The 288,358-nt window shown below is 39.5% G+C and overlaps 1 protein-coding gene across 2 annotated transcripts in view; it reads right to left on the bottom strand.

Moving 5' to 3' along the window:
* slc39a10 (solute carrier family 39 member 10) overlaps nucleotides 1-1,760 on the bottom strand; it is a 22,109-nt gene extending 20,349 nt beyond the window's left edge. The window contains exon 1 of one of the 2 annotated variants that reach the window (XM_081720706.1): nucleotides 1,520-1,760. The gene's annotated coding sequence lies outside the window, so the exon portion shown is untranslated. The remainder of the gene's footprint in view (nucleotides 1-1,519) is intronic. The other variant, XM_035523008.2, reaches the window with a different exon arrangement.
* Nucleotides 1,761-288,358: the final 286,598 nt, after the last annotated feature.

The raw sequence follows: 288,358 nt of genomic DNA, 5'->3' as shown, positions 1-288,358 counted from the left end.
TACAAAACACTTTCATGACATACATTTTTACAAATCTATGGCAACTAGCCACAACCTTTTGATGTCTTGAAGTAATGCCCTTAAAATAAAGTGTTATAACTACAGTTAAACATACTCAGGATCCTCTAACGTCCACATTAGCATGATGTATGTGCCCCATTTACTGATGACTTCATTAACTGGATTGACTAATGTCTACGTTTTAGACATGTGAACCTAGATGTCCCTTGTTCCTCATAGTATCCGATTCAACTTCACAGCCTTATACTTTAGAAATGATTTCACCTAGCCAATTGCTGAACGTTTGTAATGAAACAATACCCACAATATAACCTGACATTGCTTAAACGGATTATGTTTTCCCAAGTTTATTTTATATACACACACACACACAAAACAATTTAACAAAAGAGCGAAGACAAATTTACTTTTTGCCTCAGTGCTAAAACTTTTCACATTTTCAGCTTCGGATCACCAAGATGCATGAAAAGCGGCGTTAAAGCACAAAACGTGAAACACACCAATTCCTCTGATTATCCAAATGCAATAATTCTGCCCCCTGAACGAGAACAACGAGCTAGCTAGTTAATTAACTCATCTCTATATCTGCTCTAATTACTCGTTAACTCGCAGCATTCAAGTTAAAGCTGGATAGCAATTTTTAGAAATAAAAAGTTTAAAATAATTAAAATTCACTCCACAAACATGCGCAGTAAGACTGGAGAACTTCATCCGACAATTAGAAAACTTATGAGTGGCATTGCAACACTAACCAAATTATTTATTTGCAGATTTGTGCGAGGCAACCCCAACGCACGTTGTTGTAGTTCTGGGCTTTAATTATACACGTGGGTAAAACAGCATGAAGATGAACTGAGCTAGGTTAGCTGTATTTAACCAGCGCGACACCCAGAACTGTTGGCGTACTGGCTCGTATGATACCTTACGTGTTGTTACTCTTATTTACCTCTAGCTAGCTGTTATGAGGGCAACTGGGACGAGTCAACGACAAACGCCATCCATGGTGGAGAATCGTCCGTTATTAAGGGTTAGCTAATGCAAAAAATTAACGGCAGCTGGCCAACATTAGCTTTACATCTTGTTAAACATGCGGAGACAACTTGCCAATTTCAAATGGCCCCGTAAAGTCACACCAGAGCAAGAAGCAAACACAGCTACACATACGTATGACCCCCACATTAGCTTTACTGTCCTTCCTAGCACCATATCACGGGCTATATGACACTAGAACCAGCCGCCATGTAGCCCATTAATCAGCTAGCCTAGCCGCACTGAGAAGAGCAAAGCTAGCGCGTGCTAGCTCGCTAACGCTACTGCCATAATACGCCACACAAGAAAATGTCTGCCTTAACCGAGAGCACACCAAAGCCTCGAAATTACCACCACGTATCGCTCAGATTTACGCTTCAGAAACCACGACTACAACCGAGCGGTTGGGTCGCCCGGGTCCATGTTTGTGGGAGTGTGTGGAAACAAACGGCGTTTTTTATACCGTTACCTCACGAGCGTGCCGTGTGCATCCCCTCTCCGCGCGCTACTAAAACTCACTCCGCGCTCAACCGGCCACGCACAAAAAAAAGGCCAGTCAGGACGCGCCGTTCTCCAAGCGCTTTACGCTCTCGGCGCGGCGCAACTGCGCGTTCTAGAGCAGCGGCAGCGCAAACTGCGTAGCGACGACTCGCCTGCAAAGATGACGTATGCTTCCGCCGGTAGCCCGTCCGAGGCCTTGCAGTGTTGTCTTGTAGCGTCGTTTTCTTTTAACAAACGTAGAAAGCGAAGTGTATGGCCAACTGTTTAAATAGGCCTAATTGTGTTGTATCGTGGGTTGCTTGAGTATATAAGGAAAGAGCCTGTGTCGTAACTCTTTGATTCAAGTAGGTGGAAGAAAACGTACTGTTTTGGTTTTTAGCAGCTACTAAACATCCGAAAATGCCTGCGAGTTTGAGTGAACAACTACTGAATCCTAACAATTTTTGCCAGTGTATATATTTTTTACGATTTATTTTATGAAATCACTTTGTTATTGGAATGATTCTTCTTCTTCCTGGATAGTGTTGTCTTATGTCTAGCGGTATTAGCCTAAGAATAAGAACTGTGCTTTAGTCTTCTTGACCACCGTGGAATTGACTGATCACCATATTGGTTCAGCTACCCTTCCCATTCTAGTGTACTTGGTATACTTTTTGTGCTAATGATCTGATATGATGATGATGATGATGATGGTGATGATGATGATGGTGTGTGTGTGTGTGTGTGTGTGTGTGTGTTTGCTTTGTGCATGCATGCTGTACTCAAACGTATTACAGAGTATCTGGGCCTAAAGGTTAACAAAACTGGTAGCAGATCATATCAACATACCTCTTGTATATAGCATTACTTGACAACCTACTAATTTTTCCATTTAGACCATTGTGCTAATGTAACATAATATAAACAAAATACATTTCTCTAAAATCACACAAAAAAAAACCATTGGTGAGTGCTCCTTTCTTATATTATGCTACCTTGCTGTCTTGCTGAACTAGAAATACCTTTGTCAGGTGTTGCACAATACTAAATCAAGATGTAGTTTTCTTTTTCCCGGTTCTGCAAATTCCATTTTGTAGACATGATTAATATGAAATGAAAATATACTCATCTGACATGTATTAAAAATGTCTGGCCTACCTTCTACCTGCCTTCACTGTGCGATTTATTAGGTACAGGCATAGAGGTGCATTTTATTGGTGCACAGTAACAGGCTGTAGCACACATGGTGACTTCATTCATCAGTCATCTTATACCCTGTTCACCACTGGTCAGTTTCTGATAATAACTGGATAATATCTCTGCGGTGGACCACTCTCAACATAGCATTCAGGCTGGTCATGGCCATAGTGGGTAATGGCCAGCTGAATAGTTAAGTTTATCTGATATACTGCTGTATTGAAAGCAGTCTACCACCTCAAATCATCCAGCCAGCAGTGCTTCTATTTTCAGAAAATCACCACTGATGAGGCACTGGAGTAAGGCTAAAACTGTGCATAGCATAGGCATAAGTGTAGAACTAAAAGGTGTTTCTAATAAGTTTTCCTAATGAAGTGGCTAGAGAGTAAAGTTATATATTCTAAAAATCATGGATGTCTTGAGTATTATTCATGCTCTCAGTTCACTGAGACAATTGCAGCTGTTGACTGGTCAGGTGAGAGGCACATTAAGATCTCACTTGCTGACCATGCTTGAAGATGAACACAACTCCTTTATTGCACAATGCCAATATCAGGTTTTCTCTGTGTCTCTGAAAAGAAAAAGAAAAAAAGATTTACTGAGCATTAATTTATCTTCTATGTTAAATAATCTGTGGTTCTTAAACTAGCTTTTACTTTATAAGTCTGTCTTTTCTGATATCCATGAAGTTTTCCATTTTGTTTAAACACAAATGTGTTTACATAAGTCTCTTACATAAGACATATGTTAACATGGCACTCAATTTTTTAACAAAAACATTTATAGGTCGGCACCCTCTGTTGCTGGTTAAAAAGCTAATTTGAATTTCTAGTCATGTAACCTGTCAGTCTCCACATGTGTTTAGCCATGCTTAATAGGTACACAAATGTTCCAGATGCATTTTATAAGTTACATATTGTGGCTCATTTTATGGCATATGGAATTCAACAGTAACTCAATATCCCATTCATCACTGGCCTCTGTGTGACCTCAGGACCAAAGCTGACTGAATATTTTTTGTGTGACCTCTGGGTCATTATATTCCTGAGTTTTATGACAGTAAAGTAAGTCGATCAGAAAGACTTCATGCTCATGCACTTCACTGCTCACATATTTAGCACATCACTAATGCTAAGAGCTAGCTTTATGTCCCATGTACAAGCCATGCAGGTAGTGAACTATATACCACAAGGAAGAGGCACTTGGGTTCTTTTTGCTCAGTTGGTGGTCTAGATATCTAAGGGCCCAAGGGAAGTATCCGTAGTGACAGTTTGTCAAAGTTCTAAGCATTAATTTCATTCATTTGGGCAAACATTTTGGGTGAACTACACCTTTTTTTTGCCAAGTTTTAATCATGCTTTAAATGAGATGCCACAGGGCCCCACATTCCCTCACGTTACTAAGTCATGGTCACGCATTATTTTTAGTAACATGGGGCGTTACCCAAAAGCTGAGTTTTTTCTAAACTAAGTTAAAGAGAGAGCTTGGATTTTTCTACATCCAAGTTGGCCAGGGGAAGGCACCGTGCCCGTATCCTGTGAGATCTGATATCTCAGCCAATGCTATTATAGAACCAGTCGATTCTTAAAAGGAACTGTTAGCCAAACTGATTGCTTTGAAATGGGTGCCAGCCCAGTTTCGTAGCTGATGACACAAAGCCAAAAGCATCCCAAGGACCAGATCCAGACTCAAGAACACTGCATTCTCCTTAAGTCTCTCTGCTTGTACATACCTTTGACATGGATGTTGCATGCCCACTGCTTACTGTGACTGACATGCCTGAGTAAGTCTTGGAGGTTGTGTATCTAATGAATAATGAACACCCTCAACTAGCTGAAGCCCTTTTCTATTATGCATCACCAGGGAGCCTTCACAGATGCATAGTGGGAACAAAATTTCAGTGTCATTTAGCATCATGAGAAAAATATCCTCCATGTCTGATAAAATGACTGCTCTGTACTGTATCTCTAGTATTCATTTACCATTAATTTAATTTTGATTTTCTTGAAAGTAGAAATGATTGAACTATACTGGGGTTTGGCACTATCATTAACAGATAAAATATTTTCTTTTTTTTTTTTTCCATGTCATGGATTTAGTAACAAATTTAAAATGCTTGCAACTTCCAGTCAGTGTCAGCCTGGGCATTAAAAAGGTAAGATGATAAATAGCCTAATGATAATAATCAGATGTGTGTCATGATTAGTCCTTATTCTGAGAAAACTCAGTGGTGAAAGTTTAGTTTTGGATTACTTAACTATGATTTTCATAGATAATTACACATGGCCTCACAAATACATTTACAGAAACAAAATTACTTGGGACTTGTTTATATTTGCAAAATTATATTTGGTGATTGTGTCATACATCCTGTTAAACACTTTATTGCTGATAGATAAGTAGATTATTTCCTGTTGCTAGAGTGCTGGTTAGTGTGTCCACTTTTATAACCCCTAAAATGGGAACATACAGTGGACAGGCATATGACACTACATCACACAAAATTAAAACCATAATGTATCTATCTAAGAGTAGAGCCGAACAAGTCGATATAGAACATCTGTATAAATTAATGTTTTAATCACCAAACTTGGCACCTACTTACAGTACTTAAGTCTGCCATAGTGTGCACAAGGCACAAAATTAATCACTTCTGTTTGAAAGGAAGGGATGTGCTGACCACTGAGAACTGAAGTCGTTTTTCTTTTTGGTATTTTCACAACATTACAAACATTGTACTAACCAATGAGAATTTGGAGTGCAGACTTTCTGCAGTTAGCCAGTAGGTGAGGTATAAGGCTGACTGTTAAACCATTTAAACAAAGTATTTACTATGATGTATGTGACTTAGTTACACTCTAAAATAATATTGATCAGTGGAAATAAAAAACTAATCTCCAGAAGGATGATAAATAGCTGTCCATCCAGGTGTTCTGTTGGACAGAAGCCAAGGAGCTGGAAATCTACACTGTCCAGCCTAAACCCAGATATCTGGCCACTCTAGTGCTGGGTCCGGTAGGCTTGATAAACTCTTCAATCATAGCAAAGTGACCTCAGAAGAACTTCTTTTCCTTGAGAAGAATTACCGAGTCCAGGACTCCAGAGGTTTCCTCTCCTCTCATCTCGTGGATGTGAACAAGGCTCGAGAGATAGAGTCACACCAAACTGTCCTAAAAGGCTTCCCTTTGAAGACCAGATGGATTTGTGCTTCTGTGATAAGTTCAGACTGTGGCAAAGAAAATTAGGATTCAAAAAGCTCAGGGATTTCATCTATTATGAACATCACACTGATGGAAGCTGGGCATCTTAGTGGATAATATGAGACTAAGGGTAGAAGACTTGAAAGATACAATGTGATTGTACTCAAACATCATTTTTTTGGTGACCTAAATTATACTGTCATATGAGCTACCTATACAATATATATTACAGATCGGAAGTGCTTTATAATAAGGTGATAAGATCTAATTGAATTAATCACAGTCTTATTAAATACATGCACAAAATGAATAGTGCCCATTTAATGACATACTAGGTTTTGTTGCTTTTGCTTTTTTAGCCTGATCAGGAAGTCGTGTTTACATTATGAGTAAATATGTTATTTTAATACCCTCTAACATGGCAAGGAATTGAGTCTGATCTATCATCATAGGTATAAAAAAATGTATGCATGAAAGGAAAGCAATCAAAAGGAAACAGATAAGTATGGAAGTATGCTTGTAAAATGCTTACATCATCTTTTCCATTCTTCTTTCCATGCTTAGTGATTTTTTTTTCTCACATCGGTCTGTCTGTGTTCTGTTTGACGACTCAGACTCCTGAAACTTCTTTAAAAAACCCCACCATGTTTGCTGTCCCTTTCCATCTTCATTTGCTCAAGTTTGGCAACCCAGTCTGAACTTTCCTGACTTTTCCTTCACCTTCCTATAAGACCAAGTTGGCAGAGGACAACTCTATCCTAGTTATGCGTTCATAGGTACGGCTGACCTGCCACGAGCCATACCATTTTGATTGACAGGTCTTTGATGATTTTGCCAAGTTAGGCTTTGTTGTTAGAACTCATCCACCACTGATCTACAGTGTAGCTTCTTCTCAAGCTCACATTATTCATGTGGAGTGTGTCCGTAGGTTTAAACGTAAATATGCCAAGGTGTGTTGGGCTGTGATAAAAAGCAGGCCTAGTCATAACCCCTGCATTCAGGTCTGGATTCATTTGGTCTCATCATATGTTATATTCTGAGAGTACCCTATGAATTAGAGATCTAAGAACCCCGTGGAAAATGGCCATGTAGAATTCTTTATTTCTCCCAATTTTTTTAAAGAGAAAAAAGTAACGCAGTAAAAGTGCCTTGCTGAGAAATATCAACCCACCCCTCCCTCCACTGACATAGAAAACTATCCAATCTAATTTTATAACTTGCTTAAGTTGCAGTGACTGTAAAAGTTTTCATTGAGTAACTTGGGACTGGATTTTAGAGTCCTTATTGCCACATACTGAAAATCAGCAAATGCACTTTTTTCCCTATGCAGTGTTGCCATTTCATCCCAGGTGGCATCAGTGTCAGTTAATCCAGACTGAGGCATCAAATCTGAAATGAGATAATCAGTGTCAGTTTGACATTCGTCACAGATTAATCACCTGTCAGCCTCTGACCATTCCTGACAAGCGGGAACCTTCTAAACCTCCAGATGGCACCTTCTCCCTAGCTCATTTTCACCATAGGACGTTGCAATGGTCCGCTTTGCTGGGGAACTGACACAGAATTATTTAGGAGTGCTGACACTCACTGGGGTGAAATGTCATTCTTCATTTGTCCTGTTTTCTACATATACAGAGACATGTCTCCATCCATATACCCATATGCACTGCACACTAAAATGAACTTTTGGGCTTCGAGTTCCCAAACAGCCTAGCATGCTCATGTGTTGGCTACCTGCTAATGAGGAACAATAATATTGCTATCATAGTTTGGTGCCTAATTGAAATAATTTCCTGCATCATTGGGTGTGTTACATTGGTGTAATTTCAGGCTAAGAAACATATGTACATTTAGTTGTTTTGTTGTAAATAATCATAATAATATCTATCGCCTTTTATATATTTTTGTGAGCTCTTGTTTGCTGCACGTAATACATTCCTGCATGACACAAAGAGCAAAAATTGTCATCGTTCTTAGGGAACACATGAGTCAAACGATCACAGAAATGTGGGTGTGGGATTTGACAGGAAATATTACGTAATAAGGCAGTATCTAGATGGTTTAATCTGGAGCTGCTCCACCAGCATTGCGCCATGTGGTAGACAACAAAGTGAGTGTGTGACCTTGGTGCGGTAAGAGTGGTGTGAGGATTAGTAGAGGAGAGTGCACATTTATTATATACAAAAGAGAACATACAAAAGTCACAGTAATTCAAGATAATTCCATCAAACTTATAAGACATTAAGGTCCCTACTTCAACTTTGAAAAAGAAGGGTAATGGACTAAACCAAATATCTCCCTGACTCCCCTTGCAAAGTTTTAAAAAAATGATAGAATAAGTCATGATGTTTATTACAAAATGTAGCACATTATGTAATCAATTAATTTGAAAAAGTTAAATGGGAAAAAAATTCATAAATCCATTAATCAAAGTAGGAATAGAGAATGTACAAAACCATATAGGCAGGTTTCCTGAACGTTTCTTTCTCTTTACATTTATAACTATTTTTGCTAGTCTACTGGGGTGTGGAGTCACTACTTGACAACTCACACTCACTCTTGACAAAGGACTTGACAATGTGCAATTGTACCTCCCCTCTCACCAGGATAGAAAGGTCAATAATAGAAGCTCTGTGTTCAGTGGAGCTATTCAAACCTTCTGGCATTCCTCTCTCTCTTGACACACGTCAAAGACCAAGCCTTTTAAAATCAGCAGTGGCTGTCCAAAGTGTTCTGCTTAGTGCTGTTCCTTCTTAAGATACAATGTTGTCTTTTATGGTTGCAGCATCACTATGCAGATGTTATGCAGTACAATGTGACAATGTGAGTCAAAACATGGCCAAAAGGAAATGTATTTAAAAAGTTTTCTTTTTCATTCCAAGGCCACCATCGTTGGCGCTCTACTGATCAGGAGCTATTGGAATAATGAACTGATCACCTTAAAATAAATTCATCACCATGCAGTTAATAACTTAATTCGAAAGCTTGCTCTCCTGGCTCCTAAAACAATAATATGAACCTGATCAGGTAACACGGTTGTAACCATGAACCCCAATTGATTGGCCAACTAAAACAACATTAAATTTCAAAAGTTAATCTTAAATTGATTTATGCAAAGAGACCCAATACACTGAGTTGACAAAATCTGGAATATAGTTTTCACATGCACACCCCCCCCACACCCCTTCCCTTTGTGGGTGGGAAAAAAACTTTTCACTTTACTAACATTATTTATGGCACTGGTTAGCACTAAACCATGAAGCCCAGTAATATTAAGTCAGAAAATGTTAACAAAGTAATTAAAATTATTTGAATTATGGAAACCAAAGGTGCTGTATTTCCATTTCATCACCGTTTAGCTAATTCTGTAGTCATAGACTCAGTGGTGGTGGGGACAATAGGGCTTGCTTTGGTGTGTGTCTGGACTGGACCGAATTGAACTGAATACAAGTTTCAGTGCAGTATCTGAAATGGTGTTTTCCATATTTCTGATATTAAAAGTGATACAGTTTTTAACTATGGGAAACATCAGTCTTTATCAGTTGAGAAAACCAAAACCCCCCCAAAGAAATATTTGGTATGCCAGTTGTTTTTTTCTTGGGGAGTCATATAATACCTGATACCCATTTCTGTTCTACTGTCTTTGAAGAGCTGGGAGCAAGAGGCTAGTTTAAATAAAAATCAGAAGGTCAAAAGGTCTGAATGTGTACTACATACCAAACTATCCAAATTCACCAGTTACAGCAAATATGAGAAAAATACACACATGCCTGAAAAATTAAGGATATTTATATTGCCATCTAATAGCTAAAAAGGAGTGAAAAGAATAGATTCTGCAGAGCTTAGATTTTAGTGATTGGTTCAGCCATAAAGAAATTGCATGAAGTGTGGGTGCACAGCAATGTGTAAATGGTAAAGAAAACCGACGCTAATTTAACTGTCTTGGTGCCTTCAAACTCCGCTGAACTTGTGACTTCAGTGGATTCTTATGGAAGCATAAAATCGCACTGCTCCTCTGAACCACCTATGTATTGTTCGCTAATTATATCTATTTGTCACGTTGAACGTCACTTTTGAGGTTATCCTCTGTACCGATCTGTCGTTGAGTTCTTCTGGGAGGCCATGCAGCACATTCCGCGCATTGATAGATACGGATTTTATTACCCTCCCATCATTACCATAATTTCCCTCTGGCTCTCGGTACCATTCTTTATCTAAAACTGTATTTCCGGCGATTAGAAGGCATTTCTCTTGACAGGCAAATCTGGTTTGCCACGTGCGGTGCCCAATCCGTCAGTGTAATTTGAAAGAGCACAAGTGTGCTTGGCTGCGAGCGACAGCCTGTTATTGAATTAGAGGACCATGGCCCATCTCTACCTGTCACAGTTAGCACTGGTGGCCGCAGAGCTGGCATTTCCCTGCACAGACCCCATCACCCACCCAGCTCACTATACAGATTGCAATCAGGCAGGCCAACTGGAACGACGGCTCAATGCCTTAACTCTGCAGCTCAGTGCCTTAGTCAAACTTGTAAGAAACAACTGAAAATGATCAATTGAGTATATCGCAGGTAGTGGTTACAATACACATATTGTTCATATATTCCTGAATAAAATGGTGCTCACTTGACTTACATCACAACATGCTGGGGCTTCTAAAGCAACCAAGAGACTTCAACCTGTTCTTTTTCTCTAGGGAACTAACTCCATGGTTTTACCTCCCTTCAAAAACACTTTCATAACACACACACACACACAGACACTCCTACTCCCCACACATACACACACAGCAGAGTCTAGAGTGAACAAGGTGCTTATCTCCCCCAGGTTTGTGTTGGCGTCCATCCCCAGCAGGGGAGCAGGGACCTGGACTCGTCAGGCTGCGTTTCAGCCTGGCTGCACTCCACAGGATAAGTGTTTGGCCGGCAGCATGACTCTCTAGCACACTGGCACTTCCCACCCAGCACTGGGTCACTGTATTCTCTTTTGTGCATGGATGAGAGAGAGAGAGAGAGAGAGAGAGAGAGAGAGAGAAAGGAAAAGAGCAATAAACTTACAGTGATACTCTTTATGTATTTAGCTATAACTGTGTTGTAGTTATATCAAGCCTTGATATTTGCTTTTCACTTTGGCATTTACCTCGTCAGTTATCCAGTTTTAGTGCGTGCGTGTGTGTGTGTGTGTGTGTGTGTGTTAGAGAGACTGGGGCAAAGAAAGAGAACAAAATCTGTACTGAATTTATTTAACTGAAATAGGTATCAGGATTGTTGTCTAGTACAGATTTAAAGGTCCAGAGTGCTCAATGACTGCATGGTTCTATACAGGTCAAGCTGAGTAATAAATAAGAACATTATACACTGCCTGGCCAAAAAAAAAGTCACCACCTGGATTAACTAAGCAAATAGGTAAGAGCCTCCCATTGGATAATTACTGCATGGGTGATTATGTTTCAGCTGGCAACAAGTTATTTAACCCTAACTGATGCAGTGAGTAGCTTCTCATTTGTTAAACAACCATGTCGAAAGACACATCCTATGGTCATGGAAAAGATGTTAATCTGTTTCAGAAGGGTCAAATTATTGGCATGCATCAAGCAGAGAAAACATCTAAGGAGATTGCTGAAACTACTAAAATCAGGTTACGAACTGTCCAATGCATTATTAAAAAGTGGAAGGAGAGTGGGGAAACATCATCTTCGAGGAAGGAATGTGCTCAGAAAAAAATCTTGAACAATCGTGATCGGCAATCACTTAAATGTGTGGTGAAATCATATCACAGAAAAACAACAGCAGAACTCAGGGATATGTTTAATAGTGAAAGTAAGAGCATTTCCACATGCACAATGTAAAAGGAACTCAAGGGATTGGGACTAAACAGCTGTGTAGCCTTAAGAAAACCACTTATCAGTGAGGATAACCGACAAAAACGGCTTCAATTTGCTAGGGAGCATAAAGATTGGACTCTGGAGCAATGCAAGAAGGCCATGTGGTCTGTTGAGTCCAGATTTACCCTGTTCCAGAGTGATGGGCGCATCAGGGTAAGAAGAGAGGTGGCTGAAGTGATGCTCCCATCATGCCTAGTGCCTGCCGTACAAGTCTGTGGGGGCAGTGCTATGATCTGGGGTTGCTGCAGTTGGTCAGGTCTAGGTTCAGCAATGTTATGTGCCCAAAGAATGAGGTCAGCTGACTACCTGAATATACTGAACAACCAGGTTATTCCATCAATGGATTTTTTTCTTTCCTGATGGCACGGGCATATTCCAAGATGACAATGCCAGGATTCATCTGGCTCAAATTTTGAAAGAGTGGAGCATGAGACATCATTTTCACACATGGATTGGCCACCACAGAATCCAGACCTGAACCCCATTGAGAATCTTTGGGATGTGCTGGAGAAGACTTTGCGCAGTGGTCCAAATTTCCCATAATCAATACAAGATCTTGGGGAAAAAGTAATGCAACTCTGGACAGAAATAAATGTTGTGATATTGCAGAAGCTTTTGGAAACAATGCCACAGCGAATGCATGCCATAATCAAAGCTAAAGGCGGTTCAATGAAATATTAGAGTTTGTGACCTTTTTTTTTGGCCAGGTAGTGTATTTTTACAGGAATCTTAAATTAACAGATCAAATGAAGCATAAACTCATCATCCTCCCTTAGAGGAACATCAATAGCTCCACACTGAGAAATGTTGAACATGCTGGAGTAATCATGACTAAAACTAATGTTATTTAACTTATATTTTAAATTATTCTAAGTTGTTTTACTCTACCCTCATATGGAAACAAAACATTTTTCATTTCCTTTAAGGTCAAGCATTTGGCAGACACTCTTGTCCAGAGCAAATTACATATTTCTTCCCAATGATGGTACTTGCATACTTGCATTCAATCTGTGACCTTGGTGTTAGCAGTATAATGCACATCCTACCCTAACAGGTGATCTCCAATTCAAGCATTGCTTAGAGTGTGTTTATTAAGGCAAACCACTCTCAACACAGCAGCTACAATGACATGTAAAACTCCAGTGACTCTGATGACACTGTCATACTAGCGCAATGTTGTGCCATTATATTAGTCTCATTACTGTGTCAAGAAACAACACCCAAAGGATATCTGGTCAACAGAGGCACTGCTGTCAGAAATAGACCTTGGATAAACAAACTGCTGCCAGAAACTGACCTCGGACAAGTAACCTCTGGTCAGAAACTGACCTGGAATAAACAAATTGTGGTCAGAAATGTATCCAGAATAAACATACTTTGCGTGGCAACAAGACTGCAGTCTATACCTTTACACTTATAAAATGCACCTATGAAACAGGTGTACCTAATAAAGTGGCCAGTGTGGTGAGATAAATTGTACTCCACTGGATTGACTCATTTGAAATCATATATATCTTTTTCTATGAAATTAGCAGCCAATTTCTGTTTTCTATGAAAGTGGCAGACAAAAATGAATGCCTCGGACTGTAATTGTGCCTGGGGGCAGACTATGTCATTTGACACATTACATCCCTAAGCAAGCAGAATGACCTTCACCTGCAGGTTACACTCTCTCCTCATGGCCTATGAGTCAAGTGGGAATAATCCAAGTCAATGGCGAATTTATATGCAAACCTCATTAATAGTCCAAAGTGAAGGCACCGGATAATTGCATACCTCGTCCATCACCCATAACAAGGCCTGTCATCAATATTTAGCAAGAAACGCAGGTGTGCTTTATATGCCAAACATGAAGTCACAATGAATTTGCAGGTTCCCAAGATGGCTGAAGACACTAATGGCTTGCTGTAATCTAATGAATAATATATTCAGCCAAGGTTTTTCCCCAGGGAGTGAGAACAAGAGACAGAGAGATAAAATACCAACAGAGGGGGTGGTGGGAGACGAACACAAACAATAGTTACCATAATTGATTAACTTGAGATAGTCTCTTACTTTATGTCATAGAGTGGGGGGATGTGGTATACATGTCCTCCTATGACTTTGTTGGGAAGAGCCTTACAGAGGTGACAGAAACTATTTTTTCTGTCTCTCTCCCTCATTGGTGCCCGGTAATTAAAGTTTGTTTACATATCGAAGCATTCTGTGAGACATAACTGTGGAGTGTGGCGGAATATTATATGATCAACACATCAACACAGAGCAAGACAAAGCAGAGCACAAACAAGTTATGGGCCAAGTCAATGAGCTGATCACTGCTGCTGGAGGTAATGTTGTGATCAGCGCTGAGTGAGGCAAGGTTGTGGTTAGTACTGCAGGAGGCAAGGTTGTGGTTAGTACCGTAGGAGGCAACGTTGTGGTTAGTACCGTGGGAGACAAGATTGTGGTTATTGCTGCATGAGCCAGTGTTGCGGTTAGTGCTAAGTGAGCCACTGTTGTGATTAGTGCTTCATGAGGCAGTGTTGTGATTAGTGCTTCACGAGGCAGTGTTGTGATTAGGGCTGAGTTATGAACTCGCAGGAAGTGGCGTTGTCATTAGCTCTGAGTCAGGCAGTGTGGTGAGCAGTGCTGATAAAGGCACTGTACTGGTTAGTGCTGCCGGAGGCAATAACATGACTAGTGATGCATGGGGCAGAGAAGGAGTTACGACTGGAAGCCTGTGTGTTCACTAAGATGTTATGGGAAGGGAAGGAGCTTCCTACAGTGAAGGCCCACTAGACACTCATCCAGTTATGAGATGTGCCAGCAGTTGTGCATGCCACATGGCCGTGAGGAAATCTGGGCTGTTTTGGCTGAGAGCCCAAACATATGGAGGAGAATCTATGCTACATTTAAATACTGTTGTACAATGCAAAATCTGCTTCTCGCAATGACCTCCAAAACACATCCAAAAGAAAAGCAAAACAAAATGTTAAGTACCTCACTGTAATTCATTTCTCCAAGTGTCACAATTACTCTGCATTTCAATTAACACCACAGGAGTCATAAAGTCACAGGAATCCAGTCACAGTGTTCAGTGGAAGTAGGTGCATGGTTTAGTAAGAAGGCCATTTTGGAGTTGCTATAGGAGTCAGGGGTGTAAGGGGAGCAGGGTAGGGAAAACCCTGTTACCTTCCTCCGGTTCTATAGGACTGTGATTGAACAGTCACTCTACGACCTTTTAGCATAACCCCTGCATTGTTGGTTGAAATGTAGCACATTGGTTAACTTTGGGACTATGCAATGAGTCCTAACATTTCACTTTAAAGTTCCACAGTGGAATGTAGTGTAGCTGCATTTGAAAGTGGACTGTAGTGACTTATGGCATGCATTCCAGATTTAATTATTTTAAAGTAAATCCCCACATTTCAAAGTGGGCTGCATTTAATTCTGTCATAGGTTGGTCTTTTCATTCTTTAGAAGCAAATCCCCACATTTCAAGGTGGGCCGTGTTGAATTCTGACATTGGATCAGCATTTAAATCTTTTCAAGTGAATTCCTAAAGCACTTGAGTTAATCTCTCTCAGTCACATTAGCTGCCACATCTATCAAGCGCCTGTGTGAAGAAGAGTTCTGGTGCACCCCATGTTAGCACACAAGAGCTGATACTGGAATATACTTCCATAATGTTTCTTGATTATGCTATAGCACCAGGTGCAATCCAGCATGGGACACAAAATTGTATTACGATCTGATAAACGTATTTTCCAATTCAGCATAGATGATGTTTCCCCTGCCCTTTTTTGAAACATAATATTATCGCCAGGGCTATGATCATATTAAACCACTGCTCATAACTCCTCTCTTGATGCCCTAATTCACGCATAATTCTCGCCAGTATCAAGTTGAGTATCATCAGGTTAATGGCCCCATTAGGCAACAAATCACCACCCTAGGCGGCCCGAACTGCAGCGTGCCTTCTCAGACCATATTTCATCATTTGCCACTTCCACCGAACGAAAATATCGCTGAGAAGTTCTGGTAAATAGATTGTTCCTGGCCTAATGTTGTTGTGCTTGGTTATTGTGGCTAATGATTCAGCTTGAGTGTTTATAAAGCACAGAGTCAGTGACTAACATTCTGCGCCCTCAACATAGCTAAAACAAATGTAGGCTTACGCTGGCAAGGTTTCTGAAAGAAACCCAATATATGGTCAATAAAGTGGCAACTTAAGTGGTTTTTATAAGAATGTATATGGTTGTTTTCACCATACAGTCTAAAGGCATTTATTAGATATAAATGTCTCACTTGTAAGCATATTTACAATGTGGAAAGATTTGTGTTGGGATATTCCTGAATACTTCCTGAATAATCAAACTGTACAATGTCACTGTGATGTCACATTGGCTGAACCCAGCGGCACTCACAGATACTGAAGAAAATGCTATTATTTTAAAAATCTATCAAGATTCTATACATTTTGCCAAACCACTGTTGACCAGAGGGCAATCTGGTAGTCAAAAACCCTGTTCCCATATGCCACAAACATAGGCAATCTTGATTATGATACAGGAGGCAGCAGCTGATCCTAGATCAGCATTCTTACTGACTTCTTACTGACCAATTATCATTACAATCCATTAGGAATGATAAAATGTTGGATTTGTTAAAATAAATAAATAAATAAATAAATCTCGAAGCACTACAAGATGTGCCTCTTTTATATTCCCCTTAACGGGCAGTGAAATCCATTGCCACAGTATTACTTAGCATAATGTAAAGATCAGAGGAGGCTTTTAAGGAAACTTGGTTGAGCTCTGTGCTGCAGGCGAGAGCAATCCGTAAGTGCAACATTAAGAACAAGCCTGAGTGTTAGCCTGAGCTTCCAATACATTTTTGAGGGCCAAAATTAGTTTAGCTGCATTTATGGATAGAAACCTTTTATCATTAGCCCCTTCAAATGGTAGAATATAAAATTATTGAAATCATGAGCATACGTCTTCATAAGTGGCTTTATTGCCTTACCATTCTCTCTCTTTCTCTCTCTCACTCTCTCTCTGTTTTTTTAAGGCACATTGGGGTGCAGAGACATGGGCATTGTGGGTAATGGCTGGCATCAATAAGGCTGTAATGTGATTGGGAGACACGTGGCAGCGTGTAGAGGGGACAGCAGAGAGAGGAAGATGCAGGGATGGCAGGGGATCCTATCATTTTTTATAATAATTTTAAAAATACATCTCTCTGCTATTAATATTATTTCACTTTGAAAAATATCTAGACTGGTTTGGAAATGGGTGCATTGGCAGCATAAACATCTATCTGAAATAAATTAATCAATTTAACAAATTATATTAAATCAAATAGATATTAGATTTCTGTCCATTTAAAGCTCTCAAAATGTATTACTGATTACTTACTCTCGAATAAGGAACTTGAACAGAGATTTTAGTTTTACCTTCTCTAGATCTGTAATAGGCTTCAAAGAAATACAGTATAAGATCTTTGTAAATTGTAGGTAGTAATTTGTTCCTACATGGTGATTGCAGTGAGATGTCCATGGTACCTTAGTATTTTTTAAACACATTTCAGAGCTTTTATTGTTCATTTAGGAGAGTGGCACAGTAGAGTTTTTGAGATAACTTGCTATCTTAAGCAACCCTTCACCTACGAATGTTTGTATCCATGGCAACAAGTCTGGTTGGGAAGACTGCAACTGGGGCCATATCATTAAGGCGCATCTTACCAAACAAAATTCCATTAGCCATAAAAAATAAATAAATAAAATAAATAAACATTAAAAAAAATCAGTAAACAACTTTCAAGGACTCAGCATGCAAGCAGAGCTGCGTTGTCCTCTGTTTCTGAGTGAGCCACCTGCCAGAACTGCTGTTACCTAATGCACAATCACACCATCAGCGTTGACAGCACCAGCAGGTTCCAGCCTTTGAGAGTGGCAGGAGAGGGATTTTATAAAGCACTCCCCTAGGTGTGCTTGCTTGTGAGTGTGTACAAAAAAAGGGGGTGGGTTGATGGGTGGGTTAGACGAACTGTATTTTAAAGGCATACCAATTCATACGGCAGCTACATAACAGCTGTGGCTACCTGGTACAGGCAAGGGTTACCTATGCTCCGCAGACGTGTGTGTGTTTGCTCCTATCACATATGCGACTCCACCCACAGAAGGCTTGATTATCTGATGAGCTGAATATTACAACCCTGAGCCAAGCAGAGGAAGAGGAGGAGATGCTTCATCATCCATCCCCTTGTCCTTCTGAGCCTCTGTTTATTGCCCATGAAACAACAGCTACTCCCCACTGGTCCTCCATGTTCATGCGAACTTTAGAAAGGAACCGTGGCCCTCCGCTGAGTCTTTGTAAAGAAAAATGGCTTGTTGGCATGTCGCTGCTCCTAATGAACTACATATCACCCAGAAGAGTGATAATAAGGCTTCTCTGAAGCCTTCCCCCTGTCTGTCTCTCCCAGGTAATCAGGACGGGATGAGAATGCCGCAGGACGCTGTCATGCTGGGGTCGTTTTACTCTCACTTGCTAGTCAAACAAGCCCAGGAAAGCAACGTCTAAAGAATCTATTGTATTGCACTCATTGTATTAATAATAAGCAGCATCAGGTTCTGTGTTGCCACCGGTGCACTGACGCAATATAAAAGCATTGTGCAATGTATTGATTGTAAAGCTTTTGTGGGCAAGGCGCTATATAAATGTAACTTCATATCATATTATTGTAATATTTCAGTACCTGTAATATTATGCCGGAAATGTTTAATGAATAAAAATTATCATTATTGATTTATGAACACGTTTCAGCGTTTTAGATTTCTAGACTCTGTGTTTCTGTTTGATGTTTATATGTGAACCATTCATCTGTTTACTGTCCACAAGGCAAATAAACATCTAATTTATTTATGTTCATGTGGATTAACAGAAATCTGTATGCTATTTCAGCAGGTGTGACCCAAGTATAATAATTTTAACTAAAATTAATCAAACTAATCAAATTAATAAAGTAAATGTTAAATTTTCTGAAACATTGTAGGGAGTAATATTTAATGAGTAGCTGTTAGACATCATCAAAAATGGAGACAAGACTAAAATGGATCAAGTTCCCCTCTAGCTACCAATTACCTAATTAATATTCTCAGGACAACAGGTTTCCAGAATAAAGATTGGGATGTTTTTATACCCAATTAACTTTATGATCAGGATAACTGCACTGAACAATAAAAAAACAAATGGAATGAAATTGATATTATTTTGCCCCTGGCAATGTTTATGCTGAGTTAATTTTCTACGATGTCAGAATAAAGCACCAAATTCATTATTAATTTGGTTCGACGTTTATGAGCTTGTTATATTTGTCGCATGAAAATAATTTCTGACTATGATTACAATTTATCCAGATGGCATGAGTGAGCACTGAATTCAGTTTCAAAAGCCATTTAGTCAAATTGCAGATTTCAGCCTATATCTAAGGAACCCGTATGATGCGTGACTCAGGGCTGCCTCTGTTTCCCAGTAACCGTAACACCACTCCCTCCCAGGCCCCGTCATGGATTTGCTCTGCCCCTCCTCCCTAAGCTTGTCTGTGAATTTACTCTGCCTCTCCCTCCTCGGTTCATCAGCGCATTTGTCCCGCCTCTCTGCAGTGTTGACTGGCTAGGCGTCATCTAATGCACCTGTTCGCGATCTGTGTTTTCTATTAGCCTTCTGTTAATGCTGTTGCATTTGACCTTGCACGGTGGGTAGCCTTGACACTTGTCGAGTGCATTTTTGAGTCTACTTCTTCTCTCCTGCTGTGTGTTTGGATTCTGCACCATTTTCCGCTTTTTGATGTATGCCTTGAAATGATCCTTTTTTGGTTGCATACATAAAAAAAAGGTGCATCCTAGTATCAGATATAACGTTCAAGGTCTTGCATAATTGTCTCAGACACATCCCCCACACCAGCACACACACTGTAATACCCTTATCTCTGTACCTATGAGTTGTACTAACTTAAAATATGTACCTTTCCATGCTTTACCTTCTGTATCTTTGTAGCTACAGGCATGTTTTATTGATCAAGAGCACTAGCAGGAGTTTGCATGCAGTTCAGTTTGAACAAATGATGACACTTCCTAAATCACTGCTATGGTTCTGGAATAAAAACACACGGGCGTTCAACATTTCCAAATGGCTGAACCTTTATGCAGTTCCATCCCATGCATCATTTCAAACCTCTCACTCGGTTCCAGCTTCTGAGCTTGGTTCACTGGCTACCTTTCCTGACCCGTGTGCAGATAGAGGCAATGTAGGCGGCCTTGTCAAAGGAATTCTGACAGATCGCTGTGCGTGCCACGCCCTTCTGTGTCTGCACATGTTCCTGTGTGTAGGAGAGAGAGAATGATGGAGAGGGAGAGAGTTGGAGAGAGATGGAGGGAGAAGGAGGGTGCCCCTCCTGCTGTAGGGGCACGGGGGGAATAAAACACCACCCTGTCAGGCACAGGTCCATGCAGTGGCCTCCCACTGATCAAGGCTGCATCACAGGACAGTTGGAAGAAGCTTGAGCACATGGAGCTATGGACAAGCTGGGCAAGAGAGAGCAAGAAGAGCAGCAAGAAGGCCAACACAGAACCTGTCCATGACTGCTAGCTTAAGGAAAGTGGGGTTCCTCCATCGATGGAGCTTAAAGAGAGGTGGTGAAATTGCTGTGAAGTGCTTTATATTAGCTTTTGTCCAAAATGGCTGAGGGGTACATCTGCATTTCATATATATACACACATACAGAATATAGGTCCTTAATCAGTTGTGAAAGACCTACATCCTTTGCTGCCATACGCTACAGTTATCAGTTATGCAATTACTCTCACATCATATCTTCTTTATATATATATATATATATATATATATATATATATATATATATATATATATATATATATATATATATATATATATATATATATATATATATATATATATATATATATATATATATATATATATATTGGCCACTTTATTAGAATAATGCAAATCTCTAATCAGTCAAGTTTTTAGGCATGTAGAAATAGTTAAGACGACCTGCTGAGGTTCAAACCGAGAATCACAATGGAGAAGAAAGGTGATTTAAGTGACTTTGCACATGACATGGTTGTTGGTGCTAGATGTGCTGGTCTGAGCATTTCAGAAACTGCTGATCTACTGTGATTTTCATGCACAACCATCTCTAGGGTTTACAGTGAATGGTCCAAAAAGGAGAAAATATTCAGTGAGTGGCAGTTCCCTGGGCTAAAATGCCTTGTTGATGCCTGAGGTCAGAGGAGAATGGCTAGACTGGTATGAACCAAAATTGGACAATAGAAGACTAGAAAAATGTTGCTTGGTCTGATGAATTTTCTGCTGTGACAGTCAGATGGTAGGGTCAGAATTTGTTATAAACAACATGGATCCATCCTGCCTTGTATAAACAGTTCAGGCTGGTGGTGATTTAATGGTGCGGGGCATATTTTCTTGGAACACTTTAGGCCCCTTAATAACAATCATTTGAATATGTGAATGATGAAGAGTAAAGGATGAATTGTGCATAGCCCTCGTCTTTTGCTCTGTCATCACTTTCCTAAATGAATCTCTTTGCAGTCCCTCTGGACTGCAGTGACATATGATTCACAGGGATTATTTAGCATGTGTAATAAGATAGTAACTCTTGTTACAGGTTATGTTACAGTTCTTACTTTGCAGTCTTTGCATTCAACCCATTTCTGGTGCTCAGTTACTTGTTTATATGTTTAACTGCATTACACATTCTTGGTCTTTACATCTTGATTTCAAGCCAGTCTCTTTGAAAATTACTATGGATTAGATATTTCATTATAGACATTAGGCATGGTTTGGAGTGTTTGACAACAACACTGAGGTTGCTGGGGTGATTCTAACAGATGGGGTGACAATCTCATTCATTTTTGATCTTGGCTGCTGTGTGTGTTTTCAAAACATATTAAAGCATCCATGTACAAATTCTGCCATTTACCATTTGAATTCACTGACATAAATCAGTGTTTAGGAAATGTAGCTAATATGGCTAATTATCGAAGAGCAAATTTACGGGTACTAACTTTTAAATTTTATTCTTTTCTGCAGCATTGAGTCTTTTTTCCTGAAGTACTGCTGAAGGTGGGACAAAAGGACATTTCTAGCCAATGAGGGCTTGCAGATCAAGACATTTTTAAGTGACCAATTACGGAGGACCCCTTTTTGCCTCCTAGACTTCCTTTTCCCCGATCAATAAAAGCTTAGACAGCTTTAATCATGCAAAGCTCATTTAGAATGTCAGACTATACATGTGGCTCAGGGCTTTTCTGACAGGCACGCTGGCGTCAGGAAGTCATTTGCTGAAGCCTAAAAGTCACACGGAGAACCTGCTGACAGGAAGTCAAAGTAAATGCTCCGTGCGAGGTAATAAAACCTCCCTCATACACACTACAGACTTAGCCGCAAAGAAGTTATGCTAATATGGAGTAGGAGCTATTTTGCTGTGCCAGACAAGGTTGCCTTATTATCTGCCACTTAAATAATAGCTGTCTGGAACTCTGTTTTGACCTCACAGCAGACATTTACCTCCTTATCAGTCACCAAGTCATGTGACCTTTCATTTACTGCTGAGTTTTTTGTCAGGTTGCCTGTCTTTACACAATTAGCCCAAAGTTACAGGAATTTCATCATAAAATCTAGATTTTTCAACATTTTCTTTTCAATTCTTTCAATTTGTGCCACTTTTGTTGATCAACTTAAAATACTTTTTTTGGTACATACAGATCATAAAGTGTAACATCCACATTCCTAAAATGCATCGTATTATATATGATAAGTCGTGATAATTTTTAACCCGTGAGTGTTTGCATGACCAAACTCATTATTCTGCAGTGACTGCATTTCTCAAAATTATAATTTTATAATATAATCATATAATTTTGTAATACTTCGTGCAAAAACCGCTGAACAACACACTTAGCAGGAGGGCAGGAGGGCAGGAAGCCCGGTGTTGTGCTCAGGCTGTGTTAGCGACCCAGGCATTTCTTCCACTGTTAGTCACCTTAGTATTGTGGGCTAACGGTACCTCCAGATGTGACATTAAGAGCTGTGCTGAATCAGATTAAAGAGCCACAGTCTTGACTGATAATAAGGTGAGAGGCATTTGTCTCTCTATCATTCATGCTACAGTTCCTCATGGCGAGCAGGCGCTGCCTTAGTGCTGCACTTCAGAGTTCAGTGCTCAGGAAGTCTGTTGAATTGCTGCCCATGATGAGAATATTAATGGAAGGAAAGACTGGGGTCAGTACACGGTCAGAACCGCATAACCTAACTGCATCCCAGAAAACTTCAAAAGCAATTGTAATGTGAAAAATTCTGTTGTGACATAAACATATACAATATATGTGCTGTGTTGACCTATGTTTTGATTCAGGGTTATTCGATTATTCACTGTCACCTAGGTAACTGATAACCTATGTAATTTTACACAATTAAATTGCATATGGAAATAGGGTCGACAAGTTAAATGAAAGTGACTTTTTTGTGTACTGAAAGCTGTTTTATAAATCATAGTCAAAATACTAATCCATAACATCCTGCTATTATCAGGGAATTCCACTGTTTGACCATTGGAGTATGACCAGATGGCTGACAAGTAATGGCTCATATTTTTAATTCTGGCACTACAGAAGTCCATATGTACAGATGTGACAAATGTGGTAAGTATGAGCTATAAAACACTGTCTTTAGTGTCTTTAACCTAGTGGGGAAAAACAGGTTCTATTAATGTTTGGTCTAGTAAGAGATGAGTCACAAAAGGAACAGTGTTTTCTAATGATGACGCCTTTCTATACAAGTTCTCAGTAATGAGTCAAAAAGGACTGGTCAGCCCAGTCAGGTTCATAAACAACAAACAAACAAAACCCCATATTCAGCTCAGCACCCAGATCCACTGTGCTACCACATCATTGTTAACCCCGGCTTGAGAATGGCCTGCTACCTGAACATTATCAGGGTTAGGAGTGATCCTGTTGTCAGATTTTCATACAGTGACTAACGATAGTAATGAAGAGGATGAAAGCTTGCAGAGAAACTAAGCAATAATTAAACAGAAGGACTACATTCTGGAACTACCCATTTATAAAAGTGCACCTACAATATATATAAAATTAGTTGTTTGCTACACTGAGAGGATGAACGTCCAAAGTCTGGCGTTGGTTTGAAACCTGTGCACATTATGTTGGCCTTTTCTGATTTCTTGTCCTGAAAAAAGCCTACAGTGGGAGGCACGGCAACAGTCTTGCTTGTCTCCAAACCTGACAGAGGCAGCAAGAGCACCCCAGAATAATACGTGTTCTCCCAGCGGTAGAGGATTATGCAAACTCTGAGGCATGTATCTGTCTGTGCAACATCACTCAAGTCCAGCTCAAGGTGAGGGTTCAATTGTCTAGCCAGAAGTCTTTTCTCTCGGGACAGATTAAAGTGCAACAAAGCAGTGCTTTTTAGGTGGTCATTGTACTGTCAGTACTTTACAACACTATGTTAGTTTATAAATGACTTGCATATGCTTCTGTTTCCTGCTATAAATTCCTGTACCTGAATTAACTAGCCACTCCTGGACATTATTATATCCTCTCCTCACTAGCACAGACGTTTGAATGCTTTCCTCGTCCTGCAGAGGGAGCTGTGGTACCTCGGGACCATAAAGCCTCTTGCCTGGTTGGCTCTCAGGCAATTTTTTTTTTCCCAGTGTCTCTGACATTGATGGCAAAGTGGCTGTCAAAGGGCACAGAGGGGCACAAGTGTGTACATCAGAAAGATCTGTGGCTAAAATAATCACATTATTTTCATCAACAGAAGGATATTTGTCAAAAAAGGAAAGTGACTTCAGGGCAACCAGAAGGCGAGTTGTCTGCATGGGCAGGATGCTGATCACCTTGATGTGATTTTACAAAAGTCCAAATTCTAAATGAACTTAAAACCTGTCTGAGCTTTGCTTCTTGCATTGTTTGTTCCCTTGGTAGTTTTACTGTGTTCTCTTGATAGTGTTACCGTGAATCAGTGCCCATAATGTATTGAACTGCATGTGAGAACAAAAGAGCAAAACGTGGAGAATTAAGATATGAATCTTGCCCTTGTGGATTAGCCTCTTTAACATTAGATAGCTGTTATGCATGTGCAGAATACTTGATGAAGCCAGCAGTGGTCATCTGTGATATCGGTCATCCATGACATTCGAGGTTAGTCATCATTAGTCTGAATGCACTTTCCTTAAACAGACACCATCAAATACAAACAGTTCAGCTGAGATCATGTGGACTGTGTGTATCTGTGTGCATGTGAGATAGAGGGAGTGAGAGAGAGGCAGAGACTGAAAGAGACCGGGAGTAATTGAGTTTGTAATAGTTCTGTGAGTGTTTTCTAAGAGCTTTGAAAATGTGTTTCTTTTGTTAAGTTCTTTGTCTGTCATGGCTGTAATACAATATGAATTAATTTAATAGTCTCAAATGATGAAGCTGCTAGGATTTTTAATACCCATGTTTCATTTTTGACATGTATCAAATTATCATAGTTACTCCAAAATCTGAGACTTTGCTGTATGTGATTTTAATAATTCTTCACCCAATAAGACTATCAGTGCAAATAATGAATTTAAACCGGTAGGCGCTGGTTAGCGATATGCTATATGGATCAGAGCAGCTGTTCTCCAGTAATCTTCACTCATTATTTGTTCCCACAGTGTTTGTGGGTGAGGTGAACCTTGATGGAAGGCGGTAAGGAGGAAGCATGAACTATTAAAACACAAATCTATGAAGAAAAAAAAAACAAAAACAAATTAACAAAAAGGTAAAATCAGGCAGGAATGAAGCAAACCAGTGCCACACCAGTGCCAAACCAGTGTCAGTGAATTCACCGCAAAGGGGTAATAGAAGATATTTCAGCAGCAACAGTTCACCTCTGTTAAAGCTGCTATTCCTACATACCTTGTTAATACTCATCTTTTTTTGTTTTGTTTAATACTTGTGTGATATTACATTTTGCTGCACCTACATTTTATGAAATGACATCATAAATCAACAGGGCCTGAGTTTGTTGTCTTTGCTATTACTGTATGTTTAAGAATGATTCAAATGTCCAAAGCAGGCTCAGGATGTTTGTGGCTTTATGAATGCTGTCAATATAATGAAACTTTAATTTTTTTTGGTTTTGTTTTTCTTCTTTTGTCAATCAACTGAGCATGTGCAATTCATCAAGCTCCTCCTCTTTATTGTGCTTGAGGCTTAGCCAGTCTTAGGTGGGAGACCACGAACAATGAAGTCATCTACAAGCAAAAGAGACCTTTCTCACATCACAGCCTGTCCTTGGACCTTCTGCGGCAGGGGCCATGTCAACAACAGCAAGGATAATTCACTCCTGGAGGTCTCTTACGCTAACAGGTTTGGCACATTAGCTGCTAGCCACCAACCACTACTCTCTCCCTATGGGTGTTAGAAGGACAGGTGAAGGTGGCAGGGAGGATTATGGGAACCTGCTAGCAGCCCCACAGTGTCCTATAAAGAGTAGTTAATGGCCTGGACAGGAGTGGGAGGTCTCCTGCACCACCGAGGCAATGAAAGGCAATGGCTTTTACAGCGTGCTGACCTGCAGCTGCATCTCTGCATGTCTTGGTAGGGGTGAAAAGGACTTTCTTGGGGACTTATGGTTAATGTACCACTGTTAATGACACAGCCATTCTTAGACTGGCCATATGTCATGGACCTCCTCCGTATGAAGCCCCACCTCCTGGTTGACCTGAATGCGGAGTAGTAAAAAAAGCATGAATATGGTGGTCTTCTGGAGGACAGGGAAAGATGCCACTTCCAGGCTGCGTTTGGCCTGACTGCAGCGCTGACATTGCTCAGTGTCCCGCTGTAGGGAGGGGAACGAGAAATGGCCGTAGGTGTTGAAGGGTTCACATCTCGTGGGCACTGCTCTGCGGACAGCTGTGAAATGTGTGATAACAAGGAATAGAGTGAAGAAGCATGAGGAACAGACAGGCAGGGAAAGACTTGGGGCCTGAGAGGACAAACATTTATGGCAAGTATGTATATTCAGTAATAATAAAACATTAGTTTGACTGCTATGGTTAGGATATGAACACCAGACTGGAGGTCAGACTGTTGCAATCTTATGTGGAACCTGAAATGTTTTGAACAACAAGTTAAACGGTCTTATTTGGACCATCTTGGTCTTAATGTTACACTGCTGCAGTAGTTGCTTCTGGCTGTGGTTGGCCATAAAAAGCTAATGCACCATAGACTAGTAATGAGTGGAGGATGTGGAACTGTCCTGTTCTACTGAAATATTACACAAGCCTCAGTGCTTAATGAGTTTAAAAGAGTTCTTTCAAATTATCATAGTTACACCAATATCTGACTTTGCTGTATGTGATTTTCATATTTCTTCATCCAATAAGACTATGTGTGGTAATAATGAATTTAAACCAGTAGGGGCTGGTTATCAATACGCAATGGGGATCAACTGTTTCCCAGTAATCTTCACTCACTGTTTGCCACTGCAGTGTTTGTGGGAGCAGTGAACCTTGACGAAGGCACTAAGGAGGAAGCATCAACCTTTAAAACACAAATCTATGAAAAAGAAAGGTCAATTCAGACAGAAAAGAAACAAACAGCACAGGAGTCAAACTGAGGTCAGCGAAAACAATAAATAAAATATGGTTCAGTAAAAATGTGTGATGCAGTGTACCAAATTTACTGTTCGGCCAGTGGCAGTAATGTCTCTTTACCTCCCCCATGTTCACAGCCTGTCCACTTGTTCTTTGATACTCATTTTCACAGTTAAGCTACAAGTCTTTTCTATTTGTCTGAAGTCAAGGCGCATTTCATAAGCAAACACTGCTGCCATCCACGATCATAACACCTGGCAGAGAAAAATAAAACAAGTATAACGGGCACAGCACCACAGTAAGCACATTGATATTACCACAGCCTTGTGTAGGGCCACTAGCCATGGTGATGGAATGTGTATCTTAAGTTCCAAATCCTTCCAGAATCCTCTCTCTGGTCCCGACTGCAGGTTCCTCATATTTCCTGCTGCAGTCACACAGTTAAACCCAGCCTTGCTCCACTGCAGAGCTCTAACCTTTTCGCCCTCGGGGTGGCACACACGTAAACGATAGCAGTACAGCAACAGCTCTCTCATTTATTGTGAAATTACAGTGCCGTAACAGCCAAGGCCTCCGCAACAAAGGCCGCGAAACAGGTAGCGGAAGCCCTAGATTAGCTAAGCAGGGGCCCAGCCATCTCGCCTGACACGCACAGTCACACCTGAAATACGGAGGCACCCTTGCTTCAGCACTTTCAGTGGGGTGACAAAAGGAAGTGAGAAAGCTACTTTAAAAGCCCTACTGTCAATAAGACCTAAAACATGAGGGGGGGGGGGGGAGAGAGAGGGAGAGAGAGAGAGAGAGAGAGGGAGAGAGAGAGAGAGAGAGAGAAACAGCGAGAGAGGTAGAGAGAGAGAGAGAGAGAGAGAGAGAGAAAGAAAGAAAGAAAAAGAAACAGAGCGAGAGAGGTAGAGAGAGAGAGAGAGAGTGGGGAAATAGAGAAAGAAAGAAAGAAAGAGAAAGAAAGTGGTAAAGCTGGAAACTGCTGTTTGTATTTGCAGTCTATTTTTCCACACATTTTAAGGTTTCATGGTACATCATAAAAATATTTCCAACCTACCATTAGTATTCTCTGGCACTCTTTTGTTGATGAGAATGTCTGGAGTCCTTCAGTGTTAATCAGTTTGTCCCCAAAAACTTATGATGGAGCTAGAATGACTCATGACCAAAGTTACCAAAGCATCATCTTCAACCACAGAATGAAATCTTTTCAAAGAAAACAAAAATCCCTCAGTGAACAGGCAATCAGAATGGGGCTTCAAAGGGGCTCTAATACGTTGCTTTTGGGCTGACGTTCTGTGGTGAGCTGCATCATTATCCAGTAAGGAGGAGGTTTTAGGCGAACGTGGAGGGAGGAGAATCAGAGCTGTTCCTCTTCAGGCTTCCACTCATGCTGTGGATGCCATCACCTGTTGGTATAATGACCATCTGTCCAACACGTCTGTCTGTGGCAGCTTCTTGGAGCACTGTCATAACACATTCATAACACCCGACACAAAAGCTCATAATCTTGCACTCCACCATAGAGGGAGGTGAAAACCACGCTGTTTACACACATTACATTTATTCCATGATGTGACATGCTTGAATTCAAATAATGACCAGGTAATTCCAGTCAAGCTCATCACTGTTCTAAATACTATATATATTAGTCAAAGGCAATATTTTTAAATTGATAAAACAACATCAACAGACAATTGATAGGAACTTTATGTCAGACTTTGATTGGCTGTATCCATACACTGGCTACAATGTAACTTTGATGTGAGATATGGTGTAGATAAACCTCTTTATTTCAAAAATAAGTGGAGGTTAAAAGAAGAAACAGCACTAGTAAGGGTACTGTAGAGTTAGCAATAGGAACAATGGTAGTGAAAGTTTGGGCCATATGCAAACAATACAAACTAATGACAGGTAGAGGAACGTAATACCAAAAACAAAATTTTGATTTTGATGTTTTGATTTTCTGAATCAAAACTTGTACTATTATGGCTTCATAAATGTGTGGATGTAGTAACCATAGTAGATGCAGGTTGAGCCAATCCAGGGCATTAATACACTCTAACAGGGCAGTTGTTTACTTCGGACAGTGCAGCTCTCTGCTTCAAACAGGGTGGTTCTCAGCTTCAAATGGGGCAGTTTTCAACATCAAACAGGATATGCTTCTCTACTGTAGACATGGTGGTTCTCTGATCTGCAGCTGTGCAGGAAAATCATATAATTGTGTTGTTGTGCTAAGCCTTACATATACTGGTGGTACGTCTGCATGACGCACACACCACAAATTCTGTTTAAAGGGTTTATTAGCTGCAAAAAGTGAAGTTGAATGTTGAATTCTTTTCTGCTTCATCTTTTGACTTTGGGTACTTTTTGTGGTTTTCTCTGTCCAAGGGAGCACACACAGCTTCAGTTATACTGAGTGTGTGGTCCTGTTCTGCTTAAATTGTAGGTCTTATTTGCTTATTTACTTATCATAAAAGATTTGCACTTGTATATCGTATATTTGTATATCATATATAAATATATGTATATTTGTGCCATGCTGCGCAGGCAGAAGCAGAGTCCAGTACAGATTGAGTAAAACAATATACTTAATGCTAAAGACTGACAAACCAGTAGGACAGTTGCATAAACAAATTACTGGAAACAATGGTCAAAACCAGTCAAAGCATTCATAATGGGAGGACAAATCAGACAGAACCAAGGCAAAAAAAAACCCACAGAGAAACCAATAATCCAGAATCAAAGTCAAAAACCATAACAGCAAAACAACCAACAGGGAAATAGCAGCTCAGCACACTAGCATACACTACGCAAATGGCACAATGACAAAGACAAACAGAGGGGTTTAATTACACTGGGGATTAACAAGTAATTGACAACAGGTGGAACTATTAGACATTTGAACTGGAACAAACAAAGTCAACAGAAGGCTCATGGGAAATGGAGTCAGTTCCACTTGTATTGGGTGAGCAGACATGATAATTTGTATATTGTATATTTGTGTACTGTACAATTTCCACTTAGTGTACAGTCTGCTGGATTGGGGATGAAACCCTGTGTGCACCATGAGGAGTTTTCTTGTCTTAATGTCAGTGGCCTCTATCTCCTCCTTAGGCCATTCTTCTTCCTATTCAGCTGACTTCTCAGGACTTGCCTCAATCTTTGTAGGTATTTGGCTGTAACTGCTTTCCTTGTGGCCTCTTCATGATTCCCAATTGCCTGTGGGATTCCAAGGTACTTGCCCTCAACATCTGCTATGTTACCTTCTGGTAGTGTGAGCCCCTCTGTTCTAGCTACCTTCCCTCTCCTTGTAATCATCCAACCACAGTTATCCCATCCAAATGACATTCCAATGTCATTGCTGTATATCCTGCTGAGATGGATTAGTGAGTTGATGTCTCATTGACTTCTGGCATACAGCTTGACGTATTCTGTAGACAGTGTCCATAGCCACTCTGATCTCACTAAGGGGGTTCAAGCACATGCAGAACAGCACTGGGTACAAGGAATCTCCTTGATGGACTCACACTATTGGTATGAAGTTTGTCTTCTAGGGTCATTTTCCACAGCCCGACTGAGTTCTTGATGAAGGCTCTAGAGTCCCGCTGATGGTATAGAACCTCAAGCATTTCAGGATCCATGTGTGGGGCATTGAATCATAGGCTCTCTTGTAGGCAATTCAGGCAGTGCACAAGTTGTTCTAGTCTTACAGTCTCGAGTGACTGTTTTTTTTACCAGTAGATGGTGCTTAGCTCCTCTGGTGTTCTTGCCAATGCCTTTCTGGGCTTCACTCTTGTATTGAGCCATGTGCCTACAGTACTGAGCTTAGCCACAATGATGCCTGACAGGAGCCACAATGCCACAATGATGTCTTCCATGTTGTACAGAGGTAGGTTATTGACCAGTAGGGTCCATTAGGATCAGATCTGTAAGGCTTGGTACCAGGCTGAGGCCCTCTCCCCACCATAGGGAGGCCTCGAGTCAACCACATTACTAATCAGGCTTGATGCCCAACATCTGGGCTAGCTCTATAAAAGCCCAGTGACCCAGTCATTCAGTGCTGGGTCTTAGCTAAAGTTTTCAGCCAAGCTCCTAGCTGGTAACTTCAGGCATTGAGGTCTGTGAGCCCTTGTGCTACACCTCATTTCTACCCTGCGAGGGTGTTGATGTTTTTACATGTCCCCTCCCTTCTCCAGTTTTCCCCTCTCAAGTCTGTCTCTCTCCCGAGGCTTCCCTTAGCCATTAAAGTTCCTCCCCGTTTTCTGGTTTTGTTTGGGAAGTTTTAGTTTGGTTTTCCCCAATGCATCAGGGTTGTCATTCTTCCCATGGTGTCCTTTGTTCTCCCTTTTTCCATGCTCGGCGTGGTGTTTAGTTTTTCCTTTTGTTTTACCTGACTAACTGTTCTGCACACGGACCCACCATCATTAGAGCATGGTTACTCAGCCAGTCAGCTGTCAGTGTCATCACCTAGCTGACCCGGGTTTGAGCCCACCTTACAGAAAGACCCAGCTCAACAGTTAGATATGGAACAGGTAAAGGTGGCTCTGACTAATCTGGGAGTGACTGTTGGTTGACATAGAAACATCTGAGGTGGATGTTGGTGCAGTTCTGTCCCAATGGTCTGGAGAGGAAAAAAAAACTGCATCCCTGTGCTTACTTCTCTCGATGTCTGTCCCCAGCAGAACGGAAGTATGACGTGGGCAACCGCGAATTACTGCCGGTCAAGCTTGCGCTCAAGGAGTGGAGACACTGGTCTGTTGCACCCCTCTCATCTTTCACTCGATTTTATCATGGGGCTGCCCCCATCCAGGAGCAGCACTGTGATTTTGGTGGTTGTCGACAGGTTCTCCATGGCCAGCCACTTTGTTGCACTGCCAAAACTGCCATCTGCAAAAGAGACAGCTAAACTATTACTTACCCAGGTTGTCCGTCTTCATGGGCTGCCTAGCGACGTCATGTCAGACCGCAGGCCTCAATTCACTAGTCAGTTCTGGGGGGCCTTTTGTCAGTTGTTGGGGGCAGAAGCCAGCTTGTCCTCTGGCTTCCATCCCGAGTCAGAGACTGCGAGAATTAACCAGGACTTGGAGCACACCCTCCACTATCTGGCTTCTTTCTGCTCATCCTCTTGGTCTGAGCACCTATTATAGGCAGAGATTGCCCACAACACCCTGTGGCAACTCTCTTTAGCTTTATGCTGACAAGAGACAGTGACCAGTGCTGACCTATCAGCCAGGAAAGTGGGTTTGGCTATTGGCCAAGGACCTTCCTCCACGTGGGTGTCCTCGCAAACTCGCTCCTCACTACATCAGGCTGTTCAAGGTTCTTCACCGCATAAACCCTGTTTCCTATAACCTTGCCCTTTCCCCGTTGTTGTGGATCCACCCCATCTTCCACATGTCTCGCCTTAGGCCTGTGTTCGATGGGCCCCTCCGACCCACCGGGCCCACGCATGGTGCACGGTGCACTGGCGTACATGGTCAAGCGTCTCTTGGACATCTGGTGGGTTCATGGTGGAGTCCAGTATTTGGTGGACTGGGAGGATATGGGCCAGAGGAGCGGTCCTGGGTCCCCTCCCGTCACATCCTGGACCATGAACTCATTCAGGCTTTTCAGCGGGATTGTGCGGCTGGCCTTGGGACATCAGGAGTTGCCCCTTCCAGGGGGTGGTCCTGTAAGGATTGGCACCAGGCTGAGGCCCCCTCCGGCCACCAGAGGGAGGCTTTATGTCAACCACACTACTAATCAGGCTTGATGCCCAACTCCTAGCCACTAACCTCAGGTATTGAGGTCTGTGAACCCTTGTGCTACACCTCATTTTCTTGACTGGGAGGGTGTTGGTGTTTTTACACATCCCCTCCCTGCTCCAGTTTTCCCCTCTTGAGTCTGTCTCTTTCCTGAAGTTTCACTGTCATTACTGCATGGTTGCTCACCCAGTAGGCTGTTGGTGTCATTATACTGCTCTTTGATGATGTTCATCTTGTAGCAAAGCATCTCAAGTATCACAGTTGCTGTGGCATATATATCAGCTGGTTGGTCACAGTAGTGATTATCAGCGGCATCTTCCAGCAGCCTTTCAGATACCTCACTTGGTTTTGTTAGTCTGCTACGGCATGGCAGTTAGCCCATCTTAGCCATGATTTCTGGTGTTGAGCTTGGTGCATGGACTCATTGGGTCTTGGTTCAGGTTGTGAGGATGAGGATGATATCTCCCCTCTGACCTGTCGTCCTGGCTCCCCCTGTCCTTAGCATTTATATTGTACCTCATTGATCTCTAGTTGTGACAGCAGCTGCCACTTGCAGATGTTGGAAAACACACTGAGCTACTAGTTGTTCCTAGATATATGGGGTATCAAAGTAAATCCAAGCAGCCGGATAGCTCTTTGGATTGCACCACTGACTCTGGTACAGACTTTGGGATGTGTGTGTGTGTGTGTGTGTGTGTGTGTGTGTGTGTGTGTGTGTGTGTGTATGTATGTATGTATATATATATATATATATATATATATATATATATATATATATATATATATATATATATGTGTGTGTGTGTGTGTGTGTGTATATATTTGTGTGTGTGTGTGTGTGTCTGCAAAAATGCAGATAGTCCCCATTAATCAGGCTTTAATATAGCATTCAGGAAAGTATCAATAAGAGTTCTTACATGACTTTACAGCTTTATCTGAGCTTGATTTTTATCAGGTTATTCACATTTTTAAACAGTAAACACAACTAAATCTGTATTTGACCATAAAGAGCGTTGTGCTTCTCTGGATGAGTTTTTTTGGAGGTTTTTTTTTTACCTCATGTTTGCCTTTTCTGTGAACCCTCCCTCATTTCTGCTCATCAGTGGGAGATTATTATTACTATTATTACACACAGGGACTGCAGGGACGGGGGAGAACTTTTCAGTATTAAAGGAAAGTTTGAAAAGTGCCATGAAGTGATGAAGGCTTATCAGATCCCCATGGTGATGTCTGGATAGACTAATTCCTTATCTTAGCTGGTGAAATGACATTTTTGCATGGGTAGCCACAGGGCAGCTTATCCCCTTTGAGCCTACTCCATGCAGCATACATATTTAATATCACTGATACATATTAGCTTTTATAATTTTTTGTGAAGGAGAGTGAGAGAGCGAGGCAGACAGAGAGAGAGGAGAGAGAGAGAGGGAGAGGGGGAAAGAGGTTCTTTCCAGTGTTCAGAAATGGGAATGCCAATCTTCTTCAACCTGGACACCACAGGTTCTTCCTGCCAAGGAAACCACAGAATGACGTTTGTGTAATTAATGCCACATGACTCCGCTCCACGCGGTAGGTTTTGTATACTCCAGGCTCCTTATGTGAAATTCAGCCAAGCACTTTGACTACAACATGATAGCATCTGGGCAAGAGGACCGGAGCATGTTCAGCTTGCCTTTCTGCATTTTGAAACCTTTCCAGACCACTATCTACCACTAAAGTATATATATCATACAGGATGGTGGTATTCAGTCTAAGCTCATTGCAGTAGGGAGTACGCTAGATCCTGGCTCAGCCAACAGGGGAGTGTGGGTGGCCTTGACTAACTCTCACTTATGTGTTTTGAGGTCTCTAGGACACTTTAATTCATGGTTTTTTTTTTGCAGTCAAATAATATAAAAATGCATAATTAATTTTACACATAAAAAGAGATATTTTAAACATACTCAAATGCTTACTGTGACACAAAGATTTGAAGCCCTTGAAGTGAAATGTCACTGACCTGCATTAATTGCTAGTTACTGTTGTCTTAAACATTCCAGGTACGTAAATGCTTTCCTGTACTGTTCGGCTCTTTTGTGGTCTTTGCTTTGCTGTCTCAGTTGTTTTCTTTGCGTCCGTGCGTCCTGGACCCCGTGGGGACTGCAATTAATCCATTATCGATCAGCTGCTGTTCAGCAGGAGGCCAAGCGGTTTGTAATAACCATGCATCGTGCTGCTTCCACATGTGCTCCCAATTCATATTTAATCAATATTCCATTAAACTTGTCCTGGGGAGAAGCTGGCGAAATATGGAAGAGTCTCAGCCGGGAGAGGTAGGTGGCCTGGTTTGGTGTCCCTCGAAGGATGTCCTCGTTCAGGTTCATGTTGGACCAGTCCTGGTGAAGGGTGCACCAGGACTGAGGTGACCAAGAGGGAAGGATCAGCCAGGCAACACCTAAAGTAATCGATTAGTATTACAACTGTGGCCACTGTGGCCTTTGTATGTCACCGGTGACAAATTAGTTGCCCTGTGGTAAATATCGTGTGTGGCTGCATAGCTAAGGGCCTTGCTTATAGAGGTGCAAGAGGTTGTTGCTGTTGGACTTGATTACTATTCGATATAAAATGCAGGGGAGTCCAGGCTACCTTAAATTGGCCTAATGTGAAGAATTACATTTTAATAACAATTATGTTTTAGCATATTAAAAGCAATATATTTTTAGCATAATAACCATACATATTTAGCATAATAACAATGCAATATTTTTAGCACTTATTTTCTTTTTTGCTCAAGATTTTGATTCAATAATTTGTAGAAAGATCTCAGTTTTGTCAGCTAATATTACTTTTCCCAGTCACTGGGTCTCATATCCGGTTCCAGTCCTCTCACTGAGTCGTGCTTTACCACAGGTAAACCTCTGAGGAGGAATCAAACGTATCTCTGTCTCATCCTGGTTTATTGTGGAACTTTTGTAAGTACTCCTGTCTCTGCTCTTGGTTGTCTTGTCTTCAGGTGCGGTAGCGGTTGTCTTTGTTGGGCTGTCTGGGAGCAGAGACAGCAAAAGAACTGAGTAGGTTAATGGCAAACGGCTCTACTGGGCAGAACAATTGAGCAGGTTTCTGTATTATGAGAGGCTCGTGAATGGCTCTGCACTGATAGGGGACATGATGTGTTGACAAATCTGAAATAAGGTTAATGAAAGAAAAGCATTTCATAAAATTTGACTTTTTTTTTCACAGATAATATTTAATGTTTTGTTTAGTGTTTTGCTTCCATAATTTACATTAAATATACTAATGGGTTGGCATTATTACCAAAGTTAGTAGTAATAATCATAATAATTTACATGATGAAGCTGAAATACTAATACAATAGGATAGAAGAAGATAACAGGAAAATAATTTGCAATAATTTCAAAAGTGCAATAATTTTTGACCCTATAACATATCAGTCATACCTATTTCAACTGCAGACATCACACTTCTGTAGGCATATGCATGCACACTATGTCATGGGAGAATTAGCAGTTCTAGTTATGTCACCCCATGTTCACACTGAAAGGTCATTTTAAAAGTTGTTAAAACTACAATAAGATGCATTAAGAGTTCAGGTGGGTATTTTCAACTTGTGAAATTGAATTTTACAACACTAATAAATTAATAAAAGCTCATTTGTCAACCATTTACACACCACCTAATAGATTATTAATATCTCCTGAATAAGTTACTAGTAAGAACATGGAAAATGGATATTGGAGGCTCATTTGCATTGTTTCAAGTTAGGAACTGATGAATGAAATGTCACTTATTAAAAAAGATGAGGGGAAAGACTTCAGTTGAGCTCATTCTTCTCTCAGGTGTCTTCTAAAGTCACAGCACCCCAGAAAAGCATGAAAAAGAGAGAGGGAGTTAGAGTTAGAGATAGATATGGGGAGAGAGAGCAAGAGAAAGGCGTGAGAGAAGAAGAGGAGCAGAGAGAGGGAGAAAGAAGGGAAAAGCGAATAAAGTTGAAGCATGTACATTATATGAACATTTCCTCAGGCCATTTTGTCACCCTGAAGATATTACTTCCCACCGGAAAAAAGAAAAAAATCTGGAGGCAGTGATGATGGAGCATGAGCAAGCGTCGAGACAGTGCAGGGCGAGGTGGAGCTCTGGCGGAAAAAATGGCCTTGGAGCGAACAGGACTGAGGAGTGAAACCAAAAGAATAAGCGCTTCAGGGAATGAGCTTGCCTGTCTCTCACTCCTCAGCACCCAGTGTCACCTTCTCCTCCGCGGTTCCATCCTTAATGTAATGGCTGGAAGGTGGGGGAACATCCTCTCTTCCATCCCGCATCGGTGCTGTCAGTTTGCCTGGAGGTTCGCGGGCCAGCTCTCCACGGGGAGGCTGGAGTTAATGTGCTTGAAATGTCAACGGAGCAAACTCGGACATATCTTCGACGGTGTCCACAGCGGGTGACGCTTCAGACGCTAATGAAAGTCTTACTCAGAGAGAGATCGGCTTGTCGGAGCTCGCACTCGCACCTCCCTGTCTCCGTTGGCCTGCTGACGTGTCCGGGTGGGGGGAAACATGCCAATACTCCTTCCTGCAGAGCACACGAAGCAGGCTGAGCTACCCGAGTCGTCATCTCCGGCATGATGGGTTTTTTTTTTATTTCTGTAACACTGCTGACGTGTGGCAGCATGACCCCATCAGGAATTATTTGGAATTAAGACATGTGAGTGTCACTTTGTCAAACTTCCTGTGAATGAGCTTTTAACAACCACCCTCTGTGCAAACCTTCACCAGTCTGAGACAGCTACTTGTTACAGCTACTTCTAAGAACAGAAGAAGAATCAAGAAACACCAGTTTGGCCTCTCCTTTAATTACCAATCATCTAAAGTCATATAAAATAGAATTTATATAAATATTCTATATCCAAACTATAAATCAAGTAGAGTGAGCTCTGAAATGAGCACCCTTAAATACAAAACTCTCTAAAATGTGATAAAATTGGCACGGTGACAACGTGTGCTTCTTGGGCTGATGCAGGGCTGATTTCATGACATTTTGAGTTAACATTGAAAAACTTTCTGGCACATTTATTGAAGTCACCCACACACTTATGTTTCTCAAATCACAAAATAATAACAGGGTTGTTTTGATTTCATGACTTGCCTTGAGTCACGACAAGGTTTGAATGATTAGTGGGCTGCCTAATAGATGACTCTCTAGAGCAAAGGGGAAAAAGCTGTGTGTGTGTGCGTGCGTGCGCGTGTGTCCTTTCCCCTCTGCAGGTGCCAATTAGCTTCAGAGATGACAAGATGAATCTGACTCAGGTGGTGGCTAAACTGTAGCGATGGTGGCTTAGCTTTGTTCACCTTTCCCTCAGTGTGTGTGGGCAGTCAGCCATCTCATTACAGCAAACTGACCACAGCACCAGCTTTCTCTCTCTCTACTTTCCCTTCTTTTCTCAATGCTCTTTGTAGTCAGTACTGTTTGTGTCTTTTACCCGTTTGCTCATGCCCCCCCCCATGCTCCACTCCTCACCTGTCTACCTGTCTACTGTGCTTCTATTATCCATGTTATGTTTGTAACAGAACTTTGCTTACTTTGTTTAGTTTATTTAACAGTTGCCGGCGTATTTGAGAATCATCACATTATCAAAAATGTGTTTGCAGTGTATACTGCTTTAAAAAGGTTGAAATTGTAAGCAGCTGTAGAGTAGAGTGTCTGCCGATTGGGCAAATGTAAATATAAAAAGGTGTGTGTGTGTGTGTGTGTATGTGTGTGTATCTGTGTGTGTATGTGTGTGTATGTGTGTGTGTGTGTATGTGTGTGTGTTTGTGTGTGTGTGTGTGTGTGTGTGTGTGTGTGTATGTGTGTATGTGTGTGTGTTAGTATGTGTGAGAGAGAGAGAATGATCAATCATGGAGGATAATGGGCTTAACACCTAAGAAGCAAAGCAATGTCATAATGTCTCATAGTACCTGCAGGCTTTTCCATCTCTAAATCAGGGTTCACTTTTTGGCTGCTACAAACCACGCAAAGTAATGACTCTCAAAAATCCCTTTGTTCAGCTGTTTTTCTACATGCTATATTTCTGTAACTTTGTGTCACCACCACTATGAACTCATCATGCTGACCGCATTAAATAGGCAGAGAAAGGGCTGCAAGTCCGAATAATACCACCCCAGCAATAAAACATAATGCAGATTAGATTACATGTTCACCACTGAAGAACAACGCTGATGGAATTTTTCTTTAGCAGAATGAAAACAACAACAAGTATCAGCACAACAGCATAGATATTTAGAAAAAGTTTCTGTTGTGTTACCCAGTTTTATCAGGAGCATCTGGTTGAAAGGACTGAAAGCAGAATTGGGTCAGTGCCGACAAAAAACATGCAATTCATCGTCAGAGTCGTCACAGGCTGACTGTTTAATCACTGACTTCAAACTTCCAGACATTGTGAGAAGAGACATACAGTCAATTACCGTGTAACAAACAGTAGCCTACACGAATGCACTGTCTGCTATTCTCAGGGCTCAGGGCTCTTTTGTTGTTTTTGAATAGTATTAGCCATAGAGAGAGCCCTGTCTTGTCATATCTTTGGGGCTGAGATGGCTAGCTTTCCGCCTGGATGTTCATTGGATCAATACAAACCCATCCAAACTTCACTACGCTCCCTAAGGGAGGGATCGTGGAAAGGAATGAATCCTTCTCACAATACATTCTGCTGGATGTCTTAAAGAGAAAGGGACCGATTCAGATACAATCAACTTTGACTCGCCAAGAAGCAAGCCAAACGCAGCAGTGTATATTCATGCAAAAATCAAATGAAACAAACTGAAATTAGTGTAGTGATACATTTCTGACAAACCATGACTTTATATCAATCGATCACATGTAAAGCAATATCAGGTGCATTATCACATCGTCTCATTGTTTTGCATGTTACTTATGTGTTCTCACTTACAGTTGCCTATCCTGTAATCCATCTTTTAAATGTATACATTATTATTATGTTTTATAGATCATTCTAATATCATGTCTTATTTACTACATAATACATACATTAATATGGTCATGTCATTACTGCCATCTGCTAGCATCCTCATGGATTGGCCAAGTGCATTCATGTGTCCTTCATTAAGCTTATACAGCAGGTTGAGCTCTAAAGAATACAAACATAACCACTGAGGCATCCGTGCTTAGATAAGCAATCAACCTCTGAGCGAAGACAGATGAAAGGACCCTCATCTGTCCTGTTCAGGGAGATACAAACAAAAGGAATGCTCCCTCATCTGGGAAACAAAAGCTGTTTAATATCTACAGGAGCCTTTCATCTGTAATTTGTTCCCCATGTTCCTGGGCTGTGGTCTTTGTGGCGCGGTGTCAGATGGGCAGCATGTCTGGAGCTGGAAAAGGGTCTGCTGTGGTTAATCCCCACAGCAGACCCCGGCTTTGGCTACTCACCGCACTTTGATGTCTGCGTTACACTGCCCGCATCACTCAGGTACAGCCGCAACGCCCAGTAAGCACACAAAGAACGGCTTGTTAAAGGGAGCAGAAATGGTCCGTGAACCAGGGGCAACATCATGCCATCTGGTCATCTGATCTAAAAGAGCGTTCCGTTAAGGAAAGTGAGAGATGTTAAGAACAAAGCATCTGAAATGTTAAAATGAAAGGATGTTTTTGCAGAGCTAATTTATATGTAAACCTGTTGTGTGCCATATGAAATAGCTAGAGATAAAATCCACTGAAACCACTGAAGGAGATGTAGTCTGGTAGAAGCAACTGTGCTTACAGATTTTCAGCAACACCCCCCAACATCAGCCCTCCATAAAAAACGCATCTGAACAACATTTCTCTGACACACCCAGATTAGGGCATCAAGAGAAGATAGAAAGTGCATCTTGGTGAGGTTTAGTAACTATTGGCAGATACATCTTTAAAAGCCTTTTGAACTTGCACTGATGTTGAATGCTCCTGTTTATATTTAGCTGATGCTTTTATCCAAAACAACTTACAATTATGACTGAGTACAACTTGAACAATTGAGGGTTAAGGGACTTGCTTATGGGCCTAACAGTGGCAACTTGGCCATGGTGGGGTTTCAATTAGGAACCTTCTGATTACAAGTCAAGTACCTTCACCACTGGGCTACCATTGCCCTATACATTTTTGCAAAGCATAAGAATAGTACAATGTTTATTTTATGGCATATTTTAATTCTCAGAATTTAGTTGTAGCCCATTGCCAATACATTAGAACTGGTGTTCATGCAAGTTTTTACCTTGAGAAGGGGGTTTACCTCTTTGCTGACTGTACATCACTATTCTATTATTCTAGTATTCTACAGCATGCCTCAGGGGGGCACTGCTGAGCACTTTATGCCACTCACAGGGATTATTCGATTTCTGACCACAGACTGGACAAGGCACAGCTATGACTTGAACCTAAATTGCAGCTAGAGAATTAAATTCTGTACTTCTAAGCAGTGCATTCACCAGGCATGACCTCTCTGGGAAACATTATTTCGAGCCATGATTGTTATGCTAGTCAGATACTGTTTAGAATATTCCAGGCAAGGTTATCTGTGAGCGGGTACCCTCAAGTGATTTTCTGTTGTCCTCTAAACCATCTGGTGGAATATAGAGCATCCACGTGGTTTAAATCAACACCTTTCCTCGGGTATAGAGAATCTGGCTTTGTTTGATGACTGAAATGGCCAGATCAAAAATCGAGACGAAGTACGGGGTCGGCAAACACAATTTGGAACCGAATCTGAAAAGACAATTTTGCACAGGTGCAGGCTTCTGTGTATGTTCAAGAGCTGATTTGTTTGCCGTCGGCAGAAAGAGGCTTTTGGGCAGGTTATTGCTCGTCGGAGCAGAGGGAGGTGCAGGGCCCAGGCAGTGGAGAGGAGGAGGGCGGTTAATGACAGAAGCCATGCCTAGTGGCATGACTTGGTGGTTTGGTGGAACAGGAGAGGAAGGGGATAGGAGTCTCACTCTTCTAGCTGTCACAACATCAGCTTCGGACCCAGAAGCTTTAGAACATAATGATTATCTTAATGAGGCAGAGTGAGAATTGTATTCATGTATGCAGTGATGACTCCCAGGGTTAATGGCATACAGTGATGATGATAATCTGTGACCTATGCCCCCTCATTCCAATCTACACATTTTTATCAGAAGGATTGCGTGAATGGACAATGTGGGCGTGGTTGGGGTTGGATGGGTGTGTGTGTGTGTGTGTCTGTGTGTGTGTGTGTGGTGGGTACAAAGATTCGTAATTAAAGATGAGACTGGAGAGAGAGAGAAAGAGAGGGAGAGAGAGCCTTTCTCAAACATCTGCTCTAGATTTGGTTTCACAGCCTGAATTAATTAAGCGTCTTGCATTTCAGGTGATCATGTTGCCGTATCGAGACTCTGCTGTCTCACCATGTCAGTTGCCTAGAGATAATGAAAGCAAATTGAAAATACTCAAGGATGAAAGTTTAATAAGAATCTTTGAGCTGCTGTTTGCTTTTGCTATACGGAGCATCTTTAGATCTGGGCCTGGATAATTACGTTCCTTGTTTTATATTTGTGTGGCAAGGTGGCAGCTGTGCAAGCACATTTGCCTGCATGGGACTTCTCAGTTCAGTTATTAACTGCGGCTACAAGCGTCAGGAAAGTATAACCTCTACCACATGCCCTTTCGAACTGAAACACGTATTACTACAAATGCCACAGCGCACATTTTAGTCAGATACCAGATACTGGAAAACTGGAAAACAGATACTGTGAAGGAAACTTCTTAAAGATGGTAGTATGTCTTCATTAGCCCTGAGGGTGCATTGATAGCACATTTACATCACAACTGCCTGATAGGGCAGGGTAAGACTGAAGCCATTTGTGTCTTTTAAAGATACATTTATTAATTTCTAAAACTAATATGAATTGCTTTTATTTTAGAGAATATGTCTCCAGCAGTGAACCCACACAATAGCCTCCTCACTGATGTAATAATGTAATATGTCTCTTTTTTCTTTCCTTTTTTAATTCAGTCAAATTTCATTGTGCTGTCATCTTCCCCAGAATGTGTTATTGCAAATAGATTGTAATACTGAGGGGGGAAATAGGTGCTTTTCTTTCCTGTGGTGATTGGACAGGTGGTGAAATACAACGTCTCGCTGACTGTGAGGAGAAAGTACTTTCTGCTAAGAAAGTGAAAAAAAGTCTAAAACTTTGTTAGCATGGGGTTGGTCTTTTTGCAACTAATTTGTAAATCCAGTGAAAGTTGCACTCATGTCCCTTGCTGAGCCCTTCAGCTGGCCGTCCTGAACCCTGGACTGTGGCAGTCTCTCCCCTGACTCCTTCTTCTTCATGCTGGATTGCAGTCAAGCACGCTCTGACCTAACTGGTGTTTGTGGTTGCATTAAGTGGAAAGTGAGCTCTGGCCAGGGCAGAGTGCTCAATTTGCAGTAATGCATATGCATGGTGATGTCAGAGCAACATTATGTAACCAGCAAGCGGCTGAGCGTAAGCTCTTGTGGGTTTTTGAACCTCTTCGCATTCCCCTCTTTTCACTAAATGCCAGTTTGGGTAAAGCTTTTAATCAAAACCTGAATTGCTCATTTAAAAAATTTGGATGAGGTTCAAATATGGAAAATGCATCCTAAGTCAAATTCATTATTAAAATATAAGTAAATCTGCAAGTGATTACTAGGGAGTAGTTATTCAGAAATGGACCTAGAAACTCAGTACATGATGCAAAACATGATGCAAATAAAAACCCTCTGTGCAGTTTGACCACCCTAAAGACCATATGTACTTCACAAGGTAAATTTGTTCATGTTTTAATCCCATGATTGTGTAAAACAGGCAACTGCTCAACGTGACTAGTTAATTTAACATCCTGGAGGCATAGCAGCTTTGGTAGCATGCATGCTAAGTTATCTAGCTGGCATATTTCATACTTGTGCTTCTTAGCCATGTCTGCTGGGCCCATGCACTGTGTATATAAGGACTCCTGACTTTCTGAAATTACTCGACTAAACCATTTGACCACTTTCTCCCAACTTTTATACCACATCTATAGTCCTTTGTCACTTTACACTGAACGGAAGTGGCCCATGTGAATGTATATGATACGTAGAAATCTTGGCTAGCTGTCCACATGGTTGTGCGCTTCTGTTCCCTGTGGTAGTAGTGTTCCCTGCTAGTATTTTGAAGTGGGGTGATTTTACTAGTTCACATGAATGTGGGGTCAAGCACTAGTTGATTAATTTCGATGTTTTTCAGCTTGGCTTTGCGAACCATTCCAATTCTGCCATGACCCCTATTCAGACTATGGTCTGTGGGGTGAGAAACTCCAGCCCCAGGAGTTTCCAGTGCTGAGGGCAACTTTAATAACAAGAACCTTGTTTCTCCTCCTCGGCCAGAGGATTTATAGTTTTCTATTTGTTTTAATATTTGTTCTTTTTTTTTTTTTGCCTTGTTCACTAGGTGTTTGCATGCAGTGCTCAGTACTGACATTTACATTTACAGAATTTGTCAGATGCCCTTGTGCAGAGCAACTTTGTAGTCTCCTAGTCTCCATTAAAACATATTCTCATGTCATCATAAATAGATTAGTGTCAAGAATGCCTTCACTTTACAACACTAAAGATTTTAGAGGGGAAAAATATATATAGTGATGTAGCATTTGATATTGGTCTTAGTTTCAAACCTGTTTTAGTTTAGCATAAGGACTAGAAAGGCAACCTCCACTAAGAATCAGTGATACCATAGCAACGACTTTCCCATTCACAGTTTAAAACAACTGCAACATTCTGAGCACAGAACACATTATGACAGTTTACAGTGTGTCGCAGTGTTGACAGGGGATATGTATTAAGTGAATACTGTGCACAATGGCATTTTAATGATATGGTGTTTTAGAAACTTTGGATATGCATTTATGGGTTTCTGTGTGCCATGCTGATGTTTGGACTCATGAGCCCTTCTAACCAACTTGGAAACCTGATTATATTTTGGGTCAAGTTTCCAGGTTACATATTTGTGTTCTGACAGATGGATGGCCTTCCCCCCACCAACCACTCCAAAAAAAAAAAAAACATTAGAAAAAACAATCCAGGTAGCTTAGCAGTCAGGACCCAGAACCTGTCAGGTCACAGTACCAGTCAGGTCATCATGGCAGTCATGTCTCAGTACTGGTCAGGTCCCGGTATCGGTCAGGTCATAGTGGCGGTCATGTCTCAGTACTGGTCAGGTCTCGGTACTGGTCAGGTTCCAGTGGCGATCAGGTCCTGGTAGCGATCAGGCCCAGCTCTGATCGGGTACAGCAACAGTCAGGCCTCGTCACTGTAAGAATGCTATTGTAACAGCTGCTGACTCTGTAAAGATGTCAAGGTTGTACTTGGAATTCCATTGTGAGAGTGGCAACCCTCAGTAGACAAAGGTAAACTTCAACTTAACGGGCAGTAACCCAAGCACTCAAAATATCACCTTGAAGAACAAAATAACAGTTGCTAACCCCAACATGCAAAACTAATAAGGAAACCCAATGTGAGCCCCTTTGCCTTTTCTTCGCTTAATTTCACAGGACTCAGGGCCAAATAACTTCCAATATTTCATATTGTTCAAATACTTCCTGAAAGTTTTCTGTTTAGTTTGGGTGAGGCAGAGACTTGAATTGGATGTTGGACATGGTTGATCATTTACAATATATCCTGTGATAATGATGCAAATATTTCAAGATCTGAAAAATACTTAACGTGCCAATATCTTACAGAATAAAATAATTTATTAATGTAAACAAATAGCTGTTTTGTCCTGAATATTTTTTTCCATATGAATATCAAAAATGGGGAAATTGTTTTTATTATACAGCCTCTGAATTACAGTGCTACTGCAGAGGCATTTGTTATCCACAGTGGAAACTGAATGTCTCTGAGATCTAGTCTCTCCTGACTGGCACTGTATGTGTCAACATCTGTGTCCAGCACAGACGCACCCCAGACGGTGACCTGAGCCTCAGGGACCTCACAGGCAAGCATCTGGCAGTGACATGGTAAAATGTCAGTCTGGCAGCTCTCACACTCTCAGAATTCACTTGCTGGTAATGTGTGTGTAAATGCATTTATGTGTATGTGTGTGTTTTTGAGAAGGGATTGAGAGTGCTAGGAAGAGCTGTAGGCACGCATCAATTTACCCATCATGCACTTAGTTAGGCAGCTTGAAACACACACATGCACGTACACACGCACGCACACACATACACACATGTTCACACACATTACATATTATATGTGAGCACTAAGCTGGGTTCAATTAACTTGCTATAATAAATATTGTGCAAATAAACACCAGCATATCTTGGAATAACTGCAGAATGCTCTCTTTATTGTCAGTTGTTTTGGGAGTAATCATTCCTGTTATCAACAGTATGTCACACGTGAACACACTAGGCTACTTGAAAACAGGCAGACCTCAGCCCTTCTTCAGGACCACGGAGAGCGACGATCAGGTCTTCAGGACCAGAGACCAGGACAGCAACCACTCAGCAGTGAATCAGTTGCAGCAGCTGATCATGCAGGGCTGACTGCTCATGAGTGATTCCAGCCCAGCACTAACCCCAGAGAACTGGAGTCAGTCTGGCCCAGGGCCAGACATAGCTGTACAAATATGCCGCTTCCTCTCCCTCATCTCTGGGTTCCTGTACATTCTTCCAGATGGTCCTCCTACTGGATGCCATCCCTGACAGCCCTGTCTGGTCCAAGGCCCCTGCCCAGGGCCCTGTACCCCTCCCTGGAGCTTTCCACACTATCTCTTGCCTTTCACAGAGTATCTCTAGTTGTAACTAAAATACTTCTTCTATGGGGTTTTAGCTTGGATGTCATCTTAAAGTATACACTGAACTCAAATTAAGTGCTGAGCAATGACAGAGAAGTGGAGTGTGGTGCTGAACAGACAGATGCTTGCCAAATGGTTTTCTGATAATGGTTTCTCATATAAATGCTTACATCACCTACCTCCACAATTCATATTACCTGTTAGTGTGAACTGTGTACTCCTGAGAATATGACAGCTGCGTGTCTGCATTTTCTTTTCTCTAGCAGCTGTTTCTTTATAGCTTTATCACATTTGACTGAAACATTAATACAGGCAGCAGACGATCCCACAGCTGGGACAAATAATTATTTTGTGATTTCTATGAAGTAAAATTTATCAAAATATTTTAATAAAGCTTTTGTTACAATTAAAGTTGTGTTCAACCTACAAACCCATGGAATGTAATTTCCCCCCCATACGTTTATACTATCCTGTTGCTATTTTTAGTCTTGCATATCCAGGCATGAAGTATCTTCAATAGAGACTTCCAAACGGACTTAGGACTTCTACTTAAACATGGAATTCTAAGCACTAAGGTTACCACATCACTAATGTGCATTTCTTGTATCTCACTTCATTACTCTCAGGTTTATGCATAATTGGGTGACTCATAGCTGTACATCAGTGAGCAAAGGTAAGCTAAGGTTGTTCTGATCCACTACTTCAGCAGATGTTGGGCCTTGGCACCTGCTAGCTGACAGTGTATTGACCTGATGTCACGTGACCGAAATCCAACAATGACACCCGCGTGAGCCCTGTCCTTCACCTCGCCCCTGGACACTGGGTTGAAATAGTTGCTGTGCAGGCAGCTGACAGGTGAGGTTGCATGCTCCGGTGTGTGACCCTCCATGCCCCAGACAGTGGGCCCTAATTATGATAGAAGGGCAGAAAGAATGCTCTCTCCCTCACCAGGATTCTGCTGGCACTTTGATGAGCTGTAGATGGAGTTTTCAGTCACAGGCGAAAGACTTTGCAAGGATCCCATTATCTGCACGTGTGGGGCATTATTGGTATTTGTTGTTGAAACGTAATTAAACAAAAGTAAAAACAAATACCATTTTTTTTTATTTAAAGAGGATAAATACAGTGTACTAATATATTTAAATGAAGAGTAATTAAAACTGAAAAGTAATTAACAGCTTTATGCATCGATGATAATCTCTATTAATTCCCAGATGCTGCAGCAGTAAGTATAATAGCTGCATTGTTGTTTTAATACCTTCAGACACACAGGATATTTTTTTTAATGCATGACATACAACATTATACAGCATTGGACTGTGTCCAAAATCACATTTTGGTACATTTATTAAACAGACTAACTGCATACAGCTTGGTGATGCATTGCAGTGGCTAGACTGATCAGTTAAAGGAAAAAAGGGAATTGGAGGAACAGGGAAATTAAATGTTTTTTAAAATTCTGATTTATGTTATGCATCCACTGAAACTACTTTACAGGTGGTATGATATACATTTTATATAACTCATTTGGGAAGTTTGGAACTGTAACAAAATAAAAATGAGAACTGAACATCATGTATTTATATAACAATCATGGTTTCTATAATAAAACCTGGTCTGTATAATAGTGGCTGAATAGTAGAACTCCACCTGTGAACTCCACCTGTTCTGAGGGTCAGCATCTTCCTCCATAGACCCTGACCATTTATAACATAATGTCTAATATTATAATATCAAAGTCCTTCCTGTGGTGTTAGAACACAATAAGAATTCGAAACATTTGTATATCACAATTGTCTGATAATTTGTCCCAAACTCCCCAAGATGTTGAACATTTTACAGCCCACCTTTAACATTTTGTCTGTCCTTCAGTGTTACTTGGGTACTGTTCTCAAGTCCAACTGAGAAACAAGAAAAAATGAAAAATAACACTAAGAAAGTTTTTCCCTCTCATGTCTGATCTCTATCATGTTTAGATGCATTTCTAAGATCCTCTCCACTCTATGTGGATACAGGAAATGCCTAGAGCTTCTGACAGGGAAGCCAACATATATGACCTGTCAGATTATGATCCTACAAATTACAATTCCATTTCCTGGAAACTCTGGAGGATCCTTAGAAATTGGTTTTACTGCATTTCTAAGTTTTCAAACTGCCTCACATGGAAATTTAACACTGTGCGCACGGAGCGACCTTTTCTTTGGCACCTTGTGCTTTCTGGAGAGCTGGGTTGACGCATTGTGAGATCAGACGGAGGATGACGCTCTTAGACTTCGAAGCAATTTTAATTTTATGTGTGTGTGATGCATGCCGGCGCTCTCCATCATTGTGGCTTCATCTGGACAAGACATCTAATGACATTCAGGATCTGAGTTTATGAGTGATTCATGTGTGCAAGGATTACTTTGTTGCCAGCAAATGAGTTCATTCCCACGAAACAGCTGAAGCTGGATGATTTCAGGGAATTCATCAAGCAGCTACAACACAAGACAACATGTCTCGCTGGAACGGGAGGAACTCACACTCACGGTGTTCCACGGCACGGCCACTATTTATCTAAAGTCGAACGACAACGCTTCTGCATCTAATCCTCGCCGCTTGCTAATTTGGGCTGCTTGAACTTCCCTGTGTGCTGCATCTCTGGTTTTAGTACAACAGATGGAGAATATATTTTGTTTACTATAAATTCCCCTGCCCAGGATTATTGCACTGCTGCTAAGCTGATAAATGTCGTGACAAAGCAGCATAAGCAAACGGTTGCAAGGTAGTGGAAGAGCCCAGGATGATGAAGAAAATGTAGGAGCCTCTGGAATATAAACCCACACCAATAACTAATTCATTTTTGTCAAACAGCTCTGTACTTCTAAAGCTACACCATAACTCACACATGTGCTATGGCGAGAGAGATCCAAGTTTGTTTAGTATGGCTAAAATGAAGGTTATTGTTTGTGCATAGACCACTGAATCTATTCTGTGTTCTGTGTGGCATTGGCTGTATATGTTTTCATTACTTATCTCTCACTGTGTGATGTTTCTCCACCCTAGTTTGTCTCTGGCACTTTTCGTAATGTCTCTCTGTATGGTCTGTGTACTCTGTGCCTGGGTAATTATGGGTATATTTGTTTCACTTGCACTCTGTGTTCTTTGTTTGTAGCGCAACCTTTCCACCAATAAAATCAATAAAGTTTGCCAGTTGTTCTGTTCCCCCGACTGTCCTTCTGTCTATCTGTCTAGACAATTTGCCTGCCACACTTCCATTCAATTCCTCACTCCCTCAAGTCACTTTCTCCTCTGTCTTTGGTCTTAACAGGAACCTCTGTTGTCATTACCTTACTCTGGGTCTTTCCGTAATGTCTGTCATACTGCTGTTAGACAGACAAGCCAATATTAACACATGAAAATTGGACAGGACCATGTTACGTGAGTGGCTCCTGGGTCTGTGCAATTAATGAATATTTCATTAACATGATTGAGATTAAGTTGGAGTATGTAAGGGCCTGCCAGTTATTAAAGTGGAATGCACTGCAGACACCAGTCTGGTCTTAGATGTCATATTATATATTTTAACAAGCTTCCTGCAAGCTGATATGAGAAAAAAGATCCATCATTTAAAATGGATTTGCCCTTCAACTGCACACTGGCTGCAGTTAAACTGAAATAATTCTCAAGGTCAATTGAGATATTGGAAGTATAGAGAAGTTTAAGTAACTATAAAGATCAGTTAGCATATTAGAAGTAAAGGGTAGTTTAGATAACTGTCAAGGTCAGTTATGATATTAGAAGTAAAGGGTAGTTTAAATAACTCTCAAGATCAATTAGTATATTAGACGTAAAGGGTCATTTAGATAACTCTCAAGATCAATTAGGATATTAGACTAAAACAGTTGTTTAGACAACTCTCAAGATCAATCAATATTAGAAGGAAAGGATATGCTTTTATATTCCTTTGATAATGCACCATAGGAGTCTTAGAAACCTTAAAGGTTTACGGCAATTGAGTCTATACAAAACTGAGGATCATGTCATAACAAAAAAATTACTGGTGCATTGACAGAAAGACTCATAAGGTAATAAAAAGGCCAGAAGCAGTTATAAATATAAATAGCTACCAACTTGCAGGATTGAGTTTGTAAACTAAGGTAGACATGTTGAGTCACAAAGTGAACAGAAATGGAAGTTCCTGAAGGCATAACAAAATTATATAATGCTAAAAGAACACATATGCCTAGGTATCCAAAAATCTATTTGAAACTACAAGCCCTATACAATGTGTTACTGAAGTTATTTTTCACTCATTTGACCTGTCAAAGAATAAAAAAGTTTAAAATTAAGCAATTACACATCTTAAAACTTCCTCATTGTAAATTGCTGTTTGTTGAGGTGCAAATGTCAGCTGCTGCATTGTTAAACACTATCCAACAGCACACCTTTCCTTGCCTAAAATCCCAGACACCTCTTCAAGTCAGAGCTAGAAGCTTTATCCCCCAAAGTTACCACCACACAGCTTGGCAGAGTGGAACTTTTAATGAGGTAGAAAAATATGATTCTGTCAACCTGTGACACGCACAGAAACTGCCAGGAATTCATGATCTCTTCTGACTATGGTTCACCCTCATGCCCTCTCTTTTATCTAACCCTTTCTTCTGTAGCTGACTGGCCCAGGTTTCAGAGAGCTCATTCTCTGGGCTTCTTAACGCTCCATCATACAGGAGAGAGGATCCCTGCAGAGCCCATATCAGGATTAGGGGCCCTCCGAAGACCTTGGCAGGGTGAAACTCAGATCTGTGCACATCAGAGGGAGAGAGTGTTACAGTGTTGACTTTCTGACCCAGGAGATAAAGCAGGGGGACCGAAGGCCTGTCGGCCCAAGAGCGTGAGGGATAATCCCCGTCACCCAGGCAGAGCAGCTCCCTTGGTCTTGGGTTTAATTAGGTTCAGAGGGCTGCCTGCTTCTCTAGGGAGGAGATGAGGGCACGGAGAATGTGGTGGGCCGTTTGTCTCTCAGTTTTGCTGGTGACACCCATGAGTGTTTGATGCGGGAGAGAGGAGGTAAGCAGAGTAAAACATGACAGCGACCGAAACCATTACTGGTGAGAGCATTCATATTGCACACTAAAAAGCAGAGTGGACAAAGTAAAAGTGTAACACCAGGACAGGAATATTCTTGTGTTGGAAGATGACGCAACACCTGTGTGCTTGAACAAAACATTTTGACCTGAAGGTCATTAGAGTCTGCAGTTTATGTTGCTAATTCATATCATAATTCTACATGCCAGAATGGCTAATTAAACCATTAAGTAATGAAACCAGTTAAACAGATACCAAACACATCCAACAGAACATGTTCAACAGGCATTACAGAACATATTGTATTACTTACTGGGTCCATTAATTTAGAAAAACAATGCTTTTTTACACTATTGTGACAGTTTTAAAAGTTTATATTGGTTAAATATTAAACATGTTGGTTGTAGCTACTGATTCCTATAGCTAAGACTTTTCTGATGTCTCATTGGACAATTACTGTGATGACTATGTTCTGTAGTGAGGCACATGTGGCAGTTCAGTAAGCTCATACCACAGATTCCAGAAGGCTCCATGTCTAAATGACCTGTCACCATGTTGGCATAGTTGACTAGAAATACTACAAAGAAACCTGACACCACTCAAAACACCATAGCCCCCATAATGTTTCTGATATTGTCTTAGTACTATTCTTTGGATAAAATGCTAATGAAGACACTTTCAGTTCTAATAAGCAATCATTTTGGACCATTCCTCATGTACACAGAGGCAGGAGGACATGAGTCAGTAAAGGCATCTGGTGTGCTAAAATTATGATCACTGGTCACACACAAATTAGCACACAGACTTTGATGGTGTGCTCCATTTAGAAAGGAGAGCTCATGTCACAAGTTTTTTTTTTTCTTCCTTTAACTGAGAACCAGTACTTGCAGTACTTGCAGTGCAATATTACAACATTACAAACTCATGACCTTGGAGTGGCTAGCACCACCCTCTACCTACACCTCCCACTACCTGCACTTCCCTCTACCTGCACCACCCTCTACGTGCACCTACCCTCTAACATCTCCCTCTACCTGCAACAGCTAGCACCTCCCTCTACTTGCATCACCCCCTACCTGCACCACCCTCTACCTATAGCACCTAGCACCTCCCTCTACCTGCACTTCCATCTACCTGCACCACCTAGCACCTCCCGGTGAGTTACAGGATGCCCCCTCACCCTTCATGTTCTAAGGCTAATGAAAGTCTCCATCGAGCTGCAGAAATGGGCTGTGCCTGAATTAAACACATGCCTGTATATTTGTTTTTCTATCACATGTCATTTTATAATGCAAACTCACCAGGCTGCTGACTACACTTCAAACACCTCTCATAAAAAAATCTTGCGATGATTTGAGGGCCCTGGAGGCAGGCTGCTAAGAGTTTGTCATGAGTAGAACAACGACATAAAAGACCAGCACTGCCTGCACCCTGATGGTTTTGAACGACACCATGTCCTCTGGTGTGAAACGCTCAGGTTCCAAGTAGACAGACAGGCAAGGACAGAGCGCATCTGTATGGGGATCCATGTCTTTCAACAAACCCGTCTCTTCAGCTGTTGTTGTGCTCAGTGCTGGACCACTCAGAGTGCCCGTTTAATCAATGTAGCGTTAAACCTTAGCAAAGCGTGATTTGGAGACACATGCCACAGATGGTGGTGCTTGCGTATATGTAGCTGATTGCTAGGAAGAAAACCTGCTTAATTACCGAACATTTGGACGCAACACTGGTCCACTGGCTCGCGCCATATTTCAGGCTCTGGAAATGATATGAGAGTTACATTACACATAACATGTTTCAGCAGTAGTAGAACTTAAAATAGCAAAGATGAAAGGAGAGAAAAGTAAGAAAAACTTCACACCCAACCTCAGTTGACACACGACTTTTCCAGCCATATATGAGCAAATGCTCATATTTGAAATAATAATAATAATATCAAACAACCAGGAATGAATAATTTATGGTATCTGCGTTAGTAAATTATACACCCATAGCAATTTGCAAAACAATAATTTACCTACCAAATAGATGGGTATTCAGTAAGTTCAAATATACTTTCAATGGCTTAATTTTGCAATCTGTTCAGATCGCTAGAATCCATAACATCTCGATTGTTATTTTGGGTAGCTGGCTCTATATAATCTCAGTTAGCTGTTAGACTATGATTAGCCATGTTCATAACATGGTGCTCTAACTTAAGCAACAGTGCTTTATGTTACAGAAGTCTAGAAACATTTGGAAGCTTATTTAGAATAAAACTTGGTTCTTACCAGAGCACTACTTGGAGGTCTAGATCCTGGGATTATCTCATTATCCATCACCTTTAGATGCTGAGTGCAAGGCTGATGTTATTGTTATCATGCTCCTCCCTTCTCAGTGTTTGAACACTGACTTGCTGTTCATAGCCATACAGTCCCAGGAGCCCACAGGCTCTTCAACTAAAGTCTCAGTGAAATGAGTAATTATTAGATGCAAACTATTATGTGAAAAAAAAGTCCTCATGGTTCAAGTGCTTTTTGAACTGAAACTAACAGCACAAAGACACACTGTTATTTTTATGCACTTTTACTGCTGAGTGAGACAATTTCAATAGGTAAAACAGTGAGAGTGGTGCCCATTACTCACGCTCATGTTTCCGCATATAAACATAGTTCCAGAAAATAATTTTATTTCAATGTTTTAGAAGTGTCAGTAATATTTTGAGCAGATGAAGATTTTTAATTGAACCATTAATTTGCCAGATAAAACCCTTGAGATTAAACAAAACAAAATAAATCAACAAAAACAAACAAACAAAAAACCCAAACAAACTTTTTCAACAGTAAAACACCCGAGGGAGCATTATTGTGACATACAGATTGAAATCCAGCCTGACATCTTTCTCCTTTATTGTTTGCCTCTCTTTGTTTGTAGATGTTGGCGAGGAGGTTAACGGAGGTATTAGTGCCGCTGCTAATCTCGTGGTTCGGTGTTTAGCATGCACGTTATCTGGAGTGAGTGTGCAGGACGGCATTTACTCCTGGGCCATCTGAAAGCTTTGTTGACCTGACCTCACACACTCTAATCTCTGCCGTCTGCCAGCACGCCTTGTGTTCCTTGCCTTTTAGCCTCTGTCTAGTCAACAGGAAGGCTGTCACTTGGCCCATCATTCAACATTTCAGCACACTGCATCCGTGACCCCACATAACATTCACTGCCGATCTCTTGTCACATCGAATTTCACAAGCCCAAGTTGCCATCTGATAGCCTGTGAATAAAGAAAGCATCTGACGATACATACTTCCCGAGGATCATCAATCTTGATTGTGGAGGTTACTGGAGTGAGGCATCAGGAGTGAGAAAGGCAGAGGGTACGGACATGGGCATAAACACGCAAATTACCTCTAGACAGCAAACCTTCCCAAGGCTGTCATCTTTTACAGAATTCATTCAAGGGTTTTGTTTTCCTGTTTTTGGTACATATAGCGGTTGAAGAGATAAGGATGTGACCTTCAGATTTTCATTTCACACACACCACAAATGCAAACACACACACACACATATACTCACATATATATGCATGAACATTCACACACCATACACACACACATGAATACACACATAGAAGAATGAATTAAGGCCTGCCTTCTGCAAATTAATTCACTGAACATAAAACTGATGGGGCACTATTCTGTTAGGGACATCTCCTGCACCCTGTATAATGACTTTTTTTAAAATAATCTCTTAAATAATGTCTGACCTTAATAATGTGCTGATGTCATTGAAGTCTTGCTTGGTGTCTTTCTGAATGAAAATGACCAGAAGAGACTTTAATGTGCCTCAAAGCAGAGTTAGTTCACCATGGCTCTTAAAAAGGAAGAAACAACTGAAAAACTGTTGCTTAAGTAGAATTTAGCAAGCTGACTCCATTTCCACCACGTTTCATTTATCACTGCGCAATAGATGGAAATTATAGCTTTTTGTTTTCTATGATTAATATTCATTTTCCACATTTTTCTTTATGTGGTAAAATTAGCACAAAAAAAAGGAAAAAAGATTGACCTTTAATTAGATGTCAAACCTTTTTTTTTTTTTTTAACAGTTTTTACTGCCAAATTTCTGTAAAACACCCTTGTAGGTTTGGTTTAAAAGCCAGAGCACATGAGTGGGCTTCAGATATATTGCGAGTGAGGGTATCCGAGGTTATACACAAGGTGCAGTAGTCCACTAACAATGCCACAATAGCATTACAGAACAACCTATCTATTCAATGTAATAGCCTTATTCAAACATTAAAAGGTTATATGAGTGCACATTTCATCGTGCACATGCACACACACACACACACATAAACTCATTTTCAAAACCACTGCCAAAAAAGACACCTGGGTAATGGTGGGATGCCAGTAAAAGAAACAATAATAACAATGTTGGAGGCACTGATGATGGTGTTTTTTAATCATATTCTTGTCCTTGCATCAACTAGAACAGACATGATTGGCACAAACACACACACACACACACACACAGATAAGGGATGTTATTTTTTTCTTACAGTAATGCACTTTTACTAAATGCAATCTAACTGTCTAAATGACAGATGTTTTGCTACTCTGGTTGGCTAGCTAGATTTTACAGCCTTGAAGACACCATGGTAATTGGTTACAAAAGAGACTTAGCTAACTAAGAGTGCAGGTTGTAACACTTGGTTCCCATAGGCTATACATTAGTAATTTAGCAGTGGAATGTTGCTCCTGAAAAACAGTATAAACATGAAATACAATCATGATATGCATTCACACACAACTGTTACTATTTCAGGGATGTTCTGAAAATGGAATCAAAATGTCCAGTTAGTTCTAGTGCAGCTAACAAAACCAAGCTAATCTAGTTGCTCCACACAGTGTAAGGTGTGTGTAAGAACATTTTCTGAATGGAGTACATTAACCTTATATTCCTCTTTTTTCTAAACAACATTAGCCTACTTTTTTATATTCTCTCAAAAACAGGCCAGCACATTAACAGATTATCCTAACTTTACTCCCCAAAATGTGTAATACCATGATCAGATTAACTTTTTTTTTTTTTTTTAATACACACAAAGTCTTCACATGTCATCACATGTCAGCAGATCCTCCCAGTATACCATGTGTCACCGTGGTATGATATGAATCACTCTGCATCTTGTTTGAAATTGCTAGATAGTGGTATGTCAACTTTTCTTAGTGGTGAACTGACAGTTTACACCATCTGTTCTCTGTGGGGTATTGTTTTATCTTATTTTGAAATACGAATTAGTTTTGGCACTTTGGCAACTTGGTATTTTGCCTAATATAAAACAGCTAACAACATACTAACAAGTAGCTGATTAGCATATTTATAAAGGTGGCTCTGATGAAATGACTGTTGACATTTATTACAGAAATGAATGTGAACTCAGGTGTTGTGAAGTGTGACTGGAACTAACTGCCCTTGTGTGATTCTTGGTTTCTCATTTACTAAATCCATTCTTGGGATGCAACTTCTTTTCTGTACAGAGTTCAACTTGTCAGCAAATTATCAATCTTATTGTGGGTTGAATTTGGCAATATTCTTCAACTGTGAATGAAACAACAGCTCCATTTATTTTCAGTCCTTCTACAGGAACATTTTTGCCATATGTTATTATAGATAAAAACACATTTACATTAGGCTTCATTTACACTCACAGACACTTATCATGAGAATCAAACGCATGACCTTGGGGTGTCTGAACATTAGCCATCCTAGCTCACCTGAGCATTAGCCATCCTAGCTCACCTGAAAATTGTGACTTCATGCAGATGTATGATGTTTGTTTAGATGTAAGATTAATATGTAATGTTTTGTCACATTTTTCATATATGAAACAACTCTCTTCTTTCTGTATTCTTCTGCAGTCCTGCTGCTGTGGCCATGTTTACGTACAATGACAATTCCCAATTCTTGTCTTTGGGACTCCATATATTTGCTCTGCCCTGGTCCCAAAGCAAAAATACTCAGTTTTAGCAATACAAAGAAAACAAAAAGGTGTGCTTATTCTACAAGACGTCTCAATTTTCGAGAAATTTTGCATAGTCATGTTATTTGCTATTTCAGACACCAATGGAAAGATTGGTTAATTGGTTTCACTACATTTAATTGTATACTGAATTGATACCAATCTAAGATCATGTTAGTGTCATGAACCTCTAGAACAGATCTGAGGCTGGTTGGAACCTCAGGATTACTCCTTCAAAATCAACAGGTCACTAATCAGAGTGAGTCAGATTAGAGATGCCACAGCTGGAACAATTAGGAGTGTGTGAGTGTACGTGCGTGGGTGCACGTGTGCGTATGCATGTGTGTGTGTGTGTGTGTGTGTGTGTGTGTGTGTGTGTGTGTGTGTGTGTACAGGTCTCAGAAGACTGAGGCAGCAGTAATTCTCAGTTCTGCTCTGTCTTTGAGATCAGAATGACAGCTACAGGTCTCTGAGGAAACAGAAGCACATACCAAGCTAGTTTCTTAGAAGCTGTTATGGAGAGAATAGCAAAGCACTGGTTGCTACTGATTACAGATTTGTGGTATACTGCACGCTTGTCTTACCTCTCTCGGGATCACAGGAGAGTTCATAAGCACCAGATTTGTGATGACACACAATGAATCAGAATTTAACTGCTTAAACCACTGTCCCAGAAATTGCCATCATTATTGTATAATCCAGAATAGTGTAACCAGGAAGGTTTGTGTCAGAATGGGCAGTTGTAACAGTAACCAGATCTCTGTCCAAGAACAACTATTTAATCAAATAAACAAAGTCTTATTTTCAAAGGGCCACTTTTAATGTATCATTTGGAACACAAGCTGCTCTGCATAATTGCATGCTCTTAAATTTTGGCAAATGATTTCCTGAAAAAAGGGAGATTTCAGTGAGGAAATGGGAAACGTTTCACACTGAAAACAAACTGAAAACAAAGTGGGTGGCTGCATGTTTTACTCGACTTTTCTCAACTAAACTAAATGGGTTCAGATTTAAAATGCTAAATTTAAACTTTTTTTAAATCAGGAATATTCAGATATTTTTAACTAATTATTTTCTGATAGATTTTTTGTTTTTTATCTCTAACACATTCATGATGCTCTCCTCTTAGTATTGCTAGACACTGTTTGATACTGTATAAGTGCCTTTAAAAATCATACACAGATTCATAATGGATCATCAGGAGTGTAATATTCTCCCTACACTTCCATTCTGACCCAGGCAAAAGTAGATCCAAAATGGCTGCCATCTCCGAGCCTGTTCCCAGCTGCTTCCTCAGATTAATCCACATTCCCACACTCTTGCGCCACCCTCGAGAGGCACTCACTCGTCCATCATGGCAGCCGCTCCCACTGTGAGGTGACACGTCACATTCCGCAGCTCGATGGGTAGCTGTTATGTCTGTGTTCTGTGCTGAACTCACACACTGTCTCTTCCAGCAAGGACACAGAAAAAGAAGACTCTGGCTCACTGTAGCGGCATATTAAAATAGTGTCCAGAATGCCTGGGGTTTGTTTAGACCATAGAGATAAAGTATGACAGTTACGTTTTACATTAAACATATATTACTTATTCATAAATAAGGCTGTTATTTCACTTAAAATATATACAAACTTGCTTCTAATATGTACAATGTATGATTTTGCCTATATTTGGCCTCAGGAGCATATGTCTTCATTATACTATACGTAATGACATGAGAAATTCTGAGAACATGTTTGGATTCAGCATGCAAAAATGCATAAGACAAAGGTATATTTTGCAGGAAGCAAAATCATTGTTGATCAGTGTTTTTTTTGCTTACTTGTTTATTCTTCTGTCTTAAAGTATTATTTAACAAATAACTAACAATATATATGAGTTAACAAACTCTTTTGGCCCTTCCAAACTATTAGTGGTGAATATAGCCACCCTACTTTTCATTACAAGCATGAGACAACTGTGCATTGAACCGGTCAGTTTCTTGAGCTGTTCAAGATCTATTTTAGCTGAGGCAAAAAAAAGAGGTGAATTAGCTCTACTCAGTCTAAATCTCACACTTGAGAATGGTCCAGAAGTTCTCAGTAGGATTTAAGTCAGTTGAATAAAGGGTCCGGGTCATCATTCTGTCATCACTGATGCTTTGCTGGCTGGTCCAACAGTGGTGTACCTTGATGTATGTGATGGATCATTCTCCTGCATAAAGACCATGGCCTTCTTGAATGCTGCAGACATTTTCCTGTTCCACTGCTTGAAGAAAGTGTCTTCTAGAAGCTGGCAGTAGGTCTGGGAGTTGATGTTCAGTGCAGCCATCTTTCACTCCATCTCGGACCTGAAAAGGTCCAAAGAGCTCATTGATCCCAACCTACAGCAGCACCCCTCTTCTACCTTGCTGTTGCCTCACTCAAACTGGTACTCTGTCCCCATTTGTAATCCACCTACAGGCTCACCCATCTGGTCAAGCTTGAGTCACTCTCGTTTCTGTCCATAAAACCTCTGAGAAATTGGTCGTTCTTTTTTTCAGGTACCCCTTGGCTCAGCCATGACACTTCAGCTTGTGAGTCTTATGGTGGTGTTTCAACCTTCCTTATCTCGGCTATGTCTCTGAGCACTTGACACCTTGGACTTTTGGACACTCCAGGAAGGTTGCTGTTCTGAAATTTGGTGGCACTGGAGGCTAACTGGTTCCTGGCAACCTCATGTTATATTCATCTTTAATCTGTTGCAGTCAACTTGTGCCTTTTCTTCACACATTTTTATGGGCCTGTTGAATGTTCATAACAAAGCATTTGATCGTCTGGTTTTGCAGTCTGCAGTGTACTGTATGCCTCTGATATGTATTTAATAAGTTTTTACTTTTTTGATCTGAGCTAAATCTCTTTCTTGGCCCAGAGAAGTTGCCTAATAATTCTGCATATCTTATATAGGGTGCTAATCACACTTTAAACCACCTGCTCCCTCATTGCAGTATTCAGTTGTGATGATACAAAACCATGGTTACTCAGCTTCAAGGCCTTGGACATAGTCATATCAAATAATGAACAGGACAAGAAAATATATTCAAAAATGTTATCATCAGTAATGTCTTACATTTGTACAAATGATTAATATTACAATATCAGTTTTATGGTGAACTTTTTTCTTTTTTGCACCACAGCAACATGCCTTAATGGTTTCAGTATGCCATGCTAACATGTAAAAGTCCCTATTCATAAGCAAAGCTTATGAATTACTAAAAGAATTACTAACATAAACATTCTAAGTTGATGCATTTTCTATAGAAATTATACATTTAAATACTATTTTATTCAGGGACAGAAAACAAAAAGTCAGATACAATCTACAGATATACTATTAATACATTTGAGATTTGAGAAATGAAAAATGGGCCATCTCTCTAGATGTGGTCATTCTGGGTGACCCATAAGTGTGTGCAGCTTAGAGCAGCTAAGTGCTCCAGTTTTGAGTCAGACCCCAGAGCTCTGTAACGTTAACAGGCATTCACCAAAGGCCTTAAGAGACATTCACCAAAGGCCTTAAGAGACACTCACCAAAGCCTTTAAGAGACATTCACCAAAGGCCTTATGAGATGTTCAACAAAGGCCTTAAGAGACATTCATGCCTTAAGAGGCGTTCATCAATGGCTTTAACAGGCGTTCACCGACAGCTTTAACAGGCATTCACCGATGGCTTTAACAGGCATTCACCGAGGGCCTCTCTATCCGCTCGGCAGGTTCGCCTCTGCTTGTGTCAGCATTTGGAGCCATTAACGGAGATAATTTCTAATTAGGATTCAGTGAGTGACAGGTGGTTTACTTGGCAGCTGTCCCCGAAACACACTGGCAATGACTCCTCATATTAATTACACAAGACTACCTATGCTTTTAAACAGGCAGCTGGCTAAATGAGTGGGGAAAGGGTTATCTAAGAGCAAAGATACCTGGGTTTCGACTGGGCAGGGGGTGAGCCATGAAGTTCAGCCAGAGTGCAGTGGTTTTGCTCACTAAATTTCCAGCACAAGCAGAGCTCCTAAAACCTTTACAGGTCTTGCACTTGAGCAAATCTCTTTGTTTAAATCTAATTTTATTAATCTTGCCACCGGTACATTTTCCTTGATCTTAACAGGACCTGTGAGTCCTAAAATAGACTGAAGCCATCATATGTTAGTAGACAGTACTATTATGTGTGTTAATAGGTGGATGTCTGTTCTCAGCTGTCACACACTGTGTTGTAGATGAATTAGGTGTTTGCTTAGGCTATGTAGACAGGCTTGCCAAATGGCTGACTTCCTGACATTATGCGATTAAGGCTCTGTAGTTGTAGTTGACCGGCCAGTCATGGATCTAATTACCTGATGTATTCTGGCTAATGTGATGCCCTAGTTGAAAGGGCATGTTGTGCTTCATAGGCCTTTTATAAAAAGCATGTTTGCTACTAATGAATTCTCCACCTACTTTAGAAGAACAAGGGGTGACAAAAAAAGCTCCCTTTAATGCAATCACAGCTTGTCAGTGCAGTGCGGGCTCTTGAGGAAGTGGCCCTCTACTGCGTCTGATTGTGGCGATGAAGGAAAGCAGCAAGACCAAACAACCTCAGGTTAAACCATTTTTGGCAGCCAAAAGAAAAAGCTATTTGTTATTATTATAGTCCATAGCACATGGCACATTCTGTGCACAAAAATAATTTCTATAATTAGAACAAAGGCCTCATATATGTATATTTGATATCAACATGTATATGGTCTTCTTGAAATTCTTGAAATTCACTTTGCGTACACTGAAGGCACAATGGTGGGGAAGGGTTAATTAGATTTCTTCTGTAGCACATATTCATTCAAGTCAGTTCACCACTCACCATCATACAATAGACGTGTTATACTGCCTTATCAGTTTGCTTCAAAATGATTTCTTAATATGAATAATATTGCTAGGTAAATTCTTGAATATTAACTGATATATCTGTTTTCCCAGCCACGGTTGTTGCTGCTTAAACTTGAAGTTGACACACAGTAACTTTCCATGCATCATTTTGTCTTGTGGTTTCTTACTTCTCTCTCCCAGTCTCCTGGCACTGGAGAACAGCATAAGTCGTTCACGCTCATGCTCAATAACGCTGTGTGTCTGAGGCGATTAAATGTGTTGGACAGAGAGTTGTGCCAGCTCACTCATTACTCCATGACACCAAATGAAACCCCTAAAGAGCCTTGCCGCTTGAGCCCTGTCATCGTGACAACTGCGTCACAAGCTGTACAGGCGAACAAATCATGCAAGACAAACAATGATTCATAAACCTCCGCAGACAAGATGCCGTGCAGCAAAGCACGATTCTGCTGGTGAGTGATTTACGCATCCCAGTCCAGTTACATTACACCTAACGATGGAGAACATTCCGGTTAGTAATTTAACAATTTTACACCAAATAACAGTGAATCATTCTTCCAGTTCAATGGCATCTGTTACAATAAATAAGAATGCATTTCATCTTTTTCAAATCTCAAATACAGTACATCTTTTGCATTTAAAGTTTTGGGATGTATTTGTTTCATCACCAATGTATTTAAATAGTAGAAAGTATTGTTAATTGTATTGTACATATCAGAGTATTGATATGACCTTCAGTGAGGTCTAATCTACCTTCCCATTTATAATTCTTTATCCATCAGGTGCAAACATAAATATCTACCCAGAGCTTTGTGTTTAATTGAATTTCATCACTTAGCATACCTGTAATGTCAAGGTTATTCCCTTTAAAAAAAAAAATTGTGCTGCAGTTTAATTTGTGCAATCATTTTTATGACAGGATTTGCCAGGTGGGTTTCTACTGAAGGAAGTCTGGATCTGTAGTAAACAAGTGGATTGTAAGTGTTGAGGAAAAACAGCTAAAGAAGGAATGAATAGAAACCTTGACAGAGGCAAAAGTTCATGAACATTTAGCTAATACTTTTATCCAAAGCAACTTGCTATTATGACAGAGTACAACTTGAGGGTTAAGGGATATGCTTAGGGGTCCAACAGGGGGGGCTTGAACCAGCAACTCTACAACTACAAATCAAGGACCTTCACCACTGAGCTACTACTGCCACTATGATCCTAGTCTCCTTATCTCTGTTTGAAACAACCAAAAAAAGTATTTTCCTAAAGATCCTTAAGGCTAAAAAGTAGATAAAAAATCAGAAACTCTCATACTATATTGCAGAGCTATAAACCACATGGGTTTTGATGTTGGTTTTAGTTACATGGTAGCTGGGTAATGCTGCAGTAGCCATCCATGCAATCCATATGTGATATGCAGGAACGTATATAAATCTAGTACATCATTGGAGTCCTTCATGATGCTGAATATGCTTTCCATTATTGTTTTGAATGCTGAAATACAACATTACAGTTTCCTTCAACCAGGCTATCACATAATGCCATTACATAGGCTGACCCATAAGTTACTGCCATGTTTCATTTTGATCTACAGCAGTTTTCATTCATTCTTTTGTATCCCTACACCATTTACACATGATACACGGGTTTCCAGAATCTTCCACAAGGACATAGACCAAGAGCACATGTCATTTAACATGTTGGAAGGCCTTAGTATCTGTGTTGGGTGCCAAAGGAACTTTGTCATCTGAACTCTCACTTTCAAAACTTCTTCCTACACTGCCCCCCATCCCCCTCCTGCACACACACACACACACACACACACACACACACACACACACACACACACACACACACACACACACACACACACACACACACACACACACACACACACACACCTACCTCGACCTACGAAGTGGAGGTCTGTATTACTATGCACAGAGGAGGCTGTGGGCCACGACGTGTTCAGAATATCTTGTGTTCAGAACTCATTTTCCAGGCTGCCTGAGGGGATCTGTATGTGGTGATAATCATGTAATCAAGCATTCTCCTCCTCCTTGCTCTTCATCCTCCTCCTTGCTCTTCATCTTCCTCCCTCCTCTTTTTTTTTTTCTCTATTCTAGACACCATGGGTTCTTTCCTTTCTCCAGAGCTATAGCCAGAAACTGCTCTCATTTTTTTTGTTTGCTTTCTGCAGGCATCATTTCTAAGATATGGTTGTAAACCACAGTTTTAGTATAGTCCTAGTCTAGCATTTTAATTGACATTCATTTTGAATGTATGGCTCGAACTAAGCTGTGGCCAGGAAATTGACTCTATCAGGACAAGGCCTGCAATGACAGTGAAAATGTAATGAAAATAACAGTGTAAAAAAAAGCACTGTAGGTATTGTTGCCAAACTATACCTTTATAGCTGGTTTCATGGATAAAAACTTTGACTAAATTGCACTGCCTATAGTGACCCACCACTAAAATGTTTTTGTAGTCTGGACTTACCATTCCTGTTTCTATTCTGACATGCTGACATGAAAAGAACAAGATTTAACAAAAACAAATTCAAACATTTTGTCACAACTGCCATTCTGAGCAAGCCATAGGCATAGGAATATACATCCCATTTCACTTATCTTTTTGTTACTCTGACAGAACATATGTGTCAAATATCTGCAGCACTTTGTTACTGATATAATTCATGCTGAATATATACTCATGTGCTTGTACAAGACCTGTCCTGGGGCATTCAAAACCAAGGCAGCAAGCAGTGACAGGATTGTGGATATGATAATGCTGTTGTTTCTCTCAGCCAAAAACAGATATCCTTATTATATTAACAAAGTTGGAGAATTATGGATCAACTAAACCATTGTAAGGGTTTTATTGGATTAATGTTACCAGGCGTTGGGCCGCAAACAAGTCCACATCGGTGGTGTGTTTTGGAAGATACTGAAGATTAATAAACATTCAGATTTCTGGTCAGTGTGACCACTTTTGATTTTATTTGGAAGCAAACACATAAAGGCAATCTGAGATGGCCCTGCTTGTATCTGTCTCCATTACAGTCTGGGTCATTTATGTCTTGGGTTCTAGTTGAACCATCTCAACTCTGTACCATCCATTTCTCATGCTTAATATGTATACTAATATGGCTATTAACTAGAAACATAAATGGTTTCAACAATAAATGTTCACGTACTTTCAGTCACGGTGACATATGAAACAAGGATGAGCACTAAATCAAATTTAGAAAAGGTATTTTGCACTGCAGAATGTTGACCTGTGGTTAAAATTGTATTAATTTGTTCTGCTATGCATTACAGCTACAAGGGGATGACATGAGATAGATAGCTGAAACCTTTCAGTGAGCATACAGATATAATCATACTCATAATTGCATTTTTCAGGGTCTAACCTTCCATCACGGCAGACATAGGCTTGTCAAAGAAGATCAACATAATATTACCACAATGATCTTCATGAACATGTGCCAAGATGAATTAATGCTGCAAATCCATGATTCTCCCTCCCCTGCAGATGAAGCAGTGTTACCAGCTTGTGTTTGATCTGGCTCGCAGTGCACCTTAGGTCAAATGCCCCTCAGAACGATCTGGCTAGAAGAGGAGAGATCAGAGATGCCTTTCCTCTTCAGACCTAGGCACTAGTGGCTTTGAACCATCCCCGAGAAGCAGTGGGGGAGTTCAGTGGTCAGTCCTCAGCCGCTAGCAGCAAGTGGAGATCAGAGATCATACTTTCATCTCAGACTCTTTGGAGAGCTTCAGCTTTGTTGAACTTTAGAAGATATAAAATTTAGTACTGCAAGATCCAAGATCCATACATTAATTGGATGTAATGGGGTAAATTTCTTAGAAATAATTTAAACTATGATAGATTCCACATGGCTACAACATAAACATAATGTATATACAGTTCACTTTGAGGGGCGTTCAGATTAATATATATATATATAAGGCACTAACACTAATAACTTAATTCTCTCTTTTCGTTTTAAATAATTTTTACTTACATTTTTTTCCCTTCCTTCTTCTTTTATTTTCACATTACTTATTTTTATATCTTATATTCACTTTAAAACTTTTCATTTAAAATGCCTTTTGTAATGTCTTATGTTGGTATTTATTACTGTTGCATATCAACAAAGTATTTATTGTGGTAGTACTTTTAGGTGGAAGGAATTTTCAATATTAAAATATTAAAACTACATTTTGGTCTTTTTCTTGATTTTTCTTCTTTATTTTGCTTCTTTAACTGTTGTACAAAAAGCCATAAAACAGGAAAGGTAGTGTGTTATCACACCCTATCACTCTTTGGTCGCAGTCGACGACGAGTGACATACATCAAACAAATAACAATGTTATTAATAATAGTACACTCCCTCTTTTGTCCTGCTTAATGCCAAGCATGTACTGGTAAAAAAGGACATTGCCACTGGACTCTGGAACATATTGGAAACCCACAGTGGAATCACAAAGTGGAAACATATTTTTCTGTATTGATGAATCACAGCAGTGATGGTCAAATCTGGGTTTGGCAGATGTCAGGAGAACACTACCTACCGGAATGCATAAGAGAAGGGATAATGGTCTGGAGATGTTTTTCAGGATTTGGGCTAGAACCTTTTTATTAATTTGCGTGTTCAAAATGTGTAACACTTTGTAGAGCATAAGAATGTTACTTTATATATGTAGGCCCCCTTTCTCAGACCAACATTTTAGCAGGCAGATGTGAACACGGCAGGTGTGGGTGGGGCGAGCTGTGTCCTGTGTGCTGGCTTCTCCATATATCTCTGAGAATGGAAAGACCCACTGGCTGCACTCCCTTGGGGCTGAATGCATTCCTGTTTACTTGCTGCTCATTGCCATGACAGAGAATTAAACCTGCTACTATACTAGATTGCTTGTTTATTTGTTTGTTTCCTGTGGACATAATTTCCTAAAATGATTATTCTATTTTGTTATTTTGAGCAATGTGGTGATATAACTGGGGACATAGATTAATTTAAAAAATCATTTATAGACAAATGTGCAGTACATAAGCTTGTGCATAGATGCCCAGATTAGAGATGGGATCTCTGGTTATTTGAGCCTGTTGTTTTGTCTGTTGTTTGCAAAAATAAATTTGATTACACGTGTAAAGTCAATGCAAATGAAACAAAATTGTGTATACTTAAATGTGAGATCTTAAACTGCAACATTACTGTTGTATATTCTCATAACTTCTCAAAGCAAGAACACTCTGTCATCTTTGATATCAGCTCCAATGTTACTTTCTTTACTTGACTCTGTCCCTTCTTCTCTACAGCATTCAACAACTGAATCAACAGTAGTGTCATGTAGTGGCCGGCAAACATTCAGAGTGCAGAACAACATTGAGTCCTAGACACCACATCTCCCTCTCTCTTAAAGAGTTGTATCTGCACAACAAACTGACTACTTAAATGGGTAAACATAGGTACTACACAAACAAGCCTTTCTTTAATGTATAATCAGTGCTAAATGTACCATAATGTTTTAGAATTGACAACATGCTCTAATGCTGCAACGCAGAATTAAAGATTAAATATTCTTTTGTTGAACAGTTAACACAGGTATTCTCATCTTACTGTTATGGTACACTGTCCTTCTGCTTGGCACTTTCTCTTCTTATGTGCTGGTTGCAATATCTCTCTTTGAGTGTCACAGAAGATGTTACATGTTTTTGTTCACTGGCAAATGAACCAGTTAACATGGACAACTGTGATATATCTCGTGTTCACCCATCACAGTTCATAGATGTGTCCTCCATTTTTTTTCCCTGACTTGTACTGGATCCATAGCCTTAAACTTTGATCTTCCTTTTTTTTGTCCACACAGCTTGGTCACCTTCCAGATCACCTTCTTGTAAACAAGACGTTTTGGCAGTGACACAGTCACTGTGGCATTCCCCCCCCCCCAAATCTCTATCAGTTCAGTGTTTGCAGGTTTTTCACTGGGAAGTATTATCTGTTTTGACTTCATACATTTTCATAACAAGAGCTGTAAGGGGGTCATTCCATGTAGTGGAATAAGGTGTTGCCATGTAGTTTTGCAGGAAATTCACAGCAAAGGGTTTATAAGGCACCCTCTCCCACTCTGCAGATAGGATCGCCTTTTTCAGGACCCTGTTGAAGCATTCCTCTGCACCATTGCCTTGTGGATGGTAGACAGACACACAAATGTGCTCAGCATTTCTTTCTCTTAGGAAGGTGGTAAAGTCTGAAGAGAGAAACAGGTCCATTTTCAGTAACGATCCCCTCCAGATTTCCTTTCTGCTTGAAAACAGATGCAAGAAAATGGAATATGGTAGAAGTCATCTGAGGTGCGAAGGCATCATCTGACCATTTAGAGTAGTAGTCTACCAATCTGGAAATGGGACAAGAATTAGGGGTGCAGGTGGAAGTCTTAGCAACTTTATCATTGAGCTGGCAGGTCACATATCCATACACATGTAGCAGCAGTAGACTGTACAGCAGAGGCCATGCTTGGCCACCATTACAGCTCTCTCAATCTTTGTTTAGTACTGACAATACCCTGATGAGCTAGGGTAATTGAGCGTCAGCGTAAAATGTGTGATTCAACGAGTCTGTCAATTCCCCCTAGCACATATCTGCCATGAGTGGAATGTACATGTGTCACACAATAGTACGGCTGCATGTCAGTAGGTAAGTCTTTAGATGTGGTGGGCCAAATATCTCTAATTTAGACTTACAAGGCCATTACCTTGGAGCAGGAAGAGCCAGAGTCACAAAGCCAGATATCAGAAAGTTGGCAAGAAATGCAGCGAGTGTTTTAGGATCTGCTTCCAAGTTGTCACCTTCTTCATGGAGCAGTGGCAGAGAGCATCACTTGGGAAGGTTAAATAGGTGTGCTGGCTACTCTGCCAGGAAGCTGCTCTTTGGTCTGGTGGTCAGCACTCAGGTTTATCTCCTGTTAGGTCTGGGTTCAAGTTCTGTGTAGAGTGGCTGCCTTCAGTCTTTGTTAAACCTTCCTGTAAACAATATCATGACTGAAGCAAAGCAGACCAACTTTCTATTTGTAAGCTTGTGTGTCCTTTGGCTTTGTGATTAGTTCTTACTGTGAACTTAGTTCTCCAATGTTCCACAGTCCAGCCTTCTTCTCTATGAGAACTTCCATTCAGCAGCTGTCAGGGTGCATAATGTGAATTTTGTTGTAGTCCATCTGGATGGAGTTTAGTCAGAACACCACCAATGCAATACATGCATTTGTTGACAATATTGTAAGCAGTAGTGGGTCAAACAATGCCAGTACAGTGCTTTTTGTAATAAGCCTTTTTTACTTCCTCAAAGCGCTGATGCACTTTTTCTGTAAATTTGAACTTGTTGTTTTTTCTAAACACATCCTTCGTTGGTTCTACCACTGTGACATACAGTAATTAGGTCTGAATTTGGCCTGTAAGGACCAGGCTGTAAGGACTAGGATGCACCTCAGTGTAGAAGTGTCCAATGGGGCAGGTGCATTGTTGTCAGGCAGTAGACCATCTTGGGAAATCATATGGGCTAGGTAGGTTTTAACTGGTAAAGTTTGCATTTATCCTGGTTAAGCCATAGGATAGCTTTTTTATAGCTTGCAAAATGTCATTTTTAGGTGGGAAGCATGTTCTACTGCAGAGCGTTTACATACAAGTATGTCATTCAACTCCAAGAATGTCTTTGAGAATGATGATCATTAACTGCTGAAGTAGCAGAAGCAAGGTCATAGCAGACCCTTTTGTATCTGAATAGGCCATCATGAGTAAAGGACGCAGTTTGCATCCTGTTGTATTCATGTAATGGCATTTAGTGGTAAGTGCTTGTGAGGTCTCTAGTAGAGAACATGTTCTCTCAGCTGTGAGAATGGTTCCTCTATATATAGAATATATATATAGATAACTATCCACAATGACTGCTTTGTTAGGATCTTGGAGATCCAAACACATCCTGATACCTCAACATTTCTTTTGAGTTACAAGAATCAAGTAGACACATCGGTTCTCATTATAACATCTGCCTTAAGTAGGAGCGCAAGATCCGTGCATACTGCCTCTCTCTCACCAAAAATGGCATGCAGTGTAATTTTTGTTGAACATGTGGAATGTCTCAATTTCACAAAGTTCTTCACGCATTCCTTTGCAGGATTTTGAGATCCCTGGCATGATGGTTGAGTGTTGGTGACTTTGTTTCCTGAGATGCACAGGTTCATAGATGATATTAAGTCTATGCCCATCAAAGGAGTTCCCGTTTTCACTTTACAGAAAGTATCAGGTATGGAATGACCTTCATATTGGGCTTGTGTTTGAATATGTCCAAGCACAGGTAGATGCCTTTCAATTAGATGACAAAGTATACATTACTGTATAGCAAGGGCATGTCATGGAAGTATTTGTTACACAAATCGCTTGGAGGCAATGACACAGAGGAATCATGTCCTCGACTAATTCATGAGGCAATATACTAGATTTTGTATTCACAAGGCTTGTCCATTTTGCTTGGGGAATGAGCTGGGTCATTTATGTATAGAACTTCGAGTTGCGGAATTTTATTTGACTTAATATTTTCTTGTAGAGTGACACATGTAGGAAAAATAGAAGATATCCTGTTTTCCCAAATAATTTACAAGCTTTTTTTAAGCAATGTTCAGTTTGGTAACTGAGTGTCTGAATCACAACAGTAGCAATTGCATCTAGATTGCATTGCATCTTGACACTATCCTTGCCTTTGTCTGCGTGACATGCTTTTTATTCCTGGCTGTGTATTTTGTCTATATACTCAGATTATCTGTTAAATTAATCAGTTTCTTAACCTCTGTAGCATTAGCAATAGCACTTTCCACCTGGCTAGCAAGTCCAAGCCAAGGGTGACAGTGGCAAGGAAAAACTCCCTAGAGCATGAGGAAGAAACCTTGAGAGGATCCAAGACTCAAAAGGGCACCCATCCTCTTGTTTCAAGGTGTGCATGTGTCCTAAACCCATCCCGCAAGAGAACGTAAGGGTAACGTAAGGGTAACGTAAGGGACATCAGGGAAGGTGGGAGTAACCATGGGAACTGAGATGGGTAGAGGTTCAGTAACATCATGACATCCTGCAAGAGAACACCCATTAAGGGCAACGGAGAGTAGTTGGCTCAGGGAGAGGTGTGGTGGGTTCCAGCAGCAGACATCAGAGGTGGTAGGAGTAGCCATGGCAGCTGGGATGGGATGAGGCTCTGTAACATTATTAGTTAGTAGTAAGTATTCACAAATGCTGTGACTGTATGCTTTCTCGACAGTCTGGTCTTTCAGCTATGATGTTAACTTTAGGAGAAAAGTAAGAAATAAAGGCATCTGTATACACCCAATACAGGTAGCATGTAAAACATTGATGGTGCCTCTGCACCAAGGTGAGTAACGTAGCACTTATGAGTATCTGACCAGTCTTCTCCCTCCACAGTGGCCACAAGCAGGTAGTTCTGGAACATCGTATGCCATGTAGCACACATAATTGCAGGTTCACTGTAGGGAAATGTAGATATAGTGATGTCATCCTTGTCACCAGTTGTGTAGTCTTATAACGTCTCACAGCAAGAACAAACAATGTCACCTTCAACTTAACTTTCTTTACTTGTCTCTGTCCTTTCTCTACAGCATTTACCAACTGAATGAAGAGTAGAGTCACCTGGTGACCAGCAAATATACAGACAGCAGAAAAATGTTGCGTTCTAGACACAACAATTACTTGAGGTGGTTATATTTCAATTACAAGTAAGCTGATATGACAACCTGAAATGACAACCTGTTGTAATAACCAGATATACCAACCTGATATAACAACACAAGATTGTTATGCCAACACATAAAATTGTGAAATTAAACATTTTCACCATTATCATGGAGTTAACATATTTTGTTTTGACACAGGGGATGCGTTCTGATTGCTGCCATATAACACATGTATCAGAAGTGTAAAATTGTTCATTGAGTCATGTCAAATAAATGGCACAAGAATACCCTTAATGAGGTGGTTTAGCACATTTCAGCTCTTTTCCACACAGGATGTAAACATACACACAAACACACACACACACACACACACACACACACACACACACACAATAACATTTAAATGTTATTACATTACATTTAGTTCAGATTTTTTTGACAAGTGCACAAAGTTTACTTGGTTGAAATCACTAAAGACCAAGAGCACAGTTCATCTGTGTCCTACCTCACATTCTTTCAAAATGTATATGAATTTCTGAACCATTAAAGCATTCAGTAACAGGTCCTTTCACACTAGTGTGATGTGTTCCATACATGGGCATATAGACTGTCTGAACCCATGGCCTCAGTGTTGCTTGTGATTAATTCACGCTATAGTGGACTCAAAGAAGAAAAAGGGCATTGGAACAATGAGGACTGCGCCATAGAAACCTTTCTTTGCTTGGGAGGGTGTTAAATTTAGTTAACGCACCTGAGGTGAACAGCAGGTTGGCTTTTGCGACCGTTTAGGTGGGCTCAACCTTTCAGCAGGCCATCGGGTTGTGTGAACCGCCCCCTGCAAGGACAGACGAATGAGCTTTATGGCTTGACTGGACTCACGGGGTGAGATGTGAGACAGGGGTGCAACGCAGATAAAGAGAAAGGGAGTGAACTAATCAGAGAAGGCAAGGGAGTGGGAGCGAGAGCACAGGATTGAGTCAATGAGCAGATCTCTGCAAATGCTTGTTTATGACAAATAAAATACAGATCAAATTAAATAGAATTGAACTGGCTCAAAGGACAAATGGAGATGAAAAGAGTTGAGTTAAACCTTCATTTCTTTTCCTTAAAACTACTGTTTTAATCATGTTTTAAGGGGTCTTTTAATTTCCATTTTCTTTGCAACCTTTTGAATTTTGTTATGCTTTATTATTTTTGTGTTTTTCTCATTTGTAATGCACTTTGAATGACCTCAGTGTGCGAAAGGTGCTCTATAAATAAACTTGCCTTGCCTTGCTTTGTAATAGTTGGTCTAAATAAACACTGTTGTGAGTACAGAGGTTATGAGAAATTGAGAGATTAATGGTGGAGAATTCATTTCACAAGCTTTTATTTTCCATGCTTTAATAATTGCTGCACTATCCTTTAGAACATCTTATGGCCATTAATGGTCTTCCCTGATTTCAAAGACCTGTAAGGTTAGATGGACAAAAATGTGTTTACTTGTTCACTGGCTGGATGTAAAAGCCATGTGTTGATTGTAAACTGTCCTTGGATTCTGAGAAAGGCTCTATACAAATATAACTTAATTCTTTCATTCAAAAGACATGGCAAAAGGCATTGTTGCCTAAATAGAATCCTGGGCCATTAAAGCTGGTATCTCTAATTCGGCCATTTAAGTGTTAACGGGATGGTTCTCGCTGCTGTAGAAGGTCCTAAAATATCTAAAGATAATTCACTTCTCTGACCTTACATCTGCCTTTTATTATGCAGAAATTCTTTAACTGCAGCATCTTAAGATTGTAAAATAACTATTAAACAGAATTAAATCCGGACTTAAATTCATGTTTTCAATAGCTCCTAATATTCCTTGCTGTATAGAATGGATATGGTGAAGGAACCCCAATTTTCAAACTGTCAAGGTTTGCCTTTGCTCATCAAGGACAGGACTCTTATTTGTCATGTCACTTATGTCTCCAGGTCCTCATGGGACTTAGGAGCTTTGATGTGACATGTTCCTTATAAGCTCTCCTTTGGGAAAACACCTTTGACATTGACATCTAGCTGGCGTCTGCTACTTTGACCCCAACTCAGTCAAGCAGTAATGTGGAAATTTCTGGAGTATGTCCCCTTCCTGAATCTTTGCCAGGCTATTCAAGCCAGTGGAAACTCACAAAACAAAGAATATGTTTGCACTCTTAGCCACGTTTCACAGAGACAAGTTTTCTCTTTACTGTCCCTTCAGTGTGGATCAGTAATAAAGTAAGATCACAAAAACATAATTTCCATTTTATTGTTAGATATTAGAGATGATGTGGAATTAGTCACATAGTCAGCTTGAAGAAAAGTGGGCTATGGCAAACAGAAATAATTGGTCTGAGGTGGAAACAGAATTGACCTCTAACCTTCATCAGGGGATCAATAACACTGACCTAAAAAAACCTTCCCTGATTTCCTCTGTTGTGCTCACTAAGAGGAAGACCAGGAGTCATGGGCTGCTAAAACGACAGAATCAATCTGAAATTGGAAAGAGGAAGCACTCTCTGCAAAAGGCCACTCGACTGTCCCCAGTTACCCTGTTTTAAACTGATTTAGAAGACAAAAAATGGAGCACTCTGGATCATTATAACATGCACCTCTGTCAGATGCCAGCTGTTACTGTTTGCGTGATATTAAAGTGTATTTTATAGAAAAGAGACCGGATAACCATCGCAACTAAACTTTCTTATAATTGCCTATTAAAAACATGCACACTGACATCAAAAGCTAAGTGATCCCTTGCACAACTGACCTGACTCCATCGAGTTGCAGCTAAACAATACTTGGGTTGTCGGCACTGCAAGTGTATGTCTTCTTGCTGTTCAAAGAATCATGATCCATCGTGCTAACAAACAAAACTCTGAGTGTAATGATGGCGATGCATTGGATCAGAGTGCGCTCACACCGCTGCAGTGACAGTAAGAGTGGATTAACCCTGTTTACTTTATATCTGAGTGTGAACAGATAAACAGATGTCAGGGATTAATGGATAGCCATTAAAGCACATGTGCACTGACACTGAGGCGATTTTGTTCAGTAAACAGTTTGCTAAGGCTTTATGGAAAAGATTTATAGGGTGTGTCCCTATTCCTCCCCCCAAGCCCCACAGAAATGTGCTTGAAAACAAAAACAAATGAATGGTGAGGCATGAGTATTTTCTAGGTTGCTTTGATTGGAAGCCCAACCTAACGCGACAAATGCTGATGTCCTTGTTTGAGCCAGTCAAAAGGGAACGCAGATGAAGACGGGGGCTTAGCCAGCATTCTGTCTGCCCGTTGGTCCCCTGCTTCATGAAGAGTGCAAGAGAAAAGGGGAGAGATGCGGCCTGTGTCCACGCAGCGGGTGGAGAAGGATGGTGCTTCACACAGGTAATGAGTCTGGCACACGTCCAAGTCTCAGCAACAAAGAAGCCAGCACATAATCGCGATACTGACTCACTGCAATTTACATTTGGGAGTTTTCATGCCAGTCGCAATCGTACAAGATGCTCACATGAATAAATAAAGAGGCAAGTAAACAAACAACACAAACGGAACAGGCCAAGCGTCCTCTCTGGCATGAGGCGACACAAGCATACAGAGCTTGAGGAATAGGGAAAGAAACTTCCTCCCAGAACAGATGATGGGTTTGAGTGGAAGAACATTCATTTTTAGAAACACATTTCAAAATACTTTTGTTGTACTGCCTATATGACATTTCATACTTGCTTGTTGATTAATCAGTGACAGTTGTTGCAACTTTAAAAAAAAAACTGACATGAAAAAGTGGGGAAAAAAAATTGTATATACCAAAGGATGTCCCAACAGTGCAACTGTAGAGGGATGGGTCAGGTGGCTGCTGCATCATCCAATCCTCTCATTCCCTTTTAGAAATGTTTGCACTGTTGTCTCAGTACAGTGGCATTTGTAGTGCCAGGAGTTTTGGAGGAAAGCCATGATAGACTACAGCAGCGATATACTTGCTCTGCGTATTGCCGTGCTTGTAAAAAACATGTCAAAGTCAAAGTCAAATTTATTTATATAGCGCTAACAGCCATTGTCACAAAGCAGCTTTACACATGTTCGAGTGCAGATGTATTCCTTTAAACCTTCAAATAATTAAATAATTAGTTAGTAGTATGTTAGTAGCATACATAATTGGGTGATTGTATAATTTAAGAGTGTATTTTTTTGATTTTCTTGTCTGCTTGCGGGTTGGTTCAAGAACATGTGTGAGCACTTTAGAACAGAGCATTTATATTGGCTAATTTCTTGGCTCTACAAGGGCCATAAATTTTGCGATGGTATTTAATTAGTGTGGTGTTTAATTAGTTTTGTAAGACATGCTATTGGTTCTATCAGTTCCTACATAATGTTCCAAGCGTAATGATGTTCCCAGGTTTTTATTCACTTTAAGTGAGCACGACAGTTTGTTCTTATTTGTTAAGGATAAAATAAGTCAGTTCTTAGTTAGGATTTAGATGAAGCACCCGATTTATATTAAAATGGGTTGACATAAATAGTGTACATCCATCAAACAAGATTACAAGAAACAGCACATGACTTTTGTCTTCACCTGATCAGCTCTAAGAGTGGGTCTGGGGAGGAGGTAATATAAAAGTATTATTTAGGAAGAGAAAGTTTGAAAAGATGACTTTGCTTATGAATTTTGACTGTTGGCCACAGCCCCAGCTGCTCAGCTCAGCCCATGGCATTGTGGGTGTGTTTATTTCTGACCTTGAGAACACCAACTGGCTGAGAATAGGCATTATGCCATTGAATACATTAACACCTGGACAAAAATAAAGCTTTATATCTAAAAGATTAAATGTCACATGTTAAATACAGCCATGCCTATCATTACATTATGACATATACTGTGTATTTACTGAAAGCAGATAGTAAAACAGTACTAAGCATGGTCTTAAGTTCTGTTTTGAGTATCCATGGAAGCCCTTTGGGATAACAAACAGGAGTTTAAAATATAAACAATAGGCTTTGTGAGGGCTACCAGCCACTGCTATAAAAGTCATCCAGTGTGTGCATCCACTGCAGTCATCCCTGGTGGGCTACTGCAGTGTCCATTATGTCTGAGAAATACACTATTGTCAGACTCTACCATAGGGGAAATATGTTGGGGTGGGGCGAATCTGATCTCTTCTCAATATTTATGGATTGTACCAGCACTAGTGGGTCATAGGGGGATATCCTGTCTCTCTCTCTCTCTCTCTCTCTCTCTCTCTCTCTCTCTCTCTCTCTCTCTCTCTCTCACTGTGTGTGCATGTGTGATTGCATGTGCCATATATAAATACAAAATGTGATATAAAAATGCATTTTGCAATGGATGCATTCTTTGCAATGAATCAATGTAATATATTTTAGTATTATTTTCTTGTGGCTCAGACAAGTAGTACATTGTATGCCTTCAAAAATTCAGAAAATATATTTATATGTGAGGACTTTGTCATTGTGACAAACTGTTTTGTGTGCAGACTCCAGAAAATAGCCCTTTATGGCTTTCCATTCTCTACAGCTGTGCAATATCATCCTTATATTGGAGTTAGAAAAATGGCATCTGTATTTCTCAGAGCCTAATTCAATTGTATATCTTTATTTACATAGGATCTGCAGAACACAATGGAAACTTAGATGCTTTAGGTTCTTTGCAATGTCAGCAATTTTAGGACACAAAGGACTAAGTGAGTCATACATTTGTAATTCAAATATGAGATTAGCCTTCATTAGCATCTTTTCTCCTCACAACAAGGCCTTAACAACAGGACAATGGAAATTGGTTCTACAGTCAGAGTGTGTAGATCCAGTAACGCATAGAAGTTTGGTTCTGTAACCATGGAAGTGTGTACAGATCCAGTAATACAAGCAAGTTTGATTCCGTAGCTGCATGTGTTTGAATATTTGTGGAAGAAGTGAAGGAGTATTGCAGATGCAACTAGTCTGCAGTTCTGAGGGTTTGACACTTGTGAGATGTTACAGCGCGTTTTTGTTCCAGTGGGTGTGAGCTTGTGTGCTCCAATGAGCTGATCTCATCATACTTTCATATATGCTTGTGAACAACAACTGAGTTATGTGGAATTACTTTATACAGATGCTGCATAATGAAAAATTATGACCTGAATTGTTCGCTTCTCTATAGCCTTACAGCCTTACACACTGCTGAAAATGTTGAAACAGCTGAAAACATAAACAGTAACAACACATAACAACACCCCCCCCAAAAAAAGGGAAAAAATAAACAACAACAAAAAAAAAACAAAAAAACAACTGCACCAACAAAAAGAAGCCTTTATTTATTTACAATATGTTTGCTTGGTCTTAAATGTCACCTTCCATCTGTGACTCTCTAAATATGCTATCCAGTCAATCTGGGTTGGCTTGACATCTGGGGTTGCAAACATTGATTGAGATCTTCATTCAGAGGTACTGAGGAAATTACAAACAACCAGATGCCTGCAAATTAGACCGATTGCTTGACTATCATCTTGCAGATTAAAGGTGACAGGAACACCTTCCTCACAGGTTATAATAAAAAAAAACCTTGTATAGTACATGCTGACATCTATTTGGGAAATATATTTGAGCTATTTTTGGACTACTGCTAACAGCTGTTGCTGAATGATTGATGTAAAATACCCCACTCCCTCATTTTTAAAGTTATCATAAAGTAGTTCATATGTGCTTTTTAGTTTCACAGTGTTTATGAAAACACAAAACACTCTGGCTGTAACTAAATGCTAAGACATATAGCACTATATATCTGCTCTAAGCATCTTTGTTAGACTATTGTATATAACAACTCCGTTCACCCTCAATTCTTCAAGTGCCCAGCATTGGTATTCCTGATGGAACTCTGAAACTGCAAAAATGTAACATTGTCCTTGATTTAAAACACCTAATTCAAGTAATCAGCTAATCACTAACTCTTGAGTGAGCTGAACTGCATCTGTTACCCTAAACGCTACATTAGGCCAAACTGTGCCTTGATTAAGTTTTCTACTAAAATGACTAGCCAGGTCATTTTAACAAGGTCTTCTTGTGGTGAAGGAGATGCTCTGCATGTGGCAAATCACTAAATTGCTCAAAGCCCTGCAGGAAAGGTCATGTAGAATTGTTGGACTGAGCACCAAGTATCTCATGAACCTTTGGAGGAAAGCTGCTTTAGCATGGTGCTGAGATTCTTTTTCATTTGCAGGTCAAAGATATAGATTTTAAGGGAAAATGCTGGTCCATTCCACTCCCTTTTTATACAATAGGTGGGCCTGCCTATAATTAAAGGGAAGTTCTGGTTCCTCCTAAAAGCAATTGTCTGAGGAGTGCTTCATCCATCAGTTTTTTGTTTTTTTTTTGTTTTTTTTCTGGGTCCCCTGACAAGGTCTCTCAGCTTTGGAATCAAGAATCCAGAAAACAAGCAGCATGAATTAAACACTCCTCTCTCTGTCATGCCCAAAAACTGTAATATGTGCTCTGCCAAAACATGGCAAACTGTGTCAAGGACTTTCAAAAGTCTTTTTTTCTTCAGAGATGTCAAGCCCTGCAGGGGTCCTTCTTGCAGGGCCCTGACCATAGCCATGTTTTCTAAACCCAATGAGGACTCATTACTTGTGAACTGTGCTCCTCCTAGGCAATAGAATTTGTGCATCCTTCAGTTCCAAAGATGTTGGATACAAATCTGGTAGGGAATAATCATCTTGCTCGTATGCTGTTTAAAGACATGGCAAACTGCCCTTCTGCCTGGCACAGATCCAGCCTCTGCCAAGTTGTAAGCTCATAAGAAGTTTCATTCTCTCCTGGAGGCTTGACTACAACTGACTTTCTGTTTAAATTTCACATTCTGATCTGGTCTAGGTCTTGTCTGAAGGCTCCATGGTTTTTCCACACAGACCCGTGGTGGTGAATTTGTAGGAATTTGCGCAAGCAAAATCACATGAAACAAAGAGTTAAGATTATGTCGAAGGGTTTAGATATTTTTTATTTTCCTTGTAATATAGTGTATTGTAGGAGGGGACTAGACCTTCTCTGATTAAAGTCTTTAATGTCGGGGGGAACTATGGTGTAGTTAATTGATACTGTCAACATAATTCTAATGAGCAAAGATAATTATTTCATGGACTGCTACTGTCTTCAAAGTCAGAATCCCATTTCTTGAAATGATAAAATATATGTCAGTATACATTTAGGTTTTTAAACTCTACTGATGGATGAAAAGGGCAGTTATGCCATCTTTAGGCCTACACTGAGCATTCTGCTTGTTTCACACATCCAGTTGGTCAATGTCCATGTGACATGCATTGGATTAAAGGCTCTGGAGAGAAGCCAGTTATCTAAAAACTGTCCACAATTTTCATGTCTGAGTATTGCTCTTCTGTCTATGCCTAAAGTGTAATTATGTTCTACTGTAAGAACATGCATCAGTCTCTTTATTTACAGGAAGACCTCGAAGGCAAAAATAGATGACGCAGCCAGATGGTCAATAATTTGATCACTGGCTGTATTATAAATCTTCGAGACTACTTTGTCTCTTAAATCATTTAAGTATTTATCCAGTACCATGATTATGTGCATAAAATGTTTTGGGTCCTCACTTGGGCCCATTCCCACAAATGTCAGATGTAGTCAGTCTTCAGAAGTCTCTCTGCACTGAAACTCTCTGCACATGTGAAGACTACAATGTGCAGGATTCCAGCTCTGGATCACATTAAGATTTTAATAGAACTTGGTGTGTGTTCTTCATGAAGGACACAGCAGAGGGTTGTGACCAGCGCCGACCCACTTCGGCACGCGCCCAACCTGTCCATAGTGGGGCATGGTTTATTTACGGGGGTGAAGGGATCCATGTCTTATTTACAAGGGGAGTGTCTATGTCTTATTTACAGGGTGGGTATACATGGATTATTTATGCGGGGGGTGTCCATGGTTTATTTACAATGGGTGTGTCTATGGCTTACTTACAAGGGGTGTGTCCATGGCTTATTTACAAGGGGTGCATCCATGTCTTATTTACAGGAGGGGATGTCGATTGCTTATTTACAATGGGGGTGCCCATGGCTTATTTACAGGGGGTGTGTCCATAGCTTATTTACAGAGGGTGTGGTGTCCATGTCTTACTTACAGGGGGAGTGTCCATGGCTTATTTACAGAGGGTGTGGTGTCCATAGCTTACTTACAATGGGGGGTGTCCATGGTTTATTTGCAGTGTGAATGTCCATACCTTATCTATAGGGGGAGTGTCCATGGCTTACTTACAGGGGAAGTGACCATGAATTATTTATAGTGGGAGTGTCCATATCTTATTTATTTATTTACAGAGGGAGGTCCATGGGTTGTTTACAGGCTTATTTAGATGTAATGGTGACTGCACACTTCCCTGGCTCACTTTTGCAACAAGAATATACTCCAGATTTATTCATCAGTTTCTGGTTTAAAATGATATGGTAATATGGATATATGATGTGGTAATTGAAGAGTATACTTGATAATACAACATACAACATCTTGTGTTGTTTAAAGGTTCTAGAGGCTCTTTCGTGTATGTGTTTTTTTCTCATATATGTGCAGTTGTAAGCTTTTTACTTAAGCTTTGTATTTGTATTGTGTTGTAAGAAAAAAAAATCATCTGTGATGTTCTGCTTAAACCACATTTTCACTTCCACATCCACATCTGAATTATATGTAATCAGGTTATAGGTTACAGGCTATAGGTTACATAAGAGAAACTTCTGTCTTCCATGTATTTTAATGTACTTTAAACTCAACAGCTCCAAACCCTAGTGTCCTGTTTGCAACAGTTCTGCAGTGCATAGGTTCTCAAAACCTCTAAATGATTCCCTCCTGTCTTCTTCAGTAATTCTTATATTTAGACTTATATTTAGACTGAAAACAAAGTCTTAACTCCATTGTTTGTCTTGCTTTGTATTCTCCATCTGACTAAAACTGAAGAGCTTAAAAAAATCAGGCCACTACAAATGACTGTCCTCATGAATTATACTGAATAATTAAAAAGTGTTGCTGTTTGCAGAGCCAGCACATGGGTTATTATGAATCTTGATGTGTGTGTTTAATCACTGCACATTCCCTTTTTCATTACCAGCCACCACAACAAACACTTGCACAGAGACTGCTAATTGACCTTTAACCATTTCATAGGAATTTGTATTCTTAGGAAATGACATCCTGTAACAGTTGTGTCACACACCGCCATGCACTCAATTATAACTCTAATGAAAAAAACTTTTTAGCATTATTGCCAAGTACACCAAATCATGAACAAAACAAGAACTACTCGTTACATTCTATTTAATTTGTTTCAGTTCGTTTTTATGTTTATTTCAGCCAATCGCCTGAGTCACACACTGAGTCCAGTTTGTGTGTTAGATCCAGTAACTTCATATAGAGAGCACACATGACCCCTAATAGACAGGATAAACGTAAAGGTCTTTGTTTATTTCAGCTCTGGATGAATAAAGCTGATTACACTCCATATTTATCCCTGAGCTTGCCATCTATTGGCATGCAAATCAAAATGTAAATGAGTTGGGGCGGATTGGTTGGCACGAGGTAAATATCCAAATTGCGTGAGCGTGAAACTGTAATCAGTGTTAAATTGCAGTCGGAGGGAGAGAGAAAAGAACGATTGGTATTATTGAATCGCATCTACAAATTCAGAAATTGCCCATGCGCATGACTGCACGCCCTGCAATATCTGCCTGATTCCTCACTTAGCTCATTCCCATTCCAGTGAAACTGTAGCACGGGCAGCTTCGACGGTGACAAATCACTGTAATTAATAGCCATATTTGTGGAATTTAGTCTGTAATGGATTCCCGGTATGACATGACATGACACATGTGCAAATGTGCTAAAGAACTTAAAATAAAACTATGTCAGCAATTTGTTTCCATACCAAAAATTTGGATCTGTGGCTACAGTTTGGGTCAGTACCTGCAGTTTGGATCAGTACCTGTGTCTTCTGTAAGCACTTGCATTCACAGTTACCTGCGTTATTTAATCACATGACTAATCATGTCACAAATTTATACATCTCAGTTTCAGGAGATTATTTTAGCTTATTTAACTAATTACCAATACTTCACTTTTTTTTTTTTAATCAAATACCTGCAGTGCCATAGATTGTTTCAAACAGCAGAAACATGTAACCATGTTAGTGAGAGCTTTGTACCTTTAACCTGTATTTATCGCTTCAATCAGACACTACAGGGTGCCTCCTCTCCAGCTCCCAGCAAATTAGCATCATACCAGGTGATCAACATTTTCAGCTCTAAAATATCAAATCAAAATGCCACTGCCATCAGAATAATCACACATGGAATACATACACAGCCAACATACATCACTTGCTAATATGCCATGGGACAATCTTTATTTACTGATCAGATATGTTGTGAATTGTTTATACAGTAGACATGTGATTATATATGTATATTAGTTCAAAATGATACATGTCCCTCTGGTGTAACACATGCTCATATCAATGCAAATAACAGAAACATCTCTCTCTGAGCAGCCATGCCCAGTGTAAAGTGTAGTCTATTTTAACTTTTACTTGGGCATTTAGGCACTAGTCTAATTGAATTTTATATTGACAGCTTATTTGTAAGCTTTTTGTGTTTATTTGTAAAATGAATTACCATTAATAATTTTTTTTATTTGAAAAAGCTGCTGTGGAGGTGTAATGTGGAGCGATCATAAGGCAGACACATATACTGAGTAGAGCGAGATTTATTATGGACAAATTCTAAATCACAGTTGTTAGAACTGTCCAGGGTCATAAAGCCAATACACAGGAGATGGGTATACATAGCAAACTAAAATATCATGGTAACCCTAACCCTAACAAGCATTATTATTTTAATGACCTCACAAAGAATGGTGAATTAATTGATCTTCACTGAATTTCACTGAACTGAACCTATGATCGCAAGGAATTATTGAATTCAAGATGGACTCAAAAAGTGATACAAACACCTATATAATCCACTCTACACCTTAGTCTCCAGGGGCTGCTTGCACCATTATGACTTCACTAAGATAATCAGAACTATACATCTGTTGCACTTAGACACAGCTGAAACCAGTCGAAAGTAAACTTCTATTTTCCACTAGCCTACCAACTATAGGCAATGGTAATAATAATAATAATAATAATAATAATAATAATAATAATAATAATAATAATAATAATAATAAATGCCTAAGTAACTTCATTGTGAAATACGTAAAGCCACACCGACCTCTAAACAAAGCAGCGTAACAACAATACAAAATTGTTACCTTGAATAGTTCTCTTCTAATATGTCTAAGTCTCATAATTATCTTATATGCTTAAATGTTTATATCATAACCACCTTGGTACTGTGACATTTAAAGCAGTTTTAACAGAAAAGCCATCACTCTGACTTTACTCCTGCTCCCAGCTAGATGTAAAATTTGAAAAATTCAACTTGCAGAACATTGGTGCAGTAGTCTTAATGTTACACCCAAGAAGTTCTGACCAACTTAACTTATGAGCAGGTGTAGGCCATGGTCAGTGCAATGACCCCTGACTCCTAACTTGTGCACTTGTTCACCAAACATTTTCACAACCCACCCTACACCTCAGTCTCCAGAACTCTAACAGTGCACTTGCCACGCAGTCTGCACGCCCATTTTGCATGCCTTTGGCATCAGAGCTTCCAGGAGGCCAGAAGGGTGACAACATTCTGACAGGTGTGACCGCCACAACCAGCTGTGACCTGGAAGTGCCAGGCAGCCTCAAACCTCTTCGGACCTGGAGGGGTGACAGCATGCTGGCAGACCACCAGACAGTCAAAGAGGGGGCAGACACAGAGACCCCCTTCCAAACCCCAGACGTCGGCAGGATCCCCAGCCCACCCAAGGCCCCTTCACGCCTGGCTCTGCTCCAGCCACCTGTCACACACACCAGCTGCTTGGCCCCCTGAAGCTAAGAAGTCCATCTGTGCCCATGCCTGGTTTCCATATATCATTTAATATCATGAGGAATAATGTTATCATATCACTCATTGTGTTAGAGATATAATTTTTTCCTAAGTCTCAGAGAGCCCGTAGCTTATACTGAGAGAAGATGTGGCATTTGCCAGTTTTCAGAGTTGACATTGTGTGACAGCATGTTGTCATGTCCTGAGCTGATGAGTCTTGATCCCAGTTACAGTTTTATCTGTACATAAGACATTATGCTGTTCAATCTTGGCTCATAAACTCATTGTTCGACACCGAAAGCAAGATGCCACTCCACAATGACCAGAGAAGATGAAAGCAGACCTTAGACTATGTATGCATTTAATCAAGCCATGTGTGGGTGTGTAATCCTTTCTGACCATCAGCCATGGGCTCAGTTATGATGCCCTGTTGAGCTAATGTGTTCTCCCATCTCGCGCTGCGATTCCACCCTCAGCCTCTCCCACTAATGGGCCTCGCATTGCTGCCATGATGCCAATTAAAAACCCTGGCACGAAGTGTCCTGGCGGGCTCACTGCAGACCCAGCCAGAGCCATCTTGCTGAATCGACAACCCTTCACGCTGCGAAGGCACCGGTGCTTTTCAAACGATCTTGGCACACTCTCCCTGTTGCTCACTGTAATTAGTTAAATTAACAAAAGAAAGAAGAATAGGGAGGGGCAAAGTCAGGGACTACAGAGCCTTTGAAACTTTCACATAGAATATCATTGCCAATGAAACGATGGCATTACCAATGAAACAGTGGTGCTGCAATGGTGTTAACATAAAAAACAGGAGTATGTTGATGCTGTTGTCACTTAATCTTTCTTTTGGTGTTTTTGACTTGTTCCAAAGCTGCCTTCATTTGGTCATTACCTGGTTGAGCACCTCTTACAGAGGCTCTGGATCTGCATATATATTTTTTTCTCTATGCACCCCTGTTTCTCTTCCTCAGTTTGGACAGAGCACTCTCCACCATTTCACTGCGAGTTATACTGTGTATGACTATGTATGTGACGAATAAACCGAACTTGAACTTGAACTTGAACTTGATCTTCAAAAGATCCAGACTAATGTTCAAAGCGGGTCCGAGTATCACCCCAGCATGCTGCCTACAACAGCCTGAACACCTCCACCATGATCAGTCATTCATTTCTGTCCACAACTTTGCAGCATAATTCATTCTACGCCTCTGATCACATTTGGTTGATAAACCAGAGTACCATAGTTAAACCACAACAGTAAACCACATCATTGAAATATCATTATATCGATCATTAGATATAGCAATAACCTTAATTATCATTTCTTTCATGTTAATATAGGCATATTCCAGGAAACTGTCTAACTAAACACTTTTGTGTATTTAATAACTAAGAAATATCATGAATAATTTAATTGTTTTAACCCTATCATGTCTGCCCCACAAATGCTAATAAGCGTGCCAAGAGAATATTTTAAGCCATGTAATTTGGTTTTCACTATAAACTTACCTAATGGTATATCTCAGCTTCCAGTGTGTGAACATCTGCATAGACATTTGTTTGAAGCTTATAGAGGCGAAATCACAGCAGACAGTGTTGGAAACACAGTCATCTCTGCTGCAAAAAACTTGCCAGTAAACATGTCAAGTTAAGGACCGTGAAATTCTTTTGAATTCCTCTTGCTTGTTGTCAGGGGACTCGACCAGTAATCTTTGGATTAGACAAGGCTGATACTGCTAAAGAAATATCAACTGCAGTATAAAAAGGTTTAACAACAGGGGAAACAATACTGACTCAAACTTCGCAGCTCAAAAGACACATTCAAGAGAATAAGCATAGAAAATATCCTCCAGCTAAACTTCACTCCTCCAAAACTCACTTCTTTCTGGTGTTCCTATCACTTCAGCATGGAAAACAATTACCACCTGATATTTTTATCATTTCCCGCAAGAGCTGTTACAATGCGGAGGAGGGTCCAACCTTGGCCTAATGTGCAGTGCAGTGCTCCTGTGAGCCAGGGACTATGAGGAGGGCAAAGAGGTGCACGCCCCCACAGCCCTTGTCCAGGAGCACTGGGGAGGAAACGGATATGCACAGGGAAGAGCAAATGGATCATTAAGACATCCTTCAGTGGACTTCTGAGACCTGCTTATACAGGCCGCATGTGAGTCCTTGGGAAATGGTGCTTGCTCAGGCTGTGTGTGTGTGTGTGTGTGTGTGTGTGTGTGTGTGTGTGTGTGTGTGTGTGTGTGTGTGATTATTTTCGGGAGTTGGGGGGTTACTAATAGTTCTCCTGAGGATCAGTCATGGCAAATAAGTGGGGGAAGAACTGGCTGGAATTAAACATGTGAGATGGGAGAGAAGAGATTGCAGGCATTAGGGTGAGATGAGCAGATTAATTAAACTGAGGTGAGGAGAGAGAGAAGAGTGAGTGGAGAGACAGAGAGGCAGAGGCCAGGGGACACAGGGAGAACAGGGAGAACTCAACAAGATCAATTATGAGAGATACGGGTGGGAAGGAAACGGAAGAGCACAACAAGGGAAAAGAGAAGATGGAGGTGTGGAGAAGCAGGAAAGAACACCAACGTTATGGCCCTCAGACCCCTATGGTGAGCCCAGTGTCTGATTAATGAAAAGTCAATGGAAAACAAAAGACCTTGCAATAGAATGAAACCCCAAATGACCCAGTCAGCTGATCTAGCAGCAAGCACCAATAAGTCGCCCTTGAGGACTGTTGAGGTTTATTTCGACATAATTACTTTCGTTAGGACCAATGAGTAAATTTCATTATTAAAGGGATTGTTTGTAAAAATAAATAAATAAATAAATAAATAAATAAATACATACATAAATACATAAATAAATAAAATAAAATTATATATATAAAAAAAAAGCAAAAGTGGCAGCCAGCATTTACAATAATCCTTTTTGTGCTAACTGGCCTTTAGTCAGTAAGAAAAAAGCTCAGCAAAAGTTTTGTTTTTCAAACAAACTTTAACATTATCATCTGTAATGTAGTGTATATTTGGTTAAAGCTTAATTTCTTGTATATGTTGCATGCACCCTTGTTTACTCTGTCATACACATGAAGATTTATGGTGGTTTGTAGCTACCTACTTTGTATTAAACTCCAGAGTCTATAAGCTTAATATTGCTCCTGGGTATTTGAAACAGAGCAAGTAACAAATCACATTAAAGTGTTTTGGATACCTATTATCCTGTAGGACATGTAGACGAATTACAAGAAATCATTTTCTTTCATTAAATATAAATTAATTAGACAAACTTAGCTTATTATTAGTTTAATTATTATTAAAGCCATGAAAATTTGACAGTACATAAATGTAAGTGCCTTTGTGGTTATGAAACCCTACAAGTATGTAATAAATAAATGCATAAATAATTAAATGACTTAAATAAATGACTACTTTGACTTCCAGTCAACTTTTTCACATGCTATAATCTGTAAGATTTATACAATGTTTGTGTTATAGAGTGCTGATAGAGCGGTCTGGCATATGAGAAATGTTGACAGCAACTCCACCTGTGGATTGGCCAGGTATTTGTGGCTTTGCTGGATTGAGGTCCCTACACAGGAGAGACAGAGTGTATTTATGGTGCTTTTACAGTGGGTTTGGCTCTTGTGACTTTCACCTCAAAGCCTAGTGTATGTATTAGGAAAAAATGTTGTTAATTTTAGTTGGAAGCTCAGAACATAAACACAGCTAATAAATGTGAAGCGTGTAGGTTAACATTCACATAGTACTCTCCTGTCTCAATGAGAGTGTACACATATATACCACACACACACACACACACACACACACACACACACACATACATACATACATACATACATATATATATATATATAAACAACTGATCCGTTTGTGCTTGTTATTTTAATGAAGCATATCTAGATCTAGGGTCAGGGCAGACTACAGTACCAGTTATCATTCAACTGGTCATTAATCTCACTGTATTTGATGTTTTTGTCTCATGTGTAGGAGACTGGTGCCAGGTCCTTAAAAAAGCAATGCGGTCTCTGCATCATTCTGGAGGATTATGATGTGTTTAAGTATCATATTAACAACTGTATTTAGGATGATAAGTGAGCACCAAAACAATATTTGTTGTCTTAACAGTAGACTGTTTATTGGTCATTGTGTCCATTCTCTCAACAGGTAAAATGTGACCAAAGCCATCATCATAATCATCATTAGTGATATATTTTATGCTTGCTTGAGAATCTGATAATGATGTAATTCTTCTAATAAGTAATGGGTGACTTGCCCATTACCTTCCAAAACATCACCTACTGTAGAAAGATCTAGGACACTGGGGAAAAATGCATGCTCATTCTCTGGTACCATGGAAGATTTCTTACTGGTTTTTTAACCTAATAAACAAAATGTTAATTGTTGTTTTCAGACATTTAGATTTTTGGCTCTGGAGCGTGGCTTGAGTTGCATTTGTTGCCATGCATGGCTTATGCTAGTGTGTGGTGTGTGGCATGTGTGTGGCATAGCCAATATTCCTCCATATTTCTCACATTTTAGGATTCTTTCTTTCTTTTGCTTTTTATAAAGCAGGATAAACTGCTTTATGATAATAACCTGCTAATATCAATTTGATTCATATAGACATGCAACTTTACAATTTTCATACATAAAAAAGTCAGAATACAGGATTTTTACAAATATTTTCACACTTGTCTCAATACAATGTCCACTATGAAACACACATCTCAGCACATCAGTTAACCTTTGATGCAAAATGAGCTTCAACCACCAAAATGTCATATTTCATCCAATAGGGAGTCAAGCTGCCATAACTATACCATTCATTTTCTCCCACAAGACTGCTGTCCCTCAACATACAGTGAACTTCAAAATGCAAAAAACTTGTAAGACTGATAAATACATGTACTATGTGTTTTCCTTTCCTCTATTTTTGTATCCACAGATATTTCAAGTCAGGATCTGCTGGCGTATCCATCACAATAGATGTCATGTCTTAAATTTACAGTAAACTGTAAATGAATGAATGACTTCCTGCATAGGAAACCCTGAATAACAATATCTTTTATATAATGTATACAAATATATGATAAAGAAACAAATCACAAAAGCCAAAGTACTCTTTAGGGGGTTTACTGTATTTTAACATTTGTTCTCACAGTGCAGGTCACTGTAGGTCAGAAATGAAAAATATATACCAAATCAATATTTTCACTATATATAGTAATTCACACATATTTGTCTGCCTATCAGTATTAGAAGTACACTCTTGTCCTGGTCCATCCATCCTGTCCACTATATTTGGCCACAGATTTTCATCAACATCACACTGAATATATGGCAACAGGAGACAAAAACACCTCGGTAGGTTGTTAGCTGAAATGACAGCCATGTGCTTCAGCAGTACATGTACTACAGTAATAGAAAAATATCTTCAGTGGTAGCTATGTCTATATTTTGCCTATATACATGCACATTGCATGTATTACCACTTTTGTATCAATGGTAACAAGGCTGCAAACAACAAAATAATAAACTGAATAAACTTTCAGCTAAAATCAAAATAATCTCATTATTCAAGTACATATTTTTATTTATTTTATTTTTTAGAAGTGTATATTTATATTTATATGAATGTTAACTGTTTTAAACAGAGTATCCAAATGTCTACAAAATATGCTGTAGTTGTATAGATTTTTGCTGATGGTGAACACTGGCTGCTAAAGGTATTCATGAATTTTGGAAGAAGTGGTGATTAAATGCCTTTTAATGCAATGTGGTGATCACTTTAGATGAGGAAGAAAAGCCTTAGTAAAATCAGATCTTTGGGAGCAATATCAGAGGACCTGGATGACCCCTGCAAGGACTTTCACTGGCTTGCTCAATCTGGAGATCTTGAGGCATGCACATCTAGAGCAGGATGTTGTTTTGTCAAACTTCGTACTGGATGTTTCCTAGTTTGTTTTGGATGGTAGCTTTGTGAGGTCAAAGACAAAAGCAAACAGTGACAGCAAAGATGAAGTGGGCCATGACTGTGGCTCTCTGGCTTCCTATTGATTTATGCCTGGACTTTTTCAGAAGAAAATGAGTTTTACAGGATCCAACATTCCTGACCCATGTAGGAATGACTGATGTTACAGGCTACCAATAGAACTGCATGATCTTGAATATGGAGAGCTATATAGAGAACGGTGTGATCTCATGATCGCATATTTATATGAGACAAGCCAACTCATATTAGTTAGCTAAGGCTAGAGCTCGAGTCGAGCACTGTAACTTTATCTTTTCTTCATACTTCATCAGAGTCTAGTGACATCATTCATAATTTGTGTGAGATCACAGCCATTAGGCATGCCATGTAGCATGACTGCACCACTCTAAGTGACTACTTCAGTTACTGATGGAAGAAATGTTATTTGATAGCTTTAAAACATATATAATAACTATCTAATGTAAATGTAATTTTCCGTATTGATATCATAGCATTTATTTTTAAACATTATTATGGTATAATCATGGTGTAAGATTCTAAATCAAATAGCATTGTATCAGTAGTGGTAGAAACAATGTACTTACATCAGCAATGCCTAAGAATAATTGTATATGTGTACTCCTGTCAGTTCTTGTTAAATCCTTTGTTGCAACTGATAATTGTAGACCCTCTGTGATTGCTAACAGTCAGTCTCTGCAGCTGAGCCATTTCAACACAATCCATCTCTCTGATGATTTTCCCTGTGACTGCCTGGCCACCAGCGAATAGCAGCCCAGTGAGGGTTACATTTACATTATTTAGCTGACACTTTTATCCAAAGTGACTTACAATTATGACTGAGTACAACTTGAGCAATTGAGGGTTAAGGGTCTTGCTTAGGGGCCCAACAGTGGCAACTTGGCAGTGATGGGGCATAAACTGGCAACCTTCTGATTACTAGTCAAGTACCTTAACCACTGAGTTACCTCTACCCCTGGGTCTAATGTGAAGGGCCTCTTTCACAGACATTGTGCTATTTCTCCCCAGGGCGTGCCCAGGGTATGTCCAGGTTGACTGATCTTTGACTTCTCCCAAGCACCACATCATTAAATTCCCATGTCTGTGAATTTAAACATAGCTAGCAGATGAAGTGCAATTCTTGATCTCACCTTGGTGGTTTTGGTCACTCACATGCAACTGGTCTACTAAAGTATGCTGCCTTGTGGATGAATGACCTAACAATATACAATTTATTTTGTTGTAGAAATTAAAATACCAGCTTATGTTATAATGTTTTAATCATGCCACCTTGCCAGTCAGATATTTGAGACAGTTTAAGTGAAAGCAGTGAGGCACATTTTTCCTTTAAAAAAAAATAAAAATCTGTTGCTAAGTTAGAGGGGAATAATAAATAGCTTTCCAGGTAATAATGTTTAGTCTTATGTTTATTTCAATCTATATAAAAATACGTTTTTTAATATATGATCAACAAATGTAACTCAGACAGAACTAAGATGTGAGTCAGAATATGTCCTTTACTTCAATCTCAGACAAAAGCCAGAGTCTGTCAGCTCTGCTCCTCCTCCTATGTGCCACTAAAAAAACGTAACAACTCCTTTCACCTGTTCTTCATTTAACTGTATGTGCTGTCCAAGCATTCCAAAAAGGCAGCAAGCTAGACTGCTTCCATGCCTGAATGATGTAACTTGAAGTCACCTTCCATCAAATCTGAACCCAAATGCAGACAGATAGATAGATAGATAGATAGATAGATAGATAGATAGATAGATAGATAGATAGATAGATAGATAGATAGATTATGAATATAGTCTCAAAAAATCAGAAAACAGGAGGTGGAATGGGAGGATCTAACAAAAATAATAAGCAGATGTCTAGAAGTGCAGACAGATGTGATTTATATGATGAGTGTGAACTTTTGACGTTACAATGCAGTCTTAGAAAAAGTCACTTTAACAGCAGCCATTCCAAAAAAAAAGCCAAGAAAAGGAAAAAGAACACCCTAGCCAGATATTGACCTTTCAGAATTAAAGCCCAGGGCCCATTCAGTGCGAGAGCTGGAAATCAAATTCAGCCACTTTGTTGAGCGCAGAACGAATACAATAGCAGTGACATTCAAAGACACCTGGGACTGCCTGGTAAGGACAAGGCTGGGTTAAAAAAAGCCTTGGCAGGAATGCATGGAGAAAGTTTCACAAAGTGGCCAAAAGTGACTGCTCCCATAGTAGACTGTTTGCCTTCCCATCTGTCTCCAGGGCAGCGTCCATCCAAATAGAGAATTCTCTCCGGATGCCAAGACTAGAAGGAACCTCAGCCCTCTGTCAGAGTGACTGTAGCTCAGGAAGGAAGATATGTACAAGAACTTTCTAAGAACATCAAGGAACACATCATGGTTTTGTTTGCAGTTTTTTCTTTTAATCAGTGATAAGTATAAATTGAAACAAACACATAACAGCTAAAATAGCAGGAACTCCTCATGACTGAAAACAATGATTTATTCAGTATATATATATAGCGAGAGAGAGAGAGAGAGAGAGAGAGGGAGAGAGGGAGCGATGTAAACCATATGATGAAGTCTGAAAAGTCAAACCAACTGTCATCAATATGGGAGACTTACAGGAAAATAGTCACAATGTTTTAATCAAGTTTTAACCATGTTTTCCTCTAACATGAACCAAACACCAGAATGTGAAGTAGAGTCCACAGGTCTCTAGAACTGCCTATAATAAACAGATAGCCAGAAAGGTCCTGAAAAGATTGTAACCATCCAGATGGAACAAACTAGTCCAACAGCATTAATCCATTCTTTAAAAAATGTTTTCCAGATTCTTGCTTATACAGGCAGTGTCTGCCTATCACCTTTGAATTATACTTGTATAATGTTTTTATCTTGTTATTTGCTTAATTAAGTGCCTTGCAAAATTTCTGCTTGAGTTACATAGCAAAGGGATCCCCCCATCTGCCAAAGGGATTTTTTTAAACTGGCAAAGGATTTTAAAAATTTATTTATTTATTTATTTTCTGAGGGTGGGGGGTGGGGGGAATATTAGTTCCTTCTGTAATTCTTCTGTCACAGCTCAAATCTACTAACCATATTGGGTTTCTTACATATGCAATTTTCTGTCTTTTTGGGCAAATTTGATATGTTTCTTGCTAGAAAGGAGAAAAAGTAATTATTCTTATGATAGCTCAGGATCAGTTTGCTGTAAAATAACTCTGCTGACAATGATTTACACACTTGCCTATACAAACATTTCTCAAATAATACCCATCTTGAAAGGTATATTTAAATGTACATGGAGAAAAAAAAATAATTTCTTGTCTTTTGACCAAAGGATTCAAAGATGAATATCTGAACATTAGCAGTTGCTTTCAGTGGTATTTTAATGATAAAAATGTCTTAAATGATTTATCTTAAGGTCTCCTTATTGGTGTGAATTGATTATAGTATATTTCTACTGCAACGCTGAAATGTATTTCTTTTTAATAGATAACAGGGCATTCAAAAAATATTTTTTTGTTAATCGATCATATATTTGCGAAGGGATTTCTCAATATGTGACAGTGGAGTCAATTACTATAATTTGGGCATTATTCTTTCCATATGTGTGGGCCCAGAACACATTTTATTCCTTTCCATCTATTTTATGCTTTTGAAGAGTCAGAACAAGTATAGTTCATCACACCTCATTATCCCATAACAACCGAACAAAAACCAAAAACCCTGAAACTCATTTCAATCAATAGACATAAAGCATATTAAAGAATCTATTAGAACAGGGACTAATAACCCATATGCATCACTTACAACTATTAGGTCAACATTTAGTCAAAATCAGGCAAGTTCATGTACCATTACTGCCATCAATTGCCCATCCATTCACTGCTGCACCTCAAGTTATGAGAAATGACAGAGCAGATGCTTTCTGACACGTCATCTCTCCCATGCTCTCACTGACTTTAATGATGCCAGAGGTTCTGCTGTGTCCTGGCTCCAGCTGAGATGCTCTCCATCACCACACCTCATTAGTTTACTTATTTTCTCTTTTCCCCCAAATGTTGAACACCCTATTGCTTCGTTTGATGAGCACAATTCTTGGCAAGACCTCAAGCATGTCAAATTCACTGGGTCTCTCCATGAGGGCCTGTTCAAAGATTACTGGAATACGGGGCTCTGTGTTGGATCTTATTTACAGCTAGTGCAGATGAGTGTACAGGATGGGCCGTTCTGTGTCTACATTATCCTGTTGGTCAAAAACAGTGAGACAGCAAGAGAAAGAGAGAAAAAGAGTGAGAGTGTATGTTTGCTTGGTTTGCTTTATACAAAAACATTTCTAAGGAACTAGAGTACCAACTCTATCCAGTGAGTGAACATCTAGGTAATGGACAGAGATATAAAAAAAGATTGTCTCCTTATATAACATGAAATCCCCCCTCCTCCCATAATATCAGACCATCACCAGCCAAATAGCATTTTGAAATAAACATTATAAGCAAGTGAAAGGATATTTCACTTAGTTGATTGGAATAAAGAATAAAGAATAAAGAGGTAATAAAGTGTATAAATGCCATAGGAGACAAAGAATAGCAGCATTTGGTTACTTCCAGAACAAAAAAAGTCCTTACACATACAACTTTATCATAGATTGTGTACATTTACACTACACCTAAACATACTACATTAGCATTGCTAGTGGTTGTCTATATAAGTATGTTTAAAATCAACTTATAAACAAGGTGCAGGTTTTATGAGCACAGAGTAGGGATTTTTAAACTAAAACTTAATTCCTTATATGTTGAGGCTTTCACTGTGGGGTTCCAAGGCCTCTGACACTGGGAGAACATATTCACTCTTCTGCTACATGTGTACCCTCTAAACTCAGCAAGGGTTAATTTACTCCTGCAGAGTTCAACTGACCATAGTGGTTTGAACTCTGCAAGTGTGTATTTGTTATGTAGCCTGCACAGCATCTCAAGTGTTACCTGATAAGAACAGAACACAGGGGTGACAAACTGTTGATATATATAGTCAAACGTGCTCATAAAACAAAGTGATGAAGAACTTAATTGTGGATAATGATGATGATGATGATGATGATGATGATGATGATGAACCTTTTAGCATTTTGTATTTGTTGGGTATTTAGTAAAGGCTGCAGACTGCAAACTACTTTGCTATATGGTTTATATAGTAGGATATGACCTATTGATAATTAAATGTAGTGACATTTGATCATAATAATATTTTTAAAATCATAATCATAAATAGTATAAAATTCAAAAACACCAGTATGCTAACACAATGCCCTCTACCTGATCTACTGCAGCATGTTTGTCACACATGCCAAAAACCTAATATTAGGGAAGGAACCCAAGTAAATAACGAATAAAGTTCAACAATCATAACCTCTATGTGAAAAAGTGTGTCCTCTTACTTAATAAATGTTTGTGCCACATTTAGCTGTTAGTGACCATGGCCAAACATTTTTATTCAGATGCCTCTTCCAGTATCAGTCTTTCACAACACTGTTAGGTCATTTTAGTTTACTTTTTCTCACAGAACTGGTTTAAAATCAGAAATAATGGCACCTTTTTGGGCATAGACAGTTTTAGTGTGGGCTAGGTTTTGACTTTCACTATGCCACTCCATCATGTCAGTTTTGTTTCTTTTCTGCCATTGCGATATTGCTTCTGTGCTTTGGATGTTGCTGCAAGGCTAATCTACACTTTAGGCAGTTACGGTTCAGCTCAAAGATGGATGAGAATATTCTCCTCAACCGTTTCCTGATACAGAGCACAATTCAACTCCTAAGGCAGCAAAGTGTCAGCAAATGCTCTTATCGAGAGTGACTTACATACAGTATTTATCAGTGTGAACGTACATGTGCAGCCTGGGAATGGACCCCATGACTTTGGTGTTACTGACTCTTTGCACTACCTGAGCAGTTCAGTTCTTCCAGTTCAGTACTACCAGCTGAGCTGCATGGTCTTTCCACCACTGCATGTGACTACTGGCATGACGTTCATACTCAATAATGACATAATGAGCTGTGGCCATCCCCAAACCTCCTCTTTTTAATTAATTTGCCTATAAAATATATTCCCAAAAGTCTTAGAGATAATCCTGGTAATTCTTAGGAAAGATGGAATAAGCACTCATGCTATTGTTGATGAGCATGGTTGCTTGGTCTCTGTGGAGTCATGAATCCTGACACACATGTGAACGCTGATGACCTTATTCTATGCCACAAGAGAACGGCAGCCAATCCAGCTAGATCATCCACTTTTCTGAGTTATATATTTGTAATATATGGTCCTCACCATCCAATATACGCTTAGGGCCTCAGTAATGGCTTTTAAATTGTTCTTTTATCCCTTCAGGGATTCCTTTTTGTTTGACATAATATGATTGTTTATGTTTGTGCTGGCTGCCTGACCCTCATGGTCAGGGTCAATAATTTAGGCTTATATTGAGCAGGGTTTGCTACAATTAAAGCTTATCAGCTAATTGGCCATTTCATTAGATTGATTTAACATGGGTGCACATATTTTTCACATACTTTTCATGACTTTTTTAATTAAACACATTAAAAGTTAAAAAGGATTACTGGTTACATTTCTTTAATCTAATATTGGATTTTGGTTAAAGAACTGAGAAAATTTAGTCTCAAAAAATCCAAGAGCACATTAGGAGGGGATAAACTCTACATTCTTTGCACTGCAATGCAAAACCTATGTGTTTTGCAAAGCTTGATGTTTCACAGCATCTGCAGATAATAGTTGCTTTCATGTAGGCATCCATGCACTTTTCTAACATGTTTCTGCTGTCAGGCAGCCCAACAAACTTTGAAGTTTGGCACATGGTGCTACCATCTATTCAGTTCTGCTAATTAGCCTTTTTGTTATCCCACTAGCAAATATTAACGAATGCCTGGCATGCTTCCTAGCTAACTTCCTACCCTGCAAACGTCTAAGAGCATCTGACACGTTTGATTTTGTGGAGGCAAAAAGGGACATTTAAAGCCAGACACTTGCTAATGGGCACTTGGTGTGCAGTCCATTATAAGTCATGAAATGCACCCACATGCTGACTGGACTTAAGGCAACTGTACAAAAATGTCTCCTTTTAATTCATTCTGCTCAAAGTGAAGGAATGAGCAAATATTTTAGCTGTTGTGTTTACACCGCTGGCATTCCCATCTGCACTACACAGTTTTAGCTTCTTTCTGCCAGAACATATCTGGTTCAGCTCATTATGCTGGTTTAGCATTAGATAATTAGGTAATGAGCTAATGATATGGTTGATGAAGGATCACATTGATAGCATTTGGTAGTTTTTGTGTTCTTCCTCTTTATTTTAGATTTATTTGAAATAGCATATTGAACACTCTAGTAGTCAAGCAGAACTGTAATAGTGCACTTATGTACATTTTATTTTCCTCATGCAGCCATTTCTTCAGGAAATTTGTCGAGATAAAAACAGAACGGGACCTACCAAGAGGCCATGTGTAGGCTTCAAACAGCGTCATCTTCTCTGGCGCATTGACTTCAAGTAAAGCAATCAAATTAATCCACAATTATCCGACGAGCAGAAAGTGAGCTCACTGAAGTTGTGCACACCTCTGCCCCACTGCCAAAGAACTGCTAGTACCCAGGACCTTTGTGTAAATCACTGTCACAGCCATATCATAGCACTATAATGGTGTGGACAGAACAGGTTTGTCAGGAGAGATCCTGCATTCACCCATGCTTCCTGTGAGCTCCTACAGTTGTCGTCCTAGCGCCCCATCGCTGTTGGGTTTCACTCTGTTTAACCTAATGTAACTGTGAGAGTCAGGGAGAATGATACCTTAGTCTAGCCATTACAGAATAAGAGAATGATCAAGCCATTACACAGGGAAGGTTAACAATGGTGAGCTCAGTTGTGAGGCTAAATCGAAGTTTCATTTAGTGGCTGTGCCAGCATGAGGCCAGACCGGTCGTAACACCACATGGCAGGAATTCTTTGGCAAGAGAACAGTAATTTTCTGTGCTCAGTTGAGCTGCAAAACAATTATTCAGTGATTTAAGTTGCTCACATTTTCTTTTTTACTGCAAGCCAGAGGAGACAGCATGACTGAACACAATGAAACCGTGGCAACAGGTCACATGAGAAGAATGAGAAACCACCTGATAATAATCTTTATTTTCATAGTTAGGAGAGCACCGCCATAACTTATATGTATGAACTGAAATCGGTTCGTTTCAAATGGTTTAGCTGATAAAATAATCATAAAGGAATATTTCATCTTATTTTACCTTTACAAACTTACACCTAACACTTCTGGAGTTCACAGTGAGGATTAGTAAACATTCAGTGGCAATAAATCAGGTGTATCCCAAGATTACATGTAATGTTCTGGCACACAAACCTTTATTGAATGACTCCATCTTTGTTAGCATGGTTCTTTAAGCTGTTCTTTAAGCCCTGTGTGAAACAATGTATGTATCCATCTAACACCCCTGCATTCAGTATCAGCGGTTCATGTGCCACTGTAGGCCCACAGGTGTCTATCCAATCACTGCGAAGGAGAGAAAAGAAAGAGGGGAATGAGATAGGTGTCACAGCATGGGACTCTAGCTAGCTAATTAGCGAATACCAGGAGTAGAGGCGAGGGGTGAGGAAGAGGATTGAAGAGGGGGTGGGAGTGGGGGATTTGTGAGGAGCTGAGCCTGGCCAGACGTGGGCATCTGTCAGCCTGGCCGTCTTTCATCCCACAGAGTGGAGAGGCTGAGACATGACAGTGCCCGGAGTCACCCGGGTTTTAATGGCCATCACTGGCCCGACAGGAAGACAGGCTGCTGCTCACAAACATATTCTCTCACTCTTTCTCCTTTCCCACCCTCTCCCTCTCATTCTGACTCTGTATCTCTCTCTCCCTCTCTCCCTCTCCTTCTCTTCTTTCTCACACTCAGCCTCAATCTATGTCCTTTTTGCTATTTTCTTTTTCTCTCAATTCCTGTCTGTCTGTCACCTTTTCTTCCATCTTTCTCTCTCTCTTCCTCTTTTCTTTTTCTGATTCTTTCTTTGAATTTCTATCTTTTTTGTTAATTTGCTATCTATCTCTTTTTCTTTCTTTCTCCATCTGCTCTGTCCTTTCCACCTCAAAGCAGAAAAAAAGAAGATTGCTTTCCTGTCCCCCAAACAAAGCTTTCCCTCTCTTCACCTCCCCACAATCTCTATCAATATATATCCCCACACCAGCCTAGAGAGTTCTATATTTAAACTGTATTGAACAGGCAGATTTAGTATCAAAGGCTTTCATAAAATATCATCACAATGAGTGTGTCTTGTACACTGTTCTCAAGTTGTAGAAGGCAGCAAGTTACAGTTGGTTTTCAAGAGACCAAGGGTCATGCACTTTAAACATTGAGCACAGAGCATTTCAACATGCTTCATCTATTAGAGCATTTCAGCCATCTACGCAGATGCTTTTGAATTCCATTGAAGTCTATGATCCTAACAATTCATATTTATAACATTCAATTTTTAAAAACTATTTATTTATCAATTAATCTATTTAAAGGTTTCTCTTTTTTCAAAATGCTGTATTGGCACCTCAGAGCATAAGGAAACTTGAATATTAGTCTTCATAATAAAGTTTCACTAGAACTCGAGCTGCAGCCCACCTCTTTGTTTAATTCCTGCCTTTATTACACTTCTCCCTGCATGAAAGAAAGTGCACTTGTAAAGCGGCCTTCGAAGGACTCCTTCTGCACCGTCAGCTAGACTGTGAATATTTGTAAAAGGCCCAGTACTCCCAAAATGAGAAGATGGAGAATAGTGGAATAAATATTTCATCTGGATAGTGGCAGATAAAATGAGGGAACATTGCACCATTGGCAGTGCAGGTATATGGCCCTGAGAGAGACTGGGCAGAGAACTGGTGGAGGTCAAACTTCCATCTCAGAGGTGCTGTTCCTTGCCTTCTCTGCTTTTATTGGTAGATGGTTTCACTGATCTTGCACCACACATATGGTCTCCTGTTGGACTGCACTGTCTCCCTATAGAACAGTCTGCCCACTCCATTTGACCATAGATTGCTATGGAGAGTTTGCATTTGTCTGAATGCACTTTATTACAGTATGTACTATGTATGGCCTGTGGTGACAGTAATGATGCTAGCCCTTCCTCTGGGGAAGAATTCAGGCTGAGATACTGCAACTGAAATGAACTGGTTGTGTGTGAGCCTCAACCTAGTTAAGATGCAGTTCAGTTTGGTAACACTGCACTCATAAATCTCTTAATTCTCTCAATAATAAATCATTTAAACATTTTAGTTCAGGCTTTCACCAGATATAAGGTTGCAGTATTAAAAAAACAAACAAACAAACAAAAAAAACCCAACATCTAAGCAAACCTTGCTACAAACCTTGCTTTAATGTGGGCTCCACGGTAGCACAACTGCCTAAGGTCCCTTACCTATAACATTTCATCCATCTGTCACAAGCTAAAATCCTAATGATGCCATAGACATCGCAGCCTTTGCTGGGAGTCTGAGGGAGCATAATTGGCCCCGCTCTGTGAGTGTGAAGCACGGCCTCGTTTCCCCCTCCCTCTGTCATTCAGTGCGATGCTAACCAATCGTAAGGTGCCTGTTAGGTCACATATACCCGCTGTCCTCTGATGTTGCTTGCAGTGGTTGAATTCATGGAGTCTCAGGGAGTGTGTTAGCACTCCCTCTCACAGGTTGCTAGCTATCAGCAATGAGCAGAGAGCTAACTAGGAGGTGAGAATTGGAAATGACTGAACTGAGGGAAAAATTGAGCACAGTCAAAAAAAAAAAAAAGGAGGGGGGGTTTAAATGTATTTTTTGACCCATGCATACAATTTGCATTTAAATCCCGCACACAAGGTGATGGGAACTGCACGGCTGGAAATTAGTGGCAGATCCTTTTCGTGTGTCTCGTTTGGGGGCATAAATCTCACTTGAGTCTGCCACATCTGCTGCAGTGAGTCTAGTTTGTAACTGACATTGAAAAGGAGTTTGGAACTATTAAACCATGCTTTACACTTTTGATTCATTCAGAGGACATTTTACATTGTGTGCAGCATTTCCCGGTAATCACTGGTGGCCAAAATAAGGAGGGCCTTCCATATAAACACCTTGTTCTTCCATGAATGTCTTTCAATGGTGAGATATATTTTCATGCAATCACTGTGCATTTGTTTGACCTGAGCTAACACTGTTGAATGTCACTTCTCCTCATGCCCTTTCAAAAGCCATGGCATTTGTCGAATGTGTAACCAGTATGGTTCTATTGTTTTGTGGTGCTGGAAGAGGGAAAGCCATCTAATCTGGGGTCAAACAATCAGAATTCCACACTGATGCATTTCTGACTCGGCTCCATATCCACCCCATGGAGAGCCTGAACACTGGAAAGAATTGTTCAGTTGAAGAGAAATCATGCACTAATTTCAGCTTCTCCAACCAAATGAACCACATCAGCCAAAATTATCAGTTCTGAAACAGGATATACAATGTTATCCTGCATATATTGTCTACGACTAACAGATTTAATGATTCATCCCTGTTTCAATCTACTGAGTCCATTGTATCTCTCCACAGATACTTGGGGCATTCCTCAGCCAGGGGTCTTTATAGCCACATCAAATCATGAGAGCTCAAATAGCAAATTTTTGTGTTTCCAGTTTGATTGAGCATTTCTACAGACACCCTCCAAACCAGTTAAAAGGAATGGCAAAGCCTAAAATAAAAGTTGGAAATAGCAGGTATTTTGCTGTATTGTTTTTTTTTTTATGTGGAAAATCAGAAGGAATGGCTGACAGTGAAGCATGGGTACCTTCTGACCCCTGGCCTGAAACAGGCTTTGATTTAAAGGTTGCCCTGAAAACCCACTTGTGACTTCGCCCTCCAGAACCCTCCTCTATCCTCTCCTCATCCCACATCTTCACCCTAAATGGCCCTCAACCGCTGGCTGTTTACCTGACCTGGTTCCAACAGGAGCTCAACTTCGTTAACAGTCATGTGTTAGGAGAAAACTGTAAGACTCCGCCCACTCCCCCATGTACAAGTCTTCTGTAAGAACATAATTGCTTCGATTAAAATGGAATGAAAGAGAAAGGGAGAAAAGTTCTGACCTATATAAGTTCCTCCCAAAAGTCTTCCCTCAAAATGGAGGCCATATATTTTCTATGACACTATCACTATGAACCTGGCACAGAAAGCTAGGGGCCAATTACTCTCCACTATTTTACCCTCAAAAGTTTTAGGCTGAATTTCCTGGCAATCTGTCCATAAGGCCAACTCCCTAATTCCCCCATGGAAATGAAAGTACATAGGAATGAATATTGAAGCAGTCACAAACCATGCTCTCCTCACTACTGCTCCCAAGACAGGTTTTCATTGGCTAAACCATTTTTAATGATGCACCTAATGAGCCCTCTTGCATGACTATAAAGTTTATCTGTGAATTTATTTATTTTTTATCACAATTCCAAGCGTATGTTTTTGGTCCAACCAACTCTACACATCAAATCCTTTTAAAAAGGAAAAGCTCTGGCAGTAATTTAATATATTTTCACTGTTGCCTAAAATATACAACAGAAACATCTGCCATGTCAGAAAAAAATGAGATTTGTCTCTGTGTCTCAACCTCTTCCATGTCCCAACATCTGTCCCGTGACACTCTCCCAGAGCAAGTGACCTGCCAGTCCGTACATGCCGTGTCAGGCCTTTGATAGGTACGAAATCCAGCCATTACTTTTTGCAGTATCATGAATTCTTATGCCCAGGAGTCATGTGGGGTTACCAGTAGAGCATCCCCCACTATCTTTTACCCTTTAGTGAAGCCATTCAAAGCAAGCAAGGGACCTGCTAGCCTATATTACATGATGTGTTGTTCCAGTCTTTAATCTGGGCTCAGCACAATGACCTCCTCAGGGAGGAGAGTAATAAATGAGTGGAAGCCTGTTGAAGACTGGCAGTGCTAGCCTGGATGGAAGGGTATTACAGCCAGACCGCCTTCCTACTAGCCAAGAATGTCTGGAACTAACATTCAGATTTTAGGGATGCAGTTACCATTCATGTGTGTAATTTAAGTAACATGATCTCATTAAATTTTCAGAGTGCTTTTGTAGAAATATTATGAACATAGTGGCCATGCAAAAGCTTCATTAGTTACAAATCACTAAGGCCAATAAGTTGGCATAATTGCTGGACAATTTATTTGGCATTTGGATTTCTTTCTGCACTTTGACTGAGCACAGGTTTAAGCATAGGTTTGTGTACCTTGTGCAGATCAAAAACCAAACCTAAAACTCCTTTATTGTCATTTACAGTCTTATGCTAGTAGATGGTAATTTGTGAGACTGTGCTGGAGTTATTGTAGGATGGTAGCATGACAATGAAGAGAATGAAGATTAAAAACAATCAATGCCATGGGATATTCTTACTGAATGACTCTTGTTGATGGAAAATAAATTACGGAATACTAAAACCACTTCATTACTGCTAAAAATAAGAGTTTTCATAAAATGCATTGTATACCAAATGATTCCTGAAGGTAACATCTTTTTTCACTGTTTAGTTGTGGATTTTTGGAGTATGTTGTTTAAAAACAATTAAAGCAGAGACTCACCAGTAAGACCTGACCCGATGGAATGTAACTGGCCGTTAGCATTTAGCCCGTCGCCTAATTGCCTCTGGACTTATCCATGCCCACAAGATTTCTTATCATTGATATGCCATTCAACTCTGCCTCACTAGCTGTTGCAAAGCCTATATAGTGCCTTTAACAGCAGAAATCAAAGCTCATGAAACAGGTTGCACAAATCTTACAATATAAAGGTTAGGCCTCAAACTGTCTGTGGTTGTGGGAAAACCACACAATCACAATGGGACACACACACACACAGAGGAAGAGAAAGAGAGAGAGACAGGAACAGGGAGAATGAGCGAGAGCGAGAGAGAGAGAGAGAGAGAGAGACAGAGAGAGAAATTGCCACATGAGTACTAAAGAACTGATTTGTACATCAGAAAAGACCACGGTCTAATTATCAACCACACCTACAAGCAGTATGTAGTAGTACTAGCAGTATTTCAGAGAGAGATGGGGATTGATTATCCAAGTTTCAGGTGGGAGCTCCTAACACGCCCATCAGTATTCTGGTGCTCTGCTGAGCTCCAGGCTAACTATTACAGCAATATTGTAACATTTAGCGACTGAGCGATGCTATCATTGCCATTCAGAACACCTGCGCCACTATGACTGCAGGCACATTATATCAGCAGACTGTGCTTGAGGCTTCCATCACTGGGATTCAGTGCATCTGCTTCTGTGTGGGGAAACCACTATAGGTCTGTTGGTGCATTTACAGGTGGAGCTATACCCATGTATAGCTGAGCACTGGAGGTGTGAAACAATGAATAAATGAGATAATTCATACTATATGGATTGATCGTGATTTGGGTTACAGGATTTTCTCTGGTATTAAATAATGTGTGGTACATGCATTATTATTTGTATACTGTAAACAGTTAAGTGTTAGAAGAAAACATACACACATACAAGCACAAAATTGTGCGTGTGTGTGTGTGTGTGTGTGTGTGTGTGTGTGTGTGCGTGAGAGAGCGCGAGAGAGTGAATGTGTATGTGAGAGTGTGTATATATGTGTGTGTGTATGTGTGTGTGTGGTGTGTGAGAGAGAGAGAGAGCGCGAGAGAGTGAGAAAGTGTGTGTGTGTGTGTGTGTGTATGTGTGTGTGCATGAGAGAGCGCGAGAAAGTGAATGTGTATGTGAGACACTGTGTATATATATGTGTGTGTGTGTGTGTGTGTGTGTGTGTGTGTGTGTGTGTGTGTGTGGTCTCCCAGTTCATTAGTTTGGTTTACTGATTAAGCAAGGAGAAGACTCTTATTATTGTCTTGAGACCAATCTAAGATTATTAACATGCATCGTTAACATCCACTGAAATTATTGGCAGAGACCACACTTTCATATTAAACAGCATGGATGTCTAGCAACTATTTTAGGATCCTGCCAGATTTATTGCACAATTAGATCTCAGTTTACACCATATTGAATATTCAGTTTTCTCTCCATATGTAGCTTTGGTAATTACATAACTCATGATAAACTCATAGATTCATCCCTCATTTAAACATGAATCTTAATTTTTGTCCAAGCCTACAAATATATTTACATTTGTCCATGGCCATTTGTTATGTTAATAAAATAACAAATATAAACTTATGAAAACAAATTCTTCTAAGAAGTATATGTTTATTTATTTACAAACACTTTGCTTAAACAGCTGACCTCTGTGCAAAATATCCTGTTTCTCTTAATTATAATTTGAATTTTTAACTAAACTATAACTTTTATTCTCTCTGTACAGTAATAAATATCAATAGGATATGCTCGCTGTTTAAAAATTCACAAAAAAAACCCAAAAAAAAACCCACTAAGAAGTTTAAATCGCTGTCACTAGCTAGGTTCCATATTCCTCACTAACCTCACTGTACCTCAATCTATAGGTGTTTTTCTGGCTTCTGACATATTTGTACAAACACATTCATTTACATTTCTACATTTTCTAAATCCCATGAGCCTACAGGGATAATAAAGGGTGTTCAATTCTTTTCACACACTCCTATGACACATTTAAATTTCTCTTAGCAATAGATACAAGTTTTGCAAAATCCAAAAGATCTTCATTAGCATGGCTCTACAAGTCCAATTCCATCATAAACTGAAAACCATTTATAAAAATAAGAATGCTGAGAATGCTGAACGAAAATACTTTACAGCTACAAGTATGAAACACATTTAAATATATTCCACGTATGTTGATTCACACATATGTGCATATGTATGCATATGCATATGCAATGCCCTGAAGTACAACCCCTAAGAGCTTTAAAGGTGTGAAATAAGAGCTTTTTATTGTCACATTTTCCTGCAGTAGCACCTTGTGAGTTGTTGGTTGTCTGAATAGGGCACTGGGGGGTTGGGGGGGCAGGTGTTCTCCAGCCTGGCGTAGGTGTGAAGCTCTCAAAGGCTCATGGGAGAGCTCTCCAATTCACTGCTCCTCCACAGCTGTGCTGGCACATGGCGTAGGTGTTGCTGGGAGGGGCAAGGATAGGGCAGGGCATACAAGGGCTCAAAGGGGCCTTTAGGGCATGCTTGGCCATGGATCCCAGACTCAGGCCACACTAACCCAGTGAATTCCTCCCTCTGAGATGCTTAATGGAGAGGACTGAGGAGCCTTGGGTGATCATAGCAGGCTTGGGAGGCATTAGTAGATACCATCTGAGACAACATTAGTACGTACCATCTGTTTGTAGTGTCCTGGGTGAAAAAGAAAATGCATCTGAGCTTTCACAGACTGGGTGTAAGTTCTGAGACTCAGTTGTGAATTGTTGTGATTTTGCAGATTAAGGTCTGGATTGAGGTGTTGAGGATAGTTGGGCTAAATGGTCTATATGATATGTTTCAAATGCTATTTGATACTATTCATATATTAAGTGAATATATGCATAATGCATTTATTATCACATTAAGAATGTAGACTTTATTAGCACATTAAAAATGTGTAATATTGTTAATGCATGTTCAGACACTGTACAACTGTACCCTGTATTTAACCAGTTACTTTGTTAGCATATTCTTGATTGCAAACACCATAGTAAGGATAAAACACCTCACCTACAAATTGTCGGTGTAATAGATTCCACTAACACACTTGGATACCTACAACTTATGAGGCAAAGTCAGAATTAGTGGACACATGTAATACTCATTAAAACACAAGTGATCATGGAGACTGGCACATGTACAAGAGCACATGCATGCAAATGCATTTATATTTACAGCATTTAGCTGCACTTTTATTTGATGTGACATACAATTATGACTGATTATAGGACTTCAGCAAATGAGGGTTAAGGGCCTTGCTCAGGGGCTCAGCAGCGGCAACTTGGCAGGGGTGGAGCTTGAACAGGCAACCTTCCGATTACTAGTTGAGTACTTTACTACCATCCCACACCACACACAACCACCCCCACCAACACCAACACACATGTTGCGTGTCTGCAGGTCTCAGCCCCCCCCCCCCCCCAAACATTTTGTTTCCTTTTATTTGACTGGATAAGGCAATAAGAGAGCCATAGAACTAAGAAACAAAGAATACGATACAGATCTGTACTGGTGTGATTGTATTTCTTCAGGGTAAATACTGTACACTCAAGCATTCTAGATGTAGCATACTTTCTCATGTGGCCCATTTGTACATGGAAAGCATCAGTTTTAAACATACATGATTCACATCATCAGAGCCCAGGACACACTACTATGCCATAATCACTTCACTGTTCATAGACTTTTAAACTGGCACATGCTAATCTGACTTTCAATCTCTATTCCTCGTTAAATCAAATTTAAAATATACAGGCATAGCTTTTGCTTAGACAGGTTAAAAACTCGACACAATGCAAAGTTTTCCACCTAGTCATTTGATCCTCTCCAAATGAGCCCAAATGTTTCAAGCATTCTGTTACCTGGCTGATGTTACAAATATGATGAAGAGAGAATATCAGGAAAAGAGCACACTCTTCAGTTAGGGTGCACACAAAAATGTGTAATGATGAAGTTGACCCATGGCATAATTTCACTACAAATCTGTTCTGTCTTTCTGCTACCTTAAATTAAGTTTCCTTAATTTGCGAAGTTTCTTGAATGGTGATCTACTTCAGTTGGCCAGAAGGTGAAATATCACACTAGAATAGGTGTAACTCAACTTGGTCCATAGAGAACTGCAATGTCCTTCCAACCTCACAGAAAAACTGCCTGATCCCACTAATGAGTGCATCTTCTCAACAAGGAAGGGAACCTAATTAGAGGAATAAGAAGTTGTCTGAAGGGACTTGAACAGAATCCTCCAGGCCATCCACAGACTGGACTGAGTTTGCCTGCACCAGAAAACTCAGACAGGAATTACTATAGTACTAACGGAAGTAAGAATTGGTGTGATTGCTCTTTCACTTCCTATCCTTCCGCAATAGGTTTTTAGGGCCTCCTTGACAGTCCGATGTTCTAGATGCCTAAAGGACTTTTCCCCAGTTCCAGCCCGAAGGCTGATGTGTAGCCATTCTGTGGTGCATCCATGAGCTTGCAGTGAATCTCACACTTGTCCTGTCAACCTGTACCACCCACTCCTACTCCCCCTAACTGTTTTATCACAGCTCTCATCAGGGGTCAGAAATAGAGTTTTCCCACCAGCCATGGGAGGGAATTATTAAATGGGGTGGGGATTAAATTTTCTCCAGCACTTGTCAGTAGTGCTTACATTCTTGTAGACAATTTTCCTTTACCAGGTCGGACAGAGGAGCAGCAAATTGTAAAGAAAGGTAATTTGGTTTTCCTTTTTTTCTGCCGGTGTGGAAGAATTTAAGTTAATTTTATTGCAACAGTGACAAGACTGAGAAAAAGGGAAGAAATGGGGAGCAAAGACAATAAAAGTAATGTCCACCAACATTTACTTGTAGAGTAGTTGGCTTAGTTTATGGTCAATTTAAACTGGCACTTAACTGAGTACTGTCACTTAGTCAAAATGTTTGTTAACTGTTTGTTTGAAAGTGATATTTTAACATCATACCTTTAGTATTTATTAAGCCATCATTTGGGCTATCCTGTTGTATGTAACAATTCCACAGCCCTCCTTGAATGCACTCCTAAAGACCAAAAAGAAAGGATACAAATGAAAAGCATTTCCTAAGGGAACTCATTCAATACCCAGAAGAAACTGTGACTCACCCAGCAATGCAGATACTTGTTTAAGACTTTAGTAATTAGCTGATTGCTATCTCAAGGATTTCTTTTGACAAGCTTTCTGGTATTAGTGTGTATTGACCCATTCTCTAAAATAAAATGATATTTGAGCTCTGATTTAAGAAGTTCAAGAGGAGTTGCTGAAAGTTACAACTTCCTTGAATGTGTGCCTAAAAGTGATCAGATTGAGCATTTTTAGCAGTATAATCAAATGGTAAAGAGCAATGCAGAATTGGTGAGGTTAAACAGAAAGAGCTGTGGTCTCTACACTTTAAAGCTGTTGCTATGGGTGCAGAACATTAGTGATACAACTGGGGCTCAATTTAGAGTTCTCTACAACTTTAAGGCCTTTTAAGATACTTCCACATGGGTTCAGTCACCCTCCAATAACCCTCACCACAATCAAGACTATGATTTATCTGAGTATCAGATGCGTCTTCCAAGGCCTTGGTAGATTTTACCCTCTAATTTTGTTTGGTTTTATCTATGTTTTCACACTCTCACTAATTACCATAAAATCCATATTTGTCCATTGTGGCAAAATAAAAAAAAACTACTCTGAATAATCCATCTGGATTATTTTGACATTACATTCTGTGTCTGGTAAAGAAATGCATATTTACAAAAGGTACATGACTCAACCTGTTCGACAGGGCAGGCCACATGAATAATGAACCACTCTATCCTGACAATATTTACTCTGACATGCTGTTACTTTGGGCATACCCTATTGTGAAATGGGAGGACTCATTTTGGGAATTAAAAAAGCCATGCCCTTCAGTTAGAGAAGTTAATACAAGCAGTGAGAAAGGACAGCAAAACCTCTACAAATACAGGAAGTTAGCTTTGGTCATATCCCATACTGAACTCAGGTACTGGAAAAGTGCAGAAATGATAAGATTTCCCCAGAACTCAGAATAGGCCCTGATTAAAACCTGGAGGCTCCCCTGTGCTTGTGTGCAAGTACAGTGCCTTAAGATTAGTACACAGACATAAAAGAGCACTTCAGGATGGTGTGGCAGTTGAAGAAAAATGGCTGGAAGCAAGCTAAAGGCAACAGATACTGGAAGAGTCTTTCCTTTTAATTGAGAATGGATAGATGTTTTTTAGAATGTTTAGAAATTATTGAATGAACCCTGCTGTATAGAATATCACTCTCAAGGGGTCTCATTAGCCATCTTTAATATTCCTCTTGCAATGCTTGAGGTAACAGCCCAGTAAGGAAGGGCCAGATTCTGACCTGGGGTGTGCAAGTTCTGATTAAATGTCCCATTTCTTCAACTAGTGCACATTCCTTCCCTGACCCTTGTCTCTCATATGCTTAAACTGTAATGAAGGGATTTAAAATTAATAATGACAGCTGGGTTCCACTGCTGACTCAGACTGATACTCAAATGGTGCAAGTATCTCTGTGTGACATTGCTGAATCCAGGAGTGAGACATGAGTGATGGAGGCAATGGCAGGCTTTATTAACCAAGAAAAAAACCACAAAACAAATGCTTAGGGAAGCATAAGGGCAGCCCGATAAACAAGTGGGGCTCAAAAGACATACGAGTGAGTCTAATTTAAAACACATGGAAAAGCATTAAGCCTCAGGCTCTGAAGACTGAACGTGAAACACTGGAGGAGAGCAAGTGTGGGCATTAAACAGGAGCAGAGTAATGGGAAACAGGAGAGGTTAAAAATTAATACACTGGTGACTGTAAACAGCAGTGATTGTGAAGTGTGATAGGTGCTGGTGTGAGTGAATTCCTGACTGAGGAGTGACTGTAAACCATCATCCTGGCTTGCTGAGGATACTGAGGATGGGTTGCAGCAAGGAGTGGGCCTGGTAGGATGAGCACAGTGAAAGGCTTCTATGTGATCAGTGTCTGGGCATAACCCAGTTTCTTGTCTCAGGCCTGTACTCCTCTTAGATAGTTTTAGTAGTCTAATAGCAAGGCATTGCCCCATGGAGCTCAATGTCCCATGGAGCTGGAAGGCTGGAACGAGCATTGGCTTTGTCCAGGGTACCTGTAGTGACTGACTTGAGGGAGGACACATGAAAGGCAGAGGACACCTGGCTGCCCACAGGTAGGCTGACGTGATAGGCAACCTCATTTATCCCCTCTCTGATGGTGTAAGGTTGAGTTTTCCGTGAGGGCCATCTGACCAGCCCTTGTGGCCAACCATACACAATCTAATGTTTGGTAGCTGTCTCTTCCCATCATCTCTCAGCTTTCCTCTTGTATGCATCTATGGCACAACAGAGGCAATGCTACGCTTCCTAGCAGATTCTGACTCCCCCAGAACCAGACCTGCACTGCAGGGAGACCGGAGGTAGGGGAGCTCCACGGGTACAGTAGGGGCTGGAATTCCAAAACTCAAGACGCATAGGCAGAGGAACTTGCAGAGTTCTTGATTCACTCTCATGACCTGCCCATTGGCCTGAGGGTGATACCTGGATGTCAGGCTCACCATCACATTCAGCTTGTTGAAGAACTCCCTCATGAACTGCACGCCTCTATCATATATAATAGCTTCCTGCAGGTTAGACTGGCTGAAAACCTGTTGATAGAGCAGTGTTGCTGTCTTCATAACTGGGAAAGGAATGAAGCGCACCATCTTAGAAAAGCAATCAACTATGGGGAGTTGTTTCCTTCAAATGATGGGAGACCAGTCACCAAGTCAACTGCCAGGTGGTACTAGGCCTCTCTGGAGTGGACAGTGGGAACAGCTTGGTGTCAGCCAAGTCTTGCTCTGGGTTTATAATGTGCAGGATTCCATATGCTTATGCAGCAGAACGTTGCAAGATAGCCACCATTAGTGGATCACCAGTAGCTGCATATCACACCTGGGTGACCTGTCCTCAAAGTGTAGGCTGACAATTAGCGGGAAGAGGCACTGGAGAGAGAGAGACACAGCTGGTGGCTAGTGGATGTGGGTTGGCACGAGTGATGGTGTGGTCAAGATCCCAGCTAATGGTCCCTAGGAAACAGGAGGGAGGCAAGATGGGCTCCTGGTTGATGGCATTGCTTTGGGGGTGAACTGGCAGAAGAGGGCATCAGCCTTGGCATTTTTGGACTCAGTCCAGTGGGTAATAATGAAGTTGAAGCGAGAGAATAAGATTGACCATCTGGCTTGTTGGGAGTTCAGAAGCTTAGTTGGAAGGAGGTATTGCATTTTTTTTTTTTATGGTTCATTATGGCAACAAAGGGATGTTGGGATCCCTCCAGCCAATGCCTTCATTTCGCAAATAACATTTGTGGCCAGGAACAGTTTCCCTTCTCCAGGGGATATTTAAATTTAAGTCCACTGGCTTCAGTTTGAGACCAGTCCCAAGCTCTGAGACTGAACTGCTCCCACTCCCACATTGGAAGCATACACCTCCACAGTAAATGGTTTAGTGGGGTAGTGGTGAAAGCTTTTTTTTAGGTTGGTGAATGTGCCATCAGCAGAAGATTTCCAACCCAACCACCTCCATTTATCCCAGAGGAGGATAGTAGTAGCAGTAGTGGAGGATAATAGTAGAAATGACCTGCAGTAAAAATGTTTACAAATGCCAGAAAATGCTGCAGATTGGAGTCTAGGCCACGACCTCCACCTTGCTTGTCTGCATAAGCATGCCGGCTGCATTAATAAGATGAAAATTAAACAGATGGAAACAGCTCTTTAGCTTCCACAGCTCTTTAGCTTATGGAATAAACTGCAGGAGGGTGCAAAGAACCTGGCATATGTTGCAGCCATGTTGGTTAAGGGATGGCAAGTAGACCAGGATGTCATCAAGGTAAGCAATGGATCTACCATTGAATTCCTGGACCTTTTTGATGAATGCCTGGAATTGCTGAGGCATATGGCAGAAGGAGGTACTCATAGTAGTAGCCAGATGCTACACTGAAGGCAGTTGTCCTCTTCTTTAACCCTGATCGGTTAAAGCAATAGAATTGAATGCATTACCTCAAGCCTTGGGAGTTGCTGTAAACTTAACTAAGAAGGCTTTTAAGCCCTGAGTCTGCATATGGCCTCATCTCACTGTCCTTCTTCTTTACGAAGAATGCTAGCTGAGGCAGGTAAGGTGAAAGGGCATATACAACCTTGGACCTCCTGCATGTATTGTCCCATCACCTTATTTTCTTCCTGTGACAGGAGATACACTTTACAGCAGGGAGGATAAGCATTGTCTGGTAGCTGAATGGCATAGTTGGTACTGCAGTGATGCAGAAGCCAGGTGGCTTTAATTGGGCTAAAGACCTCAGCCAGGGCACAGTAACGCTCAGAAACAGGAGTATGAGAGTCTGTATCAGAGCTTTCGATGGAGGTCGACAAGAGGGGCAGGGTTATGGACCTAAGGCAGTGCGTGTGACAAAAGGGGAGCACTTAATGATTTGTCAGGCAAGGAGATGAAGTGGTTATGGGTATGTAGCTGTGGGAGTCCTAAAATAATAGGGTGTGCAGAGGAGTCAGTAATGAGAAGGGAAATGTGTTCAGCATAAAGAGTACTGGTCTAAGTGAATGAGGGGTGTCTGAGTTAAGGTGCCTTTTCCTAGAGGGCCTCCATCCATCATTTGCACAGGAAGAGGAGATGGGAACAGCAAATGTCTCCAGGCCAAGCTTGAAAAGGAACCCTTATTCAAATGGTCACTGCTGCTCCAGAGTCTGCTAAGGCTGCAAAAGGAAGACCATGCCCCTTTTGTGTAACAATTTATTGAAACAAGTGAGAATATAGCAAAGGGAACAGTGCTCACCTCTCTGGAGGACAAAGCAGGGAGCTCATGGTTGGACTCACCATAGTAGAATTTGCAGCTATGCATGTTTGCTCTTCTTGGAAGATACACAGGCTTCTCCAAGCTGGATGGATTCAGCCTGAGTTTGGGTCTCTCACTGGTGCGGCTGGAATGTTGTCGATGCAACTCGCATCAAAGAGAGGCATTTCTCCTCTAGTAAGTGGTCGAAAAGAATAGCATGATCCATTACTTCTTGGGTACATGCCTCCTCCCTGCAGGTGAGCTTTGCATGGGGGTTTCTCTTAAGGCCCTCCACAAACACATACACCAGTGCCTCTTCATTCCATCAAGTAGCCACCACTAAAGTGGGGGACTCTAAGGCATACTCAGCCACTGATTGGGAGCCCTGCTTGAGGCACAACAGGGCTCTACTACAGGCTCTATCCCACTTCAGGTGGTGGAACACCACTTTAAGTTGACACAGTAGTCACCAGTGTGGTGCCCCAGGTCTTCTCTCTCCCTGTGAGTCAGCTAACAACGATCGGTACCTTGGTGTGATCGAGCTTAAGGTGCTGGTAAATGAAATACAGTTCTCACAGCCTTATGGATCCTCAGCATAGACCTCAGGAGTGGTGACATGATAAAATGAGGATCCAGCAGTGGCAGGGTAAGCTGGGCTAGCAGCCCTTCCAGGAACTCATAGAGCCAACATACACCTGAGAGAGAGCCTCCTCGTATAGAGATTCTGCACCACCTGCCCATACTGGCTCTCAGGTGGCAGCTCTCCAGTCCCAGATCAGACAGCATCTGCTGCTGACGGTCGATTACAGCAGCCTGGAAGCTAATGGCCTCTGCCAGGGATGCTTCACATCCTGTGAACACAGGAGTGAGATGCAAGTGACAAAGTAAATGGCAAGATTCATAACAAGAAACTAAACAACACTCAGGACAACATAAAGGCAGTTTCATAAGCAAGGAGAGGGGCTCACTAGACATGCAAATGAGTCCCGGTCCAAAGATAGCAGAGCTCTATGCTTTAGGTTCTGCATGCTGAATTTGAAGTGCTGGAGAAGGACACCTGAGGGAGATAAATAGTAATGGGGAACAGGTGAAGGCAATAATTAATATACTGGTTATTGTGAACAGGGAAGTGGTTTTGAAGTGTGATATGTGCTGGACTGAATGGATCCCTGGCTGAGTGCTGACTGGGGCATGACATTGTTTATCAGCTCCCAGCAATGTTTTCAGTAGAAAAATGTGTATTATGACTGTGTCTTGGGCGTCTGTGAATGGGATGGGCCATTTCTGCTAATTAATCAATAATGCACTTTTTTTTATAAAATCACTTATTTTTGAAAATTACAAATTGAAATTATTATATGAGCCAAACTGTACAAGCAAAATGAAAAACAAATGAAATTTCTTTTGGACCTTTCATTGTTGTCGCATTTGAATATTTGCATTTATCCCCCTACTCCCTACCCCCAAAGTTCTCCTTCCTGCCCTGTTCTCCTGTTCCCTACCTGCCTCTTACCTGTCCTCTCCCCTTTTCCTGTCCCCTCTACTATACTCTCATCCTCTCTTCTTTCTAACCTGTTCCATCTTCCATTCTTTCCTTCTGTCTCCTACTCCCTGATCTCTCAATTTTCCCCTCTCCCCTCAAATTCTCTGTTTGATAACATTCTGTTTTCTTTTTTCAATATTGTACTGAGTGACTGTAAAATTGCCACAAAAGAGGCATAATGAAGAGACAAAATAAACTATTGGTTGTGTATGCACTTGGAAATACAAACTAGAATAAGATTACATGGTGTTGGTGCTGGGGAGGTAACTGAATGCATGTTGGGTACAGCATAGCCCAACCTAGGAAAGAAATCACTGGACACCTCTGGTGAGAACACTCTATTGCTGTGCTAAACGCACAGACGTTGTTTCACAGACTACTTAACACTGTAGATGCTCTGAAACTTTGCAGCATAATACAAAAAAAAAGTATTTATTTAACAAAGTTAAAACAGATTTGTCTGACAAGACAAGTAAGAACTTAATAAAGCATAAATTTAACACTGATGATTAATGCTTTTTTAAGGCACAAACTCTCAGTTGAAGTGACAACTAATTGCTAGTTTGGCCCATTACACTGTTATTAGTTAGACTAAATATTATTCCACACTCATATTAAACAGCAGAATGTGACACATTTCCTCTGCTATCTCTGTTAGCCCTAATAGTCCAGAATTGTGACAGGTGGAGAGCTTATCAGGTGGCACTGATTCAAAATGTCAATTATTGGTGGCATGTGGTATGCTAATATCTGATCGAAAAATATACACTGAGTTTCCATGTTAGAATGTTCACCTACTCTATGGATGTATCTATGGTCTACTAGTCTTCTCTGTTAGTTCCTTGTACTCAAAGGTTAATTGTTTTCTCCACAGATGTGCCATATTTACAATGGCCTCTTAATGCTGTATTTATATGTGTTTGCATAAACAGTATTTACAAGTGTACTTAGAGCATAATTGCATATTAAAAGCATACAGGTCACACCTGCCTTTTTGTTGAAACAAGATCATCACATAAAGATGACCTACACTGTTGTTCTGTCTAAACTATTCTAAACTAAGCAAGTCATTTGAATCTGATTAATTGTTTTTTATCTTGTCACCATATCAGAAACTCACTGTTGTGAATATTCTTTATTACATTAATTCTTTATATCAGAAACTATCCACCCTCTCTACAATGTCAACATCTGACAATGAACTAGTTGTGTATGGAGAAGCAACAGCCAGCTGGCTTTATTCATAACTGAGTCAGCCCGAACTCTTGCCCAGAGCTACATGTGTCAGGCCTTCTGCTCTCAAGCTGCGCTCCAACCCTTGGTGAAACACGAATCCAGGACTCAGCCTTCTGCTTGGCTTAGGGGCATCAGGTGCATTCAAACAGGACTAACATCTGCAGAAGGATCTCCAGGAGAAGGGTCACACTTCCCTGCACCTCGTTCACTTGGGAACGTCTGGATTGTTCCTTCATCTAGCCTTTTTCTCCTCTTTATCTCTGTTTGCTTCCAGCATCTATATACTAGGTGCCCTGTTATACCTATTAAATTTGAATTGCTTAGAGTTCAGGGGTAGACCCTCAAACCACAACATATCGATGCATGTGAAGCAGGGTCTGTGAAGGCTGAGATCAGATTTCAGTCCACAACCATTTTTATTTTCTTGGACAGAAAGGACAATTACTGGGCCAAAAAAAAAAAAAACAGCTGCAAACTCATATGAAGGAATACGTTTGGACTAGGCTTGTAGCACAGACATGTGCTGACTATAACAGCAGAGGACGGGAGATGTGGGACAGCTGTGTTAGCTTGCCCTCTTCAACACTTACTTTGCCTTTTGCCTTGCCCTGTCCTTCAGTTCGGCACTGTTCTGGATGATGTATTTCACAGCAGACTGTAATAAAGTTTAATTAACTGGCCTGATCTCTGAACTGGCCCCAGTGCCACAGCCCCAAGGCGGTGATGGATGTCATTTAAATTAATTACAGATAGAAAACATCAGTCTTGCTGTAATTTTCATGGCCTTAATAAATGTATTTCTGTCTTGACTCTTGTAACAATGACTGTAGTGAGTTTAGCAGGCAAATAAACCAGTAAAGACCCTCTAGCAAACAAGTTTAAGTACCTGCACTTGGCTAATTTTCAGAGTGCCTGTTATGAACTGATAAGGCATAATGAGGTAATTGTTGCACAGTAGACCTTTGCTTTGGCTCAGAGGTCAAGGATTGGATCCTGGTTAAAGGCTCCTGTCATTGTGCCCCTGAGCAAGACACTTAACCTCATGCTGCTCTCCTGGGACTCTCCCTGTACTAAGCTGATGCGTCACTCTGGATAAAATCATCCACTAAATATCAAAACTCACCAGCTATAAGCCTTATGTTTTCACTGTCTTAGATATGATGCTAATCCTTATGTTTTCAATGTCCTTCATGTGATGCTAAGCACCATGTTTTTACTGCCCAAGATATGATGCTAAGCCCCGTGTTTTCAGTGTCCTGGAAATGATGCTAAGCACCATGTTTTCAGTGTCCTGGATATGATGCTAAGCACCATGTTTTCATTGTCCTGCATATGATGCTAAGCACCATGTTTTCAGTGTCCTGGATATGATGCTAAGCCCCATGTTTTCATTGTCCTGGATATGATGCTAAGCACCATGTTTTCAGTGTCCTGGATATGATGCTAAACACTATGTTTTCAGTGTACTTCCTGCTGTTTTTCCTTTCATTCCCATCTCTCATCTCTTTTCCTCTCCACTCTACTCCTTTATTCTCTTTTCCTTTCCTCTTTTTTCCCCCATGCAGCTTGCAATCAGCGTTGTACAGGTGCTCATCTTCTCCTGGTTCTCTCAGGGAGCTCCAGTGTCATGCCCATCCATGGGCCTGTCCATTCATCTGTAGTCCTGCCTGTCATTGAACCATACCTCTGCACCTCTGGTCTTTTCTCTGGAAGGTCTGACAGCATTAAAATAAGTGTCTGCATTGAGGAGGTGCGAGAGCTAATTGCTGTCAGGCTGCTCGCTGCTGCCTTTGGGTAAGACCAGTGTCAGGATGTGCGGGGGGCAGATCAGCTCATCGTCTTCTATATTACAGTCAGGAAAGGGCGGGTGGCTGCCCATCATGTGTGGTGTGAGAGTTCCGACCTGAGAGAGACAGGCTAGCCTGACACCCTTTTGTTGTACTCTTCTTCTTGATGAGAGTCATTCTAAAAACAGATCGACTAGGGAGAAGTAAGTTAAAGAGTAGATACAAGACGTTCAGTAATCCTCTCGGACTCTTTCTGAAAAATGTGACAAGAAAGGCGCTCGGTAGTTCTCACTGTTATACTGTACTAGTTTGAACTGAGTGTGAGGTGTAAGCTCTTGGAACTGACAACTAAGACATACTCTGGCCTGTACTTCACCGTCCGGTGAATGTAGACAGGCATTGTTCCTTGTGATGTGCGCTTGGATCTCAGTTGAACACTGGGGGAGGTAAATCTGAACTGACTACTCATTTTTCCTGAAGGGTGTTTCCCCACTGCACCTCTTTATTAATCCCGACTGCCAAGTCTATCAAGTGATTATAACTCGAATTGAACCAATTATCTTTTCAGTTTCAAGAGAATCAAGGGGCGTATTCCTTACAGCTGCCCTGCTCTGCGGTAGTCAAAAACCGTGGTGGAAGGAGCAGCGGGGTCTTTGACTAATCACTGCAGCCAGCAATAGAGATTTCAGAATGTTAGGCTCAGCAACAAAACACAGCACACACCTGGGCAAATTAGACCCCAATACAACATACGCACCATCCAGCAGGAGCAAATTATACCCCAATCCAGCAAACTCCCACCCCTTATGTGGGCAAATGCCAACTTTCCACAACAGCTGTATTCATCGGAAATCATGCTAGCATGAAGGGGAACGAAGTCCTCAGACTGAGTGATGTGTTTGAATACAAAAACAGACCTTTCCTGGAACTGAAGTAGCAGAAGCAGGCAACTGGGGAGAGTGCTCAGGGAATAACCTCTGCTCTCTTGTGGCACATTCAAGCCGGGAGCAGTAATTGAAAGCAGAGGATTTACCAAATGCTGGGTGTTTTCGAAGTTCACCCATTAAATAAATACAAACTCATATTGTAAAGCACTAAAGTGATGTCCCAGACACAGGGACACCAGCCACAAATTCAGGCAGTGTTAATTGGAAGCAAATTGGTCCAAACAAGCTTTGAGAGAGAGTCTGTTTTTCCCTTCCTCTCTCTCATTCCTTCATACTGCTGGAGTAGTTAAAGAACCGAAAACAAAGTTTACCAGGTTTGGCAAATTGTTACAGAGTTTTAGAGAAAAATCTAACAAAGAAAAGCAGGAAGTAACAATACAACAATCTTTATGTACATACAGACCTAAAAGCTAAAAATGTATTAAAAAGCATGCTAAATATTTAGACATTTCTTTCAACTTCAAACGTATTGAGAACTAACTTATTATGGAGGGTGTGGTGTCATTTGTCCTTGTGAATAAATGCACTGAAACATTGGCATTGTGACAAATCTAATATGACTAAAAAATGTACTAACACATTTTATGGCAAATTATCATTGAACCGATTTAATATAATTACAATTCATTTTCATTCTTATTTCAAGTTAATAATTTTCATGCTGATTTCATGTTAATAAGATGGTAACCAAATTTGTAAGGAAGATTAAAATTAGAATTATTGTAATTTTGTTTGAAGTATTTCGTGTTCTATTATTTGTAGTTATCCTGCAGTTCAATCCCATGCAACGCCAGTTCTATTTGAGTAAAGGGACAAGAAAACCAGCATCTAGAAGACCTGCCATCATTTATTTTATTGTTTCAAGATGCAATTCAGTGCTGGTAAGTAAAAACACAATTGCTGAGGTAGAAACATCAAAATGAATATTTATGCACATAGCACTAAACTCTCATTAACTCAAAGTTAATTACACACAGTATAGTTTGTCAGCAATAAAAGAAAGCCTTCTAAATTACCCAAGAATACATTGTGGGTGTAAATGTTCTAATTTTACACTTGAAAAAAATGTAGCTCTTGGTTTGAGTTACACTACCTTCAAATCCTCTTTTGCTGACAATGGCATCAACATACTGGATTGTGTACTTCATTTGCATTTCCTCTAAGAGACAGTAAACCATGCCTTTAGGAGAAAATGCTACCTCAGGTATGCAGCTTACTTGAGCAATTTTCTCTGTACATTTATCTGCTCCCTTCCCAGTTAAAATGAATGCTTCAAGCAAATACAAATAAAAAAATCAGTATTCTGAAACATAACCATGGACGTAAACATTCAATGAATAAATAAATAAAATGAAAGGTATTCATGCATGTATTCAAGCTATTGGGGTGTAGTATGAAGCCAGGTTAAGGTGGGCCTGCTTTAACTGATCAGTTACACTGAATTTAGCTCAAAATACCATTAAATTAAAATCAAAATACCATTATGCTCAAAAATGAATCCAGGCTCATAGTACAAAAGTGGCAGTAGGATAGACTTAGTGTATATCAATGATGTAAAAATACTTCTAATATTACACCAGTTTAATTAAATTCACTTAACAAGGTGTAATTAAACAGCAGCAATAAAAACTGCTGTAAATTGGTGTTCTTGGCATTCTTCTTGTAGTTGTTACCTGGTGGCTTTCCTGGTGCAACAGAAATCAGACAGAAATGAGTCAACAGAGCCCAATATCACGAATACAGGAGCTAAATAAAGTACCCAGTGTCCGAACAGACTCCATCAAGCAGGCTTCTCCCACCTCTCACACTCACCCTGAATTCCTTTCACTCTAAGCTCTTATTTCTCATGCTGAAAAGGTCAAGGCCTGACTCATACTCAGTGAAACGACTACTTTCAGTAGTCTTTCATTTGACTCAGTCAAATTTACAAAGGTATTCTAGAGCTAATTTCAATGTTGTATGTATTAGCTCTTACAATGTATTTTAGGAAAGGTAGGCAGAAAGTTCTTTAATGTTAATGTGACTGTAATGCTGTTAAAATATTAAACTTTTAATGGCAAATATTAATATCAGAGGTATCAAAAACTATGACCTAACAGGCAACACATTTTAAGATGCCAAAGCCACGTTATTAAAAATGGGATTAAATGTGCCCAGCATGATGTGGACCATAGTTACAGACATTGAAATAAGCTTCAAAATAACAGACTTTTCTGTTATTCAAAATAACAGTTTTTTCAAATAGATCTCCCTTAAGAAGCTTGTGGAAGTTACTGCCAGTTACACTTCTGTGGCACTCAATCCATATAATATAGAAAAACTAAATGTTCTCTCAAACAAGGTGATAAACCTGCCCTGTGCTTAGTTTCAGTACGTGGACATAGACATTTATGATGAGTATACTGAGCATTAGCTATGTGAAAGATTATGAGTAAATCTATTGTCACACATAACATTCCTGCTGCAGTGTACACAATGTGTGTTTTTATGCTGATATAAAAGGCTTAGGAGGATGCAGAGGTAGTTAGACTATTTCTGGCACTTTGAATGTAATACCCGAAGACATATACGCCCCTAGCTCATCTGGCAGTGCATGTTGCTAGCAACACCAAGGTCATTGGTTTGATTCCCAGGGAACAGATGTACTGTCATACTGATAAATATGTAAGTTGTACTGAAAAAGAGCATCTGCCAACTGCTGTAAATGTAGTCCTGCTCTGTATTGCAAATCAGTCATGTCACAATTCATTTGGCTCCTGGGAATGCCTATGCAGCCATACTATTGCCTTTTTTATTTCTACTGACTCTACTTGCTATTAAATGCAAAGACTGGTCCAGTTATGTGTTCGCAAATGTGGCATAACTATACATGACTTATCAGCATGTTGGATTTGCCCATAATCTGAAGTACAGAGTCTGGATGGCACTGCACTTCCAGTGTATTACTATGACATGTAGATGTCAAGGCCTTCACCAGTTAATCATCAAGCAACTTGCTTAATACCAGAGAAAAATTTATGTATTTTAAAAACAGATATGTGTCATCTGCAAAGATAAAGACTTAACGAGGAGAAAAGAGTGATGGCTGCTGTGTTTAATAATGATCTAAAATCATTGCATTCATCAGATACATTATCTTCTGACAACACCACTGGAGCTACTGTGGTTAATGAATGATCTACGATCAGTGTGTTCATCAGATATGTTATCTTATGGTACCGCCACTGGAGCTGCCGTGTTTAATGACAGATCTAGGATCAGTGTTCAGGATCAGATATGTTATCTTCTGTTACCACTACGGATGCTACTTGCATGTGTGTTTTCCAGGCATCTGGGCAGCATCTCTCCAGCTATTTTTCTGAAAGAAACCCCTATAAGGTCCCGAGACCTTATCCAGAGGCATTAACCACAGCATTATCTTCACTCTTTTCTCTAGATATAAAAGTGTGTGTGTTTGGATGTCTGGATTTTATAAAAAACAAACATATTCCTGTTTACAAATTCAACGTGAATTTTTAATAAAAAATTTTATGTGTCAGTACATTTGATCATAGTATTAAAACATTTTAAGTGCAAGTTTGTCGCTACCAGATCTAGTATTTTATACTATAAACAGTGCAACTTTTGTCCTTAAATTTGGCCAAAATGTGCCTGGCCAAACCTGATTTCCAATGTGTTATGGTTTAAAACCTAAAAGAGTGTAAGCTATTCAAATCATTCTACTGTTGAATGTAAGATTCAAGTTTTTAGATCATAGGTCCCAAATGGCCCATTGGGCTAAGCCCTGCTTTTGCAGTGAAGAGACGAGCCTCATTGCTGCACCCTGGGATTGCATTGATGCTCTGTTGTATGCTATGAGCAACACTTAGCAGAAATACAGACAGCTAAAAATAAACTGGGAAAAAGAGCTTTAAGGTGTACTTTATGGAATACCAGTGCAACTTCCATGACAATCACAGGTCCCATAACCCAGACCCCAAATGTTGCAGACTTTGCACTCAGCCATCCAATGTCATCACCCATGCAGTACCTCAGTGGCCACTGCAGCACTAAGTGACCAAGGATATAATCAATAATCTATGGAGCTTTATCTTAATGAAGAACGAGCTTTTGACTAAATCAAGAGCAAGGGGTGTTATGAGTGGGTGGGGGGAGTGTTGGGGTGGGTTACATTCCTCTTTCTGAATAAATGACTTGAGCTCATGGCTTTTTGACAACTGAAAGAGACAGAGAGATGAGAAGGCTAATTCCATGGAGACTGGGGTTCATTTGGAATTCAGAACACTAGAACGGGTCCTCTACCATGAATAGAGCAGTTAAGGGTCCTGACATTACTGAGGGAAGAGAGGAACTGCTTCAAAAGTTCAGTAATACATGTCATGTTAATGGGTTACAGGAACCCTTGAATAACTGTTTCAACTAGACGTGAACTAGACTCGAACTAATAACTATTTTGAGCAATGTTGAAATGCTGTGGCCAGCGTTCTTTGAGAAAGCAAGGCTTTGTTGTTGAGGTGGAGACAAGCAAGTACAAATCATATAGTGGTTAATCTGAAATGGCTTTGAAACTGAACATTATTGTTTGACTGATGCTGTTTATTGTTTGCTGTTTTTCTTTCGTTTGCTCTGTCCATAAGACTAAGATAACTGTGAAGCAAACAGTCCTCCTACTACAATTAGCTAATTATGACACATTCACAGCAGGTGAACAACAGTGGTTGTCGATCACACTTCAGGCACAGAAGAAAGTGCTTTCCCTTGATGGAAATTCATCATCTCCATTCTGACAATTCCAAACTGAAAGGCTCTATTTTGTAGGAAGCTGTTTTTAATCCCCAATCTCTGTTTATCTTCATCTCTTGCCTTTTCTTAATGGGAAAGTTTGCAGTATATTCACCAGGATGTGATGGGTACTGTGCTGTCCCAGTGCTGAGCTTTCACAGTGGGGCTCCCTTCTACACGTCCCCTCTTCTCCACACCTCCCCTCTCCTGTATGCTCCATCCCCCACTACGCCTCCCCTGCCTCCACATCTGTAATGCCCTCCACCCCTCCCATCCCTTCCAAGTCTCCACCTCCTGCCCACATCCCTGTTCACCTCCCCTCTATACCTGCATCTCCCCTCCACACCTCCTATGACATTCACCCGGGTAAAAAGGGTGCAGCAGGAGCCTACAGGCAATGGACAATGCCACAGACGTTCCCAGTTTTATGCCTGCCCACCAAAGCGTGAAATCGCTTCGGCAAGTTTCAGGGTTGTTTTTTTTTTCCCTCCTCATCCCCTCCTGTTTTTTTTTTTTTTTTCATTTCACATGCCTCTTTCTCTTTTTCACTCTCTCTCTCTCTGTCTTTCTCTGTCTATTTCTAATACCTTTGCTCATCAAATCCCCATTCTGACAATTTCAAACTATTTTGTAGAAAGCGTTTTTTATTCCCTCTCTCTCACTCTTTCTCTCGCTCTCCCGCTTTTCTTCTTCTTCTCATCTTGCCAAGAGCTTTAAGATAGTAGAATAAAAGTTCTGGGGGGAGGGGGTGTTATTTGCGACAATGACACTATGGCTCGGCACATCAGCATCACTGTGCAGTGAGAATGGGGTGAGGGGTTCTGGAGTGTAATTATTTTCAGTCAGGCATCGGTGGGGGGTTGTGGTTCATTCAGCTCAGCTTTTCCCCTCACCAGCCATTCCACCCCTCCACCTTTCCGATAGCTTTGCCAAATCATCAGCGTTATCTTCCACACGCTACGGTAATGACTAAAAAAAATCTCATTACCTCCCAACGCTACTGCTTTCCAAAATACGTCTCAAATCAACCAAGTAACTAACTAGCCCACTAAGACATACATGCACTTGGGAAGGGGCAGGGAGCTAACTTGAAGTAAGGTCATTTTATCTGATAGCAATTAGGGCCATTCCTAAAGGTTACACATATGACCTCTGTTAAACTGTTGGAATTAATGTTGTGAAGGTGGTGATGACAGAAAAAGAACCTGGAAATGTTTTCTAAGATTTGCTACCCTTATACACAGTAAAACTGTGCACCAGTGTCACCAAATTCTAGTTCTAGGTTGTCCAGTTAGAAATGACCATTCTAGTACATAAAAAAGATTGCTGTGATCTCTAATTTTTAATCTATATTGTCAACCATCCTGTAATGTTAACAGAAGGATTTGTAGAGTAGAATGTCATGTGGAAAAACCATTTACCTAAACATAAGCACTTTTATATTTTTCACCCTGTTAGTTTACTATTTCAGCACATCCTGATATTTATTTGGTAGTCTGTCAAATAGTGCTTGTTTATTTTAGTGTAGATAACGCTTGACACGGCATTTGTAAGCTGCTGGTACACAAGTGTCCTCCACTGCAATGCTGTTTACCAAAGGAGTAAACACCTTTGCCCTTGGCCTGAAGTTGAGCCATCTTCTGCACCCTTCTGCCATCCGTCTGATCTGTTGAGCCAGTGTGGACGTGTACAATCCCCACACTGTTCACATTCTCGTTAGCATGGTGGGTATTTTTGCATGGATGCATGTATGTATGTATTTATGTATGTATATTTATATGTAGGTATGCAAAGTACAACAGACAAAAACTTCCTTTAGGTTTCTGAGGGTAATGTTGAATTGATATTTAGATGAACTGATATTTAGATGTAAACATGAATATGCAGCTACAGTATCATACAAGTCAGCAGACATATTCCAGAAACAAAAATTACATGACTGTATGTATGTGTCCTTATTCCTTTGTGAAACATTTTGGGGAAAACCCACAATCCACTTTTGGTTTTCCATTTAGTCTAGGTACAGTGGGCAAAGACCTGGGATCTCTTCAGATGTTCATGGTGGTTGTGCCAGAAAATGACTCCAGGCTGTTGGTAGATGTATTTACCCTTTATTTGAGATGAAGAAACAAATGTCCCTCTGCTTCCTGTATGCCATCTGGTCAACAGACCCCTTTTTCTATGGTCAGATGATCCTCAGGAACCTTCATACTTAAAATTCCACTGAACCAAACAATTCATGGCCAGAAGGAAGATGAAAAATTGATGGGCGTCATGTTTGTGATTAAGTGTGTTTTTCTCTGCTTATGTTCCTTTCTCTCCTTCTCTCTCTTGTCCTCAACTATTTTAAAGTTGTTTCAATTGTAAGTCTGCAAAACCAAAATGTAATTTATGTTATAAAACCACACCAGATGGTCTAAACCAATTGTTTTGTTGGAATCCATATAATGTTGTTAGCATGTGGGTATTTATGCAGTTAGAATGATGAAAAGTACAGTTACATTAAGACCAACACAACACCTCCAAATAACAGAACAGACTGAGATGCATATTTGCCGATTTCACAATCCCTGGTTATCTAGAAAATGTGCTAATTAAACAATTCCTTTAATTAGCAGTGTGTGTGTGGGCATTATCATCTTGGAATACAGGATCATCAAGAGGAAACTGTTTACACCTAGGATGCACCTGGTCCTTGAAAATTTCTACAAGTTTCTTTAATGTTAAACAACCACAAAGAGCAATCACTGAACCCAAACAGATGTTCATGGTTGCTGAGCAACATTTACTGAGTCCCACCATGAGATAGTTAAAAATGCCAAATTATTTTTTTCTGTTATGTGTCCATGTCCATCAGTGATTTGTGACAAGCAAAGAGTTTGTCTTTGTCTGGACTGTTTCTGCATGCTTGGCCTACATTGATATGATTTCTAAGACTGTGTCTTCTGCCACTGTAATACTAACTGCAAATAACTACAAATTTAACTACAAATGACTGGACTGAATACACCTGCAGTTTGGGCTGTGATTCTTTGTCCTCCTTGAAGCTTGGTTAGTTGCACAATGTTGATTTGAAAACCCACATATAAAATAGTGGCTGTTAGGCCTCATTTATAGCTGACACATACTACTAATTGACATTCAAGCAATATGACCGACCTGTGTATTTATCTTTATGATTTAAACAGTCCAAAGCAGTAATACTAATGTTTGTTTGACCCCATGTAAATGCAGAATTTTCTACCTCACTAGTGCGTGCAAGCTAAAGACTATGACCAGATGGCAGTTGATTGAATAAAACATTGAAACTTGATTGAATAAAACATAGAAACTTGATTGAATAAAACATTGATGATAATTTCCAGGGCCAAAAGTTCATGGCATTGCCAGCAGAGCAGACGCTAGCTGGAAGCATGGTCATGCTAACATTAGTAGCTGATAAAGTGTAATGGACCACGACAGGTCATTTTCACAAGGGGCCCCAGGCAAGTAGGGCAGCCTGTTTAAAAATAAAACACACTTTTTGCTAATGCTAATTCACATGAGCAAAGCTAGCTGAGGCCACGAGGCATCATTCTCCATTCCCCTCCCCACAGCAGACCAAATAAGAGGAGAAATTTAGTGGGAAGAGGCTTCATTAGCTGGGCCCTCCCTGCAGGAGCTAGACGGACTTCAACACACACCAAGAAAGATCAGACTTCAGCAGGCGCCTGCATTCAGGGACTTCTCCAGGGCGGACCACTCTTGCATAATGCAACAGACAAGAAGTGATGAAATACTGGATTCATACCTGCTGATAAAAGATGAAACATGTTTGCTGTACATTTTCTGAGATGTGTAGGACAAGCCAAACTGTTTTGTTGTTGCAGACAGCTTAAGAGCAAATTAAGGATTAGCTAATGCATTTCACGTGTTCCAGCTATGGGTCACGTCATTGAAACTGAAATGTTTTAATATGTGTGAAAGGGCTTCAGTATCTGTCCAGAAACATGCAAATTGCTTTTCTGGAACTAAGCATGTGCAAAAAAGGACTGACGCAAGTGCACTTCAACACTGTGTGAGGATTTATTGCTTTGCCAAGTCCTTAAAAGGGTGTTAGTGCCCCTTTTGTCTTGAATTAGCTGTTCACATGAGGTTTCAATATTTAATATTAATAAGGACATTTCTTTCCCTTTCCTTGTCCCAACCTTTCCATAATACATAATACACTGATACACTGAACATGGGGCTCTGTGTGTGTGTGTGCGTGTGTGTTTGTGTGTGTGTGTTGGGGCACACCTGTTCTGGTAACAGCTAAATAAAAATATGAAGATTATCAGACCAAAACATACTATTTGCTTTGTGTGTAACAAAGCTTTCTTTCCTCTACCACCCTGCCTGATATTGTTAAATATTTGACTGGCTAGAGTCACCAAGGATGAAGGCTGAACTCTTAATGATCTAAAATACCCCACCTGCAAATACATACATGCATACAATGAAACTTGCTCATCTAGGCATTTTGGGGAGGTTTCTTGGTGATGGAGAATTTAACCCTTGGCAGTCGACACACGCACCAGCACATTTTTTGATGTCTCGTGAAAAGAATCTATGTCACTTTGATGATAAGCATCCTACTAGATTAATCAGGGCACACAACAAGTAGATTAGTAAAAGCTTGGTGCCATTATATATGCAAGGAGTAGCTCTTGAATTAATAAAACTTGTTCTCAGGACAATGTCTTATTCCAAGAGACTAGTTCCACAGTAAAAAAAAAAAACAAAAAAAAAACTGAAACACAAGTATTTTAGTTTAGTATATACAGTAAGGTATTCCCTATGCCCTCGGCAAGCCTTAGTCAACAGAGCTCTGCAATGATGCAATAAAACACACTTTCTCTTTCTCAGATGGAGGAGTAGGTTCCTTGGCAGTAGGTACTGTTTGTCCAGACAGTGTTATGTACAGTGCTCTCAATACCATGGCTATATTCTCACATCCTTTTCTGTATGCAGAGATATAAACTGTGCCACCTAACACAGGCTATAGTGATATAAAGTGTGCCACCTCCCACAGACTATAGTGATATAAACTGTGTCGCCTACCACAGGCTGTAGTGATTTAAACTGTGCCACCTACCACAGGCTGTAATGATATAAACTGTGCTGCCTACCACAAGCTGTAGGGATATAAACTGTGCCACCTACCACAGGCTGAGAATCTGTGACTTCAAATTCAAATGGCTCTTATTGTAACATCACCAAACAGCATGCAAAATAAAGGCACGACATACAACAAATCTACAAAAAATATACAAGGATTAGGATTACAATACAATGTGCAATACAACAGACCGGACATGGTATGACACCGTACAGCTAATACAACAGACACTGTGAAAGACACAAAGTCTACATAAAAAAGTGTAATGAATTCTGGATGATCATTGGATATTAAGTATTGGAATGTGCATGAGTGCATGAGTGGATCAATGATATTAGTGTTGATGTCTATAAGGCAGCAGCCCAGTGGAATATATTGTCTTTGAGCTAATGGGTCTGAGCCTTGATGCTATATATAATGAAAGGCATGTTTGAGACAGAGAAGATGCAGGCTCAAAAAGCTTGTTATAATTTGATATGTTATTTATTATTATGTCTAGATACTTCAAAATACTGGCAAATGTTTTCTGAAAAGAATAGTTTTGGCAGGAGGCTCATATTAAATGTGATGGGGGTTTTTTCTCACTTGTTTTGCAGTCAAAAAAATTGAATCTGTTAACCTTCTTAACCCCATTTAACTTTAGGTTACAGTAATTAGTGTATTTTAGAACATTAATCCATATGGCTCCTTATGACATTACTGCATATTATATGTTTGCAAATTAACCTGATTTAGGAGAAGAGCCTATTTTTCCAAGAATTCTTCCATGACTTCACTACTCTGTTGTGGATCCATCTGTCTCTGCCACCAAGCCAAGCTATGAACAGATAGCCTGAAACCCCACGCAGACAAGAGAGAGTGCGGACCACCTGGACCACCTGATCATAGATGGGCTGGGTGATACTGAGATATTTTTGACATTTTGGGTATTGGAATGTGCGTAACACACCCAGATTCTCCTTTGAGCAAAGCTTAGTTGTTAAATTTGCTTGGTTGCTGTACCACATTTATGTTAAAAATGTGCCAAAGACTTCCCTTTCTCTGCTGTGGTTCTGATAAGCAAACAAGGTTTAACAGAAATGTATTTTTTGAATGTTTTTTGGTGGTTGATAGTGTCTTTCTTGTCTATTTATCCACTCTGTGTAGCATTCACAGCGTTTTGTGAGCACTGTGTAAAAGAACTCACAAGCACATTACATTATCATTAAATGAAAAGCAACACACCAAGGGAGCCAAACCTGGAATGTTCACAGGAGTACAAGAACAGTGATAAAGATTATGACCTTGGGTTTTGGGTTATGACTTTGGGTTTGCCAAGTACTGAGACAAAAGGGAGAGAAAAGGAGAATATTAATGACTTCAACAAGGAGCAGGTTCAGATACTGATCAGGTGGTGTCAGTACAGCCAGTCATAATCATAGGAACCAGAGCAGAGTGGACAAATCAAGATCAGAGGAACCAGAGTATAGTGGACCAATCAAGATAACAGGAACCAGAGTGGAGTGGACCAGTTAGAATCAGAGGTACCAGAATAGAGTCTATCAATCAAGATCACAGGACCATCCTATGGTGTTGTATCTTTAACCAAAGCACTCTACAGTAGGGAAACTTATAACTGGAGCCCTACTTTGATTGTTATGATGTTTTTTTTTCTGCATATGCATCGAAAGATTTACATAGATTTATACAGCTTACATACACATTTACATACACATACATCATTTACATTTACATTTACATTTACGGCATTTAGCAGACACTCTTATCCAGAGCAACTTACAGAAGTGCTTTGTCATTTACTCATAGAATACATCTTTGCTAGTACAGTAGGTTAGAGTCCAAGATACCAATGAATTATAATACTGTTGAAATACAGGGATCAATGCTGATGCCTATAAGTACAAAATACATATAAGTTCTATAACAGACAACAATCAGTGCAATAAACATTAAGTACTAGAGTTAGTAAACATAGGAGCAGCCAACATCAGTACAATAAACAATACTCTACAATAAGTACTAAAATTTTAGTTAGTCAACATAGGAGCAGGGTCAGTGGTCATTTAAATAATCCACAAATAGTTGGGGCTTCAGTCTGCATTTGAAGACTGCAAGGGACTCTACTGTCTGGAAATGCAAGCAGAAGTTCATTGCACAATCTTGGAACCAGGACAGAGAATAGTCTCTATGTTTGTTTTCCATGAGACTTGAAGCATAGTATTCCAAGCCGAGGCATACTTGAGGTTCAAAGTACTCAAGGTATGGATTGGGACCACTGACATCATGTATAGAGGGACTGGTCCATTTTTGGCTTTGTAGGCAAGCATCAAGGTTTTAAAACTGATGCAGGCAGCTACTGGAAGGGACTGCAGCAGTGGAGTGAAATTTGGAAGATTGAAAACCCATCGTGCTGCTGCATTCTGGACAAGTTATAGAAGTCTGATGGCTCTTAGAGGAAGACCAGCAAGTATCGAGTTGCAGTAGTCTAGCTTTGAGATTACAAGGGTCTGCACAAGTACCTGGGCAGCTTCCTACAAGAGAAAGGGCTGAATCATTTGTATGTTACAAAGGATAAATCTGCAAGACTGGGTTAGATTTGAAACATGAGTTGAGATGACAACTGGCTGTCCAAAGTTATGTCCAGGCTATGAACAGCTTCAGAGGGTGATACCAGGCAATTCTCAAAGCAAACTGTGAGGTCATGGTAAGGCCCAGTCCTGAGATGTACAGAAGCTTGGTTTTAATGGGGTTGAGCTTCAAGTGGTAGGCTGTCATCCATGACACAATGTTAGTCAAGCATGCTGAGATACATCTGGAGACCTGTGTGTCAGAGGGTGGGAAAGAAAGAAAAAAATTAGTGTCATAAGCATAGCAGTGGTAGGAGAAACCAATAGAAGATATTACATCACCAAGAGAACAAAGAAGTATACAAAGAGAAGAGAAGAGGGCCTAATACTGAGCCCTGGGATTAGATGTAGATGGATTAGATGTAGATCTTCTCTATGATCATATATGCATAAATTGAAAATCAACTATGAAAGTCCTGGCACTATGATAAAGAAAAAGTAAAACATAAGTGATGCTGAGATGCTTCCATACAAATCTTCACAGGCAGTTATTGTTTTGCATTTTGGCAGGAAGCCACATCTTCTGTTTGAAAGATGTGGGTTTTTTTTATGAAATGATCTATTTCTGTCAGTCTTCTACTTGCCTGAGGGGCCCTGAAGGGATGAGGTATGATTTTTCATGTTTGGTTATTCGTTCACTGTGTTTTCATGTTTTGGCGGCACCCTGCCGGATTCTGAAGAACATGGCAGGGGTTGTTCTGGGCACAGTTACTCCGCCTCATCCAGTGGCATCTCTTGTTCTCCTAAACTGACCCTTTTTGGGAGTAAAGGAGCCATTTTGTCTATGAGTCTCAGTATTCTCCAGGGCTGGGAGCACATGGAGAGAGGGAACTCAGAGGGCAGTCTGTTCAAAGTGCTGCCATGGAAGGTGGGTGGCTTGGACTGTTCTTTTCAAATATACATTTTTGTTATATGGTCAAGAATAGTAGTACCATGAATAGTAGCAGTAATAGTTACAGTAGTTGTGCACATAGATTCATGACATCTCATTTCACTGGAGAACAACAATTTTTAAAGCACAGATATTTGTCTTATAGGTGTGAAAGAGGTTTATATATTTACCCACAATAACATGAAGGGTGTGACAGGATGCAAATGGTGTGATGAGTTTTATTGGGAATATTTCCACAGCCATAGTTGTTAGAATGGACAGAGGCTGGTAAGGTGGAAGATAGTGAATCAAAACCAGAGATCATATTGAATCAGTCAAAGACAAGCAACAGGACAAGAGTAAAGGGACCACAAGGGTTGTATACACAGGATAATTGGGGAAAACTCCAAACATCTGAAAACAATCTACTACACAGCTGGCCCTGGGGCACAACCTAGTGGTAGGAGGCTAGAACTGCTTGCTTCAAAAAGCCAGGTGCATCAGTGACCAGTAGAACTGGGCTAAAGACAGGATCTGTACCACAGACAGGAAGAGCCAAAGGTGACCCGTGACCAGAGCAGGGATAGAGCTCCACTGTTGCCTGGCCCTGGCCATCCAAGCCAACAGGATTAGGTGGACTGGATGGCCGGGAAAATGGGTAGGCTAATGTGAGAGAGAACCACATGAGAAGATGGGTGGGTTAAGGTGGGACAGATCCACATGAGGAGATGAAGAGTTGTGCTGCATCAACAAAGCGACCTAACAAAGTATGCGCCTCTGTGGAAAAAGTGCTCCACAGTGACCTATAGAGGAGACCCAGCTTTAGGCTGCAATGCAGGCTCAGCTGCAAGAAACAGCAGCAGAGCTGGAGTAGGCTGCCCCCAGGACAGTTAAAGCGGCACCCCTGTGGCTAGTAAATATGGAGAAGACTGAGTCCAGGACAGATAGAGCAGCACCTTCATGGCCCGCAGAGCTGAGGGCTAAGCAGCAGAAACCCTGGGATTCAGAGGCTCCAGAATGAGCATTACAGGCCAGGGAGAAAAGGAGAGGAATAAATAAGACCCAAGACCTACCAGGGAGAGTGTGCAGTTGGAAACAGGACCTGTTTTAGCTGGAGCACACAAACACATGACAGAAAGCAAAGCAAAGGCTTGTGACACTATCGCTATGGAAACTGTAATACAAATTTGGAGGGGCAGATAGTCACAGTGGTAAATAAGTTGTTGTAAGTTATTAATTATAATCACACCCCAAAAGCCATCACAATATTTCACCAGTGCATTGGTGTAAAATGCCACTGTTAATAAATGCCAAATCAAACAAACCTTAAAGTGTTAAACCCGACAATCACATTTCAACTGATCTTATTTCAGATGTGATGAATCCAGTAATTATTGACATAGCAAGACTTATCTTTCACGGTTAGTAGCTCCACTGTATCATTTCAAGCTTCTCATTGAACTGTCACCCGGTGCTATTAAAATGGTGCAATGAACTGGAGATTGCATATGCAAGCACAGCTCAATGCATGCAAGGTTTCTCTTGTACCTGGTACTGCACAGTATTACTGTGGACTTATGGAAGTGCCAGTGCTCAAGTATGAGGAGTCATTACTCAAGACTCAGGTGTATGTCCATACTGACTACAGCTGCATCAAACTTCTGACTTTTGTCATTAGAGCAGGAATTCCTGTTTTTTTTTGTTTGTTTGTTTTTTTGCTGTTGTTGGTGTTGAGGTTTCCAGGTTTCCAGCACCAGGAACCAGTTTATGTATAAAAACGTTGATATATATAATGTATATGATGTTCTTCATATATATATATATATATATATATATATATATATATATATACACACACACACACACACACACACACACACACACACACACACACACACACACACACATCTGATTATCCCTGATATGGTTTCTGCCTCTGTCCTTTACATTATATAAACCCAGACAATGTAGTTAATAGATTTTTGCCTAGTGCTTTTGACAATCCTTATCTTTATCAGCTATTGACCAAGCATCATCATTTCAAATACACAAATGTGGTTTGTGTTCCTTTAATATGGAAGGTGGGCTTGACATTTTGATGCTGGACTGACATAAGGAAAGAGAGAATCAATAGAAAGGACACATGAATCATTGTTTCAGATAAATGGAATAAACTGAATATAGCTGTTTTCTCCAGTCTCATCGAGTCTACAATGTTGCGACTCAAACCTTCTACCATCCAACACCATTGTCTTTGCTGCCAGATTTAATATATAACAGTATTTAAAACAAAGCTCATCTTTTAAAAAACAGCATAAAATGTTGAATTTCAAATAGTATATATATATATATATATATATATATATATATATATATATATATATATATATATATATATATATACTGTTACTGTTATGATATATGCTGTTATATGATAGAAATCATTTCATAAATCTTTTCCCTTTTCACTTCTAAGAAATTTAAGAAATTAAGAAATTAAGAAATTTAGAAAATTGCATCCACGTAATTAAAAAGTACTACAAATTATCATTTTAAAAGTACTACAAAGTACTACAAATGATCATTCTAACTTTTATCAAAGCTGCTGATATTTTGTCACTTGCTATATAATACAAAATGCTTTTTTTATCCAAGTGTTCAGTGTTTCAGTTGCATTTAATAACACTCCATCCGAAAGGATTTCTGATAACTGGTTTAAAGTTTCCCTTTAAAGGGTCCCGCAAACGCCACCAAAGTATCAGGACAGTGACAGCAAACGGAAATCTCCAATCTGATTCGCATCAAGACAATTAAGATATAAATGGCAGAGGAAGTCTACATAATGGGATGCAAAATACTGGCACAATAAAAATTAAGCTAACCCTCCATCCTCGTTAATGGAGTCAGGGCGGGATAACTGATTTAGGGGCAAATGACTATTTGGTAATGCTTGTAATTACATGTGTATAATGGACTTCCAGTCCTCTGCTTCACAAGGTAGAGATTGGCATTAGTTTGATAGTGATGGCATGCGACTGGCACATCTTGGCTGGACCTGAGATAAAGCAGATTGCGTCCTTTTAAATTGGCATGGAGAAGCGTAGGTAGGTGGTTTGGAAAGCTCTCATCTTCGTATTTTTCGGTTACTTTCAAAGAAGCAGGAGTGGTTTGGTTCGGTACGACATCAGAGTATTTAGCGTGCTGCTGCTTAGTGAAACAATTAGAGCATCATTATATTCTTCATCTTTTTTCCTGCAGGAGCATTCTGGTGATGTAAACAACACAAGATCCTGGTAGTCACATCATCACCATTCAACCAAAGTGTTTGAGGTTACTGTTGAGAGACAAGGAAAAAAAAACACTGCAGGCATTACAATACTCTCAAAACCTAATTACTGAGATGCCGTGAAATTACAGTGAAAACAGCACACGGCGTCTGTCCACAGACCCATAGTTGCCCATAGCATTCCCTAATGTCGAGGCTTCCTGGTGGGTATGAGCCCCTGGAGCACACACCTCCAGGCGATATTATTAGCATAATCCCACCCCCTCAACATTAATAAAGGAGGGAGAGGTAGGGGAGAAGAATTGTGGGTAATCTTCAAAAGAGAGATGTAACTTTGAAGGTATGTGTAGTTGCTTCAAAGCCTGTCATCACAAACATCCCTGTAGGCTACTCAAGCATGATAAAGTCACACTTTCTTCCAAGGGGACTGATTTCAAACCCAATTAAATCTTTTCCAGGTCTCTAAATCTATAGATTACCTAAATGCCTTGATCACATGGTAAGCAATATACAAGTGGTCTGTAAACCTATGTGCTCGCCTTTACATGGGAGCAAGGTTCCCTCATGCATTACATGAGAGCAGGTTTCCTCTCCCTATATAAAACATACAATTTTTCCAGTGCAATTTTCCCATGCAAGTATCAAAAACATAGAAAACAGAAACTGTAATAGGTTGATATTCCATGTTGTATGCCTGGGGGCTTGGGGCCCAGAAGGGATTACACTGTTTGATGTCAACCTAATCCTAACCCTAGATCGATTACCGATGAGGACCGCTGTGTTCAAATAACCTATTAACCGAGTATCACGACTCAACTGGGATTCTAGAAGCAACCTCCAGTTATGATTTGGGTTCTAGGGGCAAACTACAGTCATGATTGGGGTTCTAGAGATAAACTCCTATATGTTTATGTGTCTACCAAGTAAATGCATGGTATACACATGTTGAGCTGTAAAGAGTTCCCTTTGCATGTATAGGAAGAAGCAGACTCACCCAAAAAATAACTGAATAAAAACTAATGGTTAAAACTAGAAGAAAATAGAAAAAGAAAGAGTTGGGCTTGTTTTGTTTTTTTTTTGGTTTTTTTTGCCAGATTGAAGCATGTTGAATTTTTGAGAATACATCTAGTTGCATCACCTTGTTCTTTTATAGATATATTACAAATAAAAGAGGATACTGCTCAAAATCCATAATGTCATACATGACACCTTTATGGGAAGACAACAGGGACTTTTTTCACAGAGGACAATTTTTCAGGTGCTCTACAGTACTGCGAAGACAGTAGCAGTAGAGGGGAAGTTACTAACTATTAAGTGGATTATTTTATTCTGGGTAAAAAATCAAGGCCCTGAAATCACAACCAAAACATTTTTTTCCACATATAGCACATCAGGAAATAATACTCATAAACCATACTTAGATGTTATATTAATAATTAATCTGTCTTCACAGTTGATACTCAAAATGTAAACTATTTCACATGAAATACAGCTATAGTTTTAATCGGGGAAAACATAGATGTGCTACAATTCAATAACCTTCTAATATAACTTTAGTCAGAATGAACAGCTACAATCTGCATCCTAATCTGGGTGCATGAGGACAGCAGAGAAGTCTGCATGCTGCTGTTGATTCAGTGCTGAGGGGCGAACACAGCACAGCCCCAGCAGGTGTTTATTAGGCCTCGCATCCTGACCGACGGATTAAAGGAGATCGGCAAATAAATCCCCGCACTTGGCGTCGCAAGATGGAGAAGCTCCAGCAAAGCGGGCCGTTTATGCCGCCTTCTGCAGTTCTTGTTCAGGGAGGATTTTTTTTTCTTCTGTTTTCCATGGCAATGCAGTCCGGGATGCACTCGGATTGCGAAGGGGTGAGAAATTGTGTTTAATCGCACCGTGCCTGCTCCTGCATGCACAGCATTGTTAACAAAACTTTTAAAAGTTAAAGTGCCATTCCAACAAGCGGGTTTGAGGGTGTGCAGGGTGAGGGGTGACTCGTCATTGATTGCTGGCTGATATTTTACTGATGGCAGCTCTCATGGCCTTCTGATGCCATGAATATTTATGACCTTCTTACAGCCTAAGAAGGCTGCCTTTTCAGGGGTAAATATGTTTGCTGAAGAGCGGATGTGGTGACAGACTGCCACTCCATGTATTTATCCTGCCATCTTAGCGTGAGTGAGAAAGGCTGGACGCTGGGGGTAGCAGGGCGGTGCAGAGATTTAAATAGTTGCATGAGTTTCGTTCAAAAGTTATTTTTAACATGTCCTCAAGCAGCCGCAGATTTTGGGAAAACACCAAATGCCACAGTTTTTAGTCTGTATTCTGAAATATGAAAAAATTGAAACCCAACAGAGCTGCAGCAAGTATGCCAACATGCAATTTGATTTTCTTTATTTGTTCTTGAATCTTCTTACAGTATATAGGACATGTGACCTGAACATGAAGCCATTGACCACTACCCTTACCCATAGGTCTTCAACTGTCTTCAGCTGTTCTCATTGACCTCTAATGTCTTGTATGACTTGCTGTGATGAGGAGACATTCCTTATTCATGAGCCTAACATTAGGGGAGTACATGTATTATTGAAACATCTTATTAAAATATCAGTATGACTATTTCCATCTGAAGATTGAAAGATAATGTTGACTGATGGTACGTACAGTCTAATATGAGGGTTGAAAGTAAACAGTGTCTTACGTAGGGAAGGGGGATTCTCACTCAGTGGAGCAGGATTCTCTGCACATCTACCTGTGCACCATTCTCCCTGTGCACCCTCATCCCTGTGCACTATTCTCCATGTGCACCATTCTCCCTGTGCACTTAAATGAAAAATGCCACTCACCACATTTATTGCTAATTAAGTCAAAACCCTGAAAACAAGAGCTCGGAATATTCTCACGCTGCATTTGCCAAAGTTACACTTAACTTCAGCATTGACCACAGAGATTGCTTTCATGACATAATAAAATTAATGACCCTTTTCTGTTCTTAAAGGTTCTTTGCAAACTGTTTAGACATCTCTTCACCTGGGAAAGTAAGGAATAAAGAAGTCCAAAAATCCAGTGATTCTAAGGTATTCAAATGATTCTGTAAGATTCAAATGATTCTATGAGCTGGGTTTCTGAACACCAACCTTCCAGGTTAGCATCTTTTTTCCTACCAAAAGAAAGGTGTCAGACATTTTAGTAGGCTTTGCAAGACTTCCTGGCTTCAGTGGGGTGAACAGGCAATTCAGATCTCAAAAGCATATCATATTCAACCATATTAAATCATCATATGGTGAACAACAGATTTTCAATCTTTTTGTTTAGTTAGCTTTGTGTTTTTCTCTTCTTCTTAGATCATTAGCCTCTGTCAGTGCAATACTTCAGAGGATAAACCTGATTTCTGTTCTGTTTTACTTAGAAATGATTTGCATTAGAAGCAGTTCTATTAAACTGTGCTTTGGTAATCAGCCATGTGTGTAGTGTGTGTAGGATTTCTGATTTCATGAAGGTCGCTGCTGCATAAGTAGAAGCACATAAGGATTATATACTTTGTTATTCCATTATGGGTCCCGTAAGTAGGGAATTTCTTTTAATGTTAATGAAAATGAAATGCTACTGCTTTCTGATAGTTCAGGTTCAGGATATAAAATCAAAATCCAAAATCTTACAGTAAATTCCACCAAAGGGTTATCTCTAGAACTCTTCCTGGGGCCATTGTCGAACATGTGATATCCAATATTCTTTTTTAATTTTTGTATCCAGTACTTCTGGGATACTGAACCGGAGATACATGAGAAGGAGTGGATACAAGAATACAAAGAATACTGGCTGTGAAATACAAGGAATACTGGCTGTGCATAGAACAACATTTGGGTATATATAGGAATGGGCTCATGGATAGTTGTGGAAATAAAGACTAAAGATTATCCATGAGTCTGTCTTGATTTCTAAGTGTGGTAGCAGACAGGGTGGAGCCTGTAGATAAAACCACAAGTGGAGCTTGACAGCTTCAATGAGAATTAAAGGATTTTGGATCATTTAAAATGTTGATAAAGTCTATACATACTGCAGGCAAGCATGATGTTCAATAATGTAGTAAGGCAAGATATTTTCGAGACACCCTCCCCACACACACATACCATCCTCCACACACACACACACACACACGCACACACGCACGCACACATGCACACACATACATCCACACACAAGAATAAGTACTGTTAAAGGATCTTTGGCTTCTCATGACACAGAAAGATGTTCATAAATCATAGCAATGTCCACAATAGCACTCATGCATATTTGCCTAATGCTTCTTCGGTTATGTGTTCCAGTCCATCTCCAGTGAGTTACTCTGATGAAGACTCAGAGCATAGCTCAGAGCTCTTAGTTCCTCCTGTACTGTCTGACAAGGACACCCTCACAAAGAGGAAGTCATGAGTCTCCATGCATAATAGAATTTAATTGAGGTGCTGAGTGTGGAGCCTGCTTTTAAGGAACGAGGCTGCAAAAATGCAGTTCAAGGGTACTTTCAAGGGTGATTAAAACAACACATTCATCTTTGGTTGAAGAGGGCTACAAGAAGCTGTAATGAACAAGGATATATAAACTTCATTAATTCTCTTCATTTGTGACCAGACCTGCGCTCAGCTTGGGCTAAAAAGGTGATATGGCATTACAAATGGTGGGGGATTTGCAGGAAATGGCATTTACACCTGTGTGAGTGACAAGCTATGTGTCATAGGTTGGAGCGCAGGCACGATTCTGAGCTGAATATAAGCAGGTGAGACCTGAGGCAGACCTCCAGGATGTAACTATGTAGAAAGTGAAGTTTTTGAACAAACTTTGAGTTGGCTTTCCAAAGCCTATTGTAACAGCATGAAAAACCCGGGGTCAACTATTCAGTATTTTTGTCAATTTTGTTGTCAATATCTTTGAAATTGTGGGAGTTATAAAATCAGTGGGTTATGATGGGAGTATGGAGGGATGAATGAAAGGATAGAAGAAGTAGACAGATGGATACAATCAGTATGAAATTCAGTTTGTTGCTCTGGGTCATTGGTTGAATCCCTTTACCAAGGTTGATGGCTATAGCTTGAAAATTAAGGGAGTTATCACATCTATAGGTTTCTATGGGGGATAGAGGGATGAATGAAAAAGGACAGAAGGGGTGGATAGATGGGTGCCATCAGGATGAAATGTGGATTGGTGCTTTGGGTCAGCTGCTAAATCTTTTGACCAATTAGCTATATCTTAAAAATTAAGGGAGTTATACAATCTACAGGTCCCAGTGGAAGGAAAGTGGGATGAATGAAAGGACAGAAAGGGATGGATAGACAAGTGGCAAGTGATTAGGCCTAGTAGTTCCATCGGTGCAGCAGAATTGGTGGTTTTTGAAGCTGAAGAAAAAAAAACAATTGTGGATTCCTGCGGGAGGATGAAGGGACGGATGCAAGGACAGGAGAAGTGGATAGACGAGTGCCGTGGTATGAGGAGCTGTTTGTTGATTGGGCTTCAGTCAATATATCAAATTTAGTTGTTCTCTCTTCACACTTGAATGACTATCAAAATCAATTGATCCCTATGGGAGGATGGAGGGATGAAAAAGTAAGGTGTGTGAGTGATTGTAAAAAAAAGCTTATATATCTGTAAAGCATCCTTGAGTATGACAAAAGGCGTTTTATAAATGTGAATAATAATAATAATAATAATAATAATAATAATAATAATAATAATAAAAGTAACAAAAACAAAAGAGTGGAGAAAAATAAAAGGATGTGTAGTGATATTGCAGTAGACTTACTGTGTATACTAATTTTGGTGGTTATGGAATATAAGACATATGAGTTAGAAGGCAGTGAATAGTCTATAATAGTCAATAGGATGAAAAAGAAGGAATAAAAGCATGATAGTGATATGAAAAGTGGATGACTAGTTTCTGTCACTCCTCAGTTCATACACAGCAAGTTTGGTGGTTTTATCATAAAATGTGTCAAAATTGGAGCAGTTTGAAAAATTTGCTTCGTGAAAGTCTACGGGAAGAAGTAGTTGGATGAAGGGATGAAAAAGAGTGACAGTAGTGCTGGATCAGCAAGCCAAGTTAATGATGTCTATTGCTTCTGGATAGGCTTAAAAGAGCAAAGTATTCTATGCAGAGACTTAAAAATGTATTTCAAATAAGTATTGTTGAAATATCTGTGTGGTATGTTACTGTAATTAAAGGATCAGCTGAACCAGCCTACATTTTTTTATTAATAGTGGGTCAGTTGTCCCCCATTTTACAGATAAATAAGCATTTTGTAGGCAGGAAATAAGGAGAGATGGTATTAAACAAGTGGAGCATTTTATGGGGAACAGAGTAGAGGCAGAAGATGATGTATCAAAAAGAAGGCATTCCTAGCACTTAAAGAAATCCTGCAATATTATCTGTGAGTGGAAGTGACAGAGCTGAAGCCTTTTGCTTGAGGTAAAGTAGAGGTCCTCTTATAGAACATGACTCAGAAGTGAAAATGACCCTTGTATTTTATTTAAAATTGAATTATGCATTAAAAGCAGAAGGTCTGTGTATCAAGTTTTAATGATTAAGTTGCAGTGCTTACAGTTTTGATGCTACGTTTTCCAATTCATTCCTAGTGTAAAATAAGCTAAAATTGGATAGGGCAAATTTTGTGATGCGCAGTAACTTCATTTTTAATGGTTTTGGGTTTCAGAATTAAAAATGTGTCTAAATGTCACACTTCATTTATGCGGTTGAGAGTTTGACATTGGCAACATGGTACCAGAGGAGCTACTGTGGAAAACCACCAGGGACTGCAGTGTTAAGTGTTAGGTTCCTAGCCAGAGAATTCCAGCATCTACATTGTGCAGGCCATTAACACCAACAAAGTTTATCTGTTTCAGGGGTCATAAGCTAAGTTAGAAACCTGGGCACAAGCTGGTAACAGTCAAAAAAGTCAAATTAAAAAACTGCCTTAAGGCGTTTTCTGAAGGTTGTGGGGAATCTGCAGATCACATGGAGCTGGGTGTCATTTAAACCACATACCGTATAAAAAGTGTCTTGAGTGGGACTTAATGCCTCACAAGGAAGGTATTTACAGATGTTGTTTACTCACAGATCATGTAATAATTAGGAAAAAAGTGCACAACACTATATTCTTTTAAAATCAAAGCAGAACGTAACAAGTCGACCGTGAAATGCGGCTTGTCCTTATCTTGAATTCCAGTGGGAATTTAGAACAAGCAAGTTTGTGCATAAAATCTGTTTTCAAACTTAGCTACCCCTTTACTAATAATTTTATATAAGTAAAGAGCTGTAGATAACATTGAAGTGCACTTGGTCACACCAAGGGCAGGGCCATCTCCAGCTGATTGTGTTGTGGGCTGAGAGAGCATGGACCAGATGAGCCCCAAGGCCTTTTGTGTCTGTGCCATGTTAGGCATGAAACAGCTGGTTTGCCCAAGTCCAGCAAAGGGTACCAACACAAACGTGGCACCAATACAAATGTGAGCCAAAGCCCCCAAAAGTAATGACGTCCTCCAAATTCCACTTCAATCCCTGCATGTCCTCATCTATGCTTTAGAGCAGGCAAGCTCGTAAATATTTGTATAGCTGGAGATAAAGCTTGGTCACAAAAGGATATGAAATTGATGGACTTAGCAGACCTCTTGCAGGTTTTTGCTTCCTCATATATGATTGCTGATCCATTGAGCCTAAAGTGGTCAAGTGAAAACAAATACAACCACCAGCATTGATAATTAACTAAAGTACTGTAGTTAAAGTCATTTGGATAAGTGCTGGGTAGCACTGTACAGAACAGAAAGCTGAGGCTAATTGCTCATGTGTGAGTTTTGAAAGATTTAATATTAATATAGGTTGTTCGAAACAAATAATAATATTGCACTACATTGGCCTAGTTCATCCTAACATAATAGTTCAGACAAACATGCTAATGTTGCTGGGTATGAGTGAAGGGTATTTTGACAGAAAATGTATTGGAGTAGTGGGGCTTTCAGGAGACATGTGGGGCATCATGGGTCTCTAAAGGACACGGGACTCAGCTCTTCCGCTGTGAAGCCCTTCAGGAGCTAGCTCGGATGAGCTAGATTAGGGACAGCATAAAAACATCCAAAAGTGCTGGGTCCCAAGCAACGAGGACTGCTTTCATTGCTGAAACCATTAGGGACAAGAAAAAAATACAGCTGACTTCTGCTTGGACTCATTTACCACCCTGGAGGCCATGTTTGTTCATTAGCCCAGAGCTTTGAATAGTATCAGGCAAAAAAAAAGTGTTCTGCTACTGGACTGGAATCATCTTTTTCACCGGCGCAATATTTCAGTCATTCTCATTCTGAGGGGGTATGACACTGTTCTAATGAGTGTAGTGGCATGGACGCCCTGAATGGTATATGTGAGAGTATACCTATTACATGGTGCACATTAAAGAGAAAGTGGTGAGATTGATGTATTGCCAAGATACACAGTTGGTTGTGACTTCATTGTAGAAACAAAATAAAAGCTTGCTATTGTGTAAGTGTATAACTTTTTATAACTGGCTATTGTGTAAGTCTATAACCTTTGATTAAAAAAATGTAAAGCACTAACTAATGCAATAAACAAAATGTTTTTTTTATTTGTCAAATCCTGACAAAGGCAGGCTCCAGTTGTAGATATTTGCATCTTTTTAAAAAATGTGCAGAAAAGCACATTATAATATAAGTGAACTGGACGATGATGCAACAGTGGTGAAGTGTTCAACCTGTTTCACAGTTTAGGCACAACAGGCTTTGCCTTTTACCTGTACAGATGGTACTATAGGTGGTATATCTTGAATCCTGAATTGCACTCAAGGTATATATAGAACACATTAGCTTTTATACTTGCTCCTCTAGTTTGCCTGGTAAATCAGGTAAAGTGGGGTGCTACTAACACTAGTAAGGTCACAGGTTCAATTCCCAGGGAGTGTATATACTGTCATACTGATAAATATGTAAGTTTCTCTGAATAAAAGGCTGTAGCTGTACTTTTCATCTGTGGCCTACCTGTATTGCTTTACACTATTATATAGACCTTATTTTATACTTTACCTTTATTGAACTTTGTTTATCTTTTGGCTGTTAAATATTTCTCTAAATTGAACTCACTGACAATATATCTCATTATATATCTCGATAAAAATCTCAATGCACATACTATACAGGAACATTTAGTTTGCTAACGATAAAAAATGTATCATAACCTCAATCCATCACCGATCCCAAATGTCTTCTTCTAAAAGCCTTAAAAAGAAAAGGAATATAAGTGGACGATGCACTTGCTCTCTGCTCTCGGGAATGGAAGAAGTGTACCTGGTAAAAGGCAAGGGGGAGGAGGGGGTGATAACCGAATTTAGACTCACCCATGCAGGAGCACCATTTAGCATAAACCTCATCGCAAAACACGGTTTACTAAGTGAGCAGCATTCAGACCCCTGCCTCCTCAACGCATTTGAACCCACGGCTGCTACTGGGCCTTTATGCCCACCTGCAGTCGAGGGTCCTGGCTCAGGGGACTGCACATATAACCCCTCCTCTTGAATGTTTCAGCTGCCTGTAATGACAGTTCTCCAAATCATTTGCAGCAAAAGTCCTCCTGATTTCAAAAACAATGTTTTTAATTAGCTGAGATTGCATTTATTTGTATGGCATGCTTAAAAAGGGGTAAAAATGTGCATTGCTACAATCTAATTTGCTATAGATTGCAATAAATAAAATGGTAACTCATTACATTCTGAATATAACTGATAGTAACTGTTTAAATATTTCTTGCTGTAAATAGTAAAATTACATTTTTTTATTATTCAGTCCTCCTGACTGACTTGAGTGATTTCATGGTTATATGGATTATGAGGTGTTGTAACCATTGTTTATTCCTTTACACAATTGTTTAAATTTATATGTATATTTTATTTACCTAATATGTAATATATAATATTTGAAGGGTTTAGTTTTGTCTAAACAAATGAAAGAAAACATCAGCCAAAGCATATTTACATCCCAATGCATCAAACCATCACTAAAATATTTGCTATAGGTTGAAGATTGTTTATAACATAAATTGTGACTGTTCAAAAGTGGCAGTTCCAACTTACATTTAGTAGAACTCAAGTTCGTTAATGCAAATATCTAATCAGTCAATCACATGTCAGAAACGCAATGTATTTAGGCATGTAAAAATAGTTAAGATGACCTGCTTATGTTCAAACCACTAGGGTCTACTGGGATTTTCATGCACAACCATCTAGGGTTTACAAAGAAAACAAAGCCAAAACAAAGAAAATTTCCAGTGAACAGCAGTTTCCTGGGTGAAAATGCCTTGCTGAGGCCAGAGGTCAGTGGAGAATGGCCAGACTGGTTTGAGCTGATAGAAAGGTGAAAGTAACCTCAAATAAACAGTAACTAATTTCAACCCTGATATGCAGGAGAGCATCTCTGACCACACAACATGTTGAATCTTGAAACAGATGGGCTACAGCAGCAGAAAACCACACTGAGTGCCACTCCTGTCAGCTAAGAGCAGGCAACTGAGGCTACAATTTGCATGGGTTCACCAAAATTGGATAAAAGAAGATTGGAAAAACACTGCCTGGTTTGACGAGTCTTGATTTCTGCTGTGACTCTTCTTGGTGTCCAGATCCAGCACCAGATCTCAGTATCTTTGGGATATGGTGGAATAAAAGATTTATATCATGGATGTGCAGCCAACAAGACAAATCTGCGGCATATATGCCATGAAGAAATAAGGCAGTTGTGAAGACTCTCATATATATATATATATATATATATATATATATATATATATATATATATATATATATATATATATATATATATATATATATGGCCCTGTCCCTGTATTAGAAACATCCAAAGGAAGGAATAGGAAAAGTTGGAAAAATACCAGTGACTGAAAGAAAAAATGGAGAGAAGCTTAATGCCAAGAATTTCTGACTCTCCTTTATCACCAGCCAGTATGAGAGTGAATGTTCTTCCTCTGAAACATGCTTAAATCAGCAGCATGAAACGTGAAACCTTAACATTGTGGAAGGACAGTACTGGGAGGAGTATTGTGGGAGGAGAGTACTGGGAGGGGTTTATTGAGAAGAGTTTACTGGGAGGAGTGTACTGGGAGGAGTGTACTGGGAGGAGATTACTGACTACCCTGCATGTATGTGAGCTGATTGGCCAGTTCAGGAGGCAGAAACAAAGCCATCCTTCCTACTGAGAAACCAGTGGCATCTGCTCCTTCTTGGACCTCTGAACTTAGTTGGCAGTGGTATCACCATGATTGGAACCCATACCTTGGTGTTAGAAGCATTTGCTTTTTTTCTTTCTTTTTTTTTAAATTATTTAACCGCAGTTTTAAATGGTAGAACTGCAAGCTTGTCTTCCCACTAAACCCCAATGACCCTACTCTCTCTCCAGCACTCTCACTCTCCAGCCGGACCAGCCATGCCTTATCACCAGCCTGAAGCACAGGTTCCTTGCATGGACCAGTGAACCACATTATCTGCTGCTGACTGGATTAGAGTGCTGGACTGAGGTGTGGAGGTTGGAGATATGGAGATCCATGAGAATGAAACCATTTGCTTTCTCCTCATCAGCATCCATTCTGTAAGTCACCTGTTTCACAGCAAGCTATCCTGGACCCAGCAGAAAGTTGTGCTGTAATAGCACACCAGCCATTTCCTTGGGTGGGAATGTAGATGCTTAATTTACTAGTGAAATATAGCCTAGCTAGATTACCACCACTTCTGGAATTAGCATGGGATATATTTATCTGTAGTAATCTACAGTATTTACCTGAAGTGGATCGTGAGACCTTATCCACTTCAGGTACGTGCTTAATGGGAAGAGACATGACCACTGCAAAACTGTATAGCCTTTTTCCACTCTGAATCATCCTTTTTTGTCTTTCTTCCTTTTCACCTTTTTTTCCTTTTAACTTTTGGTTTCAAATCAGTTTGGCAGAGGCTGCCAGGTAGCTGAAGGTTTTCATCTCAAAACCTGCAAACCCTGAAGGATTCACTGTGATCGGCTTGCACCTACCTGTTTATCAGCATTAAGGTCAAACAAGGATCGGTTCTGACACATGCATTCAAACCCTAGATCTACTGTATCAGCATGCTCAGAGAATTTCTGCTTTTAAATCACTGCCCAATTAGTTTGAGTCAGGTTTCATAGCACACAATCAATTTGTTCTAAAATATTATCTGCTGGCATTAGGCCCACATAATATATCCAGAGTACCTCTCACTCCAACTCTTCTCATAACCACCCCCCACATTTTTCTTTCTTTCTCTTGATTTTCATTCATCATGATTTTCATCCAGGGTCTCTTTCTCATTGTCTCATAATGAGGTAATAATAAGACAATCTTTTTTTTTTTTTTTTTTTTCATAGCATCATGAGTGCAATTGCTCCTATAGGTGAACAGGATAAATAATCTATTCATACATCCCATGAGACAAACATCTCCACATTCTACGTATGTATGTACGTAGACTGCATACCTGACTGAGGTGACATACATTTAAATGATCGTTATTTTGCATAAGATTAAGGTGCTTATTAAGGTGCTTATAATTGCCACTGGTCTGAATCACTGTAAGATAATAGACCTTCTGAATGATCCTGATTTCAAGAGGCCATATCTGAAGCCTTGTTGAGTGAGACATCAAAATGTCAGTGTGTAATTGGTTGCCCCCCAAGTAACATAATGCATATCATCTAGATACAGCAGCCATGGTTGTTCTCTTGTAATAAGATGGTTAAAGTGCAAATCAATGTTAAAGACTAAGTAGTAATTGAGAGCTTAGTCTGCCCATCAGGTTATCTAATTTACTTTTGATGACTAACTTGGACTATCCAGACTGTGGTGTATCTCTTAATGTTTCAGGCAGCATGATGGCCTGGTAGTTAGCACATTTGCTTCTCAGTGCTAGGCTCTTGGGTCCAAGTTCCTGTCTGGGTGGAGTTTCTGTCTTCTCCCAGTGTCTGTGTGGGTTTCCTCTTATAGTCCAAAACATGGAGGTTAGGTTGATCAAATAGTCTAAATTGTACTGTATGACTGTGTCCTGTGTGAAGGTACATATACGGTGTGCTGTGTGCAAATTGGTTGCTGGTTCTCATCAGTGTATGAGTGATTTTAGTGTAAAAGCTGAATTCTGTCTTTAAAGCATCCTTGAGTTTGAAAATGGTGCTATATGAATGTGACTAATAATTTTCATTATGTTATTTAAGGTAAATTATATTAAACATGCATCAATATGTCATTGTAATATATGCATGCATTATCTGCTTAAATATTTTTATGTGGTTGCCTATAAATAGAAATTTCATATAACATAGACACCTGCTGGTTAATATGCTATATATAAAAATGACAGACATTGTGTTTTACTCATTTAATTGTTGTAGTATTAGGTGTGTCATACAAAATATAGCCAGTAAAAAGAAAATCTCATACTTTTGTTGTACTTTTAATGATTATGAATTCCATGCATAGTCAGACAACAACAGTGCAATTAATTAGTTTTTTTGTATAACAAGCAAGGAACAGTAGCTTAAACAAAGAACAAAAATACCTTGGCTTGACTTGAGTATTTTTTTTACAATAATTGACTTGTGAATGAATGTATGTTTGCAGGATTTGCCATAGATATAACTTAGGAAGTGAATGCCCCACTTTTTTTAATACCCCTTTGAATGATGTATTAAAACAAGTAGGACTTCCAGACTCTTCATGAGAATACTGTACAAAAATGATATATATAAATTTGGGAATTTTAATGGGAAAATTATTCAAATATGAAACATTTCATTTCTCTTTTAAATTCTAGATTTCTGAAGCCTCATTTTCCACATGCAGTTATACCTTCGTATAAAACAAAGTATTCCACTCCTTCTGAATAATACAATGAATGTTTTCATTAATGTTACTGACTGATGGATGAGCCTAAAGTTGAGCACCACTAAAAGGACTAATTTGACCACTATCTAGGGGTCAGATGTCTGTTTTGTGAAAACAGTTGCTTCTGGGCTTCATGCCAACTATGAGACATCTCAATCTCTGAGACAGTCAAGACAGTTGTGCGCCGGCGGTGGGGGGAGAGATGGTCCGTGGGGGGGGTACTCCCTCTCTGCTGTCTGGAAGCAAGCCGAGGTGGGGGGGTGGGATTTACAGGCGGGGTTAGCATAAAAAAAATGCCTTCATGCCAAGCTGAATCTGGCATAGAGTGAGTTCGGACCACACGCGGAACATGCGCTGAGCAATTACACCAAGCTAGGCAGTAAAAGCTCGGAGGCCATTAGCGCCAGTGGGAAGATGAATAGAGTACAGGATGACCCTTCTCAACGCCTCGCAGCTAAAAGCATAGAGGTGTGGGCATTTGACCACTGAGGGCAAATCCAGCATGGGTGCGTGGGTCTATTAGCAGCACCGTTACCACTGGAAACAGCCTGTGCGCATCGGGCATGGTTATGCACGTTGTTAAAAGCCTAGGAAATGGGATGGATGGTAATGGTGTTTGGTTTACTGGAAGGGCAACGGAAGAATTGTTCATGGCTCTTACAAAAGTCATTTGTTTAAATTCAGCTAAACAGTGAAGCAGATTTAAATTGTCAATGTTTGACAGCAAAAAATATGAAGAACCATACACTGCCAACTGTTCCATTCATTTATATCTCAGTGTTCCGCAAAACTGTTTGATTTATTTCCTTTTGTGGTCACATGATGAACCTCACGATAAACCTGCTTCCAAAACATTTTTGAATTGCTTTTTTTTTTTTCCTCAGAGAGTAAAGGGTTATCAGACCAATTAAAACAACCCAAGAAGATTGAGTCAGCTGTCTGGTGAAATAACTGTAGCAGAGACAGAAGGCAAACTCACAGCTTTGCTTCAAGTGTTTAAAACACTTCCAGTATATTGCTTTTCTCCTGCCCGTAAACGGATGGAGACCTAGCCCTTTTTCCCAACCATCCATCATTAATACAAGCCAGGCAGGCCTGAGGTAACTCATTTCCTAAGGGAGGGCCAACATGTTGTGTATGTGGATAAGGCCTTGTAAGGCCGTAAATGTCCACACACTCTATGGTGAAGCCTTTTACTGTATGAATAAAACATGGCACTTAGCACTGAAAAGCTTATCTTTGCCACAGATGAGCCTCTGGATTACAACGGGTATAATGTCTAATTTCTGCTTGGGATCGTCTTACCTGCAAACTACAGAAAAAAATGTGACACTTAACTGGCATGGTATGAGGACTTCCTTTAGTTTCAGCTTAATGTAGCCTTGTCTTTCCTAACATATATCTTAAACAAAAGGAAAAACTTGTCAAACCACTCCAAAATGCAACATGCCTATACCAAATTACCTCCAACCAAGGGGAAGCTGCATTGCGATTCAGTGCTCGATTGCTGCAGAATGAGCTCTGACAGTTCCGACCATTCATATACTAGGAACGCTCAGGTGCACAGTATGCTAATTATTTGTTAGATTGGTATGATAGGCTACTGCAAAGCTTTTTTATTCAAAACACTTTTATTGCTTTATTATACTAACGATTATAAAGTAAATCAAATCAGGCAGATGCTGACAGTGATTCTGATTATTAACAGCTGGCAGTCGACTTTTAGTTTGTTTGAACCCATTGGTATGTTTAACAAATGCTTTTGAAGTTTCTGTATGATTTAGTCAATCTCTGGCCATTTTCAGTGTTTATACCTTGCCCTGCATAGCCATAATTTCTGGGTGGGATGAACCACTTTTTAAAGTGTTCCTCATTTGCATGCTCCATGTTTCTAAGGCCTGTGATTGGCTTCTGGCAGCACTGGTTCAGCTGTTTGCCAGTAGCCAGGACTTGGTGATGGCACAAGAACCAGTGAGCAAATGTTAACATCAAGGGTGGGTCTTTGGCTAGAAATATTTAATCCTAAAAGTTTTTATTAAAATCCCTTTAAAATGAAGTCCTTAAACATTATGCACTGACAACTGTTTATTAATGTTTATTTTCACCAGAATTTGTTCTGCGCCTTTACTTAAAACATTATATCCCATCCTGTTTGCTTGTCGTTGGACAGACCCTGAACTTTAGTATTCAAGCTAGATTATTATTAGCACTTGTCTACTTGCTTAAATGAAATATAAAGATAATGTTAAACAGAACAAAGCTGTAATAGATGCATCCAAACCCTCAGTAGTAATAAGAAGGAAAATGGTTTGTTTATTTGCAGTAAGGTAATGCATCTCTGCATTTTCACAATGAAACACTCATGCTTTCTTAAAGTAGTCAATATGAAAAACAATAACAGTTATAGTTGTATCACTTTAGCATTATCTCATATTCTTTTTCAGTTTGCTCGTGTGTGTGTGTGTGTGTGTGTGTGTGTGTGTGTGTGTGTGTGTGTGTGTGTGTGTGTGTGTGTGTGTGTGTGTGTATAAATCCATTCAAATGGGTAATGAATCACACGCTGCCGATTTCCACACATGAGCTGGCTTGGTTGTAACGATGATCCAGCCGTTCCTCCCGTAAGTGCTTTGACATCGCATCACCATAAATAATGGTGAACACAAGCACTCTCTATCTGACCCAACATGGCCCCTGTATCCTCCCTTATCCAGGAAGGGAGCTCGTAATGGCACACAAATGCCTTTATTGGATTACAGTAGCATCTCCCATTACCCCCAGCAGTTGGAGCACTAGAGATGGAAAACTCTTGCAGCAGAATAGCAGATTGTGGAAGAGTAAGAGTGTAATTTGTACAATCGGTGAATCTTTTGCTCCGGTTTGGTTAGATATGAAGTGAATGAGAAGGCTATAAGAGTCATTTTTGAGGAGAGGATGTGGCAGTATATAATGTCATATCAGTCATAACACGATTAGACAAACGATTATTTTGCAATTACAAAAGTGTATTATATTTAAAATTATTTGCAAACAATGTTTGTGATATTCTGCTATACTGAATAACTGAGTATCTATAAAAACAGTATTGTTTTTGTGATACTGAAATCTAAGAGTAAACTTATGAAACTGTTATGTGACAATGAGTGCAACTTTATACAGTACATAAGATAAAGGTATGCTATATCTATCTTATATATAAGATAGGGCTATACTATTTTTCAACTCATGCCTTATAAAAAAAAAGGTTTTGGCACTTCAAAACTGTTGATTTTATCAATGCACAACTTAAGTGATTTAGCATTGAGAAACGCCTTCTCATTGGGCTTAAACATGATTGATTGGAGCAACTGTTTTTTTGAAAGCAGGACACTCACAGTTAAACACACTTAAATAAACACATTTTATGTTTATTTACAATAACATAATAATATACTAAGTATTTTTATATAAGACCTGATAATAATTATAGTCGGACATATAAAGACATGATCCATTTGAGATCCTAGGACAACACTGTTCTGAAAGACAGTTGTGGGGACAGCCAAGTCACTGATATTTACAGGGAGCAAAGATGAACTTCCTGTGCAGTCTACATTCTTTGCCACAGTTTTAGGCACATTTATTTGAGATGGTTGAACCTGTGCCAGTACACCAGCTGTTTTACTTCCCTGTTTGTATATAGATGCATTGTTGGCGAGTTACAAACCTTTGGAGCTTTTAGGGTCCTAAAAGGACCCTAAGGTACAGGTACAAACCTTTGGAGCTTTTAGGGTCCTAAAAAAGTAGGGTCCTTGGAGTTGTTGCCGTTGGTGTATGGAGTGGTGAATGGGTGGGGAGCACACCGCTCTGTGAAGCTGCAGTGATTGGGTGAGGGAGCACACCACCCTGTGGTGCTGCATTGACTGGGTGGGGAGCACACCACCATGTGGAGCTGCAGTGCTGAGGTTCTGAGGTATGCTCACCCTGACTTTCCTGCCCATTGGGAAGTCAGAGATTCACCAACAGATGGAATCGCAGACAGTTGAAGCAGCTTGGTTTAAGGTTAGCAATTTTTAAATTGGCATGGCCAGTACAAAGGGCAAAGTACTAATCTAAAGCATCAGTGAAGAGTGAGGCCAGTTGCTGTTTGTAGTCCTTCAGGGAGGCAGGACAGACCAGGCCAGGTGTCATAGCCAGGTGTTTGTCTGCTCCTCAGACTCCTAAAGAGTCGATTTACCTCTCATTCACACATCTTCAGTAATGCAGGTGAGTGTGTGGTGCAGTGCTGGTTGGCTGGCTAATGGGGGCCCTCTAAATCTACAGTAGAATTTGTTGAGAGTGTTAGCCAATTGTCTGTCGTCAATGGTGCATGGAGTCTTCTAGTTTTATAGATGGCAATTCCCTGTATGCCTTTTGAGACTGAGGATGGGTCACTGGCTGACAGCTGCCTTTCAGCTGCCATTCCATCTTTTTCCAGTTATTTTAGACTATTATTTTTTTACTTACTTTCCAATCTCACCGGTACTTTTCTTGCTGAAGCCAGTGAATTTGTCTGAGGTCTGAGTTAAACCTGCATTTGTCATTTTGGCATCTTGAGAGGTGATGTAACGGCTTCATAAACCACTAGTCATACGATGCTATGGTGTCTCCGTGTTCATTTAGAACTCACAGCCAGGATTAAGGCATTTTCGCCTTGAGTTGTCTGGTCCATCTTTTAACTGAGGTAGTGACAGTCTTAGCAGTTTTAGTCTTCACCTGTGTGCTGAATGAGACGAGTTACAATGAACCAGGAACCAGGTTCCACACCTGGGAGAGTGGTGGAAAGATATCAGCCCTTAATCATGGTGTACATAACATGGATAAATGTGACATGTAGACCATGAAAAGTAGCCCAACAAAGCAACAACGGGATACTCTCAAAATGTTTTTTAATCTTTATTTTTTAGCATCTAAATCACATGGGAATAGTACGCAGGATGTTTTGGCACAGGGATTCCTCGATGTGTTACAGACCAAAGGGGTCCTTTGTCAGTGTAACACACAGAGTAAATTCTTTAAACACGTGTGTCATTCTACAGATCCTCACGATGTCTGTCATTTAACAAATGTATTGAATTTGAATTCAATGTCGTGAACAACATTTGAATATGATTTGCGCAATTGCGTGAGTGATCTCCAGTTCTGCAATTTCACATACTCATTATATTAGGAGTTCAGACCATTAAAGGCCAACGTCAATTTATTGACAACACCACACTAATTAATATCGGCCAAAGGAGGCCCTTTAATTTAAGGCAAATCATTTGAATAGTTTAATATAGAAACATCATCCAGGAGGCTTGCCAACTTTACACAAGTTTGTTGCTTAAAGTAGTTTACTCCTAGACCATCACATGGATGTATTTGTTTTTCTTACTCTCTTGCAGGTAAAAGTGGTTCATTAGAATTGTTGATAACTGAGGTAAATCAATGACATGTACACAGGGCTTCAGTTGATATATGTGGCTGCTCCGATGTCTCATTATGGTCCCCTTATAAAAGCTAAAACATTAGTCTTATGGCCATAAATCACTCATCAATGTAAATGTCATTTTGTATGACTAATGGAATGTACTAGTTATAAAATCTATGTATTATTGTTCCTAAGCAGCTTTTTGTTTCAGATCTCTTGGGTTGACAGTATATGAGATGTGGTAAAACTAACCTTGTTAGTATTCACATGAGATAGGTCACATGGTGCTGTACAATTAACTAACGTCTTCCTCTCCTCTCCATAGATTTCCTTGATAATGCTGCGTTTGTTCATTATCTACATCTGTTCTTGCATGAGGCCCTGTGTCTTTAATTCTGTTAAAATCTAGACTTCAAAAACAAGATTGACATTAAAATAGTTCAAACTGAGTGGTGTATTTTCTCTACTGGGGCAAGCTGGTTCCTGTTCCTAAGGCATGCTAAAAGAAGGTGGATATGGTGCAACTGTGCCTAAGCTATAATGTAATGCCTAAAGATGAATAACTCAAGCTCTGTTTGTATATAGTTCCAAGAATACTACACCATTAAAACTGCCTGCACTGAATATGAAGTTTTATTTGGTGACTGACGAAACCATCTGCTTCTGTTTTTCTGATTTCATTGAGATAACAGGCACCACTTGTGAGCTAATTTAACCACGTTAGTATATGACAATAATGTCTCATTACTCATAGAAAATGTATCATACTCTATAGCCCTAATTTATACCCCATACCCTACACCTTTATACCCCATAACCTATACCTCGTGCCCCATATCCTATATCTTGTATTCCATCTTATACTCCATATCTTATACTCCATACCCTATACCATACCTACACGATACATCACACCTCATACTCTATATCCTATACCCCATATCTCATACTTCTTAGCTTTGTCTAATAACTTACCCTTATCCCATACCTCATAATCTGTACCCTCTAGCTGATGCATCATGCTTCATACCCTATATACCATACCCCATACCGCATACTCAATACCCTATACCTCAAATCCCATATGCTATACCCCATACCACATACTCCTTACTATATACTCTATTCTCTATACACTAGAAACAAAACCCTATATCTCATATTTTTACTTATAATTTAAGAAAATAGTGAATAAACTGTGGCTTATGCTGTCTCTGGTTTAATGGATCAGAGAATGCATAACAGCTGAATAATCAAAAGACAGTTAAATGAAGTCCTGATTTGGACACTCTTGTACATACACTTTTAGGTCCAGTTTATAACAATGTGTCCACTGGGGAATGTGAAAATACATCAGGAAGAGGCAATAAACAACAGGTGTGTGTAATCAGCTGAATTCTTGTTGATGACCGCCAGAAGACCCTTCCACCTGGTGTTGCACTCTATCTCAAGCTGCCACAAGGCATTTTTCATATCAAATTCACTAGAATGAGTCCAGTAATATCACATTTATGCCTCTCCATGAATCTGTGCAACACATAAGACTGCTCAACTGAGATATATTCATTTCCACTGAATACTTCATATTATTCAAATTATATATATTATTATTATTCACATTATTCATATTACTTCAAAATATTATATTTGTCCAAGAAAAACTAAATATTTAGATATTTGAGCCAGAACTACAAGGAAGCAGAACTCTGTAGTATTTATTAATGGTTCAGCAATGATTTGTAGAATCATCACCACATCACATTTCCCTCAGTATTAACAGCTATAAGATCATTCAGCATCTATGAACTAGCAGTAATCCAAAACAATCTAACTATGCTAGCACACGAAACAGAAATGTTTTCCTTGTCCCTGAGGGTATATAACTTCCTCATCTTTACTGTGTGAGTAAAGTATCATCGGTGATTAAAGTAAAGTATCATGAGTGATTGTGTATATATATATATATATATATATATATATATATATATATATATATATATATATATATATCTGTAAAGCATCCTTGAGTATGACAAATGTGCTATATAAATGTAAATAATAATAATAATAACACTGTACTTTTAGTAATAAGTAATGTTGAGAGAGCTTTATTTGCTTTGCTTATTTTAAAGTTTAAACCTAAATGTTCAGGTTACATATTAATGTGCTCTTTCTGGACACATGAATTAAGCTTAAAGTAAAGCTTAAAGCTGGAAAGTAATTTATTGCATGAAATAAACTGAATTGAATAAATTGAGTTGTACAAAAAATTAAAAAGCCAATGATTTTTGGCCACCACTCTTTAGCAAAGCAACAAGAGAAATGCAGAGAATAAAAAAGGCCCAGAGGCAGACCTAGCCACACCCTGCCTGTGTCAGCAGCCATACGCAAATCTTTCATAAGGTTAAATGTATGCATGATTCCAGCTCATTCTATGAATCTTACCTCTTAGCACTTCTCGCGAGCTTCTTATGAGCACTGTCACTATGCAGGCATGACTGCAGACTCTTAGATGTGATTCAGCAAGGCTTTTGGAAATGTGTGGCAGAGAACCGTATGCCAACGAGGTTGTGGCTTAAGGAGGCTCATCCTCCACCACTCATGATATGGAGACAATTATTGCACCACTGATGTAGATGGTGCAACAAATAAAGTACTTAAGAAAATGATTTCTCCATTAGCCAAGCGCTTTATTTGTGTTAGGACATTTGAGGACCTGAGGGTCAGTCCTTCCATAAAGGGAAACAAGAAGTTATGTGTGTGTGTGTGTGTGTGTGTGTGTGTGTGTGTGTGTGTGTGTGTGTGTGTGTGTGTGTGTGCACGTGCACATGTGTGCTTCCCCGCACACTACCATTAGTGGCTGGTTTCTCATGGGGACCTGAATAAATGATGGTTGTGTATCAGCGTGTCAGCTTGTCTAGTACTGACACAGCAGTGTGTGTATATCGTGTGTATGGGTGGGGGGGAGGGTTGAATGCTGTCTTTGCACTTCTAATGGACCTCAGCTAACACTAATAGCTTCATTGTTCAATGCAATGGGGAGGTTTCTGGTAGCAGTGGGAATGGTCTCACTCTCTGATGACCCAAACCCTTCATTTCACCATCCTCATAAATCTCAGCATCCTCCGTATCTGCAAGGGCTTCCGTCATTACCAACCACTCGCCTACGGACTCTTCTGATTCTTTGTTATTTTTTCCCCCTTCAGATGATGCTAAACAAAGCTCTCACTTGCGCTTTGTTTACCCTATAAATTCTCTTCCTTCTTGAGACTCTATTGATCTATTAAAGCCTAATATTCAAAGAACAAGATGAGCAAAAACCAAGCAGAGACTTGGACATAGAGGTTCTTTTGTACATGTAGCTGCCAGCAAACAAAGCAAATATTTATTTAAACATAATCCTCATTAATTGCAGCAAGCTTTAAATGATTTGTCTCCCTTGAGTGATTTGCTCCGGTAAGGCATACATGGTAATATTATCTCTTTCTCCCGGCCTTGATTTTTCAGTTACTGCGATTATGCAGTTCTATATAAAGACTTCACTCCCTCCCTTAAATTAAGACCAAAAATTGTGTCTTGCAATGATCAGTTCCACCACTGTGACCATCACACAGTCATAAGTATTGTTCCGCTGAGAAGTACTACTGAAACCTCAAGCATGGGGAGGGGCAGTAAGAGTAGGAGGACTAAATGAAGACAACCAATCAGGGAATAAAGTAGCTAATGACATAGTTGTGCCCATTGTGTAGGAAATAAACACAGGTGGCTAACTGGTTCACTAATCATGTCTATGTCTAACCTCTTGGAGCAGACACAGGCCTTGTGTGAGCAGAGTTCCAGTGTTCAAGCCATACGTATCATGCTAAAGGAAGCCAGAAAAAAGACAGAGCATGTTGTATGATGCTCTGTCTCTCTCTGTTCCAAAATAAAGAATGACCACAGAACAGGTCAGTGAACTGTCCTTGGATAAATGCATTTCATTCAGTCTGAGAACACATACTTTTGTGGAGCCAATTTCTATAGTAGCTGCATTCATCCAGAATATAACTGCTTAGAAATCATGAGCGAATGCTGGGTTTGATTTCTTAAATTCTATTTGATTCCACATTCGCAGATCATCTCTTACCAAGCATTAATTTAAGCTAATATCACTATGTATTGTTTCTTTGAGTAGTTAACAGGTGCAGATGATATAGATCAAGAGGTGCGAGCTGTTAACTACATGCTCATAACCGTGAGTTCTGGAACGTACACCCATGATTTCATTTGTGGCTACAGTTTAATTCTGTTGTAGGCTAAAAGTACTTTTCTAAGTTCAAAAAGGTCACCTGACCATGGTCTGTGGTTGTGTGCTTCAGGGCACACAAAATGGCGTCCCGTTCTCATTTTAATGCCCCCATGTTCAGAAACATCTATCATTGCTTTCTCCCTACTGCTTTCTTCCTCTTCACGAGGACTGTCCAGAGAGGCTTTTAGGGCCACTTGACCAGCTGCTCAGATTTTCCTCCTACCTCCACCCCCCCCACATCTCTGCTCACTAATGGCTAAAGGAGATGTCATTTGGTCCCTCCTGTTGGTAACTTATAGAAGCAATTTTCTTGCACAGTAGATGTGGTGTGAGGGTGTATCCTGAGCTTTGTGTCTTTCTAGGTGGGTGTTATTACCATCATAACTCTGGCAAAAAATGGCCATTAAAGGGAAATTATAGTCACACAGTTGTACTAAAGGCTTACAGGCACAGTGGCATTCTGGGTTGGTGGTTACAGACGCCACGATTAAAAAGGCTCAGTGCTGTAGTTTACTGGTTTGTGCCTGCCTGCGGTTGTGATATGTCAATATTTGAGCTAATGGAGGCAAGGGGAATACAGTGGCTAGAGAGATGGTCATTCAGTTGATAATGTCAATACAGTTACAAAATGGTCTGTGCTCTTTTACATCAGTGTAGTAGAAGATGGGGCCACTTCCATTACCTCTAAATCCCTTTTTCAAAGGCTTTTAGGTGGTTGAATTAACAGGGGACATTAGTTAAAGTGTGCTACCTGCAAGACAAATCTTTTCACTACATGAGGCAAACATTCAGTGCTGTAAATGTCTTTTCCATTGAGTAACTGAGATGCCGGTACCAAATGGAGCAGCTCTGGATACCAGTTCCACATGACAGCACTTTGGGTTTCTGCTGCATTTCTACAAGTTAGATTTCATAGTGTTTGTAGTCACACCATCAAACTCCACACTGCTGGTGTCACAATCCAGTTATTTCCCTCTACTAGAAAATCTCCATTGCTATTCATTCTATCCAAGAGCTGTTAAATATTATAGTGGTTCAATCTGCCCACAGAACACAAGTATCTGCAACATAAACTCCAATCTATTAAACCAAATGGAAATTGGGGTTACCAGACTGGGACTGCCATTGGCCTTCATACAGACAGCTGTAACCCTGACCAGGTGATGGAGAGATGAGAACAGGGAGATCTGGGGAGAGTCGCCCTACATAACTGGCAGCAGAGTGATGGCTCCTTCATGAGCAGGGCTAAATATGGCACAGGGGTGAATTCCAGCTATTGTTCTGACTAAGGAAGTGAAGGACATTTCCTCCTCACTCATGTCCCATTGGAACTGGGTGCGGCAAATGGGAGTATGCAAACCTTTTTAGGCAACAGGCATGATAATGAGATAATTAATCGATTACTTAATCTGACCATCACACCACCAGTCACCGGAACTGCTGTGATGGCCTGCATTTATACCCTGCATGCTAAGATTGCACATATGCCTTTCTCATACAGCACAAAGTAGCCCTTTCATAATAAAGTGAACTCTATCTTGCAGGTTTTCCTCATGATAATTGAGGGTGCCAGTAAATATATTGAGGGCAGGAAAAGTATACTATTTTTAAATAGTTTGAAATGTTCTTTAGAATGTGTTTGAAGCTCTGCTGTGATGGCTTGTTCTCAGTTTTAGGACTGTCACAAAGCCCCTAAAAATTCATAGCATATCAAAATAACTTCATCGGTTCTCTTAATATGAACTTGGTACATTCATGATGTGAGGGTGATTTATATCAGTTCCTGATTCTCAAATCTCACTATTTATTTCATTTAATCAAAATGGAGAGAGGGGAGTAGTTTTCAGAGAGACAGGAGGAGCGAGAGGAGAGAGAACGATACCATTGCAGCCAAGGCCTTATTTAATTTACTGCAGGTCGATGGAGGTCCTCCAATTGCCTCTCCTGGATTAATAAGTAACCCACACACGCTGTCCATCACTGCCCATCTCCCATTAGGCCTTTGAAATGGGCCCCAAATTGCCTGCTCAGCCTGGACCTGATGGAAAGTGCAGCCTCTTTCTCTCTACTTTCTGTCACCCGTTACTTTCACTTACTTTCCCACTCATGCTCTGCCTCGCTCTTTCTTTCTCTCTCTCTCTTCTACTCTTTCTCACACACATACTCCACTTTATCATTTTTTTCTTTATATCATGCTTTGTTTTTGATATTGTGGCTTTTCAACTGATGATGTTCATAAGATAAAAACCACATATATAACCACATATCACTGATAATATGCAATTGTTAATATGTTAATATATTGGATATGCACTATTATTAATATATTAATATATCAGTGTGTAATGTGGAGCGATCACAAGGTGAGCGCATATGCTGAAAAAAGCAAGACTTATTAGGGCCAAATCCATAATAAGAATCATAATCACAGTCCAGGGACAGAGAGCCAACACAGAGTCCGGGAATACATAGTAATGGTACAATACATACAAAGACAAAAACAGAAATGGGCTACAACAAAACAATGATAACTCAAACAGCAATGTGAACAAATGATTAACACAAGCAGTCACAGGCAAAGCAACAAGACTGCACAAACGTACTAATGAGAGTTAACAAGGCACAGGTGATACAAATGAAAGGCAGGGAAACTTAAATGAGAGGCAGAAGAGTAAGGAAGCAATGCAAAATAAAGACATGAGACAGGGTAACTATAACGACAGATCTCTAGGGAGGGGCCAATAGTGACACAGTGGTAATATGCCATAATCAGCAGCATCTTTCCTGTGGTTGTGTCAATATGATGCTGAAATCCAATTGCAAGTATATTTGAAAAATTATCACATTTCCCAAGGAAACTTGTTGGATTTTTTTAGGGCTAACAATTTTACAATTTATGTATTAATTGTATCAGGACTGGTAAATGACAGAGGAAACATAATATGCAGATTTTATTTTAGGTTTTATAAACTGATACATTTCTTATTGAAGGTCTCATGGATTTTTTTTTATTGGCAAAAGAGATGATTGTAGGACATTCTAGTTTTATCTTGTTCTTCCCATTAAAGTGTCTTTAAGTATTAACTGCGTGCTTGCTTATGGATTTTTCAAACTGACCTACCTACTTCCAGAGATGAACAGTTTATAAAATGATCAGTTGTGACCCTCTTGGAGGTAATTGAGTAAACAGTCTTATGTTGGAGTAAACAGTCTTATGAAGTATTTGAACTCAGCTTCTTAGTTGTTATTGTGTAAATACAATCCCCTGAATCAGGACCAATTGTTCTAAAGTCTCTCGGTGCAGTGTGATTCTTTATGAGGTGCAGATGTAGAATATTTGTTGTCTTATACTCTCTCAATCTGCCAGTGATTGCATACTCTCATCCCCCACTCTTGTAATTATATGTGAACATAGTTTAATGGTAGACACAGTAGATGCTGTAAATGCTGTAGATACTGTAAATGATGCCAATTCTATACATGTCAGAGCTATAGATACTGTAGACAATGTAGGCACAGTAGATGGTGTAGATGCTCTAGATGCTATAAACACTGTAGATGCTGTAGGCACTGTAGATACTGTAGCAATATTAATACTGATAAGATTATTGGGGCACCACCATGATTAACAGGGAAGATTAATTAATTTTAATTAATACCAATCGACTCTCAAGCATTGTAACTAAGGATATATTTATTGAATTAATAGAGATAGGAGAACATGCAGAAAAATTATTGATTAAGATTCTACTAATAATCAGAGGTACTGAGTTCACTAAAATTGATATAGTACAGCAAACATAACTAAAACAAGTTAACCCTGACTAGATTCATGTTGGACCAATAACTGGACTAATAAAAGAAAGAAAAAGAATGAAAAGAAAAGAAAAACAGTCTAAGTAACCTTTGAGAATAATTAGCAGAGCAGGCTACTTATCAAACCAAACAACGATCAACAACAGGGAAAACATATTAACCAATCACGGCTCTTGGTGAGAGTGCATGCCTAAAGTAGAAGGAGGAACGAACTGTTGTTAGACTATTTGAGGGAGAACTAATTAGGACTGAGGAGGCTGCGTAGCAGATGGGACGAAGGAGTTAACTGATCCAGTTTTGATGTATAAACAGTATAATTAACTACTTCCTGTCCTTACAAGTCATTGGGTTCGACCATGTCAAACTGTCTGGCTGGCACTGAGGGAGAGTCCGTTTTCCATTGCATTGCTGGCTTCACCCTGCACAAGCGATGCAGGCTGATGACAATGACAATACCAGGCTTTCTTGATCCATGGGATTTTGATTTCCGGAAATGGCTCTGTTAGAGAGGCAGAGGCCTTTTCAGAGGCTTTTCAGTAGCAGGAGTCTTGCTTTCAGTGGTTATGTGGCCTGACCTTGGTTTTGATATAAATTCTAGAATGTTTCATTATCAGCCACATGATAAACTTCAGTCTCAATCGACACAACAAGGCATGTTTGCATGATATATCAAGGCATGATATAAGTTGTGATGAGCAAATTCTGATGAACACAGACTAAAAATGAGGAATTAAACAAACCAAAGAAAATATCAAATAAAATAACTTTATAAATATCACATGTAACTGAATTCTGTTTTAACCTCTTGGTCTTGATTTCTTCTAGACAAATTTATTTTAGTGGTAATTCATAGCCTAAGGGTTAATGCCCCCCTTCCCACATGTCTTCTCTAATTTTCCACATTGCACCACTGTACTGACCAAGAGGGACTGAAATTTTATCAGGTATACACAGATCAAAGGGCTTGCATTGGTTCATGCATATATAACAGCCTTTTTTTTTCACAAAATGGGGAAAGAATTCCTGTAGGACCTTCTAATAAGTTTCAATTAAGCAGAAAAAATCAAACATTTCTTAAACAATTTCATACCTCATGGGTCTTAAAATGAGGTTTGCAAACAAAAGTATCAAACCCTAGGATAGGTGTAGCAAATCAATATTCAATTTAATTCCTTTACTACTTTCTAGAAGTTAAAAACTACTGACTTTAAAATATTTTTTTTCTAATTGGTTCATAAAAGATTTCTAGTAAACACAGTTAGGAGTGGTTAACAATTTGTTTACAATTAACATGTGTAGCAGTTTTAATACTTTTAATAGATTGTCAATTACAATGAAAATAATTAATTGGGGCACCACCCTAATTAATTGAGAAAATGTATTAATTTTTTACATTTATTAATGATTAATAGTTCAGGCAACCAAATGAAATTTAATAATGAATAATTTGTGGTGGATGGGGTAGCTAATTAGGATAATATACAAAATAAATAAATAAATAAATAAATAAATAAAGAGAAAGGAAACTGTTTTAACAAGCTTCTGGGAATGACCAACTAGGTACTTATCAACCAAACAAGACAAAAAAAACGTATTAATCAAAAGCATACTTCGAATCTAAAAGGGAGAGCAGGGGAACAAGGGCCAGCCTTTGTGGCACAATGTAGGAGGAAACCAGGCTAACGGTGGTGCTGAGGAGGCTGTATCACAGATGAAAAGAGAGTTAACTAATCTAATTTGATTCATAAACAATAAAGTTAGTATTGAAACCAAACTGGTAATGTAGGAGGGGAATGCCAGTTCTTATGACTCACTGGCATTTGACCCTATCGAACCTATCTGTCAAAGCTTGTGTTCCAATGAAGCCATCTGGATAGAGAGAACACATCCCAAATGAAGAATCTGTTTCCTTGGAATCGTCAGATTCATCTGAAGGAGAAGTTCAGTCTACATCATGTCACCAGAGCAACTCATGCAGAGAGTTTGTTTCCTTGAAATCATCTCATGCACAAGCTACAAGTTACAAACTTCTAACTTTAAGATATTGTCTAATTGGTTCATATAGGACTTCTGGTAAGCACAACTAGGAGTGAGTAGCAATTTATTTACAACATGCATGATGTAAATAAAATAAACAAAATGTAGTAATCTGGTGAATACTGCAAAGTAATAAGGAGCAAGTAATAAACAGAACAAAACAACAACAGATGCAACAGATAAAATAACAGGAGCAAACATCACAATTTGGCAATTATATAAAATAATCATACATTACTGGTTGATTGTTATTTGACTTCATAATAGATTAAATGGCAAGTTGTTACTTTGTGAATCTGTGGACTGAGAAAAGTTGGTTGTCCTGGTAGGGGGTTGAGTCTGATACAATTTATGCTCACAGTTCCTTGAAGTATAACCAGACTGGTAGGAGGCTCTTCCAATCTGTGAGTTTCTGACACCTAAGAAGAGGGGAAATTGTCAGAAAGCCAACTCAGCAGGACAGAGGTGAGAGAAAGCCCACCCTGATCAAGTCTCATCAGAGGAATAAATTGTATCCGTCTTTGCCACAATACTGTAGATGCTGTAGATATTTGAGATGCTCTAGATGCTGGAAATGCTTGAGATGCTGGAGATTTTGTAAATGCTAGTAAATCTATGGTAGGTACTGAATATTGTGCTTTATAATTGGTGATAAATACAAATTAAGAGAATATAAATGTACATATTAAGGATATAAAGAGGTTAGGGAAGTGAATGGAAGGGATCATATTTGTGGACCATTGGCTCACTTTTCAAATTTATGATTAACTACACTCTATAACAAATGGACACACGAGAAAGAGAGGACTCAATTTTATTAGGTTTATGGAGTAGGCTGGGACTAAAGGGAGAGGTTTCTAGGTCTTAGAACGTTGCAAGCCAAGTATGTTGGAGTTAGCAAGTAATTTAGGTCAGGCCGGTCCAAGGTTGAAAGCAAGGAGCAGAGTCTAGGTGGAGTCCAAGGGTCAGGAAGGAGACAAGGTCTGGAAACCAGGAAGACCAACATGTGTATTTCAATACTTTGTAATGAGAATGCAAGTGAGGGGAACTTAAATAGGAGAGTGGTTAAGGGAGAAAATATTCAACATGTGTAGTGAGTACTTCAGCGAACCAGATCTGAGATGATAGTGGGAAGAGGTGGGCTTGGTGGTGCTGGGATGAGCATGGTCCATGGGATCCATGACAGAACCCCCACCTGATGGGTGGCTCTGGGTGAACAGTGTGAAAATACAAGAGCAGAGAGTGATCTAGGTTGTCAGTTGCGGGCACCAAAGATTGTTGCTCAGGTTCATAATCCTCCTGGCCTATGAGATACTGAAAGGCACCCCTGCGTCTGTGAGAATCCAGGAGTTCTCTGATAGCATAGGGAGGTTTGCAGGTTTGCTGAGTTTACTACTTGGTAGTCTGAGCCTCATATTGCGAGTAGAGACCTAGAGCTTCTGACCAGGTTGAAGTCTCAGGGTAGGGTTTCGGCGAGGATTGGCAAACTCCTGCACTGCCTTCTGTAGATGGATGTGTGCTACTTCTCATGTACGACAGCTATGCTGGAAGCACTGGTCTAATGCCTTTATGTCTGTGAGAGAGTCATCGCATGGAAAAAAGGTAGATTGATAACCGCAGACACATTGGAAAAGTGTCAGTCTAATGGAAGAGTGGGTGAGAGAGTTAAGCGCATTTTCTGGCCATGGAAGGTATTTGTGCCAGTCAGTCTGTGAGGCACAATACTGATCTAGGATTCTTCCCACCTCCTGGTTTACCCATTCAATTTCACCGCTAGACTGGGGAAGATGACCTGAGGAGAGACTGACTGTTATGGCCAGTATTCTACAGAACTGCCTCTATACCTGTTGAGTCAATTCGGAACCACAATCAGACACTGTTTCTTCTGGTGGGCCTTAGATATGGTACACAAAGGTGAATATTGCTTCAGCAGTCTAGGGTAGTAGGTAAGTGGGGGAAAAAAATGAGATGACACAATTTAGAATATCTATCCACCACTACCATTATTAGTGTATCCCTTGGAAGCTGGCAGGTTGGTGATGAAGTCAACCATAGGTGTGTCAAGGAGTGAAGTAGTATGGACAGGGGCTGTAATTTACCTGCAGGTAGAGTACGAGGGGTACATGACTGTGTAAGACAACACATGACCATATATGATCACTTATGTCATCATAAAGGGAAGGCCACCAAAATGTGCATGTAATGCCTGGATGCCCATTACACAGGGTGGTATGATCCCATTCCAGGAGAGTTCCTCTAGGAGAAGTGGGTACATATTGTTTACCTGGGGGGCATTCTCCAGGCCAGGGTCCTCCTTTAGTGTTTCATCTAAGTTGTCTTAAAAACCCCACCTAATAGGTGCTAGGAAGCAACTGCTATGTAATATGGATTTTGGTCAGTGTTTCCCTTGTCATGGATGCAAGATAAAGCATCAGCCTTCTGATTCTTTGAACCCAGTCTGTAAGAAACAGAAAAAAGGAACCGGGAGAAGAACAATGCCCACCTGGCTTGCCTAGGGTTGAGTTGCTGAGCTGACCTGAGGTATTCTGTGTTTTTGTGATCAATATAAACCAAGAAGAGATGTTCTGCTCCCTGTAACCAGTGTCTCCACTGTTCTAGAGCTAGTTTAATATTGAGAAGCTCCCAGTTTTCTATGTCATAATTCCTCTCAGCTAGTTGTAATTTCAATAGAATATCAAGGGTACAACTGTTGAAGTGAAGGCTTATTTTAAGAATTGATTGGTAGTTGTCAACTGAAGCTTCTTATAGCCTTGGCTCCTAAGAATGTCAGAAAGGGGAGAAGAGATGGTACCAAAATCCCTTATGAAACTTATAAAAAGTGGCACACCCTATGAATTGTTGTAGTTCCATAACATGTGACATGCAGAGGCAAAGCAGGATGCAGGGACAAACCATGTCTCACACAACAAACATTTTTATTCGACACAAAGATGACAACGTGGTTAGTGAACTAACCTGGTTCAAACATCGACACACCTATACATAGACACAGGACTTATATACATACACACACTAACGACACACAATAAGGAGCAGGTGTGAAACACAGAGAGGGCATGGTCATACAGACGAACACACACACACACACACACATGCACACATGCAGGGAAACATTTGGGGAGAGGGGCCATACTGTGACAAAGCAAGGGCGGGACTCCCAGCACGCCAGCCTAACGGGCTGCGGACCTGAGACCAAAGCCAAACGGCAAGGCCAGCAGACCAGGCAGTCCATCACTGGCCAGCGCAAGCAGGAGCATGGGGGTAAACACCGGGACTAAGACAACAACAGACACAGGGACAGACACACTGATGGGAACAGGCACTGACATAAAGGGAGACAAGGCAACACATACTGTGATCAAGACAGGGATAGGCACAGTGATCGGAACTGGTACAAAAAGAGGATTACATAAATGGCTGCTAAACAGTCCAGGGAAGGTAGCATGAGCCCCAGCCAATCCCTCAATCATGGGCTGGGTCGGAATCTGCCCCAGCTGGATGGGATCCAGACGTGTGTGGGGGTGGCTGCTCTGGCTTCAGCGCGCATGCCTCCAGAGATGCCTTAGCTGATTGGCCCGTCTCGAGAGTGGGCACTGGTGATGCCGCCTTCTTGCCTTTGTGTGGCTTTGGCTTAGGCACTTGAGCTCTGGGGCTGCGATCCTTCGTTGAGGGAGTGTCCTCATCTGAGGACAATACCCCCCCCACTAGCCCCTTTGGGCTGCCTGCTTGTTCCTGAGTGGAGCCTCCTGGGTGGTGCCTTAGGTGGTACCTTGGGCACTGGAGGCTCTTCGCTTTCAGAGTCCGCTGACACGGTGTCCATCTTCGAAGGAGAATCAAATGGAGAGCCTCCTCCACCTCCATCGTCGGATTCTCCTTCTGGTAGACCTCCGAGACCGATTGGAAGCTGACATCAGTGTATTCTGATCTGAGGTCAGTGTCCATTTGGCACTCACTCCGATTGTGCTCCCTATAGTACTCCTGGTGGTCCCAGTAAGTGTAATAGAACCCTGCGGTTTCCAGACCCTGAGACTGGTCTCCCTGGTACCTGCTCTCATGGTTCGTCAGGGGCCTGTAGGACTCCTCCCCTGAACTACACCCAGGGCACCCCCAAAATTCTTCAGGAGCACTCTCCCCTGTCATCGCAGTACTGAGAGTGCCCAGGAATATGGACGGAATCCCCTTAAGGGCTGGGGAGGAACGGTTGCGCCCCTTCTTCCCCTTCTTCTTCTTTGTTTTTCCTGGCATCCTTCGATGGTCAATGTTTCTGTGACATGCAGAGGCAAAGCAGGATGCGGGGATGAGCCGTATCTCGCACGAACGTTTTTATTCGACACAAAGACGACAAAGTGGTTAGCAAACTAACCTGGATCAAACATCGACACACCTATACGTAGACACAAGACTTATATACATACACACACTAATGACACACAATAAGGAGCAGGTGTGAAACACAGGGAGGGCGTGGTTATACAGACGAACACACACACATGCACACGCACGTTTGGGGAGAGTGGCCGTATCATGACATAACAGTGGAAGGTTTAGGACAATTTAAGACCAGTGATACTTTATCTGGGTCCATGGAGGTGTTGCCTGATTTGATGGTGCAGCCTAGAAAAGGCTCTCTATGGAATTCACATTTCTCTGCCTTGGTGTACAAGTGATGTTGTCTAAGATGTGTCAGGATGGCTGTGACGTGTTCAACATGTTCTGCTTCTGACTGAGTAAAAATAAGGTCATCAATAAAAACAATAAGAAATTTTCCTACCATGTCCAGAAAGATTTTATCTATAAATGCCTGGAAAAGATAGTGGCTATTGGACTGACCATAAAGCATGACAACTTTATGAAGGCTGTGTGAACATGCAACATTCTGACTACTAGTCAAGTACCTTAACCACTGAGCTACCACCACCCTTCCATTAATTTTATAAAGATTGTGGCTCCTAGCAGATGTTCATGGGTCAGAGAAATGAGGCTAAAATGGTAGGAGTATTTCACAGTGACTTCACTCAGGGCCTGATAGTCAATGCAGCGTCTAAATTCTCCTCCATTTTTCTATACAAAGAAAAATCCAGCAGCTACTGGAGATGTGAAGGGGCGTATAAAACCATGTTGGAGTGCTTCAGAAACATAGGCCTCCATAGTGACCTCCTCTGGCCAGGAAAGTGGGTAGGGCTTGGCTCTCTGTGGTAGGGGTGCCCCAGGAAGGGGTTCCACAGCACAGTCCCAAGGTCAGTGTGGCTATAGTAGTGGAGAGGACTGGCAAGGACATACAGTCCTGGAAACATTGTTTACTCCAGGACAGCAGTTTAGTGGTGAACCAAGAAATGCTAGGGTCATGGGTGGACAGCCAGGGAAAGCCTAGTATAGAGGAGTCACAGGACATGGGTAGAAGCACGAATTGAATAAAATCACCATTGAAAAGGAACCTTAAGAGTAACTTAAGAGTACCCTCACCAATAGGTTGGCTGTTAAGGGAATTAACACAAAAAGAGGGTCAAGGGTAAGTGCAGTGATCCCTAGCTAAGCAGCTAATTCAAAATCCTCCTCCAGAGTCAACCAAAGCAGAGAGAGAAACACAGTTACCATTAGAGGAAATGACAACAAGCACAATGAACTGATGATTATTGATATGCAACAGTGAACATGTTGTTAAGTGGGTTCTTGACGTAGATCTACTCTCACTCACTCTAAGGGGATGGTTAGGACATTGATCATGTGGCTGTCTGCACTGCAGTAAAGACAAAATCCACTAGAGAGACATCTAGCTCGATCCTGGGGAGTGAGGGGTGAGCAACCCATCAGCATAGCTACAGGAACTTCGCTTGGTTTGTTTACAGGGTTATGTTGAAGGGAAAACAGGGGATGCAGAGTGCATTGGTGCTGTGAGGGCCTATGAGTACATCAGAGATTATCCACAGCAGTGGTGAGTTGAATGAGATAACTTGGCCAATACTCCCCATGGACTCTGATGAGAGTCCATGACGAAATGTTCTCAGTGCTGTGTCGCTCTAGCCACTGCCAGCGGCAATGGTATGGAATTATCTGGCATATTCTGAGGCTGTCAGCAGGAGGATCAAAAACTGCTTTAGAAAGAATCCAGTTTCTGATTGTAATACTAGGTCCTGACTATCCCATAGGGCTGTTCCCCACGCACCTGCCACACCAGTCAACAATGACAGCACAAAATGAATGTGTTGTTCCTCAGAGACAAATTGCGCAGCCTAATGGGAAAATTACATAGAACACTGCATAAGGAAGTTCTTGCAATGGTCTGGTGAGCAGTCATACCAATGGTGGCCTATTGGAGATGACAGTGGGAAGAGGTGGGCATGGCAGTACTGTGACAAGCATGGTTCATGGGATCCATGACACACTCCCTGTACAGTGTGAAGCTTTATAAGCACTACATTTGTAGAGTTACAAAGGGGTAAGCACATTTTCAGCCTTTGGCAGACAGTTGCCAGATATTCGAATACATACACACAAATATATATATATATATATATATATATATATATATATATATATATATATATATATACACATGTCATGCCACACTTTTCCCTGATCAACTACAACTACCAGAATTCAACTGACTACTAACTTCAGCTGTCACCTATTCCTATTGCCTAATTAAACCTGCCTGTTGATCATACTCTTGGCAAAGTATTGCCACTTAGTTATGTAGTGCATACTGAGTGGTTTTCCTCTTGCCTGTTTCTCATTCCAACTCTGTTGTGTTTCTCTGGCTTTTTTGTTTGTTTGTTTGTTTGTTTTTGCCTTAGTCCTTGGGTTTGTCTACATGGATGTACAATGTACTGATATTTCACCTGGACTGCTCTCTCACACTGTTTTTGATGCTCCCTGGTTTTGGTAATCTTGTGCTGGCTCTGGCCCTTGCTCATCATTTTACTGCTGCTTTGGATTGTCCCTCTCAAAATAAAACCACAACCTGTTTGATCTGCAAGCATCTGGTTGGTTCTGAAATGTTACAATATATTACTATGACAGTACATGAGCACCCAGGATATCAAACCCATGACCATGGTACTCTACCCACTCTATGAGCTTAGCTGTACTACTGTAAACTGGATGGAAGCCATTTGTTGAGAAAAGAACATATCAATTAGTCATCTGTCATTTGCAAATGAGCCATGTCTTTGAGTCAACTCTTTGAGATGAAAGATTTTTAGATTCTCAGAGGATAGTAGTAAAACTGAGGTTTTCCTAGGCTCTGATGGTGTTAAAACAGTGTGATGATCCTAGATTCTATAAGAATGGTAACAAAAGAGTGAGATGTTCCTGGTGTGGCAGGACCATGTTGTCTGGGCCTGGAACCAGAGATGAGGGTGAGTACAAACACTTTATTGACAGAAGGTGTTCCTTTTAGACTGGGTAAAAAAGAAAAGAAAAGCAAACAGAATTCCTTGCCTCAACTGAGGTGGTAAAGAGAGGGAAAGAAAACTCCAAAGGCTTTCCTAGTCATTTCCCTTCTATTGCCTGAGCCCATGTGAATTCATCATCCTGGCTAGCACTCACCAGTACAGGGCAAGTTCATCTAGTTTTCCAGTATGGCAGGACTCTGGCCAGGCATCCTACAATGATCAAATGCTCCAACAAACGCAATATAAAATAATAATATTATCGTATTTCTTTTTTTAAGTATAAATTGTGGAGAACAACAATTTAATTTATAGATAGAAACAATTGTATGACACTATCACTAGTACTAGCAAGACCTGAAAAAACTTATTGCAAGTGAACCAAGAGTCATTTGGGAGATGAAAGATCCAGCTCCTATTGATATGGCTCTGATTGATGTGTTTCACAAAATAAATAAATAAATAAATAAAATATAATAATAATAATAATAATAATAATAACAAAATAACAAAATAATAACTCCTCCCCAATACTAGTGATATGAAGATATGAAGTATGTCTCCTCTGAAACTGTAACTTCAGAAGAGCTGGTAGTGTTTCAGAAGTCTGCAGCAGCAAATGACATGGAGGACACACATTATCATTACTGTTCGTTGATTAATTACAGGCCTCTTTCTCTTCTTGCCTCTTCTTGTCATTTCTCAGATACTCTCTCTCTCTTCTCTCTTTCCAGCAGCAGATGTTGTACACACTGGTCCTACTCTCTGTTATCAGAGTGTGTAGCCTGAGACAGAGGAGAGAGAAGACGGATGAAACGAGCTCCCTGGGCAGAATCATAAATCAATTTTGGATTTGTATGAAACCTGGGGTGGCTCCTGAAACCATTATGTGGCATGGTGAATCTGGGACATGGACGGCAAGGTACTGCAGGCCTGTATTGCTCTTTATAGAGTCTTTGATGCAAGCCAATGGCTTCATGTATAGTGACATGAATGGCTTTGTAGTTAATGCTGTATGGAAGTTAGGTTACAAAGGCAAAATTCTGACAGAAGAAGTCATAAATAAAAGTCATAAATAAAAAGGTATATTCCCAGTTGCAGTGCTATAGATGCCCTGGTATGCACATGGTGGCGCTTTTTACTACTACACACCCACTCCAACTTTATGGAGAGCCTTTAAATTACATATGACTTGAAACAGATGGGTTGGGTGCAGGTAAATCACTAACATGTACTTTACAGGGATACTGCAGGACTAGTTTTCACTGTGGTCTTGTGAGCATAATTTTTATGCTAGTTTGTTTTATGACCATCAATGGCACTCATAGTAAGAGTTTGTATATATGTAATGGTTTTAACACTTTTAATAGATTGTCAACTACAATCAATAAATGAATTGGGGCACCATCATGATTAACAGGGAAAATGTATTAATTTTAATTCATTTATTAATGATTAATAGTTTGGTTTTAACTCATAAAAGTCACCAATTCAAAGCATGATTATTTCTCATGTACTAAACATTACAATATCACTCTTGACTCACAGGTGTAATAGTCAAGCTATGTTTATTGAATAAGCAGATTTAGGAAAAACATGCACAACAGTCATTATGTCACAGTTAGTCCCTTCCATATTCCATGTTCCATGTTTTCCATGTATTGTGTATTTTAGTTCCATTCCGTAGTTTCGTTTTCTCCACCCCTCATTTGATTTTCTACTCCTGTCCCTTGTTTCTAGTCTTGTTAAGTTTATGTATTTAAAACCTGTAGTGTTCCCTGTGTTTTCACTGTTCATTGATGGTTGTGCATGTGTGAATGTGAATGTCTTAATACATGAAAGCCTTTATCTACCTGTTTGTAAGTTTTGTACTCCGTGCCTATGTGTTTCTTCTAGCCTTCGTGTTTGTTAGTCTTAGTTCTTCCTAGTGTCTTTGTTATAGCCTGCTTCCCCAGTTTGTCTTCGTGTGCCTTAGGTGCATTTATCCTAGCCCTTGTTTTGTGTATAATGCATCCTCATACACTCCATGTTGGCTTTATGACCCTGGACTACTCCAATGACTCTGATTTTGGATTTGCCCATAATAAATCTTGTTCTTCTCCATACATGCATCCACTTTTTTACTGCTCACCGTTACACATTGACTAAACTTCTATTAATGACCAGGAGTATTCATATTAACAATACTAACAAGGCAACCGAGTGAAATGTAACACAAATAATTTGTGGTGGAAAAAGACAGCTGTCTAATAAAGGAAATTAAGGAATAAAGGAAAGAGGGATGAAACAAAAAAAGAACATAGACTGTTTAAGCAACCTCTAGGAATGACTAACTGGGTAATCTACTTATCAACCAACAAAGCAAACTTGTTAATCAAATGAAATTTGTGACACAGGCATAACAGAAACCTCAGAGGAGACTCAAGGGAACAAGAGCCAGCCATTGTGACCCAGTAGACAGGCAAACTAATTATAGGATTGAGGAGGCTGTATCACAGATGAGGAAAGAGTTAATTAATGTAATCTGATTAACAAACAATAAAGCTACTCTTGATATCAACTGGTAACGTGGAAGGAAAATGCCAGTTCTTGGAACTTGCTGGCGTTCGGCCCTGTCGAACCGTCTGGAGGTACACAGGAGAAGTGCGTGTTCCATTGGAGTCATCCGGATAGTTCTGAGAGAAAGACATAGCATCCATCTAACCTCGGAGCACTGGGTTAGTGTAGTCTTTTCTCTGACTGCCGGAATGGTAGTGGCTCTGAGACAGTCCACAGTTCATCATACATAAAAGAAAATAATACATTTATTACCAATTTTATGCCTCCTGATCTTAGAATCAAGTTTTTAAACAAACCCTGGGAGGGGTAGAGCAATTTCATAACCAATTTAACTACTTTCCTAATTTCTAAAAGTTACAAAATAATAACTTTAATATATTGTCTAATTGCTTCATAAAGAATTTCTGGTAAACACAACTAGGAGTGAGTAACAATTTGTTTTACAATAAGCATGAGGTAAGCAACATACAAATTAAGTGATCTGGGTGAATAATGCAAATTAAAAAGGAACAAGTAATGAACAGAATAATGCAACAACAGACACTATAAAAGGCAGATATTATAGCTACAGATAAAATAACGGCAGCAAACATCACAATTTGGACATATTAAAATAACCATAAATTAGTGGTTGATTATCATTTGACATCATAATAGATTAAATGGCAAGTTGTTACTTTGTGAATCTGTGTGGTGAGAAAAGTTGGTTGTCCCGGTGGGGATTTGAGTCTGATGAAATGTATGGTCACAGTTTCTTGAAGTATAACCAGACTGGTGAGCTTTTTGCCTTCCCATCCATGAGTTTATGACCCTTAACGAGAGTGGGTTGAAGGTCAGAAGCAAGGCCAGCTTGATAGCTAGGCCATTTATTGCTTTGTTGCTCAACCTCAAAGCACCAGCCGATTTTTGATCTGGTGGTCTATGGGCCAGGGGTGGGAGAAAGACCATTTTTAACCAGGTCAAAGTTTCACCAGGGGAATAATTTCTTATTTCTTAAGGGAATAGTGTCTTCACAACATATACAGCTCCAAAAAAAAATTAAGAGACCACTCCAATTTTATCTTAAATTAGCATCTGCACATGTACAACAGCAATTCCATTCAAGTGTTTGTTGAATTCCTTCACAGATACACCTCATTCTACTTAATGAGATGCTGAATAGGTGATCACCTTAACAAAATCCTATTCTAATGAGCAACAGTATAAAAACCACTGCTGCTGTCATCACTATTCTCTTGTTATAGAACCAGCTGGATGGGAAAAGCAGTGCTAGGACTACCCAAAAAGTAAGTGTAGTCAAAATACAGCTACAGACCATGCCAAAAGAGTTGAAAAGAAAGGTTCTTAATGAGGAAAAGAAGGGTTCAATTATAGCTTTACAGTGAACATCAGGTTGCTTCTATTTTGAAAATTTCAAAAACTATGGTTCATAAGAACAAAGTCAAGCAGCAAACGCATGGGACAACAACAGCTACAGACTGGCAGAGGTCGAAAATGACTCTCTACTGACCGTGATGAAAGCCACCTCATTCAAATGTCACTTAACAACCATTAGATGATGTCAAGTGACCTACAAAAAGAATGGCATGCAGCAGCTGGGGTGAAGTGTACAGCGAGGATGGTTCCAAACAGGCTTATAGAGGCAGGGCTGAAGACGTACAAAGTTAGAAAAAAGCCCTTCATCAGTGAGAAGCAAAGAAGAGCAAGACAGAAGTTTGTGAAAGACCATAAGGATTGGACTGTAGAGGACTGGAGTAAGGTTATCTTCTCTGATGAGCACAATTTTCAGCTTTGTCCAACACCTGTTTGTGTAATGGTTAAACGGAGACCTGGAGAGGCCTACAAGCCAGAGTGTCTCACACCCACTGTGAAATTTGGTGCAGGATGGGTGATGATCTGGGGCTGTTTCAGCAAGGCTGGAATCGGGCAGATTTGTCTTTGTGAAGGACACATGAATCAAGCCACTTACAAAACTGCGCAGGAAGAAAACTTGCTTCCTTCTCCCCTGACAATGTTTCCCAACTCTGATGATTATTTTTTTCAACAGGACAATGCTCCATGCTGGAATTTCTGTCGCAGGAGTGGCATAACGTTACCCAACAGCAATGTGAAAGACTAGTGGAAAGCATGCCAAGACGCATGAAAGCTGTGATTAAAAATCAGGGTTATTCCACCAAATATTGATTTCTTGACTCATCCTAAGTTGAAATATTAGCACTGTGTTGTTTATTAATGAATATGAGCTTGTTTTCTTTGCATTATTTGTGGTCTGAAATTTCTGTAACTGCTTAGTTATTTTGACCATTAGTCATTTTCATTAAAATAAATGCTCTAAAATACAATATTTTTATCTGAAATTTGCAAGAAATGTTGCCAGTAGTTTATAGAATAAAACAAAACTGCTCAGCCTAGTCAAACACATACCCATCAATTGTAAAACTAGAGAAACTGATTTGTAGTGGTCTCTTATTTTTTTCTGGAGCTGTATATAATATGACCATGCTAAGATCCTGTGGGATCCAGACAGGCTAACCAACTGGACATGGTAGCGGTGGATAAACAGCGAAAGAGAGCCATAGTGATAGATAGCAATACCAAGTGATAGCAATACCAAGTGGTAGCAATACCAAGTGGTAGCAACATCAGGAACAAGGAACACAAAAAGCTCAAGAAATACCAAGGGCTGAGAGAAGAGCAGGAAAAGAGGTGGAAGTTGAAAGCAACTGTGGTTCCAGCAGTAATCAGAGCACGAAGGGCTGTGACTGCCAAACTGGAAGAATGGCTCCAGCAGATCAGAAGAACAACATGCGAGATCTCCATCCAGAAGTGTGCAGTCCATCTGAAAGAGCTATGATATTATGCAGCACTCTGAAGAACCCAGGCTTCTGTCAGAGGACCCTAGCTTGAAAGAAAAAGGATGGTATATATATATACATATATATATATATATATATATATATATATATATATATATATATATATATATATATATGTAGAGAGAGAGAGAGAGAGAGAGAGAGCCCGGTAATTAACCATTACCCAAAGATTCCCAAAACACCACCACCACACATTCACCTCACTTGAAATGAATTGAAATGAAATAAATATACACTGCTTGGCCAAAAAAGGTCACCACCTGGATTTAACTAGGCAAATAGGTAAGAGCCTCCCATTGGATAATTACTGCATGGGTGATTATGTTGCAGCTGGTAACAAGTTATTTAACCCTAACTGATGCAGTGAGTAGCTTCTCATTTGTTAAACAACCATGTCAAAAGACACAGCCTGTGGTCATGGAAAAGATGTTAATCTGTTTCAGAAGGGTCAGATTATTGGCATGCATCAAGCAGAGAAAATATCTAAGGAGATTGCTGAAACTACTAAAATCAGGTTAAGAACTGTACAATGCATTATTAAAAAGTGGAAGGATGGGGAAACATCATCAAATCATAGAAAAACAACAGTAGAACTCAGGGATATGTTTAATAGAGAAAGTTAGAGCATTTCCACATGCTCAATGTGAAGGGAACTCAAGGGATTGGGACTAAACAGCTGTGTAGCTTTAAGAAAACCACTTGTCAGTGAGGATAACTGGCAAAAACAGCTTCAATTTGCTAGGGAGCATAAAGATTGGACTCTGGAGCAATGGAAGAAGGTCATATGATCTGATGACTTCAGACTTACCCTGTTTCAGAGTGATGGGTGTATCAGGGTAAGAAGAGAGGTAGCTGAAGTGATGCACTCATCATGCCTAGTGCCTACCGTACATGCTTGTGGGGGCAGTGCTATGATCTAGGGTTGCTGCAGTTGGCCAGGTCTAGGTTCAGCAACGTTATGTCCCCAAAGAATGAGGTCAGCTGATTACCTGAATATACTGAATGACCAAATTATTCCATCAATGGAGTTTTTCCTCCCTGATGGCACTGACATATTCCAGGATGAGAATGCCAGGATTCATAAGGCTCAAATTGTGAAAGAGTGGTTGAGAGAGCATGAGACATCATTTTCACACATGGATTGGCCACTACAGAGTCTAGGACCTGAACCCCATTGAACCACCATCTTTGGGATGTGCTGGAGAAGACTTTGCACAATGGTCCAAATCTCCAATCATCAATACAAGATCTTAAGGAAAAATGTATGCAACTCTGGAGAGAAATAAATGTTGTGACATTGCAGAAGCTTTCATTTAACCCTGCCTGAACACACTTACCTTTCAAATCCTTGGAGACCAATGTCACAAGGAAGCCAAACCCTGAAGCATCTTGGTATAAGGAGAATGTTTCACACAAGCTTTTAGAATCTCCTGTTGGTATTTTGGGCATTTGTCATCAGAGCCCATGATTAAATGCAGGGCTGAGAGGAGGATGAGTCTTTGTTCCTCAGCCTGGGAGCCAGTCATTAATTCTGACTGGGTTTTCATCTTCTGCATCAGAAATGATGAGAGAGAGAGCGAAAGAGAGTGAGAGAAGGAGGGCTTCCCATAGAGAAATAGGGGGAAGGAGTCTAATGGAACCCTGTTCAGAACATCTAATGAGAAAAACAAAACAATGGAAGGGTAACATTTTAAGTGTTCTCTGACAGCATGGAGACCTACGGGTGACAAGGCTGCTGGGTATCACTAGGCTCCCCTACAGTTGAATTATCTGTCTGACTCAGTGGCCCTTTAAAAAAAAAAAAAAAAAAAAAGCTACTGAAAACTGTATGAAAATATTTAGACAGCTGTCTAACTAAAACTGATAATGTGTACCTAGACTGAGAGAATAGCGGTATATTATATGATCAAGAAAGGTTATGCAACTAACATGGCAAAATATTTGCTTGGAGTGACAGAATAGCAACAATTTGTTCATCATCACAAATATTCAGCCTTCTATGGTAATGAGAATCTTCAGTTAAATAGGATAAATCATCAATACTTCTCTGCCAAACAAATAAACCAACAAGCATGCAAACAAACAAACAAATACTAAAATGTAATCTAGGTCTTTAAAGATGGGGTGGTGTTTCTGTATTTCCAACTGCCATCCTGTTTCCATTAAACACCTGTATCAAAATAATCTCATAAAACATCTTATTGCAAAAGAAAATTATTTCCTTTTTTTTGTAAATGTCAGTGATAAGCTTCTTTGTAAAAGTGACACTTTAAAGCCCCCAGATTCTTTTAATTGGTTTGGTTCCATGCCTACTCTAAAGGCATACCTAAAACTTCCTGAGAAATACAGAGAGATAAAAGAGATGATCCTACATGTTTTAGAACTGAATCATACTGCCTACAAATAGCCCAGCATAACTCATTAAACCATGTAACATTGGATTTTTGCTTTTGATGCTCTACCTCCCCTATGAAATAAATGTTAATCATAATTTAAATAAATAAATTACGCAAGCATGTAGATAATTTAAGAACAGAAAACCCACAGTATTCTGACAAGAACTATGGCATCATTGTGACTTTTTACATTCTTAGACTGCCAGAATTTGTAACTCTTATGTCCTCCTGTAAATCAGACTAGCAGTGAATTTCCGGTTGCATCATGTCTCCAGCTCCACCACACACTTTACTGTATTTTTATGTGGTCCTGTTTTCCATTATTGTTCTGAAACCTTAATTATTTGGCATGTTTTGCTGTTTGGCCAATATCCTCTGTCTGACACACTATGCCCCATTCCACAGCACTGGTTTATCCTTACATGCTAAATGATGGAGCAAAGGATAAGCTTGTGGAGAATATGCTGTAGAATATGCATAGCATCTCCCTCATCTGCAGTCCAGCTGTTTGCACTGTCACTCTACAGCACAGCATGTTTGGTGATAAAATGAGCTTCTTTTAGTCTTAGCTGTAGAGATAAACATCCTGAATCTCATCCAATAAGCCTGTTAGAACCCCTGTGGAAAACATTTTAGGTGGACAAATGAAGCATGCAGACTGTATGAAGCTGTCAGCCAGGATTTTGAAATGGATCTTGCCACTCCTTATCTTCGTCCAGCTGCTGGTACACTGCTGTTGGGAAAAGAGAATACCTCAGCATGACTTTATCTTTCACTCTGTAGAACTGCAGGAGAACATGTACAAGTCCCACAATTCAGTGCTTCTGTGGAGCGAGCATTCGGGTGTCTCCAGGCCAGATGCTCATTGTCAAATGGAAAAAAAAAAATAATTAAACATAAGAACATAGCAAACTTTTCACTTCAGTTATGAATTACTGTGTTCATGTAAATGTCTCAAGAATATAGATGTCTGTTTTGCTAAAAGCTGATAAAAGTTCAGTGTTTTGAGCAACTGTGCCACAAGTTCTGTTTAATAGTATTTATTTTTTTTAACAGAGACAATACACATTATTCAACATCACTGATGCAAATGTACCAGATTTATCCATGTAGCTCCTTTTTTTTTTCTTTTCCTGCCCACATTTAATAACAGTGCATCATATGCAACCTAAATGTAAACTCAATTTTTTATAATCTGATTCAAAATGGAAGATGCTTATTTTGGCTATAAAAAACACTTACTGTAAAAATGGTTGATTAGTGACATTAGGACAGTGCTTTATGTATGTTAAGAAAGTATGAGTTCTTTAAAGAGATGATGAGGATCTCGACTATTGAATAATTCTTTATGTTAATGGATTTAGTACTGAGACTGTCTGTGAACTGCAGATTTCAGTAAAACCTTTAGTTCAAACCATCAAGTATTTATTAAGCTTCTGATATCATGCTATGATCTTAAATGTGGTTTCCTTTCAACTTAAATTAAGTATAACCTATTAACTTATTGCTTACTGACTTATTGGTCTCCATTTAGTAAATTCCACTGAATCAATTTCACATTACTTTTTTTTTCTGTATGCATTATATTAAACATTTTGTGGGCTTAATAATTAATGAAAAAAAAATTAACATAAAATGGTAAAATATATTTTTCATGTACTTTTTCTAGACTCCAGAAGCTGCCCCACAGTCTGTTTCATAATAAATCACTTAACCATTGAGGAGAATTTCATTCACCCAGCTTGACTTTCACTTATTTATTTGTAAATCTATAATATCAGAATCAGAGACATAAAACCATAAAACCAGTGACATCATCTTCTGTACGAAAATGCTTTGCCCATCTCTTAGTGCTTTAAATTACTGTGCTCAGAGGTGAGGAAACCCCATAATAGAAGAGTATATGAACCTAGTTTTGTATGTTTTATATGATGATAAGACAATCCTTTAACCATGTTATAAGGTTTGAATTGAATATGTAGTCTTATTTATTGCTAAAAATTAGATAAATGTATTTTGGTGTGTTTATGATGATTTGTGACAAATAAAAAAACCTCTTTGGTAAAATCAAAAGCTTTAATCTCAGTGTATAAATATTAAATATACTTGTGGTGAGGTTATACAATCCAGTAATTCTAAATTCTATATAGATGTCTTGTGAAAGAGAGATGCCCAGTCCAGTCCATCTAAATCACATTTAACAACTTACTATAATTGAGAAGTTTTAATATTATCCTAAATATAAAACATGACTCCACCACCTCTTTCCTCAGTTCTGCTACTTTTGAAATGATTAAAATCTGGTATTGATTTACTTTAGCAAACTAATGAGGTTTTTTTGTTTGTTTTTTTTGTTTTTGCAGTCACTACTCACTCAAGTACACAAGTATAGTTAAATTATTTTAACCTTACTCCAAATCAACCCACTGAGCACTAAATAAATAAATAAGTAGCATCAATTGTTACTTCACAATGTTATTAAGGGAGGTGTTTTTAGTATCAGATAGAGATCAGTATACTTAAACATACTGAAATGGCTTCTGCCTAATTCCTCTGCGGACTTCAAATGTGCAGTTAATGGCATGGCATTTCCTCTAATCAACATGCCTAATGAAATGTCGCTGGTTACAGAGGGCTGTGGGTCTGCTGAAGAAAAACAAAAGGTTTATCCAGGAGAAATCTGGATGGCAGCTGACAGGGACCCTGGTGTTTGCTTAATGAGCAGAAAACCATGGGAGAGAGAAAAAAAGTGGCTTTCAGATGCAGAAAATGAATAGAAAATGAGAGTATAACCACTTGGCACAGTTCCAAAACAGCGATGGCTACACCATGTGAACTCGGCTAGAACAATTTCATGTTTCAACTTTCATAGATACTTGATGTGTACTGCAAAAGAAAAATGGGGTCTGGCCTGTGGGAGGGAGCTCAAGACAACAAGACGGTGATGCATGCAGAATTGAACCTGAATGTCCTGCTCTTTGGACATTTGTTCATTGGGTGGGCATTCTGATATAGTTGGGGGGGGTTTTTTTGGGGGGGGGGGGTTGCTTAATATAGGCTTTAATTGAATAACATTTCCTAGAAAGATGAAGGAAACTCCTATCTAGACTTAAGAAGTAACACTGGCTTGACTCATACTGAAAGTAAATGTAATAAAGTGGTGAACTTGTCATGGAATAATGGCACTCTAATTTCACAGTACTCCTTGGAATCATATTCACCACCTGCTAGAATTAGAGGTAGATCAAAGGCTAGAGACTCTAGTCAGAAGTTAGGAACTGAAGTCAAATGGAGCCCTTTTGGAAACTTCTGTAGTTCACTTCTGACAGCAAAAACAAGCATCAGTGTGGTGTCCAGTCTGCAGGGTGTCTTGAGTGTCTTGCATGAGATTTTTAATGAGTTGACATACAAGACTTTTGGCTGACTGATAACCAAGTATCTGTCACCATAGTTACCTCTAAAGCAGGACAGCCAGCTTAAAGCACAGAAATCTCCTTCAGACCGCCTCTAAAAAAATAATAATAAATAAAATAAATAAATAAAGTGAAAGCAGAAGCAATCATGTTTGTCTAAAAGCAAAGCAGTGTCAGTGCAGCTAGTAAAGTCCCCCCAAATGTATCAGCTCCTGTTTAAGTGTGCAGTGAGGAGGTGTGAAATAAAATGGAGTCCTTTTTCTTGTTGTTGTTTAAAATATTTTGAAAATGGTATTTTAAAGTTAGATGACTCACAGTAACTTGTCTTGTTCTTTACACACTTATGCACATGCTATGATTTGAGCAGTTCTGCTGTATTCATCAGTACATACATAAAGTGAATTCACTGTATAAATGTGTAATGAAAGCATCCAATTACCACCCACCTTTTAAACACACCCCGGGCCCTTCAGGGGCCAGAGCAGGCTGGAAGTGCTCAAAATGCTGAATCGCCCCATACTTTTGGGATTGTTTAAGTACAACAACAACAACAACAACAACCACAACAACAACAACAACAACAAGTCATAATGAAATAAATTCACCTTTTGAGTGCAGTGGGCCTATGTGTGCTGGTTGTAGGTTGGTGTTTGTATTTTTTATTTAAGTTTAACTAAGACTTATTTTCAGACTCTACATTAGCTGCATTGCGTTTGTCATTATCATTTGTGGTTGAAATCATTAATATCAAGCTGTGGTTCACAGCCTACTCAGATTACCTTTTTAAAGGCAATGTCAGATTTTTTTTTTTTACAAGCCCCTATTAATTTAGTAAACAAATGACTAGTTAATTAATGAAAGGACTTTGAGTTTTAACCTTATAAATGTGCACAACAAATGGAAGGTTTCTGTGGTAAATTAGTGTCTGTAATATTTTAAGCTTGCTGTGTTAACAATGAACGTTGCCTCAATAACAGTTAATGAAGTGTAGAGTGAGATAGATGCACCATGTCCTCCCTGTATGGAACAGTTAATACAGTGACAGAGTCCACATGTCCCTGTCCTCCCTGCATGCTTGTGCTGTTTGCAGCTGGTTCTTGTTAATTCTATTAGATTAGCCTTCCCTGGATATCCCATGTAGGTAAGCACAGTTAAAGCTCATGATGGGAAAACTGACGGCTTCATCTCCGCATGGTGACATTTGAGTTTGGGCATGCAGGGGTCTTAATAAGTGCTCCATATCCAAAGGATGCAACTGTGAGAGGAGAAGGTTCAATGGTCAACTCTGATGCTTGAGATCGCACAACCTCGTGGACAGCAGAAATGCCCAATGCCCATTTTCATATGGACAGAGACTGCCAGGTGTTTAGCAGTTATTTGAGATGAGTTTTGGGGATGTTACACATTAAACTAATGATAATAAGTACTCAGTGATGTCTAAATGAAGAGGTGAGAGGTGTGCCATGCATTGATCTAAAAGTGATGAGATTTCCTCTGAAGTGGCCACAATTTGTGATAATGAATGGCATTTGTTAGATTAAGACATAAACATGCTTCAAGTGTGATTGTTAGCAATTCTTTGGAAGCGTACTTGGCTGACAAATAATGAGACCTCTTGTTACTTATATGTATTATTATTATTATTATTATTATTATTAATAATAATAATAATAATAATAGTAATAATATGGCTTTTTTTTTCTTTAATGGCCTCCAAGAACTTAAGGTATTACTTTAAAGTCAGGTTCCTCTGATAATGTTAAAGCCATTGGAAGACTTTGTCATAAGCCCCCTGTGTTATTCATGGATCCCATTTGCTTTCATTCAAAATGCTGTTGAAAATGTAGTTTCAAAGGCTGAACAGGATGGACTGTTAAACAGATCTAACAAAACACAAACAAACAAAAGGCAGACACAAATGAATCTGCATATTCATAAAAACTGCTTCAGCTTTTCGGCAAAAAGTTAAGAAAGCAAATTCATGAATAATGAGCCAGAGTTAGATTTTTGCTATCTGAAACCATAATTGAAGTCAACCCTATTAAAGGAAGGTTGATAGGGCATTTACGCATTTGCCTTTACATCTAAAATACAACCTGATCATATTCTACACACGAACTTTTCACAAGAACCAATTTATATTAATTCTGTTCATATGTGGATACAATGATTTCTCAATAACCAATGTCATGTCAAATTGGTTGCAACAAACCAATGAATGAACTACTATAACTCATAAATTGTCTTAGTGACAAGCATGCATAATTCTATAGATTTGATGCTGTGTGTATTCTGCTATTGTAATTAGCAAGGTCGAGGCAAAGAGTCATCATTAGTATATAGAGTGTTCTCCAAGTTCTGTCCCTCTCTACACCTCAGTTCACTCTCTCAGAACCATTTTGAATGGTTTCTTACCCATAAGGCTGTAGGTCTAGATACATTACCTTATAGCATTGGCTCCCACTGTGTCAGCTGGTGGGATTGGTCTTCCACATCTCATGCACAAGGTTGAATATGCAACACAGGTGGGGTTCATAAGAACTGCCAGATAAGGTGTCCCAGACCACTGGCCTTTCATATATTCAACCTTCACAGCTAACTGTATGTTTAAAATGAGAATCGCAAATTGAGTCACGATTGAATGAATGAACAAAGATCACACATTCCATTGCAATAAATTGGCAAAATGTTCAAATTCAATTCAAAATGAAGGCAGGGTAGAAAAGCAAGAAGCAGTTTGCAGTTCATGTGACAGCTGACAATACATGGGGTCAGTTAGGAAACCAATGAGCTTATAACGGTTGCGCGACAACCCACTGATTAAAAGCCAGAATGTGTCCAGGAGAGGTTACCAGAAGGGAGGACACCTGAGCCTCAGCTGAGGAAACTGTTCTTATCCTCAGAGACACATATGGGAACACTCCTGTAATACATCTGAAGCCAGTGAACTGCAACTAGAGGCATAAATTCAGCATGATAGTAAAAGTTATCTTTCTAATATCCTGTCACTTAGCAGGTGATATTTGAGCATATTAATAAACATCTATAATTGGTCCATTTGCAGCAGTATCCTGCAATATGAACATGATTCAAAAGTGATTCTGGAGCTCACCATTTCCACTGTTGTTTTATGCTTGTAGTTATCATTTCCTCATCTGTAACAGTTTTGCTGTATTTTTATTAAACCAAAAGTATTTTATTGTGATATTAAATCAAACATATTTTCATTGTGATCTCCTTCAGATACACCATTGCTCTGAAGCAGAAAAAAATTATTTCACTTTGGTTAAGATTTTGTATAGAAACACCTTTTTTATGGCATCACTATTAAAAATGTTATAATATTCTTAGTCTTTGAAAATGAGCAAACTTGCAAGTACTTTCTGAAGTGGGTAACTTATAAACAAAGCTCTGAGTCTTGCAATAATGGTTTTGATCTCTGATTCTCTCTTTTTTCCCAAACATGGAACTGTAAATGGAATACAAACACAGGTGTGCTATGTTAATGTAATCTCAATATTAATCCAGACAATTTTTTCCACCTTCTCTCTCTCTCTCTCTCTCTCTCTGCAAATTGCTTTTTAGCCACTGTGTATCAAGCTGAAATTAGATTTGGAGTCACATAAGCCACAAATTAGTGTTCTGCTGCTTACAGCATTCCTGTCACGTAGGTGTTATCTACATTAGGGATGAGTTTCGAAGGCTTTAGCAGTATACTCAAGCAAGGCTCTCTACACTGGCAGCCACTCCAGTGTAGTTCACTCATGGCTCATGAATGAAATACAGATTCCAGATCCTGACAGCACAGGAAAAGTGGTGAAGCCAGGAATGTACAAGTCAATGTACAGATGGAAAAGTCATATTTGGAAGCATGATCGAGAAGCGGTTTCCAATTTCCACTCATTAAATATACATTTCTTTGACAGGTGCACAGGATTACAAGGTCAGAGAGAGAACAGCCAGTGGCATGTGTGCATATGTCATTCGCCAGAATAGCTGGGCTCTGCAGTCATTTACTTTTTTATTTAAATGTGTGTGTATTACCATTGCATGCTGGGGCAGATGTGATATTCGTTGCCGTTGATGAGAGATTTGCTCTGAACACTGTGGATGTTCATTTGGAGCTGAGATCGACACAACAGCAAGGCATTTCAGAGGTTATCTTCTTAATATTCAAGACTCTCAAAGGGAATTACATTTTTCATCAGAAAGACCTTCCCTTGCTAAATCTGCTTCCATTCTACCAGTTTGTCTCCTGCTAAAAGCATCCCAGTTAGCTGGGGTTAATGCTGAAACACTGTATCAGTGCAGACAAAAGGGAAAATATAATACTGAGCAGCATATAATACTGAAAATATAATACTGAGCAGCATATAATACAAAGCATATTTGCTTGGTGGTTAGCATGTTTTCCTCTCAGAACTAGGGTCTTGGGTTTGAGTCCCTATCTGGGTGGAGTTTCCATGTTCTCCCTGTATCTGTGTAGGTTTCCTCCAGGGTGTGCATGTATGTCCAGTGATGGTTGGTGCTCTGTCCTAGTCTTAACCTCCTCCCCTTCCCTGCACCAGAGGCAGTCCCCCAGTGGGCTGTGGTTTCTGACAGAGAATGTGCTGTGTGCAAATTAGCTGTTGCTTCTTTATGGTGTGCTCCACAACTTTGCACAGCACTTTGCAGTCAAGAGGGGCACCAGGAGCCTCTCTTTTTGGGATTTAAATTTTAAGAATAACAAATGAATTCTTATGTTTCATTGCCATTTTCCATGAATGTACAAATCTCACCCTATGCTCCTTTACTGTCGTATACTGTATTAGACCATCATCAGATTTTATTCATTTTTCTAATATGGTATTATAGAGCCTAACAAAGTGAATGTATAGTATATGACAATCAGTTATTACATGAGTGCCTCAGGTTAAAATCTACCTTGTGCCTCAGGTTAAAATGGTGGATCGATTTACATTTGCAACTGCTTAAAGAACACCTTTAAGGCATAATGTAAGAGAAGTAACAAACATGCACTATGCAATGCATCAGAATGGACTACATTATTCTGCAGAAAAAGGAAGAAAAAAAAACAGAGAGGCGAATTTTGGTGGACAGAAATAGCCATCCCAAATGGGCACTAATTGGACTGATTCTATTTGCATAATTTAAACGAGCTGAATCTCTGTAAGCTGTAAACGTATTTATTTAAATCGCCCTCATGACATACTGCTGTTGCCCTTCCACTTGGAATTTAAATGGAGATAAAAGTTCCATTATAACTTTCATATGTGATTTAATTTTTTTTTCTTCCATGTAGCATTTCCATCTAGTTTACTAGTCAGCTTGCTTATATGTGTATGGCTCAAAGTATAGTGTATAGGCTGAGAGCTTCGACAGAGCTTGAGTCAAGAACACATACACAATACAAACATTTACACACACACACACACACACACACACACACACACAGAAACACAAGCACTTTTATTATTGTCTTTTAATGTAACTTTAGCCTCATTAAACAGAAGTGAATATTATGATTTCCATTTTTCATAAGGAAAGCTACATTTAAGAAACATTATAGTAAAATTAAAAAAGGTCCCCACAAAAAGAGGAAAACAGTATACACACCACTGCATACTCAAAGGGCCTTTGTTCACTGTGAGATGTCTTTAACAAAATCAAATTAAGATCCTGACAGGACTGTCATCATGTTGTCATTTAAAAACCTACTTGAAAACAATCAAAACAAGGGGGCACATCTTTTTTTTCTTACTTTTTTGGCTGCTTGTATTTCAGTCATACTAGAGGAAGAAACTGCCAACATTTTATTTTTTTAGAGAGAAATTTAAATGGCCTAAGCTTCTTCAGACATAGGACATTAATGTGGAGAGAACAAAGGGACATTTTCATTTTAATTAGGATTAACAAAAAGCAATGTTTATGGTATGCTTAGTAGCTCCATCAGGCAGACATTCTTTCAGGCCTGCTGAGAAATGATACTCATTTATACACATGCACACAAGATGCAAAGCATCGCATTACTCTGATGATTATAGACAGTACATTGTATAGAACACTTTGCTTTGGTGAATGAGACAGCTTGGTTGTCACTGTCAGAATTAGAGTGAGTGCTATTGGGTAGGTAAGACAGTTTTACGAGAAAAATGACTTGGTAGTTGTTGATGTCATAAATGGTTACACCACCAGCATTAAATAATAAATAACCACAGCCATAGATGGATCACACATAAACATAAATTACTCACACAAGCAAGAGTCAATATCTGTATGTGCACAACCACATACACATAACCTGTAGTATGAAGATATGGACAAATTTGCATTTTTTTCCCCCCAACACTGTCCTTTACATTTATATACATATATACATACATTCATCCCACAGCAAATCTGCCTGTGCAATGCCATCTCCAGCTCATTATCATTTGCACCTGTTTTGTTGTTTATAGACTCCTTGAACTACTCGTATATGTACTGCCTGTTTGCCTCTGGCCTTCTGCAAAGTCTCGCTGATCTTAATGAAGTGCTGAACATTCTGTCTGCTCTCACAATGAACATTCTGCCACCTGTGTGTTCCGAATGTTTAAGATACTGATGGCTTTGTTTCATGTTTGTTGCAACCTGACTGATGGAATCTTATGAACCAAGTTTCACAAGATAACATGTTTAGGAACACATGAGGGTGGAAAACAGCTTTAGAATGTAGCATGTAGTGTGGGAAATTGAAATTAATGAAAAATTAAATCTTGGTGGTTAGATGTTACCTATTAATATCTAGAACATCATGGCCTGTTACTTTACTAATATGTGCCCCTTCGGGGGAAGAGTCACACTTCGATCTGAAAACAGTTTTTCTATTATCCAGAGATCCACAAACTGGAGGAGCACTAGGAGTATGTCCCATGTCCTGAGGATGTAAAGCCACTTCACAAAAAGACAAAGACTGCCTCCCATGCTCCTGCCATGAACTGTAATGCCCATCTCCCAGCAGGATTTACTTCAAGTGTCAGAAGCACTAAATGGACTGTAAATCACTATCATGTACTCCACTACTGATCAGACCTTTTTGCACTCTTTTGCTCACAATGCTTTAAAAGCATTTAATACAAGTCTCAAGAGATTCCTCCAAAACTAAGTGCTTGTTCATGAGTGGAATATTAATATCACCTTTTTCAAATCAATCCTTACATACCCACAAGTTCTCAGTTCTTTGTGTCCATCCACTACGAACAGTGTTCCATGTGTGCACCCATCTAACTGTTAATGCGCATTCGTCAGAAGGCAAATCCCGCATGAATATGCTGACGTTTGTTCCCAGACCATTAAACAAGGGGATCAACATAAAGGAATTATGTGATTAAGCTAATTGCAGTCATTTTCACTGAGGTATTATGGGGCTGTGCTTTGTTTAATGGAATGACATTGTTAGTGTCGGACAAATCCCCCTGATGATGATTCATGACATAATTGACTAAATGGGGCTAAAAGCAGAAGCTTTTTTTAGTGGGTAGATGAATTTAATGTTTCATAATTGACAAAAAGAGTTGAGAAAATGCTCTTGGGCTGCTGTTATGGATTTAAACTGTGTTTGTGCTGCACTGGAAGAGAACCAGTTTTAATGATGATACCTTTACACCTTCTCTTCTTCCTGAAGAGTTCTGTGAGAATATGTTATGACCAGCAAAAATACTTTATTTAATCTAAACAGAATTCATTATGTGGATACACAGCAAACAGGCAAATGAACAGAACCCAGTTAGACCGATGAACCACTGAGAGAAGTAGAACAAACTCTGAGCAAAAAAAATCTGAAATCTCAGAATTACTGTTTATTAGTCCAACATTCAAACACCACCGCTGTATTGAAAACCTAATGATATCATCAATTCTGACAGCTTGGTTAGAATTTCATAAACTCACAAACCCTACACTTTCACCCACAGAAAATACTTCCTATACCAATATGGCACAACCCTGTCTTCCCAGCAACCAAAAACATGCTATGCATTTAAATCGCATTCTTCAGAACAATAATTTTGTACCCATTTCATCTTACCCAGAAGCAAGATATCAAAGGTATCCATTGTCTTTAATATCTCCATCTAAGATCCATCATATGTTCAAAAATCAAAGACAAAAAAGAAAAGAAAATATATTAGACCCCAACCTATGAACATAAGGCTTTCTCAATATTCCCTCCTTAAACTAAATATTGTCCAAAATGTATAGGGATTTCTCGATGCACATTTATAAACATGACTAACAACTTCAATATACATGTTATAAATCAAATAATCCCACTGCACCATCAACTCCCTTTCCCCATCTCCCTTTGTCTGTCCATCTGTTAGGTGACAAATCAGCAATCAGGTTAACTGAAGGCAAACAGTAGAGCACTGTTGGTAATACTAACCATTCTGATAAATTTAAGATTGTAAAAAATACTATCGATTACATGTAGACCAAAAATCAATGGAAAAGCTTTCAGCATCTGTCAAAAACAAAACCACAACCAAAACAGCACACAGGATCCTCTTACATCATCAGTAACTCCTCTAATAACCACCAAAAAAATAACCAAACACAAGAAACAACACTAATAAATATATCATACACCCATAACCATATCAGTTATCTGTGGGCCTCTACAGAAATGTCTCCTGTACAAGATAACACACACACACACACACACACACACACACACACACACACACACATAAATGCAGTGTACTGTAGTAAAAAATGTAGAAATATTAAAAGAGAAGCAGAACTTTCAGACAGAGGTCCTTCATCAGCTGTGCAAGGTAATCTCGATGATGCCCCATACACTTAAAAAAATTGAGGACTAAGCAAAGTAAATTAAAAAACTGCATCAAAATTAACTTTCTTGTTATAAATTCTATAAATACTAAAGACCTATTGCTTGGACCCAAGGCTGCAAGTGGCAAATTGTCTTGTATTCTACTATATCATTATGTCTTTTCAGTTACAGACAAAACTGTCGTTAAAAAAAAATAAATACTATTACTGAATCAGATCTCTCATTTGACACTCACATATGTAATATTATTAAAACTGCATTTTTCCATTTAAATATTATTGCTAAACTTAGATGTAGTTTCCTCATCAGATGCAGAGAAATTGTTCCATGCTTTCATTTAATCAAGACTGGATTATTGTAATGGTTTTCTAACGGGACGTTCCCCCCCACGAGTCACGTGGTATGGCCTGCCGAGTGCAGGGGGGTTCACCCTCGTTTGTAGCCAGGCCCTCCTTGATAGCATGCACCTGCACGGGGTTTAAGGTCGAGTGTTTGTCTGTCTATTTAAACCTTTGCTAAACATTTGTGTAACCATTGTTAAATGTATAGTCATGTCCAATGTTAATGTTGTGTGTGAGTGCCACTGTCGTAATATATGTTCTCTGTTAATAAACATCTTTCACTATCGAGGGAGTCTGTGCGTCCTGCTTCACGCCCATCGGCACTCGGGCCAGCAGCAAAGTTGCAGGATTTTGAATTGGATGCTTTAAAAAGGTCATTAAGTAAACTCCAACTTGTGCATAATGCAGCGGTCAGAGTCTTTACAAGTGCTAGACATTTTGCCATATTAGACCTGTTCTTTCAGCACTGCATTGGCTGCCAGTTTCAAGTGAACTTTAAAATAGTCTTATTGATGTATAAAGTTCTAAATGGTCTGGGCCACAGTATCTGAGTAAACACACAATACTGAATACATAACATTTAATAATTGATACATTTATTCACTCAAGCTTTTGGTTAGCTTCCTGAATATTAAGGAGCAGAGACTGGGATCCCCTGGTCATAGACTTTTCTGGTAATCTGAGGTCTCGACAGTGTTGTGCAGCCACTTTGTTCAGTAGGGTTTGGGATGATGATGTGGGTGAAATGCAAGAATGTAGAGAGTTCTCAGCACTATGGTTCAACCATATTCCTCAAACCATTCTATCTAATCCAGTAGATGCAGAATCAGATCACCCATCCTACACCCACTGGTGTAGCTGAGGTTAAGACCTACTCTAAACAGACTACATGGACTATATATAAAGTAATATAGCTTGGGCTCTTTGTAAATTTGGCCACCCAAGGAGGATGGGTTCCTTCTTGAGTGCTGGTCATCCAAGGTTTCTTCCTTAATGCGCCCAGGGCATTTTTCATTGACACTGTTACCACTGGCTTGCTTATTAGGAATATATGCTGAAACATTTGTAAAGCTGCTCTGTGTGATTCAATCTCTACATGTCCTCCCATCAGGGTTTAAATTCCACTTATTCATGAACTACATATTGGTCCTCCAAAGAGCAGAGTGGGAATGGGGGTCAGTATATTTATGGATACATTTGTCTTCATATGTTTGCATAATCATTTGTATATGACTATATAACATTTATGAAACCAGTTATGCAAGGTATGACAGGGTATTACATGGGGAAAATGTAAAAAGACTGTTTATCCATCAAACCACCAAATTTCTTTTCCACACTTTCAATGGCTACTGCTAACTATAGTCATCTGAAAATTATGGTTACACCTGCTGCACCTGTGCTTGCTACACCTCCCTCCACCCCTGTGGACTACTGAACACTTCTATTTCCCACCAAACGTGATTATAAATATTTCACAGCCTTCCCTATGTTTTATGCAGAATGTTTACGTTAGCATTATGGAATCTACCAAATTAATGCTCCTATTACTCCTGCGTTCTTGTTTGGGCAGATGTTCTTGTTGCCACTTTTATAATCTCTGTCCTATATCATTTGGTTTCACCTTCGTGTCACACTTCTGTCTAAGTGTACATGACATCTCCAGTGCCCACCAAAAACATCTCCACTGATACTGATCTCATTTATACACTCCAACAAAATCATACTGAAGTAAACTTGCTTAGCATTGTGAATTGGTTTGGTATACAATATTAGAAAAAATAGACATTATGAGCAAAAGTACATGTGTTCATTGAGAAAAGCTCTGTAGTTTTATGGTTTGCTAATACTAGCCTTGTGCTAACCCCTAAATGAGCACTTTCAGAAAAAGCCTCAGATTAATTTATTCCCTCAACTGCAGTTTACCTCATCCCAGTGTGTCTTTAGAGAATAACAAACTACATAGGCTAAAATAACACAGACTTTTAAACATTAAACAAACTCTGACTCCAAACATTGAATGTTGCTAAAAAACCTGACCTGTCTTTCACACAGCCTCTAGCAAGCCCAGCCTAAATACTGCCCAGGCCAATAAGCCACTAACCCTTCCTCAGACAGCCCCCACCAGCAGTGGGGAGGGGACACGAAATATCCCTGTGTGTCCTCTTTCCATTAACCTCACCCCATCTTATCACCAAACCACACACACACACACACACACACATACATACACAGACATACATGCGCACATGTGCACACACTCTGTCCATATATGCAGAGATAATGAGTCAGACGCGGCTGTCGACGGTGGTCAACACCATATGTGTGTGTTATCTACCTCAAGGCCATGTCCAGAGAAAGCAGGGCACCCTCTCTCTCTACAGCTCCATCCACTGCTAGCCATTCGTTATGGTTAAAGGCTGTTTTGAAGTAATCTCCACCATCTGTTGTGTAGTACCTCTTGTCCTTTGCAGCAAGATGCCATTTTGTTCTGCTCCCTTAGGTGCAAATGTTTTTCCAGAGTTCTTAGGCCCTTTTGTTTTTAAAAACATTCACATTTGAACTTCGAAGTCTGGGAAAAAATGGGAAAGGAAAAAAAACATAAAAGTGCATTGTGAAACTGTGAGGTCCTTTCTAGAGTTTTCTCTCATAGGTTCTGACCAACTTTGTCCAAGAGTGTAGATCTGATGCTTCCTTTACAGGCAAAATTATATTTCTATTTACTTACCTATTTTGTAAAGCTCTCTTCCAAAATTAAAATATATGTACCCTGATTTGTTTAATACTCTGTAATACAAGCTAATTTAACATTGTTGATGAACTATTATTAATGTTTTTTATAATTATTGTCTCAGTATTATTATTTGTTGGAATGGATACTCGTAACCCTGCAAAGACTGTCTTTGAAGCACTTTCTGTTTTCTCCTGTGGGTTTAAATCTGGATTTGTTTTTGGTGCTTGTTCATTGATTTTGTGTTGAAACAGTCTTCTCTGAGGTGTCTGAACTAACAGAAGGAAGATTTGTTCATGTTTTCAGTCCCTCGTCTGGGGTTTTCAGTGAAGACCCTGGCACCTGATGTCTGATTGAACTGGATACAGTGTACCTGCTGTAGCTGAGATCTTCCAGATTCTGCTTTTTGAGTAGAGAGTACATTGATTACTGTGTGAATTTTGTGTGTGTGTGTGTGTGTGTGTGTGTGTGTGTGTGTGTGTGTGTACCCTCTTTGTGTATACCAAACCTATCTGCTTTTTAAGTAGAAAATATATTGATTACTGTGTGATTTTGTTTGTGAACAGACCAAACCTTCTGATGGTTTCTATTTGTATTGGAAACAACAACAGCAACAACAAAACATAAAATCACTAAAAGATTTACTTCTGGTCAGTGAGCCTAATGTTATGTATAAGTATAGATTGAGGCACTGCAGTACTTAGCTACAGCACAACATCGTGGCTGAATTAGTGATACAATAATCCCATAAAAAAACAAATGTCTCTGTATGTCCCTGTGTATGTTCGGGTGCGTGTGCCTTCAGGCAAACGGATGGGTTCTATTGTTCCTGTTTATTAGTTAAAGTGTGTTTTCGTGTATCTAAGTGCCACCATGAAACCCTGAAAAATGCATGAGGCTATGTTCAATAACAGCTGTGAAGCAAATCCTGTCTGGTCCTTCTTAATGAGCAGGAGTTTTCTGAGTGTGCTCAAACATGCTGTATGTACATGCATGTGCACAAGAGCTACAGTAATAATCCTGAGCTATTGTCCCTATTCCCTTGAAGGATGCCACAATCAAAGAGGGTGTTATTTAATCACTTAAAAATTGTGTGTATGTTTGGATGAGTGTGTTCTTGCATATTACATCACAATGACAGTTACATTTCTACACTTAAGGGTGTAAAATGAAGAAAATGTACTGAAGCTCTTTTCATTGTCCAAGCCAGTGGCAGCAAATTAAAAATGAAAAGGTTTGTGTGGGCTGGCTGTGTTGACTTGCTGTGACAGAGCACAGGAAGTGGCAGGAAAAGGAAGCAATAGAAAGAGTGTGAGAGTCCTTGGAAAGAAGACATTTGCAAAGATCCATCCCCTTTCAAGCCATTAGGCATAATAATGACTCTGTGACTGAACTGTGAGACATGCTGACAAAATACAACAGACATAGCCCTTACACCCCGCAGATAAACACACATCACTTACACAATGAATAGCAAGTGTTGGATCTGAACCATTGTCTTCTGTGATAGAAAAGAGGTGTTAATTCTCAGGAGGATTAAAATCAAGGTGTAGCAGCTGAGTCTTTGTCCATCTAAGGGCAGCAGACATGTAGGACCTATGGGTTTACCAGAGACATCCTGCACAACATGCGCCTTAGCTACACAAGTAGATAATATGGACACATAACTCAGTTTAGTGGACTGCCTAGGAAAACAACAGGGAAACAGATAATCAAAAGAGTTATATCCAACATTGCTCCAAATCTGGATATAAATGTTAAAAAAGGATTGTTTTATTAACTTCATTATGAATTCTAAACTTCAACTTGGCATGATTAAGTGCTTGGAAAACGTTTTGCTCAAGTTGAACAGATATTTATGTATAACACTTGACTTCTCAGCCCAACTAATAAAAGGATGAGTTGTGATCATTTTTTTTCCCTGATGACAACCTCCATCCCAGTTACTGGCAGCACATGGGTCTGAGTATTCTGAATACCCATGTGTCACTGATGCCATGCCTATGATGTCTAATTTAATAAACAATTGAATGGTATTTCAGTAACTAGTAATGACAAGCTCTGTGGAAGGGTGCCGTGGAATGATTAATAACTACTCTGACTCATTGTGTTCAGATGATATTGTTTATCTCTGTACAGAACAATTTTAAACCACACAAGTCAGTGTCTATATTTTTGCATATTTTAAATAAGCAAATTAATTAATGATTTAATTAATAATCAAAAGTTCTAGAAAAGGTCTTCATGGATATCACCTGTAATTACTTCTTGCTTTTAAGATGGCTTACTGAAAGCATAACAATACTACCTTATCGAATGTATAACTGTTTCCATATATTTTTCCTCACACTCAGGCCTTCTACCAAAGGCCTGGGAATATGAGGGTGTGACACAATATTTTTGCTGTTCCTAGGATTTGAGATTTGAGAGATTGATGTTGTCAGTCCTGGGATTTGTTGGAGCCCTTTCTTAGGGGTAGCAACTCCAAGTGCCCTTATCACCACTAGGACAACCTTGGTGTTAACGTTCCACATTTCCGCTTTTAGTCTTTGGCATTTTTCCAGCTTCTCATAATGCTGCCTTTGGATGTTTCAATCCCTTGGAACTGCAGCATCTATTACCACTGCTGTTTTTTGCATTATGTCCACTTTCACTATCTGTCTGGTTTCCTCTTGCTTATCTGTCTGGATTTGGAGTTCCCACAGGATCTTAACCTTGTTGTTCACCACATTCTCTGGTTCTTCCCATTGGCTTGGGATGTAGAGTTTATTTGCATATGTTCCTATATATCATCCCTGCCACTTGGTTGTGTATGCTTTCCCTGACAGCATTTTGCTACTACGTGCTGGATTGTCTCCAAGGCCCCTTTGTACAGTCTGCATCTCGGAGTTTTCTCTTGTATGATGCATCTCTGCTTCAGTAGTGCTTAGTGCTGGATCTCGTGCTGCCATGATTAGTTCCTCTGTGCTTTCCTTCAGCCCTGCCTTTTCCAGCCATTGGTAGGATTGTCTATCTGTCAGTGGTACATTCCATATCCTGCCATGGCACTTACTCTGCTTCCACAGTGACCACTGTGTCCCCAAACACTATGCTCTTCTCAGTCTCAGGTATCTCAAGCTCTCTGAACTAGCCCAACCTCAGGTACGGTGGCAGATATACATATATATGAGAACTAGTAGAAACTGCAGTGTACAGTAGTAAGCGATGTAGAGATATTCAAAATTGTAGTAATGTACACAGAGTTTCCAGAGTAACAAAACGTTATGGACAGAAGTCCTTCATAAGCTGTGCAAGCAAAGTGCTTCACTTTATATTGGAGCACTTTGTGATGAAGGACCTCTGTTCAAAATATTCTATTTCTATGGAAACTCTGTGTATTTTACTACAACTTATGTCTCTACATCTGTTACTACAGTACATTGCAATATCTCTCTCTCTCTCTCTCTCTCTCTCTCTCTCTCTCTCTCTCTCACTATCTCTCTCTCTCTCTCTCATATATATATATATATATATATATATATATATATATATATATATATATATATGATCACAAGAATGTTTTGCTCTGATATATTTAACTGGCAGACCACTCTTGCCTAGGACCCAGTGAGGTGTAAAAGCTCCAGCATGACTGCTGTGCCTGATATGTGCCTCATATCATCACATATTACCATTCTATTACCATACCACCTCAAAGGCAGATGAGCCCCAACATTCAGCCACATCAGAGCAAAAAGTCACCTCTATCACATTTGCTGGTGCTATAATTGTCCTACAATCACACTTGTACTCTTATGTGATAACGCCCAGGCCTGAAACTGCATCACAGTCTAGAATTTTACACTTGCAAATTAGTCATGACAATGAGGTCATTGATTAAATTTGTGCTCTGTTTTGACACAAACACGATTTGAGAATATATTAGGAATGCAACAATTTTCCAAAAAAAAAAAAAAAGTCATGCTGAGGTTCATAATCAACTATAAAAATTGCAATGAGCCAATTATGTAATAATAGTGAGAGGCCTAGTGTGGGCTAAGCTAGCCACACATCATGCTTCATTACACACTAGCATGTCCTACCCCACAGCAGTCAAGAGGGATCAACATGGTCATCGTGAGCTTCTTGTGGAGGAGTATGGGAAGTGGAGCGAGCATAAATGCCCAGCAGCCTTCAGTCACCACCTCAGCGTGGAGCCCCTGTGCTACAGCCTGCTTCCTTAGACAATTTCAGTCATTTCACGTTCAAGTCCCACAGCTTCGATTCACCATTTAATTCCGTCATCTGCTATGTGATGGGAAGTGTAAGAATTAGTGTCACTGCCTTACTTTTATAAAACGTAAAGACCAATACACTAGCAATGAACATTTTCACAAGATTTGGTTTATAGAAGGATTAGTCTTTTGTTTATAGTCCGAATAATATATTACTAATATTTAATATAGCACTGATTCCATTTGTTGGTCTGCACTGCCCCTTAAAGCTGGTCAGAAATAAGATTTTGGGTTCTCTTGCAGTGAGATAAGGTTGGATCAGTCTGGTTCACCAGACAGATCCTAGGCCATGAAACGTCTGCTGTGAGTGACACTGACTGCACTCAGAGGAAGGTTCTGTGTGTGTGTGTGTGTGTGTTCAAGTTCAGTTTAGATCACCATGGAACACTGATCAGAGACAGCTGGCTCTCTGCACCTCTTGTCACTTTTATGTGCGTGTGAGTGGGTGGGTTGGGGGGGTTTTTTTGTTTTTGTTTTTTTTGTTTGGTTGGTTGTTTTTTTTTTACAACTCACTATTTCTCCTGTTTCTGAATACACACCCTTCACCAGTGATTATCTGGAGTAGCTTTGACCAGGGCTGGCACCCAAAATCAATAATTCAGATAACAATATAATCCAATCGTCTGCAAAATAGTCAGATAATACTCTAATTCAGGGGCTGTAAAATAGTCACAAACTGTAATCCAAGGTCTGCAAAATAATCATAAACACTGATATCCAGTTTCTGCAAACTACTCAGACAATGTAATACAGGGTTGGCAAACTAGTCAGATGACACTGTAATCCAGATAGTACTGTAATCCAGGGACAATAATAACCAGCTATGCCTCAATCCAAAACACCCCCCACCACCACATTTCTAAGACTCAGATCTGCTTACATACAGATTCATTTTCATCCCCTCTCACATGAGTGTGTGATACGTTCGTGTTTGTGTTGATCCATCATTCCAACAGATTATGCCTTAGTTACTCTGTTGCTCTTCTACTGCTGTCTGGAGGTGAAGTCAAACAATACAGTACGTTGCCTGTTTGAGTCTTCACCTTCTTTTATGATCACACCCAATAAGGTCACAATATGCTAGACCCCCTCAAGTATCCCTCAAGCAGGAACACTGATTCCACAGCAGTAGTTCTGCCATTTTGAAACTGTAGAAGCAAGAACAGAACAAAGATATGAAAGCCAACAGACTCTTGTCTTATATGACACACACTATCACTGTCATTGAGTAGAACAATGCTGTAAACTGTAACGCTATATTCATGGGTTATGCCAGGTCCACAGTCTAAATAAAGAGAATTAAGTGAAAACTTTTTTTAGATGTCAGGGAGAAGTAGCTAAACTGTCGAATGTATGACTTTAAGATACTCTTTCCACACACATATCTGTAGACTGACTTTGAAACTTCCAGTGAAACAATACTGGTGTCCACGTCTTTACATCCTTACACAATTTAATTCAGGTTTAGAATGACAGTACAGCATAGCATCAGTTTTTCTGTAATGACCTCTGCTTTGTGTATGGTCTGTTTGACTTCCTTTGATATCCCATTACCAATTCCCCTACTGTCTCGTCTGTGGAACCACTGATCCCTAATATTAATAGCCAATGATACAAAACTGTGGTTGGCTTTTATGAGTCCCCATGTAAATGTGATGTTGGGAGGTCATAAAGGTGCTTCCTTGAAAGCCAGTGTGCAGGCAGTGAGCTACAAATACAAAACAGTCCCCACAGTACTGAAAAATCCAGCCAGGAACTTAAATACACAAACTGTATATACACTGGGACACCTGACTGTATGCACACACATTCACCCATATATACATTAAGGTATACACATGTTCAGGAACACACACACACACACACTCACACACACATACACACACACACACACACACACACACTCTCTCACACACACACACAGACTCTCACACACACACACACACACATACACACAAACAAAACATTTGAGATTTATTGTTTAGTTTGACTTAACATATGTATCCATGAATTGAATTTTAGGGACCTGTCCTGACCCGTGTGAGGGAGCTGTTAATTTATGCAGACTTAGACAGGATAAGACAAAATAAAACAATGACCTCAAGTGACTTATCAGAAAGGGGACTTGCCCTTTTACTTTTGTTTTCTCTCTTATGCATTTGTTTGTTTGTTTTCTGGAATAAATGTGCCATTCATCCTCATAATGAATATGAATACATGTAATAAATTAAAGCAATAAAGCACTTTAGTAGTTTTAGACTTATGGTGCCATAAAGATGAGGCAGAGATAAAGGTCAGAATAAAAATGTTAATGAAAATTAAATTAAACCGAATCGAAAAACATGTAAGGGAGATGCGGTCAGACTAAAGAATTTGTAACAGCTACTGCGATGCCTTTAACTACTGGATATGTGTAACTTGTTATTCTTTCGTTCTTTTTCTTTCTTTCTTCTATTAGTTATTCTAAATGGAAGCAAAGTAACTCACCAACGTCTTCTCATGTCTAAAATGCTCTCTGATATATAAAAGATACATTTAGTGCAACACTGTGTAATACTCTACACATCACAGTTTTCAGTTTTTAAGGAATTTGATTGTCACATTAGCAGACCTGTCAAATGAGATGAAGCAAGAATTTTATGCATAATTGCCACTGAACAAGATTGTCCATGTGAGGGTCTTGACAAAAAAAAATATTTTACAAACGTTATGTTTAATTCAACATTTTCCTAACATGGCTTTATTTATTGAGACTGATCTTGGGCTTAGTGTTACTTGGAAATCTACACTGAAAATCCAGTTTTCCTTTGCCTAGTCTTTGTCTGGGAATCTGACTAAGTAAGTAATGACTACTTCCATTTTTATAAACTGAACTCAAACCCATGAGCTATTTCCTGTGCAAAAGTTCCTTTGCCTTTGATTAATATTTCTACTAAACTTTAATTAAGTTTTTGACATTGTGCTAACACAGGTGCCACTTCTACCATGTCATTGCTTATGACATCACCTCCTATAGCAGCACCTGGACCCCACCCCCCCCTACACACACACACACACACACACACACACACACACACACACACACACACACACACTGTTTAGTGCTTCCTGTAGGCTAACAGCACCAAAATGGTATCTATCAAAGCTTCTCTGGATGCCAAATCTCACACCCAGCCTCTCACATTCAAAAGACAAGCAAATGAACAGTCCCTTTCAGTCCTGTGGAGAACATAGCAGATAAGATGAACAATGAACTTCACTGCCTGTCCTTTCACAATGGACTCCCATGTGGCTCTCCCAAGCAGCAAAATGATTTGGATATGTAAGGAGCAGCAGTGATTGCAATAGGTATCAGATATATTTAAATAGCTTAGCCAAAGAGTGGCTCATGTGCTGATTTGTGTCTTGATTCAATTAGGACTCTTAAATGGGTCATAAATGAGATTTGAACAAACTGTCTATCTTAAAAAAAAATAGTGAGCCTTCTCTTGGTTTCTCCAATATAAAACTGATTACATATCTTCCATGTAATACAGTAAACAACTCATGCAGTAATATATGAAGAGGAATGGGTGATAACAATTGATCCTTTTGTGACAGTCATTTTAGTGGCTGTGTTAATAAATGAACGGGTACCTCACTCTTGTACAGGTGTCTCATTCTTGATGTGCATGTTTTTGATGGAGTTTTTGAATGTCCTGAAAAGTGAAGAGACAGTCCCTCCAGTGCTCTAAATAGGAAATTGAGTCTGTGGTTTTATAATAGTTGGTAGTATTTAAATGAAAAAGAACTTCCAGACTAACTGAAACATCCAAAAAAAGGTTCTCCTCATGCCAGGATGTGTTATATTCCATGGATATTCCAGAGCTGGGTGGAACTCGGACAAGGAAGAAATAAACAGCTGGAGCTCTTCAAATGTGCATGTAGGAGTACCAAAAATGTTATTAATGTATCTTTGAATTACAGAGCGTACAGGTCCAGTATACTGATCAGAAAATGTTTCTCCAACTCCAACAAGCAGCTTTGCATAGGCTGTCCCATTTTAGTGTCCATCTTTTCATTTGTCAGTAGTATTTGGAGTCAAAGGAGAAGTAGTTTTGAGTTAACATTTTGACAATCTTAAGAGCATATCCATAGGAGTGTTCTTCTGAAGTGTTGGAGCAAGAAAATTCTCAAACCATATTAATTTGTGTAAATAAATTGTCAATTACAGATAATACCCTGATTAACAAGGAAAATGTATTACTATTTATTAATTTATTAATGATTAATAATTCAATCTCAATTCATGAAAGTTGCCAATTTGATACATGAATATTTCTCATCTACTAAACACTAGAATATGACTCTTGACTCATAGACATAATAACCAAGGTATGTTTATTGAATAAGCATAGATATGAAAAACATGTATAACAATCATTGACTAAGAGTCTATTAATGACCAGGAGTATAGAGTTCACTAGAATCACTATAATAACAATCTTAACAATGCAACCAAGAAAAAACTTAAATGATTTGTGGTGGATAAATGTAGCTAATTACCCTAATAAAGAAAGGAAAAAGAAAAAGACAACTGTTTTAAACAACCTGTGGGTATGACCAACTGGGCAATCTACTTATCAACCAAATAAAGACCAACAAAGGAAACGTATTAATCAAACAAAATTTGTGATGAAAGCATGACTAAAGTATAACAGAAGAATCAGAAAAAAGGGAAAACCATTGTGAAACAGCCAGAGGGAAAACTAATTATAGGACTGAGGCTGTATCACAGATGACAGTAAAGAGTTAACTGATCTAATGTGATGTATAAACAATAAAGCTACTATTGATACCTACTGGTAATGTAAAAAACTTGTACTTATGGCTCACTGGTGCTTGATCATGTAGAACCGTCTGAGGGGTGGTCATGTACCTTCAAAGCCATCTGGATGGCACTGAGCGAGAGAGCGATCATCTTCCTTCGAGCTGGCGGGATGTCACAATAAGAGAGAGTGTCAGTCTTTCATCTAGCCACAAGGATGTCAATGAGAGAGCATTTGTTTCCCAGGGTTGCTGGTTCAACAGTGCAAGAGCAATGAAGGCCAATGACTGTGAAAAGACCAGGATTCTTGGACCAAGGGATTGGATCTTCAGAGCTTGCTCAGACAGAGAGTCATGGGCCTTCACACTTGGGCCTTTGTGAAGCAGGAGTTTGAATTTAGTACCAGCAGCACAATGGAACTCCAGTAGTAATCAACACATCCAGACAAGTTTCCTTGATGTAAGCTGATATACGATGAGTAAATCTTGACAAAAACAAAGTAATGATAAGAAACTAGTAATCTAATAAACACAGAAAGAAGAAAGAGAAAAAAACTTTTACGTAAACTAAAATAGCATGAGATTCAAGTCTTTCTAACCACTTAGCGAGTGGTTATTTACTTTGTTTAGAAAAAGGAAAAGTCTTTGGGAGTCTTTATCTCCCCTCACAGAAGTTCTGTAGGGGAACCCCCTGCCCCCTTTAGTTTAATGAGTCCTTCAGAGCTTCACACCTTGTAGCAGACTGGGAAGGGGGTCAGACTTTCCAGGTAGATGTTGTGGGACAGGACATGCCTAGTTCAAGCATATTCAATAGCCTTTACTTTCAAAATGGGAGAAAAGAATTTCTGTAGGATATACAGAAACACAGAAATGCATAAGATCCACCACAAATCAATTAAACAAAGAAAATCATACATTTACTACTCATTTCTACTGCCAGATCTTAAAATGAAGTTTGTAAAATAGCAGAACAATTGGATAATCAACTTAATTACTTTCCTAATTTCTAGAAGTTACAAACTAATAACATATATATAGTCTAATGGGTTCATCACTTCTAGTAAACACAACTAGGAGTGATTAACAATTTGTTCACAATAAGCAATATACAAATGAAGTGATCTGGGTGAATAATGCAAATTATTAGGGAACAGGTAATGAACAGAATAATGAGTGAATAATGCAAATTCAAATTAATAAGGAACAGGTAATGAACAGAATAATGAAACAATACACATCAAATAATAGAAGCAAACTTCACAATTTGGAGATTATATTAAAATAACCGCACATTACTGGTTGATTATCATTTCACATCATAGTAGGTTAAATGGCAAGTTGTTACTTTGTGAGTTTGTGAATAAGAGAAACACATATCTGTGAATATATTTCTGTGGGATGAGAAAAGTTGGTTGTCCTGGTAAGAGTTTGACTCTGATGACATTAATGGTCACAGTTCCTTGAAGTATAACCAGGCTGGTAAGAGCTTGTCATCTTGCAATCTGTGCGTTTTATGACACTTAAAAACAGGGGGAAGGGTCAGAAAGCCAGGCCAGTGTGATAAGCTAGGTCGTTTATGGCTTTGTTGCTCCGCATCATGGTCCTGTGTCCTTCCTTGGCCTTGGGGTGAGAGAAAGTCCACCCTGACCAGACCAAAGTTTCATCAGAGGAATAATTTGTAGTCTATCTTCACTACATTCAGGCCTTCAGGTACTCTAGGATTTGTAGAAAGTAGGAAGAATCTTTAAAATATGTAGGTAAAGAATGAACAATTGGTTGAAAAAATGTCATCCAGAAACTGGGATATAATTTTTGTTTGGTAAGAATAAGTAGATTCAAATTTCCTTGTGAATTTTTGGGAGAAGATATAAATGGCTACAGCAAGGCTTATCTACAATAAAATTCAATGCTGAATCAGGCATGTACCCTGCTGAAAGTGGACTGTAACTGTGGAGTGATGTCAGAGCTGTTCTGGCTATAAAAACTAATATCAGAAAGCTGCTTGACTGCTTCCTGCTTGTAAAGCTCTTTTCTGGGTCTTTTCTTTCTCAAGCATCATGTTTATATAGAGTATCCTGGCCATGTTTATTAAAATAAACATGTATTCTTCAATGCCAGAAAAAATCTGTAGTGTCAGTAAATCATTAGTAGTAGGCCTGGTAGGTACAAATGTTAGACCTTTTGATAGTACAGATCACCCAAAGGAATCCAAATTTCTGGGACTGTGACAATATGCTTGCGGTTTAACTAGGAAGGAGGAACAATCAGTCTAGTAGTATTATTTTTATCTGTTTTCTTAAAGAAAGACAACTAGTTGAACCATGAATTGAAAATTATCAGCTATTCAATAGGCATATAGGCATATGTCTGTCTGTTTGCCTGCTTGTCTGTCTATGTTCTTTCATCGGTGTTAGAGAGAGCCCAGATTGATAGAAGACCTCATTTCAACTTTACCATTTCAACCACAAAGGCAAATCTGTTCATGACTGTTGCCCTCTTTTATTTATTTTGTCAGAAGGTGGAAAAATCTGTGAGAAAATCAAGTGGGCAAATGAAGGGGAATGGCAGGGGTCCATACCCTACTCCTCATAATGTTTATTGACTCTTCTAGCACTTTCATTTCCCCAATAATGGGGGCTTTACACAAGCCTGCTATCCATCATTGTCAAGCAACTTAACTGCTCTTTCTCTCTCTCTCTCTCTCTCTCTCTCTCTCTCTCTCGCTCTCTCTCTCTCTCTCTCTCTCTCTCCAACCTTTACTCTATTTACTCTATTTCTTGCTCTCTCTGAAGTATTGGCTAAAGAAACAAGGATGCATACAAGTCAGTATGAATGTAACTGCTTTATCTTTGTCAGAGCTGTAACCCTGTATTATTCATCATTGCTTTTCAAAGGATTTGAGTTTATAGACCATATCTGCCTTCCTTTAATTATTTAGCTTCCATCAGCAAAAATATAACATCATAATCACTACTTACTAAGGGTCTTGACTAGAGTTGCAGGGACAAGTTCATCTTATTTATTTATTTGTTTGTTTTTCTTTTTTTTTTTTTCAAAAGTCAGCTGACATTGCAGCCACACTATTTTATACACCTTTTCTGTATCTCACATTCTACTTCCCACACTAGTGTCTACAAGCACACACATACAGATATACATTTTCCTGTCATTGTGAGGACTTATGGTCCTTACAAAGCAACTGTATAAAATGATATGCATACACAGTATCTTGCTAACATACCCACACACAGCCAGTGAGAGAGAGAGAGAGAGAGAGAGACTCCCTAATCTCCTGCACTAACACTAATCACACCCAAAGGCAGTAGAAACAGAACCAGACATGTATGCATCTGTCTCTCGTTCCTCCTGTGTTGGAGAAACCAGCTTGCTATCCCATGAGCAACAGAATAGACCCACAGCAGAAAAGCAGGAAGGGAAAAAGAAAAGCAAAGCAGCTGAGAGAGGGAGCCGGTACTCCAGCAGAAGGAGAAGCTCAGAGCGCATGAATTAAACATAGGTTGCTCACAGGAAGCACACCCTTAGCTTAATCATATGGCATTTGTCCTAATTAAAGCAAACGCTTTTGAACACTGGAGTGTTCAAATAGTAGTGAAGTTGCCTTTGTTGAGTGTTGGAATGCAAATGGCATCCCTCAGAAAATGAAAATACATTTTCTCCCGTGAACAGCTTTCCAAAGTATAGGCAACTTTGCCTTTGAGTTAATCATTTTTTCTAACACCTCAGGTAAGTTACTGGGTCCCATCTATCCAGTAAATAATAGATGTGTTGCTCAACCGGAGGCAAGATTTCAATCATGTAAAAAAAACATCTTAAATATTATTACACACAATCCATTTAATTAGGAACATTTACCAGACACAGTATGACACTATAGCTTCATATATGTGTTGCCTTGTACAATCTGTGTTAGTCACTGTAATGCTAAGTGATAAGAGGCAGGATGCACACGCTGAGAAGAGCAACGGTCCAGGGTTGAAAAGCTAAGAGGCTCAGTCAAAGAAACAGAATGGGAATCCATTATAAACATATGAAACCAAACACAGATTAAACATGGTGAAACTAGAGAATGAAACAAAACAAGGCAAACAAGGCAATACATAGCACACTGAAGTGTAACACAAAGACACAAAACATAGTACATCTAACAATGACCACTAACCAGACAGGAAAAACAGAAGATTTAAATATATATAAGATATGGGGGCTAATGAGACACAGGTGAGACCAATAAGGGGTGGAAAAGATGAAACAAGGGGCTAAACCAGAAACAGACCACCACACTACCATGCAACTAATATTCCACTAACATCCCACCACCACACCACTACTACCCCACTACCAATCCATTACCGCACCACTACCATCCCACTAACACATGATTACCATACCTACTACCACAGAATTGCCATCCCATTACTATACTAGTACTGTACTGCTGACATACAATTACCACGACACCATCATGTAACTGCCATACTATTTCCATGCCACTAACACTACTACCACACATGCAGTGGGTTACAAGGCTTGTCACACCACAGTGTCTCCTTCACCACAGTAGAAATGTACTTGTTTTTCTCACTGTAATAAACCTTAATTTCACACCATTCTATACTGTCATACATGAAGAGGCATTTATATTTTTAACTGAGTAAATGTCTATAGCACATTTCTGTATCCCAGAGCTACAAAGTGCTTCACAACAGTACAAACAATAAAAGAAAAATGAATAAATCAAATAATAAGCATACAATTAGCACATCACCAATGATCATTGCTCCATAAAAGCTTGTGAGTTCAAACACGTTTTAAGACATTTCTTAAAAGAAAATAGAGTCTGGAAATCTAATATCTGGAGGAAGACTGTTCCATTATTTCAGTGCACAAACAGCAAAAGCATAATCACTCCTATGCCTCAGTTTGGACTTTGTAACTACAGTCAAGCCTTTGTTTACAGATCCCAAAGATCTGTTGCATGTATGTGCAATCAACAATTCACTGATATATTCTGGTGCATCACCCTGTAAAGCCTTATAAGTATGAACCAGAATTTTAAAATATATTCTAAATTTCACTGGCAACCAATAGAGAGAGGCCAGAACTGGACAGATATGATCAGTATGCCTAGTTTGATTTAAGAGCCGTGCAGAAGCATTCTGAACCAAGTGCAGTTTTGCAAAGCTCCTTTACTAAAGCAAGTGAATAACTCATTGCAATAATAATAAAAAGATCACATTTGTTAGGCTGGGCAAACAGAGACAGTCGAATGCAGTGTAACTTATGCACTTTAATAGAGGACGGGTCGATCCCAGGCATGGTCAAAGAACAGGCAAAGGTAATATCCAGAATGCAGTCAACAAAATAAACAAATCCTACAGGAAACAGGCAAAAAAGTAACTCCAATATAGAGGCAGAGATCAGAGTAATCAGGGTATTATATAACAATAACAACGGCTCAGAAAAATAAGGCCGGCAAATGAGATTTCACAAAGACAGACTGAACAAACAGGGCATATATAGAGAAACACATTAGGGAAAATAAAACACAGGTGAGACTCATAATCCCAGGATAGGGAACAAACAGGAGGTTTGTGGGAAGTGTAGTCCACAGCAGTCTGTGTCCTTGTGGAAGGCGTAACAAAATCCATCTGATCTTCACAATATTTCTGAGTTGGAAAAAACAGGAATTAACAAATATACTAATATGTTCTGAGAATTGTAAATCAAAAATGATCATGGCTACTCTACTGAAGTCATTGTGTTTACAAAAGAGATATAGCTTCAAATCATCAGTATAAAAATTTAACAAAAATATTAAAATGTCTAATTAAATCACCAAGAGGAAGCATGTAAAGTGAAAATAAAATGGGGCCAAGAAAAGATCCATGAGGATCCCCACACATAAGGTGCCCTACTGAAGACATCTTTTTTTTCACATAGATACTAAAAACCTTATATCAGATAAATAAGAATCAAACCATTATAGCACTGGTCCTGAAATAACTACCTAGTCCCTAAGCCTATTTATCAAAATAGCATGATCCACAGTATAAAAAAGATGCAATAAGTTCTACTAAAACCAAAAGATATATCTCATCAGAATCCAATTGTAACAGAATATCATTTAGGATTCTCACAAGTGCAGTACTGTGCCTATGGCAAAAATCTGATGGAATTTTTTCAAATATACTGTGCGACTCCAGTGCCCACAGGAACTGATCCAACAATGCTTTTTCTAAGATCTTAGAGATAAATGGTAATTTTGAGATGGGTCTACAATTTGCACAATCATTTCGATCAAGACCTGATATCTTTAAAAGAGGTTGTGCAGTAGCTACTTTAAAACAATCAGGACATCAGCCTGGGACAAAGATTCATAATTTTCAGCAAAGGGAACAATTTAAAACTTTTAATTTAAAACTTTTTTTAATAACAAAGGAGAAAGAATATCATATAAGCAAGAGGAAATGTTTAAATGCAACACAATCTCAGATGATTCTTCCAAAGTATCTATATAAGGCCTAACATGGAAATCTCCAAACATACAGGATTATATGGACTATTAGCCCTGATAACTTTAATCTAATTGATTTAAAAAAATCTGGAAATTGCTCAAATGCTGGAGGCATGGGAATTAAATTTCACACCATTAATAATGAAATCTATAGTGGTAAATAAAAAACTTGTATTATGTCTGTTTACCATGACTAAATCCTTAAAATAAACTTCTCTTTCCTCCTTAACCTTTGTTATATATAAAATAAGCAAATCTTTCAAATAAAGGTAACGCATCCGAAGCTTGGACTGTTTCCACCTACGTTCAGCCTGTCTATGTTCTGTTTTCAAATAAAATACTTCTTTTAACCAAGGTGTAGATTTTGTAAAATATTATTTAGTTAGTAACCTGCCATACTTTCCTTTATAACATTCCATAATTGGTTATTATTACCGATCTATTTTTTTTTTATTTCACTCATTGTAGTTGTATCACATGTAATATGAAGCATAACAAGGCTGTATACATAGTGAGTACAGAAGAGAATATGCATTGTTTTGTGCATTGTCCAAATTGCCACGTCTTTGCAATATTATGTTTTGTGTTGGTTGTGTATTTGATTAACAGGGAGCTGTAATGTGGCATATATCTGTATTGTAACAGTATATTTCAAGAATTAGCACCCATTAATAAAGTAAAAAAGGTGGAAAGCATGGTTTAAAAGTTGATTTATGTTTCTTTTTTAACATCTTAAGACACCCATGATTATCATTTTTCTTTTTACTATTTTAAATGGACTATTATAAAGCCCTGTAAGAAACCTCAATGGACTGCTATATTAGATCTGAGTTTCAGGACATGACAAAAATTGGGCTAGAAAAAAATGGAGTGTTTTTGCTGAGACATTCTTCATGATCAACTAGAAACTTTTGGCCCAAGTAGATGTGTAGTCTTATAGCCCATTCTTGTCACAACAAAACGTGCTTTTAAGGAAGCTGTCATGAACAGTGTAAAATTTTTGGCATATGAATTGGAATTTCTTTTGAGCTTTACATTAAGAATAAAGTTTTTTCATATTTGAAAATGATAGGTAAATGTCTTTCAGTGTTTAAAGTTATGGGCTGTTTCAGATTATCTTTTGAGTCTCCATGTTTCAACATGTGATTTTCCGATAGTTCAAAGTAAAAAAAAAAAAAAAAAAAAAAAAAAAAGAAGAAGAAGAAGAAGAAGAAGAAAAGAAAGAAAAAGAATAAATAGATAAATAAATAAACAAAATAATGTAGGTTTAAAAAAGAAAAAAGCATCAACATAACAGCACTGCATGCTTTGGACAGGAAATACCATGTGTAGCTCTTACAGACAATTATAGTAACAGCCTGGCATTATTCTGCCACTAACAATCTCTCTCTGTACCTCAAAAAAAAAAAAAAGAAAAAAAAAATCACAGATAGGTTAAAGAAAGGCCAATGTGTTTCTCAGGGAATCTAAAGACCCTGAACACAGCTTCTGGTATCAGTCTGTGACACTGTCACTCGATGAGAAATTAGCTCTTCATCTTACACAACATGAGACATAATTAGTTTTGTCTTGATGGATTGCATTATATCTAATTGCTGCATTTGTGCCTTTAATTTGTGGGCTCCTCAGTTCCTGGTGTTTTTAACATACATTTTAATTGACATACTGTTTAGAGTTTTTAGCTTGGCAGACCTTAAAGGAATGTTGCAATTTTCAAATTGCAAAGTTATGGTCCTTCCGCTTGACTTCTTGTGAAGCTTAAAAATATGGCAGTAAATTTGAGTGCTCCCTCAGACTGAAAGAACTTTTACATATTCAAACTAGCAGCGCATAACCTGCTTGAATGTGTTTTGAAGCCTTAATTAATTTGTTTACCTTGTCATTGTAAGGGTCATAAGATAATAAAGTCACTCAGAGCTCTTCCAGCATCTAGAGTATTAAAATGTTGTAAAACTACACAGACTGAAAAAAAATATAAGGACAGCCTTTCTCAGTGCAGTTTAATTGAACTTTCTGAGCATATGCAAATGAGTTTGTTTTAAAAGTGACTGGAAGGTTAATTGAGGAGTATTCTAGCTCCTGATAGTGGGAAACGCTGCAAGGCAAAGAGCTAATGATCTTTCAGGGAGGGATGACTGTAGGATGCCATTCAGAGTGAATGTCAGTATGCACCTTTGCCATGAGATTAAATCCCAAAGAAAGTGTAAGTTTGCACGGTTAGATTCTGGAATGGAGGTAATGCTGAGTCCTGGCCAGATCACACATGGTTATAGCTCTCTGTGCAAATGTTTTCTCACATACATATTTACACACCACATATTTACACATGTGGTGCATTTACAGACACACACACACACACACACACACACACACACAGTTGCATATTCATGCATACATGAATGCATACAATGCATACATACGTTTTTTTCTGTTTGGTTAAAGAAAAGTAGCTGGAGAAACTCTATCTTGAAGAAACCAAAGACTGACGGAGATATTAAAGTGAAGATGAAAGTGAAAAGAACACAATTTCTTAATAAGTGAGAATGACGCACATTATGGAGTGCTCTTTTTTCCAATTTTTCCTGTCATTTGCCATTTGAAACTCCCTGTTCTGAATTGCAAAATGTCACAGGAACCTCTGATACCACTTCCACAGCCCATAGGAAAGTACATGAATATAAATAAATCCACAGGCAAGATGAACCATTTCAAATCAATTTGGTACAGAGCACTCAAAAAGAATGAATGAAAATCTGTCAAATGACACCATGAATAATATCTATGACACTATGAATAATAACATCTATGACACCATGAATAATAACATCTATGACTCCACTAATAATAACATCTATGACACCATGAATAATAACATCTATGACACCATGAATAATAACATCTATGACACTATGAATAATAACATCTATGACACTATGAATAATAACATCTATGACACCATGAATAATAACATCTATGACTCCATGAATAATAACATCTATGACACCATGAATAATAACATCTATGACACTATGAATAATAACATCTATGACACCATGAATAATAACATCTATGACTCCATGAATAATAACATCTATGACACCATGAATAATAACATCTATGACTCCATGAATAATAACATCTATGACACCATGAATAATAACATCTATGACACTATGTATAATATTTAACAGCTGGATGGGAGATGGAGGGAAGAACAGCTGCTGCCAGTGTATCATCCCAGCATCTACAGGTGGTGCTATAGCAGTGAATGATGGGGCAGGTGGTGCTATAGCAATGTATGAATGTGCAGGTGGTGCTATAGCAGTGAATGATGGGGCAGGTGGTGCTATAGCAATGTATGAATGTGCAGGTGGTGCTAAAGCAGTGAATGAGGGTGCCAAGCTGTCCTAGGAACCATCTCTTAATCTTCAATACAGCAGACAGTATTTAATAAATGTAAAATTGATATGCCATTTTCAAATATTCTAATGTGGAGAAATTTTCATCAACAACAACAAAAAAAAAGAATGGTCTCCAAAGCTAGTGAATCATCTATTAACTTTATATAACAACTCATCCAGACCAATAGAAAAAACAAAGAAAGAAGCCTTCCTAAAGTAAATATAAAAATCCCTTTGAAAGCAATATGAGCAGAGGAGAATTAGATTTGTAGGATCAAAGGCAATGATTTTTGATCAGCTCTCCCCAGTAACTAAGGTGGCTATTTCCTCATACTTTTTTTTAACCCCCCCCCCCACACACACACTTCCTAAGACGCTGGAGAAAAGCAACAATTTGCCTGTAGACTGTATTGTGCCACAAGGGTTTTACCCTGCATGGACCGGTTCTGAGGAAAGGCATAGTATGTGCACAGCCAACAGGAGCTGTGTGATATGCTGTGTGTAGAACTACAGGTCTGACTTAGCCCTGTGAGACAGCAGAACCAACAGAAGCTATGTGATACCCTGTCTCTGCCCCAAGGGATTAATGATGCATTGTGCATTGTGTAGGGTGCTACAGACCACTAATGTCCTTTTAATGACAAGAACATTTACTAACCATCTGACCACATCTGCACATCCTGGGGTTGTGAGAGTGTGTTTGTGTGTATGTGTGTGTGTTTGTGTGTGTGTGTGTGTGTGTGTGTGTGTGTGTGTGTGTGTGTGTGTGTGTAAAAGAGAATAAATATGAGTTATGTTTTACTATCATTGGGGCAACCAAATGCTTGCATGATGACAGTTTGCATGATGACATGAAAACAGTATTTAAATTGTATTTAAAAACATCACATCTTAAAACCTAAAAGAGCAGAAAGTTTTTTAAAAAAAAATTTAAATATGCAAAGCAATATTCAAATAAGGTAGCAGAGATCAATGCTGAAACAAAAACGTACATTCACCCATCAGTTTATTAGGAACAACTTCCTTGTAGCTACAATGTGTAGATGTGTGTAGATTTCACATACAAATATTTAGAAGTTCTCTGGATACCTTGTACCTAGATAGAGATCTAGAGAGAGAACTAGCCAGTTACCATGTTTATGTTAACCATTCACTTTATGATTGGTCCAATACTGACCACAGGTGGGCTGTTGGTGGGCTGTTGGCTGACAAACCGAGCAAAGTGGCCAGTGAGATTAGATATAAGAAAGTGTGTGTGTGTGTGTGTGTGTGTGTGTGTGTGTGTGTAGGTGTGTGTGTGTGTGTGTGTGTGTGTGTGTGTGTGTGTGTGTGTGTGTGTGTGTGTGTGTGTGTGTGTGTGTGTTGGTAGGTAGTTAGAGCAAGGTACGGTCTTTTGGGGGTTAGGGGTTGAATGTAAACTACTAGCACTACATAATAAATTGATTAGCATGCTATAAGTGGTGTTACAAACAAGTCCTATTGAGCGAATTTTAACACAAAAATAATGGGATGACAAAAACAAACACTTATGTTTAAGAGAGTTGAAGCATCAGTATCAATTATGAAAGAGCTCTAGTGGAATTGAATAAGATGTAGTTTAAATTGTTAAAGAAGGTTGGAATGACAGAAACAGAAGCAGGAATGGTTTAAGTGAAAACAAAAATGTGAAAATATATGTAAAACATACTATCTGTGTGTGTGTGTGTGTATGTGTGTGTGTGTGTGTGTGTGTGTGTGTGTGTGTGTGTGTGTGTGTGTGTGTGTGTGTGTGTGTGGCTCCTTCCTTTCTTTGGTAGCAAGCCGATATCTATTTTCCTGCAAAAGCTCTGCTTTTGTTCTAATATGACTGTCTGGTTGTCAGTACTGGAGAATAAGCCTAAACAGGAGGATGGAATCTGTGTTTATGTTTCCTGTAAATGTTGGAATTGTTTTCTCTCTGTCAGAATGGTCCTGTGTCTCAGTAGGGTTACAGCTGCCCCACTGGTCCTGGCTCTCCCTCCTGGGAGCCTTGACTACGTCTGCCTCTTTCTCTGGACAAGCTGATGTCAAGATGTACTGTGTCCATGCGTTTCCATGTGTTTTATTATTCACTTTCATCAGGTGGACTGCCACAGGCTACTGCCATTTTATGGCCTGACACAGCATTTTGCTCATTCTTTTGGTGTCCTGATGTGTGGTGTGTTTTCATTTTTGAAGTGCTATCATTTGATCAGTTAGCTGTAATTGTTTATTTCAGAGTAGTCCTGCTGCACAACACTGTTAGTAAGTGTTAGTGACCTAAGAATGCAGAACTAGCTGTACAAGACTCCTCTTTGCTCAGTTCTTTACATTGGAGAGCTTTGTAGTGACAGAAATGAGGTTCACTGTCTATTAGATATAATTCATTCGATTGCCTGTTTTTAAAGATTTGAGCGACAGTGGTAACAGACCAGTGAAAATGGGAAGATGACGCTATGTAGAATCCGAGCACATGTTACAAATGTGCAGCCATTACAGCAGGTCCTAAAATATTGTCCTTAACAAACATAAAAATGGACTGATATGATGACTAGCAGTTTTAGATGTGTCATCTTTCATGCCACAACTCTCTGACCTGCAGTTGAGTCATGGTGCCCATGGATGGAGCAGCATGGGCTCTTTTTTGTTTGCTTGTTTTACTCTATCTCCACACTCATCTTATGTCTTTTGTTTCTCCAATCTTTTATATATCGCAGGTGTTCTTCGTTTCAATTAATTTGCCTGTGTGTATATATACCACTGTGTTCTCACGTCTGTTCTGTGACATGTACTCTGGTTTTGCCTCTGCCTTCTAGCTCATCAATCATGGATTGTTTAATGGCTTACAAACATGGGTAGGCCCCCAATAAACCGGTCGTTTGCCGCTCACGCATCCTGCCGCACCTGTTTGCTTGTTATATCAATTTAATGGGAGGCTTCTGGGTTGTTCAGGTCTTCGGGTGTTCAGGACTTCAGGTCTTCAGGTCCTCAGCAGTTCTGGGGCAGTTGCTCAAATAAACAAAGCATATATTAACATATTGGCTGTGCTTGGCTGTACCAACCTGTCTGCCTCTTACTTCTCATTCTCCACGCAGACAGAGATGCGGACCCTGTGTTCATACAGTGGACATTAAATTCAACATAGAAATTGTTAGCTGTTAAATTGTCACTCTGTACTGGAGCTATTTAACAAGCAAAGCAATGGCTGTATGCTATTGTAAGATGGTTAATGCCACCTTTTATAAAAGTTTATTCTTTTTTGATCTATGAAAGAAAATTCTTAATTGAATAAACCAAGCATGCAGAAGTATGCATTGCAGCTCTACATCTTTAACCTCTCATGCACTGACTAGCTGACAAATAAAACAAAAGTTAATCCGAATTTCATTTGCTTTTATTTCTTTGAAACATTGACAGCTAAAATGTTCCAAAAAACATGTAGCATTTATGACAATTTAATTAAATATTTCCTTTCTTTCAAGCTTTTATATGTATTTATTTTAGAACATTAACAATTTATTGTTTATCGCTTTCATTACTGTAAGAGTACACTAACTGATTACTTTTTGCATGTAAATGTACTTTATAGTGTAACAACATGGCCCTCTCTCCTAGTCTCCTCCTTGTGTGTTTGTGTGTGTCTGTCCATCGTCACGCCCTACCATGTTAACTGTACATGTCACACCTGTTCATAGTTAGCACAGGTATTTACACCCCTATTGTTCTGTTGTTAGTGTTTGACCACTTGTGTATTACGTTTAAACGCGAGTATTGCCTGATTTGTCCCTAGATATACGTTTTGTGGGGGGTTTTTTTGTTTGTTTGTTTTGGTTTCGATATGGTTTGTCTTGTCAATAAAAAGCCTTCTTAATTCCAAAGACTTGCCTCAGCATCCCACGCCCTTGATACGTCTCATTACATATATGTGTATCTAATAGGTTTCCATACATTTTACAGTCAATTTTAAATTATGATCCACCACAGCTGGCACAGCTACTGTTGTAGTCTGTTGACTGACTGACCTGAAGTCCTGTACTCTAGAGAGTCCTGTACCCTAGAGTCCTGTACCCTAGAGAGTCCTGTACCCTAGAGAGTACCCTCCTGTACCTTATGTGTGTTTTTTCAACCTTTACTGCACTTTTCCATGAATTAACTGAAACCAGTGGTCAAGTGTTAGATGAAATCTTTTCCTAAAAGAGGATGCTAGATAGATGGCAAAACTGTTCAGAGAACAAGATTAGTTACCAACAGTCAGTTCACTTCTCAGCACATGGAACTGAATGAAGGCACTTATATGTACAGCCATAGAGCAGGTGAATCTAAATGAGGACAGCTTAGTGTGTGTAGTTTCCATAAAGGTATCTAGTCTTTGAATACCATGGCTACTGGTTCCTTTCTGCTATTTTCTCCTGTGCTGGTTTGGACTCTTGTGTATAACCTCTTCATACTGAATAGCTTACTGTGCTGTGTGTGTATGTGTGCGTGTGTGTGTGTGTGTGTGTGTGTGTGTGTGTGTGTGTGTGTGTGTGTGTGTGTGTGTGTGTGTGTGTGTGTGTGTGTGTGTGTCTGTGGGCACAAGCATGTGTGCAGCACTTAGTCTCTGTCCTCTTCATGGATGCAGCAATTTGGCTGCGGTCAGACAGAGGGCCGAGTGAACGCAAGGATCTAAATCCCTTATCACATAATCTACTTCACTGTTGTCAAGAGGTGAGCAAAAATGTGTGCAGAGTCTAGCTGTGAGCCCATTTTTATTTAACTGAAGGTCAGCATCTCGGCAAAGAAAGTGAATTGTGTTTCTATTGTTGTCACCTTTCTCTGGGTGGACCAAAAGCCCATGGAGCCCTCATCATGAAGACGGAGAATGATGATGTCATCAGAGTGGACAGGCTATACTGAAGATTGCGCATAAGAAAATGTCAATTTGGAAGGTTTCAAATATATCTCTAATTCTTATTGCATTTTTGGAAATGTTTTAATTTCAGTGGGACAATGAATTCAGATAGTTCTGCAGTTCTCCTTTTGTACCAAATTATGATTACACCAGAATGTCCACCTTTTAAATAACGTTTTTAATACATGATAATTTCTTAATAGTCTGGGGAAGTTATGGAGTAAGACGGCTTCCTTAAGGATTATAATATCAACAGCATATTAATTTTAGTCATTTCGTTTAGTCATTTCAAAAAGAGAAGACCTCATGGCCTATTTCTCTCTTTTTCTCTTCCACACACACACATATACACACACACACACACACACACGTGCACAGGCACAAGCACACGCACACATATGCACGCACACACACACACACTCACACACACTACCCCAGCTTTCCTGTTACTAGTCTATGGTTTCTCGATCTTAACCATCGCCTGACCACTATCAATGATTATGAGCTCATATTACGATGTCAATGCAGCAATCAGCCTCTCTGGAAGACAAGCTAGAATTTCATACACCATTGTACATTAATACAAATGGGACATGAGTTAAAGAGTCTGAATGGGTTGGTGGACCGACCCTGAGAGTGATATGAGTGGCTGGATGAAAGAGACCTGATGGTTTTAGGCAATGTAAAAAGAAAAAAGAAAAAAAAACACTATGGACTCCCTAGACACCATCTGTCTAATATATGGGTCTTTATTACAGTCTTGGCATAGAGCAGATGTGAATAGAATGAGCATTTTCACTTTGCTTCAGTTGTGGAGTAACATGGAGAGGAGGCACTTCCATCTACTCTCAGTTAAATCCTTGGTCGTTGTAATCATATACAGCTTAATCCATAAGGAAGGCCCTAAGTGACTGAGGAGTGACACGATATTCATGGTTTTGGCTCTGTACTCCAAAATATTAGATTTGAAATGAAAAGATGGTGATTAGATTAAAGGGCAGAATGTCAGCTTTAATTTAATGTTATTTACATCTATACTGCATGAACCACACAGGAAAAATGGCCCTTTTAATACATACTTCCCCATTTCAAGATGCCAAATTAACATAATCCAAAATAAAAATGTCATGTTCAATACTTGCCAGTGATTGTGTACCCTAGAGAGCCATGTACCCTGAGGGGAGTCCACGAAGACTTGCAGACATCAACTAACACTGGGACACTTCCCAAGGTGTGCTCTGTCAGGCTTGGAACATAGCCATGCTCCAAACCTCACAGTCACTTCTTGTTTGGGGGGAGGGGGTGGGGGGCTTCAGTTTTGACTTCAGTAAACAGAAAGCATGTTTAGATGTTTAGTTGTTTAGGTGAGCTCAGTTCAGATACCTGACTCTTCTATTCAAGAAGATTAAGATTGTTGTCGTGTGTTTCGGGTCATTATCCTGCTGTATGGTAATGCGTCTTCTCCTGTGTTTTGAGTCATTTGATGGGCCTGAGTAGTTTCTGTGCATCCAGAGGCTTCCATACATTCAGCATCCAATATTTTGATTAAAGAGAGCTGAGCCAGTTCCAAAAGCAAACAAATGTGCTGGGCATTGGACCATCATTTGTTTTGGGTGTGTTTGATTCACTTTTTCATTCAGTCGCCTGGCTGAGATTATCTTCTTCAAATCTTCAAATTTTGGATTGAAGGATTTTTAATGTACTTTTTAAGACTATAATCAAGCCTGTTCTTGAGTCTTACTAGTGGTTTACATCTCCCAGAAAACCCTCAGGGTGTTTACATTTTATGCATTTGGCAGATGCTCTTATCCACAGCGACTTACAATTTTCAATCATGTTACAGAGGTAGGCATATGCAGTGTTAGGAGTCTTGCTCAAGAAATCTTATTGGTATAGTATAGAGCACTGTTAGTTTTTTTTAGAGAAGTTTTGGTGCACACTTGCTTAACCTGTACAAACAAAGATAGATAAGAAGAGAAGTGGTTCTAAGGTCACAGCAGTGTCAGGGACCCCTGACTCTTCTTCATATACATTATTATTACTATGTTTTTCTCTTCCAGTTTTAATCACTTTTTGGGCTATGGTTGACAGGTTAGATTTTTCCAAATATACTATTTCAGTAATGATTAGTTGAATATTTTTTTAGTTAAAAAAGGATAAAGAACATGATTTACATCAAGATGACACTTTTTAATCCAAAGCAGGTTACAATTATGACTTAGTACAACTTGAGCAATTGAGGGTTAAGGGCCTCAATTGCTCAGGGGCCCAACAGTGGCAACTTGGTAGTGGTGGGGCTTGAACCAGCAACCTTCTGATTCTGATTTCTCCATGCAATAAATGGAGTAAATGCAATTCAAATTTTCAAGGAAGTCAGATTATGGGTTATTTGAACTGATCATCAACTAATCATGCATGATAATGTTACAATCTCAAGAGCAAGTGAGTTGCCTGATCTAGAGAGCATGAAATGTTTCTTTGATAACTATACCAGTTTTAAGGAGCTCTTTTGAAGACAAAAATAGAACACATCTCCATACCATGCAAACAAGCAGAAAGCGATCCCTCATGGGGTATCGGAATAAAAAAATTATTCTATTTCCATCCGGTTGCTTTTGAATTTTGCCTCCGCCTTGATCATGTACAGCTTTAATCGAGTCTGCTCTGCTTGCTTTCACTTTGCTGCCTTTGCCTGCACACAAAATAAATACTTGCAATGAGTCATTTCTCCGGTTTGTGAATATCATGTCAGTTAGCATAACCATAAGTCAGGAGGAAAAGAAATTCTCTTTAAAGAAATGGTTGCTGTTCACCATTCACTACTAATTTGTACTGTATGTCAGTGCTTGCGACATTGTTTCAGATGACTGCAAATCTATGTGAGTCATTTTAATCAAGCTTCTAGTGGCAGATGTGTGGGGGAAGAGTGCATACAAATGTATTAATTTCCTGTGTGGCATCAAAGAGTGTGCTCACAAAACTGCTGTACAGGCGGAGAATGAAGACTCACTGCTCACGGGTTCCATCAAGTGCTTTCATATATAAAATGTTACTTTCTTTCAGTTATTGAATTGTCATAACCATGTTAGTATGCCATGCTGCATTCACTAACACATAAAAAGGGGTTTATTTATAGAGACAAAGACTGTTGTCTCAGAGAGGAGCATAATTTAGCTATTACTTCAGTCCTCTTACTACACCATGTCCAAAATAATTCACAGCAGGCATTGCCCAGAGATTGGGTGTGGCAATGTCCAGTGAGGGGGCGTGGCATTGTGCAGAGGGGTGTGTTCTAAGAAGAATGTCATCGTAGCAACGGTTGGTTTCATTGCATGGCCCAGTGATGTCGAAGCATCACAGCTAATAGCGTTGATGCTTGCGAGCCAGGAGCAGATCCATCAGGCAGTAGGAGAAAGGGAGGAGGACAGCAGAGGTGCTCCGTCGCTTTAAAAGGCCATACATCACAACAGCCTGTGTTGTCACACTTAGTTCCCAGGCTTTCTAGAAGAATCGAGTGGAAGCTAACCTCGCTTTCTATCTGGCCATGAGGAGAAATGACACATCATGAGCTCGCCACGATGGAAGTTGGGGGCTTGGGTACTTGTAGCCAAACACACAGACACACACACACACACACACACACACAAAATCTCTCTCTCTCCCTCTCTCTCTGACACCTTGTCGCTGTAGTTGCCTGTCCAAGTGCCCTGAAGAATGTAGGCAAGACGCACACAGTACAGAGGAAGGCTCACTTGTCAATGTGTCACTGAGAGCGAAACAAGCAATCCATTGTGTAGCAGATGCTTCTACATCAGAGGTGGAATTCATTTCGCTGGCTCGATTTCTCTGCCCTTTTAAACCATGCTTTGTTCATTTAAATAAATTCCAAACATCTACACAATGTAACAACATCACTAAAATTTAGACAATAAATATACTATGGCCATCATTTCTCAGAGCAGTATAATCAGTAAATATTCTATAATCTGTACATACTGATAAGAATGAACCCTACTACTGAATTTAAAACTGTAGAATACTGCTAAAGAAACATGAAGAGAGCACTGTTCTTTAGCAGGGTGTGTCTTTGTGCATGTATGTGGTCTGAAGACAATGCATTTCCAGTATATGAGCGTGCATTTCCATCAAACACCATGGAACAGTCCATGTGGCAAAAATGATTGCTTCTATACTCCTTTTAATGTGCTATTTCACTCACCACAAGCAGTTTATTTTCAACAAACAGTGGCTGTAGAATCGTGTGGAGTTAATGTAATGGCTATGGGTTAGTGAGTATTATTTTGTGTTTTTTTTTTTTATCTTTCTTTAGTAGGAAATGATTGGAAACAAACCAAAAAAACCTTGGAATATCGATATTTGTTTTATATTATGGGATTTTATAGACTTTTTTTAAAAAACTGTAAGAGCCAAAAATTTCCTTTTATCTACTGATGTTAGGTATGATGGTATTTGAATAGAGGAAAACACTGGTACACCCATAAATAAAGTGAGGCAGGTGTGTGTGTGTGTGTGTGTGTGTCAGTCAGTGGGAAAACCACAAAACCCTGCCTTATCTAAGATAGGCCATGTTGTGTCTCCGTTTGGTCTGTGGGTTTGTAGCTTATTGAGTTCCATTACCATAAAATCGATCACTCCACATATAAACGCAGATGAAAAGTAATCACACAGCTGGTGCATAGCTGCTTTCCTCTGCAGGTCTGCCCTGGGGTTATTGATGTTAAAGAGCTCTTCCTTCACGTCTCACAGACCACCCTGCTTCCCTCTCACATCATGCCTGCTCTCCCTTACGTCCGCCCAGACTGCTACTCAGCTTGGTTTATCTTCCATTCTCTCGTTCTCTTTTCTCCAAATCCCTTCCTTATTACATATCTTCTCGCTGAGTTAATTTGAGAGCCTCATCCATTTCTCTACTTTTGTTTAGTGTCAGACTACCAAAAATTAGTTTGGCATTGTTAGGTTAGCTGTTCAGCTAGTGAGTGAAATGAGTCAAGTCAGTGTTTAACATTTCTGAGTAAATATTTCACTGGGTAGAAAATGAGGTAACGCCAACGATGTATTCTGGGTCTGATAATTGCAGGCGCAGCCTCCAATCAAGGTTCTCCAGGCCTTCCTTCACTTGCTTCATGTGTGGACTCCTTACCTACCAGGTTAGCTTCCCTGCAACCTTCTGCTCTGCATAGGGTTCTTCATAGATTCCCTCAGACTGAAGCCACCTGACCCACCTCTACAGTTTTACCTTTGAATTATGGCCGTATATGCCAGATGAGAAGCGTCAGGTCATCACAGCAGAAGCTCACGTGTCAACACTGTCTGTGCATGGGCCGTCTGTACACGTCTGTAAATCTGCCTCGTGTTTATCGATCCGTTACACCGTTAGCCTCTTTATCAGCCGTGAAATAGCCTTCTGTCCCTCTACCTGCCCAAGTCTGCCAGTTTAATTCTGCTGTAAGCTCCAATGTGCTTGATTCATTAAGGTAATAAAGTGCCTTACAACACAGAGAGATCAACTCAGTGAAATGTGCTTGACTAGAGTACAATAATAAAATGTTTTCTTTGTAAGCACAGTGGATATGGCCATCAGTATCATTAATTGGTTAATATAACTGGTGATTTACTAACACACTCAAAGGTCTCAGTTATAGTCATATAATACACGCCAGTGTTCAAGCTCTCTGTATGTGACTCTGTATAATAAAGCCTAAAAGAGTATAGTAATGGTTATGGGTGGAGCAGAACCTGAATATGGTATTTGGTTAAGAACAAACAGTGGGTTTTTACAAATATCCCATGCTACTCATGACTGGTTAACATGGTATAACATGGTTGATTATCTTTGTTTTCCTATTAAACCTGCAATATGTGAAGTTGAGTTTGTTTGACCAGGAGGACAAGATAAGCCTACATTAGCTTTGCCAGTGTAGTTACTAGCTAGCTAGTGTACCTGTGCTCATTGCATAGTCAACTTGGGTTTCACACAGATGCAGATGTCACACCTGAGGAACACAGCACTATTCATAATTACTGGAACAAGGTTGCTGTGCCACTGTTTCAACTCAGAAGATGCCGTAGAGCTTGTTTGACCAGGAGATGATTAGGCTAGCATTTGACTGTTAGCTTAGTCAGTGTTATCTAGAAGATAGTATAGAAGATGGCCTACCTATTTCTGTGATTGTTTACATTGCAATTGCATCTTCAAGGATTGAGACGTCTAAATAGCCTGTTAGGCTACTTTCCTTCTCTCCCACAGCAAGATGTATAAATAGCTAGTTTATAGTTGTTATCTCTGTTATCTACTAGTTAAGTTACCTTCATAGTTAGCAATGTATTTCTGACTACTCATTTGCTGTTGCTTAACCCCAACCTACCTCATTTTCCAACATGGATGCACTATTATTCGAATACTAATGCACATTTCTGAATAAAACCCACTGCTCTGCCAAATATCTCAGTACTGATTAAACAAAAGCTTTGACTACTCTTCTTTCATTCTTTCTTTTATTTTAATATTCTCCAGACACAGTAGTCATTACCACAAAATCTGTTTACCATAAAAAAAAAACTGCCAGAAATTTTAAAAACAAGTGACAAGCTTCTGCTCTACTCAGACAACTTTATAATTTTAATTTAACTCCTGGTCAAAAGGGAAAGAGCTATTTTGCTTCTGATGGTTAATATTCTCTCTTCTCCTGCCAGTATTTTGTATTGAGCAGGCAGGGTGAGGATGGTGAAGTGACTGTAATTGGCCTCCAAAATGAAGTGTGAGTATGAAGGGGAGACCTGTTGAGGGAAATCAATTTGCGGGCAATTCAAATGAAACGGATACAGAAAGTAAATGCACTCCCAGCAACTAAACACATTTATGAAGTGTGTTAACTCTCCAAGTAGAGATGATAAAGAATTACAGAATATAGGGTGGCTGTTACCTCTATCCATCCATCCATCCATCCATCCATCCATTAGAGAATTTCATGGAAATCTTGTAAAGGACCTATTGTACATTTAAAACACGTTACTGTAACATGTATATACCAATCATTATTCAAAATTCACATTATGAAGCAACAGGAAACTTACCAAAAATATATAGAGTAAGCAAGTATCACAGCTAACAAATTGTTCTGATTAATTGGTGATTTATTATTATTATTATTATTATTATTATTATTATTATTATTATTATTATTATTATTATTTTAGCACATAGCACTTTGAAACAGATTTCAAATGTCTGACTTTACATGCTCAGATTTGTCTTAACATCACTAAGCCTTGGTAAATGTATTAATGCTCAAAAATCAACAGTACAGCTTGAGTTATAGGAAACGAGCCAGCATTCAACATGGAGTAGATCCACACACCTTCTCACACAGAATCACAGAGGAGGCCTGCTGTTCTGTTTCTATGGTTACTGTTCACTAATGCAGGCTAATGCTGCATATTTTGGAGAGCCATTTATGCTACAGATATAAATGGGAACCTATCTGATCCAGACCAATGCCGGGCTGACAGCCATATTCCAGTAACAGATATACCAACCTTGCACGCATGCTTTTAATCCCTGAGAGTACATGCGGTTCTTATTTGGTTATCTTCAATGGCAGTTCAACTCCACGTGGCTCATAAATGCTTCTGTATAGCTCTGCAGTTGCTCTGTCCCTTTCACAAAAACCATAGGCAGAATTTATTCGGTATCTGATGTCTATTCATCTCCTTTATTATCACGTTTAAAATCATTTAGTCTTCGGTACTAGCGCTTGCTAGAAACAGCTTTCTGTTTTCTCTACTCTGCAACACTTTGGGTTACTTAATAGTTTGGCAATAGCCAGAAGAGATTGGAGACAGTTAAATTAATTTGTTAAAAAGAACAGGTGCAGTGAATTGGGTTTCCAGGACTATGATTGGGAATTATTTTTGTAAAGTATGTTATGCAGTTTACTTCTATGAATCATCTTTTTTTAATATGAGTTATATAAAACACATGGAATGTCTTAGAATAAACAGTGTGTGAGGATAAAACACAATCATAAGTATTTAAACTTCTGTAATCACTCTGGAGAAAAATTTGGTAGTAGTGTGTGAGTCAGACACAGGAACAGGACCCCCCTCTGACTCATTTGCATATAATCATCTGTCTCTAGGGAGTAAGTAGGCAGAGTAGCTTATTTAGCACACAAAGGCCTGGGGAGATACCAAATGATTAGTATCAAAGGGTGGGCTACTCTGTCGGCACAGATGTAAAAGCAAAGCTCTGTAGTGCCTATCCTAGTTGTGTGTGACTGTTCTGCATGTTAATGCTCACTGTGACTGTGAGATTTTGAAGTTTGTTTTTAGTGCCTGATATCATATAAGAGCATTTGTGTTCTGTGGTGATGCCAAAGGTCCATGGGCCTTTTAAACAGGAAGGTTATATAAATCCAGTACAATATCTTGTACTGTGTCTGCTAAATTCCGTAAATGTAAATGTATTGTATAAATACAATATAGATGACCTTGCCTGCTTATTTTGGATCCAAGTTCTCTTTTTTGCCTTTTTACTCTTCTACTTTTATTTGCTTTGACAGAAGGTATCCTGTACACTTCAACTAGAAGAATATTTTTTATGTACTAATGTTGATATCTATAATGTCATACATAGAAAGTATTTCTTATGCAATATCCTGAACAACTCAAGTTTCCAGAACTTTTGTGTATTTTCTTCAGAATTTCCAGTGCATAATAACAAAAGATTTTGCACACTGCCAGGGCATTGCTGTTACCTGAGCTCTTATTATCATGTTTAGTACTCATCGAAATGTATTTTCAAAATGAGGAGAACCTGGCAGTGTAGTGCAGTATGGTGATCAAGGAATTTAACAATTTAGTTCAAACATTATAAACTTTATTTAGTTCAAACATTAGAGTGCTTGTGTGTTGGTCTAAATAGTTGATCTCTGAAGTATGTGTGTGCTTAGTTATTCCATCCTGCCTTCTCTTTTTGTCAGTATGTTTAGAAGATGTTAGCACCTCTGAGATGTATGTGTACTGGAGTGACCTCTCCCCCATGTTCCCCATTAGTCCAGTGCCATTCTGCTTGTTTTTGATGTGTGTGAGACTTGCTGTTGAAATAAAGAGCTTGTTCCTCAAGCAGAAATGTCTTTCAACTCTTCTTCCATGCTGAAGCTAGAATATGTAGCCTGGTCTAAATATCTGCTTAATAGGTAATTTTAGATTAGATTTGAAGGCAAAATGATATGTGACAGAAGTCATTTTTCTTTACAAAAATCATCTCCTGGAGTCCACTAATATAGTAAAATGGAGGTCAAAATAAATGGGCTAGTCCTTTGCATTCTTTGATGTTGGCACTCATATGTGCCTCGCACTCTCTAAAACAGAGTGCCGACCCCCGTTAACCCTAGTGGGTACGCACCTCTACTCCCCAGCCATCCTCAGGAACCTGTGTCAGTGATGGCTCTCCTGTGGTGACAAGTCCTCATAAATCACAGTCATCTCCTTCGAATGACACCTGCTGATTCGTCCTTCACACACAGGGCCATTTATGTCTGTGTGTGGGGGGCATGTGTGTGTGAGTGAGTGTAGGTGTGTGTGTGATGAGATAGACACTGTTCAGTAGGCTGCTTGGGACAACCTGCATAATCCCCATCAATACCGCCCACCCAACCCACCTACATGCACACACACACAGACACACACACACAGACACACACACACACACACACACACACACACACACACACACACACACACACACATCTCCTATTGATGTGAGCATACTTTATGAACCATTTATTTCTCCTGCACCTACTAGTAAAGGCCGTTGCCCACAGTAGGCATTTGGCAGGCAACTGACATACAGGGCAAACATGAAGTATTATCACTTCTCCTGTAGTGAACAGGGCAGGACACACACAGCAAGTGATTGTCAGGCAACAATTACTGTCACCTGGATAAAAATAGCTTCAGAGGTAATGACTGTGAACAGTTCTATTACTGAATAACATGTGGGTATGCTTACAGACATGCTGCATGAGCCTCTTTTGGATTCATTTTTGATGAAAAGCATCATTGTTTGTGATAGTCATTTCATTTCCAAACCTCACCATGCTTTGAACAATTCCCATTTAAACCCAACAAAATAACCCTACTTTGTATATGCCACAAAGATTTAATAATGGAATGGAGTAGAGCAAATTAAACCCAGAGACAATATAGCGCTCATGGCCTTAGGTGCCAGACTTTGTGCATCTGTCATACACTTATCTAAACCACACACATCAGTGGAAGTTCACTGACATAAGATTCCCCCTCCATGTATCGAATGAAATGCATAACTCATCGGTGCCAAGTTGTTGGTATTAATGTGTGGGTGGATTGACAGGTTTATTGGGTGCAAAGAGGCAAATATGTTTGGCTTTATCTGTAAAGCAGTGGGGTAATTTTGGAGGTAATAATGGAGATTTCCTTTCAGTGGCTGGAGGTGGGGAGAAAGCTGTCAGAGTCTTTTGTGCCATAATGAAAGGTGTAAAATGGAGTCTTTTCCCTGCGGAGACAGAAAAGCATCTGCAGAGAAGACACAATGGGGTGCATCTGAAGCTCTCTGCTCCTTGTGCTTATTTATTTATTTATTTATTTCCATTCATTCATTTATGTATTTGCATTGTATGCTCTTGAAGCCTTTGCCAGGGATGAGCAAAGTGAGATCGTATGAACCTCTACTACACATGCACTACAACAAAGATTCTGGGACGTCAGCCATCATTATGGGAGCTTAATGGATTTGGATTTGGATACTGAGACACACTCAATGTGTAACCTACTGTAACTGTGGAGAATTTAGTTCATTCAGGATTGTCCTCACATCGTAATCTAAACATCTTCAAGCTGTATTTTTGATCTTAGGCAACTGGAAAATTATTATTTTTAATGGTTGTGTTGTAAGATTTTAAAGGTTGTTATGTAAGCTTGCAAAAACTAGCAAAGTCTATTTTAATGTGGAGTCCTCTGTTAAACTGCCACAAGGTGCACAGATATTTAAAATACTGCAGTCCACTGGCTCAAGCAAGTGTTCCCAAGTTAAGAAAAGCCAATGTCTCTGAAAAAGTTCCCAGTATTGAGTGACGTCAACCACTTGTGAGTAATTACATCCAGTAGAAATGGTTGTTCAGAGGAGTGGAAGTAGAATACCAGTAGATCTATTAAGATAGTACGTGTGTATCCAGAGCTATAATATGCTATTATATCACAGTTACTGAAGCAAGCCGCCTCCTCTCACAATGGTTAAATGTCAAGAAAAAAAGGAACACCAGCTACCTGGGTAGCCAGCCTCAGAGTCAAGAAGGAGTGATCTGTGATCTGTTGTTATGGTTACAGTGTGGAAGTTGCGTGATTTCTTTTATATATATATATATATATATATATATATATATATATATATATATATATATATATATATATATATATTTTTTTTTTTTTTTTTTTATTTTTTTTTTTTATCATAAAATTATCACTCTAGGCAAAGCTTATTCTTATTTTAAAAACCCTGTTCTGAATTTAGGCTAAGGCTCTTCTTTTGTAGAGCTCTTGGCTTCATAAGGTGAAAAACAGCTCATTGTTCTTAAGATTCTTCTGAGCACAGGGGAAAATAGCCAGAAAATATTTGTTTCTTTTTTAATAACATTTTTAAATTTAAAGATGAATTTAATAAATGTATGTTTATTAGTTTTTTGGGGGGGGGGGGGGGCAGGGGGTGTTGGGTGGTGATTGGGGTGGATTTGAGACTGGGCTCCAGGTTGGCACCAGCATGGCGTTTGGTAACATCATGTCCTTGAGTATTAGGCATTCACATCCAACTGTGCTGACGAGTTCGGCAATGTTGAGGGGTTAGAGGTTGATAAAGATGTGTTATACTTCCTACACCACCCAGGAGGCACCCACTCTAATAACATTAACCTTTAGAAATCAGTTGTTTCATTTTTTTTTACATAAAGTGTTTCATTTCTTTTTGCCACTAGTCTATAAATAATAGTTTGTATTGCAAGAATAATTTTCTCCTGTGCAACAACTCCTCAGAAAACTATACAGGCAAAAAAGTAAATTCACTGTGCAAATACAACCTTGGTAGTTTCCAAACTTACTTTTTGCTGGTAACAGAATCTATCAAAGGGTCATCGACTGCCAGGAGCACAGAAGGGGGTCATCGCATTGGCACAGTTGGAAGGAGAAAGAGTGAGAGAAGCTGAAATATGGAGGGCAGGAGAGGGAGGACAAGGGCAGGTGCATGGCCAGAGTGGCAAAGCTGGCACGGGATTGGCATGGGATTGGCACGGGATTGGCATGGGATTGGCACGGGATTGGCACAGGATTGGCACAGGGTCCCCAGGCCAGGAAAGGGAGCGGGCATGAAGCGAAGGAAAGAGAACAGGAGAAGCACAAGGTAGACGGACTCATACACATTATCCCACCACCCTGGCCTGAACCAGGATTTAGTTTTGTTAAAAGGCAATTAGGCATAGCACAAAAAAGGCAAACAAAATATTTACAGATTCTGATGTTGTGATTAAACATGAGTGGGAGGGAAGGGGGGTGAGTGGGCCATGAGTTGGAGAGACTCAACAGGCTCTTGGTAGCCCTGTGAGTTATAAAAAATAAACCACTGTAAAAAATTATTACAATTCCTTATTAATGCCTTATTAATTAATACAGAATATAAAACAAAAAAAGGATGTACATATTAATTGCTAAACATTGACCCATGCTGCAGTGTCTCCAATGCTGGAGCATAAAGAAGGGTGGGAATCTTTGGACTGGCTAAGCAGACATTCATTTCCTATGTGTTCCACAATATTTTAGATATTATATTTTATATTATATTATTATATTGTAGATTTGGACTTCACCATTGCTCTCATATGTGAATGCAGGTCTTTGTTAATGACTGTTTGATTATTGACATAAATATTCCCCCAGATGAACAAGACTTCTCATTTCCCTTTGGGGATTGTTTGTCATACATGGATCACCAGGTAATAGTTGAGAATGTTGTTTTTGCCTTGTATTGTGAACAGTTAATTCATCTGTTCTGTGAAATGAATAAGGGCTAAAGGCAGTTTCATTTCTCTTTGTAGAAGCATGCAGGCAATATGGATTTAAACACATTTTCCTAACTTTATGCCTACTGTCACTACTTTGTTTAAATACATTTTTAGGGGTTGTTTTCTGGAGTATGTTTATTAAGGTTTGGTTTCCGAAATTCTGACTTTTTAAAGCTTTTGTGTGTTTCATCACTGCCTTAAACAGAGTAGAGTGATGGTCTTCACTTGACTGTGATGCCATTTTGTGCCTCATGGGTGATGCCTTGCTTGGACTGGTTTATGTAGCTTTATTCCATTTGTATTATATTAGAGAAATCTTTTTAATTTTCACTCAAAAGTTGTATGTTTATTTTTAACTCAATACTGCATATGTGGACTTCACAGGCCCATAATGAGTGTGTGGTTTGAGTGCTTCTCTTTGGTCGTGTCTGCAGATCCTGTATCCTGCTCGCTACACATCAGGGAGACAGATGTAGCAGGCTGTGCTCCTCACAATAAGCTTCCCACTTTCCTTTTTTAAAGGAAACATACTCCATACACATACTCCTGCACACATCCACATGCATGCAAACACATGCACACAGACACACACACACACACACACACACACACACACACGTGCACGTACACACACACACACACACACACACACACACACACACACCCTCTCCCACAACACACACACACACATACACACTCACACCCACCCAACACACACACCCACACACACAGAAACTTTGACATTGCATTCACAAAAGATTCAGCACTGACTTGTTCCTAAAATTACATTTGGTTTTCAAGGTTTTACAATGACTCTCAGATCACTGAAAAATTTGTTTCATCCCTGCAGGGTCATAAATCCCTGTAAAAGACTGAACCTCAAAGGTGAAACAGAAAACATGCACTGCCAAAAAGTGTTATTAATCTGTGTGTATATCAATGTGCACAATATTCAGTAAAGCTTCACTGAAAAATATTGTTAAATTGACAAAGGTAACCTAGGGTTTTCTTGAGAAAAGTTTGTTCAGTGCTGAATTCTGAAAAGTATGAAAGCGCTCCAGCTTCTTTTCCTTGCTGAGCTCCAAGTTAGCAACACCATTTTTCTGTCTCTCCTGCATGCTCCTTCCACATGACGGAATACCTGTCGCTGAGCCCCTCTCCTGGCATTTACCCAGCAGGCCGTGCTCTGGCAGCCGACCCCGTCTACTTCTGGAGTCGCATGGCTGGCTGCGTCCTACCAGAGACATGCGTCCTCTCGTCCTCCGCTGTCCCCCCGTGAGGCACTTTGACCGTCCTCATCTTCCTGACATGCCCCATGGGGCCCAGCCACTGTCTTCTGTCTCTTGTCCTCTCTCTTCTGCTTGGCTGCTCTCTTGGTCCCCCTGCCACCTCCTGGGCTTCTTCTCCAGCCCTCATTTTAATCACATGCACTCCTCCTTTCTTCTAGTTCCTGCTGGTCCTGTAGTGTCCAACAGCATGCAATGCTTCTCTTTCTCATGTGCATACACTTTATTTACCAGCTAAGCATTCACACGTAAACATACACAAATAGGCATGCAGACACACACACACACACACACACACACACACACACGCATAGAATAAACTCTGTGGTATTTTTGGTGAATTTGCAGGGCCATCCTATGCACACACAGTCAGGAATCATTTGTAATGCAATGTTGATTGTAACTATATGTCCTCTGGGTGTGAACAGGAAAACTGAATCTGATAAACAAAAAGAAGTGACATACTTAGAGAGTTAACCTCTGCAGCTCCTGCAAACACCCCCAAGCATAAACAATTACTGAGTACTTCCTGACCCAACCACACAAACATCACTATGACAACCCCATTGTAATTAATTCAGAAATTAAAAGGGTTGGTGATGTCATGTGACTATAAAAGACCCCTTCCAGGGCTTCCAGGTCTTCTAACACAGAAGGCCATGGACAGTTCCCACCCACTTTCCCACAGTTCCCACAAGACTCCACTGAATTTAGACTTCTCTAGGGTTTTCTGCTTCTTTTGAACTTTGAGATTGAACGTTGATAGTACTCACTGAATACATTGCATACATTACATATTTTATTATTGATCATTTCTTCATATTGTTGCATGGTTTTCCATTTAGTGTAACCATGGTAATGGTCATTTCTGGTTATTGGAGATATTCCATTTACTTTATTATTATTAACAGGGATATTTTAGTTTGTATGGCATTTGAGCTACAATATCGAACAGACAGGCTATTCTCTAAATAATGCCATTTGGTCTGAGAACTTTCTTGAAAGCTGGTAAATAGTCATCAACACCCCCTACCCAACCCCTCCCACAGCGATGACCTTAGTCATCACTCTCACATTAAAAAATGTTTTTTTTTTGTTGCTTGATGTGACCTTTCGATATAAGATGAAAAGCCCAAAATGCAAAAGAATGGAGTGGAAAAAAAAACTTAAAAACTAAAAGCCTGTTCCTTCTGTGCATTTTGTTCCCCTGGTTGGCACCATTCAGGGGTGGTGCAAGGTAACCTTTCTCTAATTGATGTTTTCGCCTAGTCGGCATGCCAAGTGGCCATTTGGAAGGGGGCGGGGTCTTGGTCACAGCAGGGTTCTGTAAATGCAGCATAGCCGTTTAGGCGACTGCCTGAATTTCTATGAAAACAGTTGGCGAGAAGCCATCAGAATGCATTAGTCTGTTTTTTTTCCCTTTCATGTTTTGTTTGATTTTCATTTACAAGCTTGTGGCCAAAGTATTCTTGCTTCAGGATGAACACAGAGTTGCATTCCTAAACATACTTGCTCTATCGGCTATAACTGTGAAACCAAGACAACAAAAGCATTCAGTTGTTGAATGCTTATAATTAGGAGTAGATTAAAACCACTAACGTTCGGTATTCCATATGATAAATAATTTCCCCTGACTTTGTAGTGATGACATTGGGTACTGCTTTTTCTTATAGCAAATTTCTTTTCACTGTCCATGGTCCTGAAAAACAAGCATGTGCAACTGAACATTCCCTGAAAAACTTTGAACTCTCCAAGGTTCTGAAACACAGGCATTCAATGGAAAAAAAAATTGTATATAGTGTATACATTTGTCAAGGTTACCTAAAGGTATTTGAATTTGGTGCATTTGTTTAGTATTTTATATTTGGTTTATTTTTGGTTAACACTTTAAGGAGAAACTATTTGTCGTTTCCAGTGCCAAGACGTTTTAATGCTAAAAGACATTTGTTATTGCTATGACAGCAACAAATTGTCTATTTGTTGTTGCTATGACAGCAAGTTTGGAAACCTAAGGATAAAAAATTGATCTTCACTCTCAGAACTTTAGAGACTCATGGAATGAATGTTATGATTTAAACATATGCTTGGAACATAAATTGGTTTCACCACCTAAAATTATATATATATATATATATATATATATATATATATATATATATATATATATATATATATATATAAACTTCATGTACTACAGAACAAGTTTCACTACCTCTTTCTCTCTGTTGTGTGACAGAGAGAGACAACGTTAACAATTATCCTGTCAATTGCCTGCATAAACTTTTTTGTTGTTATTGCATTTTTCTAGGTTTGTATGTCTTAGTTTGCTTCTGTATGATAGATATGCGGGGAAGGGCGAGAGAATAAAACTTTTTTTGTACAACTGTTTTTTGTGTTTATTGTAGCTTTATGGATGAATGTGCCTGTGTATAGGTGTGTGAGAGTGCTGAAAGGTAGAGAGAGAAAGAGACCCTCCACTCTAATTTGTCCCAGTACCCATTTCCCACCCATGCTGAGGTTGGTCAGGCCTGTTTTCTCCAGCTCTTCTGGCTGTGCTACCAAATCAGAGAGGGTGATGTGTTGACACCCCACAGAGCTCCTGATTGGACTGTGGAGGGTTAGCCCCACCTAAACCACTTGGGCCGCACCAGAAATTACCCGTAATTGGTTCCCGCGCCCCCTCTGCTTGCTTCCAGCATTTTTGTAGGGCTGGTTTTGCTCGCTAAGTAATCCAGCGCTAGGCCTCCTGCCTCAGGGTTGTATTTCCCCTTTTATCCTGCTTGTGCTTCAGTGGGTTCAGCACCAGGTCATTGGTCTGTCCTGAGCAGACGCTGTGCTCCTTGACTTGGAAGTGCCCAGCTCCACCTCTGCCCCGCCCCTTCCCAAAAGCACTAAAGGAGAAAAAGGCTGCATTTTTCCTTTGAGTCAGTGGCAGGTGACTGTTGAGAGGAAACAAGTCTCCTGAAGCCTTAAAATCTCCATGACAACAGAGATGTGGAACCTACTGGGACTTTTGTCCCAGCCTGCTGGAGCCTGTAGGGAACTTTGTGTTGATAAAGTGGAAGATGCATTGCTATTTCATCATGTATCATTTTAAGGGAGCTAAGGGTATCTCTCAGAACAATATGTCTCATTTTATTTATTTATTTATTGGAAAGTTTCTGGAGTCTACAAAGGCTCTGGCTGTTAGTCATTTACATGGAGCATCAGTATAGGTGTTCTAAATATAGATCAGTTATATATATTCCAGTGTTTTATATTCATGTGCTTTTATAGAGGTTATAATATCATTGTATATGACGACTGTTTCAGGATTTTAGAAAACAATGCATGATTAAAAATAATCACAACTAAAAAGAGAATACATGGTTAAAACCGAGTATCGGATAGAGAACATGTAATGAAGTTTATCTAATTCCCGCTCCTCCACCAATACTCACACGTCACTTGTCAGACTCATGCCACCGTTACCTTCCAGATTGTCCCTATATATTTTTACCTTTGTGATTGTCTCTTAGTTTACCTTTGAGACTTTGCAACACTCCTGACTGTATTCCTCTTTCACTGATAGATTCTTGGTGGAAGTATTTATTTAAGCAATTCTGACTAAACAATCATGTCCATGTCCTTGTCCTCATCCTGACAGCATGCATTTATAGCATAAAATAACATGATGTCCTTCTTTCACAAGACAACAGTGCCTAGAAATGTATATATTTATATATGTTACCTAGAACAGTGAGACCAACATTATACTATGCTGGTCCTAGATTTTCTTAATCTTAATGTTTCATCCTATAACACAGACAGTTCTGCTCACTAGTGATGGTGTAATGCAATGACCCATCGCTTTGTTTGAAGACGGAGTCAGGTTAAAAGGGTGAGGAGTTGAGTGTCAGCATCTATCACAGGTGTAATGCCACAAAGAGCTGATTCACATTTAGGAGAAAGGAGAAAATGTCAGAGATCAGAGCAAGGTTAACCCTGTCTTGATGGATGTCCTTCTGCACGTACAAGCAAGCACGGAGATCCCCCCAACACACTCACCCGCTCTGCCTCACACATATTGACAAGTGGTGACGGGGCCCCTTCAGGATTCACATGAATGCGATGCATATATTAACTCATTCATTCCTGTGTTAGACACATATGCAGATGGAGAGCTCTGTCATAGATGCAAGGCACCAAACTGCATCCATATTCAATTCCACCACCCAGTAAGCCAAAGATGAGCTGCGGATGTGAAAATGCGGGCGAGTGGAGGCTGCGCCGCAGTCTTTAATGAACGCCGTGTCTCAGCCGTGAGCCCTCTTCAGTGCTCTCTCATGTTTCAAACAGATGTGGGATGAGACGCCTTCAAAAAACACTCGGCGGAGATCTGAACATGCACGAGTGGAAGAACAGACAGAGGCTCCTTTTTTCTCCTTTTTTTCCCAAACCCCCAAAGGCACGACTTTTCTTTCTTGCCTCCCTCTTTCTCTCCCACTCTCTCTCTCCTTCTCTCTCACTCTCCTCCAACCTCCTTCCTTCTAAATGTTAAGCAAGCCATAGGGACTGAGTGGGCGAGAAACACTAACTGGCATTTGTTGAAGGAGCACTAAATCTGCCAAATGGTTGGAAAAAGGAAGATCACTTCAATATGTTTCTCCATTGGATGCTAATTCATTTTTACTACCAGAAACCAAGCACAGGAGGTTTTGCTTAACAACATTAAGGCAGCCTATATGCATCCCAGTCTGCGTTAAACAGTGACAGTATTATTTGCGCTGTATGTGGTAGGTTTAGTCTGGATGGAACAGCAGGCATTTTGTGACCACTGTGTGCTGCATTGCTACATCCTAGGAAAGGAATTGCCAGTCTTATCTGCAGAGGGCCGGTTTGATCCAACCAAGTAGCAGACGCACCTGATTCCACTTTTTAATCAGTTGGTCTCAGTCTTCCAAAAATTGATTAGTTGTATCAGCCGCTCCTGCTTGGTTGGAATGAAAACTTGCGGATAAGATTGTCCAGCCCTGATACAGAGGCATGCAATAACTGAGGTCTGAGAGAAAGAACATGGCTGAAACTCCTCTCCCCAAGTAAAAATATATAACCACAACTTCCCCTCTTTTTTCTATGACGAAACTTTCACACAGACTGGGTTGCAGTTGTAAGGTCTGTGATGCACATTAGTCTTCTCTGCCTGTTTTACTCCTGTGTTTCAACATGAACTTGACTGTTGATGCAACAGACATGGGTTTCTTCTCTACCTAATGAATCCTTCTATCCACTGAGTTGTGGGAGAGCCGCTACAAGGATCTGTGCTACTCTGGGAAGTGCTGACGACTCCTCCGGATGCGCTTTCCATCTGCTTCCCTTCCGCCCTTGCTGTCGCACCTCACTATCTCCCCCAGACTCACTCCCCAGACTCCAGACACCATCCTGATGTGGCAGCCCAAGTTTCTCCCAGCAGTGCAGAACTGACTGTGGTGGAACTTTGGCTTTCATAGCTAAAACCAAGTGGCTTTGTTGACAGCTAAACCTGTATTTAATGTCTCTGACAAGCTACAAAACTAGCTAATAATTTAGCAATAACTAAAACATTTCTTTGTGAGAGTTCAAACAAACAAAAGTTCAAAGCTTTTGATTAGATATAGAAAAGTCCTGATAACCTACTAAAACTCTGCTGAAGAGCTCTGCTGAAGAGCTGTGTAAAATCTTTGATAACATTAAGAATTTATTGCATATTTAGCTATAGCTTATTTATACTCTGTTGACTCTACAGACAACATACTGAAAGTCTGCTGAAAAACATTTACATGGCTAGAGAAAACTACAGCAACCTTGTTGAAAATGCATTGCATCTGGATGTAAACTACAGATAATCTCTTGAGAATTTGGAATCAAAATCAACTATGTCATCTCCGATATTAATAGCATGTTGTAAATAGTGATGTATGTAGAAAGACTAATAAGTGCTCTATATTAATAGCATGTTGTAAATAGTGATGTATGTAGAAAGACTAATAAGTGCTCTATATAGAATCCCGAAATATCACCCTCTCCAGAGTAAGCTGCTGTTTTAGTGTCATATTACTGTCAGCAGGATACCTGCAACATTACCATCAAAATAAAGTGTTTCCCACTTTCTCCTTTGGATCCCACAGCTAAAATGTTGTGTTCATTCTCTCTGTGATGAACAACATCAGCCCTGTTCAGTGACACCTCAGGCTGATGACAGCGAAGGCCCTATTCAAGGCGTGGGTCAGTTTTCCCAAAAGCATCAAAGCACAAAGATTCATTAATAATGACTCTTTAATAAAACCAGGCTCTAGATTGCTCAAGCCTTTTTATGTGCAAGCTGGTCTGTTTATGCCACTCTTTCTTTTTGCAGTTGGTTTCTGTTCACCAGTCTCTTGTCTGCAGATACTTTATATCTCTTCTTTTTCATTTAGCTAACCCTGATAGCCTACAATCATTTTACAAACACACTGATTTTAATTTGATCAGTGGGCTACTCCTATGACATGCTTAAAAAAAAAAGATTGACCCGTTTGACCCTAAAAAAGGTTTTATTTAGGGAGAATGAAAAGGTGGCCAAAACCATAGGCTTTCTATGTGATTTGAAACATAGGCAACAAGACTTTGATTGAGCTATCATGACCAGGCATAGCAAGGTAGTTGTTAAATGAATGCTCATCAGTGAGGCAATGCATGCCCAATCACAACAACTGCCCACTGCTATAATCAAGCCTCGATAGCATTTATTTCAGGGAAGAAGAAACTAGCTTTTTTATTAGCAACAATGGCTAGCAACAATGCTCTGCTCGTGTCAATTACATGTTTTAAAATAAAAAAGTTACAGAAGGGTATATAAACTATTGGGATCAAATGCCTGAGTTCATTTAGTGGCCTTCATGCCTGTTCGGGTAGTTTTAATGTCTTTTCAAAAACAGATTAAATTATGCCCTTTAAACAACAAACTATAAGGCCTGATACAGAGATTCAGTTACTGAACCAAAATACATAACTGCACTTCTTATTGGTTGTCCCCATCTGAACTCAGTCTAACCGTAATGTTCTTTATTTTATCCCCCCATCATTCAATTTTGATACTCCTCAAATCTTCAAGCGAGATCCATTGAACATGATACTGGTATAAAGATTTAACTGCACTGGATGATCCTTTAAACTGCTAGTGCTCATCTCTCCAGCCCTGCATCTCTCTTTCTTTAGTCCCACCATCAGACCACAGAAACCCACCGATTTCATTACATATTAATCTGAATGCTGCAACCGATAATCCTGAAGAAAGCGCTCGTCACCTAAAGTAACAGCTTGCCTTTCACACTGAGAGCACTTATCTCTACTACCATACTCTCCTTTCTTACACTTCTAAGTCATTCATTGAATAGCCTGGGATTTTGTCCGACTCTAAACTTCCATCCTCATCCCAACCCCTCCTTGCTTAATAATAGACCCTCCTTCTGTATCACACTCCTGAATTTGATTGCTTCTTTATATCCACCTATTCCACCTACTTGATTTCCTCATTACAAATCATCTCAGCCCCTCCCCACTTTGTCTGAACCTGTTTCCTCATCATTCTGATTCCTCCCCTTCATCATAGCCCCTCCCCTTCATCACAGATAGTCTACCCACTCTCTGGTGCCTCCATTCCAAATAGACAGGCACTATTTCTTATCTATCTGATAATGCAACAGATGTTAGTTGACAGGACTGAGAACTTTAGGGCATTACCAGCCATAGCACAGTAATAGGCAAATATACTTTACCTCAAAAAGCCCAGCAGACATTTAAATCTTTGCCATAAGGATATATCCTGCTGGCTCAAATGAGACGTTGTTGGAGCACCAGCCCAAGTTCCCAGGGCTTTTTCTCCTTCTACAGCTCTGCACTCATTTCTTAGAAATCAATAATTCCAGGGTTTTTTGGAGAAACATTGCCTCCCCAAGCAAAAATCCACTTTTTACTCCAATACACTTTTTCAAGGACAGTTGGAGTCCAATCCAACACAGATTCACACTTTTCCCGGTTTTTCAAAAGCCAAAATAAGATTTGCTTTGGCTCATTCAGTAGCAAATAGCATCCTTGCAAGTGATAGAAAGTGTAAGAATTCCAATTCCAACTGCATTTCCAATTCCATCTCCAACACCTCTCTCAAGGCACCCTGTGCGCTGTACTTTTTTTGTTTGCTACTCTAACACACCTAATACAATTCAGCGTGTTGCTATTCAGCTATTCTTGAGCTGAGTCAGGAATGTTAGAGCAGGAAAAACAATGCAATGTGATAATGACCCCAAACATACTATCAAACTTGTCAGAACCATTTAGCCAAGAAAGAATGGCAAGGTGTTATGGAAATTCTTCTGGCCTCGACAGACATTGATTCACTCACCACTTGGATTTCTATGTGAGGAACTTGGCCACTTAGTGAGAAAAGCATTTCGTGCCATGCAAAAGGAGAAGAACGAAGAAAGGTTTGGAATTACATACCAGCAACACATTTGCTAAACTAAAGCCAGATGTTCTGATCAATGGTAAATTTAAACAAAAGACAAATTAAGACTCTTATGTTACCCTAGTTTTCACTTTTAAGCAACAAAGGCTTGTACTCTATGTGTGCTGGATTTCCACATGCCAAGAATGCACTGTATACTATATGCAAAGGTTTTAATAATAATTTTAAAGCTTGCCTGTATCTTTATTCGGTATCATACCTATTGTGCCACTGTTATGTTAGAGTCACAATATGAATTAGTGGTGACATCATTTTTCTTGCATGATTTCATATGAACTGAGACCTAACTTAATGAGCCACAAGATCTTTGTGCAGTCAGACATGTTGTTCTCATGTCTTAGAATTTAATCCTACTCACAATAATCTCCATAAGCATTAATGTTCATATATGAATTGAATATGCCACATAGATGTTATTAAGGGTTAATTAAGTAAGTCAGTTTCAAATAAAATGTTACTGAAATAAGACATTTTAGTAATCATACAGATTTCTGCTCATCTCTGACATAATGTCCTTCTAGCCAGTACCATCTATCTTCTCCATACCACATGTTATCATTAAAGATTTTAACAAATCTGCAAATATTAATAGTTATTGTGTCAACACCGGCACCCACTCTGACATCTTTCTTTAGTTGTCAGAGTCAGGTTCATGTGCACTGGTCCAAAATAGCTCACTGAGAGGACAGTGCTGTCTTGCTGGCTGCAAACAGCAGGGCTACCAACAGTTTTGACAAACACCTGGCTCATCACCCCATGTGCTGGCTGACACACTGGGAAATTGGGAAGGAGATGCTTGATCTTATGAAGTGACAGAAGAGTGTTAAGCCAGGTTTTTTGGCAACAACAGTCTTCACAGCCAGCATGCAATAAAAGGATACTTCCTCCAGAGCTCAGCTGAATGTCCCTGTTTTGGCAGACTGTGACAGTAGATATTTTCTGAGCGAAATATTGCACTGTGAGACAGAGTGGTTCACACCATCTGCTCAAAGAAACTCAAACTTCAATTCTCACTTAAGTTTAGAAGAAAAACCCTAAATTCTACTAGGATGTGTTGTCTTATTGGAACAGCATTGTTCACTAATGATTTCTTTGTAACAGTATAATTTGTGTTTATTGTATAATTTGATTTATTTTGATTTATTGTTTTTTTTTTTTTTGGTGATCTGATGCAAACAACATCATTATCACCACCACCACCAACAACAACAACAATAATATTATTAGCAACAAAAACACATGCATCTACCCCACCACTTGTGAAATACTGGACATCCCTTTGCAATGTTTGAAATAATGAAGATAAAACATTAAGAAAGGATGAGATGAAATCCTGGAGAAAGTGAAAACCTTCCATGAAACAGCAATTTTATTTTCAAGGATTCACTACCTTGAAGATATCCTTTAGAGTAAATGTGATAGCACTTCACTGCAAATTGTATTTATTACTCCTAAAGCCCTTGAGGGGCTGAGCTGACCACTTGCGGATTTATCTAGTGAATAGTAAGTTTGCAGTCAAAATGTCAGGTTGCTAAGCAACATGTCATTTGCTGTGGCACTACACTTGCATGTGAATAGCAGGAAGAATGTGCAATGAGGGAAGCTATAACAGACTAAGCCATAAAAGACTAAGTGTGTCATTCATGAGGCATGATAATCTATTTAAAGTTAAACAGCTGTCATCAAAGGGAGATCCTGGTCAAATAAAATTTTTAAAAAACTTTCATACGTGTAAGGAATTTAATTGCATTATAGACAGACTTATACTTTCTTCCTGCCTAAAACGGAAATTCGGTCTGGTACTTTAGCTTTAGATAAAACATTTTTAAAAATGTGATAAAGACAAATTCAGAAAGCTTATAATCAAGGATAACATATGACAGTTTGTACTCTGTAATTAATACAATGAAGAAAAATATCATACAATACAGTACAATATAATAACCTAGTAATTGAACATAAATCCATCACACTGTTATAAAATACTAGCACCTTATAAACACTATGGAAAATCTTTAACCATGGTCTGTAAAAGATTTTCAGTAGCTGTCACTTCTGAGATAAAACATCATCTAAGTTATTCCAAATGTCAGATAAACTTGAGTGACCGTTGCTTGCCTTACCAGTCTAACACATACATTAATGTCACCAGGTCACAGAACACCAACAAACCAATATTCATATCAAGGGATAGCTACCTTGTGTCACTGGTGCCACATGACAGAGTCATTGCTCATACATAGACAAACAGTGAAGAATAACAATGTTTACTGAACTTCAGTTATTCATAAAGGTCTATTTACAGCTTTTATCATTTCAGAGCACTAGCCAAAATCGACCCTCTGCAGATACAGTCCAGAGCAGGCAACTCAAACTGAGATCAAGACTAAAAACCGTTCCGCACATCAGCTCTGAGTCAGCTATATGGTACAGGTCAGAGTCAGTTACACCAGTTAGTAAGTACTAATTAAGTATGTGTTGGAAGGTGAAATTTGTTTTCATGCAGTCAGTGCGTTTGAAAATCTAAACAGATCATATTTCAATAGTTTCCCTGTATAAACTGTTCATAGAAATATTTGATGTGCTAGATAGAGATGTTTACCCGAGTGCACAGTCTCCTGGTATTCGTGTCACGCCATCATCTGCTCTGGGGTCATCTCTATGACAGCTCTCTCTGCCTTTAGCCTCACTGATAACCCTTCAACAGAGTGAAGGCTTGCCATGGCCTAGGAGCACCCAAAGCAAAGATAGGGACAACTTGGTATCTGCTGAGTGGAAACTAGAGTGACAGACTGTCACTGTACACTCAAATCCATTTATATGGTACCTATTAAAGTGATTAGAAAGTTTATTTGCAAAGTTTCTATATACATTTACCTCCTCCTAGAACTTTGGAAGCACTTGCACAGCTGATAAAAGATCCCCCCCCCCTCTCTCTCTCTTTCTCTCTCTCTCTCTCTCTCTCTCTCTCTATATATATATATATATATATATATATATATATATATATATATATACACATATGAGAGAGAGAAAAAAGAAAGAAAGAAATAGAAAAAGAGTTTTATCATACACACTCATACATTCACTGAACTGAGCCTCTGGCATTGAGAGTCTATCTCCAGCTCTGCCTCCTAACAATATGAATATATGAATATCCTTTAAAGTTCAAAGGTCATGAAAATGTCCTACAGGCTGTGGGCTCCACGCAGCATGTGAAAAATAACCAAAATCATCATTGAACTAAAGCACTGACCCTGTAAAATGGATTCGGGGTCCAGGACTTAGAGGCCAGCACATTCCTTAGATGCTCCACTTCCAAATACATTTTTCATGTAATTTAAAAAAGAGAAAGCTCTACTCCTTGTACTGAGGACCAAAACTGGGCGGCAATCTCATGAGGCACGCATGGTATACATTCTCTTTCAGAAAGCTTCACACCCTTGTAAAATGTTAGTGTGTAAATAGCACAAGAGCACGGCACGAGAGTGGCAGCAGAAAGATTCGATCTGTATTCTGCTCAGGAGGCGCATTTATTCAGGCGAACCAGCTGCTGTCAGAGCTGTTTCACCTGGAGCCCCAGCTGCAGTTCTGCTCTAAACTGAAAAGGCATAAAGCATGAATGAGAAAACAGGCATCGGTAGTCGCACGCAGATGTTCCACTCCCCCAGGTGCCTCGTTCCTTATTTCATTGCATTGCCACCAGCGTGATGGGCCCTTCCACTCTGAGAGGTGGAAGACTGGAGGGGAGAAATATATGGATGGTATCAGTTTCAGGTCAGCATTGAACCCAAATAGCAGGGGACCTCGCAGATGGTACACCAGGGTGATAGCGTGTTGAGAAGAGGAAGTGTCACCTGCTACTAAAGCACTTAAGCGAGAAGGAGAGCAGGCCATACTGAGTTTGTTTCTGGTGTTTGGAGTTTATGAAGTGCTACTTAACTGCCAGAGGCCATAGGATTCACAAACAAGCCTGTGTGAATTAATCTGTTGTGGTCAATGCAAACGCATGTGCATTGGCGTCGAAGTTTTTATATATATATATATATATATATATATATATATATATATATATATATATATATATATATATATATATATATATTCAATATAGTAAAAATATAGAAAAAATATAGTATATATAGTAAATAAGCATTTTTAACCCATTGATCATAACTCCTAAAGATGTACAGAAATGTAGATTGTCAGCAGTGTTATGCAGTGTTTAGCTTTGTTCAGTAGTGTTAAGCAGTGTTCAGAACTAAGGTGTTAAGGTGAACTGGAAAGGAAAATTATTTGCAACTTAATATTAGGTAAATATACAATCACTTCGTGAAGCAGTGGAGAGAGTGAGTGAGTTTAAATGTCTTGGTAAGCCACTAGCTGCTGAACTTAAATGGGATGGCAATGTACAAAAGATTTTAAAGACTGCACACCAAAGATTGTCTTTTTTAGGAAGGTAAAGAACTTCAGAGTATCTTATGCTCTGGTTCTGTTCTATAAATCTGTCATACAGAGTGTGCTCACTTTCTCAATTACAACATGACAGCCTAATGTGTTCGAAGAAGAAACAATTAGAGAGGGCAATAAAGACTGTAACTAAGATTTCTGGTCATCCTCTGTCATCGGTATCTTCCATTTACAAGTCCTGCCTACAGAAGAAGGCTTTAAATATTACCAAGTATCCTTCCCACTCTGTATTTTCTCCTCCAGAGCAAATTTTCTCCTCACTACCCTGTGTGAGCAGGTTCAGACAGATTAGGTCTAGGACAGTACATTTTAGAAGATGTTTATAGAGAGTCTTTGGTCCCTAAATAGTCATTTGAATTGACCAGAAAAAAACTCATTAACACATGCATTGCCTTCCTACCACACTTTGAAAGGAGTGTATGGAATGGCAACACATTTTTGTGTTGTTGATTTGACACATTTTCCTCTGATTTTAGAATGAATATGTTATTCTTTTAACTGGTCTGGACTGTTTAACACTAACTCTATTATAAGAATGTAACCTGCCTAACACCCTTTTTACGTCAGCTCACTAATGTTACCTGTTTGTATTTGCGCTATAACACCTCACTACAGCTGATGAGCTACATGCATGTTTGTTCTGTGCATGCGCAGAATAAAATAACTCAAAAGAAAACTGCAGCTTCCGGAAGATGCAGGCATCTTATAATGAGTGACTCCCACCTTTTCTTGAGCTCCTTGCTTCCATATGATTTAATATGGTAATGTCAAGGTAATGTCAAATGTCAAATGTTCCACCTGTTCTCTAGATTTCTACTACAAACAAACTGCACCAAAACATGTTAGCCTAGCACACTGCCTCGGTAAATCAAGGTACAATGTGACCAAAATAAATATTTTTTTATATGTTTATGCTTATATTATTTCATTTTGAGTCAAATTTACACTGAACCTCCAGTAAAAAACTCTCCCACATGGCCGCGCCACTGGCCTCGATTCAACGTCGACCAAACAACGCTAACGTGGAACAACTGAAGGTAACTAGAGCCAACTGAGTACAGGTGACGGTCGGTCACCAATGCCTTCCAATGGCTTGACGCCATCCAACGGCCGGTAGTCGAGTCACTAACACTGTTTAGCTTTGTTGAGCTCTGTTATGCTATGATCACCAGTGTTAATCTGTGTTCAGCAGAATTCATCTATGTTAACTTGAGTTTGGCTATATTAAGTCATATTTAAATGTTGTCTTCAACAGGTTCATTCATTGCATTGAGCCTGAAATTCTAAAATCATGTTTGCCTTTTTATTTATTTGTTCAATTATTTACAGAATGTGATGCACTGTTCAGTTTGTATGACATCACAAATTGCCATGTGGCTAAAGTTCAGGAGTTTCACAATAACGCTGTTCAGAAGAGCATAATTCAGAACATACCAGAACACAAATGGGAGATACACACAAGACACCAAACACCCATCAGGCACCCATAGCATCAAACATAATCGCACCTAACACCTAAACTAGCTGATAGTGTTCAACAGTGGACCCCAAAACCAAATCCAGTCCAGGATTTTGTAATTCCTTGTAGTTGATTAAATGATTAATGTAACTGGTTGGTCATGTCGTCGTCACATCTGACTCCTTGGTTAAAGGCAGGTGCAAAATCTATAGGACTTGGACTTGGAGGACTGTGATTTGAATACCTCTGGTGTGCAGTATCTGATTAGCAGCTACTAAAAGCAGAATGTCTGCAGTGCTATTGATATTGATTTGTCATGTTAAATATTTCGTATTTAAATGAGCTGAGTCATCCTTTTTCTGCTGAGATGGTGTAACATCCTTCCTAAATGTGTGCATAAGTGTGTTTTTTTAACAAATGTATCAATAGCTTAGTCACTGTAAGGCTTTTGAAAGGTTTGTACACACATTTTCTCATGTGTGCATTGTATAGTGGCCATTCAACACAATTTAAACATCAAATATCTGATTTAATGTACGTTATATTAGCTTCTATGTACAGATGAATTGAAACAACAGTTTCCTGTGTCACCGTGTCTTTGTCTCTACCTCCTGCTGCACACTATCTGTTTAGAGAAGTGCATACATGCCTTAATCCTCCCTTCACCAATTTTCTTTCAATTCTCTTTAGAAAACAACATCCCATCTGGTAGCATATGAAAGGATAATAGAGATCTGATGTCTCGGCAGTCATGGCAATAGGAGGCTGGGAATTTTTTGCTGAGCAAGAGGCTCCAGGAGGACAAGCAACACACATTTAATTTCTCTCTAGATCATGAAGACAAATTCTATTTACTGCTCGTGGATGGGGGAACAAAAAGAAACAGCATGTGAAAGAGAGGGAGAGACGAAAAGAGAAACGGGACTGGAGGAAGAGTCAGTGTGTTATGGCAGCTTCATTAGAGCACTATGATGGCACGAAAGTCCTCACTTTGAATGGTCACTATTTACTTATTTACTTATTATGCCTGTAAAGCACAGGTTGGTACACTAATATTTGAAATCATAATTTTTTTTTTATCTCACTTTTTTTTTTTAATTTCTTTTATTTGTAGAAGAGCACTCACTATCGTAAGGCCTTATCTCGAGTTTCTTGAACTTTAACCCGCCACTTTGTAGCATGCCATTTTGCAGCGAATGGCAATTCATAGTGTTTTGTCCTCTACAAAAACACAATGAACCATGAATCCCAAGAGGCCCATTATTCAACCCCCCACCCCCACCTCCAAAAAAAGTAAGAAAAAAAAAAAGATACGATAATTGCTTGACCTTTATCGACTCCTAGTGGAGAAGCCAACATGCACGGTCACTCGTTATGTGTGTGTAATTAACGCCCATCGACCAGGCCCACTCTTTTTCTCCACCCTGATGGCCAGGAGTGGATGGACTGATGGCTGTCTGCCGAGGCAACACCAACTGCATACATTAGCTGTTGCGGTCAATGACAAAGTGCGCTGTGTTCATGCTGACTGTGAGCTGGGCTGGGTCTCCCTGGCTGTGTCGATACTGGTTCATACGTTGTATTGGCAGGCCTTGTTCAAATACCAACTCGTTAGTCTGGCATATTGACTTCATTTCCAAGCGAATTACAAGTCCTGAGGATTGAGCGCTGAATGGAGATAGAATAAATTCAAGAGCACATTATGCTGAATCCAGAAAAGAACCAGAGGAGCATAGAAGCAGACACCTCTGTAGGGGTTTTAGTTAACTACCCTACCCTGCTGGCCTGCAATCAAGGATGGAAATAGTTGTGAGTGTGGGTGAAAGCTTGTAATTTATCTGACTCCAAAATATGATAATGTTGATAAGAGGTTAGGGGGATTAACTCCACTAAAGGTGGTTCAGTGAACATTATGAAAAATATACCAACTTTACAAAGTTCCTTACTGCTAAACAGTAGCAATTTACATATACATTTTTGGCATTTGGCAGACGCAATTATCCAGAGTGACTTACAAAAGTTCTTTGTCATTTACTCACAGAATGTATCATAGCCAGTACAGTAGGTTAGACTTCAAGATACCATTGAATTAGAATACTGCTGAAATACAGGGATCAATGCTGATGCCTAGACATGTAAAACACAAATTTAAGCACAGACAACGATAAGTGCAGTTAACAGTTGCAGGAGCAAGAGTCATTCGAAATATTCTACGAGTAGATGGGTCTTCAGTCTGCAATTGAAGACTGCAAGAGACTCTGCTATCTGGACAGCCAGTGAAAGTTCATTCCATCATCTGGGAGCAAGGACAGAGAATAGTCTCAATGCTTGTCTTCCACAAGACTTGAAGCATGGTGTTTCAAGCTGAGCCGTACTTGAGGTCCAAAGTACTCGAGGTATGGATCAGGCGTTGACTATTGTCATCATGTATGGATGGGCTGGTCCATTTTTGGCTTTGTAGGTGAGCATTTTGGTTTTAAATTTGATGTGGGCAGCCAGTGAAGGGAAGGCAGCAGTGGAGGGACATGTGAGAACTTCAGAAGATTGAAGACCAGTCATGCTGCTGCATTCCGGAAAGGTTTTAGAGGTCTGACAGCTCTTAGAGGAAGACAAGCAAGTAGTAAATTTCAGTAGTCAAGCTTTAAGGTGACTGCACACACACCTGGGCAGCTGAATCCACAGGTTCTCCATAGTGCTAACCTTACTTAGGGCTTTAGACTGATACATGTGTGCAGAAGAAATTGGATATTTCATAGGGAATTGGTGTTAGCATACATAAACCGATACTTATTACAATATCTGATATTTATTGCTAGTTTATTCTGGCCTCCTGTAGATGTATCCAAGCTAAAACATAGTTAAGCAATTAAAGAGATTTATTAATAAACCAACTATAAAATAATTAAACAATAGAAAAACAACTACTCTAAAGCAAAGGAACAAAATAGAAAATGCCCATGAAACAAAGCTGTACACAACAGTGCAGGATGCCTCCAGAGAGACCTGCACAAATGTCTTACCCAGTTATTTAAATCAGGTTAACCAATGGGAATCAGATTGGTGGTATTCACAGCAGACTGCATTTACATACAGAATGTCCCATCTTTTGGGGGAAGTCTACATTTACTTTCAGGGGTTATAAGTTATATTATTTAACCCTTGATAAATGAATGACTAATGATGATTCATGAATAATCAATGACAGAAGTCATCATCTTTTCCACTAAACAATAGAATGCAAAATGAGATCAAACATATCACATCCCTCCTCCCCTACAGAAACATCGCAGCCTGCAAGCATGGTATAACTTTGGCCTAAAGATTAGAGAAGTGGTCTTTTAACTAGAAGGTTGCCAGCTTGATCTCTTGGACTGGAAGGAAAATTGAGGGTGGGGAGTGAAAGCACAGTGCCCTCTCCTCCCTAAAGTGCCCTTGTGCAAATCACCCAACCCCTAACTGCCCCCTAGGTATTGTAGCTGCCCACCGCTCCTGCTATGCACATTCACAGCCTCTAGTGTGTGTTTCCTATAATTGATGGGTTAAATGCTGAGACTCAATTTCCCCACAGGTTTCCCCACAGGACCATTACATCCTGCACCCCCCACAGGAACATCACATCCTGCACCCCCTACACCCCAGAGCCCATACTGCAAATTTAGCAGTGTAAAAGCAGAGTCCCCAGAACCTTTACAGTGAATTTAAGATCTGTGCCTGACACTACTGTCCCTGATTGTCTGCTGTGAACATAGACAGAGTGAAACATAATGAAAAAGATAAAATTTGTAGAGGTCACCAACAGGTCTATTCATTGGAAAAGATGACGGAAGACAAATCAGAAAGCTATTCAATACACACTCAGCTGGGACACAGATATTACAGTTATTACATAGGACATCCTCATTCAGGTCTCCATCTGCATCCCCCTGGCAAATGCTTTAAATCCATTCACACCACAAACTGCATGCCTCCTTCCCGACAGCCATGTGCTTAATCAGTAACTGAGTTTAGCCTCTCTCCCTCAGTGCACCCCTGTCTCTATCATTTAACCTCCTGCAAGTCCACACACTTCAACTCACCGCCTCATCACTGCTGTCGGGATCCGCCTGTCCGCGGATGCAGTGGAGCTCTGCGCTGTGGTTAGACGCTGGAAGCGGCAGCGCCTGCTGCGAGCGTCTAGTCAGAGCGGCATGGAGCAGCGGGCCTTGTCAAAGATGCCGCAGGTGAAAGACGAGTTATCCTCTGACAGGGCTGGAGTCTGATCTCCCTCTTCTCCTCCCACATCCCAAAGCCTCCTCCACTTTGGCCCTTTCTCTTGCCAACTCTCACTGTGTGCTTCCCAGAGCTGGTTCCTCTATCCTCATCCTCTTCCTCTTCCTCCTCTTCTGACTCCTGTGATCTCTCCTGCCTCAGGGTCTGTGGCACTTGTCTTCACATCACACTTGCAGACATCTTTATTGTGAAGAACAGGCCAGCAGGTCTGGTGCCAGTGTCTGGCTCACCGTACAGCCAGTGACTGAAATTGGATTTTGTTGTTTTATTAATACCTTGGTCTCCAAGTTGATGTCACCTGCACCTGTTTCATTGTGTTCTCTTTTGCCTTTTTTTATTTGTAATGAGGAGCATCACATGTGGTGCATGCGAGACTGCAGGTACCATTTGTCTCATTCTTGTGTAGAGACAAAATGTCTGCGATTTATTGAAATTATATTTATCTGTAACAAGAAGCAAACCTGCTTAAGATTCTCTGTGTATGCCTATAGCTCTGTGTGTGTATTTAATAACAGCAACAGATTAAAGTCCTACTCTACTTTAACCATATAATCAATTGACAATTATTCAGTCTCGCCCCAAAAGAATGAAACCAAACACTCGCAACCCTGTCTATTTCCCTCTAAACCCTATTTCTGGCTGATCTTTGCAGGTATTGCTCATGCCATCCAGTTCCATGTTAATTTGAAGCATGATTAGTATTGATTGCGAGCCTGGGGGACACGGTAATGATACTCATTTTCCCGTGCCATGCAGGGTAAGGTGCTAGAGAACAAGTGTGCGTAGTAGCCATGTTTCTTGTCAGCAGCACCAACGTGAAACCAGACACTCAGCAAAGAGCCAGCCGCACCAACTACAGCACTGAGTTTCATCTCCATTCCCAGTAATCTTTTTTATGTAATTAACGTAATTACTGTTCTGATGTTCAGCTCCACACGGAAATGACTTCATTCACATTAATTTAGACTTTTCTCCCACTCTCTCTCTCCCTCTCCCTCTCTCTTCCCCAGTCTCTCTTCTTTGTACAATTCTTTCTCTCTCTTTCTTTCTTTCTTTTTTTTTTGCTGTAGGAGACTAGCAGGTTGTCATGTTGAAAACAGAAAGAGCTGTCTCCCAGATGTCACCCTTAGACACCTCTTCTCACTGGATCAGGAGAGTAGTCTATGCCTTGGAATTCATTGGTGACTGCATTACATTGAGCTTCATTTAAAACAAGACTAAATTTGGTGCAGGTTTGCATATGTTTAAATCTTAAGTGAAAATATTGCTTGTCAAAAGGCACAGACGACTTTTTATAGAGATTGGCTAAATTGTTTTGTTATCAGCAAATAACAAAGTTAAAGCATAAATAAGAGTTTCATTGATCCATGATGAGTTAAGTATTGATCCAAGTTGAATATTTATCCATGATTTTCCACCCGACATGTAGAATGACTTGTGCAAAGGAAAAGATGTCATACTGTACATCATCATGGGGAAGCAGCTAAGCAGTAACAAACAATGTTAAGCAATGTTAAGCATTCGTAAAAAAGAGAATCATAACATCACTTAGATTATGTTTGAGAATAAAGTCATATAGATAAGTCACATACTTCAAAAACAAAATCTCACTGAACTCTGGCTGAACTTTCAACAGAGATGAATAGAGAAGTCATACTTATATCATGTAATAGAAACAATAGTTAAAGGATTAAAAATAAGACATGTTATTTTAAAAATGGCACACAATGTATAAGGTATAAGTTAAATACACAGTGGTACAGGACTTTGACACTTTGAGGGTCTTTGAACATGATATGATGGAAGAGATCTTCTAGAAGGTCCATTTTAGATTTCAACTATTTTCCAAAATGTTTTCCCAGCAATGTTCAAGAAATGTGGCAGACAGATGAGATGCACAGACTGTTGCAGAGGGAAATGTAATAACAGAACAAAAACAGAAAAGAAACCACTACCACAGTAAGAAAAAAAAACAAAACAATAAGATTACTAATCAAGTTGAACAAAAGGCAATCATCAAAAAGGTAACTAAGGGAGAAGGTAAACAAAGAAAACCCAGACTACTACATGCTCCTACTAATAACAAGCTTATGGTAACTAGAGTACCAAGAAAGAACTGATCAAGTCAAGGCAATATCAGACAAAAACACAATCTTACAGGTAGCAGGTCAGAGTTTTTATAGGAGTCCAGTGATGAGAAGGGAGTTGTTCCACAGGTGTCAGTACTCAGGGCGGCAGAGTCATGGGTGTACTCTGTTGGGTGCGGACCCATGACTTCTACCCCTCATTATATGTTCATGTTGTTCCTGAAGTTCCTGCAATAACTCACAAAAACTCCCCTCTTTTTTATTGGATGACTAAAATTGTATTGTACTTTAATTATCTTTCCTAACATTAGAATAATAACAATGAATTTGTTAAAGAGCTTGATACTGAGTAGATAATTAGAGATTGATTTTGTAAAATTTGGTCCGCGGTGCATGTGTACCATGAGAGGTCAGAACTTGCTGCATAATTTTGACATGGAAATAATCAATGTATTTATTCAAAACCTCACACTGACAGTCATGTATGAGATTGATATTTATTTGTTTGTTTGTGTGTGTGTGTGTGTGTGTGTGTGTGTGTGTGTGTGTGTGTGTGTGTGTGTGTGTGTGTGTGTGTGTAAAACGTTGCTGGCCCGAGTGCCGCAGGACACGAGGGCAGGATGCACAGACTCCCTCGACAATGTAGGACGTTTATTGACATAAAACAGACAACAATGGTGGCACTCACATACAACATTTACGGTAACCATGGTTATACATTTAACATTAAACTAAGAACACATACACAGCAACTCATGACATACACAAACCAACATTACGGCTATCAAAAGTAAAACGTAGTGACAATGACCAACACCGGCACACTGTTTAAATAGACAGACAAACAATAAACCCTGTGCAGGTGTGTACAATCCCAGAGGGCGTGGTTACAAAACACACGTGAATCCCCCTGCACACTGCGGGCCGTACCATGTGACTCTTGGGGGGAGGAGTGTTCCATGACAGTGTGTGTGTGTGTGTGTGTGTGTTTGTGTGTGTGAAAATGTTCCTATGTTTATATATATATATATATATATATATATATATATATATATATATATATATATATATATATATATAAAAAAAACCTTCAGGTGAGCTCTCTCCTTACTAATGTTTATGCCATTTAAAGCAGCATTCAATACCTAAGTTTTGGATATGACCTCCACTTGGATATGACCTCCACCCAGACTGAACAGTTGCTTGGAGAGAAAGCAGAAAGTAAGTCTAACCCCATGATTTACAAATTTGGCATCATGACACAGATGTCCGCATGTAGCCAAAAGTTAAGCAAAGTTTCAAGCTGCAGTAATAATAGGGTCTATGTGTATGTGTGCCCTTGAAGTGTGTGTACTTGTGGGCACATGTGTGTATGTTTTCCATGTTTGTGTGTTTCCTGTGTGTGTGTGTGTGTGTGTGTGTGTGTGTGTGTGTGTGTGTGTGTGTGTGTGTGTGTGTGTGACTTTGGGATAAGATGGATTTACAGCAGGCCCATTGGCCATGGACCACATGAGTCAGCACCATAAATGCTATATCCAGGAGGTGTGTGTGTGTGTGTGTGTCTGTGTCTGTGTGTGTATGTGTCAGCACCATGAATGCTACATTCAGGAGGTTCTCGTGGGTTCTCATCAGGAACTGGGAGGCTGGGGGCCAAACCCAAAAAAAAAGCCTTCTGTACAATTTTCTCTCCTTCTCTCCTTCTCTCTTTCTCTCCCTCTTCCTCCCCCTCTCTCACTACTTACCCACTTCCTTACTAATGCAAGTGTTTTATTTGTTCTTTACACTGCAGTTGCTTTATGCACAAATATTATATAGTATAATATACATTTTATTACATTTAATATAGTATTATACATTTGTAAAGTACTATACAGTATTATCTACTAGATGGCACAATAAAAACCATAGTAATTTAGGTAAAGCCCTTTACTCCATCATAGTCCTTGAAATTTAATTTCATAAAGCAGTGCCATAAATATGCTAGTGTAGATGACATGTATAAGTGATTCCAGCCAGTGTGTTCAGAGAACTCTTATATGACCATCTTAGATGTAAAAAGTGTTTGGCTTCCTCCTGACATTAGGCTTCCTCCTTCAGCTGTGAACATCTGCTTTTAATGGGGTGTTTATAAACGGAGGTGGTTCTTCAGCTAAGTCCATCCATAGTACTGCAGAGCATCTGGCCTTTATGTCACTGTATATGTCAGCAGTGCTGGAGCACCCCGGAATACAAGTTGTTTTCTATTTTACTGAAAAAAGTGACATTTTGTGTATATTTAGATAGATAGATGGATAGATAGACAGACATATAGACAGACAGACAGACATATGTATTCACTATATAGCCAAAGGTATGTGGTCATACCTCCTAAAACAAGGACATAGCTATGCAGACACCATAAAAATAAGCACAGGCAGGAGAATTGATCACACTGAAGAGCTCAGAGACATGACACTCTCAAAGGATCCCAGCTTTGCCCCAAGTCAGTCTGTGAAATCTCTGCCCTGCTAGATCTGCCCCCAGTCAATTGTAAGTGCTATTATTGCGAAATGGAAGCATCTATGAGCAACAACAGCTCAACCATGATTCAGTAGATGTCATAAGGTTACAGAGCGAGGCCGTTGAGTGCTGAAGCGTGTAACACATAAAAATCATCTATTTCAGCTGCATCACTCACTACAACGTTCTAAACTGCCTTTGAAAGCAACATCAGCAAAATAATGCACATTCATGAAACAAGGGTCCCATGGCCGAGCAGCTGCACACAAGCCAAAGATCACCATGCACATTGACAAGCATTGGCTGGAGTGGTGTAAAGCCACCGCTGGACTCTGGAGCAGTGGAAAGTTTTTCTCTGGAGTTATGACTCACACTTCACTATCTGAGAGTATGATGGACAAATCATGGGTTTGGCAGATGCCAGGAGAACGATACCTACCGGAATGCATAGTGCCAACAGTAAAGCTTGGGATAAGGGATAATTGTCTAGGACTATTTTTTAGGGTTTGGGATAGTGAAGTTCAGTGAAGGGTAGTGTCAATGCTGCAGCAGGCATTTAAGAGTTTTTTTGTGTACAAAATGGAGTCTATAATAACATGAATTGGATATGGAGGAACTCCAGTGAACTCCACAAAATCATGACCTCAACCCCAATGAACAATTTGGCATGAATTGGAACACAGATTGTGTTCTCATACAACATCAGTTGTATGAGACTTCACAAATGTTCTTTTGACTGTATGGGCACCAATTCCCACAGACACTCTGAAATCTTGTGGCAAGTCTTCCCACAAAAGTGGAAACTGTTATAGCTGCCAGGGGGGCTGCTCAGGTGTCCAAATAGTTTTTGCCAGATGGTGTACTTAATCAGTGGTCTGTTTATGACCACAGGACTGCCTAATGGTTTGATATTCAACACAATAGCGTGTGTAAAAAACCCAGAAACACTTCTGTGTCTGGTAAACTTCAACACGCATAACTGTGTCACTAACATGTCAGTGGTAATACTGTGTTGGGAATGGCCTACTATTGAAATAAAATCCAGTCAGCAAGGGGTTTCTGTCATTAAAAAGTCTCCACTAATGAACAGAATAGAGAGCTGTAACGAATTACATATATCATCAAATGGGCTACAATCTGTAACTGTACACTTACAAAATGTAATTTGTCCCTAGCTTAATGTAAAATGTGAAAAAAAACATAGTTATACTCATAAAAAAAATGTTATTATCTTATTATATCCACATTATTGATTAAACTTGATTACTATCTTGAATAAGTTACTTTAATGAACACAAGTACACAGGCAGACAACTTGAAATATCAGCAAGTTGTTTATCATAAAAAACATTTGAGTTTCTGTTTATTTAAACACAGCAACTAGATTTTTGATGTAATGCCAGATAAAAGACCCAAAACATGTTTTGATGCATCCTGCACAGCTGTAAAAATCCAACGTTTGTTCAGCTGCTGAACGAATCAAACGTAGTCCCAGAGCATCATTTTTTTACTGGCACTGATGATTGCCTTGGTTGCAAACCTAATTACGCATGAAGTTCCACACTGATGAAGCATGTTTAATTCATCCCTAGTGCAACCTGAACCCAGCTGATTGATTGACTTTGAAGTCACAGGTCACAAACAGATCACAATTGCCCTGACCAAATTGGTTACATTTATGATACGGTGGACGGGTCATGACAGATTGCTGGTCACGCCGTGGGCAGCTCTGGTGCTCCAGATGTGCACTGTGGGACGGTGGGTTCAAAGTTAAATGCTAACACATGTTATGGCGCCCTCCCGGGCAGCCAGAGCAACAGGAGGAAGAGGATGTTCTCCTACACCCACCCCATCCCAGGGGAGAGGGAGAAGCATGGAACCCCAGACCGTTGTGCGGTTCACATGTCAACATGCTCCCTTAGCATGTAAATCACCGCTGTTTTTAAATTCCCTGTGAGACCCCAGGATGGATGAATATGACTCAGGGTTGAGCCAAGAGAGAGGTCAGGAAGGAAAGGCAGGAGACAGGAGGTCTAACACGGGAGGGGCTGAAGAATGTGGGAGGAGAATGGAAAGCAGGAGAGGTCATGTGTTCCCATTGGTTGTTTTGTGACAGAGGGCAGGGAAGGAGCGGGTGGGCTGGAAAACAGTGCGGGTGGGGGGTGGGGGGCAGCAGGGAAGAAGAGACAGAAAGGGTTGCGTGAAGGATAGCATTTACCTTTTCTCCTGGAGAGATAATGGGCTCTCTGGGGCGCTATAAAACTTTCATTCTATCCCACCCCCTGGCAGCCGAGAATAATGATGGTGGCAGTCAGGTCTACGAGGTCACAGGACTGAAGACGTGCAGCACCATGGCCGCCAGAGAGCACCCAGATGATGCGCATTCTGACAATGTTTTTACAACGTCCTTATGTAGCAGGAGTGTAAACATGTCTTTGGAATGCCCATTGTGCTTTGAACGATACAATTTCCACTGACAGTGATCCATTCATCATATACAGAAAGAGACCACAAACACCAAGCAATAAACTGTTCTTTATGACTTAGTTTATACTCATAGTCACATCTGATTTTTCTTCCACATTCTGGTATGTACCAGATGTTTTCTTTGAGATCTGAACAGAGGAAACTGGGCAGCCCGTATATATTCTGATTTGCATTACATTCATATTCATCTATTTTAGCAAAAGATCTCAAATTGTTCCAACACAAATCAGATGAAAAGCAGTGCACACTGAAAAAGAGAAAGTCAGCACCTAGAGCAAACTTCTTCAGAGCTCTTCTGATATTATCACTGCATATATAACAATATAATAGCCACATATTTGCTGCTATAATACAACCAAGACTTAGAGGTATAGTAACTTGCTGTAGCGATGCCACTTGTGGTGTTAATCATACCTTGATAAGAGACTTTACACAGTCATAGGGGGCACTCTGACAGACACTATCATTTTAATTTCACTCATTTTACATCTTGCTACAGCAATGACACTTGGAGGATTTCTCTTTTTTTTTCATTTTTGGAAGCAGAAATTATATAATTTCAAGGCCAGCTCCTGCCAGGGACACAGAAGAATTGTTTGAAAGCATCATGCCATAACTGAGCAAGAAACAAGGACATGGGACCATTTGTTTGTTGGTTGGTGAGTTCTCATGCTGTGAAAAGACAGATTTGAAGAGGGAGATCCTCTAGCTACTGCCACAAATCTCTTTGGTTTATTCACATATGAGCAAAACACTGAAAAAGACCTTGGAGATCATATGCCAATTAACAGAGAACTCAAAGAAACATTGGAGCATGAACATAATTACAAATGTAAGAGACCTGTAGTGATGATTGTGTTATATAAATGCAAACTTGAAATGAATATTAAAATATTACAATTAAAATAACACTACTCAAGATTCTATCTGGGAGATGTGGAATGCATAATGAACTAAAAGTGAAAATCTGAACACTTACTAAAATTCAAGCATTCACTTCAGTGGTGATTCTTCCTTCTACAGTTGTTTCCATAAAGATTCAAATAACTGGGAAACTATTTAAGAATTCTTTCTTTTCTTAACAGTTAACATAACACACTTTGAAGAAAAATATTTAAAATACAGTGCAGATAAGTTTCAGGTTCAACTAAAGTTACCATTCTAAAACACTAAAAACACAGGCATGGTTTTATTGTCAAATATACCACAAAAAGGACTTTATAACTTTACTCTGTTACACTTATGATTTGACTCTGACATGAACAAATATATCAGAAAATGAGTGTGCCCTTGGGGTCATCCTGCAAGTGCATAAATGGTGAGTGCAATGATTGCTTCTTGTACTGTCAGAATTCCTGCAGGAGTTCATCGGCTATCGATTTCCACGTAGCACACCCCACTGAGTCACAATCAGAGCCCTCCTGACTCAGATAACCTCAGACAACACGAGAAGATGTGGAACAGATGCACGCAATCAGCAGCATATATAGACCGTAGAAAACACAGGTAACCAGGGATCCCACAGAAACCACAGCTCCCAAGTGGCATACTTTGCTAAGAAGGTTGTATCCTACCACTAGGGCCCCAAATTAACTGTATTATTGCTGGGAATCTATCCAATGGCACAGCTATCCAATGGCACAGCTACCCAATGACAAGAGCTATCCAATAACACAGCTATCCAACGGCATGGCTATCATAACAGAGCTATCCAATGGCAAAGCTATCATATAACACAGCTATCCAGTGGCAAAGCTATCAAATAATACAACTATGCAATAGCACAAGTATCCAATAACACAGCTGTCTACTAACACAGCTATCCAATAGCAAATCCATACAATAACACATCTGTCCAATAGCACAGCTATCCAATGGCACAGCAGGGAGTCCAAGTCTAAATAGCAGATCTCTCCTGATTTAGAAAATGTGGTACTCTGTAGCAATGATAGAATCATGCTAGTAATGCTAGAATTGCCAGGAAAAAAGAACAAAACACTGATAAGGACTTGAGAGATGAACACTGTACTTTCAAGAAAAAAACGCATCATTTCAATAGAAATACAACTAAGAGACATGAATACACTAAGGTGTTTATTTTTGACAATATAAGCATCATCTTATGTATTCACTGTGAACCCGTGTCTATGCAGTTGCAAAAATGCTGACTCATTTTAGCTCCTCGAAGAAATCAACCATTTTTGTATCAAGAGAATATTAAGGGGTGGTGTTGGAATTAGCTTTGTTGTTTAACCTTCAGAATGTACTACCCTTAAATATATATTTCTTAAATGGCCCAGAGTATTAACACTCACTATAGTGTCATTAGTGGCTAACAATATGCAGAAGCTAGTGGGAGAATGCCATCAAGCACTTACTTGCTAACTGGCCCTTGTCAGCTTTCAAATGATATTACCAGTGTTAGCATGTTGGCTGCAGTCTTCCAAAAAGAGGTGAACCATCCCATTTGATATATGTTTTAGGTCAGCCCTAAAACAATGGACAATGACTTTATGAGGCTTACCAGTCGCAGCCTGCAAGCTGCGTAATTAGGATGATTACTGCTTTTGTGGGATCATCTGTTGCCGTGATACCATCTAATTAACCTATTTCCAGCTAGCCGTGCGCATTTATAGCCTTAATGAGCACTTTCAGCATCAACGGAGGAAAAATCACTGACAAAGCCCATTCCCCAGTGGCCTGATTTAACAGATATAGGAGGGTTATGTTTCATGCTCATGGTCCAAAAAAAGAGAGAAGAGGACAGTTAATGAGGAAATCTGGCCATTTCAGAAGCACCTTCGTCTTGTTATGTGGTCTCAAATGAACACAGTTATTGTATCTTGAAACTTGTCCCCAAGGCCTGAAAACAGAGATAGTTTTACATCACAGAGGTATGACACCAGCACTTGAACAGAAAGCAAAACATTCTGAAACAAAGTGCCATAGTAAAGATGACTATCCGTTAGTCACATTTCACAGCTTGATTGTGGGTACTGAGAGACCTAATTTTGATTTTTGGGCTTCTGAAGAAACTTGATGAGATTTTCAGATTTTCTCCACGTTTTCCAGGAGTACTTTTAATGCTGTATTGATTAAACTCTAATGCACTGTTTTAATGAGATTAGCTATATAGCAGAACATTTTATAAAAGGGACAATATATGCACTCAGTGATTCATCACTAGACAAAAAATCTGTATCGTGTACTATGTCTCATTCATCACTGGTGTTTATCAAACAAACAGGAATAAGGATGAGCGCATCCTAGCCCTTTCAACACTTTTTAAACACTCTTTAGCAGCACTCTTTTCTAAAATGCTAATGCATATTTAAAAAAAAAAAACACCCTCCCAATGCAGGAGAGAAGTATAGGCTTCACAGTTCAGCACTTTATCATTACTCTGATGGTATACATTTCACAGTGATGTGGGGACAAAGAGAAAGCTTTAATTTTCCTGCCAGTTGGTTTCACAGAGCGCTGCCATGAATCTTTTGATGCGTTTTATCTACACAGGTTGGATAATCTTAGGCTGCAAATAAACAGAGCTCAGATATAAACTCAGATTAATGATTTAAGTCACTTCATTCACTTTAATTCAACTTTAATTCAAACTCATTCATCAGTTTGCAACAGCAAAAATTTAAAAAAGAAAAAGCCTGAATTATATTAGACTGCTTCCATCTTTGGATATAATTAACAGTTTAATTAAAGAACTTTTAAAACACTGCAACAGCTGCATAGGAGCCCAGGGTAAGATATGAACACTATGGTTTCCAGGCCCAGTCATAGGTCCCCCATGTTCTAGAGGCCTGATGCCCTAGAACTTCACGTCCTGTACAGATTTCCCTGACATATGTCACCTGACAAAGGTCATGGAGGGTTTAATTAGCAGATGAACAAAATCAGGAAAATTCAATGTGCAGGGCATACGTCAAGAAGAAAAATATATATTTCTGTCAAAATAGGGTAACATAAGAAAATAAACATATTTTGCAAAACTCAGAGATTGTAAATAAAATAGATCCAGACAACTAAGTAATTAGTTACAAACCAACCTGACATTCAAATACAGAAAACAGCAATGGTAATAGATGTGGCAGCCCCAAGTGATGGAAACATCTGACTCTATGAATTTGAAAAGTTGTAAAAATACCAGTGGCTGAAAGAGAAAAGAGAAGGAATGTGAAAGGCACAAAGGTTGTTCCAGTGGTGACAGGGGCACTTGGGGTTGTGTCCCCCTAAGCTGGAGGAGTGGCTTACAGAGATCCTAGAAACGACAAGGGAACGTCTAGGAACAGCAAAATTACTACACTGCACCCGCAAAGTCCCAGGATTCTGTTAGAAGCACCAAGTGTGGAGAGGGGGGAAAAAAATTAATTAATTAATATCCTGCAAGACATTAATATCCTGCAAGAAAATAAGCATCATTTCATTGTTTTGTGGCAATGAAAATATAAAAAACACAACTTTTACAAAGCATTTTTGTTGGTTTGCTTGTTTGTTTGTTCATCTGAGGTCATTTCCACAACCAAGCTGAACTACACAGGTCTGGTATGAATGCCTGGTTTGTTAAATATTCTAGCATTAGATGAGATAACTGAAGCCTATCTGAATGCCTGTATTATTATATATATATATATATATATATATATATATATATATATATATATATATATATATATATATATATATATTTATTTATTTATTTTTATTTATTTTTTTTTACAAACTCACACACCTGATGTGTATTACTCTAACCAGAGGGTACCAGGACACTAATCATGAAATAAGCAAAAATGGAACATTTGTCTGTTTTTTCCTTCCCTAAGTCACCTGATTTTGAGCATTAGTTGTTCTTTGAGCCTCCTTTTCCACTGCCTTCCCTGTCACCTCAAAGCCAATCTCACTAGTGTTCATTAAAGTATCAGATAAATTAACCTATCAGTTCACGTTTAAGAGGCAATTGCCCTTTTAGGGAAAAAAAATGCTTTGCTTTAGTTTTGGTGGTGCCTGTTTACACTTGAAATGATGTTAAATTTAAAACAGTCCCTTGTCTCTGAAAGGCAAAGAAGAGATACCTAAGTCTTTTCTTTTTACACTTCTCTTACAATAAACCATTTCATGTTAATGTTACAGCCAAGAGCACAATGGCTTGCTAACTAGATAAGCAGTTTATCCATATTAATAAAACAAAATATGGATGCGCACTCATAAATGAAAAGTCTTACCTTACATCAAAGTCATATGCAGAGTCCCACAAAGCTTTTCACTACTTGTGAAAATGTGTTCATTGTGTGCTCACTCATTATGTTCCCTATAGCACACATGCTAATACTGTTAGCTTAGACAACTCTCTACTAAGTCCTAAAAATAGCTATTCAAATACAAACATACTATTCTAGTTTACACTTTAGTGTAGTAATTATATGACCTTTTCCTCACTAAGCAGAGCTTACAGGCCAAACAAATAATTTGGTAGCTGGTTCCAATAGATAACTTGAGCAGAAATAAACAAACATTAGAGGTGTTGATGTGCCATTTAACTAACTCTGCATGAACAAATGCATTATCCAGTGCTTCATTTTAACTCTAGGGGATGAACCCTCAATTTACTCCCCTGACTGTGATCAAGTGAACACTTACGAAATTCCACTGTGCGGCAGCAACACGTGTGGCGTGTCCAAGCAAGGTGGGTTCAAGCCTTTTGCTTAACAACTACATGCAGTTTGTGAGTGCAAATATATGTGCATTTCTGAGATTCTCTGATTCAATCAGTACTGCCCCCTTGTGGAGAACCTTCTGCTAAATGTGTGTGAGTGAGTTACAAGCCAAGTCAATGAGATGCATTGCGACTAAATTATCTTGGCATTTATCATGGACAAACAAAGAAATGGAAGTTGTTTTGGCATTTTTATTGCAGTGGTTTCATGTGGTCTATATTATGTAACAGAAAAGCACATGGAGTCAAAGTAATTGCATTATGGAGTCAAAGTAATTGCATTATACCCAGAGAGATGGACAACTGGGCTGACGATCACATCTTTTGTTCAGCCTTTTGAACCACACTGAACCAAATAAATGGAGATAGGTAATTATAGGCCGAGCAAGGTCTTGCTTTCAGTTTGGCCATGAAATGAATGGAGAAATTGATGAGCTTCCATATTGTGTGTTCAGTGAAGCCTAGACAATCAGGACCTATGGTGAAAGGAGCCAACAATAAAGCAAAGAAAGAATTGAATTAAAATGCATTTTTTAAATGTTTTCTGTCATAAGACATTTTGCACTAGATGGCAATCAGACACGTTGCACTGAAGAACAATATTGTGTTGAGGACATACAACATGGTAGAAGGAAGTAGAAATGGGTGCACTGTCAGAAAAATGAATAAACCCTCCCCTTGTCTGTGATACAAGACACCTTTCAATCATCACAAAGGCTTGCTTAGAGGATGATAAGGCTTACTGAACAACCTCTCTGTGTCAGTCTGGTGACACTCCCACCGCCTATAGGCCTAGAGAATCTCTTTGTGAAGGATTAATTAGTGTTCTAACAGTATCCATGATGACAGGAATCAGTCTGTTTATGAGGAAGGTGATGACTTTCGTGGATAAAAAAAGCTGAGGCTTTTAAACACTTCAAGGACAAGCAGCCTCAAGGAGTGAAACTTCTGTCCATCAGTTTAAAAGAAGCCAAACGAGTAAGGTGAATTAGAACATTTAGTATTAACTATATCATATTCTGACAGTGATACCTGTTATATCTACAGCACAAGATCTTCATCCTTTAGAATCAATCAGTCTACAAAACTCCAATTAAAAAATGGCAAATTATACATGTTGTTTCCAATTTCATCACTATCATCATTTTGATAAAGAAGTTTCTCTGTGAGAATGACAGAGGGCTGAAATGACTATCAACATGCTATCATATATATTGTATCCAAAATTACTCTTGTCCAGAACAAGCAGCATATCAATTCCCACAATGTACTGCTGTAACTCTATACCCATACATGTTTGTCAAGTTGTTGTTGTTTGTTGTTTACACCCATATGATATTAGGCAGATTTTATTATCTATGCACCACCACGCACACAGCCCCCAAACCTTGCAAATTAATCATTTTAATCCAACTCTGTCTTAATAATTAAAGGACTAGGCTTCTGCTTTATTTATAATGCCCTTAACCTCAGTAATTAACATTCATGAATTTTATTATTGCAAAATTCCCCTTGATAAAGCCTATTTAACATGCAAATAATTATCTGGACATCAGATTCTGCATTTCTTTGGTCTTGAGAGAGCTTTGGTACCCTTTTACTTCCTGATATAAACACCTTTTCTTCTGTTCCTGTCTCTTTTTGTTTTTTTCTTGCTGTAACATCTGCTTCTATGTACATAGTTTGTAGTTTTACAAATGTCAAAACCTGCAATGCAAAATACTGTCATGAAATAACACATGGAACATAAGCAAAGGCAGAAGGATGCCCTGGGTCATACCATGCTTATGACTTAGCCCTTAGTGAACAAAGAAGTCAGTTCTTATGGCTAATAGACGTTTACTACTTCCATTTCCAAGTTCTAGTTCGCAGTGGTTTACAATTGCCCTTTACTTGTGGTAATATCAGTATTTACACAATATAAATAATAATAATAGTCATCCATTATATTCTTAACATCAAGTCAAAGTCAAATTTATTCATAAAGTGCTTTTTACAACAGCTATTGTCACAAAGCAGCTTTACAGATATCTGAATCTAAGTCCCAGCAAGGCAAGAGCAACAGTCGCGAAGAACAATTCGCATGTTGAGAGGAACCAAGGCTCAAAGTAGGGGCCCATCTTCCTCTGGCCAACAATGAACACTACAATAGCAACAATATAAACATAAAATATAAACATTTAAGAGCAAAATAAGTAGTGAGAGAGATTAATCATAATAAAAATAAAGAAATAAGCAATGAGTTTTGTTCCAGTTTTCTAGAAGTCCTACTCTGGTTTTGAATGTGTACGTGTCCGAAACCCATCTTGGATGACAATGTCTGTTAAGTGTGACAAAGATGTATTTGGCTGGGGTGGAGGTGTGGTGGGCTACAGCAGGGGGGTAGTGGGAGGAACTGAGTATCATCCACATTGCAGTGGAAACTAGCACAGTGTTTACATATAATGTCATGTGAGGTAGCATATATAAAGAAAAAGTAGAGGCCCTAGAAGAGATCCGTGTGGGACACCATAGCTAACCTTGATGTATGCTCAAAAGACTCCATTTATGTTGATAAAGATTTAAACCTGAAAAGGGCTACTCCCCTAATATTTAACATGTTAATGTTCCTGCTGTACCCAAGGATTAGCATCTCAGTCTCAAATGTCACTCTAAGCCCTGCAGTCATCTTTAAGATTTACAATTTGGTAATGTGAGCAAGGTGTAGACCAATGATACTCAGGAACACCAAGTTTAAAAGTGTACATGTGGGACAGACTCAAATATCATGACAACTGCATGATGCTGTCTGTTGTTTTACCTGTAGTTCTTGCCCTACTCACAACAAATAATATTTAACAACTAATAATAAATTAGTAGAGAAATGAATATTTGCTTCTCTGCTATGACGCTCTGGCTGCTTGACACAAAATCATCTACTCTGATTGGTCCTCACCTATATCTCCTGGAATTTGGTGTAATAGGCTGCATCTCAGCCTGCATCATTACCAAAGGCTGCAGTAAGGGCACAGTATGCTTGCAGTATGCTTATAAGCACCTGTTTGATTGCCAAAATGAGAAACGGGACACTGTATGGACTCACAGCTCCTGCATGAAGATGCATTTATGTACTGCAGGACTGCAATTGTGCCATTTGGGACTGGGCTTATATCTGCAGCATGGGTTATTGGGTAGTGGTTTAGAGAAAGGGCATACATAAATGTGCTATGAATTCTGGGTAGTATAGGAATTTGCTATGTGGCGCTTTTGTAGAGGGTAAAACAGCATTATAAAAGAAAACTCTAAGAAGTAAAGATATGTTTTTCAGTATTTATTTAAAATATATTGTACTCATATTTATATGCTGTTTATGAAATATGATGTATTGGTTGTAAAAGGAAAAGTCCTTGTATTGATGTAGATTTTGCATGTAACCTCTTATGTTAAATGGTTTGATCCACATTATTGAACTGAATACTGAATATGTTTTGTTCGCAATTGGTTTGTGAGAATTCTGATGATGATACCTCTGTAGCCCAGAGGCTGAGATTGACCTTTACACCTTAATATCTTGCTTTATTTTTGGCCAGAAATGTTTTTGTACAAAGTTGATACTGCAATTTTGACTCCTTAATCTGCCATACTGCATTGCCTTTGGTCATAATTTCACTACACTTTCAGTGACATATATACATCAAAACAAATTCTACCAGCCTTTATGGTCATGCTAATTATTGCATGGTGTATCTTTATAAGGTTTAGTGGTATAAGGTATGTCGTACAAGTTTTTATTGCATAATTAGCAAAAGGAAATCCAGGATTAGCTAAAACAAGTTAGTGACGTTGATATTATCAGTAATGCCAGGTTTAATCTATCAAAAAAGTACATGTTCAGGGACATTACCTTTGGTGAACAAGGCCTCATTTACAGAGTTGAGCAGTCTGTGGACTAATGTCTATGTCTTTGCATTACAGGCTTGAACACAATACAGGAGAAATTTATTAAGATATTATCTAAATTATATGATCTATTATTCAATTGTGTATATCATAGTGTTTATTCTGTAATAATAATTATTCTGTAATCTATATCATAGTGTTTATTCTGTTAACTCAGAGACAGAACTCTACACAATATTATGTTAACTGGATACTTTTTATGATATACCACTAAATCTCTTATAGGATAAATATTAACATGACATTATATTAACTTTGCTTTTCCCCTGAGTCTCCTCAGAGTGCCTCTGTCACGATCAGTCCCTTCCATTTTCTGTGTTTTCCCTGTCATGTGTTTAGTTCTGTTCCATAGTTTCGTTTTGTCCTCACATTGATTGTGTACACCTGTCCCTTGTTTTGAGTTCATGTATTTAAACCCTGTTGTGTGCCTTGGTCATGGCTGTTCATTGTTTCATTGTTTGTTGGTTTGAGGTTTGACTGTTTGAATTAATGTTTCATTGTTTGAATGCGTTTTGTTATGGTTGTTTCTTTGTACTCCGTGTCTTTGTGTTTATCTTAGCCTTTGTGTTTCCTAGCCTTAGCTCCTAGCCTGCTCCCTGTGTGTGCCTTCATGTGTTGGCTTTGTTTAATCATGTTTCCTCGTACTCTCCATGTTGGCTCTATGACCCTGGACTGTATAAATGACACTGATTTTGGATTTGCCCCTATTAAATCTCGCTCCTCTCAGCACATGCGTCCGCCTCCTTACCGCTCAGCATTACAGAATGAACAGCCCAACAAGGATACAGTGAGAGAGCGAGACTCTGGGAGGTGTTTCTACACAGTCCGAGTTCCTTACGTCTCAGCACCACCAAACCAGAGACAGCAAATCCCCTGGCGCTGCGGGTACACAGGCATGTCGTTATTCCCGGAAAAAGCAGCATCACTTGTATTTTGATGACGACGAGATCCCAGGTAAGTGCCAAGAATCTACCCGTCTTGACCAGTGCTGCAGGTGGGAGTGGCCTGCAGCGCAAGACATGAGTAGTCAGAGTGGATGCACAGATAACCCATTTCTAGGTGCTCGGTTGGTACTCAAGCACAATACCCGGCATAGTGGATGCCGCCTGTCCTGTTACCATACCCGGCATACTGGATGCCGCCTGTCCTGTTACCAGGTCTGTTCCTGTAGCTGCGCCTCCGGATCCGCCGCCGAGGGCCGCTGCCGCACCTCTGGACCTGCTGCTGCTGATGGCCGCAGCCCTACCTCTGGGCCCCCCAGACCTGCAGCCGCCAATGGCCGCAGCCCTGCCTCCAGACACAACGCCCTTCCTCCAGACCTGCCGCCGCAGATTGTCGCAGCCGAACCCCTGGACCCACCAGTTGCTGCTCCTGTAGTGGGAGAAACCACTCCACAAGTCCCTGTGCCTCGTACCAGGCCAGTCCCCCTGGTTGCTCCTCAAAGCTCTCCTGTGGCTCCTACTGCCCCATTGTTTTTGTCTTCTCTGTTGCCTGGTTTGGTTTTGGTTCCTGTTGTGTTGTCTGTCCCAGTGCCTGTTTCTGTGCCCATTCCGGTTTCTGTGTCTGTTTTTGTTCCTGTCCCTGGTCTGGTCTGTTGTGTGCTCGTAATCCTCATTCTCCCTCCTGGCACTTTTTTTTTGTGTTCAGTCTGGTTCTGCTGGTTCTGCTTCCATGTCTGTTCTTGCTTCTTTGCCTGTCCCTGCTGTTGCCCCAGTTTCTGTTTCTGCTGATGTTCCGGTGCCTGCTCCTCGTCATGTCCCATGTTCGGTTCCCGTTTCTGGCCTATCTGCTCATGTGTCTCGTCTGGGTCCTGTCCCTGCTCCGTGTCTTGCCCGTTCTGTTCATGTTGGTGTCTGGTCTTAGTCTTGTTTTGGTTTTGGTGTTTCTTGTTTTGCACAACCCGGTGTTGCATGCTTTGGGGGGGGGGGGTAGTAATGTCACGATCAGTCCCTTCCATGTTCCGTGTTTTCCCTGTCATGTTTAGTTCCATTCCATAGTTTCATTTTGTCCTTACATTGATTGATTGCATACACCTGTCCCTCATTTCAAGTTTATGTATTTAAACCCTGTTGTATACCTTGGTCGTGGCTGTTCATTGTTTCGTTGTTTGTTTGGAGGTTTGACTAATTCAAAGAAACAAAGTTTCATTGTTTGAATGTTTGGACTGTTTAATGTGTTTCGTTATGGTTGTGTCTGTGTTTATCTTTAGCCTTAGTTCCTAGCCTACTCCCTGTGTGTGCCTTCATGTGTTGGTTTTGTTTAATCATGTTTCCTCAAACTCTCCATGTCGGCTCTATGACCCTGGACCGTATAAACAACTCTGATTTTGGATTTGCCCCTATTAAATCTCGCTCCTCTTAGCACATGCATCCACCTCCTTACTGCTTGGCATTACAGACTCCTCTCTCCACCCTCTCTCAATCCAACTACACAAACGGGGCTTTTGGTTTCTACTTCATTCATTTTTCTTTTCATTGGCACCTTGCAATCACTGATGATGATATATTACAGCTTTTAGCAGGTGCATACACATTGTTATTGAACATGATTGACAGTCTCTAAAGATTGTTATCATGACAAACTCTCATGCGATATTTTGATAAGATTGTGTAAGGCAAAAATGTGAATTTGAGAATCAGAGACATAATACTGACCTCAGCACGACAAATACTAATGAGCTTTTCACTACAGTGCTGGGTGATTAGACAAATGAAGTAAAAATTATATTTCCCATGAATAATAATATGCAAATGGATATAAATAAACAGATGTGTCAAAGAAAGTATTATGTATTTATAGATGTATTGGTTTTATGTAGAAATGCTTAATATATATTTATGTAATTTTTACATTAAAAATGTCCTGTCTAAACCAATGTACATTCAGTGAAATTCTAAACAATTCAACTGGACATGAATGCACCCAAATAAACAATAATGCACCATAACAGGAACTAACAGTACTGACTGTGAGAGGTTTGTGGATTTAAAAGCTGGAATGGAAAAATTTGGGGGGAATACTGGAAAGGATGCGAAGAGCACAGAATAAGAGCTAGAGAATGAAGAAGACGAGGAGGGAAGCGTATGAAATTTAGGTCAATGTGTGCTGATGAATTTATGCTACTTTATAGTAGCCTCTAAAATTGGAGCTTTTAGAAATCAAAATAGTAACAGTAGTTGTGGCCTCTGTTCTAATATTTGCACTCGATTTATCATGATTCATGTAATTTTTACTAAGTTTACATCACAATCACCATTCTTTACAGTAAGCCAACTGAATAATTTTTTTTCCCACTAGTCATTGGAAGGTATGAGACTGCAGTCTTCATGAATGTGTGACCCAACTTCAAATCCTACATCAAGTAAATAAATTCATCCTGTCGAGGGATAACTGCCTGAGCTGGTTATAGAACCGTATAATCATTACAGTCTAAATCCCAATGTTTCGGTCAAATTTCAGGTATTACAATGTCATGAAGGACTTTAAACAGCTATACATTAACGTGTTTTTGCATACATACAATGGTAGAAGTTTATCATCTCTGGTGGCCGCACAGGCTTCCAGCCTGTTAGGCCGCAATTTCCATCACACCGGTATGCATAAGTAACCTGCTACACATTTAAGAAACAACTATGCAGAGAATAATTCTAACAGCGACTGAAATATGAAGAATTCATACTTTACATACTTTCTTTGTTGTCTCTGTTCTATGAATGCAGCAAAGATAACTGAATATAAATTGTGACAGGTGTGTTCTTAATTTATTAGTGCAGTGTGAAAACATGGTAGAAATTCATATGAGAAGTGTCTGGCATGTCAATGTGAATACTATCATTTTGAGGAGAACGTTCATGGTTTTGAAGTCAATGTTTCATTTTGCCTCTACGCACTCTTACTGCGGCCTTCAGTGAGGATGGCATTTTTCAATGTACGTGGATTTTCAAAATGTGGTTAAGGCTTTGAGAAATGTCTTCAGGCATTTTAGAGCAAATGCTGTTTCCTGAAATGTGTGCAATCAGTTGTGAAAAACTGTAATTAAAAAGAAAATTAGACATATGCAAACAGAGAAATTAGGCTACTGAGTTGCACCATCAAAGAAGCATCAAAGCAGTTAGCAAAACTCATCTTAGTCTGGGTTTCAATAGAGCACTTGTCCAAAGTACAGGACCATCCAAAACAATGTACTTAGCTACAGAAAGCAATGCATTCCATTACCATAAGTCTATATATGTGAAGACGGCAGGCAGGTGTAACATGCATAGCAGTTATATATCTTGTTGTTTGCTTTTTGCCTGTGTAGTTTTCTACCAAAACTGGGGAAAAGGCCAAGTACCCTATGAATCAAGCACACAGACACACAGGCATGATAAATGATGAAATGTTTAAAATATATAAAATCTTGATAGGAGTTTACTGCAGAGTAGAACACTGAATTTCTGACAAGCAATATAGTTTTAGGCTATCCAGAAACACAGGTACCATGATAAACACAAATTCCATGGATGATAGCAAATAAAATTTTTCCCATCCATGATTGCAACTGCTCCAAATGACTCGCTTGTATTCATTTATTGCACATATTTCAAGAAACTCTGTTCTAAAATGCCTCAACACATTATCTCAGTACTCAAAATCTTACACACACTGTGTACATCCTTATATATTGTAAGATAAATGAAACATTGACTTCAAAACCATAAACATTTTCCTCAAATTGAAATGCCATACAATTATCATATGCATTGAACAAACCATTGTTCCCACTGCAACAGTAATTGTCACAATGTGTATACTGCTGTCTTTGCTGCATCAATACAACCAAGACACAACAAAAAATATGTAATTACTTAAAGCAGCAGTGTGTAATGCATATAAAAATAACTTTTTTGTCATATTTGCTGTTACTATGTCACCACTGCTTTGGTAAACCGGTGAAAAAATACATTCATCCCTCCTTGGCCAACAACAGCTTACATACAAGACAAGTAATCAGAAGATGACAAATGAAGAGAATGAATCTAAAAAGTAAGAACTAGACTGAATCCGAGATAAAATGAGACATCAGAAGTGGACTGTGCTAGTGAGCTTATCTGATTTAGGAAGATAGCTGGTAATAGAAAGAGAATAGATTCACATTTGACATGTAGCTAATTACCCCTGCTTGATTTTTTTGTTTAATATTCAAATAAATAAATATGTTACTGCAAATACTGTTGAATTTCTCTTTAAACTGTGATGTTGCAGTCGGGCTAATGCTACCTTGTCTCTGATGCTTTGGCTACTGCTTAGTGTTTTTATTTGAAAGAGTGCTGAAAATACACTATATTGCCAAAAGTATTCGGTCATCTGTCTTCAAACGAATATGAACTTGAGTGACATCCTAATCTTAATTCATAGGGTTTAATATGATGTCCACCCACCCTTTGCAGCTATAACAGCTTCAACTCTTCTGGGAAGGCTTTCCACAAGGTTTAGGAGTGTGTTTATGGGAATTTCTGACCATTCTTCCAGAAGTGCATTTGTGAGGTCAGACACTGATGTTGAACAAGAAGGCTTGGCTCACAGTCTCTGCTCTGATTAATCCCAAAGGTGTTCTGTCTTGTCGAGGTCAGGACCTTGTGCAGGTCAGTCAAGTTCTTTCACATCAAACTCGCTCATTTATGTGTTTATGGACCTTGCTTTGTACACTGGTGCGCAGTCATGTAGGAACATGAAGGGGCCATCCCCAAACTATTCCCACAAAGTTGGGTGCATAAAATTGTCCAAAATCTCTTGGTATGCTGAAGAATTAACAGTTCCTTTCACTGGAACTAAGGGGCCGAGCCAAACTCCTGAAAAACAACCCCACACCATAAACCCCCTCCACCAAACTTTACTCTTGGCACAATGCAATCAGACAAGTACTGTTCTCCTGGCAACCGTCAAACCTACACTCATCCATCAGATTGCCAGTCGGAGAAGCATGATTCGTCACTCCAGAGAACACGTCTCCACTGCTGTAGAGTCCAGTGGCGGTGTGCTTTGCACCACTGCCTCTGACGCTTTGCATTATGCTTGGTTATGTAAGGCTTGGATGCATCTGCTCAGCCATGGAAACTAATTCCATGAAGCTCTCTATGCACTGTTCTTGAGCTAATCTGCCACATGATGTTTGGAGGTCTGTAGTAACTGACTCTGCAGAAAGTTCGCAACCTCTGCACACTATGTGCCTCAGCATCTGCTGACCCTACGCTGTCATTTTACGTGGTCTACCACTTCGTGACGAGTTGCTGTCATTCCCAATCACTTCCACTTTGTTATAATACCAATGACAGTTGATTGTGGAATATTTAATAGCGAGGAAATTTCATGACTGGACTTGTTTCTACAAGGTTTAGGAGTGTGTTTATGGGAAGTTTTGACCATTCTTTCAGAAGCGGTACCAAGCTGAAATTCACTGAGCTCCTGAGAGCGACCCATTGTTTCACAAATTTTTATAGAAGCAGTCTGCATGCCTGGGTGCTTGGTTTTATACACCTTTGGCCATGGAAGTGATTGGAACACCGAAATTCAATTATTTGAATAGGTGAGTGAATACTTTTGGCAATATAGTGTATCTTTGAAATGCCCACGCTGTTGTATCAGTTTGGTGTTTGTCCTTATATTTATGTGTGCCTGTGCTTTTACAGCGAAATATTCTCATTGATGTACTGCTTATTTTGCATTTTTTGGCAGTTTCTGTTATCAAACATCTAAGCATTGTAATAAATTAGTGCTAGTTATTTTCCTGTATAGATATTGCTGGCTGTAAATTACTTTTCATGTCCACAAGATTTATTTTTGATTGTTTGTTGGCCAGCAACAAACATTTTACATTTTACAACGTGCACAGCAACCTCCTCCTTGGGGAGAGGCTTTGGAGGCAGGACTGTAGCACAGTGGAGAGGGAGGGGTAGGGGGAGGGGTCTGGACATTTGAATTTTAAAGCAAACTTTATAATCCACTCTCTTCTCAGTCCTGCCAACTGCTGCATTAATGGATTATATATGGATGTGGATTTATGTTCCACACACTTTTGAATTATCTTGTGAATAGCTAAAATAAAAAGGTGAAACAAGCTGACATACATCTGATGACTTTGCTTTCTAACACGTAGTGTCCAGCTACATTCTCTAACCAGCTCAGACACCAGCTGCCTGCATCCTTTACCTCTGACTCTGCGCTCTCCTTGTCCTCTACCTCTGACTCCACCCCCTCCTAATTTCTGACTCCGCCCTCTCCTTGTCTACCTCTGACTCCACCCCCTCCTAATTTATGACTCCACCCTCTCTTCATCTCCTCACCCCACAGGCCGTCCTGTCACAGGTTGCTTCCTGTTGCTATAAGTTATGACATGTGATGTATTCACATCAGTAGCATTGTTTTGAAGGTGAGTTCAATGTGTGAACACTGGATGTGTGAAATTTTGTTTAGAAGCTACAAATTATGTGCAGTGTTATGTTCAAAATATGTCTAAGGAGTTAGTGACACAAGCAGAAGACACCTGAGCTTCACTGACTGAGAATTGTGTACAAGTGTTCAAGAAAATTGTGTAATCGGGTAATCCATAAAAGAAAATGACTTTTCTAGTAATTATTTTGGCAAGTAAATAAATTATATGTGTGTATTAAATTTCACTTAATTTCCTTTCATTGTACAGCAAAAATATTAGACTGTCATTGCAATCACTGTCATACGGTTGCAATTTAATGAATAAAGAAAAAAAATGACACAGTAAAAGCTAATCCAATGTGTGGAAGCTACAGGCCCCAATTGCTAGTAAAGTTTTAATGCTGGTTTTAGGTCAGTTAGTAGCACTGTAAGTCGTGTCTAAACAAGTTTAGAAAAGTATTTATCTAACACAGAAATAATCTGTCTGTGATCTAACATACCTGATCATATCCTGAAGGATTCGGTTATAAGCTGACAAGTTAAATCAGGTGTGTTAAACCCAGAAAATATACTTATATATAATTCAGTGACAAGTGATGATTTGTGTGGTACAGAGATTCAGTGGAGAAAATGAATTAATGTAAACCATTCATTCTTCAGTTTCTTTAAGTCTGCTGTAGGTACTATGGCATTATTTAAACCCCCACTATTCCAGGCCCTCTCCTTTTTTGCCAATTCCTTTCTTGTTATTATTTTTAGATCCTCGTCACTAGCCCGCTTGGCATTTTAATTGCACGATAAAATGTCACCAGCCGTCGCCTTGGTGCAGCCTGGCCTCTGTGATTGGCTAGCATCACCCCTGGGCAGAACCCAGCCTGTCAATCATCAGTGGGATGATAATGGAACTCAAGGGAACAGATGAAGAGGGTCCAAACAAATATGCCTTCTGTTTTTTAACTCTTACCCCCTTGTATCTATTACTGCTGTTTGGTTACATCATTCCTTGGGAGCTTTAGTGTAAAAAAAGCTTTTAAGGAGATTGCCAAGTATAGTGTGCTTTGAAATGTATATGTAAATGTAATTCTATATGTATAAATGTTATACTAGTCTCTGAATATGTATCAGTTTAATGATACAGCGGTATATTTGGCCCGACACCGTACTGTCCCAAGTAAAAGTAATTTTGGATACAAAGCTTAAACAGGAAACAAATCTGGCTCAAAGTTTACATCTCTTCAACATGAACATCACTCAGCATTGTTTGACATGAACTTGGTCATAGGATTGTTTTTTATAGCCAGGGTCAACACCGTTCAATTCTGCGTACTCACCATATGCCTATATTTCTCTTTATTCTGAGTATTACATTTAGGTCCCTGTTGCTCTGAATGATCATAGTCAGACCTTGCTTGTAAAAACAGATGGCCACCTATAGCACTCCTGTGGGAAAGGTTTTTGGACTATCAAGGTATGTGATCACTAGCTAAACATTTATAGAAAGTCAACAAAAAACCTTCCCTGGTCTTCCTCCATGTTTAATTTTAGTTCTGAGATAATGACAAGAGGCTTGTTTGCCCAAAGCATCATAATGTAGGACAAAGATCATGAGAATAACATGACAGTGGATGACACTGAAGAATGATTAGGTGTCCCACCTCCAGGCTTTCCAGGAAACCATGCTTTGCAGGACCATGGCAGATTAGAGAAGAACATGGCTTCACATTTAACAGGGACTTGTCCTTGCAATGTGATTTCACAGTTGCAAATTTATAAGAGTTTCCATGACTAGTTTGTCTGAAAGAGTACAAATGCTTTAAAGTAAGGACAAGTGTTAAGATATCTTTCATACATTTTCTTACAATGTGATTTGTATAGAATCCAAAGCCATGTCTCTTTCTCATAAGTGGTACAACGTTTTTGAGATAACACTAGTACCATAAGATTGTAGCTGGTCCCATCGCCAATATCTATTTAATATCTGTTGCAGTCAGATGAATCGGTTCAGTTGGTTATTCCTTGCATTTAAACTTTTTTCCAAGACTTGTGCTAGAAAACAAAATAGGGATGCTATTGTAGATCTGATTTTGGAGAACTGGCTGAGAAATTTAGGAGACTGTATCATCATTAATCATCCCATCAATCAGGCATTAACCGCATGGCTTGAGCTATAAAGTAATAATGTTAATTGATCTGATGCATATACACTGGCTTTGTCCTGACTGAAACATGCATGAAAAAGTGCTCCAAGTCACTTGTGTTAACAGTGTGCTGTCATGTCCTGGAATAAGGAACACACATAATGAAAATATGCATAACATGGCTTTCATCAAATACAGGGTATATACTCTATAGTCAATAACCATAAACTAAAACAAGCACAAAAATCAACACATTTTCAAAGATATTTGCAGAAGTCCAAAAGGCAGGGTTCATCATCATTGTGTCACTAACATATACATTTGATCAGTGATAATTTACTCCTTATTGAAATATGCCACTGTAGATGTATTTATAATGTCTGGTAAAGTATTAGCTCAATCAAAGCAGAATTACCAGGATTTCTTACATTTATCCATGTGGGTTTAAGTATTAACTCTCTTAGAGTGTAATCTGCACAATGCAGAGAGCTCTTTAAGGTCAGAATCAGAATGGCCCATAAGATATATTTCTAATTTTACAAAAAAGAAAAGTAATCAGATTCTCCACAGAGTTAGACAATGCTAAGGGCAGACCATAAGCACCCACTACTGTTTACCCATGACATACCTGGGCATTCATGTATTTAGACTTGTGATCTTGTACATTCAGGAATAAGTGCTTATATTATCAAGGAAATTACATAAAGCATTTGACATATATCTTGCCAAACCACCTCTTCTCCCAATCTATCTGATGTAAAAATGTTAAAGTCTTGAAAATAAGCATCTTAGTGATTCCTATAAACTAAGTATTTCACAAAAAAAAAATCAGGATTGTGCTGAGATGCTAATATTTTAATTAGGTCCATCTTGAATGAGTCCTCTCACTTCTAGTTGTGATTCTGGTAATACATTCACAAGGCATAAAAAGAAGGGTTTAAAATCTCTTTTCATCACCTCTGGCTGACCAGAGGCAATGTCATTTAGGCCAGCGTGACTCACAACAGAGTCCACGCCTTTCATTGTCAAAGTGTGTATGAAAACAGAGGATTTAACACTGAAAGAGTATTTTGGAGGTCTGTGAAGTTTCATTTTTCAGATTCTGGTATCACCAGAGCCCATTATGAGAAGGTTTGCCTCCTTTTCTTCCCATTATATCAAAAAATTACTGCAAAGCGCTCGAGGGCAACTGCGATTGAGTCCTCAATGAACAGGGCTGAATGGAGCTAAATGCCTAAAAACCACTTGGCCAGGATCTTTACTTACTTTTGGGGAGCAAAAGTATGTGTTACAATAAAAATACCAAAGAAAACTTACCTGTAGATTTCCTTTGTCCTTCATCCTACTCCAGCATCTGCTCACCATCCAATCAGCAAAAATCATAAATGTTAGCGCCCTAATACCCAAATCCTGTTTGCTGTAAATATACAGGTAGTTGTGGTAACACTTTACTACTGTACTATTGTCAGGACGTATATAGCGAGCCTCATAAACACCATCAACACAATCATCAAACACCACCAACAAAGTCATCAAATACCATCATATACCACGGTAGAAGGTGTGGAAGGAGTTGGACTGGTTGACAGCAACCAGTCCAAGTTCTGAGCTAGGATTAGGATTAGGGTGCTGTATTATATATTAAGGCAGGTTTAAGTGATAAAAGCTCTGGGCTCCTCCCACCAACAGACCTAGCATGTGTGCGAAAAGAAAGGCATAGTGCTAGTAGGTGTCATCAAAGAAATATTTAACTCTAGTAGGCAAGGTCCAAGAAACATGTAGCTCTAGTAGGTGTGGTCCAAGGAACATGTGACTCTAGTAGGTGTGGTCAAACAAACATGTAACTCTAATAGGTGTGGTCAAACAAACATGTAACTCTAGCAGGTGTGGTCAAACAAACATGTAACTCTAGCAGGTGTGGTCAAACAAACATGTAACTCTAATAGGTGTGGTCAAACAAACATGTAACTCTAATAGGTGTGGTCAAAGGAAAATGTAACTCTAGTAGGTGTGGTCAAACAAATATTTAGCTCTAGTAGGCATGGACAAAGGAACATGTATGTCTAGTGGGTGTGGTCAAACAAACATGTAGCTCTAGTAGGCATGGACAAAGGAACATGTAACTCTAGTAGGTGTGGTGAAAAAGAATTCACAGCTCTTTTCTTTAATAAAACCAAGCTGTAAAGAGATGGTTCTGGAGCACTTACAGAGCCCATTAAGACTGAAACCTTATCCCTCAGGAGAGCATTCTTAGTGTATTTCCTGGATCTAACTTTGTAAATTCTGAATCTCAACAGAAGTTTTACAGCATCATTTAATTCCACAGCTTTTAATTCCACAATGGGAAACTTGAGGTATAAAAATGAAGACATGAAGTATAAACAGGTATAAAAATAAAAAATAAATTAAATTAATAGATAATAAATAAATAATAAACATACTCTAGGACTCTACTAATATACTAATAAATACTTTCAAAACACAGCACCAGATGTTCAAGAGAAGCTGGCCAAATTAGTATTAACCCAGCAAAAAATCTACGAGTTAATATCCAACAGAAAGCCTTTAGCAAAAAAGCACACAATGAGCAAGCAGTTGGCAAACAATTTATTGCGCATTCACCAAAACACGCTGCCAAACACTCCCTAGCTGCCAAACACACTCCCTAGATGCCAAATGCATTTCCCAGGCCACAAAAAGCATTACAAAGAATAATAGAGCCTTTCTACCATGAATTGCAAGTAGTAAACTGATAGATACCTAAAGGTAAGTATGGATTTGAATTGGTAAGCAATTAAAACTACACTTTCCATACCACTCTATCAAAGCAACTGATGCCCTCCTAAGGATGTGCATGGATCTGTGGGCAGCTGCTATCAGATCCCATGTTCTTTAGATTTACTTTATTTTGCTTTTAAAATAGTAGATTGAATGTAGTTTCTGGGTAAGTAAATTCAGCTTGATGGTTTGGCAGCTCATTGCACATTGCTGCACAAAAACACCATTACAATAACACAAACGAGCAGGCTGCAAGCAGTAAAACTGGAAATAAGGATACCCACACCCTTGTTGACGTGTTCTGAATAAAGTTAAATGCACCCCTGTCCTCTGTTTCTTTACACATCCTTCTTTCTTTACATCTGAGCGCACTTAAGCTGCTTAACCTCTCCCGGTGCCTCTTAGACATGATCATTCAACTGCCCATGCTTAGTCTCCACTTTGCTCCACTGTCTTTGCAGTGGAAAGGCCTCCATTTGAAAACACTCTTTGAACTTGTGAGAAACCACACTTCCTTTTGCAAGGCAGTGTGGCTCGCTTTCTAGCCACCACTAAGGTAATGCATTTGCTCCAAAACACACACCATTCGCCACTTGCCATGAATTAATTCGACAGTGTTACGACCCTGAAGAGCCGTTTACTAAAATCCACTCCTGATTCCGCACAGACCCTTTTCTTAATGCACTGCCCCTCCCCCTCCCTTCTTCCCCAGCGACCATTTTCAATTAATCCCACTGCATAATGCATGGTTACATTGAACAATTCAATGAATGGTTATTGAGTCTCTGGCTGGCAGTGCGACTCTATTAATGATTATAAAATGGAGCTATACCACTCCAGACAAATTCATTACTTCATTGAGTGACTCCAGAAGTATGACACTGGTTGAAGCTGTGTTGGACAGACATAGGGTAACGTTTCACTTTTTCTTCAGACAAATTAAAATGAGTCCTTCAGTAAAGTATCCTGGATTAACCCATGGTTAAATTATTGAAGGCAAGAAATGCACTTTCTTACACATTGTTTTAAATTGGATTTGCTTGAAAATAATATAATTTGGACAGAAAATGCAGATGTTTGACATAATAATATGTAACTATTTGTGGAATTTAAGTTTTCTTTGTGTTGCCATGTTGTCTACCACTATTTAAAGGGAGTTTTCTGAGCAAGAAGGGACTGTGTCATCATGTGAGGCAGGAGCGCGAAGCAAGTTTGAGCGTATTAACACAATACAGAACAGGTAGACAAGTGACATGATAATAAACAGACTCGAACGAGAGAACAGCGTCAGACAGAATGGATGCAGGTGCAGAATGGATGGCAGGCTATTTCGAAGCAATTGTGGTAGAAGTTGTGGGTTTATGTCGTCCTTCCATGATTGGAAGCAGGTGTGTGTGTGACCAGTATTCTGGTGAAGGGCAACCGTGACATGTACGAAATTAAGGAGAGGTGTGTCTCAAAAGAGGAGATGCGACCGATGCTTGTAGGGGTGTGTGGGTGCTCACTGCCTTGTATGTGTGCATTAACAGCATGTTTTTAATACTGTAGTAATTCGCTTATTATAATTTTTTGGGCTATTATTTGGGCATGTTTTAAAAATGTTTTAAAAGTGCATTAATAGAAATATGTCTTTAGTTTACATAATAAAGAGAAACAGGCTCGTTTATTTCTTTCTTTAATCTGAGAATGATAGGCTCCATTTTCACTTCATGAATTTTGGATTGCTACAGTGGGAGATCACTTCTGTGCAATCCCATTTTAATTTGGAGAAGACGTATTGAACGTTCACAGGGAAAGACATTTCAAACGTTCACTGAGAAAATGTATCAAACATAAGTTACACAGTGGGTTGCTCTTGGTTTTGCATGTCTGGGTATAAGTGTTTCTCAGGGCTGGAGGAAGACACAGAGAATGGGAGACAAAAAAGGTGCCATACCTGAGATGGCCTTTTTCTCCCTCAGGCCGTTTGAGTAACACTCTTTCTCTCCTCTGCTGTCCTCTCATTATGTTTCTCCTCCCTCCCCAGACTAACCGTTTCCTCAGCTCCGATGAATGCCCATTATGTGCGGCAGCTGCCAGAAGAGCCGTCTGTAGCCTGCAGTCATGCTAGTGCGCATTAACTAAATGCACTCTCTACTGCTTTAACTGTGACCACCATGGAACTATGGGAAGTCTGTTCAGACTCCAGTGCCCAGACTCGAGCCACACTTCTGCTTTGCTTGTAGGTCTGCGTGACCTTAAACAACTTCCATACCATGCCTTGAAAAGGCAGTAGTTCAGGCAACCCTGGCTTTGGAAATTCCAAAAACACACGTTGGTGCACATACACACATGTCCCAAATACAAAACTCAGAAACTCCCCAAGGACATCAAAACTATTGGAAAATGATTGAAGAAACATCAAATTTCAGCAGCTGAGCATTGGACAGGATTGTAGGTGTCTCTCAAATTCCTGCTTACCAGACTCAGTTCATATGCAGGTCAATAGAGTTTTGCTAAATCCATGAGCATGTACTAATAACTTTTCATGACTTCTGTATATCTGACACATATGTCTGACTTCAATATGTGTGACATAGTCACATGAGTATGAAGCAACAGGAAGTTTTTATTGATACCTGTAGGCAGCATGAATGTTCACATCACCCCAGAATGTCAAACAGTGAATGAGTCTTATGACACAGGGACAATTTCATGTGTTCCATGAGAACTGGCGACTTCTAGCTTTAATACACCCTTAGCTGGTGAACCATGTTTGGATAAAATATTCCTTTAAAATGAAATGAAACTGTAAGCATTAAAGCCCAGAATAAAATGTTTGTTTGTGTAGTATTCAGATTTTTTTTTAAACACAAAAACCAACCGCCATTGCCATATTTTGGGTCAATGCTGGCTCAGAACTGTCCATCATTTTAATGGCTTGTCTGTACATGCCAGCCATCCACGCCACCATTGTCTGACTCGCTCCTTAGAGCCAATTCGCCCCGTGAAATGGCTTTTCATGTGACGCACGTCAATCTGACTGACAGCTGGTAGGACTTGTTATTAACGCTGTTATCATTTGCTATTTTTGTACTTTACATAAAAAGTGTCAGGATGCTGGCATTGATTTGTTTTACTTTTGGGCAGTATTATTCTAAACAAACACAGAATCTTTGGAGGAACAAAATGGCAGTCATATTTTTATTTTTATTTTATTTTTTCATTACTTGTATAGTTCAAATGTGTCAATGTGTGTCAATGTGTTTGTGTAGCTCATGTCTGTATCAAAGTGTTTGTGTAGCTCAGGTCTGTATCAATGTGTTTGTGAAGCTCAGGTCTGTATCATTGTGTTTGTGTAGCTCATGTCTGTATCAATGTGTTTGTGTAGCTTTAAATAGAAAGTACTGCAGATGCTAAAAGGCACTTGTGTTGAGAAGTCATACCTGTTAATAAATCCCAAACTTAGTATTTACTGCAACTTTCTGATATACTACAAAAGACTTAAACACTTAGACTGCAGGAACCACCTATGTATCCAGACCCTCTATCCTTCCTCTTTTAACAGCATACTACACACATCAGTTTCAATGTCATTATTAAATCATCCGCAAGGGTTACTGAATAATATGTCCTAAGATAATAACTAAATAATAGGAGATTAAGGTAAAGCATCCTGAGATATCAGCTCAAATAAAATGTATCTGAACAATTTATTTAAGCAAAGTCATTGTAAAAGTTCTATCAGTTCATTAATTTTAGGTAAAGCACACACTAGGACAGGGACTTGTATCCCAGGCTTGGGACCATGCTGACCTGTACAGTTTCATTATTTCTCTGCTCCAGTACACCTGTCCCAGTACACCTGACCCAGTACACCTGTCCCAGTACACCTATTCCAGCTCACCTGGCTTAGTACATTTGTCCCAAAACACCTGTCCCAGTACACCTGACCCAGTACTCCTGTCCCAGTACACCTGCCCAGGTACACCTGCCACAGCTCATCTGCCCCAGTATACCTGCCCCAGCTCACCTAGCTTAGTACACCTGCCCAGGTACACCTGCCACAAGTTCATCTGCCCCAGTATACCTGCCCCAGTGCACCTATTCCAGCTCACCTTCCTCAGTACCTTGTCCCAGCACACCTGACCCAGTACACCTGCCACAGCTCATCTGCCCCAGGATACCTGCCCCAGTACATCTGTTTCAGTACACCTGCCATGGTACACTTGCTTCAGTACACCTGCCCCAGCTCTTGAAGGGCAGATAATGTGATAATGAGCTGCATCCAGGTGTGTAACAGCTGTAACAGTAAAGGGCAGTGGGTCTTCAGGGCTGGAGACTATTATGGATCATTTTCTGATGTACTGTTAGAATAGCTATTCATTTACAGTGTTTGAATTTATAAACGAATGCATGGTCTGTGTGTTTAGGTAATGCAGTCTACATGGTATGTCAAAGTCTTTACTTACTTTCTTAATTTGATGTTTTTCTACATGTTCATTTTAAACAAACATGGTTTTCTCAGATGAATAAATGTTTTATTTTTGAAAAATACTTAAAGATGTGCCTTTTTAGGGCTTCTATGTACATGAACTCACAACTTAATTTCCCCTACCAGCTGCAGTCAGTTCATTCCAACTGTGTGCCCTAAACATACTTAAATGTTTTTACTGGTACTGAGATGCGGACCTTAGTAGAGTTCACCTCTATCTGCAGCCACTGTATCAAAGTTCTCCCTTCAGAAGGGATTAGTGATTCAGTGTTGTCACCAATGCACCTTACACCG

This window comes from Electrophorus electricus, chromosome 9 (assembly GCF_041902795.1).
Source record: "Electrophorus electricus isolate QZ-2024a chromosome 9, ASM4190279v1, whole genome shotgun sequence".
NCBI classification, from domain to species: Eukaryota; Metazoa; Chordata; class Actinopteri; order Gymnotiformes; family Gymnotidae; genus Electrophorus; species Electrophorus electricus.
Note: the sequence above shows the minus strand (reverse complement) of the source record. Positions and strands in the feature narration are given on the sequence as shown.